This window comes from Pan troglodytes, chromosome 12, assembly GCF_028858775.2.
Source record: "Pan troglodytes isolate AG18354 chromosome 12, NHGRI_mPanTro3-v2.0_pri, whole genome shotgun sequence".
In the NCBI taxonomy this organism is placed as follows: Eukaryota; Metazoa; Chordata; class Mammalia; order Primates; family Hominidae; genus Pan; species Pan troglodytes.
This window is the reverse complement of record NC_072410.2, coordinates 44,725,614-44,971,459: the sequence shown is the minus strand read 5'-3', so window position 1 is coordinate 44,971,459 and position 245,846 is coordinate 44,725,614. Positions and strand designations below refer to the sequence as shown.

Sequence of the window (245,846 nt, the reverse complement as noted above, 5' to 3'; positions counted from 1 at the left end):
AATAATTTTACTCTTGCTAGGAAAGATTAATTGCCCTCAGTTTTCTAAGTCATTGTTTATTATTTTTACATAATTTACCCTGATAATAAAAGTATAAAAATCACACTTCATTTTTTATTAATTTCATTACATGTTGTAGAAACATGTTTATTTATTCATTCAAAAATAGTCTGCTATTTTTTAACCAAGCAATAGGTTAGCTATTAAAATTTCAGTGGTCAATAAAATAGTAAGTCTCCATTTTCATAGAACCTTTAGGGGTAACAAAAATTATGGAAAAAATCAGGCAGGGTGCAGTGACTCACACCTGTTATCTCAGCACTTTGGGAGGCCAAGGAGGGTGGATCACGTGACGTCAGGAGTTCGAGACCAGCCTGGCCAACATGGTGAAACCCTATCTCTACTAAAAATGCAAAAATTAGCCAGGCATGGTGGCAGGCATCTGTAATCCCAGCTACTCAGGAGATTGAGGCAGGAGAATCACTTGAACCCAGGAGACAGAGGTTGCAGTGAGCAGAGATTGCACCATTGCATTACAGCCTGGGTGACAAGATTGAAACTCTATCTCAAAAAAAAAAATTAAAGAATTATGGAAAAAAATCAGTCAAAAGTATTTTGATAGGTGTTAGGAAAAAATTAATCAGAAGTTAGATTGAAGAGCATATAAAATGAGACCTGACCTTCAAGAATGTGCTATTTGAACTAAGACCTTGTTTTAATAATCATCCTATAACTAGATAAAGGAGGTTAAGGATAGAAGATCTAGACAGATGTGGAATCACATGAGGGTTCTGAAGGCAGCCACAGCCTGTCTGGAATGGCCACTGCTGCTGTGCTGGATACAGTGAAGGGGTGCAAGTGGTGGGGGCAGGAGCAGCTACAGGAGCAGCCAATTGCCCCACCCCCACCCTCACAGGGGCCTAGCAGGAACTGCCTCCAGGCCCAGAGCCTCTGCTGATCTGGGCCCTGCCCCCACATTGAGGCTCTTGACTGCTGCTGCTGCGAGGAGGGTGCAGGAAGGAGGAGGTGCAGGAAGGAGGTGGAGCTGGACCCCGTGGGGTGCCAAACTCCATGAGTGAGAGCCAAGCACAAGCAGGAGCCATCTTGGAGCCCACCACCCTGGTGGCTGCCAAAATGGGGCCAAAGCCTAGTCACCTGCTGGCAGGGGAGCAGCACAGTAAGGCAAAAAGCGGTGGGCAGAGAGGAGCCCAGTGAGCACCTGGAGCCCTCCCACCCCCTGAAGCTGCGAGGAGGCACCTCGCAGGTGCAGGACCCAGGTCTCTGTGCAGTCTGCTCACTTGGGAGCCTGGGAAGCCCCCCACCCTGCCCCACAGGCTTGGGGGTTTCTCCTCCTGCTGCTTGGCCTCTTCCTGCTCCTGGCACCCACTTCAATCTTGGAGCAGGGTTGGGGCTAAGCCCAGGCACTGTCACACCCCAGCTAGGTGTGTGCACACTCAGGGCGGTGCTGACACATTGGCCCCCTGCTGCCTTGGTACCCTCTGGACTTTGGGTGCCAAGAAGCACAAGGGTTTGGGGAACAGAAGGGGTTCTGAGGGCAGCTTGCTGCTGGCCTGCAGGTGTCCCTAGGCACGAGCAGCCTGGGCATCATCAATGGTGGCAGGAGGCAGACAGGCTCCTGGGCAAAAAAGGGTGTGTCCCCAGGAGGGCCTGAAGGCTGGGGACTGGGTTGCCGCTCCCGCAGAGTGGAGTCCATTTGTCCTGCCGTTTTCTCATCCACCCATGGCTGCCCATGAACCAATCAGCATGTTTTTTCTCCTCTCTGAGGCCCATAAGAACCCCAGGCTTGGCCGGGTGCAGTGGCTCACACCTGTAACCCCAGAACTTTGGGAAGCTGAGGTGGATGGTTCACGAGATCAGGAGTTCAAGACCAGCCTGGCCAACATAGTGAGACCCCTATTAACAATACAAAAATTAGCTGGGCCTGATGGTATGCACCTGTATTCCCAGCTACTTGGGAGGCTGAGGCAGGAGAATCGCTTGAACCGGAGAGGCAGAGGTTGTGGTGAGCTGAGATCATGCCAGTGCACTCCAGTCTGGGCAACAGAGCAAGTGAGACTCCGTCTCAGAAACAAAAAAACAAAAAAACTCAGGCTCAGCTGCAGAGAGGAACTACCCTCTCCACTGAGAGCTGAACACTCATTGGGACAGCCAACTGCAGAGAGCAGCTGCCCTCTCTGCTAGGAGCTGAACATATTTGATGGTGTATCCTGGCTATGGAAAGGAGCTCCCCACTGCGGGCCTCCTGTAAGCGGTTCCATTGCTCAACAAAGTTCTGCTTTGTCTTGCTCAACCTTCCTTGTCTATGTACCTCATTCTTCCTGATCACAGGACAAGAACACAGGACCCACCAAATGGTGAGGCTAAAAGAGCTGTAACACAAACAGGCCTGAAACAAGCCTCTTGCTCACCACAGACAGACAAGGAGAAAAAAAGAAGAGCTGCAGCCCTTTGGAGAGCCCAGACCTGGGAGCTCCCCGAGCAAGGGCTGTGACTCCATCTTTGGGGCCCTGTGGTTCCTGATGTCTCCAAACTTCTGGGTGCCACTGTGTTTCCAAGTGCTGGGTCCAGCTGTAGCCTTGGAGAGAGCCGGCGCCCATGCTGGCATCTGGAGCTGCCTGCCCTGCTGCAACAGCTGGCATGTCTGACTGCGTACAGTGGTGTGGCATGTCTGATTGTGTGTAGTGTGCACACTCACAGTGTGTGGCATGTCTGACTGGGTGCAGTGTGCACATGCTCGCTCACACACCCCTTGCCATTCCACACCTAATTCTCCCTTGTCAGGTGTGGAATCCAGGCTGGTAGCATGAGCTGAGCACAGCCTGCTAGGCTGAGTGGGTGAAATGAGTCTAGTGGGCCTGAGCAGACAAGCAAAGCTGTCACAAGTCACAAAGGTTTTGGCCAGAAAAGCAACCCAAGGATCCCATAACAGTTGTACATGATGTATGTACAACAAATGAATACAGGCTTGAAAGAGGACACATAAAAATAAGAATATCAGGCAGCAAAGTTAGAGAAGTTAATATAAAAGAAGAGTGAGCTGGAGGCCATGGCAGTTAGTGCACATATCTAAAGACTAATAGGAACATAATGAGGAGCTTTAAGAAAGTAATGTGGCTGGGCACAGTGGCTCATGCATGTAATCCAAACACACTGGGAGGCCGAGGCAGCCAGATCATGAGGTCAGGAGATCAAGACCATCCTGGCTAACACGGTGAAACCCCATCTCCAGCAAAAATACAAAAAATTAGTTGGGCGTGGTGGCAGGCACCTGTAGTCCCCGCTACTTGGAAGACTGAGGCAGGAGAATCACTTGAACCCGGGAGGCGGAGGTTGCAGTGAGCCGAGATCACACCACTGCACTTCAGCCTGGGTGACAGAGCAGGAACTCTGTTTCCAAAAAAAAAAAAAAGAAAAGAATCTACACAGTCAGATTTGCTTTTTCTATGTTACTTGAGTATGATGCTGTGAATGAATAAAGATTACTGCTAAATTAAGAAGAAATCGAGAAGACTGGGGTGTGTGGGTATCAGTCATACATTCAGTTACTGACATGTTCAATGTGAGGTACCTTTCAGATATTCAAAAAAGACATACTAGGTAGACAATTACACTTGTAATAGCAATGCATGACTTAAAATTATAACACTGGACACATCATCCTATACATGCTAACTGAGTTAATTAGATGAGATTCTGTAGAGAAAATGGACACTATAAGAAATAATAGTGTCCAGAACTGAGTTATAATGACCTCTAATATTTAATGATAAATGAAAGAAGAGGAACTGATGACTGAACCTGAGAAGAAACCAATAAACTTGTAATATCAGAAGAACAAACCCAGGTGGTGCTAAAGAAATCATAGTTCATCAAAAAGGAGGGACAAGTGGACTTGCCTTGTTAAAGATGGACTGCCTTACCAAATATGACAAATATTAAAATATGTTTAGATTTCAATGATGACCAAATATGTAAATAAGACACTGGAATTTATTCATCAAATTCCTGATAATATTAAATGTTACATGAGCAATTGGATGTTAAAGCACAATTTTTCGGCTGGGTGCAGTGGCTCACGCCTGTAATCCCAGCACTTTGGGAGCCCGAGGTGGGCGGATCACAAGGTCAGGAGATGGAGACCATTCTGGCTAATATAGTGAAACCTCGTCTCTACTAAAAATACAAAAAATTAGCCGGGCGTGGTGGTGGGCACCTGTAGTCCCAGCTACTTGGGAGGCTGAGGCAGGAGAATAGCATGAACCCGGGAGGCTGAGCTCGCAGTAAGCCGAGATTGCACCACTGCACTCCAGCCTGGGCAACAGAGTGAGACTCCATCTCAAAAAAAAAAAAAAAAGCACAACTTTTCCAATTTCATTTCTGGTATATAAGCCTGCCATCCACAGCTGCCCAGGTAGTGTCATTCGCAGACTCTAAAGTTTTGCTGTGCACAGATTTCACTACCTTTCAAAGGCTCAGCCCTGTGCCTGGGTCAGCAAAGCAATAAGTGCCACACTCCAAGGTGAGTAGAAAAGTCAGGATGTAAAATTTATAAAGGATGTAATTGAGCTAATTTCAAAGCTCTTCAATTTTACTGCCAAAAAACTATAGTGAATTGGAAGTTGTTGGCAAGTAAAGAGAATATTTTAATATTGTCAAAGTTGTTGATGTTTCCCCCTTATCCCAAGTGCAAAAAGTGATGCTGTAATGAGACCTCCTCCAACTTGGAGAAGTTTTAAGTGATCTCTTCATATTAGAGGAAATAAGAGACTGTGTGTTTCACATGGTCTCGAGTCTAGAAAGTAAGAGTTGGTCAGCCTGATTTAACTATGGGGCCAGGGAGAGGTAGGTGTGTGGGGATTGGTCTGATCTCCCAAAGTATCTCAGAAAAAAAGTGAGTGATTGCCATGGACCAGATATGGACCAGGGGTTCAGGGTATGGTCATCACCTAGAATGGGGGATATACCTCACCAGAATGAAAGTCAACCTCTGATGCCAAAAGGCTTAGAAAACAGAGGTAATCAACAAAACTGTGGATACAGTATTCTCTTCCACACTTCACAGGAACATCACATTTGAGATCTCCAGCTAACAGGTTATATTTCCATTTCTTTCCTATAGAAAAAAATAAATAGATTAAATACCTCTCATACCCAAAGCACTTAATGCTACCTCATGAGAATATTGGTCAAGTAAGAACTTTTCTGCCCACTTTCTCACCTTGCTCTATATTTAGCATGGCTGGATGGAATGGAAATCATGAGTCAACTGGGTGGGAGGTGGGCACATTCTTTTGTTCTACAGAAGACCAACCTGCTTCCAGTCCAAGCTAAGCAAGGATGGCAGCTACAACTTTAAGTAAAGTCTAAATGCCTTATAATTATATTAGATTTGACATACTATTAATTAATTGAGATTGCAATTTTATCTGACAGTGATCCAAATATCATGGAGCTTATCCTAATTTTCATTGACCAGTAGCAAAAAAATCACACACAAAACAAAAGTAAAAGGATAATGATAGTAAAACATAAAACCATTTCTGATTATAGCCTGTATTAGTCCATTTTCACACTGCTGATAAAGACATAACAGAAACTGGGCAATTTACAAAAGAAAGAGGTTTAATGGACTTATGGTTGTACATACCTGGGGAGGCCCCACAATCATGGCAGAAGGTAAAAGGCATGTCTTACATGGTGGCAGACAAGAGAAGAGAGCTTGTGCAGGGAAACTCTCATTTTTAAAAACATCAGATCTTGTGAAACTAATTTACTATCATGAGAACAGCACAGAAAAGACCCATCCCCATGATTCAATTAACTCCCACTGGGTTCCTCCCATGACATGTAGGAATTATGGAAGATACAATTCAAGATGAGATTTGGGTGGGGGGCACAGCCAAACCATGTCATTCTGCCTCTGGCCCCTCCCAAATCTCATGTCCTCACATTTCAAAACCATTAATGTCTTCCCAACAGTCTCCCAAAGTCTTAACTTATTTTGGCATTAACTCAAAAGTCCACAGTCCAAAGCCACATCTGAGACAAGGCAAGTCTCTTCCACCTCTGAGCCTGTAAAATCAAAAGCAAGTTAGTTACTTCCTAGATACAATGGGGGTACAGGTACTGGGTAAATACAGCCATCCCCAAAACAAAGGGGCTATGGACCCAATGGAGGTCCGATATCCAGCAGGGCAGGCAAATTTTAAAGCTCCAAAATTATCTGCTTTGACTCCATGTCTCACATTCAATAACACTGATGCAAGAGGTAAGTTCCCCTGGTCTTGGACAGCTCCGCCCCTGTGGCTTTGCAGGGTACAGCCTCCCTCCCGGATGCTTTCATGTTTCATGGGCTGGCATTGAGGGTCTGTGGCTTTTCCAGGGACATGGTACAAGCTGGCAGTGGATCTACCATTCTGGGATCTGGAAGACAGCGGCCCTCTTCTCATAGCTCCACAGGGTGGTTTCCCAGTAGGGACTCTGTGTGGGGATTCCAAGCCCATAGTTCCCCTTTTCACTGCCATAGCAGATGTTCTCCATGAGATCCCTGCCCCTGCGGCAAACTTTAGCCTGGGTATCCAGGCATTTCCATTCATCTTCTGAAATCTAGGTAGAGGTTTCCAAACCTCAATTCTTGACTTCTGTGCCCTCGCAGGCTCAACACCACGTGGAAGCTGCCAAGGCCTGAGGCTTCCACCCTCTGAAGCCATGGGCTGAGCTCTACGTTGGCCCCTTTAAGCCATGGCTGAAGCTGCTGGGATTCAGGACACAAGTCCCTAGGCTGCACACAGCACAGGGACTCTGGACTCAGCCCACAAAACAACTTTTTCCTTCTAAACCTTCAGGCCTATGATGGGAGGGGCTGCCATAAAGGTCTCTGACATGCCCTGGAGACATTTTCTCCATTGTCTTGGTGATTAATATTCTGCTCCTTGTTACTTATGCAAATTTCTGCAGTCACCTTGAATTTCTTCTCAGAAAATGGGATTTTCTTTTCTACCACATCGTCAGGCTACAAATTTTCCAATATTTTATGGTCTGTTTCTCTTTTAAAACCTTTAACAGCACCCAAGTAACCTCTTGAATGCTTTGCTGCTTAGAAATTTCTTCCTCCAGATACCCTAAATCATCTCTCTCAAGTTCAAAGTTCCACAATTCTCTATGGCAGGGGCAAAATGCCACCAGTGTTTTGGTAAAACATAACAAGACTCACCTTTGCTCCACTTCCCAACAAGTTCCTCATCTTCACCTGAAACCAACTTAGCCTGGATTTCATTGTCCATATCATTATCAGCATTTTGGGCAAAGTCATTCACAAGACTCTAGGAAGTTTGAAACTTTCCCACATTTTCCTGTCTTTTTCTGAGCCCTCCAAACTGTTCCAACCTCTGCCTATTACCTAGTTCCAAAGTTACTCCCACATTTTTAGGTATCTTTTCAGCAGCACCTCACTCCTGGCATCAATTTAGTCTGTTTTCATGCTGCTGATAAAGACATACCCAAGACTGGGCAATTACAAAAGAAGGAGGTTCAATGGACTTACAGTTCCACATGGCTGGGGAGGCCTCACAATCATGGCAGAAGGTGAAGGCACGTCTCACATGGTGGAAGACAAGAGAAGAAAGCTTGTGCAGGAAAACTCACGTTTTTAATACTGTCAAATCTCGTGATACTTATTTACTATCCTGAGAACAGCACAGGAAAAACCTGCTTCCATGTTCAGTTACCTCCCACCAGGTTTCTCCCACAACATGTGGGAATTGTGGGAGTTACAATTCAAGATGAGATTTGGGTGGGGACACAGCCAAACCATATCACAGCCCTTGAGTACTGTTTCATTAACGTAACTGTGACATTTATACCTATTATAAAAGTAATTATTTTCATTATGTGTTATATCAGTATTTTAATAATTTATAATTTTAACAAAGTAATATTTATATAAGTTAAAAGCTTCCCATAATTTGTTTCTTCTCTTTCATTGCTTCATCTAAGGCAGAAGTTTGAAAACTATAACTTGTAGGTAAAATCTACCTCTCCACCTGTTTTTGTAAATTAAGCTCTATTGGAACATAGTTATATTCATTTGTTTATGTATTGTCTAAAGCTACTTTTTTGATATAACAGAAAACTTAACTAATTGCAACACAGCCTATATGCCCAATAAAACTAAACTATTTAATATACAGAAAAATTTTGCCAACCTCTGATTTAGAGCAATGTTCTGTGTAACTTCCAGAATCTGATGAAAGAGCAGCTTCATCATATTAAAAGATTTTTCACTCAGCTGATTTTCAAATTGATAGTAACAGACTGATTTTAAATGGAAACGAAACATGCTAATGTGTCTACGTGTATAGCATGTTTTCATGAAATCCTGAAAACTGTGAAATTTGTGCATCTTACTTAAATTTTAATGTTAATTTCTCTCATTTATTTGTGGTGGGGATATGTCAGTGTAGTTCCACTACTCAATTATACTCATATGTAGAATAAAAGAGGTGATGTTTAAGATTTAATCCATTAGTAAGCTGCAATTCATGTAATCTACATATAATTGACAGAGCCTGGAAATTTTTCTTTACAATTTTAAATAACCCTTCTATAATATAAATTGAAATTAATTTCAAAATGGAGTAAAAAGGAAACTGAAAATATAAAAATAAAAATATCATCTCTAAAACACAAACAATGGGACTGAGACAGATCTATTAACTGATACCAATAGCTGATATCATGATAAGTGTATGCTATATAAACTAAAGCACCACCAACATCAACCTTGCAATTGCAGTGATATATTTACAAATATCTAAAAGAAACGTGAAGTTCAATTTGAAATATGAGATCAAAATCAAGTCTGGAGACATGTTTTATTTGGTCCTGAAAAGTGCTCACATATTGCTATAATTACTATGAAAATATCACTAGTAGTATAAGTGCCATAACTATGTTTTTAAAAAGCCCTGAAGTAAAAAGATGTAATGAGAGAAAAGATGGGAGAATAAAACAGGAGAAAATATTTCCCTATATATTCTCCAAAATGAATATATCTTGTTACATATGGTAAGAGTCAAATTAAGGACTGGCCAGCTGGGCAGTTGCCCATGACACTTAAATAGAAAATATAGAATTTTCAAAATGAAACAATTTGGAAACATATAAATCAGCCCTGCTTTCACTTAGAGAGTGATGTCTTTTTTATTTTTCATTTTCCCAGTTCTATCAAGACATAACTGACAAATGAAAATGGCATATATTTAAGGCATACAATGTGATGTTTTGATATATGTATACATTGTGAAATGATTACCATAATCAAGCTAATTAACATATCCATGACCTCACATAGTTACCATTTTGTAGGATGGGAAAACATTTCAAATTGACTCTCATCAAAGTATACAACACAGTATGATTAAATAATATTTTTTAAAACAAAAATTATTTGATATATATATCCATAGCAAAATGGTTACTGGCATCAAGCAAATAAACATGTTTATCAGCTCACATAGTTAATGCATTTTATTTCTGTGGCAAGAGCATTTAAAATCTACTCTTTTAGCAAAATCATAAATATGTTTATTTGAAAAACAAAACAAACAAAAATTACTTAACATAAGATATTGTCCAGTACATTTCATTAAGCCATGTGTACATTCTGTTGCAAAGAATGGGTGAATTTGTCCAGGGTATTCCAGCTGGTGGTGATCTGACTTGGAACTGGAATCTGAAATTCTGTTTGTTTGTATAATGTATTCTACATTTGTCCTTCTGTATTTCTGTAGGTGTTACAAGGTTTTTGTTTGTTTGTTTGTTTCTTTAACTTTTATTTTAAGTTCAGGGGTACATGTGGAGATTTGTTACTTAGGTAAACTTGTGTCATGGGGGTGTGTTGTACTGATTATTTTATCACCCAGGTATTCGATCTAGTACCCATAGTTATTTTTCCTGATTATCTCCCTCCTCCCACCCTCCATCATCCTATAGGCCCCAGGGTGTGTTCGTCCCCTCTATGTGTCCATGTGTTCATCATTTAGCTATTTAGCTGCCACTTATAAGGGAGAATATATGGTATTTGGCTTTCTGTTCCTGTGTTAGTTTCCTAAGGATAATACCCTCCAGCTCTATCCATCTCCCTGTTAAATACACACACACAATCAATCAAATACAAAAATTACAAACACCAAACTTAATACAGAGTCAATGTCCCAGACATTGTGATAATGTCCCTATATAAGACTATGTCTCATAATTAGGATAAAATCTCTGACTTCAAAAAGCTTATATTTACTAAAGTTATGATAAACATATGCACATACATACATAAACACAAAGACGCACACACATCCTCTCACATGTAGACATACATATGTAGACATACACACATACTAGAGGGAAGGAGGAAAGAGAGTGGAGGAAAAGAGAAAGCTGTGGAAATCCAGGAGAAGATTATGAGAAGTGGGTGCAGGAAATATCAATGCCTTGAAGAGTTCCAACTGTGAATTCATTGTTATACATGACTTCAAGCCTTTTACATATTTTAATTCTATATTTTTCTTGCTAAATCAATTTCTGGGTTCACTTACACATCTTGATTAGACATTCTTCCTACAAGACAAAGAACATACCTGAATGACAAAATTATCTTTTGGTATTTAAAGTAAATGCATGGTTACATTACAGCACTAACTTCCTGTGAAAATCAGCTTTGCATTAGTATATAATGATGTGCTCCCTAAAATACTTGGAAAAGCAATAAATATAAAATAAAATTAGTTATGTAAGTGGAAGACATACATTTTGAGAAATGTATTATTAGGCAATGTTGTTGTATTAGTATGTTTTCATGCTGCTGATAAAGACATAGCCAAGACTGGACAATTTACAAAAGAGGTTTGGTGAACTTACAGTCCCACATCCTGGGGAGGCCTCACAATCACGGTGGAAGGTGAAAGGCACATCTCAACATGGCGGCAGACAAGAGAAGAGAGCTTGTGCAGGGAAACTACCCTTTTTAAAACCATCAGATCTCATGAGACTTATTCACGATCATGAGAACAGTATGGAAAAGACTTGCCCCCATGATTCAGTTACCTGCCACTGGGTCCCTCCAACAACATGTGGGAATTCAAGATGAGATTTGGGTGGGGACACAGCCAAACCATATCAGTTTTCATTGTGCAAACATCATAGAATGTACTTACACAAACCTAGATGGTATAGGCTACTACACACCTAGGCTATATGGTATGTCCTATTGCTCTTGTTAGTGGTGGAGAATCCAGACCGGTCTCCAGCAACCTCAATTCTTGCCTCCTCAGAAGAAAGAATTTGACCGAAGTGCATAAGACAGAAGAAGACACCGAGACAAGTTTTAAAGCAGGAGTGAAAGTTTATTAAAAAGCTTTAGAGCAGGAGTGAAAGGAAATACAGTGCACTTGGAAGAAGGCCAAGTGGGCAACTTAAGAGATCAAGTGCATGGTTTGACCTTTTGACTTGGGGTTTTACACATTGGCATGCTTCTGGGGTCTTGCATTACTTTTACCCTGATTCTCCTTTATGGGTTGGCTGTCTCCATGATCAGTGGCTGCTAGCACTTAGGAAGGAGCAGGCATAGTGTGTTTACTGGAGTTGTGCTCATGCTCACTTGAGGCATTCTTCTCTTACCAGTGGGGCATTTCTAGAGAAAGTTCATATACCAGTTAAACTCTGCCATTTCTTCCCTTTAATGTGCATGCTTGAGCTCACTCACTCAACTCCTGAGATCTTATCGGGGAGTTGCTGATCACCAGACTCTTCTGTTTTCTATCTATTGGAAGATTGTCCTTCCCTGGCGCTGGTTGTGACAAATTATTATTTTAAAGAGACAGTTAACAACCATCTGACCTTATAGTTGCCTGACATTCTGGTGTGGGCTGTGGCCGCGGGTGGGGAGGCTCTGCTGCCCTGCTCATGCCTGACTAGCTACCTACCATAACATTTCATCTCTGTCCTATGGGTTTCTTGGGCCTGCAGCCTTGGGCTGGCCTATATCTTTGTCTCTATGACTTTATAGTGACTCTTACTTAAAGCATTTTAGCAACAAAATGTTTTTTTTGTCATATTCCCATTTCCCATGTTCTTTAAGTAGATGAGAAGCCTGTTTTTCAGCTAACTGCCACAAGGGACTGGACTTCTTTCTCCACCCCCTTCAAACATGACCTTGAAGGTTTTGACGCATATTGAGACAATGGAAGTAATTAGAGAAAGGGAGGCTACAGGAGAAAGTGAGAGGAAGTGAGAGGAATACTCATGAAAAGCCTTCATGTGCTCACAAAAACAGCAGCCCTTGCATTCAAGAAGGCAATGTTTATTTAACCTCTTGATGTAATGTAGTAACCTCTGGAAGACTTGCGGCTTGGGGTAAAAACTCACAGGTTACAAAGGAAAAATTTTCCCTCCTCCCAAAGGGGTGCCAACTGAAAGAAAAGGAAGTAGGTGGGATCTTAAAGGGTCAAAGTGAGGCCCTAATGCAAGCAGACAAGCTTCTTTAAAAGCCACCAGAAAACTTGGCCCTGGGGGGCATAACAGGAATGAAAACTATGTGGTAAGTCATAAGGAGCTGGCAGAACCAAGGTTACAATTAGTGTCTGGCCTGGCAATTTGCCAGCAGACAGGGAAAGGGTTGGAGATCACCTGAGCTGGTAGGATAAAAACAAGTATAAATCTTAGGGATATCCACAAGGAGCCCATGTCTTTGCTGCCTGCAAGTGCAGTAAAAATCATTGGTGCACAAATAACAGAGAGTGTGTATAAGTCATGTGTCATGTGAAATGAAAGCAAAGGGGCAATTTGCCCATGATGTAAATGGTCCAGCTGGTGTCCAAGGCCATTTCGTCATGTTGGTGCAAAAGTAACTGCGGTTTTTGCCATGACTTTCAATGGCAAAGACTGCAGCTACTTTTGCACCCCAACTTAATAGAACAGACACAGAGAAGACAGGTAAATAAGCAGTGCAGTTTCTTGGGAAAGCTGATTTTAATTGAAAAAGCAGAGGAAACCCCAGACATAGCACAGTTTTAGGCTTTAGCTCTACCGTTCTCACAAGCCTTCTGTCCATTAGGGCCATTAGTGCCTCAGTTCTACTGGGAGTAGACCTCAAGCTCCTTCCCACCCCTACAAGCCACCCATCAGTGTGAGCTGAGAGATCAGCCAGGGGGTGTGGGAGCAAGCCTCTTGTTCCCAAGAGAAATTGTTCTAAATGTTGGTTAGTAAGCAGGAGAGTGAAAAGACAGAAGGAAACTGCATACAGGGGTTGAACACCTCCAGCCAAAGAAGGTGAAGTGTAAAAGTATCTTACCACTGGGGAATGTACCTGAGCCATGTGGAAACTAGGTATGTTATTGCTGGCAGGTGCCCAAGTTACTGGCAGTGAATCCGTATGAGTCTGCAGCAACCTCAATTCTTGCTTCCCCGGAAGAAACAATTCGACTGAGGGGCATAAAGCAGAAGACACCAAGGCAAGTTTTAGAGCAGAAGTGAAAGCTTATTAAAAAGCTTTAGAGCAGGAGTGAAAGGAAGTAAAGTACACTTGGAAGAGGGCTAAGTGGGCAATCTAAGAGATCAAATGCGTGGTTTGACTTGTTGACGTGTATAGTTGATGTGTTTCTTGGATCTTGCATTCTTCCCATGATTCTTCCCTTGGGGTGGGCTGTCTGCATGAGTAGTATAGCCTGAGAGCACTTGAGAGGGGAGCACGTGCTGTGTTTACTGGAGTTGTACACCTGCTTACTTGGGACGTTTTTCCCTTCCCAGTGTGACATTTCTAGAGGAAGGTGATATACCAGTTAAACTCTGCCATTTTGCCTCTTAACGCACATGCTTGAGCCCACTCACCCAACTCCTGAGATCTTATTGGAAAGCTGCTGGTCATCAGTTTTAGGTGTTTTCTATAATATCTACTGGGAGACTGCCCTTCCCTGCTGCCAGCTGTGACCAATTTTTTTTTTTTTTTTTTTTTTGAGACGGAGTCCAGCTCTGTCGCCCAGGCTGGAGTAAGTGGCAGGATCTCAGCTCACTGGAAGCTCTGCCTCCTGGGTTCACGCCATTCTCCCGCCTCAGCCTCCCGAGTAGCTGGGACTACAGGCGCCCGTCACCATGCCCGGCTAACTTTTTGTATTTTTAGTAGAGACAAGGTTTCACCGTGTTAGCCAGGATGGTCTCGATCTCCTGACCTCGTGATCCACCTGCCTCGGCGTGAGCCACCGCACCCAGCTGAGATCTGACAGTTTTATCAGAGGTTTCCACTTTTGCATCTTAATCATTTTCTCTTGCTGCTGCCATGTAAAAAGTACTTTTTGCCTCCCACCATGATTCTGAGGCCTCCCCAGCAATGTGGAACTGTAAGTCCAATTAAACCTTTTTTTTTATTTTTTCCCCAGTCTCAGGTATGTCTTTATCAGCAGCATGAAAACAGTCTAATACAGTAAATTGGTACCAGTAGAGTGGAGTGCTGCTGTAGTGAAAATGTGGAAGCAACTTTGGAACTGGGTAACAGGCGGAGGTTGTAGCAGTTTGGAGGGCTCAGAAGAAGACTGGAAAGTGTGGGAAAGTTTGGAACTTCCTAGAGACTTGTTGAATGGCTTTGACTAAAATGCTGATATCGATGTGGACAATAACATCCAGGCTGAGGTGGTCTCAGATGGAAATGAGGAACTTTTTGGGATTTGGAGCAAAGGTGATTCTTGTTATGTTTTATCAAAGAGACTGGAGGCATTTTTCCCCAGAGATTTGTGGAACGTTGAACTTGAGAGAGACGATTTAAGGTATCTAACAAAAGAAATTTCTAAGCAGCAAAGCATTGAAGAAGTAACTTGGGTGCTGTTAAAGACATTCAGTTTTAAAAGAGAAACAGAGAATAAAAGATTGGAAATTTTGCAGCCTGATAATGTGATAGAAAAGAAAATCCCATTTTCTGAGAAGTTTTTCAAGTCAGCTGTAGAAATTTGCATAAGTAACGAGCAGAATATTAATCACCAAGACAATGTCTCAGGGGCATGTCAGAGATCTTTGTGCCAGCACCTCCCATCACAGGCATGGAGGTATAGAAGGAAAATTTGGTTTCGTTGTCCAGGCACAGGGTCCCTGTGCTGTGGGCAGCCTAGGGTCTTGGTGCCCTGCATCCCAGCAGCTTCAGCCATGGCTGAAAGGGGCCAACATAGAGCCCGGGCCATAGCTTCAGAGGGTGCAAGCCTCAAGCCTTGGCAGCTTCCATGCGGTGTTGAGCCTGCAAATGCACAGAAGTTAAGAATTGAGGTTTGGGAATCTCCAACTAGATTTCAGAAGATGTACGAAAATGCCTGGATGCCCAGGCAGAAGTTTGCTTCAGGGGCAGGGCTCTCATGGAGAACCACTGCTAGGGCAGTGCAATAGGAAAATGTGGGGTTGGATCCCCCACACATTGTCTCTACCGGGGGAACACCTAGTGGAGCTAGGAGAAGAGGGCCACCGTCCTCCAGACCCCAAAATGGTAGAAACACTGCCAGCTTGTACCTTGTGCCTGGAAAAGCCACAGACACTCAACATTAGTCCATGAAAGCAGCCAGGAGGTAGGCTGTACCTTGAAAAGCAACATAGGCAGAGCTGCCTAAGACCATGGGAACCCACTTCTTGCATCAACATGACCTAGTTGTGAGACCCGAAGTCAAAGATCATTTTTGAGCTTTAAGATTTGACTGCCCCACTGGATTTCAGACTTGCATGGGGCCTGTAGCCCCTTTGTTTTGGCCAATTTCTCCCATTTATAATGGCTGTATTTACCCAATACCTGTACCCCCATTGTATCTAGGAAATAACTAGCTTGCTTTTGATTTTTACAGGCTCAGGCAGAAGGGACTTGCCTTGTCTCAGATGAGACCTTGCACTATAGATTTTTGGACTTTGTGGGACTGTTGGGAAGGCATGATTGATTTTGTAATGTGAAGATGTGACGCCAGGTGCAGAATGATATGGTTTGGCTCCGTGACACTATTCAAATCTCATCTTGAATTGTACTCCCATAATTCCCAAGTGTTGTGTGAGGGACCTGGTGGCAGATAATTTGAATCAAGGGAGCGGTTTCTTCCATACTTTTCTCTTCACAGTGAATAAGTCTACGAGATCTGATGGGTTTATCAGGAATTTCCACTTTTGCATATTCTTCTTTTTCTCTTGCCACCACCATGTAAGAAGTGCCTTTCACTGCCCCCATGATTCTGAGGCCTCCCCAGTCATGTGGAACTGTAAGTCCAATTAAACCTCTTTTTCTTTCCAGTCTCAGGTAAGTGTTTATTAGCAGCATGAAACGAACTAATACACTTGTGTAACCAAAACCCAAAGATTACCTTTCACAGTCATTTACAGTGAGTCACAATCTTCCTCATAGTGAAATCAATTTTGTTTTATAGTCATATAAATATTGAGAAAGACATTAAATTACTAGGTCATATGATAGCTCTATGATAAACTTACACTCAATTACCAATGAGTTTTGTCCTAGCAATGTTCTAGTTGTTGTGTATCTTCCTCAACATTTGGTTTAGTTTTCATCATTCTAGTAGGTTTCTAGTAATTTCTCACATTGACTTAGTTGCTATTCATTAATCAGTAGTGATATTGGGTATCTTTTCAAATCCTTGGTAACCATTCGTATATCTTATCTTGTGGAATGTCTCTTCAACATTATTTTCATACTTTGCCTATTAAAAAATTGGATTTGGAGTTGTTATTTTATTGTGTAGTTTTTGTTTCTGAGACAGATTCTCATGCTGTCACCCAGGCTGAAGTGCAGTGGCATGATCACCACTCACTGTAGCTTCAACTTCTACTGGCTCAGGTGATCCTTCCACTTAAACCTCCTGAGTAGCTGGGACTACAGAATGTTCAACCATGCCAGTCTAATTTTTGTATTGTTTGTAGAGATGGGGTTTTGATGTGTTTCCCAGGCTAGTCTAAAACTCCTGGGTTCAAGCAATACACCCATCTTGGCCTCCCAAAGTGCTAGGGTTACAGTCGTGAGCCACCACACTCAGCCAGGAGTTATTTTATGTATTTCGTTTATGAAGATTTTTGTCAGATATATGTATTATTAATATTTTCTCTAAATCTGAAGCTGGCCTATTCTTCTGATAAAAAGAGGAATCAATTAGTTTATTTTACTTTATTTTCAGTGTTTGTGAGTTCTGTCTGAAAAAAAGTTGTTTTATTTTAATCATAGTAATTAGTGTATTCTATGTTTCCTTTATGAAGCTATACAGTTTTCACTTTAACATTTAGATTTACAATCATCCCTGTCACCTTTGTGTGGTATGAAATATAGCTCAACATTGTTTATTTTTGTTCCTATAGGTTCAGTTTTTCTAGCAAAATGTATGAATATCTATTACCTTTGCTTTTATTGGCAACTTTATAAATAATCATTTATTGTATATATGTATATCTAATTTTGCTCTATTTGTCTAATCTTGCAGAAACTTCATACTATTTTAATTATCATAGGTGTATAGTAGAACTTAAAATATGATAGTATGGAGTCTTCCAAGTTTATTCTTCTTTGTCAAGATAATTGTGGTAAATCCATAGATTTTATATCACTGTATAAGTCTTACTTCATTTTTATGAAATTCTACAAAAATATATTTGGAATATTAACCCAAATTGCACTGATTCTATAGGTCACTTAGGCGGAAACAACATTTTTATGACATTACATCTAACAACTAGAAGCATTGTGTATCTATTTATTTAGATTATAGTAATCTTTTCTCACTAATTCTTTGTGTTTATCAGTAAGCATATTTTACACATATTTTATTAAATCTATTTCTTGTGTTTTATGTTATTTTTCTGCTATTGCCACTGAAAGTTTTATTCAATTTCTAAGGTTTTTAAAATATATGTATATATAGAATCGCACTTGCTTTTTCATTTAAACTTTTTTCATGTACCTTTGTTGATTTCACTTCTTCGACTTAGTAGGCTTAGGGTAGATTCCTTTTTATTTTTATTTAAACAATCATGTTCAACTGATAAAATCAATTACATTTTTTAATGCCATTTATACTATTTATTTATTTTTATTGCCTTATTGCACTGAAAAGACCACCAGTAAAGGCTAAATAGTAATTATGACAGAAGATATGCTTGACATTTTTCTAACATTAGGAAGAAATCATGTTGTTCCATTAAGTAGAAGATAATTGTTGATTTCTCTAGACGCTCTTTCTTAGTATGAGAAAGTTCCCTTTTGTTGCTACTTTGCTGAGGGGTTTTTATCATGAATGGATAATAATTTGTAAAATAATTTTTCTGCATCTATTGAGATCATATAATTTCTATCAATTACATTCTGTGACTGTAAGGAAATATCTGGGTTGATTTTGAAATGTCAAATCAACTTTGCATTTCTGAAGTAATCACCTCTTGTTAGAATGTATTTTCCTTTTTACAATATTGCAGAAATCAATTTGATAATTTTCTTAAAATTTTTGGCAACTATGTTTATATCAGTTAATAAATTGAATTTTTATAATGTCCTCAGGAAGGTACAATATTAAGATTACAGTAGGTGATTAAACATGCTAGGACATTTTTCCATCTGCCAATTTTCTAAAATAGTTGTGTACAATTATTTTTTCCTAAAATGTTTGATAATATTCACCATTTGAGGTTTCTTTTAAAATTTATTATTTCAATTTATTTAACAGATATAGGGCTTGTGAGGTTGTCTACCTCATCTTATGTCAGTTTTGTAGATTGGCTGTTTTTCAAAAATGTGCCCCTTTCATCTGTGCTGTCAACTGTGTTGGCCTAAAGTTGTTCATATTATTCTCTTGGTGTCTTTTAAAGTCTGTAAATATATGATGACATTCTTCTATCAACACCAATGTTATTTTATTTGTTCTCTCTTTTTTCCTGGATAAGTCTTGTTAGAGATTTATCAATTTTGCCAATTATTTAAATAACCAACTTTTAACTTTTGATGGCTTTCTCAATTCTTCTTGTTAGGGCAAGAACAATGATCATATTGAGGAAATTACTGCTGCATTTTCAACTCTTTCAGACTCTTTTCATTTCTACTTGCCCTCCACTTTTGCTAATAGCTCAGCCAGCAGACTCTCTTCAACCTAGATAATTTTCAACAAGCCATATTATCTGCTTACCTGAACTGACACCATAGATTTGCTCCCAATAACTTATTGCCATTCTCCATTCCTCTATGAATGAACTGAAATTCAGCTATTCCATGCTTCCTTGAAAACAATACTCCTTGATGAGACTATTTTATCCAGATATTTTAGATTTTCATAGAAGGAAAGATCTTCCAATATTATAATCAGAAGTAATCCTCTATAGGTGATTTTTAACTTTTATAAACTATTTTTTTTTAGTTTTGAATTTTCTCTGATAGGTGATTTTTAATAGATCTTAAAGAGAAACTGATTTTCTCAGAAACAAAAACAATTAGAGACTTCTGAGAGACTCACTTAATATATTTGTCACTCTACTTTAGCTTAAAGAACATCAGACTTATTTACTTTCTTCAAAAGCAGAGCAATAACTAAAGTTGCCTTTTTTTGTTTGTTTTCTCCTCTGTGTCAGACACTGAGAAGTGAGGAAGTTGTAAGGCTTTTATCTTTCTTCATTTCTTCTTTTTAAATATATGTCTTTTAATCTATAATAGTTGTGAAGCTAAACTGATAAATAAATAAATAATTTTATTTGCCTCTCTAACATGACATATTGTGGAGTGATTATTTCTGATAAATTGTTAACCAAATAGATAAATCTAGTGAAGTAAAATATAATTTTGTAATCCAGGCAAAATTCATAAACATCTCTGAAAATTTTATTATATTCATATCCCTGGAAAATTGTGGCCTTATACAATATTCTGTTAAGAGTCATACATGTTTTTTTAAAAATAAATGTTGTAATGAAAACAGACTGTATAAATGCAAGATTTAAGCTTGAAATCCATCTCTGAATTAAGTTAATCTCTGTTTTATTCTGTGTGAAAAATTATGCATATATTAATATCTATCTTCTATGATATAAGAAATAAATGAGCTTATACATGCAAAAGTGCTAAAAAAGCCTGGGAAACACAATATAATTGATTTTATTATTCAGTTGTTAGCCCATTGTACTGCTAGATTTGATGCAGTGGCTAAATAAAAATTTAAAAATCAAAACAAAACAAAACAGAAAACTTGCAATCTAAAGGTCTGTCACCTGAAGGTGAACCATAAAAGAGCTGAATGTTATTTGTCTAGGACCAGCTGGCAGAAAGCCTATGTCGAGTTAGTATTTCAATTTCATTATGGGTATTTAAAGACCACACACATTCACACACACTCACACACCTGGGCCCCATTTTGTAAATTCTATTATGCCAATTGCAGGCTTGGCACGATCACTAAGTAGAGCTGCTATCAAAAGGTCACTTTTACTCATTCCTTTAGAGCCATTAAAGAATATGCATCAATTACATATCTTGCCTTGACTATTAGAAAGGTCAAAAGTTGTAAAAAGGCATACCTTTAACTTAAACATGTGATTGTGCTTCCTGAAAATTACAGCTCTTGCATTTATTTATAAAAGATAACAATATTTTCTCAAAGGGCAAGAACTGCAAAAACCATGAAATTTGTTTTTATAGTTTCATGTTTTTTAGCTGATATACAAATTATCTTTGGTGTTGAGGGAATAATGTTAGGCAAAGAACAAAACAGTGATTTAATTTTTAAAAACGTGTCATTTTAATGATAAAAGTGGTTTATGTTTAGTGTAAACAAGAAGAGGCCAATGTTCTAAGAGCAGACTGGAAAACAAACACACACACAGCCTACACACATATACACACAAAAATAGCCCTCTACTTGGTATGCTAAATGAGATATAAGATTATTGGATTTACGAAAATCGCTTTTGTCCTTTTAAAACATATTATTTGCCAGCTACTTTAACGGTTCTCAAATAGTATGTCTTTGAAACTGTATAAAATTCTATGGGCTAGGGGGCAGGGTGTTTCAAAGAAAGAGAAGAAAATAAGTAAAAATACCTTTTTTTTTTTTTTGGTAAACCTAGAGAGCATTAATTATCAGCCTAGCGATACCACAAACAACACAAAAGATCCAAAAAACACCCTATTAGATTTTAAAAGTTGATTTTATTTTTCTTGAATTATTTTATTTAAGTGAGTTCAGTCTCAAAAATAATAATATCAAACAGGAAATAAAATACAAGAAAATAGATAAACTAAGGGTCAATACCTAGAAAAATTACCTTAAACATTTTACATGTCACGTTATAATTTTTAATAAAGTAAAATAAGACATGCAAAAAAATGGAATCACGTTACAAACACTGTTTTAAGAACTATTTTTAACATATTAAGAATTGTTTTCCATGTACCTATTTCTTTCTGTATCTCATTATTTTTAGTGGCTGCATTTTATTCTGTTAGACAGCTGTATTTATTCTTTATCAATGAAAAGTGTATTTCCAGGCTTTCATAATCAAAAGCATATTTTTCTTCATATATTTTTATGTTTTCCTGAGTATTTAGTAATAAATTACACATATTGGCATCCTCGGATCCAAAGGTAAGGGAAAGTTTAAGGATTTGAAGCCACACTAGCAATTTCCTTCATCTACTTGTACCAATTTATTTGTCCAAACACAATGTGTGAACTTTCAGTATCACATCATTTGTATCTCTTTACTTAATTAGTTCTGAATTCACAAAAATCAGGGAATTTAAAACTAATAATTATTATTTTTTTCCAAAATCAGGTTTTCTCAGATTTCTGTACAACATTACATAGAAAGACAATTAAAGAAAACACATAAAATTTTGAACCTCAACTCTACCAACTGTGAATTTTACATTCATCAAATGTACGTTTAATCTGTGAAGACTAAGTCATTCTCACATTTCTGGGAATTAAGGAAATCTAAAATTAATGCATCCATCATTCAATTCTATGAGGTAAGTACAGTATTACATTTTATAGACAAAACATAGTATCTTGTCCAAGAATTTCATTTCAAAAACAATACTGTTAATCACTTCAAATTTTTATTTTTATCTTTTGTCTTTTTAAATAATTTTTATTTTTTAAGTTTTGCAGCGTATTGTAGATGTATATATTTATGTGGCACATTTTATAACTTTTAGTTTTCAGTGCACCTTCAACTATTATATTTTTGCCATATTGTTATCTGAAATATATAAGAGATGTAGGTAGGTTACATCTTAAAGGGGAATTTCTGTCAGTGGAATGAATAAAAACACAGGTCTCTGTCTCCCAAGCATGGTTAGAAATGGGAGAAGTACAGAATATTTTCTTGCTCCCCGCAATGATATATTAATTAGGCTTCTGCATTTTTTAAAATTTGGTGCTAAATGCCTTTTAGTGGATGGAGACTCCAAAATCTAAATTAAATTATTTGTTAGTCTTAGTTTTCACAGTCTCTTTTCATTTCCATAATTTTTGATTTTCTGTAGACATTTTAGTTTGCAATTGGGCAGATTGCATTAGCTAATAGCCAGTTGCTCTTTTTTGGCTGAAATTTACTCTGACGTTTCAAGAAACCTCTGTGTTCATTAACTAAAAAAGTAAAGAAAGCCAAATATTATTTTTCCTTTATCTGACCTTAGATTAATTCATTCAAAGGACAAGATATGCCAGAGTCATAAAACACTCCTAAGATTCTATTGTTTTAATAACAGTAGTAGATTATTTCCCTTAATGGGTAATTATAGTTTGACTTTTACTTGTTCATTCCATAAATTCATGAAAATCTGTGTTCCAACACAAGATGCATACATTGAATCATTTTTAAGTTGACCAAGGGAAACTTAAACTACCTTTTAATTCCTACAATAACATATGGGAAAGCTATTTTAATTTTTGTTCTACAGAGGAGGGCTAACTTTTAAAAAGACATTTCTATTGTTGTTCAGCTGGTTAATGACAAAAGTATATTTTGCATCCAGAGCTGTATGACTAAGAAAATATTCTATTCTTACTAAAGCATATCACTGCCTCTCCTCACACTCCACCCCTGTGCCTGAACCCAGAAAATGAATATAACAGTAAGAAGAATGTGAATGAGGATTTTTACACTGAGACACATTATGAGCTTGTCAGTACATAGATTATAAATTTAATTATGTGAATAAACTCCTGTGAGGTATTAGAAAAATGGAAAACTAGTTTTCATTCAATCATGAGTCTTTTATATGCAATCACAGGTCCCAGATGATCACCACCTAAACACTAAAAACATGCAAGAAAATTTTGCTGATTTTTACGACTTGAATAGAGAAATGTTTGGAAAGCTGCTAATCCTTGAGTTTTACTTATTGCCTCTACTTCTAGACATGGAAGTACAACAGTAAGTGATGTTTGGGCTCATTACTCCACTTTCTGAGCCTGGATATCTTCATGAGTACAAGAGCCAATCTTATAATATTAACTAGAAGCAACTAGAAGCTTCCCTAGAAGCAACTGGAAGATTTATATAATAGCTACAAAAATAGCATTTATTGTATGTTTGCTATATTCCAGGCATGGTTCTAAGAATATTATATGTATTCATTCATTTAATTTGCACATGGCCTTATGAGCTAGGTCCTATTGTCATTGATGTTTTACAGATAGAATAGAAACGCAGAATGAAGTGTTTACCAAATGCACCCCAAGCAATCCAGACTCCAAGATATGTGCTATTAATCACTGTATTCAGCTGCTTTTCATCAACCAAAGGATGGTTTGAAAGTACTTTGTAAACTGCTATTCAGTAGGTAATTTTTACTAATTATTTCAAATATTGGGTTATTTCATTATATATATGCCTATAGTATGTATGTTATCTACTGAATATTATTTAATCAAAACTGTCACTTACTGTATGTGTTAAATGCTCTGTTATTATAACTATTTCAGTAGGCGCAGTTAGGCATAAAAATATGTTTTATATATTTACATAGTTCAAATGAGTGATCTTGCTGGATAATACTTATTTAATTACTTATATGTGGCAGTAATCTCATTTTCAATGTGAAGACATCAACAGAAGATACAAAACTGAAATTGAGTGTCTTTAATCGTAAACTTTCTTGACTCGTTGAGGTAGCTTTCTTTCTTTCTTATGCAGGGTTGTTACGTACGTTAAATTCACACAAAGTGCTTATGGCCGCTCCTCAGATAGTGCCTGCTTCCCTTCATTCCTCATATATACATGGCAGAGCCAATGAGCTGAGAACAGAAGTTCAGAGTGCCTTCTCCAAGACAAAAGTATACAGCAGTAGGCATTAATGCACCATTCTCTGTTTCTTCACCTTCAGAGGCATGAGTGGCCATTGTTAGCAGGACAAAACTGCAGCAGCTCAGACCACTGAACAGCTCCATGAAGGTCAGCTGCTTTCTACATTCATGATACCTATAAAGGATTTCATGTAAGCTAGAAATGAACTTGTTTCTGTGTGTATATGCTTGTGTGCACATGTGTGTGTGTAATCCAAATGTAACATAAACCTATTTTATCCTGATTAAAACAATATTTCACATAAACTCTGGACCTTTTCAATCATAAATAAATATCAGTTGTTACTGTATTTGGTTATTATTATATTTGCTAATGTTATTATCATCATCGAACTATGACATTCTGCAATCCCATTTATTTGTCCTTTTGTATGACTAGGGTTGTCTTGGAAAAAATTGGAATTATTCATCGTTGTCAAAACGTCTAAATTGGGGCTATACAACATAGTTACTGATATTGAGAAGTTCACCAGAAACTTTAGCCATTGCATCATGACCAAGATTTTGAAAGCTTCCTGACCCAAAAGTAATTTTAAATGTTAACTGGACAAAATATATTGGTAAAATACAGAAATTAAAATAATTACTGAAAAACAGATGCTTGAGATTTGAATCAGTAGGTCTTGCTAAGGGCTACCATTTTAAATTTTAGCATTTATTTGTTTGTTAATATAAAATTTGCTTATTTTTATCCTGTGAAAGAATGATTAAAATAGTGACTGATCTTTCAGAAATAACATCTTTCATAAGTTTGTGCTTATCACATTTCTGACAAGCACATTACTGTTATCAATGGTTTCTCATCCGAAACTGCTGATTAAGGGACATCCATTCCTCAATTATGCCAACTGATTTTAATGATTGTTCATATGAGATCACTGAGTGTGGGCACCTCTGCACTGAGGCACAAGTTGCGTTGCCCCTGATTGTGTTCATTAACCTATCATTGGGATATATTTTCATGGTTATGGGAAGAGCAATTGCAAATGATATTGCCATGTGAAGAAAAACATAACCAAAAGAAATAATGTTTACTTCTCTAACTGTGGCAGGAGTTAAGCTCAGTTTACTTAATCTTTGACTTTACTATGCTATTTCACTGATTTATTGAAGGTCATCACTACTCATGTTTGTGGGTCTGAAATTACAAAGTTTTAGAAATTTTATAATTTTCCCACATTCTCAGGGTATTCCAGCAAACTGAGCATGACTCTAAGGGAAACTTCACAGGACATAAAGGAAAAAATAATAACAAAAGCATAGTACATTAATGGAAGACTTAAATTGGATTCCCTAAGATCCATCGCAGAATCTTTTTTTTCAGAACTCTTACACATTTCAACAACAACTTATATTTTTCCATTGTAACTGTATCAACATTTTTGACATTTTTATGAAGCTGCCTTTCCCTTAAGTATACATTATGTGCCTATTTTATTTTATTTTTTTTAGTTGTTGTTTTGTGTTGTTTTGTTTTGTTTTGTTTTGTTTTGTTTTTTGAGACAGGGCCTTGCTCTGTCATCCAGGCTGGAATGCAGGGGCATGATCATAACTTAATGCAGTCTCTACCTCCTGGGCTTAAATGATCCATCCTCCTACCTCAGCCTCCTAATGTGCTGAGATTACAGACATGAGCCACTGCGCCCAGCCTACGTCTGTTTTATTAACAAATTCATGTCTGACATTCAACAAAATGCCTCACACTTACCAAAATATTAAAATTTCTCACTACTGACAGTAAATGACATGAACTGTTTCAGTCTTTGTGCAGGTCAATTTTGCAAATTTAATTAAAATTCTAAAAATATATTTATTTTCCTTAAGTGATTTAATATTTAGAAACTTATCCAATTAAAATAACTTCCATGGATTCAAAAAGTATGTGCATAAACAGAGACTTCACAAAATGATTGTAAAAATTCCTTTTTTTTTTTTTCCCGGTTGCTGCTCGCTGTCCCGGTCCGCGCCAGCTCCCAGTTCGCCTCGTCGCCATGCCTCGGAAAATTGAGGAAATCAAGGATTTTCTGCTCACAGTCCGATGAAAGGATGCCAAATCCGTCAAGATCAAGAAAAATAAGGACAATGTGAAGTTTAAAGTTCGACACAGCAAATACCTTTACACCCTGGTCATCACTGACAAAGAGAAGGCAGATAAACTGTAGTCCCTGCCCCCTGGTTTGGCAGTGAAGGAACTAAAATGAACCAGACACACTGATTGGAGCTGTATTAAAATACTAAAAATCCTTAAAAAAAAAAAAAAAAATTCCTTTTGGTTTTCCATATGCATGTGCATCTACTTATGTAATATGTTTAGTTTACATACGCATACTATTTACATTTTGAAATTCTCAGTGTATTTTAATCATGTATGGATTAAGTAACTACAAAGTATCTGTAGTTTTAATACTTTACAATGATTTGAAACAGTGTGGTAAATCCTTATATACTAACATGGAGAGACGCATGACGCATAGTTAAGAAAAAAATGAAAACGTAAAATAAAAAGGCTTATAATAATGTGTATGCATTCACACATGAATATTCTTTCAATTCTCAAAAATATATTTAGTAGATAGTGCCTCTCGGAATAGTATAAAAAGGGACTCTATTTACTTTTTCAGTTTATAATTGAGCACAAATAATTAAAAAGAAGCTACTATATTAACATTATTTCCTAATCATGTATTTAACTGAGATAGGAAGGAGAAAATATGACAACATAAAGGGGAAAAGTAAAATCATTACCTACAGTAGAAAATAATAATTATTTTTAAACTGTGTATTACCCATGCCAAGTAATCTCAGTATTCAGCTTTTTATTAGGAAAAAAAATTCAATTTTTATTTATTTTTATTTATTTTTATTTTTTTATAATTTTTTAAAATAATTTCTCCCCCTGAAAATTTCTTTTTTTTATTTTTTTATTATTATTTTTTATTATTATACTTTAAGTTTTAGGGTACATGTGCACATTGTGCAGGTTAGTTACATATGTATACATGTGCCATGTCGGTGCGCTGCACCCACTAATTTGTCATCTAGCATTAGGTATATCTCCCAATGCTATCCCTCCCGCCTCCCCCCACCCCACAACAGTCCCCAGAGTGTGATGTTCCCCTTCCTGTGTCCGTGTGTTCTCATTGTTCAATTCCCACCTATGAGTGAGAACATGTGGTGTTTGGTTTTTTGTTCTTGCAATAGTTTACTGAGAATGATGATTTCCAATTTCATCCATGTCCCTACAAAGGACATGAACTCATCATTTTTTATGGCTGCATAGTATTCCATGGTGTATATGTGCCACATTTTCTTAATCCAGTCTATCATTGTTGGACATTTGGGTTGGTTCCAAGTCTTTGCTATTGTGAATAATGCCACAATAAACATACGTGTGCATGTGTCTTTATAGCAGCATGATTTATACTCCTTTGGGTATATACCCAGTTAATGGGATGGCTGGGTCAAATGGTATTTCCAGTTCTAGATCCCTGAGGAATCGCCACACTGACTTCCACAATGGTTGAACTAGTTTACAGTCCCACCAACAGTGTAAAAGTGTTCCTATTTCTCCACATCCTCTCCAGCACCTGTTGTTTCCTGACTTTTGAATGATTGCCATTCTAACTGGTGTGAGATGGTATCTCATTGTGGTTTTGATTTGCATTTCTCTGATGGCCAGTGATGATGAGCATTTTTTCATGTGTTTTTTGGCTGCATAAATGTCTTCTTTTGAGAAGTGTCTGTTCATGTCCTTCGCCCACTTTTTGATGGGGTTGTTTGTTTTTTTCTTGTAAATTTGTTTGAGTTCATTGTAGATTCTGGATATTAGCACTTTGTCAGATGAGTAGGTTGTGAAAATTTTCTCCCATTCTGTAGGTTGCCTGTTCACTCTGATGGTAGTTTCTTTTGCTGTGCAGAAGCTCTTTAGTTTAATCAGATCCCATTTGTCAATTTTGTCTCTTGTTGCCATTGCTTTTGGTGTTTTAGACATGAAGTCATTGCCCATGCCTATGTCCTGAATGGTAATGCCTAGGTTTTCTTCTAGGGTTTTTATGGTTTTAGGTCTAACGTTTAAGTCTTTAATCCATCTTGAAAACCCCATTGTCTCAGCCCAAAATCTCCTTAAGCTGATAAGCAACTTCAGCAAAGTCTCAGAATACAAAATTAATGTACAAAAATCACAAGCATTCTTATACACCAACAACAGACAAACAGAGAGCTAAATCATGAGTGAACTCCCATTCACAATTGCTTCAAAGAGAATAAAATACCTAGGAATCCAACTTACAAGGGATGTGAAGGACCTCTTCAAGGAGAACTACAAACCACTGCTCAAGGAAATAAAAGAGGATACAAACAAACGGAAGAACATTCCATGCTCAAGGGTAGGAAGAATCAATATCATGAAAATGGCCATACTGCCCAAGGTAATTTACAGATTCAATGCCATCCCCATCAAGCTACCAATGCCTTTCTTCACAGAATTGGAAAAAACTACTTCAAAGTTCATATGGAACCAAAAAAGAGCCTGCATCGCCAAGTCAATCCTAAGCCAAAAGAACAAAGCCAGAGGCATCACACTACCTGACTTCAAACTATACTACAAGGCTACAGTAACCAAAACAGCATGGTACTGGTACCAAGACAGAGATATAGATCAATGGAATAGAACAGAGCCCTCAGAAATAACGCCGCATATCTACAACTATCTGATCTTTGACAAACCTGAGAAAAACAAGCAATGGGGAAAGGATTCCCTATTTAATAAATGGTGCTGGGAAAACTGGCTAGCCATATGTAGAAAGCTGGAACTGAATCCCTTCCTTACACCTTATACAAAATTCAATTTTTAAAACCTCTTTGCTTTACACGTAATTCATGAGTCAGTGTGGAGTGGTCATACACAAAGCTTCCATTTGCTTACTGCACTTTGTTAAAAGTTTTGAAGCTGGCAAAACTTTTCCAAAAAAACAAGAAAAGGATTTTGGAAATCTATTCAGAAACAATTCTGATTAATTCAGTATATACTTTTTAAACGTCTCTTTTTACCAAGCAGTTTTGCATGATAATAGGGTATTTATTTCTTAACATTTCAAATTCTCTAGCTTTTGTGTCCTTTTTACACCAAAAGTCATAATTATTTCCATAGCAACTATATTGATTGTCAAAGGTAGAAATTTTTGACTTCTGTTGGGTATTTTTTAAGGAGCAAAGGAACATTTAAGCAACAAAAAGTGGTATTTTACAAAAATTGACAAGAATTGAGAGAGAAAAAAAGTACTGGGTGGTTCCTTTAATAACTTACACAGATAACTTATTAAAACTATAAGTTATTGCCAAAACTCAACATAATTTTTCTTTAGTAACTTCGTTTTAAATAATATATATTTTTTGCAGTCATAATTTCTTCTTGTACTAAGTGAACAACAATAAAATGAAGAATAAATATTTACATATTTAGTTAGGGAATATGATATAAATATCTAATTTTCTGACCTTTTTTTATTTAAAAAAATGAATCAAAACTAAATTAAGTCAAAAATTCCATCTAAAAAGTAAAGAATTATTTTTCTCTCAACCCTCTCCAAATTTCTATCAACATGTTACTTAGTGTAGTATCATATATTGTAATTTAGAAAATAAACACTATTTACTTATGCTCTTTTATGAGCAATAGATAATAAGTATTTGCCATAACACATTCATGAATACAAGAATGATGAACTTTGAAGCAAAACTTGTTTTTCTTGCAGCTTTTATTGCTTGAAGTTACTGTTTGGCACCACTGGATGGAGATACGGAGTTAGTAAAGTAGAGGGGAATAGTTTTTATTTTATCATACCTATAGATTTGTTTACAGATGGCAGGTTATTTTAGCTGGATCTTCCTGACAGTTATTACTACCACCAGCAACAAAACATGCTTCATAAGTAGAGAGATTAGATAAAGAATAGTAGACTTGCTGTGCCCCATGCCACATAGTGAGTTGATTGAGGATCCCAAGCTACTGGTTTCCCTTCTAATTCATTGTTTACTAAATCAGCAAGTACAATAAAAGAACAAAAAGATTAAGTTAGCAAACATTTTAAATAGAGGTGCTTTATATGTGCTATCATATCAGTTTATTGATGAAATTTTGACTTGAAAAAAAGGAACTTTCTTTATATAGTTTATTTATATATTAAATTTAAAATCTACCAAACAACTCATATGTGAAAAGTATGTGTTGTAGCCTTTTCTGTAATAAATGCACACATCCTTTTGTCTCTACTAATAAGCATAATTTAGTGAAAGTAACAAAAAAAGCAAGGAATTATACAAAAATTAGAGGAAATACTAGAACTGGACAAACTCTGGAACTAACACTCTCAAGTTTCAAAGTTGGAATATGGGGATTAAGTTGTGCTTCGTTGTAATGTCCCTTTCAGGGGCTGAGTGCTCAGCATGAGAATAATGACTCAACCCTGGGCAGATTTGAGCTCCCTCTGAGTTTTCAATGAAATCCCATATTAAGGCTAATTATGTTACTACTCTTCTAGCTGCCTAGTTTGCAACCACCTTCTGCTTTTCATATCTCTATGACCATATTAAGCCAGTTTCTTGTTTATTTCTGTTTTCATCTCCCCCACCATGTGAGCCTCTTTCAGCAGGAATTGTGCCTAGTTTTCCTCTGAATCTCAGACCATTATTTGATAAAGGGTTCAAATTCAATACGTTACTTTTGACTATAAGGATACAATTTGATAAACAAGTCAATGAGGTAAAAAAATCACTACCTTTCTCCCAATTTCTACCTGTCCCCTCAAAATTCTGCATTTATGTCATCAAAATACATTTCCCACTGAAATAATAAATTTTACAATGGAATAGTATATAGTTTGTAGAGTTTACTAGTTTATCACATGAAGTTTCATTTTATCTTTAGAGAGGTATTAAGGAATATTTCAATATTTTTAGGGAATATTTCTACATCAAGCCCTATATAGCTATTATTTTACAGGGAAGGAAACCAAACTTCAAAGTGTTTAAATGAATTGCCCCAAATCAAAGAGGTAACAAAAGGCAGAGCTCAAGTTCAAAGACAGCATCCCAAATCCTTTTTTCTCAGTCTAGGGACTTTTTTCTTCCTGACACTGCACTGTGATTCTAGAAGTAAGCTGAACTCTTTAGACGCATAACACATTAAGCCATGATTAGACATTCACACTTCACGTAACTTCTTAGATATATTTTTTAAATTATAAGGTAACTACAGTTCTGGTTAATATTATAAAAAACTCGAATAACATGAGGATGCATCTTTAAAAAAAGAAATTTCATGGATAATTCACCAAGAAAGACAATATCCTGGAGCTTAAAATAAACCTCAACAAATGCTAAAGATTGAAATTATACTCTGGCCTAATGGAATCAAACTACAAATTGAAAACATAAGATAACACGAAAATCTTGAGATACTTAGAAATAAAAACAAACAAAATCAATAACACATGCCTAAAATAGTCTCAGAAATTTTAAAATACGTAATTGAGAATGAAAATACAACATACTAAAACATGTAGGATGCAGTTAAAACCACGCTGAGAGAAAAATTTATAGTAATAATACTTATGTTAGGAAAAAGAAAAGGTGTCAAATCAATCATCTAATGTCCCACTGACATAAGATATGACATTGAGTGACTAGAAAGGGAAGATCTATTTTATTGGTTATTTTAGCCCAAAGGGAAAAAAATGAAAGGAAATAATATAGATGAGACCCAAAAATCAATAGAATGACTGAAAGAGACTCAATAGAGAAAATCAATGAAACTACATGCCGGTTCTTTGAAAGATTCAATAAAATTGATTAAACTCTATTTAGTAATATTGACAAAAATAGAGAATAAACAAGTCACCAGTATTAAGAATAAAAGGAGTTATCACTACAGATCCTGCAACCATTTTAAGGAACATAAAGCAATAATTTTTTAAATTACATTCATAAATTTGACAACTTAGAAACAAAATGGACCAATTCCTTAAATCCAAAAACTGCAAAAACTCATCAAAGATGAAATAGATAATATGAATGAAGCTATAACCCAAAAACTGGAATTTTTCTTTCAAAATCTTCTCAATAAAAGAAATCTCCAGATTCTAAGTGGTTTAACTGAAGAATCTGTCAAACATTTAAGGAATAATTAATACTAATTTTACACAATCTCTTTCAGAAAATAGAAGATTAGGGAACATTTTATGAAGCAAATATTATCCTGATATTCAATCCAAACGAAGATAATATAAAAAGAAAAATATAGATAAAGTTATCTCAGGAAGTTAGATATCCTAATACTCAACAAAACTTAGAAAATTGAATCTAACAATATACAAAAAGAATTGCACGGCATGATTAACTGGGATCTTCTTCAGGTAGGTAAAGTTGGTTTAACACTTGAAATCAATCAATGTTACCTTCCATGTCAACAGTCTTCAGAATAAAAATTATATTATTCAGTTTAGAAAAAGCATTTGACAAAAGTCAATATATTTTAATGATAAAAACAGTAAGTTAGGCATGAATGAAAACTACTTTGACTTGATAAAGAACATCTACAAAATCCCTGTAACCACATTATCTTTAATGTGAAATATTAAATTATTTACCTCTAAGATTGAGAACCAGTCAAGGATATACAGTCTCACTATACTTTTTCAACATAGTACTGAAAGTCTTACCCACTGCAATAAGGTAAAACAAACAAAAAAATTAAAAACCCACATTTATATTTGAAAGGAAAAAATACAACTTTTTTTTTTTGTTTTTTGTTTTTTTGTTTTGTGTTGTTTTGTTTTGCAGAAGACATGGGAATATACAAAAGAACAAACTCCCAAAACTAATAACAGAGTTCAATAAGGCTGTAGCAAAATATCAACTCATAAAAATAAACTGCATTTCTATCTACTAAAACAGAACATGTAGAAACCAAAATTAAATGTATAGTACCACTTACAGTTGCTTCAGAGAAATGAAATACATAGAAATAGACCTAATAAACATGTACAAGATATACATATATACTCAAAATTATAAAATGCTCAAGAACTGAAAGAAGACCTAAGTAAATGAAAAGACATACTATGTTCATAGACAGGAAGACTCAAAGATTCACAGTAAAGATGTCAAAGCTCTACAAATTAATCTACAGTTTTAATGAAATTTTTATCAAAATTCCAGCCAGGTTTTTGTGCATATACAAAAGCTTTTTCTAACCATTATAAAATATACAGATCTTAGGTATATTATGAAATATACCTAAAACAATCTGGACAAAGAACAATAACAGAAGAAATCCTTCCACTCTATATTAATGTTTATTACATAGCTATATTAATCAAGACGGGGCAATATTGGCAATGATATAAACACATAAGTCAATAAAACAGAATAGAGAACTCAGAAGTAGACTCAAATTTGCCCAACTAAATTTTGACAAAGACACATACACACAAAAATATTCAATGCAGGAAGGATATCCTTTTTCACAAATCATTCCGGGGTATTTGGATGTCCATAGGCCAAAAGAATGAATGTAGACTTAAACGTCATACTTTATACCAAAACTAACTCATAATTCATCATGGACTTGCAAGTAAAACATTAAGCTATAAAACTTTTAGAAAAAAAAGAGTAGCATAATATTGTACTATGGGATTGATAATGTGCACAGATGTAATACATATGACAACACTAGCAAATATCCCTGTAAGAAAGTAATCTATTTAAAATCCACAGATGTTTTTAGTAGATTCCATATGTGAGATTACACAGTAATTGCCTTTTTGTGTCTGGTTTATTCAATTTAGCATAACATCCTCCAGATTCATCCTTGTTGTTGCAAGTGACAAGCTTTCTTTCTTTTTATGGATAAATAATATTTCATTTTGTTCTATTCCAATTATATTCTGCATTTTCTTCATTCACCCATATATATGTGTGTGTATATATTTAATATTTAATATATTATATATATTTTATATATATTATATATAATATTATATATATTTTATATATATTATATATAATATTATATATATTTTATATATATTATATATATTATATTATATATATTATATATATTATATATATTATATTATATTTAAATATATAAATAATATATTTAATATTATTTGTAATAGATTATTTCGATCTCACTAATATAAGCTTATTTTAAATGATATTATAGAGGAAAGCTATGAAATAATAGAAACCATTCTATATATATTTTAGAGTCACTGTATATATATTACTGTATATATATATCATAGTTACTATATATATATATTATAGTTACTGAATAACGTGGAGGGAATATTAATAAATTTCCTTGAAGTGTCCACTTCCTTTTCTGCTGTTGTTTTTAGAGTTTTAAAGGCTTTTTTAAAAACTGTGTGGCAGTTGTGTAGATATGTATTCAACTATTGTTTTTTACCACAAGGAGAGTAGTTAAGTACTGTTCCTACTTCTTTTACATAGAATATGAAAGTGACTGTTAAAATAATGGCTTATATAAGTGAGCTTTATGGATCAGATATATTCTCTCTTTCTATATTTTAATATACGTTCTTAATTATTTGAATGGTTCATATTATTATGTAGCTTTCCTCTATAATATCATTTAAAATAAGCTTATATTAGTTAGATTGAAATAATCTATTACAAATAACATTAAAGCATGCATTTTATTGAGAGGCAGAAACTCCTATCCATGCTGGTGGAAATGCACAGCACTCCTGGAGAACAATTTGACAATAAATAGTAAAATCTTATCGTGTGCGCAGCATCGAACTGAGGAATTCTTCTATGTGGGATGAATTCAAAATACACAATTGTAATTGTTCTCAATTTTAGCCTCAAGAACATTTATTGCCCAGTTATATATTATGTCCTAATATTTATAGTGATGTAAGTAATCAAAAACGTGCTTGAATATGGTACCTCTTTATAATGGAGTGTTGTGGAATAATTACAGGTAAAATCACAGAAAAATCTTAAATGACAAGAAAAATATACCCAATATGCCATGTAAATGCAAAAGCAAATTTAATGTACCTGATATATATAGAGAGAAAAAGTGGTAAATACTAAAAGCATATTTTCCAAACATTGGTAGTAGCTATGTCTAAGGTGGTTGTTGAGTCTGCTTTTTCAGTTTTCCAAATTATCCCAGAGAATATACATAATTTTTATTAAGAAAATAGCAGTAGTTTTGGAAAATAATAGATTTAAGAAGTAGGAACTGTATTGTGAAATATCCGAAATGACTAATATATTATTTTTATTTACTCCTTTTTTTTTTTGTTTGTTTGTTTTGAGACAGAGTCTCACTCTGTCACCCAGGCTGGAGGGCAGTGGTGCCATCTCAGCTCGCTGCAAGCTCTGCCTCCCGGGTTCACGCCATTCTCCTGCCTCAGCCTCCTGAGTAGCTGGGACTACAAGTGCCTACCACTACGCCTGGCTAATTTTTTGTATTTTTAGTAGAGATGGGGTTTCACTGTGTTAGCCAGGACGGTCTTGATCTCCTGACCTCGTGATTGCCCGCCTCAGCCTCCCAAAGTGCTGGGATTACAGGCATGAGCCACTGAGCCAGACCTATTTATTGCTTTAAGTATACATAGAGTGTCTGCTTTGTGCTGGGCATCATGCTAAGTTAACAACTGATAATGCTAAGCTAGAATTAAGTTCAGAAAAAGAATAAGCACAGCAATAACAATACAATTAAGTTAGTGTTATCAAATACGTTTGAATAGAATTCAAATAAAATGTAGAAAAACTTTGACTAATTTGAATGTTTCTTTTTATTATACCAATTAGTCTTGGATTTCATCATTTTATTGTTCATACATGACAAATTTTTATAAGAATTTGTCACCCAGTGTCTTTGAATGATTTAGTTTTTCCTAAATTAACCCTAAATGTTTATAATGCATTTCTTCATGCACAGTTGTAAAAGTGATTTACATTTCATAACTTTTCTTTTCATCTACCTCCTGGTAATATTCAGGCATTGTTTTTAGTTCTCCTTTCTGGAGGATTAATTTAAACAAATTTTGGCAATAAGTTGGTATTTTTTTATACAGTTTTTACCTGCTTATAGGGACACATGACTTTCAGAAACTCCTAGGTTAAATAAGTACACTTGTACTTCTACAGTGCAGGGATGGTTTTAATATATTTATTTAAAATGTCCAACCTTGTTTTTATCCATCCTGGCTGTGCCATTTACCAAAATTCAAAAAAGAAAAAAATCAAAGAGAATATTTATGTTAACCCATAAGAACCTAGAATAACACAATAAAGAAAAACAGTTTCTGAAATTTTTAATTAAAGGGCTATTGAAACCACATTCTTAAATTATTTATTTTCTACACATGACTAAAATTTCAGTTGAGCAAAAATTTTTAAAAGGACAAAAGGAAAGCTTTTGAGAGAGGCATAACTATTGGGCATAGCTAGACAAGGGTGGAGAACTAATTATTTTTGTCTTTTTTTCCTGTATTTTTTTCCAGGGTAGGGTATGATTTTGGCCTGTGTATTTTCCACCTCCAGATAATACTGCATTTCAGAGGTTCATCCAAACAAGAGTAATACAGTGTAGCAGTAAGTCATCTATTTTCTGTCTGTTAGAGTAAGACTACCTTCTATTTTGATGTTAAGCCTTTTGTGGGAAGGTTCTAATTTTAGACTTACAGAAAATTGCAGAAATAGTAAAGACAGTTTCCATATATCTCTTGCATATTTTCACCAAATGTTAACATCTTGTATAACCACTGTGTAATGATCAAGACCAGAAAATTAAAACCAGTATAATAGTATTAACTAAACTAAAGAACTTATTCAAATTTCACCTGTTTTTTTTTAACTACGATTATTTCATTTCCATTCCAGAATCCCACTTAGGATCCCACATTGCATATACTTTTTTATTTTCTTCAGTCTCCTACAGTCTATAACATTTTCCTCTTTTATTCTTTGTGTTTTATGATCTTGACACTTTTGAAGAGCATTGATCAGTTGCGTTTTTCAATTGTTTCTTAGTTTGAGTTTGCTGTTTCCTCGTGAATGGACTGAATTGTGTTTTCTTGGCAAGAGTACCATAGAAATGGCAGTGTTTTCTCAGTGCATTTGCATTCCAGAGATCATGATATTGATATATCTTATTACTGGTGATGTTGTCTTGGATCACTTGTGCAACGTAGTTTCTCCAGGTTTCACCACTCTAAAGTTAGTATCATTCTCTTTGTAATTAATGAATATATTGGGTACATGCTTTGTGAGTCTGAAATTCTATTTCTCCTTAAAATTTTACTGACTAATTTTAATGTTGGCCAGTGAATGCTGTCTTCATTACTTATTAAAGTGGTACTTTCTAAATGGTGATTTTTCTATTTCCCTCTTGCATTTTACATTTAAAAAGAAGATAGAATCCTTCTCTATTTATTTGTATTCATATACATTCATAAATGTTTATTTTATTTGATGGTTATCAAATAAAATCGTTTATTTTATTTGATGGTTATCAAATAAAATCGTTTATTTTATTTGATGGTTATCAAATAAAATCGTTTATTTTATTTGATGGTTATCAAATAAAATCGTTTATTTTATTTGATGGTTATCTTGATGAAAAGAGTCAAACTCTGTAAAATATTTGAAGAGATGTTATCTGAGCCAAATATGAGTGACCATGGCCTGTGACACAGCCCTCAGGAGTTCGTTCCTGAGAGCATGTGCCCAAGGTGGTCGGGGTACAGCTGGGTTTCATACATTTTAGGATGGCAGGAGACATTAATCAAATACATTTAAGAAACACATTAGTTTGGTCCAGAAAGGCAAGACAATTTGAAACTGGCGGGGGGTAGTGAGGGAGAAAGTGAGGAGGGAGGTTCCAGACTATAGGTAAATTTAAATATTTTCTGGTTGACAATTGGTTAAGTTTGTCTAAAAACCTGAGATCAATAGAAGGGAATGTCTGGGTTGCCATAATAAGTTGTGAAGACCAGAGTTTTACTACGCGGGTGAAGCTTTTTGCTGGCAGGCTTCAGGGAGAATAGGTTGTAAAATGATTCCTATCAGACAAAGTCTGTGTTGTTAATAACAAGAGGTATAATGAGGCATATCTGATCCCGTCTTCCCTTCAGGGCTTGAACTATTCTTTCAGGTTAAATTTTAAGAGCCCTGGCAGAAAAGGAAGTCCATTCAGATGGTTGGGGGCCTTAGAACTTTATTTTTGGTCTACAGTCCAATATTATAAATATTTTATTGCTCAACTTGTGCCAGCTTCAGCCATTTGGAAATCCTTTAGGCTACTTTGGGTTTTTGGTAAGATTTCATCTCTATCTATTTATTAAAAATAATAAGTTTATAATGGTATGTTAGCTTTCAATTCAATACCATCTGGCTAATTTTAGCCCATCCTTTTTCTTTTTTGTAGCTTCTTTCTTCAACAGTTATTAGGATCTTAAGCTGAACTTACTGTTCCATTGAAACTTGCCCAATAGTCCCATAGATAGTTTTTTTGGATAAACATAAAAATTGACCCTTCTGGTCTTAGTGCTTGAAATCTACATTGGTTTTATCTGAGTGCCTTCCTCAGGAAAGGACCCCAAGTTCTCTCAAAAAGTATCAAAGAACTGAAACTCACCAGATCTTTGCATTCAGACAATGAGATTTCAGGCCCCTCATTCATGATGATTGTTTCTGATAGGAGAGGTGTCAGAGCCCTGGCACCAGGAAGCGGTTGACTCACAGGTTGGTAAAAGGAATGTTCTGACAACAGTATAGGTTTGAAAAAGAGAGTTTATTAGAAAGGAATAATGCTGCAAAAGGGTGCAGTGGGGTGCCTCAGCAAGAGGACTGAGCGCACCTTTGTGGATTTTCCTTAAGAGCATTTACAGACCTTATGGTGGGAGCTTAGGATTGTAAAATTAGTTTCGGCATGGCATTTCAGAGATGTAAGGCCCGAAATTAGATGTCAGCTTTAGATACTAGGGAAGTCTGATTACCTCTAAATTCCCCAGATAAGGAGTTTGGCCTCCGGATGGCTTTTTTTTTTTCTTTTTTTTTTTTTGAGACTGAGTCTTGATGTTGTCTGGGCCCCCTGGCTGGAGTGCATTGGCGTGATCTCGGCTCACTGCAACCTCCGCCTCCCAGGTTCCAATAATTCTCCTGCCTCAGCCTCCTGAGTAGATGAGATTACAGGCATCAGCCACCACGCCTGGCTAATTTTTGTATTTTTAGTAACGATGGGGTTCACCATGTTGGCCAGGCTGGTCTCGAACTCCTGACCTCAGGTGATCCACCCTCCTGACCTCAGGTGATCCACCCTCCTTGGCTTCCCAAAGTGTTGAGATTACAGGTGTGAGCTACCACACCCAGCCTGGATGGCCTTTTTGATGGTCACCTGGTGGTCTATGCTCCCTTTTAAATTGCTCAGATAAGAAGTTTTTGTCTCTGGGACCTGTTCAATCAGCAGGTGGTTTTGCTCTCCTCAGTTTCCTTACCCCTCAAGTTTCTGTTTTCTCACACATAGTTACATTTCTTCCCTGCTATATGAACTCTTAATTGTATTCGGTCAGGGAGAGGGGTTTGAGACTGAGCTCTTATGTCCTCAGCTGCAGCACCAGATTAAAGCCTTCTTCTTTCTTGGCAATACTCATCATCACAGTCATTGGCTTTCTGTTCTGCAAGCAGCAGGACCTGGACCGAACATCTGGTGTGTCGGTCACACTATTATACTGTCTGTCTATTCCATGAACATGCTGTTTTAATTACAGAGGCTTTATAGTGTGTTTTAATGGCTGGTAGGGCTTAGTCATTCTTTGTAGTTTATCTTTTTCAGTAATATATTGGCAATTCTTGCATGTTTTTTTCCCCTCCATATAAACTTCTGTGTCAACTTAGTTCTAACAATATAAAATAGTTTGTTTTATTTTATTGAAATTTCATAGAATGTATAAATTAACTTGAAACTGAAATCTTCATATGTCACTTTACATATGAACCTACCTAAGATCTTTTGATTTCTTCAAATATATTTTTATGTCTTCAGGATCTGGAATATTTTTAAATTTCTCAAAGAGAGGTTTGACACATTTTGTTGTTAACTTTATTCCTAAGTATTTAGTGTTCTTTGTTGCTATAAATAGGATTTTATGTATCACTATGTTCTGAGGACTAAGGTCTGATTTTTTATCTTGCCCAAATTTCTATCTAAGGGGTCTGGAGAGTTGTGCCCTACTTTCTCATCAGATGGGTTTTATTTAACCCTGTATATTGTGACTTACTTTCCAATCTGTCTCTGGCATAACAAGGAAGAAAATCGAAACGTTATACTCCAAAATATATTTCCCTGACATACCTTGAAATTACCCTGCAAAGTCTCCTGTGACAAAAATGCACATTCTGTAGAGAATCCTCATTCTCCTTTGTTTTCCTTCCTTTCCAGATCCAAGAGATAATCAACTAAAAGCCAGGCACCCTTTTAAGTCTCATATAAAACATTTTACAATCTGCTGTCTCTGAAGTCTGCTGAGAGCTTCCTTGGCACAATAAAACTTGGTCTCCACAGTCCTTTATCTTAACCTGAACATTTCTTTTTTATTGATCCCAGGTCTTCAGATAAACTCAACCAATTGTCAACCAGAAAATGTTTAAATTTACCTATAGCCTAGAAGACCTGGCTTTGAGTTGTCCCACCTTTCCGAACCAGACCAATGTATTTCTTAAATGTATTTGCTTGATGACTTGTGGGAAAGAGAGTTTCTGAGGTGCCAGATGAGTTGGTCTCCCCTGTGTGAGACACCCATGGGGAGCCATGGGTGGCCTCTGAGGAGAAATGTCTCCTTATTTCCTACATGTCTTTCTGCCCCGAGAGCATAACCGCTCAGCAGCATTCCACAGGTTGCTCAGGGAGATAACACTCCCTTGAAGCAGTGGAGTATAATCAAATATCTTGGCTCCTCCTGAAACCCACTCCCATCTGTTTCAGTCTCAATAAGTTAAAGATCTTAAGTAGTTTAGACACATGCCTTTGCTCAAGGAAATTCACAGAAACCGCCACTGCTATACATCTTATTGAATGACTCAGGACTTCTCCTTCAGTGATTAATCCTTTTCCTCATCCCTTCCTACCCTTCCCATCTGCGGTAAGAACAAAGAGCTTGTAAACCAATAAATTGGGCAGAGCCCGAGAGCTCTGGGCTGTGAGCAAGCCTCCAATGCTCCAGTCCCCTGGACCCACCTTTCAAACACTTATTCTGTCTCTAACTCCTTTGTCTCTGCCGGACTTGGGGTACCCACTGGGTGGTGTGGGGCAGGTTTCCCCAGCAATGACTCATGCCTTCCTAAAATATATAAAACCAAGCCTGTACCCCGACCACCTTGGGCACATGTCCTCAGGACCTCCTAAGGGCTGTGTCACGGGCCATCACAGGCTATGGTCACTCATATTTGGCTCAGAATAAATCTTTTCAAACTTCAGAGTTTGGCTCTTTTCGTCAACAGTTCTCTGTTTTTTATTTGTATGTATGAAGGCTGTTAATTTTTGTATGCTAATTTCATATCCTGCTTCACGGAATACTCTTATTGTTTGAGTTAGTTATATTATTGGTTTTCTAGGGTTTCCCAGGTATACTAATGATACAGCCTCATTGTCTGGGGTGATACCTGAGGTTCATCTCACAGCCATGGAGATCAAGAACTCAGACAAACAAACAGTGAGGTGAAGAGCAGAAATTTAACATGCAAAAGAAAGAGAATAGCTCTTTGCTACAGAGAGGGGTCCTGGAAAAATGGGTTGCCAATCTGCAGCAAAATGCAGGGGGTTTTATAGATGAGTTGATGGCAAGGTTGTGTCTGATCTACATAGGCCATGAAAAACTGCTTAGGACCAGGTGTGACATTTGCATAGGGCGTGAATCTCTGGCAGACCCCACCCCAGTCTTTTATTATGCAGGCGGGATTTCAGCCAGAGCTGCTCCCTGTTGCCCGTTTCTTTCTTACTGTATACATGGGAACAAAAAGGGAAGATGGGTCCAGACACAGTGGCTCACACCTGTAATCCCAGCAGTTTGGGAGGCCAAGGCGGGCGGGTCACTTGAGGTCAGGAGTTCAAGACCAGCCTGGTCAACATGATGAAACCCTGTCTCTACTAAAAATACAAAACTTAGCTGGGCATGGTGTGACACACAACTGTAATCCCAGCTACTCGGGAGCCTGAGGCAGGAGAATCACTTGAACGTGGGAGGTGCAGGTTGCAACGAGCCGAGATTGCACCACCACACTTCAACCCGAGCACAGAATGAGACTCCATCTCAAAAAAAAAAAAAAAAAAAAAAAAAAAAAAAGGAAGATGACGTTTCCATGGTGGACATGATGCTGGGCCCTCAAGTAGTCCTTTTCTATTGGCACAGCTGCCAACATTTGCCCGTGCAAGCTTACAGCTTCCTTATTTATGTTTGCAGCTTGATTTTTCAGGTTGCTCTTTGTTAGAAAAAAAATAATAATAATTTCTTGGGCTGCTTTTTGTTAGGAGGGAAGTTCTTCTGAGGACTCTTTTGCCCTCACTACCTGCCTAAATAATTTCTTTCTACCTCCTTTATCACTATCATATCCTCTGCAATTAGAAATAAGTTTGTTTCCCCTTTACCCATTCTTATGCATCTGATTGATTTCTGTTTTTGAATTGCACTGGCAAATACTTTTAGCACAATATTGAATAGTGGCAGAAATAGTGGACATTCTGGCTGTATTCCTAATTTTATCAAAAATGCCTCTAGTGTTTCCTCATAAAATAAGACAATGGCTTTAGGAAAAAGGTAAATGTATTTTTATCATGTAAAGAATGTAACTTTCAATTCCTGTTTAATGAATGTTTTTTATTAAGAATGGGTGTTGAATTTTGTTATAGGCTTTTTCAGCATGTAGAAAAATAATCATATTTTCCCTTAGGTATATTCATATTGTGTGTGTTGTTATTGGATTTCCTAAAACCAAAGTAACATTGAATTCCTGATATAAATCTCACTTGGTTTTCATTTCTTAATGTGGTGTCAGATTCTGCTCCTAATATTTTCCTTTGAATTTCTCTGTCAGTATTTATTAGTGAAATTGGTCCGAAGTTTTCTTCTTTGAATTGTATTTATCCTTGCATCGCAAGAATGATTAGAAAGATTTCATTCCATTTCAATAGTCTGCAATGAACAATAAAGCATTAGGACTGTCTGGTCTTTGAAGAATTGATAGAATTACACACTAAAATATCTGGACCTAGTTCATTTTGGGGGAAGGGTAGTTCTAAGTATCTTTACATACTCTATGAGAATTTGTACATTTAAGCTTTTTAACTCCAATAGGGTCAATTTTGGTAACCTGAATTTCCTGCAGAAATTATCAATTTTATTTAGGTTATCAAGTATGTTTGCATGAAAGTCTACAAATTAATCTATGATTTCTTCTTTTTAATCATTATTTCCTCTTGTTATTTTTTTACTGTGTATATTTTTGTCTCTGCTTTGTCTTCTTGATAAAGTTAGCTATTGGCTTATAGAGTATATTTTCTTAACAGATTTATAATAATTTTCTTAACTAAACCAGGGATTGAATTTATTAGATCTTTTATTTTATATTCTCTGCTGGAAACATTCCCTTTGAAAATCGGCAGAAGACTAGGATGCCCTCTCTCACCATTCCTATTCAACATAGTATTGGAAATTCTGGCCTGGGCAATCAGGCAAGAGAAAGAAAGAAAGGGTATTCAAAAAAGAAGAGAGGAAGTCAAATTGTCTCTGTTTGCAGATGACATGATTGTATATTTAGAACATTCCATCGTCTCAGCCCCAAAACTCCTTAAGCTGATAAGCAACTTCAGCAAAGTCTCAGGATACAAAATCAATGTGCAAGGGATGTGAAGGACCTCTTCAAGGGGAACTACAAATCACTGCTTATAGAAATAAGAGAGGACACAAACAAATGGAAAAACATCCCATGCTCATGGATAGGAAAAATCAATATAGTGAAAATGGCCATACTGCCCAAAGTAGTTTATAGATTCAATGCTACTTCCATTAAACTACCATTGACTTTCTTCACAGAAATAGAGAAAACTACTTTAAATTTCATGTGGAACCAAAAAAGAGCCCATAGAGCCAAGACAATCCTAAGCAAAAAGAACAAAGCTGGAACCATCACACTACCTGACTTCAAACTATACTACAAGGCTACAGTAACCAAAACAGCATGGTACTTGTATCAAAACAGATATATAGACCAATGGAACAGAACAGAGGCCTCATAAATAATGCCACAAATCCACAACCATCTAATATTTGACAAATCTGACAAAAACAAGCAATGGGGAAAGGATTCCCTATTTCATAAATGGTGTTGGGAAAACTGGTTAGCCGTATGCAGAAAATTGAAACTGGACCCCTTTCCTTACATCTTATACAAAAAACTGAAACTGGACCCCTTCCTTACACCTTATACAAAAATTAACTCAAGATGGATTAAAGGCTTAAATGTAAGACCTAATACCAAAAAAGCCCTAGAAGAAAACCTAGGCAATACCATTTAGGACATAGGCATAGGCAAAGACTTTATGACTAAAACACCAAAAGTAATGCCAACAAAAGCCAAAATTGACAAATGGGATCTAATTAAACTAAAGAGCTTCTGCACAGCAAAAGAAACTAACATCAGAGTGAACAGGCAACGTACAGAATGGGGGAAGATTTTTGCTATCTATCCATCTGACAAAGGGCTAATATCCAGAATCTACAAGGAACTTACATAAATTTACAAGAAAAAAAAACCTCATCAAAAAGTAGGCAAAGGATATGAATAGACGCTTCTTAAAAGAAGACATTTATGCATCCAACAAACATATGAAAATGAGCTCATCATCACTGGTCATTAGAGAAATGCATATCAAAATCACAATGAGATACCATCTCACTCCAGTTAGAATGGTGATCATTAAAAAGTCAGGAAACAACAGATGCTGGAGAGGATGTGGAGAAATCAGAATGCTTTTACACTGTTGGTGGGAGTGTAAATTAATTCAACCATTGTGGAAGACAGTGTGGTGATTCTTCAAGGATCTAGAACCAGAAATACCATTTGACCCAGCAATCCCATTACGGGTTATACACCCAAAGGATTGTAAATCATCCTACTATAAAGACACATGCACACATATGTTTATTGCAGCACTATTCACAATAGCAAAGACTTGGAACCAACTCAAATGCCCATCAATGATAGACTGGATAAAGAAAATGTGGCACATATACAACATGGAATACTACATAGCCATAAAAAAGGATAAGTTCATGTCCTTTGCAGGGACATGGATGAAGCTGGAAACCATCATTTTCAGCAAACTAACAGAGGAACAGAAAACCAAACACTGCATATTCTCACTCATAAGTGGAAGGTGAATAATGAGAACACATGGACGCAGGGAGGGGAACATCACACACCAGGGCCTGTCAGGGGATGGGGAGCTAGGAAGAAATACTAAATGTAGATGACAAATTGATGGGTGCAGCAAACCACCATGGCACGTGTATACCTATGTAACAAACCTGCACGTTTTGCACATGTATCCCAGAACTTAAAGTAAAATAAAAATAAATAAATAAAATTATCTGCCTTTTTAATATCTGCTTCTTTATTATTTTTTTGTGCTCTCTTTGACTTAATTTGTTGTTATATTCTGATGTTCAGAACTGAGAATATAATTATTTTAATTTTATTATTTTTATCAATATAAATGTTTAGTTCAATAAATTTTCTTATCACAAATGCTTTACATGCATTTTATAGATTCAGTTATGTAATATTTTTCTTTTCTTATTTTTATGTGTATAATTTCAGTTTGTATTCCCTTTTTCAAGTAGAAGTTGATTTAAGGAAGTTTGGAATTTATTTTCTTATTTCAAAATGAATAGACCTTTTTGTTTTATTGTTGTTGCTATGATTATTTAATTCTAGTTTTTGCATTGTTACCAGAAATTGTTGTTGTAAATACTTATTTTTAACTTATGAAACTTTTTTTTTGTAATCTAATATATGAACAATAACAAATTTTTGACCACACACTGGGACTCATGCCTGTAATCTCAGCACTTTGGGGAGCTGAAGCAGGAGTATCTCTTGAGGCCAGAAGTTCCAGAGCAGCCTGGGCAACACAGCAAGACTCCATCTCTATAAAATATGTTTCACAAAATAGGCAGGCATGGTAGTGTACACATGTAGTCCCAGCTACTTGGGATCCTGAAGAGGGAGGATAGCTTAAGAACAGGAATTCACAGTTCGTGAGCTATGATTGTGCCAATGCACTCCAGCCTGGATGACAGAGTGACACTCTGTCTCTAAGAAAATTTTAAAAATAAAAATAAAAAATTGGTTGACATTTTCTTCAGTGACTTAAAAAAAATGCTACCTTGCTTGGGTTTTTTGAAAAGCATGCTAGTGTAAATTTTTTTTGCCCTTGTTAGTTATTTGATCTTCTTGCCTCAAGTTCTTAGGATCTTATTCTCACCTTTGAAATCTAATAGTTTTACTATGATATTTTTTGGAGTTTATCACTCTTGGTGTCAATGTAAAATAATGAAAAGAGTCAGAATCTAATTTTTAAAGTTCATTCATGTGCAAATTGCAAAGATGGACCACCCGGAAATGTCAGATTTAAAGGAATGGAGTCAGAGTTCCAGTTAAGATTTCATTTATATAGGCAGAGATAAGGAATTTTTCACAGGATTGCAGTATTATTCATACAAGGTTAACACATAGTTATAGCAACTTGATTGGTTACAGGCAGTATTTCTTTCTGGAAAGGGTACATTTAACAATTTTTCTTAGTCATAGGTTTTCTGTCATCTGATCTAAGCAAAGCAGGACAACAAAGGGAAATTAACATACATAAAAAGGGCCATTAATTAAAAAGGCAGATTGTTTTCCCTGACATTATTTGCTTCTCTCTAGTAATTGCCCAGAACAAGACAAATGAGAAAGTTAGTCAATCTATAATCTGAACACAGAAGTTGTAACCAAATATGACTGAGATTACAGTTACTACTCTCTCAAGGCTTAAAGTGTTTTAGGGGCCTACAACAACTTTTAAATTGTATTTATTCTCACACTAGTAATTTTTCCAAATATCCGTTGAGCCCTTTCAATTTGTACATATTAATATTTTTCTATTTCTGGTATATATTCTTAGGATATAGTTTTTAATATTAGCTCTGTTCCATTGTTCTCTTTTTCTTTGTCAAAAATTCCTGTAAGACAGTTATTATCTCTTCTTTGACTTATTTTTCACTATTTTCTCTGCTGGTCCTTTTTTCTTCTTTCTTTGTGGCATCTTTTATTCTAGGTTTGCTTAATTGTCTTCCATGCCCATTATTAAGTTTTAATTTAGTTAGATTCTCCCCTGGGAAGTTCGTAAGTTATTCTTTCAATTCTGAGATTATTTTGTCTTTTTTCATTGGTTTTATTCCTGAGTTCAGCTCTTTTATATTTTTCCTGGTATGTGTGTGTGTGTGTGTGTGCACGTGCTGGAATTTCTGTTTGAAAGTCATTTTCCATATTCTAATATATTTTTGAGTATATTAATTGTTTAAATTGTAGATTACAGTTTTCTTCTGTTTTGTGATTATTTTTTCTTATTTTAACTTATTTTTCCTGCTTTTCTGCAATACTTCTCTGCAGGACTTGACTTTGGTTTTGTTAATTTTCAATATAATGAAGTGTTTTAAATAATTGCTGACACTCTTCTGTCAGTCTAGCAAAGTCCATGTATTTTAGTAGGGTTTATTTGCTTTTTTGTATAGTAAGGAGGAAGCTGTGGATCGTCTAACTCTGTGGTCTTGTCTTCCAGTGGCCTAAATCTCCCTATTCCTTTCTTCATCACCCACTGGCCAATGACATTTCTTCCTTCCTCTTGGTTTTTGATCACCTCCAGACTATATGGATTGAGGCTATCCCCCTAAATTGTGCTTGTCCTTTTAAATCAGCTTTATTGTGATTAAATCTAACATACCTGGTTACTGTTTTTAGGATTTTCTTATTTAGGGTGCAGTTAATCTATCTTTCTGGTGGGTGCTGCACCTCACACTCAGGCCTCTTCCCTAATGTTCCAATTTTCTGTTCTCAGTTTTTCTTGTTCTGAGACTAAGCTTTTTGGCTAGTAAGAGCAGTTGAAAGCACCTGAGAATTTGGCACTTGTATTTATTGTTTCTTTTTTCTTTTTCTTCATAATTTTTGTTTTTTTAGTTTTGACATGCTTTGTTTTCAGATAATGCTAGGGGTGTGGTATCTCATGAAATTTTGCCATGTTTTTTAATCTCATATTGTGTCCGGAATTGGTTCCTTCCAGTGGGTTCTTGGTCTCGCTGACTTCAAGAATGAAGCCGCGGACCCTGGCGGTATGTTACATACAGTTCTTAAAGATGGTGTGTCCGGGGCTTGCTCCTTCAGATGTTCAGATGTGTTCAGAGTTTCTTCCTTCTGGTGGGTTCATGGTCTCGCTGACTTCAGGAGTGAAGCCGCAGACCTTTGCAGTGAGTGTTACAGCTCTTAAAGGTGGCGCGTCCGGAGTTGTTTGTTCCTCCCGATGGGTTAGTGGTCTCGCTGACTTCAAGAATGAAGCTGCAGACCCTCGCAGTGAGTGTTACAGCTCATAAAGGTAGTGTGGACCCAAAGAGTGAGCAGCAGCAAGATTCATTATGAAGAGTGAAAGAACAAAGCTTCCACAGTCTAGAAGGGGACCCCAGCAGGTTGCCCCTGCTGGCCCCAGTGGCCAGCTTTTATTCCCTTATTTGGCCCCACCCAGGTCCTGCTGATTGGTCCATTTTACAGAGTGCTGATTGGTGTGTTTACAATCCTTTAGCTAGACAGAAAATTTCACCAAGTCCCCACCTGACCCAGAAGCCCAGCAGACTTCACCTCTCAATATTAGGGAGGGTAATTTTTTTTTTCTGGCTTATATTCTCCTACAATCACTCAAACAATTAAATGGTTAATTGTTCTTCACTCAACAACTTTTACTAGTAGGTCAGAGTTCAAATAATAATAGAGAATTAAAATATTTGGCTAAGCATGGTGGCTCACGATTGTAATCCCAGCATTTTGAGAGGCCAAAGCGGGTGGATCACAAGGTCAAGAGTTCAAGACCAGCCTGTTCAAGATGGTGAAACCCCGTCTCTACTAAAAATACAAAAATTAGCTGGGCGTGGTGGTGGGCACATGTAATCCCAGCTACTTGGGAGACTGAGGCAGAGAATTGCTTGAACCCAGGAGGCAGAGTTTGCAGTGAGCCGAGATCACGCCATTGCACTCCAGCCTGGGCAACAGAGAAAGACTGCGTCTCAAAAAAAAAAAAAAAAAAAAAAAAAAAAAAAAAAAGTTTCTCTGAAATTTCAGTACTGGGCAGTACAAAGCTATTTCTCTTGCATATAAAAGCAAACCATCTCAAAATGCTGTTTACTTATATATTCAAGTGAAGATAGAATGAAATTCTTTAGAAAGTCTCTCAGTCACAGGCTGACACTGCTCTTCCTTTTTTTAATCTCTCAAAGGTGATATAAACAAAAGTGCCAAAATTATTTTAACGATTGTAATTTCGTGCTATGAAATAATAAAGCATTTTATAGACACGTTGCACTTCTTGTCAAGAAGATATTTAAGGAGAACTAATAGATTATGCAGTTTTTCTTTAAAGCGTTTCCCAGGAAACAAATCATCAGGTAACTTTCCAAACTAACACTTTATTAGAAGGTACAATCCTGGGTAGACAGACTGAGGGAAAAACAAAAGTAGTGGAAGCTTGGGGAAAGTGAAGAAGGAAAACACACAGAAGGAGAGGCATTACAGATGCATCTTCTTTTTCAGATGAATGGCATGGTCTGCTCACTAGTAACACTCTCATTTTCATGCTGAGTCACATCAGCAAAAGTCATTATGACCTTGGGAACGACCTCTAACCCAGAACCAAAGCAAGTAGCATAGACCAGAGGTCAGGTAAGGCTGAGTTCATCTGGGGTAATGTAAAATGGAGATCTGTTTATAGAGCCAAATGAAAGACCTATATATGCCAATATTTATATGTCAACCTGTAATTTAATAAAAGATGCAATATATAGAAGTGGCTCTTTTAACATTCTGTTGCTTTGGACTTTGTTATATGTAATTGATTTTGTTTTTCAGTTATGTGTAAAATGCAACTCTTCCTTAATCAGGCATGAGAAAATGCAATGAAACAATAATTGCATGTCTTTCCCAGTAATATTCTAGTTAGAAAACATAGACAATAAAATATTGCTATTTTGTTTTTATATACCAAGGTTTTTTAAAAAAATATTTTATTACAATTTAGCATATATGTTACTTATTTTATTTCAAGGCATATGAAAGTAATAACCTTATTTTTGTTTTAATGATAATTTTCTTTTGAAAGACTGAACAAGATGCTGAGCAGATTATTATTTTCTTCTGAGGAGCTACTGAGCAATTTTACTTAGCATCTTCTTCAATAGGAAACATATTAACTTGATGCACACAATAATTTTGGAGCTGTTTTATTCTCTCTTATATTTTTATATTCATTTATAGACTTTGTATAGACGACCTTTTCCCTACATAACATAGAGTGTTATCAAGTTAAAACTGAGCACTAGTGTAATAAAATGAATTCTAATATCATACTTTATTATCTGTATGATTCCATTCACATGGTACTCCAGATGTAGTGGAAACTGAAAGTATTCTTTTCCACAAGCCCTCAATATTATGACTGAAAAATATTTTAGTCTTAAGTGGCACTGATCAGTGAAGAAATCAAGATGGTATTATTATTTATTCAGAAGGTGAAGTAGAGCCAAACTCCTTGTAAATAGGTTTATACTAAAAATTAGAGCAAAACTTTTAAAGTGAATACGCTTCAACTGAAATAATCACAGTATAATTCTCAGTACCATAGAAACCAATAAACTTAGAAGAAAATGAAGCACAGGAGACTTCTAAAAAATAGAAATAGGAAAGAAAGTCTAAGGCTAAGTAGTCTAAGAAATCTGAATGGAATATATAGTAATAACTGTCATGAGAATAATTATTAGAACTTTATGTTTATTTTTTCCAACATGAGCATATACTTTGCAAAATAAAGAGCAAAGTAAGTACTGATAGTCTGTATGAATTTTCACAACTAAGTAAAAAAATTAGGTTACCTATCCAAGTTCCCTGTTTCCTCCTCTCTCTTTCAGTAGAAGTGGCAAAAGAAATATAAAAGTGGTTACAATCTACATCTGTACTTTAAAGATACAGCCAGCGTCTTCCTTCCTTCCTTCCTTCCTTCCTTCCTTCCTTCCTTCCTTCCTTCTTTCCTCCCTCCCTTCCCCCTTCCTTTCTTTCTCTTTCTTTCTTCCTTTCTTCCTTTCTTTTCTTTCCTCTCTCCCTTTCCTTCCTTCCTTCCTCCCCTCCCTCCCTCCTTTTCTTTTCTTTCCTTTCCTTTTCTTTTCTTTCTTTCTTTCTTTCTCTTTCTCTCTTTCTTCCTTTCTTTTCTTTCTTTACTTTCCTTCTTTCTCTTTCCTCCCTCCCTCCCTTCTTTCCTTCCTTCCTTCCTCCCCTCCCTCCCTCCCTTTCTTTCCTTTTCTTTTCTTTCTTTTTTTCCTTCCTTCCTTCATTCCCTCCCTCTCCTCTCCTCTTTCTTTCTCTTTCTTTCTTTCTGTCTTTCTTTCTTTCCTTCCGTGCCTGCCTGCCTTTTCTTTTCTTTTTTCTTTTCTTTTCTTTTCTTGCCTTGCCTTGCCTTTTCCTTTCTTTTCTTTTTTCTTTTTGAAACAGGGTCCATTCTGCTGCCTAGGTGGAGTGCAGTGGCACAATCATAGCTCACGGCATCTTTGAACTCCTTGGCTCAAGTGATACTCCTGCTTCAGCCTCCCAGGTAGCTGGGACAACAGGCATGTTCCACAATGTCCAGGTAATTTTTTTGTTTTTAGTAGAGGCTGGGCCTCCCTCTGTTGTGCAGACTTGTCTGAAACCCCCGGGCTCAGTGATCCTCCCATCTCAGCCTCCCAAAGTGCTGGGATTACAGGTGTAAGCCACTGCTCCCAGCCAGCCAAGTTTCTTTATGGTAATGTCCTACCATTTTCAGATTTCTTTCATGTCATCTGTAACAGCTAAAATTCTAAGAGATTGCTATCTTTGCTGCTAAATTTAGTTTGTATGCCTCTTGTCAACAAAGTAAATGCATAGTGTGCTCACACAAATTTACTCCAGAAAAATTAGTCTTATAAGGCCTGGACAAAAATTCTTTAATTGTGTTCTGCAAGGTTGTTCTCATTAGCTTAATGTCTTATGTTAGAATAAAATTTTACTACCCAATGTAGGCATTATAGAATTTTCAGCAGAAATACCTGTTTTGAGTGCACTCTCTTTTTTTAATCTTCTAGTTCCCAGGATTGGTGTTATGAATTTAAGATTTGAAGGCTACACTTTACATTTAAATCTCTGAATTATGTAAGTAACATATTCTCTAATGACAACTTATGAAGAATGAGTCTTAGTAACATCTTTTCTGCCTATTTGTGCCTTCAACAGTGTGATGGTTAATATTGAGTGTCAACTTGATTGGATTGAAGGATTCATAGTTTTGTTTCTGGGTGTGTCTGTGAGGGTGTTGCCAAAGAAGATTAACTTTGAGTCAGTGGACTGGGACAGGCAGACCCACCTTCACTCTGGGTGGGCACCGTCTAACCAGGTGCCAGTGCTGCTAGGAGAAAGCAGGTGGAAGAATATGAAAGGACTAGACTTGCTGAGTCTTCCGGCCTTCATCTTTCTCCCATGCTGGATGCTTCCTGCCCTCAAATATCAGACTTCAAATTCTTCAGCTTTGGGACTCCTGGACTTACACTACTGGTTTGCCAGGGACTCTCGGGCCTTTGGCCATAAACTAAAGGCTACACTGCTGGCTTCCCCACTTTTGAGGTTTTGGGACTCAGACAGATCCACCACTGGCTTCCTTGCTCCTCAACTTGCAGATGGCCTATTGTGGGACTTTACCTTATGACTGTGTGAGTCAATTCTCCTTAATAAACTCCCTTTCATATATACATATATCCTACTAGCTCCGTACCTCTAGAGAACCCTGACTAATACAAACAAGAACCTTTATAAGTACTCTTCTTACGTCCTCTTAGACATGGAAGCTTTTTTTTTTCCTGTATCAAAATAAGTATTTTTTTTTTAAGCCCTCAAATTACCCTTTGAGTCCCTCTACTCCTGATCTTCCATTCATTTTTTTCCCCAAAATTTTAGCTCTGGTTTCAAAAGCATTGTTAATATTAATAGAAAAAAAATAGTGACCTAAGGATGAACTCTTTAATCATGATTGCTTTCCTCTTCCATTTGAAATATGCTACCTTTGAAACATCTCCACATTGTTCTCCAAGTACCATTCAAAAGCCTCTTCTCTCGTTTGTGCATATACTGCTAAGCACATCTCCCTTAACCCCCCTCAAGATTCTCATTGAAAGTAACACAGAATATACAAATCGAAGAAAAGAAACAATCAAACGAACAAATCACTGTAGGAGCAATTGAAAAGTGAACACTCATCATATGGAATAATAATTTTACTGAAAATCTTATTTAAGAAAACTCATAAAACTACATCATAAAATTATTTCTATTTTCAGATTCCTTTGCTCTGCCTCTAGAAAACAGTTTCCTGGGTGGAGATGAAAAGACAGGGGATTGGGAAACGAAAGAAAACCTAAACCTCCTTACTTTTCCTGAGATATAACTTGCTCTGCCTAACTAATCCAGCCTTAGAAATAATTCCTGACATTCAGGTTTTATTTTCAAATTCTGTCCAAATACAAACGCCAGTTTGTTTGTTTTTTATAATCTATAGACTTTACCTACAGAATTGTAGTTGTAACTAAAATTGTCTTTAACTTAGTGGATCCGATATGATTTGCCTCTCAGATCCCTTGTCTCATTGCATGTACTTATGCCAACCTGTTGAAGGCAATAATGAACCTAAGACACACAGAGAGAGAGGCAGAGATAAAAAGGGAAAGAGAGGTCAGCTCTGAAGGCCCAAAGCAGAGCTGATCTAAATTGCCAATCTATGGGAATTTTCAATTGAGAGCCTTAGCCAAACCATTGTCATACACCAGGAAACTGGGAGGAAACATTTTATTGGAGAGTGAACTTGATGATAAAAAAAACGCAAGCACACAACGATACCACAGTTCGGAATCCAGCTTTTGACTCACAAAATCACTTTCTTAGACTTGACTTAAATTTAGTGCTTTCCTGAAGCTAGAATGAGTTGGAAACAGCCTTCTTCTTTTTCAATAATTATAAATTTTATCAACATTCGAAAGCAGGACAAAAATACATTGGATAATGTGATCAGAATTGAATTACTAAGTTTTCTAAGTGATATAGTTCTGATATCTGCATTTTCTCTATAGAAGTCTTTTATAGTTTTTTTATTTATTACCCCCAAATTACAATTAAGTTCATTGCAACTTGAGGCCCTCCCCAATTTGACCTCAAACAAACTTTTATTTTACTGGTTCTGTATTTTATATTGCTTTAAAATTATTGTACGAGGTAAAACTTCTTAAAATTTAGTTTAGCATCTTTTTATTTGTTTAACTTTTCCAGACTGAAAATATACTTTTTTCACCATTTCCTCATACACGTCTTTGCCTCTCTTCAAGGTCTAAATGATACTGGTTTCCTGAAGCCAACACAATTTTTCTTCCTGTCTTTGCTCTGCATATTGGTTACTTATAACATTTTGCCTTGCCTTGGTGGTAATCATTTTTATGTTATATCTCTCATAGCGTATTAAAATGGGAAGACTCAGGTACTGCTCTAATTACCTGCTCAGTTAGAATTGGTGCAGGAATTGGAATAGTTCCTAAAACTGTGAGGCATGTATTTATTTACTCAACTGAATAGAACTAGAGAGAGCAAAGCTGGAGCTGACCATCCCGTCATGCTGACTATCAGAGTGCCTTGTGCATAAGGGGCCTGCTATAAACATTTATTCAATACATATTAAACACTCTTCATTTAAAAAATACAAGCTATTAGGAAAAAGAAAAGAAACTGTTTAAATTTTGAACTCAACAGGCCCAGTTCACTATCTCTTTACACTGTCATTAAATAGATTTATAAAACGGCAAATCCTTTCCCCTACAGGAAATTGCAGCCACTAAGACTATTGTACTTTTTATTTTATTATAAAAGACAATTAGGTTTTCTAAGAGAGACCAATTTCAAAATTCCTCTTTAAAAACTTTTTCATATGTCATTATTAAATCCGCCCCCGATCCCCAAAAAGATTTACGTATTTTTCCTGTGCTTCCATCTTTTTTATCCCCTCCCAAAGACCAACCTCCTGTACTTGGATATTAATGCCAAGTCATGTAGTGGAATAAACAGGCCATTAGCATTTAAAAAACACACACCTCTTTTTTATTGAAAAATCCTTTTTATGACAGAAAGAACCTAAAATTTGCATTTAAATGGAGACTATTCAAGTAATATACTGCATGAGATTACTAGATTTTTAAATTTGTGATTTTTATAAGGTTGATAAATACTGCCACTGTCATAGAATTTTTTGGAAAGATTTCAAGAAGTAAAAGACTATTTCCAAAGCTAGAAAATTTAAACATTTATAATCTCTACATTCAGGAATTTTGATCTGCATTAAGTTCTCTATAATAAAGAGTCATTTTTCAACATTTAAAGTATTTAAAAGTTTAAAATGAAACATTAGATAGCATGCTTAGATTCTTCTTTATGCAAAATCAGTTAAATCCTCGACGTGACTATCCCATATTAAAATCATTTACTGTCAGTCACCTCCTGGGGTATACAATATTACAAATTTCTCTCTTAGTGAACCCTGTTACTCTACAGTATCTGGCATATAAAGTTTCTGGTACAAACTAAATTTTGGATGAAACCATTACAAACCAACTAAAGTAGATTTAAAAATGCAGCCCATGATAGCAGTTATAAAACTTTATGGAGCTTATTAATTGCTTGAGATCTTGCCAAAAATTTTTTGAAATCTAGGAATTCTGATTTTGATTTGGGAGGGACATTGAAAGAGTATTTCAACCATGATGCCTGTCCATATGAATACGCATGGTGAATAGTAATCAATGATGCTCAAGTAACAAATATGTTGTAACCCTCTGTGTTAACACAAAGGGTTAAATTGTTAAAGCGGGCTCATAGGAATGATAATTCTTACCTGATACCACACTTGATTAATAATTCACAGATTCCAACAAAAACCAAGCAAAATATATGCTCTGGAGGAGCAGGTAATTATTAACCACAGTTCCCAATACATTTTTTTTCTTACATTAGGACACTGCTTGTTATTGGATTAACAGATTAGGTTTCCGAATGATGTATTCACAAAAACATAGTTCACAAAAGAAGCTGTTTCAATTTTGGGACTTACCAGCTTTACACTCTGTTAGTTGTATGACTGTAAAATACGTACTGGATAACTTCCCATTCTCCAGACAGCTATGTTCTATACATCTATAAATCCAGGATCATTTATAATAAGTAATCTACAGAGGCAAAATATGTCCTTCTCAAATATTTACTTTGTAAAAATAGAAACTCTGTTTCTTATCATGAGCAAGTTGATGCAGGACATAAGCACGTCTATGACAAAGTCTATTGGAAATCCATCACTTCTCTTTGATCTTCTCAAAGAAGGTTCTCATCATCAAGAAGAAAATAACAACATTGCTATTAAATTATTTCTTCCCACTTCTACTCCTAAACTGTTCATAAGAAAAATCTTTACTTTAGACAACACATTGTCTTTCTGATATTATCTCTTTGCAAACATTCATACTATAACCGAGTCTTATTTCCTGAATAAATTATCTGTCTTTTGATCAATGGATTATTCCCTAATTAAGGGGGATATTTCACTTTCTCTTTGAGGATGACCACCTGTTCTCTGTAGGAGTCCTGATTTTTTTAATTTTTATTTTTAATTTTTGTGAGTACATACTAGTTGTGTATGTTTATGGGTAACATGAGATATTTTGTTACAGTTGTACTGCATAATAATCATGTCAGGGTAAATGGGGTACCCAACACCTCAAGCATTTATCCTTTTTGTTACAGACAATCTAATTATATTTTCTATTTATTTTTAAATTTATAATTAAATTATTTTTAGTGCAGTCCCCCTGTTGTGCTAGAAAATACTAGGTCTTTATTCTTTCTAATTATTTGAATAAAGTCTTAAAAGAATAATTCTCATTGCATATCTTAGACGTTATATATATATATCATTTTATATACATATATATATACACACACACATACAATTGTTTTGCTTAAAGTAAATACTGTTACTAGCTAGTAGAAACTTTCATGAATATAGATTTGTACCTCTTTTATTGTACTTGAATACTGCTGTGGTTTGAATGTGTCCCCAATCCTCTTAATCCCCAATGCAACAGTGTTAAGAGGTGGGAACTTTGAAGAGGTGATTAAGTCATAAGGGTTCTGCCCTTATGAATGGAATAATGCCATTATTACAGGACAGAAGTGGATTAGATATGGCAGAGTGTATTCCTGATAAAAGGATGAATTTGGCCCCCTTCTCTTCTTCCTTTTGTCCCCTCTTGCCCTTTGGATTTCCACCATGGAATGACAAAGTAAGTTGGCCCTTACAAGATGCCACCACATTGATATTGGACTTCCCAGCCTCTAGAACTGTAAGAAATATATTTTTTAATTGTTTGTTTGTTTTATTTTTTCTAATGTTTTACTTTTTATCTTTGTGGGTATATAGGTATATGTATTTATGAGGCACAGGAGACATTTTGATACAAGCATACAATGCATAATAACTACATTTTGGGAAATGGTGTATCCTCCTCTCAAACATTTATTATCTGTGTTAAAAACAAGCTAATTATACTCTGTTAGTTATTTTAGAATGTACAATTAAGTTACTATTGACTATAGTAAACATGTGCTATCAATTACTAAGTTTTATTCATTCTTTCTAAACATTTTTATGTACCAATTAACCATTCTCACCTCCCCCTCACTGCCCCTGACTGCCCTTCCCAGCCTCTGATAACCATCCTTCTACTATATCTTAAGGAGTTCAATTGTTTTGAGTTTTAGATTGCACAAATAAGTGAGTACGCAATGTTTGTCTTTCTGTGCCTGGCTTATTTCACCTAACACAATGACCTCCACTTCCTTCCATGTTTTTGTAAATGACAGGATCTCATTCTTTTTTATGGCTGAATACTACTCCATTGTATATATGTACCACATTTTCTTTATTCATTCATCTATTCACAGACACTTAGGATCTTCCACATCTTTGCTATTGTGAACAGTGCTGCAACAAATATGAGTGTGCAGATGTATCTCTGATATTCTGATTTTCTTTCTTTTTGGTATGTACTCAACAGTAGGATTGCTGGATCATATAGTAGCTATATTTTTAGTTTTTTGAAGAACCTCCAAACTGTTCTCCATAGTAGTTGTACTAATTTACATTCCCACCAACAGTGTACGAGGGTTCCCTTTCTCCACATCCTTTCCAGCACTTGTTATTGTCTGCCTTTTCAATAAAAGCCATTTTAACTGAAGTGAGACAATATCTCATTGTAGTTTAGTTTGCACTTCTCTGATAATCAATGATTATAACTGTTTTCCATTTGCATGTCTTCTTTTGAGAAATGTCTATTCAGATCTTTTGCCCATTTTAAATCAGATTATTAGATGTTTTGGTTATTAACCTCTTGTCAAATGGTTAGTTTGGAAACATTTTCTCACATTATGTGGATTGTCTCTTCACTTTCTTGATTGTTTACTTTGTTGTGCAGAAGGTTTTTTAACTTAGTGTGATCCCATTTGTCCATTTTTACTTTGGTTGCTTATGCTTTTGGGTTATTACTCAAGAAAGCTATGCCCAGTCAAATGTCCTGGAGAGTTTCTCCAATGTTTTTCTTTAGTAGTTTTATGGTTGAGGTCTTAGATTTAAGTCTTCAATCTAGTTTTATTTGATTTTTGCATATGACAAGAGATAAGGGGCTAGTTTCACTCTTCTGCATATGGATATACAGTTTTCTCAGCATCATTTATTGAAGAGACTGTCTTTACCCCAGTATATCTTCTTGACACCCTTTTTAAACATGAGATCACTGTAGATGTGTGAATTTGTTTCTGGGTTTTCTATTCTCTTCCACTGGTCTGAGTCTGCTTTTATGCCAGTAACATGCTGTTTTGGTTACTATAGCACTGTAGTATAATTTGAAGTCAGGTAATGTAATTCCCCCAAATTTGTTCTTTTTGCTCAGGATACTTTTGTTTATTCTGAGTCTTTTATGGTTTCATATAAATTTTAGGGTTGTTTTTCTATTTATGTGAAAAATATCATTGGAATTTTGATAGGGATTGCATTGAATCTGTACATTATTTTGGGTAATATGGACATTTTAACAATATTAATTCTTACAATCCATGAACATGGAATTTTTTTTTCATTTTTTGGTGTGTTTTCTTAAGATTGTTTAAATCAGTAATTGATTGAGTAGGATTGCTGTTAGTTCCTCTTTAAATGATTGGTAAAATTCAGCAGCAAAGTTATTGGGTCCCAGGGTTTCTTCCTGGTTCAATTCAGTAGGTTGTATGTGTCTAGGAGTTTGTCCATTTCTTCTAGATATTCCAATTTATTGCCATATAGTTCCTCATAGTAGCCACTAATGATTCTTTAAATTTCTGTACTATCAGTTGTAGCTGTAATGTGTCCTTTTTCATCTCTGATCTTATTTAGCTTTATCTTCTCTATTTTTTTCTTCATTAGTCTGGCTAAGGATTTGTCAATTTTATTTAACTTTTCCAAAGACCAACGTGTCATTAATCTTGTGTATTTTCATTTCAGTTTCATATATTATTACTCTGATCTTTATTATTTCTTTTCTCCTACTAATTTTGGGTTTCATATGCTCTTGCTCTTCTAGTTCTTTAAGATGCATCATTAGATTAAGTTTTTCCCTTTTTCGATGGAGGCACTTATAGCTATAAACTTCCCTCTTACTACTGCTTTTGCTGTATCCCTTAAGTTCTTTTTGTCATGTTTCCATTATCATTTATTTTGAGAAAATTTTCAGGTTCCTTCTTAATTTCTTCATTGACTCACTGGTCATTCAGGAGCATATTATTTAATTTCCATGTATTTGTATAGTTTCCAAAATTCCTCTTGTTTTGGGTTTCTAATTTCATTGCATTGTGGCCAGAGAAGATGCTTGCTAGTTTTTCAATATTTTTTATTTAATTTTTATTTTTTATTTTATTTTTTTTTTTTAGAGACAGAGCCTCACTCTGTCACCCAGGCTGGAGTGCAGTGGCGTGATCTCGGCTCACTGCAAACTCTGCCTCCCGGGTTGACACCATTCTCCTGCCTCAGTCTCCCAAATAGCTGGGACTACAGGCACCCGCCACCATACCCAGCTAATTTTTTTGTATTTTTAGTAGAGAAAACGTTTCACCGTGTTAGCCAGGATGGTCTTGATCTCCTGACCTCATGATCCGCCCACCTCAGCCTCCCAAAGTGCTGGGATTACAGGCATGAGCCGCCGCGCCTAGCCTATTTCAGTATTTTTTGATGTTTTAAGATTCACTTTTGACCTACCATATGGTCTGCCTTTGAGAATGATTTATGTGTTCAGAAGCATGTGTATTCTGCAGCCATAGGAAGTAATGTTCTGTAAGTATCGATTAGATCAATTTATCCTATAGTGCAGATTAAATCCAGTTGTTCTTTCTTGATTTTCTCTCTGAGAAATCTGTCCAATGCTGAAAGTGGGGTGTTGAAGTCTCCAGCTGTTATTTTATTAAAGTCTCTTTAGCTCTAATAATATTTGCTGTATATTCTGGGTGCTTCAGTGCTGGATGCATTTATATTTATAATCATTTTATCTTCTTGCTGAATTGACCTTTTTATTATTATATAGTGATCTTCTTTGTTTTCTCTTACAATTTTTGTCTTGAAATCTATGTTGCCTGATATAAGAATAGCTACTCCTGCTTTTTGTTTGTTTGTTTGTTTCCATTGACATGGAACATCTTTTCTCTTTATTTTCAGTCCATGTATACCATTATAGGTTAAGTGTGTTTCTTGTAGGCAACAGAGCATTGGGTCTTGTGTGTGTGTGTGTGTGTGTGTGTGTGTGTGTGTGTGTGTGTGTTTTCCATTCATCCATTCTGTCTTTTGATTGCAGAGTTTAATTCCTTTACAGTCAACGTTATTATTAAGTAAGGACTTTTATCTGCCACTTTGTTATTTGTTTTCTAGTTGTTTTGTGGTCTTCTCTTCCTTCTTTCCTTCCTGTCTTCCTTTTAGCAAAGGTGATTTTCTCTGGTGGTATGATTTAGTTTCTCACTTTTAATTTTTTGTATATACATTGTATGTTTACCATGAGGTTACCATGAGGCTTTAAAATACCATCTATAACCCATTATATTAAAATGATGACAAATTAGCACTGATTACATAAAAAACTAGTACAAAATTTTTCCCCCACTTTCTAACTCTTTGTTGTTTCTCTTTATGTCTTATTGTACTATGTCTTGAAAAGTTATCATAGTCATTATTTTTTATTAAATCACCATTTAGTCTTTCTACTTGAGTAGCTGACACACAACAATTACAGCGTTATAATATTCTGTGCATTCTCATGTGCTTACAATTACCAGTGAGTTTTTTTTTTAACCATCAAATGATTTCTTCTAGCTCATTAACATTCTTTTCTTTCAGACTAAAAAACTCCCAACAGCATTGCTTGTAGGACAGCTTTTGTTTGTGTAAGAAGGTCTTTATTAATCCTTCATGATCGAAGAATATTTTTGGAAGATATATTATTCTAGGCTAAAAGGATTTTTCCTTCAGTACTTTAAATATGTCTTGCCACTCTCTCCTGGCCTGTAACATTTCCACTTAAAAGTCTACTGCCAAATGTATTGGAGCTCCATTGTATGTTATTTTTCTCTTTCCTTTTGTGGCTTTTAGGATCCTTCCTTTTCCTTGACCTTCAGGAGGTTGATTATCAAATTCTTTGAAGGAGACTTCTCTGTGTTAAATGTGCTTTGTGTAGAAATTAGACTGACACCTATGACCATCTAATCTTCAACAAAACTGACAAAAGCAAGCAATGGGGAAAAGATTCCCTATGCAATAAATCCTATTGGGACAACTGGCTAGCAATATGCAGAAGATTTAAAATGGACCCCTTCCTTATACTATAAACAAAAATCAACTCAAGATGGATTAAAGATTTAAATATTAAACTCAAAACTATAAAAACTCTGGAAGACAACCTAGGTGATACCATCCTGGACACAGGAGCAGGAAAAGATGTCCTGACAAAGATATCAAAAGCAATTGCAACAAAAGCATAAATTGACAAGTGGAATCTAATTAAATGTAAGAGCTTCTGCACAGCAAAGAAACTAACAACAGAGTAAATAGACAACCTACAGAATGGAAGAAAATATTTGCAAACTATGCATCTGATGAAGGTCTAATATTCAGCATCTATAAGGAACTAAAACAAATTTACAAGAGAAAAACAAACAACCCCATTAAAAAGTGAGCAAAGAACATGAACAGCCTAGAAGTTCGAGGCTGCAGTGAGCTATGGAATGCCACTGCCTTTCAGCCTGGGATATGGAGTAAAACTGTCTCACACACACAGAAGACATCTCTCTCTCTCTGCACAACGGAGAAGACAGTGGCTTTAAGCTTACATAACTAGCCTCACCTTTAAGATATTTTTCTTGGCAATCTTGTTTTGTCTAAGCCTTTACCGAAGCCCTATTTTGTCTCAGCAAATAATGGTGTTGGGACCTAAGTTCTGTTCTTTTGGGATGTAAATATCACCTGAGTCATGTTTTTGAAAGTGCAAATTTAAGAGTTGACTAGTAAAAATTGTTTAGGCTTGATAGAGTAAAGGGAAAAGAGACGATTTGAAATCTGGCAGAGGAAGGATTTATGAAGCTATAAAATTTGCATCTATCTGAGTGTCTCTGTCTAACTGTTTATATATGTCATGTGTATGTGATATTTCACTATTAAAATATATGAAAGACTTCTAATTAATTGTCTTAAATAAAAAGTAAGCAGTTAAGTATTTTATCAAAAAAATAGGAACTAGCTCAAATGCCTTTTAGTTCATATGACTTGGCTACATCTTTCACAAATAATACTAGTTGAATATTGTTGGTTTAATAAAAACAACTATGTCTTCTAAGTTGTAAAAGACAAAACCACATGTATTTAACTTTATGGATTTTGCTTTTATGATACTTGCCTAACACATAGTAATATAAAAATTATGAAGAGAAAAATTAACTTGAGATGATGACTAGCTTTGTTTAATGAACTATTCAAGCATAATTGTTAAGAATAAATTAAGTGAATGTAAATGTGATAAAAGGTCTTAAGTGAACTTTTCATAGTTTCAAAATTCTTTTCAGTAATTTAAAATCTTAAAGTCATGTTATGGTAAATTAACTAATATGTAGTCATAAAATTTCTGAGTCATTTCTAAGTAAGCTAAAATACTGAAACATTATTAAATATAAGTTTAAGTTTATATATTTTGGCATCTTATATTTATATGGTACAGGAAAGCTAAATATGTTTAGATATGTTAATAAACAAAAAAATTGAGAACACATCTCTAAAAATCATGAAATGGTTTTTATCTACAGTGGTATAAAATAGTTCAAAATTATTTACTTCCTAAGTTTTTCACTGAAAATTAGGACTACTAAGAATTAATATTAAAATTAATATATGTAATTGAGATTATAAATATAAGAAAAACAATTCTATATATTAATTGTATGAGAAAAGTGGGATTGTTAGAGTAGGTAGCCAGGCAGACATGTGCAAGGCAGGAGAGGGCCTCCCTCATCACCCACAGGTATGTCAGGTAACCATCAGGTGATGGTCAGTTGGTTGATAAATTGTGTCTCTAAAGACTACTTGCTTGTAGCCAGTGCCAGGAAAAAGCAGTCTCACAATAGATGGAAAATACCTGAGGTTGGTGATCAGCAGCTTCCTGATGAGATCTCAGGAGTTGGGCGAGTGGTCTTAAGCGTGCACACTAAGAAGAAAAATTGTGGTGTTTAACTGGTATATGACCTTCCTCTAGGAACACTTGACTGGTAAGGGAAAAATGCCTCAAATGAGCATGCATACAACTTCAGGAAACACACTGTGTATGTGGCCCCTCCCAAGTGCGGGCAGGCCACTGTGCATGGCCCAACCCTAAGGAAACATCAAAGGAGGAGAAACACAAACTTTGGAACCATGCCAGTATACAAAAACCCCAAGTCGGGGATCAGAAAGAGCACTTGGATTTCTCAAGTTGCCTGGTTGGCCTTCTTCCAGGTATACTTTATTTTCTTTCATTCCTGCTCTAAAACTTTTTAATAAACTTTCCCTCCTGCTCTAAAACTTCCCTTGGTTTCTCACCCTGCCTTAGGTACCTCAGATGACTTCTTTTCTCTGAGGAGGCAAGAATCAAGTTTGCTGCAGACTCACTGGACTCACTGCTGCTGAAATACTTTGGTGCTGTGACATGGATACATTCCCTAGTGGCAAGAAACTTCTATGTCTTGCCTTCTTCAGCTGGAAGCGTTCAACCCCTGTAACATAGTTTTTTTCTCTCCTTTTGCTCTCCTGCTTACTGACCAACTCCCAGAATGATTCATCTCTGCCACAGTGGCTCTTCTCTGGCCAGCTGATCTATCCACTCACCATGATGGGTGTCTGGTGGGAATGGGAAGGACCTTGGAGTCTACACTGAGGAGACCTGAGATGTTAATGGCTCTCTTAGAAGGCAGGCTCACAACTGTTTTAGGGCTAAAGCCTAAGACCATGAAATGTCTGGGGTTTCCTCTGCTTTTTCAACTAAAATCAGCTCTTTCCCAAAACCCACGCCACCTATTCTCTTGTTTTCTTTACCTGTATTCTAAAATGGACTTACATACCCATCAGACCGTCCACCTTGGGGGCAAGTCTGCCTTTCCTCTGCTTTCACTTTGTGTGCCATGTGACTTCCTTCTCTGCCTTAAACACACACTCCTTGTTTGTTATTTGTGTTCCCATGGCTCTTGCTGTTTGCCTGGCAGCCAAGAGACAAGCTCTCTTGCTGATGTGCCCTGAGATTTATACTTGCTTTTACTTTATTAGCTCAGATGACCTCCAACCTTTCCCCTGTCTGTTGGCTCACTGCTAGGACAGACACTACTTGGAATCCTGGCTTTTCCAGTTTTTTATGACTTACCATGTTCTTTTTGTCCATTGTGTTCCAGGACTAAGGTTTTTGATGGCTTTTGAAGCAGTTTTTCCACCTGCATAGGGCCTCACTCTGTGGATCTTTAAGGAGCGCACCTACTTGCTTTTTTTTTGATTCAGTACCCTTCTTGAAGGAGGGAAAATTCTTCATTTGCCACTTGCAAACCCTTATTCCAAGCCTCAAGTCCTCCAGAGGTCCTCTTTTATGTCAAGAGAGCAAATAAATGTTACCCTATGGAATCCAAGGGCTGCTGTGTTTGTGAGCATATGAAAGCTTTCTATGAGTCTCTCTCTCTCGCTTTCTCCCACTATCTCCTGCAGCAAAGTGATTGTCCTGTCCCTTTAAACATTTGTTCTGCATGTTACCCCAGGAGGACAAGGAACCCCAAATACAAATTTTCCTCCGTTCCTCTAATCACTTTCATGCTTTTCTCAATGCACTTCTAGACCATCAAGGTCATATTCAAAAGGAGGAAAGTCCTGCTCATTTGTGGCACCTACCTGAAAAACAGGTTTCTCATCTACTTAAACAAAATGGGTTATGGGAATCTGAGAAAAAGAGATAATCATTTTGTTGCTAGGATGCTCTGAACAAGAGTCACTTTAACGTCATGGAGACAAGGATATAGGCTGGCCCAAGATCACAGGCAGAAGAAACAAAAGTACCCATAGGACAGAGATGAAGGCTAATCCCAGACTGTAGGCACAGAACAGATTACCATTAGAACAGAGATGAAGGCAAGGTTAGGGGTATTGGGTAAGACAAGTTCATTCTGGAACACCAAGGGTGAATAGGGGGCCCCCTGTTCATTCTGGTATTTCTTCTGTTCTCAAGTGGACAATTGTGATGAAATGGGACCTTTAAGCATATCTGGTGAGACCAGTTCTTTCTGGAAACCTAAGCATGAATGGAGGATGCTCTGTTCAAGAAAGGATAATAGGGAATAAGAGGGGATATCTCTTTTTTTTCTCCTCTGCTTTCTCTTTGCAGATGGGTAATAGCATCTCCATACCACAGGACATGCCCCTCAAATATAGCCTTAAAAACTGGGAAAAGTTTGATTCCCCCAAACCTTGAAACCAACAGTTAGTTTTCGTTTGTAATATTGTGTGGCCTAAATACAAACTGGGAGAAAATTACAAAAGTCAGCCTTAGAACCCAGTCAGTGCCCTTATACAGAAAATCCTCAAATTAACCTCCTCAGTGTTTTATAAGACAGCAGAATAAAGAATAAATAAAGGCTAAGAAGAAGAAGAAACATGGACAAGAGGCAAGCTCAACTATTGACTGGTTTACCAGCCCTGAAGCCCACTTCAAGTTGTCCTCAGAATACCCTCCAGGGTAACTGTCATCATCAGTGTGAGAAGCCAGGTCACTGGAAGGCAAATTTCCCCAGTGGGATAAATGGAAAAAAGCCCTGCATGACTTGGCCCCTCTGCCACAAGCTTGGCCACTGGAAACAGGACGGCCCCTGAGGTCCAAAAGGCCCTGGGACAGAATCCCAACCCCTGATGGCCTTGAGCTAAAGGGGCTCTCTCCTCCAGCTGGCTTCCAAATAAGACATCATTATCAACAGAACAAAGCCAAGGAAAACCCTACAGCCCTACCGGTAGGAAGTAAAATTATAAATTTCTCTTTGGGGTTCAAGAGCTGTCTACTCTGTGCTAATCTTCTCTGAGGCACCGTCCTCCAAATCCTGTTGCGTAATGAGAGAAAATGGCACCCCATACCTCCAAAATAAAAGAATCATACTCCTTTGAGGCAAAAACATACTTTCCAAAATGGGTGCCTGCTTAATATTTCCCCAACCTCTAAATTCATCTGTTATTTATACCAAAATCTTTAACCAATAACCACAACTTGGAAAGTCCAATCTCAGGGTTTAGAAACAGCCCACACTTATCTTGACAAGTCCTAGCAAAAATTTACCTGAGCAATCTTTTGATTGGGTATAACTTCTACAGTAGGTAGATAACCTTGTCTGCTCCCCTCTTTACTGGACTCACACAGCAACATGTAGTAAAATTATAACTTCATAACATAAAAAAAAGACTTTTATCTAATTAAAAGGTTATAAAAGTAAATAAGTATTTTGGTAAGGAAGGTAATAAAGAAAAGAGATTTTGTATAAAAGGAGATCTCATATGGTAAGTTCTTGTCCTAAATTAAAATGAATGGTTGTTTAAAAAGAGAAATGTTTAGGACAAGTCAAAAAGTCCAAACATGTCATAAATGGTCTGTGTAAGTCATAAGAAGATACATAAAATGGAATTTATGAAAGTAATGTAGTACAATTTTAAAGAGTCTTAGGAGTACTGAATGCTTTAAGGTCATAAACCAATACTATAACTTTTAATAACTGTACAACTTGCCTGCTTTAAAGTCATTAAATTCTAGGCAAGGACTGGGGACATAAGGAGTCAGCCATGTCCGCTAGCTATCCTGAAAAAAGTCAGGCTTTTATTTTGTTTTGACATCTTCACCTGTCTTAAAATGCAAGGAACCTTCTATGTTTGTGGCCAGTTAGCTTGCCAATGCCTCCCTACTAACTGTATTGGAATTTATATCATAGGCTATGTATTCCTGCATATCTTCACAGCCCCTGGCAATCTCTCTCTTTCAGTACCAATCTATAGGCATTCCATTTTGCCCACGGTAAGGAGGGCTATCCAGTTAATTCCCCTTCTCATGGGACTTGGCATTATAGCTGGTACAGAACCTGGAATTGCAGGAATTACAAAAGCCTTCTTGACCTATAGCCAACTCTCAAAGAAAGTAGCCAACAACATTGACACCATGGCTAAAACTTTAGTAACTGTTCAAGAACAAATTGGCTATTTAGCAACCATGGCCTTCCAAAATTGTTGAGGACTAGATATGTTAATGGCAGCACATGAAGGAATTTGTTTAGCCTTAGATGAAGAATGTTGCTTTTAGGTAAATCAATCAGCAGATGCACACGACAACATCAAATAACTCCTAAATGAAGCCTCTTTATGGGGACAAGCCTCTTAGTGTTGGTCAAATTGGGAAAGAACCTGGAAATGGTTCTCCCGGTTTCTTCTCTTTTTAGGCCTACTTGTTACTCTCTTATTCTTGCTCCTTTTTGGTCCATGTCTTCTAAATCTAATAATGTGATTTGTCTCTTCGCATCTTTAGGCCATCAAGCTCCAGATAATCCTCAGTGAGGGATACTGGCCTCTCAATATTTAAGAGCCACCCTTCTATAGAGGACCCCTAGAATACCCAGTAGTGGGACACAACAGAGGTGAAATTCTGCCCCTGTCTCCCTTGAACCTGGCTGAATACCGCTTTCACCAACTCACAGAGCCATACTGCCCTGACAGCCAGCAAGAGGTCAAGACCCATGGAACAACTGCCACTGCCCCTTTGTCAGCAGGAAGCAGTTACAGAAGACTGATCTCTGTCTATTTTCCCAAAGAATTGGGTCACAGACTCTTGAGGGGGGAAATGTTAGGTAGCTAGGCAGGCATGCAAGGGCAGGAGAGTGCCCCCATACTGAGGAATGTCAGGTGCCCATCAGGTGATTGTTAAAGTCGCTCTTTAAAATAATAATTGGTTGCAGCCCACACCAGGGAAAGGCAGTCTCCAGATAGATAGAAAGCATCTGAACCTGGTGATCAGCAGATTTCTGATAAGATTTCAGGAGTTAGGCAAGTAGGCTCAACCATGGATACTAAGAGGAAAAATGGTGGAATTTAACTGATGTATGACCTTCCTCTAAAAACACTCAACTGGTAAGGGAAAAACACCTCAAATGAGCACGCACACAACTTCAGTAAACACAGTGCATGTGGCCCTTCCCAAGAGCTGGCAGATTACTGTGCTTGTAGATAGCCTGCCTCAAGGAAACATCAAGGGAGGAGAAATGCAAATCTCCCAAGCATGCCAGTGTGTAGGTACCCCAAGTCAAAGTGTAGATGAAGCACTTGGAGCTCTCAAGTTGCCTGGTTTTCCCTCCTCCAAGTGTACTTTACTTCTCTTCATTCCTGCTCTAAAAGTTGCCTTGATCTCTCCCTCTGCCTTATGCCCCTCAGCCAAATTCTTTCCTTCGAGGAGGCAAGTACCAAGTTTGCTGCAAACCTGTTGGATTTGCTGCGGCTAACGGAATTTTTTTCAAGTTCATAAAAAAGAGATTAAAATATGTTTTTATTAGAGACAATATAAATTTATCTACTTTAAAGGTTAAAGTTTGTTTCAAAATGAAGGAAAAATTATATATATGTTATGTATAACTAAATGAATTTAGGCTCAGCATGGTGATACACACCAGTAATCTGAGCACTTTGGGAGGTGGAGGCAGGTGGATCACTGGAGCCCAGGAGTTTGATGCCAGCCTGGACAACACAGTGAGATGAAAGAGAAAAAGAAAGAAAGAGAGAAAGAGAGAGAGAGAAAGAAGGAAGGAAGGAAGGAAGGAAGGAAGGAAGGAAGGGCAGGGGAGGGGAGGGGAAGGGAAGGAGGGAGGGAGGGAAGGAAGGAGAGGGAAGGAGGGAGGAAGGAAGGAGAGAGAGAAGGAAAGAAGGAAGGAAGGAAGAAGAGAGGGAGGGAGGGAAGAAGGAAGGAGAAAGAGAAGGAAGGAAGGGAGGGAAGGAAGGAAGAAGAGAGGGAGGGAGGAAGGAAGAAGAGAGAGTAGGAAGGAAGGGAGGGAGGGAAGGGAGGGAGGAAAGGAAGGAAGAAAGGGAAGGAGGGAGGGAGGGAAGGAAGGAAGAAGAGAGGGAGGGAGGGAGGAAGGAAGGAGAGAGAGAAGGAAGGAAGGGTGAGAAGGGAGGGAAGGAAGGAAGAAGAGAGGGAGGGAGGAAGGAAGAAGAGAGAGAAGGAAGGAAGGGAGGGAAGGAAGGAAGGAAGGAAGGAAGAGAGGGAGGGCATAAACTGATCTGATATGTTGGAGGGAGAAAAAAATACAAAAGTTTTGTAAGAGGTTATAAAAGGTTTGTGGAAATCTTATGTGGTCAAAGCTCATTGAGATTAGATGCATTTGTTTATAAGATTTTATTAAAATTAGCCTTAGTACTGATAACACACTAATATAAAATGAAATTCAGCTTTCTCCTTTGAACAAGAATTTCATGTACTATTAATAAGTGATAGTAAAAGATTTGCAGGTTTTTGTCAGCAAACTGACAAAAATAATGGAGGGAGAGAGAGATTCTGTTGGGCTCATACTATTTCATTGGATCTTTTGATTTTGGGGGAACAGTCTCCTCTCTAAAAGAGTACAGGATTTTTCTTTTTAAAATATTTGAAATATCACTTTGGCTAAATGAATTGACCTGTGGTTCTATTTTGATATTAAACATTTTAAATTTTTGATATTTCACATACTTCCCCAAATCAAATTTCAAATTCTAAAGTTAAGTTTATATTTAAATGTGACATAAATACGTGCTCCAAAATTGTATGATATTCCTAAATTCTCATATGTTTTGGTATATATTATCAGTCATAATTATGATTGTTATGTTAAATTGTTGTATGCCACATAAATAACCAAATTTTCTTGTCAATTGTATCTTTAGCCATGGCTATCTTAAATCTTTTGTCATCCCCAGACAAACATTGATTTACTCTGATTTTTCTCAAAAAGTGGTTTGCAATTGGCTACAGTCCAAATTTTGCCTTTTTAAGATAGAAATTTATTTAAAAAGACATTGCCAAGTACTCTTAAATACAAAACATCAAACAATTGAACTGTTTAAAAAGTTTCATGATTTAATTAAATAGCTAATGCATTCATAAGATTTAGTAACCCAACATCAAACAGAACAATAATTAATTACATGTAATTGAACTAATAGTGGACTAAAATAATGTTTATGACTTTTTTTTTTAAGTGGTGATTCTTTTTATATTATGTTTTCCAGAGCCAAGAAAACTTTCTTCTTTTGATCTATAGCTCACAGAAATTGGGTAAAGCACACATTTGTGAGGAAAATTAAAACGTTTGCTTTTCTCTTCAACTGACTTCTCCAGAATTTTGGGACTGTTTGTGAGTATTCTTGATTTATGGAAATATAGTCATTTGTATAAATTCAATAAGAACATGTTTTCTTTTGCAACAGCACACACTTGAAGACACTGGTTTTTTTGTTTGTTTGTTTGTTTTGTTTTATTTACCAAGGCTTTGACTGGAATGGTGTATTTTAAGATCTGACTACACTACTTTGAGGAATTACAGTTGACCTTATGGAGCTGAGAAAAAAAGCCCTTCGGAAAGACTGGCCTGGTACCTTGTTTACATAGTTCTCTTAAAGGTTCCTGACCTTGTGGTTAGTAAAGAATGTCACTTTCTGACAGGCCCAGGGACCTCAAGATATTTTGGGATAGCAAAGTAAGATCATTTCACCCAGTTTGTATAGGCCCAGTCTCATTGTGAATCATTGTCCTTGGTTCTTGAGCTAGAAAGGCTTTTAAAAGTCTAATAAGTGATACCTTATGAAAAATTTTCCATGATAGCCAATTTTAAAATTCCTATATGGCCATTCACTATTTCTGTTGCACTTTATGCAAATAATCATGCCAAGTATAACACCAAAACTTGCTTTGCAAGTAAATTGGTCTTACTAAGGTTTATATTTGGTAAAAATTGGGGACTAAAGAGGGAAACATTTTGCTTCAGAGGAAAACTATAAGATATCTGTTATTAGATTCCAGCCCTAACCATTGTTTTTGAGTTTTTATTAGTTTCCTAGTTAGAATCTGAACTGTGGATTGTAGAATCTGAACTCTGGAGTGATGTGAGATTTTGCCCTAAATACATGATTCTTTTGCAATGCTTTCTATGAAAATTTTTAAGAAGAGGAGAAAATGTAAAAGAAAATTGTAGGACTCTTTAAATGTATTATAACAAAGAGAAGTTAAGCCATAGAGACTGAGTCACATAGCATGTTTGCAATTGTGCTTCTTAGATTATAGGTTAACTCTCTTCCTCAGTTCTTATTCTGTAAATGACTAGGACAGACCAAAGACCAGACCTCCCCATCTTTTTAATCACTGATCTTTGTTATAGATTAACTGCCTCCTTCATTGTCCTCTACATAACTCAGACCAAATGGCATCCAAGACCCTGTGAAGGTTATATCTTCATTGTGGAATGTTAAATATACCCTTCCAAAAGAAAAAAAAGCACCTTGACTGGGTGGAGGGCTCACACCTGTAATCCCAGTATTTTGGGAGGCTGAGGCAGCAGGATTGCTTGAGGACCGGAGTTTGAGATCAGCTTGGGCAGCATAGGGACATGCTGTTTCTACATTTTTTTTTTTTTTTTTTTTTTTTAAGTAGAGACGGGGTTTCACCGTATTAGCCAGAATGGTCTCAATCTCCTGGCCTCAAGATCTGCCCGTCTCAGCCTCCCAAAGTGCTGGGAATACAGGCGTGAGCCACTGCGCCTGGCCTGTTTCTATAATTTTTTTAAAAAAAGTTTGCCAGGCTTGGTGGTACATACCTGTATTCCCGGCTACTCCAGAAGCTGAGGTGGGAGAATCACTTGATCCTGGGAATTCAAGGCTGCCGTGAGCTAGGATCACACCACTACACTCCAGCCTGGGTGACAGAACAAGAAACTGTTTGAAAAAAAAAAAAAATTAAAAATTAAATTTCGAAAAGACCAACTAAATTAATCAAATTATTGTAACTAGGCATTAAGCATTAAATAGAAAGATATTAAACATCTTTTAAACTTCCCTAAACTTCATCTTTATAATTGAATCCAATCTTCTACAGTTCAGAACACTGACTTCCATTCTTTGGAATCTTAGCTTCCCGGGCAGCCTGCCCTTACATTTTGTGCTTGAATAAACTCTCTTTAAACTAGATACTGACCTTTTAGATTATTTTTGGTTGACAAGACAAAGAAATTAAAATGAACTTTTCAATTGCACTTTAAAGTTTATCAAGATTCTAAGCCTATGTATTTATTTAATCCTCACAACAAGTCTGTAAGTATAGTTACCAACCTTATTTTAGAGATGAGAAACTGAATCTTCAAGAATTTAATTAATTTTTCTAAGCTAATACAGTTAGCAAATAATGAAAGCAGGATTGATTTGGGGTCTCTTAATGCCTAAACCAGCCTTCTTTTCATTACAACGGCATTTTCCAATGTGTGTTTTCTGGAACTGTATTACGAGCAGAGTGAAAAAGAGACCCTATGCTAAATTAAGTTCTACAAATGTTGAAATAAAGAAAATTTTCTATATTTTCTAACTAGACGACTCCTCATAATTTATAATATGCTATCAAATAATTTGAAACAATTTTATTTTTTATTTTTCTTAATTTTTATTTATTTTATTATTATTATTGTTATTTTGAGATGGAGTTTAGCTCTTGTTGCCCAGGCTGGAATGCAATGGCATGATCTCAGCTGACCTCAACCTGTGATTCCCGGGTACAAGCAATTCTGCCTCAGCCTCCCGAGTATCTGGGATTACAGGTGCCCGCCACCACACCTGGCTAATTTTGTATTTTTAGTAGAGACGGGGTTTCTCCATGTTGGTCAGGCTGATCTCGAACTCCAGACCTCAGGTGATCCACCCACTTCAGCCTCCCAAAGTGCTGGGATTACAGGTGTGAGCCACTGTGCCCGGCAAATCAATTTTATTTAAGTTTAGGTTTGTTTTATGGCAGAGTGAACCCTGAAACTAAAGTTCCTTAGAAATTTCTCTGGGAAACGCTGGACTTTTTGATTCTACACTCCAGAGTTCAGATTCTAACTATCAGTGAAAGAATATCACTGAGTCTGCTTGGAATATGGATTAAGAAAAATACCTCTACTTGGGAGAGTCATTGAGAGCCTATGGTGGATAAATAAAAATGTTTTAATTAATATCAACTATTAGAAAAAACTGGTAATCAACAGGTTAAAGATCTATCTGCCCCTTTGCCTTGTGTAGATACAAATGAAATATGCAACATATTTTCTAAAATAGCATATGATACTAAAATAGCCTAAACTTCAGATGCCATTTTGAGAGCCCAAAATGCTGGGGTGATTTGGGGTAAGCATGGACAGATTTTCAACATTGAACACTTAGAGCAATTTCTTCTCCAAGTTGGTTTTATTATACCTGATATAAGATTTTTAAAAAAGGAATTGCTCTCTTATTTCAGACTATACTCATATTCTTGAGCTTCCAAAAGTTCTCTTTTTTATTTAAAATGAAAACAATTACTGCAGTGTATTATGCTGAATTACATCTAAAAATCCAAACCATTTCTGCAGCAAATTCTATTTAACTGTCCTAATATCCTCTTTTAATATGGGTTTCACTAGAGAGATAAAAAATTAAATGTTTGCCAGAGTGATGCATTAATAACTCAAAACCCTTAATTATAGCAGTGCCCAATTTAATTAAACCCTACATTACAAACTGTCGGCCTCCATATCATGGACCCCAAGTTGAATGGTTTATTGCTGAGCTATTAAAAAAAGTTATTTCATATTTCAGAATATGATACAAGTTCTTCACTTATGAAAGAATAATCTGTTTTCAACTGGAAAAAAAATACTCTATACAAACCCAACATTGACAATGTAGGCATAGCTTTTATTTCATTAAAAATATTCCTGCACACTTCTTTGATAATTTCTGCTACCCTAAATTAGTAACTGTTTTAGAAATGAAACAAAAGAAACCAGAAAGGCAGATGAATAAGGTGTCTCATGTAAATTTTCTTGACATAAATATAAAGAACTTCATTAAAATTTTAAGAACTAAATGAATAGTAATCTGTGTTTTCAAATACTACTTATTTTTAAAGTGATATTGCTTCTCTGAAAAAGCTCTTAAACTCTACTCTTTTTTCTCCCCTATCACATGATTATTATGGGTCTCAGGATTAGAATAATGGATTACAAGTTTGAGCATGAATGAAAATCACCTGGAGGGCTTGTTAAAAACAGATTTCTGGGCCTCTTTCACATAGTTTCTGATGCAGTAGACTGGGAAAGGTTTGGGAATTTTATTTCCTACAAGTTTCAAGGTAATACGGATTCTCCTGGTCCTTTTTTATTCCTGGTGGGCTCCTCTGACAACTGACAGTTTATGCTAAGGAGAAGCCTCAGAGTTTGCACAGCCCCACATGATAGTCAGTGTGGGGGCTGATCATTACAGAAAGACAACCATGGATTTAGGGTGGGGATTTGAGTCAGAAGGTTTTAGCTGTATAAAGACTGCGTTTAGCCATGTGGGCAATAAATCAACTGTGGCTACATAATGAAGTCTCCATAAGACTGGACCCTAAAACTCAAGTGAACTTCTGGGTTGGTAATATTCCAGGCATATTTTCACACATGAATATCAGGAGGTAATAGTCTCTGATAAAACAGACTTTAAACCAACAAAGATCAAAAGAGACAAAGAAGGTCATTATATAATGGTGAAGGGATCAATTCCACAAGAAGAGCTAATTATCCTAAATATATATGCACCCAATACAGGAGCACCCAGATTTATAAAGCAAGTCCTTAGAGACCTAGAAAGAGACTTAGACTCCCACACAATAATAGTGGGAGACTTTAACACCCCACTGTCAACATTAGACAGATCAAGACAAAAAGTTTAAAAGGATATCCGGGAATTGAACTCAGCTCTGTACCAAGCAGACCTAACAGACATCTACAGAACTCTCCACCCCAAATCAACAGAATATACATTTTTTTCAGCACCACACCACACCTATTCCAAAATTGATCACATAGTTGGAAGTAAAGCACTCCTCAGCAAATGTAAAACAATAGAAATTATAACAAACAGTCTCTCAGACCACAGTGCAATCAAACTAGAACTCAGGAGTAAGAAACTCACTCAAAACCGCTAAACTACATGGAAACTGAACAACCTGCTCCTGAATGACTACTGGGTACATAACGAAATGAAGGCAGAAATAAAGATGTTTTTTGAAACCAATGAGAACAAAGATCACAACATACCAGAATCTCTGGGACACATTTAAAGCAGTGTGTAGAGGGAAATTTATAGCACTAAATGCCCACAAGAGAAAGGAGGAAAGATCTAAACTTGACACCCTAACATCACAATTAAGAGAACTAGAGAAGCAAGAGCAAACTCATTCAAAAGCTAGCAGAAGGCAAGAAATAACTAAGATCAGAGCAGAACTGAAGGAAATAGAGACACAAAAAACCCTTCAAAAAATCAATGAATCCAGGAGCTGGTTTTTTGAAAGGATCAACAAAATTGATAGACCGCCAGCAAGACTAATAAAGGAGAAAAGAGAGAAGAATCAATAGACACAATAAAAAATGATAAAGGGTTATCACTACCGATCCCACAGAAATACAAACTACCATCAGAATACTATAAACAGCTCTATGCAAATAAACTAGAAACTCAAGAGGAAATGGATAAATTCCTAGACACATACACCCTCCCAAGACTAAACCAGGAAGAAGCTGAATCCCTGAATAGACCAATAACAGGCTCTGAAATTGAGGCAATAATTAATAGCCTACCAACGAAAAAAAGTCCAGGACCAGATGGATTCACAGCCGAATTCTACCAGAGGTACCAGGAGGAGCTGGTACTATTCCTTCTGAAACTATTCCATTCAGTAGAAAAAGAGGGAATCCTCCCTAACTCATTTTATGAGGCCAGCATCATCCTGATACCAGAGCCTGGCAGAGACACAACAAAAAAAGAGAATTTTAGACGAATATCCCTGATGAACATTGATGCAAAAATCCTCAATAAAATACTGGCAAACTGAATCCAGCAGCACATCAAAAAGCTTCTCTACCATGATCAAGTGGGCTTCATCCCTGGGATGCAAGGCTGGTTCAACATATGCAAATCAATAAATGTAATCCAGCATATAAACAGAACCAAAGACAAAAACCACATGATTATCTCAATAGATGCAGAAAAGCCCTTTGACAAAATTCAACAACCCTTCATGCTAAAAACTCTCAATAAATTAGGTATTGATGGGACGGATCTCAAAATAATAAGAGCTATCTAAGACAAACCCACAGCCAATGTCATACTGAATGGGCAAAAACTGGAAGCATTCCCTTTGAAAACCGGCACAAGACAGGGATGCCCTCTCTCACCACTCCTATTCATCATAGTGTTGGAAGTTCTGGCCAGGGCAATCAGGCAGGAGAAGGAAATAAAGGGTATTCAATTAGGAAAAGAGGAGGTCAAATTGTCCCTGTTTGCAGATGACATGATTGTATATTTAGAAAACCCCAGCGTCTCAGCCCAAAATCTCCTTAAGCTGATAAGCAACTTCAGCAAAGCCTCAGGAGGCAAAATCAATATGCAAAAATCACAAGCATTCCTATTCACCAATAACAGACAAACAGAGAGCCAAATCATGAGTGAAATCCCATTCACAATTGCTTCAAAGAGAATAAAATACCTAGGAATCCAACTTACAAGGGATGTGAAGGACCTCTTCAAAGAAAACTACAAACCACTGCTCAATGAAATAAAAGAGGACACAAACAAATGGAAGAACATTCCATGCTCATGGATAGGAAGAATCAATATCGTGAAAATGGCCATACTGCCCAAGGTAATTTATAGATTCCATGCCATTCCCATCAAGCTACCAATGACTTTCTTCACAGAATTGGAAAAAACTACTTTAAAGTTCATATGGAACCAAAAGAGAGCCCACATCGCCAAGTCAATCCTAAGCCAAAAGAACAAAGCGGGAGGCTTCACGCTACCTGACTTCAAATTATACTGCAAGGCTACAGTAACCAAAACAGCATGGTACTGCTACCAAAACAGAGATGTAGACCAATGGGACAGAACAGAGCCCTCAGAAACAATACCACACATCTACAACCATCTGCTCTTTGACAAACCTGAGAAAAACAAGAAATAGGGAAAGGATTCCCTATTTAATAAATGGTGCTGGGAAAACTGGCTAGCCATATGTAGAAAGCTGAAATTGGATCCCTTCCTTACACCTTATATAAAAATTAATTCAAGATGGAGTAAAGACTTAAATGTTAGATGAAAAACCATAAAAACCCTAGAAGAAAACCTAGGCAATACCATTCAGGACATAGGCATTGGCAAGGACTTCACGTCTAAAACGCCAAAAGCAATGGCCACAAAAGCCAAAATTGACAAATGGGATCTAATTAAACTAAAGAGCTTCTGCATAGCAAAAGAAACTATCATCAGAGTGAACAGGCAACCTACAGAATGGGAGAAAATTTCTGCAATCTACTCATCTGACAAAGAGCTAATATCCAGAATATACAAAGAACTCAAACAAATTTACAAGGAAAAAACAACCCCATCATAAAGTGGGCAAAGGAGATGAACAGACACTTCTCAAAAGAAGACATTTATGCAGCCAAAACACACATGAAAAAATGCTCATCATCACTGGCCATCAGAGAAATGCAAATCAAAACCACAATGAGATATCATCTCACACCAGTTAGAATGGCGATCATTAAAAAGTCAGGAAACAACAGGTGCTGGAGAGGATGTGGAGAAATAGGAACACTTTTACACTGTTGGTGGGACTGTAAACTAGTTCAACCATTGTGGAAGTCAGTGTGGTGATTCCTCAAGGATCTAGAACTAGAAATACCATTTGACCCAGTCATCCCATTACTAGGTATATATACCCAAAGGATTATAAATCATGCTGCTATAAAGACACATGCACATGTATGTTTATTGCAGCACTATTCACAATAGCAAAGACTTGGAACCAACTCAAATGTCCATCAGTGATAGACTGGATTAAGAAAATGTGGCACATATACACCATGAAGCTGGAGACCATCATTCTCAGCAAACTACCGCAAGGACAAAAAACCAAACACTGCATGTTCTCACTCATAGGTGGGAATTGAACAATAAGAACACTTGGACACAGGAAGGGGAACATCACACACTGAGGCCTGTCATGGGGTGGGGGGAGGGGGAAGGGATAGAATTAGGAGGTATACCTCATGTAAATGACAAGTTAATTGGTGCAGCACACCAACATGGCACATGTATACATATGTAACAAACCTGCACGTTGTGCACATGTACCCTAGAACTTAAAGTATTAAAAAAAAAAAAGAATATCAGGAAGTAATAAATCCTGAGGACAATGCAAATTTCAAATTTGGAACTCTCCTACAGTCTGCCCTGTGAATCTCTCTCTTTAGCTGATTTTAGTTCGTATCCTTTCCCCTTAATAAGTACATCCATGAGTATAAATATCCATGAGTATAGTAGCTCTCAATGCTTTCTGTGGGTCTTTTCAGTCAATTATTAAACATGAATGTGGTTTTGAAAGTTGTCTTGTAGGACTCTTCTTTTTTAACTTTGGACTCTTCCCTATAACCCTAATTTCTTGCAGTTGGGGCCAGAAGTTTTGGGCAGACTTGACATTCCGGAGAACTGTGTCTTAAACCTCAAAGTCCAGTTTACTCTAGGTTTGGGGGTGGAAAAATGAAAGAGGGGAAGTGAGTAAAAGAAAGAAAGATGGTGAGGAGAGTGAGATGGAGAGAAAAAAAGTGGCTACAGGATGCCATGAATGAGAGTGAAACCACTTTATCTGTGCCTCAGAGGATACTTTTACCCTCAATACAGGTGTCCCTCAATATCTGGGTGATGGGCTCCAGGACCCCTGAAGACATCAAAATTTACTTAGGCTAAAGTCCCTGATATAAAATGCTGTAGTGTTTTCATGTAATCTACACATATCTTCCCTTCTATTTTTTCATCTTTACTTATTATACCTAATAGCATATAAATACTATGTGAATAGTTGTTATACTATGTTGTTTAGAAAATAATGACAAGAAGAAAAGTCTGTACATGTTCAGTAGAGATATACCCATCTGTTTTCTTTTTAAAAATAGTTTCAATCTGCGGTTAGTGGAATCTAGGGATGTAGAGACCATGAGTATGTAGGAACCACTGTATTAGCTTTTCGCCATATACCACTAATCTCCATATCACCGTAGCTAGTTACACCTCCTAGGAGACAAAGGAAAACCTGAGTGAAGGCTTTTGGTGTTGCCATCTTCAGTATGCTAATCTAATCTATCTCCTAGATTTCTATGTATCTCAAAAGCTACAATACTACATCATATAAATTCCTATGCTTTAGACATCCTATGGTTTCTGGAATATTTAAAGTATTGAAGGATCCAGAAACATTATATCAAAAAACTTAGATAGCATCCATTTTATGTATTAAAAGGGAAAGAAAGTCATCCGTTTTTCTTTTATATGCTTGTCACAAGAGCCCGCACTAGCTCCAAACAAGATATAAAAATGCCAACAGAATACTTCTCCTTTGAGATAGAGAGAGCTTTTATAAAGGGAGAAAAAGTCAGCTGAGTACTCTTCAGTTCTTTAGGGGTTGTGTCAGGGGGTGTCAGGGGTGGGAGAAGGTCCACTTGACTGAGGAATTTAGAAAGGAAAAATAGTGTTAATTTAAATTTCTTCTTCCTCCTCAGTAAAGTTTACTCTAATACTGTTAAGTATCTCTAGAGCAATATTAAGAATCTCTCAAATGAATTCACTGAGATGTGACAAATAATTGCCAGTGATGGCAACTCTGTGGCACTTTTGAGTACAGCTATGTGATGTGTTATATTTTTCTGAATATTTTATATATTCATTACTTACTTTAAATTGTGTTTATTCTCTTCAATTACAGATTTTCAGTGCGGTTGTAAATTGTATGTACAAGTTCAAGAAAGAATTGGACACTTTCTATATGCAGAACTCTGTGCCAAGCTTTGTGCTGGATAAAAATGAAGGAAAAATGACAAAAAGTGTCTACTCAGAAGGCACTAGAAAAGAACAACTGTGGCTGCAATGGTTTCTATTTAGCATGGTAACAAAGTAATTACAATTCTTCCTTTATATTTGCATCCTCTACACTGTTTGCATATACTTGGTCCTCAAAAATATTCATTGAATGCTTAAACTTTTTATAGCTTTACAGTTTTAAAAAATGCATATATTTATGAGCATCCCATTTAGGTGGACTAATTCTAAGGGGAACATAAAGGAGAGAGCTCTGTGTTCCAAAAATAACTGAAAAAATTACTTCTGCAATTATTTAATTCCATAAAATAAAAAATACAAAAAATGCATGCATTTTCATCTCAAGGAAAGATGGATATCCATACAGAATTTTTACAGATGCACACAATGAAGAATAAATATTATTTATTACTCACATTTTCTGAAACTGTGTTTGATAGTAATACTCTGCCTCCCCTTCTTCAAAATTTATTCTGCTGCTTTTGTATTTTATGTGTATTTAATCATTTCAATTAAATTGGAGATCACTGAGGTTTTAAAATTAGATCTGCTTTTATACAAAGATCTTTCAAAGCTCTTAGTAGAATTGAAATATGGAGTAGTAAGAAAATGCGGTTTGAAGTGGGTTTATTTTTCTGTTTCTTTATAATCACGCATTTTAATAATTTTTTAACGTCAAAAATGTATGTCTCACCATCTTCTAATATAATCATCTATATACCTAGAAAAATGAGTACAAGATCTACATGAGGAAAACTACAAAACTTTGAAGAAAAAATATCAAAAAACTAAGTGGAGATATTCTATATTCACATGTAGAAAGACTGAATGTTGTCAAGATGTTAGTTCTTTTCAATTTGATCTACAGAATTAATGCAATCCCAGTAAAAATACCAGTGAATTACTTTGTGGATATCAATAAACTGATTCTGAAGTTCGTAAGGAGAGGCAGAAGATCAGAATAGCCAATGCAATACCTAAGGAGAAAAACAAAGTTGGAAGACTTATACTACCCAACTTTAAGACTTACTATACAGCTACAGTAATCAAGCTAATGTGTTATTGGTAAAAGAATCATCACATAGATTAATGGACTAGAATAAAAATCTTCAAAATAGATCAACATATAGTCAACTGGTCTTTGACAGAGGAGTATGTGCAATACAATGAAGAAAAGATGGTCTTTTTCAATAAATGATGTTGGAACAACTGTCATCCTACATATAACAAAAATGAATCTAAATAGATTTTATACTCTTCACAAAATTTAACAACAACAACAAAAAATGGATCACAGACCTAAACATAAAACACAGACCTACCAAACTCCTGGACCATAATGTAAGAGAAAATCTTGGGTTTGGTGATAGCTATTTTTTTTTGAGGGGGCAGAGGGTGGGGGGTGGGATGGAGTCTCGTTCTGTCACCCAGGCTGGAGTGCAGTGGCATGATCTCAGCTCACTGCAACCTCTGCCACCCGGGTTCAAGTGATTCTTCTGCCTCAGCCTCCCGAGTAGCTGGGATTACAGGCACACACCACCATACTCGGCTAATTTTTGTATTTTTAGTAGAGACGGGGTTTCACCATGTTGGTCAGGCTGGGTCTCGAACTCCTGACCTCGCGATCCACCCACCTTGCCCTCCCAAAGTGCTGGGATTACAGGCATGAGCCACTGTGCCTGGACAGCTTTTTAGATATACCACTAAAGGCTCAATCTGTTAAAAAAATTAATAAATTGGACATAATTAAAATATAAAATTTCTGCTCAGTGAAAGACACTGTCAAAAGGACAAGAAGACAAGGCATAGCCTGGGAGAAAATAATATTTGGGAAAGACACATCTGATAATGACTGTTATTTAAAATACCCAAAGAAAACTTAAAATTCAACAATTAAAAAAATGAACAACGCAGTTACAAAATGAAGCAAGGACCTTAACAAACACCTCATCAAAGAAGATATTTCGATGGCAAATACGCATATGAAAAGATTTCCACATCATATGACATTAGAGAAATGAAAGTTAAAATAACAATAGCATATATTACTACAACTCTATTAGAATGGCCAAAATCCAGAACACTGAGAACACCAAATGCTGGTAAGGATGGGCAGCAACAGGAACTCTCATTCAATGCTGGTGGAAGTGCAAAATGGTCCAACCAGTTTGGGAGAAATTTGGTTGTTTCTTACACACTAAATATACTGGTACCTTACAATCCAAAAATTGTGCCCTTTATATTTACCAAAAGAAGTAAAAAATTTATGTCCATGTAAAAATCTGCACTCTGATGATTACAGTGCCTTAATTTGTAATTGTCAAAACTAAGAAACAATCAGGATTTCCTTCATCAGGTTAATGGATAAACTGTGTTACATGCAGACAATGGCACATTAATTAGTGCCAAAGAGATATGAGCTATAAAGCCATGAGAGTGTTCTTTAATGCATATTACTGAGTGAAAGAAACCAGCCTGAACAGATTGCATATCGTTTAATTCCCAATATAAGGGAGATATTCTGGAAAAGCAAAACTATGAAGACAGTAAAAAGATCAATGATTGATAAGAACTGGGGAGGAAGGAATGAATATGTGTAGCATACAGGATTGTTAGGGTAATGACACTACTCTGTATGATACTGTTATGATGGATTCATGTCATTGGAATGTATAACACAAAGAGTGAACTCTAATGTAAAATATAGACTGGTTGATAATGATATATCAATGTAGGCTTCATCAAGTATAATGAAGGTAAAATGGTGGTGGGGCATATGGATATTGGGGGAGAATATGCTTGTGGGAGGCTGGGGGTATATGGGAAATCTCTGTACCTTCTAATCAGTTTTGTGGTGAATCTAAACTCCTATGAAACATAGTTTGCATGTATGCATGTATTTTTGTATCTATCTATCTATCCATCCATCCATTATGATTTCAATAGTTATAGTATTCTATTGTATGACTGGAGCCTAATAGACTTAATCCTAACCTATATTGTATTACTGACTTGAGCTGTTTCAAAACTTTCAAGATAAAAAATTTAGTAACAGGAAAGAAAGCTTGTTACAGTGTAATGGTAACTAATAAATGTAAAAGAGATGATGAAGTTAGAAACCCAATATTGAGTGCTAAAACTAGTCTCAAGGTGTCTGTCTAAAAATTACTGTTACATTACAAAGGGGAAAAATACAGTGAAGAAAATTGGAGAATACCATATTAATTATATCATCAAAACTAATATCACCATGATTGAAGCAAACTCCATGTTCCTGCTAATACAATGCACTGAAATGGGCACATTGTTTCAGTTGTGTACCTGCCAAGAGTATATACATTGAATCCCTAATGAGTAAACATCCAGCAGAATTAAACAGAGAGACATTCAACAAAATAACTGGCCAGTGATGTAAGGTACAGAAACAAATGTAAAAGCTCAGGATTTTCTCTGAATTAAAGTTGACTAAAAACACATGTTAAGTAAATGCAATGTGAATCCTGGATGGGAAAAAAAAAACATCAGTCATTAATGGCATTATTAGGCAGTTAAAACAATTCGAGTATGAATATGAGGCAATAGTGTTGTATTTATATTCCATCATTTTTGGCAAAGAAATGAAAATTATTTAACGGAATTTTCTTCTTCTTGTGATATTAGGATTAAATTATTTAGAGGCAAGGGACAGAATTTCTATTTTCTTATTTTCAAAAGAAGATAAAAATATGTATCATACACATAAACAAAAGTATACATGTATATGCAAACATATTTTAGATACCGAGAAAATATCTAAAAGAAGATAAATAAGAAAGAGGAATAAGAAAGAGAATGAGAAGGAGAGGGAGAAGAAAAAAAGAGAAAATGGGAGCAAAATGTGAACAAATCAAATAGGGGCATAAATGGAAAATCCTGGTGAAAGTTATATGAGATTTCATTACATTAATCCTTGTAAATGTTATAAATTTGAAATTACATAAATTTACACACAAAAAAGAAAATACATGCACAGTTATGACAAACATAAAACAGTTTTCTTATTTTATTCACAGGAAAAATTCCTACAAGAATATTTTCTTATTTATTAAAGCATATAAATAAACTTATGAATATAGAATTTTATTATACTTCATTTAAAATTATAAACTAATTATGAAAGTATTTCAGTAGTTGCCATCCAGAATTATGGTCTATTTCTCAATTTGTACCTACATTTCTCTTTTTATTTCACAATAATGCTTGGTAGTGTTTGTGTGTGTATATGTGGGTGGGGGGTGTGGCGGGCAGAGTAGTTTATTGAGAGACCTGGTCATTTCTTGTTGATAAATAGGCATGCAGATCAAAATATAGTTTTATCTGTCTCTGTCATCTCTGCCTCTGTCTTTCTCGTCAATCTTAAATAAACAAATAGATATTACCGATGAAATATTAAATAAAATAAACTTTTGCTTGTATATCATTTCTAGTTTCTGCAAGTATACAGATATACAGAGATTTTAGGATTTGCTAAACTAAAACTCTATTCCAGTAAGGAGTAATGAGTGACTCCTGAATTAGAGGTGATTTCCTTTTTTTTTAAATTTAATTTTTGATTTCTATCTTTTGTACAGACATGGTCTTGCTTTGTTGTTCAGGCTGGTCTAAAATTCCTGGCTTCAAGCAATTCTCCTGCCTCAGCCTGCCAAAATGCTGGCTGAGATTATAGGCATAAGTCACCATGCCCAGCCTAGAGATGATTTTCTACAAGAATTTTTATAGCATTTAAAAACACAGGAATTGCAAAAAATCTAAGTAATTTTATTGAACTATAACACAACCTCCTAGCTGGATTGAATGCACCATGAGTTGCTCAGGAGTAGTAATTTGCAGCATAACATGAATGCTCTGACATGAATGCAGTATAACTTTGCCCTTCCCTTTGTGTATTGGCTCCCTCTGTGCTCTTTTAACAACTATTGAAGAGATCATTTACCCTCCACGCCATGTCTTTCTTTAGTTTCTTTATCTTCACTCTATCAAATGGCCTTTTTGCATCCACGAATTGACTCATTAGAGGAGCTGCAAATGTGGTAAATTCCATGAGAAGAGCACATCATTATCTAGAACCTGAGTAACACTGCTTTTGGTTTGAAAATCAATTTGGATAAAATAAGGCTTTTAACACCATTGTCTTCTAATTTGTTCAAAAATTTTAACTCGCTTAGTAAAATTTAATAATTTTCTCTACACTTTCATTCATTTTTATGCTATTTTTCTAAATATTTAACATTTTGCTATTTTAAACATTCATCAATTTTCAGTTGTACTTTCTACCCAATTATTACTTATGCAAGAAAAAACAATTGTTGGCTGTGCACTGTGGCTCACGCCTGAATTCCTAGCACTTTGGGAGGCCAAGGCGGGTGGATTGCTTGATATCAGGAGTTTGAGACCAGCCTGGGCAACACAGTGAAACCTCATCTCTACTAAAATACAAAAAAGTTAGCTGGGCATGGCGGCGTGCACCTGTAATCCCAGTTACTTGAGAGGCTGAGGCAGGAGAATTGCTTGAACCCACGAGACAGAGGTTGCAGTGAGCTGAGATTGTGCCATTGCACTCCAGCCTGGGCAACAGAGCAAGACTCCATCTCAAAAGAAAAAAAAAAAAAAAAAAAAACGAAAAAGTAAAAGAAAAAGCTATTGTTTGAGAATTCCATCACGTGAAAATTTATCTTGAGAGTCTTACATTATTTTCATTGTTGACTTAAATAATTTGGGTCTGTTTAAAACAGTTATTCTTTAGTAGATAAAGAAAGTATGTTTGTATTCTTAATTGGGTTTAAGTTTATATACAAAATGAACGTTGTATTTTTTTCAGAAGTCTTTTTTGTCTATCCAGGTAAAGGTAATTTCTTATTTTCTTATTGATGTCATTGATTATATAAATTTATTCCCTCATAATGGATAAATTTTATGTTTTTATTATAGTTCATTTATGATAATGCTCTGTTATTTTTCAAGTACACTATAGAAATAGCTTTTTAAATAATAATGAGAAAACCTTGATATGTGCCAGATATATTCAAGACTTTGGGGTACCCACATAAATCAGGCAACATTGCTATGTCTAATTAAAGACATAACCTGCTGTTTCAAAAGATTCGCTTGGCTAACATATTAAACCCAGGAATTTCTGGCTTTAAAGCCTGAACTCTTGTTTTTTTTTTTTTTTTTCTCATCACACTTAACTGCCTTTTTCAATATTGTGATGTCACTTAGGTATCCTCTAGTGAAGCTAAAGGCATCCAAAATTTACCAGATAAGGTTAAGAGATAATTCCTATGTTATTTTAAATATTACTGAGCCAAGAAAAAAAAATCTAATTTTTTAAATGTAGTCAGTACTTATAACAAACATTGGTATACAGACATAAATGTTGAACAACTACAACACGAATACACTCTATACGTCAAAATATCATATTGTACACCTTAAAATACAGATAATATTTCTATCAATTAAAAAATACTATAGTACCTATAAAAAGAAATAATTTGGAAAATATTGAAAACAAATGAGTTATATCAAGAAAGGGTTTCCAATTATGAATATTATTAATATTAATGACAGAAGGATACATGGACTATAATAATTTTTTAATATTAAAACTAGATTGGTTTTTGAATGAGTTAGACAGCTACCTCATATTTTACACAAAAATAATTATAGGCAGATTAAATATTTAAATGTGAGACATAAAAAATTGCAACACATTAAAAATAAACTGATACTAAAAATTAATTACTATGTCAAAACAAAAATCTTTCCACAGATTATGGAAAAATGTCAATATGAGGTAAAAAGTGTTTACCATGTATGCTAATAGATATACTTTCATCAGTTTAAAAATAAATTTAAGAAAAAATTTTTTCAGAGACATGATCTCACTCTGCTACCCAGACATGATCACTGGATGGATTACAGAGGCACAATCATAGCTCACAGCAGCCTTGAATTTCTGGGCTCAGGAGATCCTCTCATCTCAGCCTCCCAACGTGCTGAGATTGTAGGTGTGAGCCACTGCACCTTAATTTTAAATGAATCTTTAAAATTAAGTTTAATAAAATCATGCAAATCTCAGTTTTTACATGTATAAATGTCTTTAAAAAGTTATTGTTAAAGAAAAAATCTATAAACACATGCAAAGTTCAATTTTATTATTAATAAAAAAACACAATAACAGGAACTTTTTATTGTAAACTGGTGAAAGTAGAAATGATGGCAATGCCCAGTGTTATTAAGACCTTTGGAAAATGGTTAAGTTCATAAACTCTTGAAGGAAGGGTAAATTTGAAGAGAAAAATCTCAAGGGAGATGGACCAAAATGCAGACAACATCATAAAATTCTTTGAAAAATTACATATACTTGTTCCAGCTCACCTTTTTAAAGCAAACAACATATTTTCAGAGGTCTATATTCATGTTATATTCATTATGCATGTTATACAGAAATCAATAAATTGTAAAAACGTTTAAATATCCAATACAATGTGATTGGATAAACAAAATATGGTACATTAATAAAATGAAAAACTCAAGTAGTATCTCCTAAGAGGAGATAAATAATAAAATTGAAATAGTTAATAAAAAAATACATTTAGTATTTTGTTAGTCTTGAATATGATTGCAGCTTTTTTTTAAACAACCTTTAGACTTACACTTTTTAATCAAAATGTAATGTGGGTTAATAATAGATATTTTAAAAAGCACAAGTAATATGGTTTTGATCTATGTCCCCACCCAAATCTCATGTTGAAATGTAATTCCCAATGTTGGAGGTGGGGCCTGGTGAGAGGTGATTGGATCATAAGAGTGGTTTCTCATGATTTAACACCACCACTCTTTACTCCTCTCTGTTGTCCTCAGAATAGTGAGTTCTCAGGTAGCTGGATGTTTAAAAGTGTGTGCACCTCCCGCATCTCTCTTCCTTCTGCTCTGGCCACTTCAAACCTGCTTACTTCCCCTTCAGCTTCTGCCACAATTGTAAGTTTTCTGAGGCCTCCCCAGAACCAGATGTTGCCATGTTTCTTGTAGAGCCTGCAGAACCATGAGCCAATTAAACCTCTTTTCTTTATAAATTACCAAGTCTCAGGTTTTTCTTTACAGCAGTGGGAGAATAGACTAATACAGAAAACTGGTACCAAGGAGTAGAGCATTGCAATCAAGATACTTGAAAATGTGGAAGCAGCTTTAAGACTGGGTAATGGGCAGGGATTGGAACAGTTTGGAGGGCTCAGAAGAAGACAGGAAGTTAAGGGAAAGTTTGGAACTCCCTAGAAACTAGTTACATTGTTGTGACCAAAATGCTGATAGTGATATGAGCAGTGAAGTCCAGGCTGAGGAGGTCGCAGATGGAGATGAGGAACTTATTGGAGATGGAAGTAAAGGTCACTTTCTTATGTCTTAGCAAAGAGTTTGGCTATATTGCACCCCTGATCTAGGGATCTGTGGAACTTTGAACTTGAGAGTGATGATTTAGGGTATTTGGCAGAAAAAAATTTCTAAGCAGCAAGGCATTCAAAAAGTGGCCTGGTTGCTTCTAACTACCTATACTCATATGTGTGAGCAAATAAATGACCTGAAACAGGAACTCATATTTTAAAAGGAAGCAGAGCATGTTTGGGAAATTTGCAGCCTGGCCATGCAGTAGAAAAGAAAAACCCATTTTCTGGGGAGGAATTCAAACTGGCTACAGAAATTTGCATAAGTAAAGAGGAGCCAAGTGCTGATATCCAAGACAATGGGTTAAAGGCCTCGGAGGCATTTCAGAGACCTTCTTGGCATGTCCCTTCCATCACAGGCCCAGAGGGCTAGGGGGGCTGAATGATTCTGTGTGTCAGGCCCAGGGCTCCACTGCTCTGTGGAGCCTCAGGACACTGGCTCCTGTATTCTGGTGGCTCCAGTTCCAGATGTGTCTCCTACTCCAGCTTTGGATTAAAGGGGCCCAGGAACACCTCAGGTTGATGCTCCAGCAGGTGTAAGCCAGAAGTCTTGGTGGCTACCCCAAAATGTTAAGCCTGCTGGTGTGCAGAGTGCAAGAGTTGAGGCTTGGGAGCCTCCAACTAGATTTCAGAGGATGTATGGAAATGTCTGGATGTGTAGGCAGAAGTCTGGTGCAGAAGCAGATCCCTCAGGAAGAAGCTCTGCTAGGGCACAGCAGAAGGGAAATGTGGGGTTGGAGCCCCCACACAGAGTCCCCACTGGGGCACTGTCTAGGTGAACTATGAGAAGAGTACCTCCATCTTCCAAACCCCAGAAAGGTAGATCCACTGACAGCTTGTGCCACAAGCCTGGAAAAGCTGGAGGCACTCAATGCCATCCCATGAAAGAGCCACAGGGGCTATACCCTGCAGAGCCAAAGGGGCAGAGATGCCCAAGGCTCTGGGAGCCCATCTCTTGCATTAGCTTGCCCTCAATGTGAGGCATGGAATCAAAGGAGATTTTGGAGCTCTAAGATTTAATGACTGCCCAGCTGTGTTTTGGACTTACATGGGGCCTGTGGCCCTTTTTTTTGGCCAATCTCTCTAATTTGGAATGGGAACGTTTATCCAACACCTGTAACCCCCATTCTATCTTGGAAGTAACTAGCTTATTTTTTATTTTACTGGCTCAAAGGCAGAAGGGTTTGCTCTGTCTCAGATGAGACTCTGGACTGGGACTTTTGAGTTAACGCTGGAATGAGTTAAGAGTTTGGGGGACTGTTGTGAAGGGATGATTGTGAGACAGCCAGGTGAGAGCAGGTCCCTGGCAAAACTCCAGCCAGCCTGCACACTGCAGTGGAGCCTCAGGAAGTTTGCAATGTCTGCAGCAGGGAGGAGCCTGACACTTTCTCTTCCTGTGTGGAAACTGGGATTCCAACTTCAAGGCAGCAGCACTCTAACAGGGACTCTGGCCTTGCAGAGAGTCCCTGTTTCCCCCTTTCCCTCATTTTTACTCCATAAAACCCTGTCTTACTCACCATTTAAATTGTCTATAACCCTGAATTTTCATGGCCATGGAACAAAAAACCCATATTTAGCTGAACTGAGAAAGAGCCCTGCAACAATTGTATTTTAAAATGTGAGAAGGAAATGAGATTTGGAAGGGGCCAGGTGCAGAATGATATTGTTTGAATCTGTGTTCCCACCCTAATCTCATGTTGAAATGTAATTCCCAATGTTAGGAGGTGGGGTCTGGTGAGAAGGGAGGTGATTGAATCATGAGAGCAGTTTCTCATGGTTTAAACACCATTCCTATGACAATGCTGTCATAGGGATCGTGAGTTCTCATGGGACCTAATTGTTTAAAAGTGTGTGTACTTTCCCCATCTCTCTTCCTTTTGCTCTTGCCATGTAAGACCTGCCTGCTTCTCCTCCACCTTCTTCCATGATCATAAGTTTTCTGAGGCCTCCCCAGAACCAGATGCTGCCATGCTTTCTGTACAGCCTGCAGAACCATGAGCCAATTAAACTTCTTTGCTTTATAAATTACCCAGTCACTCACAGGTATTTCTTTACAGCAGTATGAGAAGGAATACCACAAGTAAAGCTAAAGTAAATAATTTAAATCAATCTGAAGTAAACAACCACAAATATTTATATATGCATACATATATTTTTTAAAAAACAAATTATAATTAGAGTTCAGCTATGGCACTTGTTAGAAGACTGTGCAAAGCACGAATTCCAATTATTTGAAAGAAATCTTTAATCCTAAAATACGTGATAACATAATTGTTACTATTGCTTTTTGAAGAATAATTTGTGTGTGTGTGTGTAGAATTATTGAAGAGCTAGTGAGGTAATAGGGAGTTTCCATTTAAAAAAGTTTATAGAATTTTGTCTTCCTAAACTCTAATTAAATTCTTATTAAATAAATTAGGAAAATAATGTATAAAAAATACATTAGATTTCTTATTTTTGACTTGTTAAGAGAAAAAGGCTGAAGCACAAAATATAATTTTAAGAGTTTACATGAACCAAAGTGAGGTCTGCTGCACAGGGGACACTTCCAAGTAGTTTTGGGGAGTGCTCCATCAACCCTTGTTACAAACTGGTTTTTAAAGGCAAAGAAAACAAGGAGTGGGCTGATACAAGGTTATCTAATAGGAATTCTCATTGACTACAGAGATATCATTGATTAGTGATTGGCTATACATTATTGAAGTAATGGTTTGAGTTATGGTGTCCATCATATGGCATTTAAAGGCTTCTTGGCATCAGTTAATCTAGAGCCCACATAGCAAGTGCCTTTAAGAGATAACTGTTTTGCTCTAATGGGAGAGATGTGACTGCTATTTTATTCAAATGCCTCTCTGGGCCTGATAATTTACAGGAGCTCACATTCCTCAGATACAAATTTGCTTTTTTTCTTCACCGATTAAACTGCCATTTATTCTAAATGATAGTATCAGAGGATTGCATGTTACAGTTAAAAATAATACAAGTTCAAAGTAGTCATAAGGCTGTGTTATTGTGAATATATCAGAGCCATTCGAACCAGAGTGATCCATCCTGCAAAGGGACTGGCTGGGTAAAATGAGACTGACCTGCTGGGCTGCATTCCCAGGAGCTTAGGCATTCAAAATCATAGCTTGTTAATGGTCAAGGAAACAGATTAATAATGTTTACTAAACAAAACCAGGACTTAACAGACCCAGAAAGTGTCCTGATGTCCCCATATCTTAAAGACAAAAGCATTCTTAGTTTAAGAATATTTTGCTTTAAGATAACTATGGAGATTTTTGCAAAATCAGTAGAATTACACAAAGATTAACAATCCTTTGTTATGAGCCCTAGTGGTATAGCATACCTCCTCTCTCTCTCTCTCTCTCTCTATATATATATATACACACACTTGTATACATATATACACACACATATATGTGTGTGTGTATATATACACATATGTATACATATACACACACACAAACACACACATATATATGTGTGTGTATACATATACACACACACAAACACACACATATATATGATATGGTTTGGCTGTGTCCCCACCGAAATCTCATCCTGAATTGTAACTCCCACAATTCCCATGTGTCATGAGAGGGACCCAGTGAGAGGTAATTGAATCATGGGGGTAGGCCTTTCTCATGCTGTTCTCATAATAGTGAATAAGTCTCACAAGATCTGATGGTTGCATAAAGAGGAGTTTCCCTGTACAAGCTTTCTCTCTTTGCCTGCCATCATCCGTGTAAGACGTGACATGCTCCTCCTTGCCTTCTGCCATGATTGTGAGGCCTACTCAGCCACGTGGAACTGTAATTCCATTAAAACTCTTTTTCTTTCCAATCTCAGGTATGTTTTTATCAGCAGCATGAAAACAGACTAATACAATATATATATATTTTTGTTTTTTGCTTTTTTAACTTCTATATAAACAAGCATTCTGCCTAAGGTAGGCATGTTTCTCCTCTTGCTTTCAGGAATGCCCTCCTCTATGGAGTAGCCATTGTTTTTGTTTCTTTATTCCTCTAATAAACTTGCTTTCACTTAACTTTGCAGCCCAGCCCCAAATTCTTTCTTGGATCTTGTGTAAGATCCAAGAATCCTCTCTTGGATCTTGTGTAAGATCCAAGAATCCTCTCTTGGGACCCCTTTCCAGTGACCGTTATGGTAAATACTTAGCATGACAGTTGTGCCAGGGGACCAAAAAACTTTTACTATGGCACTTGTTGGAAAATTATGAAAAGCACAAACTCCAATTATTTGGAAAAAACCCATCTAATCCTATAATATTATGTGATAACATAATTGCTACAATTGCTTTTCAAAGAATAATTTGGGGTGTGTGTGTGTGTGTGTGTAGAATTATTGAAGAGTTAGTGAGGTAACAGGGTGCTTCCATTTAAGAAAGTTTATAGAATTTTGTTTTCCTAGAGGAATGAAAATTTGTCCAGTAGAAAATGGCATTGTGCAGGACGGTAGAGGAATGACGACTGGAACTAACTTAGAGGCTCTAATAGTAAGATTGTATGCCATCTATGCAACTCCTAGCAATCACATAATGTTTCATTGTTTATTGTCTTAGAATTGGTTCTGTTAGATTTTTTAAAATATAATTGCTTCTTTTATACTTCTGTAATTTGATTCTATCTTCTAGTTCCATGAAATGAACAGTTTACTCAGTTCATTTTTTTCATATATATGTGTTATTATAGCTTATTGGAAATTTGCAAAAAATGTGCTGCATGTTCTACATTTTTGAATAGTAAATGAGATGTCTGTGTGTATATATATATAGACATAAAACTATTAACAATGACTTTCTGATGGTACAGTTATTAATAATTTTTTCTTTTAATTTATTTTTTAAGAATTTAGAATTATTCTGTACTGCTTTCTTGATAAGAAAATACATATTTACATGGTAAACCTATATATTGAAAACTTAAGTAAAATATTAAATAAATGACGTCAGTTTACGATAAAATGTTAATAAAATTTGAAAAGAAATTGTATTAGGCCGTTTTCACACTGCTATGAAGAACTACCTGAGACTGGGTAGTTTATAAAAAGAGGTTTAATTGACTCACAGTTCACATGGCTGGGGAGGCCTCAGGAAACTTACAGTCATGGCAGAAGGCAAAGGAGAAACAATGTATGTCTTACATGACAGAAGAAGAGAGAGGGTGAAGGGGGAAGTGCCAGTTTAATGCCATCAGATCTCGTGAGAACTCACTCACTATCATGAGAAAAGCATGAGGAAAACTACCCCCATTATCATCACCTCCCACCTGGTCCCTTCCTCTACACACACGCGGATTACAATTCATGATGAGATTTCGGTAGAGACACAGAGCCAAATCTTATCAGGAACCCATTAAATTCACATTGTATGCTGCATTCACTCAGCATCTTAAAAAATACAAGTTAGTACCCTTCACATTTTACTCTTTTGCATTAAAAAGGTCATATATGTATGTTTATCTGCAATTTTAAAGAATATAGATTAGACACTTTTACTCTTTTGTAACTGTTTTGGGTCTAAGGACTTTTTTTTTTAGTAAAAAGGTCATCGTTGCCAATAGAGAAATAATTAGATTGCAATGCATTATCTGAAATGCTTTTTGCTTTATAAAACATTTTCCAGCAAAGTTTCTGTAAAAAATGGAATTCCTCCCCCTTAGGTTATATTTCACAAGGATTATGAGTATTAGGTGTCTTTCTTTTGATACCTGCCATGAAAGCTCTGCCTGGATAAAACCAGCCAAACTGGCTAATCTCCTACAGCTATTTGTGATAGTCACTATGCATAAGAATGGTAAGTGAGAGATGCAACTCAAGTGTTCCCACTGGGAAGAAAGTCTATCATCATCTGTCTAACATTGCTATGGCTCCTTAAATGAAGGATTCAATACCTGGAATCATTTTGAAAATATGCCAAAGCCATCTTTGCTCACTAATCCTTCTGACAGTTGAAATGCTATAATGAAAATATTACAAAAGCGGCTCTTACAAGAGACATTCATATGTTTTCCCTAAAGTTTAGGGGACTGTTTTCAACACCTTTCTCTCAATTAGTATTTCTTCTTAGAAGACTAATGCTTGGTTTGCACATGTATATTTTTAATAATTATATTTATTGAATAATTAATGACCAACTATTAGTTATCCTTTATTAGGTTATAAACTGATATTAAGAATTAAAAGATAAATAAAAATCAGATGTAGCAATATAGCACATCAAAATCTGAGTATAATAAACAATCTTTCAGGTAATTATTCCCCAAATCCAAGTAAAAATATAATCAGTGGGAGTAAATACAGAAACATCTAAATTAATGTCAACTTCACTGAGAGCTATTTGACAACATGTATTGAGGTCTGAAATCAATGTGATTCCCTGTCCTTATATTGAACAATACTGGACAATTTCTGTGTCTTTATCATAAAATGCTAGGGACAATCAAATATTTGCTTCTGGAAGATATGACAGTGAGCCAACTGAAATTGCTTTTTTTTTTTTTTTTGAAACGGAGTCTCGCTCTGTTGCCCAGGCTGGAGTGCGGTGGCGTGATCTCGACTCACTTTAAGCTCCGCCTCCCGGGTTCACGCCATTCTCCTGCCTCAGCCTCCCCAGTAGTTGGGACAACAGATGCCTGCCACCACGCCCAGCTAATTTTTTGTATTTTTTTAGTAGAGACGGGGTTTCACCATGTTAGCTAGGATGGTCTCGATCCCAAAGTGCTGGGATTACAGGCGTGAGCTAGTGCACCCGTCCTAAAATAGCTTTCTTATCAAGACTAACAGATTGCTCAAGACTTATTTCAAGACCCTGAATTCACATTGCCAATCCATTCAAAGCCACTTTATCATAAATTGTTCCTAATCTTAGGCGTTTACACAGATTACAAGTCCTACCTTAATATTACACAAATCAGGTCATCAAACTCTGTAACTATCCTCCAATTTGTTCATACTGAGACACTACTAATACTACTTCATGTTGATATTCCCTCCTTATTGCAGTAAGTCTAATCAACTTAAATTTGCTTAATCAACAGCTTTTTCAGGTGGTCTTTGTGGAGGGCAACTGTCAATAGTTTCAAAGCACTTGAAGACACAAATATTCAATAATAGAGAGATATTAATTTGAATTAGCTTACGATCGTAAGGTAGAACGCCATAACATAATGAAAAATCAAGGATTTAAAAAAAATAGATGGACATCTTGCATTATATTCAAAAGGAGTGAAAACAAATGATAATCAAAATGATTTTTGTCTTCTACTCCACCCAAATTTGTTACTTCTCAATTTTATTCACTTCAGTAAAGAACTTTAACACCTATCTTGTTGCTCCAGCCAAAAATCATAAGGATTATTTTGGTTACACTTTTTGTCCCTATCTAGATATATTGTATTGACCTTTACATTTTGCTTTAATCACAAAGTATATACGTACCCTTTTATTATTTGCATTTCCTAATATTGAAGTTGTTGGGACTCAGGACACACTACCCCAAAATGGGACTATAGGAGACTAAAATATGCCCTCACAAAATATACTTCTTGGCATATTTTGAGATAGCTATTCAGAGAAGCTGCAGACACAGGAATAGATCTGAAAAGCTGTCCTTTTGTAAAAGAAATTCACATCTATCTACATTAGTAAACAGCAAATGCAAGAATAGGCTTTCTCTGAGCCTCTTCATCTGCCTAAAACAGATCTAGAAAAGATCATATCAATGCTTAGCCCAGAAAGAATTTTGCATAGCCCATCACCTATTCTTCTGAAGGCTGCCTGAGAAACTTGATCTGTATAGTAAAACAACCTTTGTTCATCATGGATGTCCTCCCCTCACCCTCCATGGCCTGTGTTGCCACCTCTCCACAACAAGCCCCTATTTCTTTCTCTAGCTCAAAATGCTATTTAAGCTTCAACCATCTGGCCCCTCTTTGAGTCTTATATTTTGTGGGATTCCTGTGCATATGCACATAATAAATGGGTATGCCTTTTCTCTCTCTCTCTTTCTTTTTTTTAAGAGATAGAGTCTTGCTCTTTTTTTATTTTTTAAGAGATAGTCTTGCCACTCTGGAGTGCAGTGGCCTGGGATGGATCATAGCTCATTGTAGCCACAAACTCCTGGGCTCAAGGGATCATCCTGCCTCAGCCTCCTGAACAGCTGGACTATAGGCATGAGCCAGAGCATCCAGATTTGTCTTACTAATCTGTCTACTGTCAAGATCATTACAGAGCTCAAACCTTCAGAGGGTGGAAGGAAAGTTTTCTTCACCTTTAGAAAGTCATTATTATGTCTTTCCAGGGATACCATAATACTAGCTGCCCTTCTTCTATTCTTAGCCTTTAAACTAATTCTCAACATAGTAGCCGATTGGGTCATTTATGAATGCAAATTAGATATAGTGTAAATCACTATAACATCTATTTATTGCAATTAGAATAAAATGTAAACTCTTATTATGGCATATCCTTAATAATATAGGTAAATATATATTCTTACCTCTCCAACTTCACCTCTTATTATTCTCTTTCTAGCTCACAAAAGTCAGCTTCACTGACTTTCTGTGTTATTTTTCAACTAAGTCAAACTCTCACCACTTTGGGCCTTTATTGCTGTTAATTTCATTGGAATTTGCTTCTCTAGCATTTCCTTATTTTTTGAATATTATTGGGAAATATAATTTTAAGATAATCTTCCCCAAGCCAAAAATGTTCTTCAAAAAGGTGGTAAAGAAAACACATATGTTGGTTTGCATATTTTGGCAACATTATCATTTTACAACTTTATTTTAGAAAAATGGTCTCACATACACACACACACACACACACACACACACACACACACACACACATAATTTGTAAAAAATTTCACAGAGGAACCCTCCACAAATTGTTCAGGCCAAAAAAGAGGAGACAATGTTACTTCCCATTCTCTGAACACGACTGATGCTGGGCAGCTATTCAGGAGATAAATGGTCTCTTTACATAAAGAGTCATATGAATTTGATATTTTTCTTTTCAAGTTCTTGAGAGTATTAGTGTTTTTTCTCAAAAAGATAGGCCAATCATTTGTGAGGAATGTAAAAGGAAGAGAGTATTTAAAATAATAACCATACAATACCAAAAACAAACAAAAAAAAACTCTATTCACATCACAATTAGGTTTTGGGCCATGTCTTCTAACACCATGAAGCCAAAGTAATAATAAATCTGGTTAGATCAGGGATCAAGGTGGGGCATACTTTGAAAGCTGACATATTTTGTGTATGATCTCTTAAGTTGTACTTCTCTAGGAAAACTTCCCTCCTGCCTTCTCCACTGCATCTTTCCTAAATTCTGATCTCTTTTCTGAACAATATGACATTTATTCTTATTTATAATTTTTAAATGTATTTAAATTATTTTTTCATAGAGACAGGGTCTCCCTATGTTGCCCAGACTGGTCTTGAACTCCTGGACTCAAGTGATCTTCCTACCTTAGCCTTCCAAAGTGCTGGGATTACAGATGTGAGCTACCATGTCCAGACGACATAATATAACATTTCTTATGCAGCCACTTAAAAAAAAAAATTTCATAGATGATTAACTGTGTGCATGTTTGGAAGGTTTATTCACATTGTCAACAAAGGCCATGAGATCTGTGGAGAAAAAATGGAAAGCTTAATTTCTATTATAAAATAATCCATTGATTGGGGAGGCATAACATTCAATAGAAATAAAAGTATGCTCTCCACAGAACAAAGGGAGAGACTGGCTTAAATAGGGAAAGTTCTCACCTAGGTTATCAACCAGGTCCACTTACACAAATGAAAGTTTCAAACTTGTTCATTTCTGATTGGCCAAAATAGTTGAGCCCTGATTAGGTGGTCTCTAGACCCAAAATCAGCCAAGTCTCTGTCAGATGTTTCTTTCAAACAGCCAGTGAGTGGCACGGGGAGTTTCTGGTCACAGTTAATCTTGGCACTGACAACAGGAAATTCTTTGGCTTGGTTGTAAAAAGGGAGGTCCTGTGACACTTAGATCTTTCTAAGAATGCAGAGTACGTGATTGTTCCCTCTCTTAACTATGATGGCCTGGTTCTGCTTTAACTTTGAGAAGCTCAGTTAGCCAGGGAGAGTCCATTTTGTCTGTTAGCGGGGGCAAATTTCAACAACACACAGATAATAATGTCTTAAATTCTTAAAGAGCTAATTTCTCATTATTCTATATATCTCTCCACACATATCTACTAGTTGAGAACATCTGAAATACTTACTAAGTTGATTTTTTTTTTACATGGAAACTCTACAAACTTATATTTTTGCCATGACATTATTTTTCCTGTGTCCCAGATGTTCAATGCCATGATGTTTTATTGAACATTTAAAAGCCATATATTGTAAAAAATGTTAGTATTTAGAAGACTCTCAAGAAGTTTCATATCTCTGTGTATCTGAGGATATTTCATTAAGCAAAGAGCCTAAAGATGTTTCTCTAAAAGTTTGGCAGTGTGGAACTTCTCTCAGAATATTTCATCATGAGGATTTCCTTGGATTGACTTTACTCATGTATCATTTAACAGTTAGCAATTCACTTACTTATTTTGTGCTTCTTCTTGGCCATTCTTTGCCAGAACAATTAGATTCCACAACAGGAATTTGGTCCTAAACATTTTTTAATTATTTCCTTTACTCTTGGATATCTGTTTAAAATTTATTCTAAATATGTCAAATATAAAATAAGATTAGCTGTTACTGTTGGAAAACAACAGTTTTATATTGAAATTACTTTTTAGCGACTTTATATTTCAAGGGAAAACATATTTCTACTTGCAATACTTAGATGAGTGATTTGGAATGAGCCACTGAGGATCAGAGAACTTGCCTTCAAGTTTTCGTGACACCACTTGTGAACAGAGTTCTGGGCAATCTATTTTTTTTTTTTTTTTCACATTGGAGTTTTGCATAGCAGGTAGGCTGGAGCAGTGGTCTCCCATCAATCAGACATTCATAACATAAGTTTACATATGTGTTTGTTGAAACTGAGAAGGTAGATTTTTGGTTAATAAGGAAAAATGTGTTATTTATTTTCAAAAAAAGCTTTTTTATATATGTTAAAGATAGTAAGTCTTTACCTTTGTGAAAAAGTATTTTTGCTATTATTCCATTGATCAAACTTAGACACCACTGATCTTTCACATCCTTCAAAGAGTTAAGTTAAAGAAACAAAAATAAATTCAGGGTAATGGTTGAAACAAATTTGATAAGTGCTATATTTTTAAAATTTCTATTAAAGCATATTATATTTTTGCTCTTCTTTTGTTTTCTATAATGTTTAATTCTCCATATCTTTTTTTTTCCTGATTTTTCCAATGTAGAAAAAAATGTAGTCAATAGAGTAAGTTCCAAATTCCAAGTTAATATGCCTTTAGCATGTATTTTCTAGGCTTAAAATTGTAGTTTTACTCTCATATTTAACTTGAGATAAGTGAACTGACTATTCTCATCTCTGGTGGTATTTACTATAGTTGCATTTGCACTTTGCAAAAGTACTCAAAAAAGATATATCTTTGCCCCAAGAAGTGTTTTTCTTTAATTTCTAATAGACTGAAGTTTTCCCCACTTAGGTGGAACAGGACTCACGAGATGTCACCAGTAAGCTGTGACACTACTGTAGCACTTAGTGGAGATCTATTCGGAATGTCAATGTAATCATCATTTGAATGCAAACATCATCAGCTTCTCTTCGATGACTTCTTCATTCTATTTATTTTGTACACATATAACAATTTTCTGCCAAACTACAATTCCCAGACATTGGAAACTAGCAGACTTTAATAACTACAAAAATTAGAACAATATACACATATTGTCAGTGACATTCGGAAAATAAAACAATGCCTATTAGTTTGCTAGACACAATAAATTCAATAATTTCAGAATAAAGGACTGTTTTCCAAACGTAATCAATCTAACTTTATAAACAGTTGATTATGTTGTTCTTATTTATCATATTTCACTATTTACAATTATGAATTCTGTCACAGACAGCACCTAGACTGAAAACAGCCCTCTATGGATTGTTGATTTAGGGTCATGGTCTCTGAAGTCACATGTAAGTCAATCAAATGGTATGTAAGAGAATGCCTCAGTGTGTCAGAAAAAAATAATAGAATTGAATTTATAATTAGTTTTAAAATCTCACCCTTTAAAAATGTGAATGTTTTGATTCAAACATTGTATATTGTGTATGATATAAAATACATTAGTACGGTAGTGTGTAACTATAACTTATAAACACATAAACAGAAATGTATTAGGTATGAAGACTTCAGCTTTTTAACAGATAGAATATAGAATCATATATTTGGGGTCCATTAATTTAGTGAATTAGTTTTTATAATATCTATGTTTTAGTCCAGTGATTTTATACTATGCTGATAGGAAATTCAAGAACATTAAATAATTCATTGTAAGGAGACATACAGGGAAGAAGGAAGAAGCCTTTCAAGGTTCTCTTTACCTCTATTTAGTTTCATACCAGGACATCTCTAGTTTTGTCTGTTTTACATAATGTGCTTTAATATTATAATTTATCTGTCAGAAACATAATTTCCACCAATAATTTTATTTTATTTATTTATTTAGGGACAGAGACTCACTCTGTCACCCAGGCTGGAGTGCAGTGGCCCAATCTCGGCTCACTGCAACCTCCACCTCCCAGGTTCAAGATATTCTCATGCCCCAGCCTCCCAAGTAGCTGGGATTACAGGCATGGGTCACCAAGCTCAGCTAATTTTTGTATTTTTAGTAGAGATGGGGTTTCACCATGTTGGCCAGGCTATTATTGAACTCCTGGCCTCAAGTAATCTGCCCATCTCAGCCTCCCAAAGTGCTAGGATTACAGGTGTGAGCCACAATGCCCAGCCTTTATTTTTTTAATTGACATATTATAATTGTACATATTTATGGTGTACAATTTAATGTTTTAATATGTATATATGCTGTTTATTTATCAAATCAGGGGTATTTTAACATATCTATCATCTCGTGCATTTATCATTTCTTTGTATTGAAAACACTCAAAAGCCTCTCTTCTAGCTATTTTGTAATATACAATATTTCAATGGCACTAATGATTTTTAAATATTCGTTGAAAACCACTATTAAGGTGTAGGATGGCATTGTCATTTTGAGCCAGTAGAAAGCATGTTAGTTACATATGTATACACACGTGAATACAACTGCAATTATTGTTTTATTTTTTTCCTCCCTAAAACGTCCTTTAGTTTTTCTCATTGTTTTCAAAGGCTGCATGATAGTCTATTAAGTGGTTTCATAGTAAATCATTTGGAACAATTTCAATTGGCAAAATATTCTCTTCTTCCAATTTTCAACATTTATTTATATTCCTTAACAGTATTTTTAGAGAAAAAAATAATTTTAGAGAAATCTGAAGAAGAAATGCATGCTGATTTTAGAGTTGATAAAATAAGAAAATTTTAAGGAAGAGACACTTGAGCAGAGAGCTGAGTAACCATTGGTAATGAAATAAGCAAAGACAGGGGGAAGACAACGCAAAGCTAAGTATATGTTCTAAGGGCTATAATATGTCAGAGGCCTGTAAGCTGTTACCCCAGGTGCTGGGTTTTATGTCATACAGCTCAATTATTGAAATTTGTTTTTAACTTTCTATTTTTGGGACAATTTTAGATTAACAGAATTATTACAAAGATAACCCAGATATTCCCATATGATCCACATTCGGTTTTCTCCATTATCAAAACTATATCAATTTCCTATTCCTACTCTAACAAATGTCAACATACTTAGAGGCTTGCAACAACAGAAATGTCTTGCCTTAAAGCAGGTTAGAAGCAGTAAAATCAATTTGTCTGCTGGGTTGTGTTTCTTCTGGAGGCTCTGGGGCAGTAGTCCCCAACATTTTCAGCACCAGGGATGGGTTTTGTGGAAGACAATTTTTCCACAGATGGATGGGGTTGGAGTTGTAGGGGGGATGTTTTGGGGATGAAACTTTTTCCACTTCAGACCAACAGGCATTAGTGAAGTTCTTTATTTTTATTTATTTTTTTGTATTATACTTTAAGTTTTAGGGTACATGTGCACAATGTGCATGTTTGTTACACATGTATACATGCGCCATGTGGGTGTGCTGCACCCATTAACTCGTCATTTACATTAGGTATATCTCCTGATGCTATCTCTCCCCCCTCCCCCCACCCCACAACAGGCCCCGGTGTGTGATGTTCCCCTTTCTGTGTCCACGTGTTCTCATTGTTCAATTCCCACCTATGAGTGAGAACATGCGGTGTTTGGTTTTTTGTCCTTGCTATAGTTTGCTGAGAATGGTGGTTTCCAGCTTCATCCATGTCCCTACAAAAGGACATGAACTCATCGTTTTTTATGGCTGCATAGTATTCCATGGTGTATATGTGCCACATTTTCTTAATCCAGTCTGTCATTTATGGACATTTGGGTTGGTTCCAAGTCTGTGCTATTGTAAATAGTGCCACAATAAATATATGTGTGCATGTGTCTTTATAGCAGCATGATTTATAATCCTTTGGGTATATACCCAGTAATGGGATGGCTGGGTCAAATGGTATTTCTAGTTCTAGATCCTTGAGGAATTGCCACACTGTCTTCCACAATAGTTGAACTAGTGTACAGTCCCACCAACAGTGTAAAAGTGTTCCTATTTCTCCACATCTTCTCCAGCACCTGTTGTTTCCTGACTTTTTAATGATCGCCATTCTAACTGGTATGAGATAGTGAGGTTCTTATAAGGAGCACTTACCCTAGATTCCTCGCATGTTCAGTTCACAGTAGGGTTCGGGCTCCTGTGAGAATCTAATGTTGCCGCTGATCTGACAGGAACCGGAGCTCAGGCAGTAATGCTGGGTCTCTGCCACTCACCTCCTGCTGTGCAGCCAGGTTCCTAACAGGCCACGGACTGGTACCAATCTGCCACCTGGGGATTGGGGACCCTTGCTGTAGGAGATAATCCACTTCCTTGCCTTTTTCAGCTTCTAGAGGCTATCTCTATTTCTTAGCTTATAGCTCCCTTCTTCCACCTCCAAGGCCAACAGAGTAGCACTTTCCAATCTCTCTTACACACACTCACACACATCTCAATTTCATCATCACATTGATAACTCTGAGCCTCCTGCCTCTCTTATAATGACTCTTGTGATTAGGCACATCTAGGTAATCCAGAATAATCTCTCCATCTCAAGACCCTTAATTTATATCTGTAGGTTCCCTGTTTTCATGTAGGGTAACAGTTTCAGAGATTTAGGGGATTAGGAGGTAGACATTTTTGGGGGATGGAAGGACATTATATCTTACACTGATAAGATGTATTTGTCACAAATATATTGATATACTATTGATATACTATATTGATATACTATTATTTTTTATACAGATATTCATGCTTTCCTTTCCATTTTCTTCCACTCTGGACCTCCTAACTCTAAGTTGCCTGTGCCTCATCCTAAATTAATTTCCTTACTATTACCACCAGCCTCACATTTTATGTAATGTACCATTATGAGCATTTAAGTTACTACAAATGCCTCCTTTTTAATTCATTTTCAGTCAGCTTCCAAGGTATCACACAATTCTTTTCTCCTCCTACTTTACCAGTCTCTCATTTTTAGGGCTATTTGCTGAATTCTTTTTCTGTTTCCAACATCTTGGTGTTGTAGATACTAGAGATCAGTCTTTGGCCTTCTTCTCTTTTCTGCTCACATTCACTGAATCATCATTTTATTCAGTTAGATGGCTTTATAGTCAAATGTGTGCCTAGAATTTCAAAGCTTTATCTTCAGGCTGGTCACTCTCCTTAAGTCCAGATGCATATATTCAACTTGCTACATTTCCATTAAGATACCTAATAGATATCCCAAATATGCACAGATACACCCCCACACATACTCACACACACAAAGCATAATCATCTCTACTTCAGCAGATGACAACTTCTTTCATCTAATGGCTCAGACTAAAGCTTTCAGTCATTGTTGACTCTTTTTCTATCATATTAAATCGAATCTGTCAAGAATTTCTCTTGGCTTTACTAAAAAAATACATTATAATTCAACCATTATCTACACACTGCAATTCTGATCCAAGCCATCTTTGTTTCTGCTATCGATTGATCCAATAGCCTCTAGGTTCATCTCCTTGCCCCTACCAGTCTATTATCAAAACAGAAGTCAGAGTTATTTATCCATTATGACATAGAGGTCAGACATTGCTACTTTCTTGTTCAAGTCATTCAATGCTGTCTCTTTTTATTTATTCAGAATTAAATGGAAAGTCCTTAAAATAGCCTATAATGGTCAAAATTGTTTGACTCCTGTTAGCTCTGTGGCCTCATTTCCTTCTATGTTGCTTATATAGCTCCTATCATAATGACCTCTCTGTTTTTCCTCAAACACACAAGTCCCATCCCATTTCAAGCATTTTGCACTGGGGTGTTCCCTCTCTCTGTATTGCTTTCCCAATATTTGCATGTATATCACCTGATTAGTAAGACCTGAGCCCACAGCCTTATGTAAAATTGCAACCCACTTATCACTCTCATACTCTTGATTCCCTTCAACCAACTCTATTTTTTCCGTAACACGTACCATATTCTAATCATTATATTTAGTTGTTTTACATTTATATTGTTTAATTTATATTATTCCCTCATCTCGTCATTTTAATATAAGCTAGACATCAGCAAGCATTATGGTTTGTTTTAGTTACCATTCCTTCCAGACACTGTAAACTCTGCCTGGCACATAGCAGAAACTCAATATGTAATTTGTGAATCAATGAATAAGTCATTCCATTTAAGAAAAAATATAATGTCTGGCATAAAACAAAGCACAATTTTTCTATATTTATTCAAGTAATAAAAAGTGGTTGCCAACTGGATGATTCCCAATTTGGCATTCCAGAAGCAAGAACGAAGTCCGTAAAAAAAATCCTACCTCCAAAAAAAAGAAAAATCCCTGATATATTTTTTGTTTTTTAAAAATAAACATTACCAGTGAAGGATTTGTGATCATATGCAAACATTTCATAAGACCACACAAGAAATTAATAGCCCAGTGATGCCTAAGCCAAAATGTAACCTTCATACGCATAACAAATTCACGAAGACATGCAAGCATTAGATTCAGTTACATCAACAGAGGACAAAAACACAAGATGGCAAATTCTTCCCCTTAAGAACAGAATACACAAAAGTATTTCAATAGAAAAAAATCTCATAAAGGCAGGATTTCAAGTGAGTATTAAAAAGTTAATGATTCTTTTGAGATTTTAATTCCAGACATTCATGAGTTACATGTCCTCTAGACTCTACAGCTTTAGCAATTGCGATCAAATTCTTTATATGGTTAGGCTACTTTTTTTTTAAGGGCATATGGAAGAAAAGACAGAAAATAATATTTCAGAGATTTCTGAGGCAAAAAAACAGACTTTTCATGCATCACTTCTATCTAGCAAAACCAGACAGAAAGAGAAATTACGTGTCCGTAGACATTTTCACATACACACAAATGTGCATACACCCACAGTCATAACTTTCTGATAATAAAAGTGTTCTTGTGATTGGTGTCATACATACCTTCTACAGAATTCTGCAAGCTATCAAGATAGTGTACGTATCTGGAATAAGATATCTTCTCCCTAAACAGGAAGTCAGAGTGAACTGACACCCTGGGTGTAAGACCATTACTTGCTCACTGTCTACCCAAGTATTATAGTAAAGAGCTATCTATTCCTTTCTTTCACCCTGACCCAAACACTGCCTTAAACTCACCAGAATTAATCTCTCTCTATATCTATATCTATATATCTATACATATCTATTTTATCTATGTATATATCTATAATTTATCTATCTAGATAGATATATAGCTAGATATATTTATCTCATTAATTTAGTCCCAAGAAAATGCTCATATTCCTAGTAACAGCTTGTATTCTTTACATGAATGATCATATATCTTTATATAGCTACTATTCTGTCTCCTTTTTAATGCTTCCTCAAATTCTAAAATAGTTTCTGGATGCCATTTGAAATTTATGCTCCATTAACAGTTAAATATCTCATACTTGTGCTCGAAATACTTCTTTCATCTTTATGTTCGAATGTAAGTCTGAACCTCTTCTAAGGACCCTAGTTAACACTACTTACCATAGATTTCATTCCATGGGACCTGGAGCTGGTGTCAGTGTCATTCTTTCTCCTCATTACCATTTTCAAACCATTCTCCTTTCCTACATTAAAAAAAAAAGAGAGAAGAAGAAGAATCAGAATTATATCTAATTTAAAGATTATATCACACTGTATTCTTTATTTTGATGCTATGTAGTGTCCTCAAATTAAAATTTGATTTAATGTGATTGCATCTTTTTTTATCCTTTGGGGAATTATTAAAAAATAAGATATATTGTTTGTGAACATTATTTGTATATTCTATTAACCTACTTTTCTCACTAAATAATATAACTTGGTAATGTTCTCATATGCCATAAATTCTAATAGTCGCATATTACGCTACTATATGGAATTACATTGATCTATTTAACAATTTCCGGGTAATTTTTATTTCATTTTTATTGGTAAAATAATCCTATACTTTTCAAAGGATACATTTTATGATCATCATGCATTCAATCTAAAATATGGTTTACAAAGGTATAAAGGAAAAAAATAGCCACATGAAAAATATATTCCATTAAATAATTTTGGGGTCTAAATGTTAATAAAAACCCACAATTACATAAGCTTTAGAAAACAATGAAAATGAGAACACTGTATATGACCACCTATAATACTGATCAAAAGTCAAGTAAGAAAGAACATTATAAATGAGCCATTCTGCTCAAGAAGTTAAAAAGAAAGCATAAAACAAACATGGAAAGCAGGAATGTCCCAGGGGCAGAAAGATTCAGGCTTCAGATCTGCCTGAGTTCTGCTCTTCATAATTTATAATTAAAACAAAGTAAAAAAAAATTGGATTATTACACTGAAAATCATTTGGCCTATTTCGGAGAATTTCATAAATATTATGCTTTTTATCACTTCTGCCAAATGGCCATAAGATGCTGACTTCTATAGAACATGACAGTTCTAAACTGTAAAACATTAAATGTTACAGAAAACATGCTGTGGAAGTCCACTTTGTCAAAATATCCTAGTTCTATATAGCAAGGCTTTGGAATAACTTGTAAATGAATAAACAAGCATCATAGGTAAGCCAAATTGAACATTCAAGGAAACATTTTGAGCACCTTGTAAACTATAATCATCCAATCCCTCTTGGACTCTTGCCTCCGTTTTGGCAATTTGGAAGCAAGATGAAAGTAGATAAAGTGTTTACTACAAGAGAGGGTGCTTCTGCGATATACAAAGGGAATTGTAAACTTAGTCCTGTGATCCTGCCATTAGTCTTTTTAATGATTCTGAGCCACAACCTCCCTGAGATAACATCTTTTTCTCTCTATGCTTGAGCTTTGAGAAGCCTAGAGGAATCTTGATTTTTTTTTAGCCTTTTATTAAACTTAAGCCTAGAAATAAGGGAAAGCTAAAGGAAAAGGATTAGAGAGGTTTGTTCAGCACTGCCAGAGAAAGAAAATCCCTGCCTTACTGCCAGATATATTAAACTCCTGGTCTTGCAATTGCATAAGATTATCACTGGCATTATATCTATGTCAATTAAATCTGGTGCTGCAGAAAATGATTTAACCAGTTATCTCTTTCAATGTCATTCAAGAACTCTAATTAGTGTGAGAGGTGTGTTTCTCTTTTAAGTAGTGCTGTAGTCATCTAGGTATTATTCAAAGGCACCATTAAAACTCATTAATATGAGAGTATCTCAGAGGGGTTTATGGGCTTTCAGGAGAGTACTGTTCAGACAAGTTTGCCCATAAAAGTATTTTGGATTAAAAATGTTAGAGTATATTGTTTTCTATCATGAGAAAATATTTCTTTCAGTGTTATAAGCAGACTGATAGTGCTTCTGCTTATTTTTCAAAGATCCTCTATTTTTATAAGACCTAGAGTTTTGTTCCTTATTTTATTCATAACCTTCACAAATAGATATAATTTTATTCAATACGCAATTTTTGTAAGAAAAGAGAAAAGCAGTGCATGAAAGTTTAACTTTTCTAAGTTTACATAGTAAAACTTCTTTTACTCTCTGGCTACCCTCCTCTGTTTTACTGTTCATCTTAACTACGAATAAACTGGTTTGGCAATAATAAAAGATTTGAATATCCATGAGCAATTTAAAATTATAGCTTGGACAGTATTGCTTTCAGACTCACACTTTTTCCTATCTTTCCTTCCTGATTAGTGCAAAAGCTCATTGACCCACCATTCCATTGAATCCCAATTAGTTTTTGGATAGTTTGCACTATTTTATGGTGGAAGCATGCCTGACCAAACAGATTACTATAACCTGAGAGTAGATTTCTCTTCTTATGTATTTTCAAACCCTACCCAATGCAGTACTGAACATATAGTTAGAAATTCTTTAGTGTTTGTTAACACTTCATTTTCTAAGTAGAGAATTTTAAAATTAATAATAAAATATCTTTATTGACATATTTTCACTAAAATAAATCATATGCAAAGTATTTTAACATTGTTATATAACCAGAATTTAACAAGTGAATTCTGTATGTCAGATATAGGGCTAAGAAACAGGAATATAGAGAGGAGTATAATGTAAACCCAGATCTCAAAAGGTTCAGAATCTGGTATGGGGGACAAATAAGTAAACCAATAATTACAAAATGCAACAATGGGTTTCATAATTGAGAAATACATGAGATAAAAGATTTAGGTAAGTGACTCTTAGTTAAGAAAAAGCAAGGTTTGGGGCAAAGTTTCAAGGTTGGGGAAAATTGGGCAGAGCATATCTTCTATAACAGAAAGTACAATGCTAAATCTTGAAGAGTAAGTACAATGTGGCCAAAATGAAAATTTTGGGAAGGATATTTTTAGCAAAGACAAGATCTGCTAAATCAGATAAGGGTATGGGACATAAAGAAGCTTATGGTAATTTTGTATTATCAATAGAATATATGAAAAAAATTGAGAAATGAGACTGAAAACAGAGTAAACAAATGATTAATAACTAAGAGAATATTAAAGAATGCTACGGTTTGAATGTGTTCCCTTAAGTTCATATGTTGGGAACCTAATCCTCAGGGTAATAGTATTTAAAGGTGGGACTTTATCAGGTGATTAGATCATGAGAGCTCTGTCCTCATGAATGGACTAATGCTGTTATCATGGAAGAGATTTAGTTATCACAGTTGTGGATTCCTGATGAAAAGGATAAGTTTGGCCTCTTCCTCTCTCAGTCTCACACTCTCTTGCTCTGCCACCTTCATCAAGGGATGATGCATTTGGTGCCATGGATGATGGCACCAAATATGGATGACACTTTCTTGGACTTCCTAGTCTCCAGAACTGCAAGCCAAGTAAACTTCTATTGTTTATAAATTACCCACTCTGTGATCTTCCACTACAGCAACAAAATTAAGACAGAGTTAATACTTCATTTTAATGGTAATAAAAGAGATACAGAGGAATAACACACAGTGAAAATAAATTGAAAACACAAAATAGCAGTTTTAAGTTATAACATCATAGTATTAAGTGTAAGTATTAAGTTATAACAACATAGCATTATCGTTAAATGAAAATAGTATAGAAATACCAATTAAAGTCAGACATTGGTGGAGTGGAGGGAAAAATCACAAACCAACTCTATGGTGTTTTACAAATAATTGATTTCAAATTTTACAGCATAGGTAATTTAAAGTAAAAGTGTTACAGGAAAGGGGTCCTAATCCAGACCCCAAAAGTGGGTTCTTGGAATTCACACAAGAAAGAATTCAGTGCAAAGTAAAAGCAAGTTTATTGAGAAAGTACAGTGGTGAAAGGACTCCCTAGACAGAGTCGGACGTTCCTGAAAGCAAGAAGAGGAACGCATCCACCCTATGTACAATGTTTTTAAAAAATGATACACTGGATTTAGTGGGATTTATTAGAAATCTGCAAAGCTGGTTCTATATTAAAAAAAATCAATGTAATCCAACATATCAGCAGGCTAAGAAGGCAAATCACATGATTGTATCAATTGATGCAGAAAAGTCATTTGAGAAAAGCTAGCATCTATTTATAGTAATAATAATAACTCAGTACATTTTCAGTAGAAAGAAAATCTCAACTTGATAAAGATATATTTAAAAACCTAGAGGTAATATCATCCTTAATGTTGAAATATTTAGTGTTTCCACTTTAAGTGAAGAACATGGCAAGAAAAGGCAATTCTCGTCACTCTCATTCAACATAAAACTACAGTGAATCAAGTAAAAAAGAAATAAAAGGCACAAATTGGAAAGGAAGGAAAAACTGTCTCTATTTGTTGATGATACAATTATCTATGTAGAAAATTTCAAGTAGTTTGCAAAGTAGAAATGTTTTGTAGAACTAATATGAGAGTTAAGCAAGGTTGTAGCATATGAAAGTAGCACATGCATAGACACACACAGACAAAGGAATCACATTTCTAAATAGTAACAGTGAACATATCAAAACCAAAATTAAAATCACAATACCATTTATAATTTTTCCAAAAAAATTATAAAATACTTAGGTACAAACTGAACAAAACACGTACATTATCTATACACTAAAATTACAAAATGCTGATAAAAGAAATGAAAGAAGTACCAAATAAATGTAAAGGTATACCATACTCATAGGAAGAGCCAACATAATAAAGCTGTAATTTCTCTTCAAATTGATTCACAGGTTCAGTGATATTCCTATGAAAATCCCAACAAATTTTGTTGTTGTTGTTGTTGTTTTGTTTCATATTTTTACACTTTGACAAGCTCATTCTAAAATATTTATGGAAAGCTACAGGCCCTAGAATATCTAAAACAATTTTGAAAAAGAATAATATTGTCTTACCATATTGCTATATAATCATGAGAGTGTAGTACTGGTGGAAAAATGGGTCATAAATCAATAGAACAGACCAGAGAACCTAACATTAGACTCCTGCAAAGGCACAAAAGCTATTCAATGCAGAAAGCATCACCTTCTGCTTGTTTGTTTGTTTTTGAAGATAGGATCTTACTCTCTCATGCAGGCTGGAGTACAGTGGCATAATCATGGCTCACTGCAGCCTTAAACTCCTGGGCTAAGAGATCCTCTCACTGCAGTCCCCTAAATAGCTGGGACTATAGGTTCATGCCACCACACCTGATTAATTTATTTTTTTAAAAAACTATTGTAGAAATAAGGGTCTCACTACGTTGGCAAGGTTGGTCTTGAAATCTTGGCTTCAAGCAATCCTTCCACCTTGGCTTCCAAAAGTTCTGGGATTACAGGCATAAACCACCACATCCATCCAGCATAGCTTTTCAAACAAATGGTATCGCTGCAACAAGATATCCATAGGCCAAAAAAAAAAGTCTTGACCTTAACCTCATGCCTTATGCAAAAGTTAATATAAATAAATGTATCTTGTATTTCAATGCAAAATATAAGACTATCTTTTTGTGAAAAGTAGGAGAAAATCTTTGTAACCACAGTTAGGCAAAGACTTCTTAGGCTTGACACCAAAAGTACAAAGCATAAAAGGAAAAAACAGTGATAAATTGGACTTCATCAACATGAAAAACCCTTGCTCCATGAAAGGCCCTCTTAAGAGAATTGAAAAGATAACCTACAGTCTGGGAAACAAATAAATGCAAACCTCTTATTCAAATAAAGATTTTTATCTAAAATATATAAACAACTCAAAAACCTCACCAGATAAAAATGAACAATCCAGTCAGAAAATGGGAAAAAATGAATTGAATATACGTTTAACCCAACAGGATATCCAGATGGCAAATAAGCAAGAAAGATGTTGCACTTCATTAATCACTAGAAAATAGGAGGTTAAAATCACAATGAGCTATTCTAGCACACCTATCAGAATGGCTAATATTTAAAAATAAAACCATGATAATATCAAATGCTGACAGGAATGTGGAGAAATTGAATCATTCATACATTGCTGGTGAGAACATAAAATGATATAGTCATTCTGAAAATTATTTGGCAATTACTTATAAAATTAAAATGCTCTTACCATATGACCCAGCAATTGCACTTTCAGGCCTTTGTCTTAGAGAAATGACAACCTAACCTAACACCAAAACCTAAATAAATGTTCATAGCAGTTTTATTAATATTCATAGTATCCAAAATCTAGCAACAATCCTGTCCTTAAATGGCCAATGACTGAATAAACTGTGATTCATATGTACCACGGAACACTACTCAGGGATCAAGAAAACAAACTAGTAACATATGTAACAACCTGGAAAAAGCTCAAGGGCACTATGTTAAGTGGAAAAAAAAAGCCAATCTCAAGGGGTCATATACTGCATGATTCCATTTATATAATGTTTCTAAATGAAAAAAACTTTGTTATAGCCCCAAATTAGAAGTAATTTGATGTCCTTCAGCATGTGTATAGTAAACCAAGCTATGATACATTCATGCTATAGAATACTACTAAGGAATGAAATGAAAGAAAATATTAATATATGGGAAGCTGAGATGAATTATCATTAAATCATGCTGAATGAAAGAAGCCAATCCCAAAAGTTTACCTATTGCATAGCCTATATATAGATATATATATATATATATATATATATATATATATATATATATATATATATATTTTGAGATAGAGTTTTACTCTGTGGCCCAGGCTGGAGTGCAGTGGCTTGATCTCAGCTCACTACAACCTCTGCCTCCTAGGTTCAAGCTATTCTCATGCCTCAGCCTCCCAAGTAACTGGGTTGACCGGTGCCCACCACAAGGCCTGGCTAATTTTGTGCTTTTAGTAGAAACAAGGTTTCACCATGTTGGTCAGGCTGGTTTTGATCTCCCAACTTCAAGTGATCCACCCTCCTCAGTCTTCCAAAGTGCTGGGATTACAGGTGTCAGCCACCATGCCCAGCTCTGCATAGTCTAGCATTATAACATTTTTGAAACGGCCAATTTATAGAAATTGATAACAGATTAGTGGCTGCCAAGGAATAGGGACAGGCCAAGGGTTAGGGACAGATCAAGGGAGAGATATGGGTATGCTTATAAAAGCTCAATACAAAAGATCCTCTGAAGAATGGAAATATCTCATATCTTGACTGTACCCATGTCAAAATCCTGGTTGTGATATTGTATTACAGTTTTGCAAGATGTTACTATCAGGAAGGAAAATGGATAAAGCATTCCTAGGATCTCTCTGATATTTTATTACAACAGGCTGTGAATCTATAATTAACTCAGTATAAACATATTAATTAAAAAATACAACAGAGAGCTAAACAATATATTTGTACAAATCACTTTCTCTTGCACACTTTTAAAAGAAATAAAAGCAATAAAAAAATCAATTCTAGAAAAATCAAAATCAATCATGCCTAAATTGTAGAGAATACACTTAAAAATATGAAAAATGATTTCATTTAAACTAGACAAAACAGATATACCTTAATAAATGTATTCAAACTTACAGCAATTTTAAAGTTGACATGTTTCTTATATTAATAGAATAAAAGTGGCATAGTGTTATATATTAAATTGAAATAGAAAAGGTTGAATTAGCAGACATTTATTACATTTTAAAATAAAGTCTTAGCTTCGAATAAACCTGACTCTGACAAAAATATATTTCCATTTACAGGCAAAACACAAAGTCTATATACATAATTTTTCAACTCAATTCATTTTTAGTGTATTTTTACATCAGTAAGTGTATTTGCATTTTAATTGTTTTTATGATAGTCATCTATACATTTTAAAATCATTTCATTAAACATTTATACATGTTTTTACCTCATCGAAGCAAACTTGTTTTGTTGAAGGACCTGAAATTTTAACAGGTTTTTAAATATATTTGTCAGATATTTCCCCTATGTGAAGATTGCTGCTTTCCACATTTTTGAGATGCTGGAGGTCTTTCTTTCCCTTCTTCCTTCTTTCCTGACCATCCCTCTATTCCTTCTCCTGCCCTTCCTTTCTTTCTTCTTTGTCAATGTTATTGAAACATGACTTACATTTTAAAATGCCATTTTCTTGATTGCTTTTTAGAATGAATGTATCTCCATAAGACATTTGCTCATTAATATGTTCTTTTATTTTTGCTGAATAACCATGCCTCTCCTTTTTTCATGCTTAAACATAACACATGGGTATGTTAATATTATAAGATACACTAACATATGTTAGTGTGTATTGGTGTGTTAATATTATAACCAGGCCACTTCTTTAAACAATCTTCAAATATATATACATTTGAAGTTTTATTTGGAGATTTTTTTAAAGAAGAGGCATGATTAACACTTTGTGGATATATAGCAAAAGTCCCAAGAGAAATTTCTAGGTGGACTCCACAGGGTCTTTTATGATCTAAGCCACCATTGCCACTTGTGTTGCCAATCTAATATCAATGTGATTGTTGTCATTGTTGTCTTGGAAACATCTCCAAAAGATAACTCCTTTCATATTTCCTTGAATACATAATGAACAGCTTCCCTTTGAACAAATACACCTTGCCACCTTCTCAGATCATCTCAGCCAGAAACCTATTTTTTATGATTTTGTAGTATTGCATTCATGTCATAACATTCATTCCTTATCATAGAAGTTAAGAATGTAAGCTGTATTTAACCCCAAATTTGGCAAACTATTACATTTTTGACAAGGGAAACTTAGTCCTTTTGTCTCAGTTTGCTTATATATAATAGTAAAGGCTACCTCATAATGCATTTGGAGGATTAAAAGTGTTAAAATATGGAGAACTTTCATAATAGGATTGGAACATAGTGAGAGAAAACTAGAGTAACCTTATTTAAGCAAATTACCTTATATTAGACCTGTGTGTAAATGCCAGGTCTCTGCTACTATATTTCAAGCTCCTGTAGAGAAGAGACACTGTTGCAGTTTTATAACTCCAGAGTGACTAATATGTACTTTATGCTCCACAGATACTCACTTTTTATGCAGAAAATATGATTCTTTTCTTAGCATAGTATCTGATAAGCAGACTACAGATCAACTGTCGCTTCTTCAGAAAGTTCAGAAAGTTCTTCTCTAAAGTAAACCAAACGCTATTATTTTAATCTATGTTGTAATCATACATAACACAATTTTATATTTTTCTTTATGTATTTATTATCCTTACACACTGTCTGACATCTTGGATTTGATGTGTACCTAGCACCTGAAGAATATCTTACACATAGTAGATAATTACTTATTGAATAAATGAATATGATATTAGTTAACTTTATCTTTGTTGTTTTAGAGGCATGTATTTTTCAAGAATCATTGTCATTGCTACTAGTCTTTTAAAAAGTCACTTATCTGTCCTAATAAATCTGTTTGGATATGTTTAATGTGGATTTTTGATCCTTCTATTTATTTTCTAAATGGTATGCATATAATTTATTACATTCTATGCTGTAAGGAGTATTTTAAATTGATTTCTTCTATCTATTAGTATTTAATAGAGAAGATGATAATAGCCAAAAAGTTAACCATATCTTTTGGTCATAAATTTCTTAATTCATTTAGGACAAAGTTTATTAGGGCAGTATTCCAAAACCTTTTACTGCAACACACTGAAATTAAAGACAAATGCTACAATAATGTTATCTTTCAAAACTTCTTAGAATTATTCTGGGGAAAACTCCTTCACATTTACACAGACGTTTAACAGTTCATTTTAACAGTTCATTTCCACAAGTCTCATAGGTACTCTTTTACTTTCATGGTATGCTTATTTTGATCAAAGGTAGGTCCTGTATCCTACAAAACAAAGACATGACTGAAGGAAAAAAGGGCCTTTTTCTCTGTAAAAAGGGATCAATTATTCTCGCTACAAAGCCATTCTATTTCTAGCAAGTGAGCTCCAGGAGAAACTTCCTCTTGCTATTACTCATATAAAGAGAAAGAAGCAACGTAGAATTTTTGACAAATTACAAGAAATTCACAGATCATCCTTATTGTGTCTGCGAAGTATGCTAGTTATTAAGATGAGGCAGTACAACTGCTTACCAAGGTCCTGAAAGATGTGCTCACCAACCCAGAATAGGAATGGGGCCAGGCTTGGTGAGTTTCTGGCATAAAGAACTGTGGATGATATCCTAGGCCTTTTTTTTTAAATTGACACTCAAAATAGTACTTGAAATAATTTAATTTATTTTTCCCAGCTTTATTGAATTAGAGTCTACCAATAAAAATGTATTTATTTAAGATGTGAAACATGATGTTTTGACATACGTATATATTGTGAAATGATTAAATTCACACTGAAAGAAAATTGTGGACTGGCCTCTATATTAAGGTGGTGGGCATAGATAATACATGGAATTGAATCTGGCAAAATAGAACTGAAAGAGCTTTGAGAGGAAACAAAAAAAATCCAGTGTAGAGTTCCATGAGATCTCTGAGGGGAATCTTTTAAATTCTATTCTGAGTCTCAGTGTAATTTTTGCAAGGAGAGCTTCTGGATAACTAGGCCTCATGGTGGAAACATAAATAATTACAAAATACGAATGTACTAATTTGGTGTGAGGCAAATATAGTTTGGATACTTTTAGTTTCTCTATTTTGTGTGCATATTTAGTCTCATGTACTTCACTTGCCAGAAATGACTAGAAGAACAGTATTTGGTCACCGGATTGTTGTCAGTAAATGTATGACTTCTGATTAGCACCATACTAGGCATTGATTAATAATCTCAGGATCCAAACATAGAAGAAAGTATAAAAAAGAATTCACCTTTTTAAATCATGCAACCAATTGGATAAAATTACCCAAGGTTATTGATAATTGTAATAGACATTTGCCCACTTTTTCTTTAAATTATTCAAAATTAACAAGTTGAGTGCCTACTCTGTGTGAGGCACTGCGCTAAGCACCAGAAACAGAGCAGTTACCATCAAGATTCTTGCTCTCACTCAGCTTAAGGCATAACTATAATGAACTTTTTAAAATAAGAACATTAACAGCAATACATTAATACATTCATTATTTGCTCACGTAGTGTAATCTTAGTATATCTATGACATAGTCTGTTTTGAGTGTTAACTACAGAATTAATAATAAATTAGAAAAGCCTTAATACCCCTGCTGTTTTTTTAGAAAATTATGTCTAAAAATAAAATAATAATAATGATTAACCTAGTTTAAGAAATAAAAAACCACATTTAAAAATAAGAAACGATTTTTTCTTATCTTCCAATAATGAAGGGTGACTTAAAATAACTGAGGTGAATTCAAGCAGTAAGAAATGAAAAATAAAACAAAAAGGGAAGAATGAGCCCTAGTAGCCTTAATAGAGGAAGAAACGAGATGGCTACCACAAACGTCAGGCCCCAAGTACTGAAATCAGAGTAAGAACTTCTCATTCAACCTAGCTCCTATCTAATTTTTAAAATAAAAACTAATGCAAAAAAGAAAAAAATAATGTAAAAGAAAAGAACAAACTTAAAAATGATTTAAATTTATGATGCCAAGTAGGAAGTTAAGCCCTGGAGATTGAGTCATATGGAATGTGTGTAACTTCTGCTTGTTAGATTATAAATTAACGCTCTTCCTCATTATTCTTGTTCTGTAAGAGACTAGGAGAGATGAGAGACAAGACCCCCTACTCCTATTCCCGCTTATAATCACTGATCTTTGTTGCAGATTGTCTCTATACCTAACTCAGACCAGATGGCACAAAAGACACAATAACTGCTACATTTTCAGTGTGTCATGTTAACTCTAACTTTCTGGGGGGGGAAAAACAAACTCATCTAATCAGATTTTTTAAAGCTATGCATTAAGCTTTACATAGAGCAATGGTGAAATTCTGTCAAGCTTCTTGAAACTTTGTCTATATAAGTGATCCCAAACTTCTATACTTCCTATACTTCAAAACACACGTTTCCATTCTTTAAAATCTGTGGTTTCCAGGCAGCCATCCTCAAGTTTGGCACTTGAATAAATATTCTTTCTACTAGAATCTGACGCTTTTGATTAATTTAGGTTGACACTACAAAGTATCAATTCCAATTTTAATTGAGGAAAATTTCCTTCTAACTGTGAAGCATTTATAGGTTAATTTGAACATACTACCTACCTGCATATTGGTATTTTTGAACCTTAACTAATTTAAACAAGATCAAATGTTTAACACCAAGATGTATCTCTCCTACTCAGTTGTCTATGTCTGAACTCAGAATCATGAGGTTCTGCCCCATAAAACTATTTGTTTCTGTTCCAGTAATCAGATTACTGAAGTATTTGGCCCACCTTTTTATAATCACTGAAAGTCAGCAATTTACAGGAATGATAATAGCTCAATTCATGAGAAGCCAGTGCTATATGTCAGGGGTTATATGGAAGCAGCATTGCATAGTGTTTATTTGCTTTTAAAAGCAAACCTTTGGAGAACAAATGTTAAAATCTTAATTTTGCATGTGAGGTTTAAAGGGGTTAGGTGGATGGTGAGGTAACATGGTTACATGATTAGGAAGTGTAACTGAAGGTTACATGGTTAGGAAGTGATAAAGCCTAGCCACTGTGTCACAGAACACAAATGGTGACTAGTGAAGGAGATAGACTAACATGGCACATACCTCCTGGGAAATAGAGTTAGCATGAAAAAAAGTGTTGTCGGAGATAGAGTCAATTTTCCCAGAATTCTCAGAATCAGGACAGAAAGACAAGAATTTCAGATAGATAAAATGGGTATACAAGGTGTTGGGTCAATTTAACAATTAAAAGTAATTCAAAATGGTAGATCAGAAAATTTAAGTAGATAAACGCAATTGAAGAAAGAAAACAAAGCCAGAAATGATGACCAAGTCTATGGTATGGTGATACTCACTAGAAACTAACAAGTGAACAGGAATATGAATTTGGATTCTAGATATGGGGTTAGGACTCACTCCCAGGGGGCACAGAGAAATATCAAATATATAAAGTATACTTTTTCTGCTGCAGCCAATTGAGGCAGTCAGGTGGAGTGAAGTAGACTTTTATTTTCCAGACTGAGACGCAATGTCTAACAATAAAAAAAAAAGTACTACAAATTCACTAAAATAAACTTAGGAAAAAAGATTTAAAATCCTTATTAGAATATAAAATGCCAGTAGAATGACCTTGATAAATCAAGAGGAGAAGGGCATGATTAGAGAACGAGAGGGGTGAAGATGAACAGAAGCCAGGAGATAAAAATAGGCCAAAATGAAATAAGAAGTGAGACTTGTGAAATAAGCAAGCATTTTCCAGAAAGTAAAACACAATTGCCAAGTTGTGAAGTATATTGCAGACAGTAAATAAAATAAAAGTTGCTCTCTCCAAAATCAAATCTAGATGTACAGGACAAACCCAAGACTCTCCACAGAATATAAAAACAGAGAAACTACAACAACAAAAAGAAAGTTGATACATGCGGAGGGGCAAGAACTCAGAACTACTATTAACAGAGACAGGTGTTTCTAAAAAAGAGAAGAACAAATCGAGAACAGTAACTTAAGAACTAATCATAAGAAATCATTTTCTGACATGAGGTAAAATTTACGTATTCACATTGTGAAACCACTTTTGCAAAAATTATAACAGTGAGAGAAATCTGACATAAGTGACTCCATCTTTCTTCTAACTTCACAAGCTAACGGCCCTTGTTAAATTTAAAACAAAGGTGATAACATATTCTTCCCAAAACTAGCCTATTCCTTGGTCTGGGACCGAAATTACCTTTGTAAGACTAATGAAACCCCACAAGGTTAGGATTATGGGAGGGGCCTGAATTCTGCTAAATTTATACGTAGTTAAACAATAACCAGCCATTGTTCCCTAGCTTGCTTTTCTGTAATCCTCTACTGCTCATGTGTCATGAAGCCAGACGCCTTTAGATTTGTAACTTCTCCAATTGCTCTTATCACTATTGTCAAAACCTAAGATTGCTCTTTGAGACATTTTTCAGACTTCTGCATTTGGGCAGATGAGCTGATGCCAACCAGACCCATGACTTACACCAGAAAACTGGCTCAACCAGTCCTGTGACTCCCACCTGGAAACTGACTCAGTGCACAAAGACAGTTTGGACCCTGTTATAATTTCATCCCCAGCCAACCAGCAGCACCCAGTCCCTGCCTCCTCCCCTCCAAATTATCCTTAAAAACACTACCCTCTTAGCTCTAGAGGAGACAGATTTGAGAAGCGAGTCTCGTCCTACCCCTTGGCTTGGCCTCTGATCATTAAACTCTTTCTTTGCTGAAATACCTGCTGTTCTCAGTGCATTGACTTTTCTGGACATTGGGCAAGATAAACCCATCAGGCTGTTACAAATGCAAGTATTAATGATGTTTCAGACAAATGGCTTAAAGTAGGTTCTAACCAAGAAAGATAGTTTGGTTTTGTTGTTGTTTTCATTACTGTTAGTGCTGGAAGAACAAATTATAGTCCTAAGTACGCTGAGACAGTTGAAAATGAAGGTTAAATTTCACACATAAATCAGATTAGATTAAGATTTTTTTTTTTTTGCAACAGTACAAGCCAAGAGACAATGAATAAATGAACACATTTAGGGAAGAGGTATGTTTGAAGAATCTTACACCAAATCAAACTAAACTGTTGTCCATGTGGATGGCAACCAGGAAATATTCTCAAATAATGACTCATAAATAGCACTCATAGAACTCATGGAAAGGAATCACTGGAAGATAAATAAGAAAGAGCCAAAGGATAAGTAAATCTTATTTGTTCACATTGGCAAGGCCATACTACAAGCAAATGTAGGAATGATTTCTGGAATTAGAATTAATTAAAATAGCAATAAGCCTAAACTTATGTAACAAACTGTAAAACTGATTGTAAATATTGTTATAGACTAAATGTTTTTGTCTCTCCCAAATATAAATTTTGAAGTCCTAGCCCCCATTGTAATGGTATTTGGAAATGACACCTTTGGAAATTAGGTTTAGATGAGATCATGAGGGTGGGACTGCCATGACAAAATTAGTGCCCTTATAACAAGAGACACCAGAGAGATCACCCTCTTTCTCAAGAAGACTCAGCAAGGCAGCCATTTACAAACCAGGAAGAAGGCCCTCACTATAAACAAAACTTGCAGCCTAATCTTGGACTGCTAGCCACCAAAACTGTGAAAAACTACATGTCTATTGTTTAGTCCACCAAGTCCATGGTATTTTGCTATGGCAGCTAAAGCTAAGACAAATATCAATATCATTATCCATAAAAAATTATCCTATACATCATTTGAACAACAGTAATCTGAAAATAAAAGAACTATAGATTTTTTTGACATGTTGATGGGGCATGAAAGACAGAATTAAATTCATGATAATAAAGGAGTGAAGGGGGTTAGAAAGTCTTAATAGATAGCATTTATATATATATTTTGTGTGTATGTGTGTGTGTGTGTGTGTATATATATATATATATGTCATTGGTAATGGACTTGGATAGCCAAACCATTCTTTATTTTTAAATGGAACTGATAAATGTTGATAAATGCATATATAGTCAATTTATGAAGCAATATGGAAAGCATCCAAATATTAACTCTTCATACTTAAATACTTGTATAGATTTGTAGATTAACATAATTGATTAAAAAGCCTGATAAACCAAACTAAGCTAACAAATCAAAGTTACTTCACTAGTGCAAAGGAATTACGGGTGAAAATGAGACCCGTATAGAAAACATGATATAAATGGACTCTTTGTCTTCCTATGTTTGGCTTATTTCACTTAGTAAAATGTTCTCTAATTCCATCCATGTTTTTGCAAAGAACAGAATTTTCTTTTTTTTTAAGGCATAATAGTATTCCATTGTGTATATGTATCACACTTTACCCATTCATCCATCGATAGACATTTTGGTTGATTCTGTATCTTGGCTATTGTGAGTAGTGCTGCCGTGAACATGGAAGTGCCCATACCTCTCTGACATGCTGATTTTAAATCTATTGGGTATATACCCAGAAGTGGAGTTTCTGGATCATACAGTAATTCTATTTTTAGTTTTTTGAGGGACCTTCATACTGTCTTTCATGATGGTTTTACTGATTTACATTTCTACCATCAGTGTGCATGGATTTGTTATAGAACCATACTCGGGTCCACTACCTGGTGCACTAAGACCAGATATCCACACCGAGGTTTCTGGAGGAAGAAAGGAAAGCATTTATTTGCAGGGCACCAAGCAAGGAGGATCAGGCAGCTCACACTTAAGTCCCAATCTTTCCAATGGGCTAGCAGGTAAGGGTTTTTAAAGGCGGGGGTAAATTTCAGGAAAGCAGAGTTGCAGGAAAAATTATAAATCAATACATAGAGGCTATTGTTTTTGTCCTGAAAGACTGGGATATCTTGAAGCAGGAGCTTACAGACCATAGGTAGATTCAAAGATTTCCTCACTGGCAATTGGTTAAGGAAGATAAGCTTTGTTTGAAAATTTAACGTCAGCAGACATGTTTTGGCTCATGGCCGTGACTTTCTCCAGGCCCTGGAGGAGGAAATTTAGAACACTGGTGATCAGAGTTTGGTCTTCAGTTACCTCTTTCCTGAGGTCTACATGCTGGTGGACTGCTTGGTGGGGGTCCAGGTTTCTGAAAAACAACTCAGAGAGGAATGGTAAAATGTTATCTTTAGTTTCTATAGGGAACCAAACATCTCACAATTCTAGCTTCCTTCACTATTGTTTTAGGCTACTATTACATTCTTGTTTATCAAGTTGCTTATTTACCTTTCAGGGATAGCTAGTTGACGGCAATTTCCCTTGAAAGAACTCAAAATTTTCCTTTACTTTCAAGTTTGGTGGAAGCCCACAGGCCCCTAAGACAAGGTCCCTGCTCCATCTCAGGTTCCCTTTACTCCACACCCTTACCAATATTTATTATCTTTTGCCTTTTACAGTCACTCTGAGAGAAGTGAGCTGACATCACATTGCAGTTTTAATGCACATCACATCTTCCTAATGGTTAGTGATTTTGAGAATTTCTTCATGTATCTGTTATTCATCCATATGTGTTCTTTTGAGAAATGTTTATTCAAATTGTTTTCCCATTTCTTAACTGGATTTTTTTTTTTTTACTTTCTATGAAGTTGTTTGAGATTTTTATATATTTTTGTTAACAAATTCCTTATCAGATATATGCATTGCAATATTTTACCCAATCTAAGATTGTCTGTTCACTCTTAATTATTTCCTTTGTTGTATATATGATATCTAAAACAATTAAACTCATAGAAGCAGAGAGCAGAATGGTGGTTGCCAAAGGCTAAGGAGTGAGGGTAATGGTGAGATGATAGTCAAAGGGTACAGGGCTTAGGTTAGACAAGAGAAATTAATTTTTTTTGGATATCTATTGTACAACATGGTAAGTATAGCTAATAATTGATTTCTATACATTTCAAAATCATTAAGAGAGTAGGTCTGAAATATTCCTATTACAAAAAATGTTAAATACTTGTGATGAATATTTGAATGTTTGATTTAATTATTTCACATTATATTTAAAAAGCATAACATCTCAGTGTAACCCATAAATATATACAACTGTAATTTGTCGATGTACAATTAAAAAATAAAATATGGAAATGGAAACCTATTTTTCTGATAGTGATTTCATGACTTGTATGCTGAGATCAGGTGTACCAATATCAGTTATTTTATTACGTAAAAAATGGCTTTGAAAAAGTGCTCAGAGTCTCTGAGCAAAGGGTATAACACATGAATATATGTCTACCTACCTGCCCGTGACTCTACCAGTCCTAGAGCTGGACATTTGCTATGAGGGCTGTAAAAATTTGCATTTTCCATATTTGTTTTATTGTTTGTTCTATCTCAAAAGACTGGTTATCTATCTTTGGGGTTCCCTCTTTTTTTCATATTTTTAGGATTTATAAGAACATCTCCTGTGACATAAGGAGTCTAGACACAAAATATGAAAATTGATGTGACTAAAGATATAGCATTTACATCTTGCAATATGACAACAATTAACAGATGTTTGCCAACTGTGTGTTATTGAGTGTTAAGAACTATAGTAGATATTAGGTAGGATGGATGAACATTAACCAGACGGTTATTGTCTCAAAGGAGCTCCCAAATATGGAGAGTGCTGCAATAGCAGCATGTGCCTAGTATTGTAGCACATGGGAGAGAATGATGGCTAAGTGTACATGTGAACTTACAATGGTAGAGGAAGCGTGATGCTGTGGAAAGTGTTGGGCTTAAAGACATAGCCTTACACTGATGCAAGGGAGAAAGGAAGAGCAGAACTGGTAGAGGGAGTAGTAACAAGCAAGGGTATAACAAAATACATTCTCTTACCCAAACACAATGTCCTTTTGAACTAAACCAGAATGACTACATTGAACTCCAAGAGAAACCAAGTAAATGATCAATGGTTCATGGCTAAATCCAAGCTAAGGGGATATTGTCTAAGTGAACAGTAGTGGCCTGAAAAGATTATGAAATTAAGCAGGATCTAAATCAATGTTTACAAGTCAAAAGACATGCACTGTTTAGAAGCACAGACAACTGGGGAATTGAGGGGAAGGGGACTGGGGAAGTGGAAAATGAGCATGAAGCTGGATACAGTTAATTTCTCAGAGAAGCAAATAGTTGAAATGTCATTCTGAAACCTAGCGGCATTTTCACCTTTTACACATCTCTATGAGATGACATGACATACACCTAGGAGATTTCTCTTTTGCTATTTACTTTTCTATTCTGAAACTACGAGAGAGCCAAAGCAAAGGGAGTGTTGTCTGGAGAGTTAACCTTTTAAGTTTTCTGTACAAACTACTTTCATTCCCCATCAGTTCTGTGTTGGGCTTTAATTTCACCCTGAGTTACTAATGGTGAGCTTCTATCTTTTGCTTCTCAGACAATGGTAATCGTATAATCAGCTTCTAAAAAAAACTCTGGCCCCCAAAACACAATAAATGACAAATAGTTTTTCTGCTTTCTCTTCCTCATTTCTGGTAGATTTAGTCTTGAGGGAAAACATTTCTTTTAAAGTGAAAAAAAAAAGATTTTCCACCTTATAGTGTAGGAAGAATAACACTGATATTCATCATGACTCATATTAATCATGAGAATTTAAATCCTCTAACAAATTTAAACTGATTTCCTAAGAGTGTTTATTTATAAGCCTTCAACAATAAAAAAGACCTCTTCTTTCTGATCCATAATTTCTTCCCGGTGGATTGCGAATATTCCTACAGCTTCTACTAATGTCTAAATGGTGATGATTCTATAAATTTTCTCCGTGTCATTTATTTGCAGAATTATAGTTGTCTACAGGATATTTCCACTTTTATGTCTCATAATTATTTCAAACATTAAAAAATACTCAAAAGGTATGCATTTTAGGTCTTGTAAAATCCTCAGCCCCAGCCTCCTATTTATACTACCTGTCAATACCATGTTTTGAATTATGTTGTTCAGCTATAACACTGAGACCAAGCTATAAACACAAAAATATATTTCACTTTTTTCCTCTGGCTTTCTCCACTCATCACATCAATCTACCTCTTCACAAGACTACATGAATTGTATTTTTAAAAAATCTGTAAAATTTTGCCTCTCCTCTTTAGACCTTGCTTTTGACAATGTATGAAGTCTTCATCAGTTTTGACTTCCTGCAGTAGCCTCCACTGCACCATGCCATTCTTTATCAACTTCTGAAAAACTGTCAACTATTTCACTTTTCTGCTTAACATCCACAGTCTCTAATTGTCATGGAATAAATCCAAATTTTGTAGAGTTATCCTCTACAGGCTTGCCCAAGATGCTCACGACATTAATTGTTTAGGAATAGGGGTGGAAAGAGTCACTATATTAGTCTGTTTTCATGCTACTAATAAAGACATACCTGAGACTGGGTAATTTATAAAGAAAAGAGGTTTAATTGACTCACAGTTCCACATGGCTGGGGAAGCCTTAGGAAACTTACAATCATGGCAAAAAGGGAAGTAAATATGTCCTTCTTCACATGATAGCAGGAAGGAGAAGTGCCGAGAAAAGGGGGAAAAGCCCCTTAGAAAACCATGAGATCTCATGAGAACTCACTCACTATCACAAGAACGGCATGAGATTAACCATCCCCATGATTCAGTTACTTCCAGTGGGTCCCTCCCATGGCATGTGAGGATTATGACAATTCAAGATGAGATTTGGGTGGGGACACAGCCAAACCATGTCAGTCACTCATTCATACCTGTGTGACTTTCACACTGCTCCGTAACTCTCCTATACCCAGCTCTCTCTTTTCCTGTCACCCCTCATAATCTCATGTGTGAATATCTTTATATATTAACATCTCAAAATGCCACATTTTATTTAAAATAATTTGTTTCTCTGGCTTTCATAAAGTGTATGTACCTCAAAACAATTTATAATACTTCCTTTTCTCTTGCAGGGTCTCTGAAATATTTGTAGACTTGAACTCAACTGAATACAATTCACAAAATTCCATGCTTTTTTGCAATCCAGAAAATTATTTGTAAAGGACCTAAGGTTTCCTCAAGCATAGGTTAGGATATCTAGATTTTGTGCTTAAATATAATTTTGTTCATATGTCTATATATAATTTGAGCTTTGCATTGTAATTTGTACATTTACATATTTACTTTTAGTGAACAAAGAGAGGTATTTGTATATATGGACTTGTTAAATAACACTTCTTTCAGTAAACATCACTTGCTAGGCATTAAGTAATTTTTTTTATCACTGAAATTATACCCTGAAGTCTGTTAATGAAGAGGGCTGGCTGTAAGTTAAGCTTGAACATTTAAAATATTAGAATTTATCTCTAAACTCTTTATGCTGATACTGCTATCTTGACTTTTTTTTCTCCATTACTTCATGGATGATGTTCCCTAATCTACTCATCTTGCAAACTGTAGGTGTTGAGGAAGCATATCCATTTTAATTGAACTCTTAACCCATGGGAGAATTTCACTTATTTTCTTTTAATGGCATTTATGTTTTTAGCTTATTTAGTGCTTTTGATTATTTAGGAGAATCTCTTATGATTTATCTAGTAAAATGACATGATTAATGTTGTACATTATCCTTTCTTTAATATGATTTTACAAGTAGAAAAAAGCATCTGGAGTTGATCGCAACATTACATTGAGCATCAGTGGTGCATGCAAAGCAGCTCAGACTAGTGCTAGGTATACAATTTCTCCTGTGAATACAGAAATCTACTGACTATTCAGGTTTTATGAAGACTGTCACCTCTTAGTCAGTTTGAAGAAATTAACAAAGGTAATTCTTTGTTAATTCAAGAGATCAAGGAATCCTTGTGTCTGTGATTTTATTGTATTTTACTGTAATTGTTTTTTACATGTAGACTTCAATTTTACTAACAGAGAACTTTTCTATAATTGTCTTGGGAAAGAGAAATCCACGGTGTTCTTCTTAACTCACCATAAGGTTGGCTGCCCTTCCACTCCCTAACTCACCCAGCCTATTCAGATTCTCCATCTTCAGTCATTTCATTTTTCCTTTTTTATATGTTGCCTGCTTTCCTATTTAAAAACATATATTATTATTGCTAGAAACACCCTAAAAGAAATTTCTAAATGCTAGGTTAAAAATCCCCAGATAAGAAATTTGTTGTACAGGTAAGAAAACAGTCTTTAGAGTGAGACTAAGCTTAGCTCATTTACTATATTTATCAACTGTGAGATCATAAGTAAACTTCCTTAGTTCTTTCTTTCAAAAAATTAGCAGAATTATTCACAACCCACATGATTGTTGTGGTGAGTAATTAAGATATTCATAAGGTGTATTAACCAACATATCTGGCAAATATTAAGTGCTTAAAACTATTGGTTATATTTACAATTATTGGGGCTAAGTTACTTTGTTTACATTCTGGCACTCTTTCTATTGAAGAAATATTCATTTAAATAAATATTTAAATTAAAAAAACAATGTTTTAACTTAAAAAATACAACTGTTCTGATTAAAAATGAAAGCCAAGGTATATATATTTATATTCCTCTCACTTTCAAGTGTATTGCACTTTGAATAAATTCCATATGGTAGAATAAACTAATAATAACAAAAAAACCTTGAAAACTAGAGTGTTAGGCCTCTGAGGCCAAGCTGAGCTATCATATCCCCTGTGACCTGCAGGAATACATCCAGATAGCCTGAAGCAAGTGAAGGATCACAAAAGAAGTGAAAATGGCTGGTTCCTGCCTTAATTTATGACGTTACCTTGTGAAATTCCTTCTCCTGGCTCAGAAGCTCCCCCACTGAGCACCTTGTGACCCTCACCCCTGCCCGCCAGAAAACAACCCCCTTTGACTGTAATTTTCTACTACCTACTCAAATCCTATAAAACTGCCCCACCCCTAACTCTCTTTGCTGACTGTCTTTTTGGACTCAGCCCGCCTGCACCCAGGTGACTAAAAAGCTTTATTGCTCACACAAAGCCTGTTTGGTGGTCTCTTAACATGGACACGCGTGACATAGAGTTGAAGATTTCAACAGCCCAAAAATTTAGATTTATTTCTGAACTGAAAATGTGAGTTATCATTTTAATGGATAAAGTCAATTAGAGGTAACAAAAAGGCAGCCTTGTATTTGACAACTGCAGAGAGCAGAAATCTTAAGTGGGGCAAAGATTGAAGAGATGAGTTAAAAATTGTCTGTGGAAGGAACACTCCCCAAATACAATCCTGCTTGCATAGCATTTGCTTTGGCCTACAGGTTAGGGCACATAATAAACCCTTTAAAGAAGCGGAGGGTATATTTGGGAAGGACATAGAATCTCAGAACGCAAATTACCATGCCATGATTTTGGTTTACTTTTGCATTGGAGCAAATGCCATTACTACCTCTCCCCTTTTATGCAAATAAAGTTAAGCTTGCCAGTCTATACTCTTCTAATTCTTAGAGACAGATTAAAGATAAAAAAATTCTTAGAGAGTGATAGAAGATAATAAATTTTTTTTTTAAATCCCCTTTCAGGATCCCCAGGATAAAGACAAAATTTTGAAATATTCCAAACGAATATTAATCCTTTCCCATTCATATTGGTAGTATACCCCATTTTCATGACTATAATTTGTTTTTCTACAGTTCTTATTATAGCTTTTGATAAACACTTTATATTATTTTCATTAAGTTTTTCAAACTCTTCTTTTACATGTTGCTCAGTCTTGTTTTATTTAAAGAATTTTTCTTTACCAAAAACATGTTACATAATCTCCATTTTTTTCCTATAAGCGTTCAATGTTTATTTTTTCTCAGACTATTTATAGAATGTAGATTGGTAATTTTCTCCTCTCCTGAATAACATGTATAACAGGTACTGGTAATAATTCTCTCTTAGATGAAATAAAAGTCTCATGCTCTATAAACATTGGTGAAATTTTGAAATTTTTTGGGAATATTGAATTTATAAATATGCTTTTGGATGTTTGTATCTTTCCATTCATAAACTTCAAATATCTTTCATTGTAGGACATTTCAGATAGATTTCTCAAAAATATTATAATTTTATCCATGAAGGTCTTATGCATATTTAGTTCAATTTATTTCTATGTACATCATACTTTTATCTTTATGAATGGGACCTTGAAAAGAGATATACTGTATATTTACTGTTTATAACTAGTATATAGATTATAATTGATTTCTAAAAGTTGATGTTACATCCAAAAACTTGCTAAGTTATTTAATGAAATCTTATATTTTATAGCTTCCTATAAGATTTTCTTTGATTATAGTTACATCATCTGTGAAAGAGACTGCTTTCTTCTTAATTTATATGTATGTTCTTCTTCCTCCACTAATTGTTATTCCCAGTACAAGAAAATTCTTTATTGTTTTCTTGAATTTAAATGGTCTTTCTAATATTTGCCAATGATAAATATATGTATTACATATTTGTGTACTCTCTTTAAATAAGGAAGTTCTTTGCTATACCGAAATTGCTAAAAATGTGCTAAAATTTCTCACATACATAATATCTGCTAATAGGAAATCTAATGGATTTGCTTTTTTGCATCTCTTGATATAAATGTTTTTCTCATTTAGTGCTTTAATGTAGTACATTGCATCAATTGATATTCTAATTTATAAGTAATTCTTAGTGTGCTGAGAAAACTCATCTTTCTCATAAATTTCAGTTTTGCATGTACACAATTTTGTCTAACTTTATTTATGATTTGTAGCTCTCTATCCATAACTGAGTTTGCACTAAGTTATTTCCGTTGCATATGTCCTCTTCAGCTTGGGTTTCTCAAGAATGATCTAGACCAATAACAGAATTAGACACATCGCCTCGTGACTTAATCTATTAATATGTAACATTTGTGGAATATAGGCGCATTTTCATTCTTTGATGTTTGTAAAATTTCCCTCTGAGTTGTTTGGCAGGGATGATTTTTGGCATGTAGCTTTTAAGAACCGATTCAAATTTTTTAATGGTTATTTTTTCGCACTTTCTTTTCACAGTATTTTAATTTATATTTGCAAAGAATTAAGTATTTCAAAAAATGTTTATACATAGGGCATATTTTTTAAAGTGTTTTACTTATATATTGTTAAATCTACTTGTAGTTGCCTCTTTTATTCCCACATATTATCTATTTAATTGTCGTATTTGTCAGACATTTGGCTATTTTACTTGCTTCTTCAAATTAAACATTATTTTAAAAATTCATTAATTTCTGCTCTTTTTAAATTATTTATATTTTTAATGTTTATTTTGAAATAATTCTAATGTAGTGTAATTTACAAAAATAGTCCTGAGAATTGCACACCCTTACTAAACTTCCCGCAAGGGTAACAGTTTATATAACTGTAATGTATACGAAGACTAGGAAATTGACACTGGTATATACTGTGAACTAGACTTCAGATTGTTTTCACCAGTTTTTATGTGTGTGTGTGTGTGTGTGTGTGTGTGTGTGTGTGTGCAGAGATGTATGTAACGACCACCACAATCAAGACAGAACTGTTTCCTCACTACAAAGAAATTTCCTTTTGATTTTATAGTTCTTTTCACTCGCGTCCGTGTGAAGAGACCACCAAACAGGCTTTGTGTGAGCAACAAGGCTGTTTATTTCACCTGGGTGCAGGCAGGCTGAGTCCGAAAAGAGAGTAAGCGAAGGCAGATAGGAGTGGGGCCATTTTATAGGATTTGGGTAGGTAAAGGAAAATTACAGTCAAAGGGAGTTGTTCTCTGGCGGGAAGGGGCGGGGGACACAAGGTGCTCAGCGGGTGAGCTTTTGAGCCAGGATGAGCCAGGAAAGGGAATTTCACAACGTAATGTCATCAGTTAAGGCAGGGACTGGCCATTTTCACTTCTTTTGTGGTGGAATGTCATCAGTTAAGGTAGGAACCGGCCATCTGGATGTGTGTGTGCAGGTCACAGGGGATATGATGGCTTAGCTTGGGCTCAGAGGCCTGACAGTTCTACCTTGCCTCCCCACTTTACCCTTTAGGAATCACTAATCTGTTCTTATTCTCCATAGCACTGCCATTTAAAAAATGTTATGTAAAGCGAATCATGCAGTGTATAACCTTTTGAGATTGGGATTTTTTATTAAAGACAGTGCCTCTGAGATAGACTCAAGTTGTTACATGTATAAATAGTTTCTTTTTGTTGCTGACTGATATTCCATGGAATGTGCATATCACAGTTTATTTAGCCTTTCATCTATTGAAGGACAGAGTTGTGTCCCGTTTTTGACTACTATATATAAACCTTCTGTGAACATTTGTTTATACATTTTAGTGTTAATATAGGTTGTTATATCTCTGAGATAAATATCCAAGACTGCAATTGCTGGAAAATATGGTAACAATGTTTGGTTTTAAGATAATTACCCAATAATTTGTTAGTGCTTCTGCCATTTTACATTCTTACTTGCAATGTATGAGAGATCCAGTTTCTCTGCATTCTTGCCAGCATTTGGTATTATTATTTATTTATTTATGTTTACATTTTAACCATTCTGATAAGTGTGTAGAAATATCTCATTTTGATTTAATTTGCATTGCTCTACTAGCTAGTGTGTTCAATATATTTTTTATATGCTTACTTGTTACACATATTCCATGTTTAGTGGAAAGTCTATTCATGTCTTTTGCCCATTTTTTATTTTTCTGTTGTACTACTGCTGAGTTTTGAGTTATATTCTAGATGTAAATTATTTGTCAGATATGTGGCTTGCAAATATTTTCTCCCAATCTTCAGCCTTTCCATTTTTTACACGTTAACTTTTTTTTGGCAGAGTTCAATTTATCTACTTTTTTTCTTTTATAGATTAGGAAAAGTCTTCATCTTGCCCGAGGTCCCAAGTCCCAAGCCCCAAGCCCCAGGCACTTTCTCTTATATTTTTTTCTAAAAGTTTTTATAGTTTTACATTTAAATCTATAATCTATTTGAGTTAGTTTTTCATAAATTGTGAGTTTTAAGTTAAGTTGAGGGCTTCATTTGTTTTGTTTGTTTTTTGCTTATGGATGTCCAGTTACACCATCACTATCCATGGAAAATATTACCCTTCCTTTAATAAATGGCTTTGCAATAATTAGGAAGCTTTTGCTATCAAATGTAAATATAGACATTTATACTTCGTGTTATGGAAATCAGGCTATGTTTGATTTGTATGCTTTTTTTTTTTTTCTTCAAATCTTTACCATTCTGGAATTACCTTTTTAATGGAAAAAAAATTTAAAGTATATCAAAAATAAAGGCAGAATTTAGGAGATATTGTAAAGATACTATTCATTAACTAAATTCTGACCCTTTAGATATGCTTCAATCACTGACTGTTATAATTTAAATCTAAAATTTAGATGAACAAAAATACTTTGCTGTTCAAGCTGATTTGATCCAAAAGCTGTGAGACAGAACATTTGTAAAATATTAATATGGTTAAAGTAACACAATTGCACTCACTCAAATTTAATATTTTAACTCAGGCATTGCTTTACTGTTTCTTAAAAAATTCTTAAATAAATATGCATATCCCCAAAATGTTTCATTGATAAAAAGAAAGCAACTTATGAAGCTTTGAGATTAGTGCCTGAAGCCTAAACAGCAACCATTAAATTAGACAAAAGGCATATAAAGATTAAGAACTGAATGTATCATTAGGATGCTGGTAGCAATGAGGAGCTAAAATATTATGTGAAGCTACATATTCTATGTTTCTTTCTTTTTAATGAAATATACTTACATTTCCATTACCCTCTTAGACTCCAGTTAATCCAACACAAAAGCCTCTCCAAAAATGCCCATGTGAATTTTTCTTATATGTTTAGTTCACTCCCACAATAACATCTAATTATATGAAACTTCAAATGAATAAGGGGAGGCTATTATCTGACAAATACCTTAAAGGAGGCAACTGCTTTTCAAATTAGTTTTGAAACACTGCTGGCATTTTTTTCTATTACCCCTAAATGAAACTGCTAACCTTAAGAGTATTTATGGGACCAGATTTTTTATTATATTTGCAAGCTATAGGGTTCTGGTAATACGGTAATTTAAAGGAATTAATGTTTATTGGTGTTTACTACATTTTAGCTACCATAAGCTATAAAATATTTGTTTAAATTCCACTTAATTTTTGCACATTTAATAACTAAAATGGTAACATCTGCTCATCTCCTGAACTAGTAAGGTTTGAAGGTTTTCATACGCATATCTAATATTCAGTAAGATGTGAATTACTACAATTTTTCAAGAATTCTACAATTTAACATTATATGAATAAGAAACTGAGGCAAAGAATATGTGTGGATTGTCCAATGTAAAACAACTTGTATCTATAACAAACCTAATGCAGAAATGGAAAGCTAACTGAATTTAGCCCCAGAAATGAGGCAGCCCCTTTGTCTATTATTTTCAAAATGTTTGATAATTCTCCATCCATTTGACGAAGGCTAATGAAATTGTTTAAAATGGTCATGTTCTAGGAAAGACTATTTCTGACATTTTCAATACTACATCAAACTCAGAATGCCTAGAATCGTCCCAAGCACCTCTTCTTCCTCCACTGTTCCTCTTTTCCAACTTGATAGATACCTCATATTTCCTGACATTTCCAGTTTTTTCCTATCTATTATTAGATAGGACAATAGGTTGGTCCTCTCCACTGAACAACATTTCAGTGCCGTTCTATCATGTCTTGTAATCTCTTTTCAAAAAATATTCTGTCTTCAATCTCCACACTTGAACACCTCTCCTTAGACCCTCAACAGAGTACAACTCTCTTTGGAGATGAGAGAAGGTCATTAAATGTAAACCTCTTCAAGTCTCCCTCCCTACCGCATTCTTCTACCTCATTTAAGTTCACCCCCAACCCTGGAAAAGAGGGCCCGATCTGATGCACATGCCAGTAATACCAAAATCTGCTAATGAATCTTGTTCAACAACTTTTTTTTTTTTTGAGACGGAGTCTTGCTCTGTCACCCAGGCTGGAGTGCAGTGGCGCGATCTTGGCTCACTGCAACATCTGCCTCCAGGGTTCAAGCTATTCTCCCGCCTCAGCCTTCTGAGTAGCTGGGATTACAGGTGCCTGCCATCATGCCCGGCTAATTTTTATATTTTTGTAGAGATGGGTTTTCACCATGTTGGCCAGGCTGGTCTTGAACTCCTGACCTCAGGTGATCCAACTACCTCAGCCTCCCAAAGGGTTGAGATTACAGACATGAGCCACCATTCCTGGCCTCAATCTGTTATTTTGGATGTGACCTTAGGAGTAATTTCCCTTATATGTAGCCAAATTTCTCAAAAAAGTAGCAGACTATTCTGTATTTTTTAATTATTATTTTTACTTTTTAATCATTTTGTCTGTGCATTCATTGGGCACTTGTCTGTTCTGACTTCCCTTCTCTGAGGCATAGGATGATACTAATGAATATATCTATTTTGAAATTATGCCTTTTCTTGGCCTCCAAAGCAAACTTTTAATAATGGAGTCTATTTTGTCTTCCACCGAATATCCAGCCACCCCTATTCTTTTTCTCATAAAGTTTCTGCTTCTTTTTATTCACCATTTAAAAATTCAACTGTTTTTAGGTTTGTCCCCTTGTCTCTCTTCAGTTTTAATACTGAGCATTGGCTCAGAATTATCTCCTACCTTTATTCAACAGTCTTTCATGAACCTTACAAACCACATGGTTCCCCCCCATAAACTTCTATTATAGTATTTAATACCCTTTATCGAAATGATTTGCTTTTTTGTCTATTATTCTATTATTCCCCTATTTGTCTATACATTTTTATCTATTATTACTCCCATAAAACCATGGAGTGTTTAGATTCAGGGACCATGTCCTCTTCATCTTTGAGCACCTCATGTGCAGCATAGAGTCTCAATCTACTGTATCTATTGTATGATTGAATAAATACAGATCTACTCAATCTATTGTATGCACTCAAGTATTCATTGATTGAATAAATGAGTAAACATACCTTTTGACCTAAAGTAGATGACTCTTTTCTTATGACAGAAATTCTCATGTTTATCAGACAATGAAGTACGAGCAAGATCAGTTGCTGATGTTAGCCTTCTCTTTTCAGGATTCCAAACAGCTTATCTTCTTTCTGACACATTAATTATTTGCATATATTTGTAAACTTGCATGACTCTTTTTTATATTTATTTTTACTTTTCTACAATTTTGCCTTAAATTTATTGAGTTCCAGAAAATCTCTCTGTTTCTTATTTTAAAACTGATGGGTATTTGTGAATTTTGATCAGTGTGGCTCTCAGCAGATGAGCTTATTTTTAAATCCCTGGTGGCCCTTATGCACTAAATATAGCAAGTAAATGAAAAAAAGGCAGAGTTTTAAATGAGTTTTCTGAATTCAAGTCGATTCATTTGCACATTTGGAATAGTATAGCTAATTCATTCACTCAAGCTACTCATGCTACTCAAAATCTAACATCCTTGTATCCCATAAGTGAATAATCACTTTCACTGTCCTCTCCTTGCTGGAGAGATGGGAAGAGTAACTTACTAATTAATGACCTCACAATATTCTCCAGTTTGAACGGTCTCTTAAATTTGCAGTGAATTCAGGTTCATAGTCTTCTTCTGAGCTAGTTTAGTCTCCTTTTGATGATTCAGTTTCTTCCAGGTGATTGCTCAGGTTTCCTATACTGCCTATTCATCTTCTGGATGGCTTACTGACTGGTTAGGATAGGCGAGAAGACACCACAATTCTGGCTGAAGAGTAATTCCTCTAGTCTGTGATGTCCTTTGCTACTCTGGTCCCTGGATTTATGACCACTAATTTGCAACCTGTTCAATCTAGTCCTTTGGGCATTGAATAGTACCCATTGCCACAGTCTGATCAGAAATTTGCACCAGTATCAAAGAATCCACTCTCCCTATCTCTTTGTTCTATACCAGGCCACTGCTTGTGGTCCTTCCTTCTCCACCCTTCCATAATCCCTCATTGTGACTTATTGGAATATTTGGAATGCACGCATGCCCTCTGTGGAAGTTGCTGCGCCAGGAGTGTTCTGTAAGGCTGTCAATTAGGACACATTTCCTAGCAAATTGTGTACTCTCTCTCCAAGGACATATTGGGTATGGCTTGAAGGCTTGGAGTCTTTCCAGGCTATTCTTCCCAATCTAAGCATGCCCTTACTCATCACTGGCTGGCCAATTTATTGGAATTTTTAAATATTTTCTCTCTCCTTGAGGTTCCATGGCAAGAGAGAGAAATAGAGAAAAAAGCACAAAGATGGGTATGTCTGTCTCTTGCCTTTACTGTAGTCCCCTGCCCTAGAAATCTTCTGCTTTATTCACTTCCTCCTTCTCCCGGAGAAGACTTCCATTCCATAAAACACCAAGGTAAAACCCCGCATTTCTGGCCCCTGGTATGTCTGTGGCATGCCAAAGAATTTAGAAACACCTCTTTCATCTTAATGATTCTCTTAAAACAGTATCATTGCTATGTTCATACAAGAAGTGTTTGTGACATATATGTGAATAATTGCATTTTAGTTCTAGCTGGTACCAAATACCTGTTGATAGGTCAGTATGGAGACATAAGGCAAAAAGACATAGAAGATCCTGAAATAAATGAATAAACATTTGCAAATACATTTAACCACTACACACATTTTAAAAGTTTTTATATCCTTGTCATGGACATCATAGTACCTTCAAGACAAAGGTACTCATTCTTACTAGGTGCTGGAAATAATGTCTCTTAATGGCACTGCATCCCTCTCCATTGACTGACCTTGGCAAAGAGGAGCTGTCTCATCTGAAGTTATATCCCTTCTTTGAGGCAGGGCTATTTTCAATAACTGGTTGATGAAGGGTACAAAGGCTAAATCTTTTGACTTCAGAACAACTCTGAATCTCAGCAGCAGCTGCCATACAGTCTGCTGAAGCTTTGGAGGCAAATATATCTCAGTTCAACCTCTCCCTCTGTGAAAGTCAGCTGCTTCTATTTCCTTACAGGTGTTGTCCTGAGAGCTCTCCTCAATCAATCTTCTGCAAGTAAATCTCCCTTTAAGACTCTTTCTTAGAAAATCTGACCTCTGATAATTGAATGGAGATTTTGGAGCCAGATGCCCTACTCTGTGAAAACTGCATTATAGTACAGTATTCCCCTCTAAGCAATTGTATTTTCCTCACTCACATACATTTTTCTCCCAAGCTCTCCTCAGCAATCACCTCATGCATACAAATCTTCGCCAGAGTCCGCTTCTTATGGAAACTCATCTATGATAATCCACCACTATTTTAGGAATAGTAAAGGGAACAAAATATTGTGCAAGTAAAAACTAAGATAGCAATACCTTAAATTTTCACAGTAATTTTATATTTTGCCAAGCAAAGTGATATTATAATCTTTGATTTGATCTACTTGAGTAAAATAGTAGGAAAGCGATAACATTGAAAGAAACCAAGTAGCAGTATTTACTGAGGATTAACCTTCAAACCTATACTGTTGACTTGAATTTCTGTGTATTAACCTGTACTTCTGATAGTGACAGGAGGCAGCCAAATGGCTAGGTAGATAAAGATGGGTCCCTGGTGAAACCCCAACTTAAAGACAAAAAACAGTCCGAAGGCTGAAAGTCCTAACTGCTAATCCTGCATGAAACCCACAACCCAGAGTGAGAACTTCTGTTCCTGTTTGCCCACCCTTTGCTGATTTATTCTTTCTAAATAATGCCTTTTAACCAAACGAATGTTGCCTTTTCCAATACTGTTATACTACAGCTTGCTCCTTCCCTATTCTGAGCCCATAAAAGCCCCAGACTCAGCCACATTGAGAGGACTTTTTCTGCCTTCTGGTAGGGGGACCACCCCTGCATCCCCTTTCTGTGGAAAGCTGTTTCATCATTCAATAAAACTCCCCAACTTGCTCACTCATTGATTGCCAGCATATCCTCATTCTTCTTGGATGCTGGACAAGAATTTGGGACCCACCAAGAGCAGACAACCAGAAAGTCTGCCTCACAGGCCTTCTGCCCTCACTGGCAGAGGGCAGCCACCACTCACAAAAGGGCCAGGGGCCAACTGAGTGGCCAACCAGATCCTGCACTCTCTTGCTCACATGCTCCTTCCTGCAAGGAATTGAGTGTAGCAGGCCAAGTAGACATGGCAACCCTGCTGTGAGTCCAGCAAAGGGACCAAGAGAAAATTCCTGTCACTTTCTCTAGTGGTCTGAGAAAGGTTTTGATCTTACTACCATGGAAATAAATAGGAAACAGGCCCAATGAGAATTCAATCTCCCTATATCTTGCAAATAATTTATATGACCACATTAAACACATTGAAAATTACAAAGAAAGAGAAGTATATCTTTGAAAGTATGTGAAACAAGATTCAGGAGAAAACATTTTATATTTTCTAGAACAGGGGTCCCCAACCCCTGGTCTGCAGACCAGTACTAGTCTGTATCTTGTTAGGAACCAGATCGCACAGCAGGGGATGAGTGGTGGGTGAGTGAGCGAAGCTTCAACTGTATTTACAGCCTCCCCTCATTGCTCAGTTACCACCTGAGCTCTGCCTCCTGTCAGATCAGTGGCAGCATTAGATTCTCATAGGAGAATGAACCTTATTTTGAACTGCACATGTGAGGGATCTAGGTTGTGTGCTCCTTATGATAATCTAACTAATGCCTGTTGATCTGAGGTGGAACAGTTTCATCTTGAAACCATCCCCAACCCACCAACTGTGGAAAAACTGTCTTCTATGAAACCAGTCCCTGGTGCCAAAAAAGGCTGGGGACCACTTCTCTAGAATATAAGAATATCTAGCTTCTTGTAAATTAGTAGCTAAAAGTCATGAGGAGATAAAATCTGGAAAGAAACAGGCATTGGGGAGCAATGAAATAAGTATGCATGAAGTAAAATGTGTAAAGAAATTAAAGCAAATTTACAGCATCCACACTGGCAGCAGTAAAAGGCTAATGTAATAAAGCAAAAAATAAAAGTTGCACCATGGAAGATGAACTCAGGGGCTTTTCCTTTATTAATTTATTTAAATGGAAAAATAAGTGAAAATGACTAATATGAAGGGAAAACTAAAGAATCAATAGAAAGATCATTTGCAATGCTGTGTGTAGAAAAAATTGTAAAAAATATAACGAGTGATAGAACAAATAATCCTTTTTTGTACTAAAGGAAGTCTTTATATGAAGTACTTATGGGACAACAAAATCAATTTTAAAAAACACATAAGGATTTATCATTGCAATTTTTGATAATTATAAGGAGTGGGGGAACAATCAGATTAGAGTTCTTGATGAAACACTCTTTTTTTAAAGTGACCTTTAAAACATTTAACAATCTATGTTGGCTAATATTTGCAAAGATATTCCTGCATATGTTGGTTTTGGGAAACAAATGAGCACACAACTCCTTATTTCAAAAGTTTTAATTCAATGTGCTTCACTATTGGAAAATATAAAACTTAATTATAGAAGAAAAACATAGAGGGCAATAATATTTAATATCACTTAATACACACTGGGGTTGTAGCTAAATAATTCCTTTAAATCAGGTTATAAAAACAAAACTGAAGGTTTAAATATACTTTATATAAAGGATATATATTAAATAATGATAAAATAATAACCCACAATTCTTATTGAATTACTATACTATCCAAGCATAATTGATGCGTATCTTATATAACTTTCATCATGATATTATCATGTATATATTTCTATTTTACAGGTGAGTAAATAAAACTAATAATTTTTTTTTCTTTTTTCCTAATGACCACAAAGTAAAAAAACAAGGAAAGGTTTTAAATCATCTGTTGCCTGACAATAAATTTGACAATAAATTTTATTCATCTGCTCTATGGAACATATACTAATATCTATATACTTATTTTTCTTAAAAAGAAAAGAATGATTTTCATATATGAGGAATTAAAAAACATAATTCCCCTCCCCACACTTACTGGAGGCATTTTTAAGTTAGTTATTGTTAATATTCACACTGTTTCTAATTTTCCTAAAGACACAATCTTACATAATTTTAAATTTGCCATCTTTTCATTCTTCTATATAATTTATCTTAATTCCTTTCTGCTTAGAGCTTTTTATTCTCTCCTTTTTTGACTTTTTTCAATAATGGCCAATACCATTATTTTTCCAAGGCCTATTGGCTTATTCTTTGTTTTCGTTTTTGTTTTTTTAATTTTTTTCTATTTAATAGAGATGAGGTCTTACTATGTTGCTCACATTGGTCTTGAACTTCTGGACTCACACAATTTGATCTCCCACTTCTGCCTCCTGAAGTGCTGGGATTATAGGTGTAAGTCACTGTCCGTGGCCCCATTGGCTTATTCTTAACTAATTAGAATAGAGCCATAGGTGCGTATATATCCTTGGTTATTTTGTCTCTACCTGCTTCTATATATTCCATGTATCCCATAAATAGATGATGAGAACATCTTTTCCAAGCACAATATCCACCTGACATGCTGTTTTATATTTTATAATCTCCCTTAGTTGGCCTTTAAGGCTGTGACCCACTGGTCTCCTAACCCCATTTAACATCATACTCCTTGCTAGATCTATGACTGAAAGTAGTGACATACAAGGTAAAATGCATGCACATTGAAAGTAGGCAGACTAGAGTTAGAATTCAGGATTCACCATTTACCAGCTGTGAGACATTGAGGTCATTTGAATATTTTCCTCTTTAAGTAATCATATGTTTAATAATAAAAGTAGAATCCACATTGCAAATTTTTTGTGATGACTACATTTCATACCTTTTTGAAATCAGCTATCCTGTTGTGAGGGCTCAAAAAATGCTAATCAATGTCCAAATTGATTGCATAGTTCAGTTGCGAAAGGTTTGTTCTTAAAATAATATATTCTCTCTTTCCCTCTCTCTCTTTTTTCCATGTCTGTGTCCATGTCAGAGGTGGGGTGGAATGAAGCGTGTGCGTGAGATTCCCAACTCAGAAAGTGGGGGCTTAAAGTATTTCAAAAATTGTAGGCTGTGTATTAAAGTATTTATGAGGATTGTTAAATTACTATTTTTATGATAATAGTTTTGTTAATTTTATAATGGTATTCAACATACAATGTATGATTTTTGTTGTATTTCTTGCTTTTTTATCTCACATGTTTAGATGCTGCTAATAAATAAATGTTCAAAACTTAAATATTAAAAGAAAATATTTGTTGGTACTTTTGTTGTTACTATTGCCTTAGCTTTTGACATTAAGTTACTGTTGGGAAAGAAAGAACATTTACACTAGTCTTGATGTAACACATTTATAAAAAAGTAACAGTTAAATCTATAAAACTTATTTAAAAGTGATTGGTCAGAGCACAGTTTCATTTTAAAGTTGTCATTTAAGAATACTCAAATGCACATAATAAAAGTTGACATTTCATAGTATTATCTACTATTCAAAAATAATTCTTATTATTTTTCACTATTGATGTCATGTTGAAAGAAAATAGGAAAATCTCCTATTGTGTATTAAATGCTAAGAAGTCATCTTCTTTAAGAGAACAAGGGGAATTGGAACACATTTTCAATAGCCCCCCACCGTCTGCATCACAAAATATAGAAATAGTGTAAAATTTGTATTGTGTTAACTAAGTAATGCAAGAAGAGAAATTCAGTATGAATAAATAAATCTGTAAGAGAAAATCCTGGAGTGTGCACTTCTTTGCAGAGGTCCTTATGGTATATAGATAGGTAAGTAGCTAGACAAACCAGTGGAAAGATAGAGAATATTACTGGCAACACTGCTAATTCCCCTATTGTTTGCCATCAGGATCTTTGGTATTCAGTGAGTAGAATTTTTAATCTTTACTTTGGGAAGAAAAAACAGGAGGCAGATTTCTCTGAATTAACAGAGTACTAAGACAAGATCATATTTTAAAAAGTCTTATGTATTTAACACATTTAAATACCTACTTTGTGTTTTAATTACATACTTTGTGTTTTAAACAATTTTTTCTGTTATTTAGATGAGATTTAGAAATGTCAAAAATCAAGAAAGTAGGAAAGAGAAAATTATTCATAACATTAGCAACAAAACCATTTTAAAAGAATATGTCTAATTTTCTTTTTGGTACACGGTGATTGAGAAGTTTTTAAAAATGTTGCCTCTCCTGAAGGAAAAGATGGATAATTTGGGGATATTAAATCTGTCCCAATGCAAAGCTTTATCTCCTCTAAAAGAGCTATTTCTCTAATAAATCAGGAACAGTATTTTAATTATGTATGGCATTTATTTCAGCATTCCAATCAGTGCAATTCATTGGACAGCTTTCTTTTGTCAGGCATAACACACAGACAGATGAAAATTTATCCTGTAACCTCAAAAATCTAACAATTTTTAAGAGAGATATAGAAATATATCAAAATATAATATTTCAGATATCATTGGAACTTTTGACAGTCATCATATATGAAACCACAAAAAAGCCTTAATAAATTTATAAAAATATAAACTCATTCTCTTATGGAAATTCAATAAAATTATAAATGAGTAATAAAATGTCAGGCAATAGACCTTTTACTTGGAAAATTGTAAACTCCCTTTAAACAATTATGGATTAAGTTAAAATTTCAGAATCTAGAAAATAAACCACATATCAGAACTTCTCATATATAACTATCCAAGAGCTCTGAGGTAACGTCATTATATCAAACTTTCATAGTACTTGATGAAAAAGAAATAAAACTAAATGAAACACTTCTATAATTAGCTATCATGGCTCCACTTGTATTACACAAACTCTTTTCTTGAGAACAACTATAAAACTAGATAACACACCAGGAAAATAAAAATCCCAACTGTTTGAAGGCATGAGAAAGAGAGCAATAAATTCAGGACTTGAAGGGGATAGAAGAAATATTCTTTCCCTGAATCCTTTCTCCTCTAAGGTCATTTCTTGATTCTTGATGCAAAAATTTGCAGCCCGGTTAAAAGCAGCAATCTAGAGGTTTTGCAAAAGTATCAAAGGTCTGGGAAGATGAAAATTGGAATCCAGATCAACTAAAGTAGCAAAGTCTTGAAACCAAGATTAGGGAACCAGATATTAGAAGCCAAGAAAAGGAAACTACAGATATGAGCCTGACCTTTTATGTGAATTTAGACCACAATTTATTGCCAAATTCTAAAGGGGTAAGAGACAGCAACCAGCTATAAAACTGGCTCACAGAGCTGAGGAAAAAAAAAAAAAGCAATATAATGCTCAAGCTTAACAAGAAACTGTGTACTTGGTCAGCATGCTAGTATTTCTATTGAGATCCCTGATAAGATATAACCTAGGAGTAGGACAAACTAGAATTAGACATGACTTCTTCCCTTTTAACAGCCACTCCAGGTCCAAAGGACTTCAAACAAATGCAATTGCTAATGGGGTCAGTTGCTTATTCACCCTACTCGCACTCTGGTCCATCCAAGAACTATCTTCTATTAGGAGACATGTGGAATCATCCAGAGGCTGTGTGATTTAATATATACAGCATCTAAGATTAAATACAAAATGTGGTAACTACATGGTGCGATAGAAGGTGGTGACCAAATGCTAAGATAAAAGGTCAACATAAAGATACCTGAAATAGTTCAGATTTGGGAGCTATCAGGCACGGACCTTCAGTTTGCTGTGCTTAATATGGTTAAGAGATGGATGACAAGATGGAGCATCCCACAACTGAACCTAATCTTACAAATATATAATTATATATAAATTCTATAATAAAATATAATAACCAAAATTAACAATCAGTATTTTAAATACTGAGTATTTAAAATATCAGTAGATGGGTATGATAGTAGAGTAGATGTAACATCCCCATTGAAATGGTACTAAGCATTTGGAAACAATTAGGTTAAGAAAAGATCATGAGAGTTGGGTCATCATGATAGGGTTAGTGTCCTTATAAGAAGATTCCAGAGAGCTGGATGGCTGTCTGTCTGCCGTGTGGGGACACAGGAAGAAAATAGCTGTCTGCAAGCCACAACAGAGACTATTACCAGTTATTAAATAGCTAGCACTCAGACTCTAGGGCTTCCTAGTCTTCAGAACTGTGAGAAATAAACTTTTGTTGTTTAAGCTACCCAGTCTATATTACTAAATTATAGGAGCCCAACCAGAAGAAGACACCAGAATATTTTCTAGATCAGTAGAAAACATTGAGTGAAACAGGAAAGCAGAAAAAGTTAAAAAATACAGATAATAGTATAAAATGATTATGGAAAAATATACAGTTCTAATATACAGGTGATTAAAATACTAAACAGATTTAGAATAGTTTCACAAGCAATATTTGAATAGATAGTAGAAGAGAGTTTATCAAATTAATACAAATCCTATGCACAAAAATTCAAGGAGCCATGCAAACCCCAAGTGGGATGACCTCCCTGCCCCACCACACATAGCCCATAGGGTACAATAAATAAAAGTATTAAAAACTAAAGTCAAGGACAAACATTTTAAAACAGCTAAAAGAAAAAAAAATTCATTTCCTTTAAAAATGAAACTTTAGGAATAACAGTTATTTTTATCAGAAATTCTATAAATTAGAAGATGATAAAATGGTGATGAAAACACTATCAACACAGAATTAAATATCTAATGAAAATAACCCTCCATGTAAAACACTGAATCTAAAATGTCTATTTAATGGGCCCACATCACTAAATCTAAACCGATCTCATTTCTTACTCCTTCCTGCTAAATTCCACATCCTTAATATGCATTTCCAAACATATTTTGCTAATTAAGTTGACATAAATTTGAAAATTTATGCAATTCTTTTGGTGTTTACCTCACCTTCTTTTGTAATGTATTCTTTGGCTGTGTTGGGACATGAGTCTAGTTATAGGTCTATCGGCAAAAAGAGGTAGATAATATGATTCAACATGTAAATATTATTTAAGATTTCTTATATGGGTTTACCTATCACGTGTAAGATGCATACCCATGAGCATATTTGCATTTTTAAAACTATATTTTATAATAATTATGATTATCTCTATAGGATAGATTTTTGATAAATTTGCTTTTAAAAATTCTTACTTTATTTTGTTATCCTAAATGAGCATTTATTAGTGGCATAAAAATCCCCAAAATTAAAGATCATATATGTGAATTATTTATGCAATAAAATAATTTTTAATAAATACTACAAACCTAAACATTTGACACAGATTTATGACTTTCACAACCTCAACACTTAGAGTTAGATATAGGGCTAAAGAGTGTGTCTTCAGAGATGCAGGAATTGAATTATTAGGAATATTAATTACAATTTCAGTGTCTCAGAATAGAAGGCTCAGCTTAGGAAAAAAGTGGTTTAACACTAAGAATATTAAAGTAAAGCCCAACATACTTTTTAAAAATGAAGGCCACAGGATGGATCATGGATCCATCTGGAAGAATTTACATGAATGAAATTGGGGGAGGGGGGGCTTTTTTCTGTTTTTTGGTATTTCTAAGTTGAGTAATGCTATAACTCCTAAAATTAGAAGGCTGCAGATAATATAGGACCTATTTGGAAAGCATAGCAAACATTTATGTGCAAAAAATAAAAATGAGATGTGGGATGGAAAAGTGAATTTAATCTGGGCAAAAGAGGCAAAATAATGTAAACATCTGGAAATATTTAGGACAGGACAAATTAGGCTGGATCATAATAGGTGAAAATGTCTGGAGAACAATACCACTAGATGTAATATTTCTTTACTACGCTGTCACACATGGGCTCATAAAATGTACATACCAACACAATCCAGTTAAATAGCATTTTATTAGTTTTTTTTTGTAAAATTATGACTGGAGGTCATGGCAATGAGATTATCATAAGCCTTTTATAACAGGTCACATAATACCTTTTGTGTACATTAAATTTCAGGAAATGTTTTATCTCTGCAAACAAATTTGTAAATTTTCTATAGTCATAAAAATAATACAAAAAAAGCAAAAAACAAAACATTCTTGTTATGGAAAGAAGAGGACATATAAAATATATACTATAAAAACTTAATGGGTAGATTTCATCTTTCCTTTGATCAATATTGAAAAGAATGTATGTCAGACTAATTCTCATCTTTTAGCAATCTCAATAATGGACACAACTAAGCATATTTCCACCTACTAAAATATTTTCTTGTGTTCAATTCAAATGCTTTTTCTTTGTTTTTTTGCAGTGAAGTTAGGTGTGAAGTTGCCCGACTATAGGCAACAAGGCCATTTCTTATGGGGAATGTTGGTTCTGTTCAATAATATATGTTCAAAAAGCTCCTTTTCATGATGAAAACACCTGGGATAATATGGCTTTTGAATACTTTCTGATATTGCAAATAAATAAAACTTGAAGCCTTTGCCTAAGGAAAAAAGAGCATACCTCAGGAAACGAGTTAGATGTGTTGGTGTCTTTGCACTTTACTGTTGCCGTGCATCACATTTATGATGACATAATAAATAGTCATAATAGAAAAAGGGTAGTTAGAATAAAATAAAGTGGCCCATCAAGTATTCAGCCCAAGTTTATTACCACAGTGGACTCGGGTTATAATTACCAACAGAGGAGAGAATAACTATAAGTTATTTTGATGTAAAAAGCATATTATCCTAAGCCAACATAATAACACAGTTTTTATGAAGCACAATAATTACACTGAAGACTCACAGAAGTGCATTTTTCTAAAAGAAGGAGGTAAGTGTTGATAAGCTTCTACTGAATTTTACAGTTGCAATGAACAAAAATAATTGTCATGGCAAAATAATAGAAGTGTGTTGATTTTTGTTGCAATGCTTTAGAGAGATTAAATTATAAAATTAAAAAATACTTATTAAATAGTATGAAATGTCTTATGTTTAATGTATTTACTTTGAAATGACTTTTTTATAGACATTTTTTGTATATTAAATGTTGTTTGTTGTCCTTCACTAGTAGTATGCAGATTGTTATTGTTGCTAAGAATGCTTTTCTGTAATACTTTAGTGAATTAATATAGGAGAAAATGGCTTTAAAGTAAGTATTTAAATATCTACTTTATAAAACTCTCATTAAGATTTGATCTCAAGCTACTATGATTTTATCACTATATTTGATTTTACATTTGGAAGCTTAGAGAAAAATCAAATGTTATCCCCAGTTACTTAATGTCTGGTAAGTAATTAAGGCTCATTAATATACATTTGAAAGCAAATGACAGGCTGTTAAAAAAAAAAAACAGGGTCAGGAATAAGTCATGGTAGGACTAAGCTGTTATGCTTAGGGACAGCATGGAAAGAGGTATGAGTTTGTACAAAGACTATTTATACAAACCTGACTATAGGCTATATGCTGATGGACAAGATTGATCATGAAGAAAACACCTGATATAAAATAGTTGAATATCTTAAGGTTAGTGATACGTGAGTAGTTTTAGAAATGTAAGGAGAAATAAAAAATATGGTTGGGCACAGTGGCCCACACATGTAATCCCAGCACTTTGGGAGGCCGAGGCGAGTGGATCGCTTGAGTTCACGAGTTTGAGACCAGTCTGGAAACATGGGAAACCCTATTCTTTCAATAAAAATAAAAATAAATTAGCTGGGTGTGGTGGTGCGTGTCTATAGTCCCAGCTATTGGGGAGGCTGAGGTGACAGGATGGCTTGAGCCTGGGAAGCAGAGGTTGCAGTGAGCGGAGATCGTACCACTATTGCACCACAGTGGAGGCATCCAGTTCAGAGCTGAAAAATTCCTTGAAACATTAATTTCTCATTTTTTCTGAGTTACCTTGTATATTTAAAGTATAATAAATATGAGAAAATATGTCACATTATACTTTTACTGATTTAACTATTTTCAGATTCTCATACAGAAACAGATTAACAGAAACAGAAACAGCAACACTAGAGAACAGCAAAATAGTAACATTTCAAGAAAATATATACACCTTCACAGTATGTGATGGTATCCACTTACTGTCTACTGCCTCCATAACTCCTAAAGTCTTCTGAAGGTGAGTGGGCAAAAAAAATTGTTAAAATACAATGGTTAAGGGGGGTAAAACATTTTTGAACCATGTCTGTACCACAACAAAACACCTGATGGGTTAGTGAGAGAGAGAACAAAGGAAATAGCTCTGTGCTTTCAATTCCAGGTAGTATACTAAAAATAATAATCTTATTGCTTTCCACATTTAACAAATAGAAGTTAACTAATTGTCAGTAGGTAGTCCATTTACATTCTCATTTATCATTATTTTTATTCTGATTATATGTTTATTATTTCTCATTTTATCTATTTCCTCATTTCAGATTTATTAATGCTTTGAATATATGAGCCACCGTTTCTTTTCACAGCCTTTTCACAACTGGGAATTCTTTAGAGAAAGGCAATCTTACTTCATTTACTTACTTCATCAGTAATGCCATTACTATGCCTACTTAAGAAGAAAATATATCATGTGGCAGAGGACTAGAAAGAAAAAACAACAACAAAAGGCTGTGAAGATTTGATCATATGCCTACGTGTGTGGTGAATACAATATTTCTTTAATCGCAATCAGGAATATAAATCTTATTTTGATGCTATGACATAATAAAGTGCATTATTTTCCTGAAATTTTCCTCTTATCTCTGTTTTATATTTGCATAAATAATCCATTTAAATACCAGATTCTGAGATAACATTTGCTATAAACGGTTTTAATTTTATCAGGAGAAATATATTCAAAGGTGTTGTGAACTTACTTTATTTTCATCTATCAATTTATAATTTCTACACAACAAGGAATAAAAACAGATTTGCATCTCATGTCAGTATAGACAATAATTGTCTCTTCATTAATTTTACATTTGTCTATACACCTAAAAAGAAACCAAGGTGTTCATAGTGGAAAAAAAATACTTCTTGACATATTTTAGTCATTATTTCTGCAAATGTTTCTTGAGAATCTACCTTTTGCCAGGCACTTTGTGAAGTTATGGAAATAGCAATGAAAAAAAAGGGGTGCAGGGGTGTGGGGATCCCTGCCTCTAGTGAGTGAAACATGTAGAAGAATGATAAACAGAATATTCCAGTTATTGACATGGTTTGGGTATTTGTCCCCTTCAAATCTCATGTTGAAATGTGATTCCTGATGTTGGGGATGGGGCCTGGTAGCAAGTACTTGGGTCATGGGGCCGGGTCCCTCATGAATGGCTCTGTGTGCTTTCCATGGTAGAAAGTGAGTTCTGGCTCCATTAGTGCACCTGAGAGCTAGTTGTTTAATGGAGTCTCACATCTCCCTCTGGATAGGCATCCAGGCAAAAGAAACAGTAGGTGTAAAAATAGAAAGAAGGTTAGCATGCCTGGAGAGGAGAATAAGAAAAACCAAGGTCGATGAACCACCTAAATTCTTGAACAAAATTTGTTTAATGGAAAATTCTAGGTTAAATCTTCAGGAAGTATAAAGATGATGAGACTGAAATAAAACATGCATACTTCAGACTTTGAAAAAATAATTAGCTCCAGCTTTCTCACAGTGGGACCTATTCTAGAGAGGGTTACAGAAATCTCTATTTTTTTTTTTTTTTTTTTTTGAGACAGAGTCTTGCTCTGGCACCAACCTGGTTCAAGTGGTTCTCCTCCCTCAGCCTCCCGAGTAGCTGGGATTACAGGCACGCGCCACCATGCCCAGCTAATTTTTGTACTTTTAGTAGAGACGGGATTTCACCATGTTGGCCAGGACGATCTCAAACTCCTGACCTCGTGATCTGCCCTCCTTGGCCTCTCAAAGTGCTGGGATTACAGCCGTGAGCCACCGCGCCTGACCAGAAATCTCTAGTCTAACATCATGCCCATCTCACAATCAAATACAACACTGGCACATGATAACACATACACTGGCACTGATCTGGGGATTATTCCAACAATTACAGTCCTCTATTTTCCTACATTTTATTTTACTTAAATTGTTTTAAGCACAGCATACATAAAAAAATTAAACTGATATATTACAGTTCCAAAAAGTTTTACAAAGTAAAAACATATACAACAGCCACTCAGACCAAATAACAGAAATTGACAGTACCAAAGAAGCCTCTTCTGTCCTCTTCCAGGAATTTTCATCTCCAAATTAACTTTTTTTTTTTAATTAGAGCAGATAAATTCTGCCTGTGCACATTATGCACATGCTTGCACCCAATATATACTCTTTTATGTCTGTTGTTTTTGCTCAGTATTACATCTGTGAGATTCATACTCTCTGTGAGGTCTAAGGTGACACACATATCTTAATTAGTGAATAATCTCTATTGTATGAATACACCACAATTAATTTATTCCTCTACTGTTGATGTCTAGCTATGTGGAATATAGTGTGAAAACAATGATGCATTCATAAACGTTCATCAGCATTTACTCCAGATTTTAAATATCTTTCACACTGGAGTACATAAAAAATACATCAATGGATATGAAGTAATGAAAATACTGGGCAAAATGTTTGAGGCATAATCAGAGGCCAGGATGCTAATATAAATAGTTCACTGCATTGTGTCCAATGGAATATGCAAACATTCTAGATTGTGACCAAAAATAGAGAGGAGCTCCGCTAAGCATCATTAAAGAAAAGCAATTCAACCAAAAGATAGGTAAGACCAACATGAAGTTAATTCCTACTGCTTCCATTGATAAGACCAGAAAGCAAAAGAAGCATTTTTTTTTTCTTTTTTAAAAAAATTGTATGTAGGTTTACTAACATCTTCAGTTACTGGAGGTTAGTACTAGCAATGATTAAATTATTCTCAAACTGTCAATGTGATTGGGGATCATTTGAGATTCAGGAGACCAGATAGTCAAATATAAGGTAAAACCAGTGGTAAAAATCTTCACTTTCTTCTAGATGATTATTAGAAGATGCTGTGACAACTGGCTTTATGATGCCAGAGCAGAAAGAAAAAAAATAATAGTATTTAAAGAACTTAGTATTGATCTACTCAGTATATACCTGGGCCCAATTCACAAATCACATATTCACCTAGGAGTATTATCTGCTACAGAAAAATCTTGAAATTCATTAAAAATTTACCAAATTAAAATGGAAGAATAATCTCGATTATCAATAGTGAGTGGCCTCTTGGGAAAGAGAGCAGAGAAAGCAGTCTCTCCGCCTCTCTAAGTAAGTACCTTGGTGTTATATCTCACGTTTTGCCCTGAAACAAAAGATACAAAGCTATCTAAATTCTATCCTCATTGACTTCATCAGATGAAGAATTTTATTAGGCAATGGAAGAATATGACTGAAAAGAAATTTTCTTTTGCAAGTGAAGAGAAGTGGGGGTTTTAAACAATGCTATGTAATGCCTTTTAAGACATTTCTGACTAGCATTTCCTTAAAAATGCCACAGAAGGCAATTCTGTAGGGTCAAGACAAATAATTATGTATTCAATGAGGTGCTTCTACTAATAAATCCTTAAATTTCCTTGAGGGACAACATCATGAAATCCCACATTTTTGCATTAAGGTATAGAGTATGCTATGTTGTCTAATAAACAATTACCTAGTAATAATGTCGAGTGCACACACACAACACATGCATACACACAAATATAATACATACCCATATGAAGGGAAAAGTAAATAATATATTACTCCTGGGCTAATAACTCATTGACTGCTCAGACAAAGGGACAGGTTGATGTAAGAGGCAGAGGGGAATTTCTTTGGTTCTTTTCACAAATAAATCATGGTATGATAAAAGATACCCTGTAGAAAACATATTATGAAAAAAAAAATCATGTACCAGACAACTTGACCATAAATCTACTTGTGATTTAATTGGAACGGTATAGCCTACTGAGCTAACTCAATGAAGGTGAGGAAAGGGAAAAATATTTCTCTTTGGGATTAAAACTACATAATATATTTTTATTATCTAGAATGATGGTGTATATGAAGGATAGCTGGATATCAAAACTATGCCTTCTAAATGTTCGTAACATAGGCAGGAATAATGCATAATTCTTTCTCCAACATCTTATCTAGCATGCTTTATTTTCCTGGCTTTCTCTTTGCTTACATTGATTATTTTATCTACGCGGTACTACCCTCAAAGATTGCAGCCCAGAATCTAGACTGGTGTTTGAATAAACACAGCAAAATGTAACAATGACACTAATAAATGCATTTGTACGTCAATGTTACATTTTAAAGTAGTCCAAATCTTGCTCCTAGGTTTCGTTTGGCTATCACACTTTCTTTGACTTTCATTGCTTTTATCTATAACCATAGTGATTCACAGATAACTAATTTTATACCGTCACATTTTGCGTGACATCCTGCGATCTCCTGATATTCAAAATGTTTTTTTAAAATTTGGCCTGTGTTAATGTTCACTTTTTGTACAGTAAATTTCTATGAACTTTGTAAAATAAAATATTTAATACTTTATTATTTTGTTGCTCAAATTGTTCTATCTTTGGCCATTGGCAGCTCTTTCTGTGGGCTTCTGTGTCACTTTATATAACCTCATCATTTTGTGTGCATGTGTTTACACTAAAAGATGCACTAGGCTTATCTTGTCTATATTCTGATCTTAAACTCAGTCATTTTCTTTTCTTTTTTTTCTCTTTTTTGAGATGGAGTTTCAGTCTTGTTGCCCAGGCTGGAGTGCAATGGTGTGATCTTTGCTCACTGCAACCTCTGCCTCCGGAGTTCAAGTGATTCTCCTGCCTCAGCCTCCCAAGTAGCGGGGATTACAGACATGCACCACAATGCCTGGCTAATTTTCTATTTTTAGTAGAGACAGGGTTTCTCCATGTTGGTCGGGCTGGTCTCAAACTCCCGACCTCAGGTGATCGGTCCCCCTCGGCCTCCCAAAGTGCTGGGATTACAGATGTGAGCAACTGTGTCCAGCCAAACTCAGCCATTTTCTTACAAGTCTGGTTCTTTTTGTTGGAGGATGGTATTAGAAACCGAGATGTTAGTGTTAGGTGTACACTCATTGCTCTGGGTGTCATTTCTTCTAGGCCCACTCAGCTGACAAAGAAGGAAATATATGTGTGTTTACCAATCCATATATATATACATATAAATATTTCTATATGTCATCAACATCTATAATAGTATAAAAATGAGTTCATATCGATATCTCCAATTCTAGTCTATTACCACATGTACTTTTCTAGCAAATTCATTTTGCTCATCTGTAACTTTCCACTGCAACAGTGAGAAATCAGGCTCCTGCCATCTGTCATCCATTTACTGAATTTTTTAGTTTCAGAATATGCATACAGTTGAATCAGAATTCTTAAACCCTATCCTCATAGCTGATATTTCATCAGTTGGAACACAGTACTTTTACAGTTTCTTTGACTTTAGTCTTAAGGAATGCACTTGTTTCCAAAATTACTTAGGTCAGCATTCTTTACACCCACCCCATTCAGTGGGGTTTCATGCATTTATAACATAGTTTTGTCACATTCTGCATTACCTTCTGGGATCTCTTGCTATTCTAAATGCTTTTTAAAATTTTTATATGCATTAATGTTCACTCTTTGTGCTGTAAATTTCTATGTGCTTTATAAATGCATATTGCCATGTAGTCTTCATTACATCAACAAATAGAATAGTTTCACTGCATTAAAAATTATCTACTGGGCTTTACTTAAAACATTTCTCTTCTTTTACATTTTCCAGAACGTAATATAACTGGAATCATATAGAATGTAGCCTTTTCAGACTGGCTTTTACACTTAGTAGTATGCATTTACATATAATTATGTTTTTTGTGGCTTGATAGTGCATTTCTTTTTATTAATGAATATTATTTTGTTTTATTGATATACCACAGTTGATCCAATCATCCATTACAGAATGTCTCGGTTGTTTCCATTTTGGAAAATTATAAATAAAGCTACTATAAACATTTGCAGGACACTTTTTGTGTGTGTGGTGTGTGAACATAAGTTTTGAAATTAGTCAGTGGATATCTAGAAACAGGATTGCTGGATTGTATGCTATATTTATGTTTAGCTTTGTAAGAAACTGCCAAACTGTCTTCCAAAGTAGCTGCACCATTTTGTAGCTGTACAGTTTGCATTCCCACCGTCAAAGAATGAGAATTCCTGTTGTCTGTCATCCTCATCAGCAAGTGGAATAGCTGTTCTTTATTGGGCTTTGGTTTTATTTTGCTTTATTTTTGGATTTTAGTCATTCTAATTAGTTGCAATGCGTTTTGTTGTTTTAATGAACAATTCCCTAATGATAAATGATGTTGAATATCTTTTTCTATGCTTATTGGCCATCTGTATATCTTGTTTGCTGAGGCATCTGTTCAGATCATTTGCCAATTTAGGGGTTGTTTTCTTATTGTTAAGCATAAAAGCTGTTTTATATTTTGGATCTAAGTTCCTTATGAGATATGCTTTTTTGCAAATGCTTTCTTCTAGTCTATGGCTTCTCTTCTTATTCTCTTAACTGTCTTTCACTGAGTAGAAGTTTTTAATTTCAGCAAAGCCTAATTTATCAATTTTTAAATTTCTTATGTCATGCTTTTGATGCTGTGTCTACAAACTCATTACCAAGCCCAATGTCACATGGAGTTTTATCCTATGTTTTTGTCTAAACATTTTTAAATTTTTAAACATTTTATATTTAGGTCTGCAATGCATTTCAATTTTTGTAAAATTGTAAAGTCCGTCTACATTCCTTTTTTGTACATGAACTTAATTTTTCTAGTAACATTTATTGAAAAGCCTATTCTTTCTTTACTGAATGCCTTTGTTATTTTGTCAAAAATTGTAGAGAATAGATACTATGATCTATTTCTATTCAGAATGATTCTAAGGCCATTTCCCCCACACCAACCTATTCTCCAACTTTTCAGGCACCAACTGGGTGTCCTACAATTCAATTCAATTCTGACACTAACTACCTGGACTTACATCAGACCCCACAGGTCAAGGGCTCAGTCCCACAAGAGTGCCCTCATTTCAGATACCAATAGAAAGTCTAAGCCACTCATATTTTTGACTAACCAGCTATAAATTGGATTTCCACAATCCTCTCTCCAGGTTTGATGATTTGCTAGAACAACTCCCAGAACCCAAATAAGCACTTAAAGTTACATTTATTAGTTCACTATAAAGGATACAAATAGACAGTCAGAAGAAGGGTACATAAGCAAGACACAGAAGGGTTCTGACCACAGGAGTTTCTGCCCCACTGAGTTAGGGTGGGCTACTCTCTAGGCACATGAATGTCTTCACCATTGTGGTGAACCTGGGGTTTTCTGAACTCCTTCATTTAGGGTTTTTAAGGAAGCTTCAGTATGTAAGCATTATTGATTAAACCAGTAGCCACTAGAGATTGAGCTCAATATCTGCCCTTTCTTTCCTCCCCAGAGGTAGAGAAGGTGAAGTTGAAAGTCCCAATTCTTTTATCGCTGATTGGTTTCTCTGGCAACCAGCTTTCAGAATATGCTTTATCTTGGTGGAAGTTCTATAAGAGGTAAAGAAGACTGTATCGTCACTGTTGTTGAAAGGATTATTCTATAAATTGAATTCACTAATTAGAGTGATAGCGCTGTTTAGATAATCTATACCTTTACTAATTTCCTACCAACTTGAACTATTAATTACTGACGAAGGGATACTGAAGTCAGCAACTATGATACGGAATTTCTCTCCTCCCAGGCTTATCATTTTTTTATCTCATTGGTTGTGACTCTCTGTTGTTAGATGCATACACTTTCAAGATTAATGTATCTTCTTAAAACTTAATCTCTTTATAATTACAGGAATGCCACAGGTACATTGTAGGTTTGGTTCTAAACTATTGCAATAAAATAAACGACACATTTTTTTCATTTCCCAGACATATAAAGGTTGTATTTACAATATACTGTAGTTTATTAATTGTGCAATAGCACTGTGTCTAAGAAACAATGTATATATCTTAATTTTAAAATACTTTAATGCTAAAATAATGCTAATGATCTACTAAGCCTTCAGCAAGTCATAATCTTTTTGCTGGTGGAGGTTCTTGCTTCAATGTTGATGGCTATTGATTGACCAGGGTGGTGGTTGCTGAAGGTTGGGGAAGCTGTGCCAATTTCTTAAAAAAGACAACAGTGAAGTTTGCTTCATTGATTGACTCTTTCTTTCATGAAAGACATCCCTGTAGCATGTGATGCTACTTGACAGCATTTTATCCACAGTAGATCTTTTCTCAAAATTAATCTTTTTAAAGTCTACTGCTGCTTTATCAACTTTATGTACTAATCTGTGTTGTCATTTAAACAATTTGTACAGCTTCTTTAGCAGGATTAGATTTCATCTCAAAAACCATTTTCTTTGCTCATCCATTAGAAACAACTCCCCATTTTTGGAAGTTTTATTATGTGATTGCAGCAATTCCATCACATCTCCAGGCTCCACTTTTAATTCTTGTTCTTTTACTATTTCTGCCTCAACTTTAGTTACTTCCTCCCCTGAAGTCTTGAATTCCTCAAAGTCCTTCATGAGAATCAACTTCTTTGAAATCCCTGTTAATGTTGATATTTTGACCTCCTCCCATGAAACACAAATGTTCTTAATGTCATATAGAATGGTGAATTCTTTCCAGAAGGTTTTCAATTTACTTTGCTCAGATCATCGGAGGAATAAAATATATTTCTTAACTAACAAGACTTGAAAGGCAAAATTACTTCTTGATCCATGGGCTACCAAGTTGATGTTATATTAGAAGACATGAAAACAAATTAATCTCCTTGTAAATCTCTGTCAGAGGTCTTGGGTGACCAAGAGCATTGTCAATTAGCAGAAATATTTTGAAAGGAATTTTTTTTATTTTGAGCAGTGGATCTTAACGGTGGGCCTGAAATATTCAGTAAACCATGTTGTAAACAGATGTGCTGTCATTAAGGAAACATTGTTGAATTTATTGAAAAATTGAATTCATTGTCATTCATTGAAACATTGTTGCTTTATTGATAAAGCATAGACAGAGGGAATTTAGACCAATTATTAAGGGCCCTAACATTTTTGAAATAGTAAATGAACAATTGCTTCAACTTAAAGTCACCAGCTGCATTAGTCCCTAACTAGAGTCAGCTTGACATTTGAAGCTTTGAAGTCAAACATTGACATTTTCTCTAAAGCTATGAAAGTCTTAGATGGAATCTTCTTCCAATATAAGGCTACTTCATCTACATTGAAAATTTGTTGTTTAGTATAGCCATCTTCATCAGTTATCTTGGCTAGATCTTCTGGATAACTTGCTACTGCTTCTACATCAGCACTTGTTGCTTTACCTTGCACTTTTATATTATGGAGACAGCTTCTTTTCTTAAACCTCATGAACCAACCTCTTCTGGCTTCAATCATTTCTTCTATAGCTTCTTTACCTGTCTCAGCCTTTATAGAGTTGAAGAGAATTAGGGGCTTGCTCTGGATTAGGCTTTGGCTTGAGGGACTGTTGGGGCTCTATACAGCCCCACAAAAACTTGCTCCAAATCAGCAATAAGTTTGTTTGACTTTCTTATCATTCATGTGTTCTCTGAAGTAGCTGTTTTGAATTCCTTTAAGGACTCTTACTGTGCATTTACAAGCTCGGTAACTGTTTGGTGCAAGAGGCTTCCCTTGCAGCCTATCTCAACTTTAGCCATGCCTTCTTCACTAAGCTTAATTATTTCTAGCTTTAGGTTTAAAGTCAGATAAATGAGATTCTTTCTTCCATTTGAACACTTAGAGGTCACTGTAGGGTTATTAATTGCCATAATTTCAATATTCTTGTGTCTTAGGGAATATGGAATTCTGAGGAGAGAGATGAGGATGGATGATATGATTAAGCTTTGTGTCCCCACCCAAATCTCATCTTGAATTACAATCCCTATAATCCCCATAATCTCCACATGTCAAGAGACAGACCAGCTGGAGGTAATTGAATAGTGGGGATGTTTTCTCCATGCTGTTTTCATGATAGTGAGTGAGTTCTCATAAAATCTGATGGTTTTATAAGGGGCTCTTCCCCTCTTTGCTCAGCATTTCTCCTTTCTGCTGCCTTGTGAAGAAGGTGTCTTGCTTCCCCTTTGCCTTCTGCCATGATTAAGCTTCCTGAGGTGTGCCCCCAGACATGCTGGAATGAGAGTCAATTAAACTTCTTTCTCTCATAAATTACCCAGTCTCAGGCAGTTCTTTATAGCAGTATGAAAATGGACTAACACAATGGGAATAGGGCTGTTCCATGGAGCAGTCAGAACACATTTATCAATTCAGTTCATCATTTTATATAGTCACTGTTGATGGCAACACAAAACAATTAAAATAATGGCCTCCAGCTCCATACAGGTTTTTCCGAAGGACATAATTTTATTCTTTTTATGGCTATGTAGTGTCCCATAGTATATATGTACCACATTATCTTTATCCAATCCACCATTTATGGGCACCTTGTTGATTCTATGTCTTCTCTATTGTGAATAGTGCTGCAATCAACATATGTGTGCATGTCTTTTGGTAAAATGATTTATTTTCTTTTGGCTATATACCTAGTAATGGAATTGCTGGGTCAAATGGTAGTTCTAATTTTTTTTTTTTTTTTTTTTTGAGACAGGTTCTCTCTCTGTCATCCAGGCTGGAGTGCAGTGGAGTGATCATGGCTCACTGCAGCCTCAGCCTCCCAGGCTCAATCAATCCTCCCATCTCAGGCTCTGAGTAACTGGGGATATAGGTGCGTGCCACCATGTCTGGTTAATTTTCGTATTTCTTGTAGAGATGAGGTTTCACCACGTTGCCCAGGCTGGTCTCGAACTCCTTTGGCTCGAGATCCACCCACCTCAGCTTCCCAAAGTGCTGGGATTACAGGCATGAGCCACTGTGCCCAATCTGTGTTAAGTTCTTTTAGAAATCTCCAAACTGCTTTCCACAGTAGCCAAACTAGTTTACTTTCCAGCAACAGTGTATAAGTATTTTTCCACAGCCTTGCCAACATCTGTTGTTTTTTGATTTTTTAATAATAACCATTCTGACTAGTATGAGATGCTATCTCATTGTTGTTTTGATTTGCATTTCTCTGATGATTAGTGATATTGAGCATTTTTCATGTTTTTGGCTGCTTGTATGTGTTGTATTAAGAAGTATCTGTTCATGTCTTTTGATAATTTTTAATGTGACTATTTGTTTATTGCTTGTTCAATTGTTAAAGTTCCTTATAGATTCTGGATATTAGACTTTGCCAGATGCACATTTTGTAAATATTTTCTTTCATTCTATAGGTTGTCTGTTCACTCTTTTGATAGTTTCTTTTGCTGTGCAGAAGTTAAGCTAATGTGTGTATACAGTTTTAGATAAGGGTCCAACTTTATTCCTTTGCATGTAAGTATTTGATTTTTATTTCACTATTGATTTAAAAGACTGATCTTTCCCCATTGAGTGGTTTTGGCATCCTTGTTGAAAATAATTTGACCACCTACGCAGGAGTCTATTTCTGGGATCTCTTTTCGATTTCATGGTCTATATGTCTGTTTTTATATAAGTATCACACCATTTTGATAATTGTAGCTTTGCAGTACATATTGAAATTAGGTAATGTGAAAACTCTGACTTTGTTATTTTTTGTCTAAATTGTTTTGGTTATGTGAAACCCCTTGAGATCTCATATTAATTTTAGGATGGGCTTTTCTATTTCTGCAAAAACTTCATTGGTTTTTGATAGTGCTTGCACTGAATCTATAGATCACTCTGGGCAGTATTGACATCTAAACAATATTAAGTTTTTCAACCATGAACACAGAATGCCTTTGTATTTATTAATGTCTTTAATTTTTTTCAGCAATGTTTTGTCATTTTCAGTGTACAAATCTTTTATATCTCTTGTTAACATAATCTCTATTTCATTTATTTTGATGCAATTATAAATTGAATTATTTTCTTAAGTTCTTTTTTGAATTGTTAATTGTTAGCGAATAGAAACACAATGAATTTTTGTGTGTTGATTTTGTACCCTGAACTTTTATGAATCAACTTATTAGTTCTAGTTTTTTTTTATATAGGATCTTTAGCATTTTCTGCGTACAAGAACATATTATCTGTGAACAGTGATAGTTTTCTTGTTTATTTCTTTTCCTTCCTTATTGCTGTGACTAAAACTTCCAATATTATGTTGAAAAGAAGTGGCAAAAGCAGGCATCCTTCACTTGTTCCTGATCATAAAAGGAAAAGCTTTCAGTCTTTAGCCATTTAGTTTGATGCTAGCTGTGTTTTTTCTTTTATGGTCTTCTTGTGTTTAGGTAGTTTCATTCAAGTCCCAGTTTGCTGAGTGCTTTTAATCATGAAGGGTTTTTAATTTTGACATATGTTTTTTCTGTATCTATTGAGATGATCCTGATTATCTAGACCTAACTAGATGACCAACTAGATCTAACACACATATACAGAATATTCAAGCCAAAGACAGAATAATACATATTATTCTCGAATGCTTGTAGAAAATTCTGCAGGGACCAGTTTCATGGAAGACAATTTTTCCAGACTTGGCGAGTGGGGAGGTTTTGGGATGAAAGTTTTCAGCCTCAGATCATCAGGCATTCGCTAGAGTCTCATAAGGAATGCACAACCTAGATCCCTCATCTGCGCTCTTCACAATCAGTGTCACACTCCTATAAAAATCTAATGCTGCTGCTGATCTGACAGGAGGGGTAGTGGAGGCAGTAATGCTCTCTTGCTTACTGCTCACCTCCTGCTGTGTGGCCCAGTTTCTAACAGGCCATGGACCCATACCTGTCTACAGAGTGGGGGTTGGGGACCACTGTATTACACAACAAGATAATTCTAAATACATTCCTTATTTAAAAATAATGAAAGTGTACAAACTATTTTCTCTGATTAGAATGAAATGAAGCTAGAAATAAGTAACACAAGGTAAGCTAGAAAATACATAGATTTATGAAAATTAAAAAATACATCTTTAAACAATCAATAAATCAAAGAATCACAGGAAAATTAGAAATTATTCTGAGACAAATGAAAACAAAAACACAGCATGCAAAAACTTCTAGAATTTAGCAAAAGCAATGTTCAGAGAAAAAAATTACAGTTATAATTATCTCCATTTAAATCAAAAAACCTCAAATTAAGAACTTAACACATCAAGGAACTAGAAAAAGAAAAGCAAATTAAATTCAAATATAACAGAAGGAAGGAAAAAGGGAAAAAAGAAGATTAAAGTGGAGATAAGTGAAATAAAAAATAGAAAAACAATAGAATCAATGAAACAAAAGCTGTTTACTTAAAAGATCAATAATACAGAACTTTAGTCTGACAAAGAAACAAAGAGAGAACATGCAATAACTAAAGTCAGAGAAGTAACTAGGATATTACTACTGACTTTACAAAAATTTGAAAAAAGATTATAAGAGGACACTATGAACAATTGTATGCCAGTAAGTTAGATAACATCAGTGATATAGAAACCCCTTAGAAATCCCCCAAATAACAAAACTGAGCCAATGAATAACAGGAAATCTAACCAGTTACATAAGAAATTACATATTAATTAAATATTTGTGAAATAATGTGTAAATAATTTGTGACTATAAATTAATAATATTAGTAATTATTAAGTAATATTTACAAACCTCCCAATAGAGAAAAGCCCAGGGCCACATGGTTTCACTGGTAAATTCCACCAAACATTTAAAAATTCAGCTGGGCGTGGTGGCTCACACCTGTAATCCCAGCACTTTGGGAGGCCGAGGCAGGCAGATCACGAGGTCAGGAGATTGAGACCATCCTGGCTAACACGGTGAAACCCCGTCTCTACTAAAAATACAAAAAGTTAGCTGGGCGTGGTGGCAGGTGCCTGTAGTCCCAGCTACTCGGGAGGCTGAAGCAGGAGAATGGTGTGAACCCAGGAGGTGGAGCTTGCAGTGAGCCGAGATCGCACCACTGCACTCCAGCCTGGGCGACAGAGCAAGACTCCGTCTCAAAATAAATAAATAAATAAATAAATAAATAAATAAAATAAAAATTAATTAACACCAATCCTTCTCAAATCTTCCAAAATGAAGAGGGACCATTTTTTAAAAATCTTATTCTATGAGGCCAAAATAACCCTTATACTAACCATATAAAAACATCACAAGAAAAGAAACTATATACCACTATTTCTTATGCATCTAGATTAGACAATCCTTAACAAAATATTAGTAAACTAAATCCAATATTATATGGAAAAGATTCTACACCAGGAGCATTTATTCTAAGAACACAATATGAGAAAATCAGTGTATCCAATGCACCACATTAACAGAACAAAAGAAAACAGAAACAAAAACAAAACCATGATCACCCAACCCACACAGTAAAAGCATTTGGTAAAAATCCAACATCCTTTCATGATAAAAAAATTCAGAAGAATATACGTAATAGAAAAGAACTTTTTCAGCATGACGAAAGGCATTGGTTAAAAAAGTCACAGCTAATAACAAACTCAATGGTGAAAAACAAAAAAGAAAATTCCCCTTTAGATAAAAAAGGAGGCCTGAATTCACCGCTGACATTACATTGTACCTGACATTTTAGCCAGAACAATTAGGCAAGAAAAATAAATAAAACACATCAAAAATGTAAAGGAAGAACTAAAACTATATATATCCATAGATGACATGATCTTATATACAAATATTCCAAAAGAATTCACACATATACACATACAAACTATTATAGCTAAAGATCACATTCAGCAAAGTTTTAGGACATAAGATTAACACATTAAAATTACTTGTGTTTCTATACAAAATTGCATGATGCAAAAAAATAATAATATTGATTCTTCCTATTCAAGAGGATGGAATGTTTTTCCATTTGTTCATGTCCTCTCTTATTTCCTTGAGCAGTCATTTGTAGTTCTCTTGGAAGAGGTCCTTCATACCCCTTGTTAGCTGTATTCCTAGGTATTTTATTCTGTTTGTAGCAATTGTGAATGGGAGTTCATTTATGATTTGGCTTTCTGCTTGTCTATTGTTGGTATATAGGAATGCTTGTGATTTTCACACATTGATTTTGTATCCTGAGACTTTGCTGAAGTTGCTTATCAGTGTAAGGAGTTTTTGGGCTGAGACAATGCGATTTTCTAAATATAGGATTATGTCGTCTGCAAACAGAGACAATTTGACTTCCTCTCTTGCTATTTGAATACCCTTTTTTCTTTCTGTTGTCTGATTGCCCTGGCCAGAACTTCCAATACTATGGCCATACTGCCCAAAGTAATTTATAGATTCAATGCTATTCCCATTAAACTACCATTGACATTCTTCACAAAACTAGAAAAAATTACTTTAAAATTCATATGGAACCAAAAAAGAGCCTGTATAACTAAGACAATCCAAAGCAAAAAGAAGAAAGCTGGAGGCTTCATGCTATCGAATTTCAAACTATACTGCATGGCTATAGTAACCAAAGCAGCATGGTACTGGTACCAAAAAAGATACATAGACCAATGGAACCCAGTAGATATCTCAGAAATAAGACCACACATCTACAACCATCTAATCTTCAACAAACCTGACAAAAGCAAGCAATGAGGAAAGGATTCCTTATTTAATAAATGGTGTTGGGAAAACTGGCTAGCAATATGCAGAAAACTGAAACTGGACCCCTTCCTTACCCATTATACAAAAATTAACCCAAAATCATAAAAACCCTAGAAGAAAACCTAGGCAATACCATTCAGGACATAGGCATGGGCAAAGATCTTATGACAAAATCACCAAAAGCAATTGCAATGAAAGCAAAAATTGACAAATAGGATCTAATTAAACTAAAGAGCTTCTGCACAGCAAAAGAAACTATCATCAGAGCAAACGGGCAACCTACAGAATGGGAGAAAATTTTTCCAATCTACCCATCTGACAAAGGTCTAATATCCAGAATTTACAAGGAACTTAAACAAATTTACAAGAAAAAAACAAACAAACTCATCAAAAAGTGAGCAAAGGATATGAACAGATGCTTCTCAATAGAAGACATTTATGCAGGCAACAAACTTATGAAAAAAACTCACATCAATGATCATTAGAGGAATGCAAACCAAAACCACAAGAATCTCATGCCAGTCTGAATGGCGATTATTAAAAAGTCAAGAAACAACAGATGCTGGTGAGGCTGTGGAGAACTAGGAATGCTTTTACATAGTTGGTGGGAATGTAAATTAGTTCAACCATTGTGGAAGACAGTGTTGTGATTCCTCAGGGATCCAGAACCAAAAATATCATTAGACTTAGCAATCCCATTACTGAGTATATACCCAAAAGAACATACCTCATTCTATTATAAAGATACATACACTTGTATGTTTATTGCAGCACTATACACAATAGCAAAGACATGGAACCAACCCAAATGTCCATCAATGATAGAACAGATAAAGAAAATGTGCTACATATACACCATGGAATACTATGCAGCCACAAAAAGGGATGAGATCATGTCCTTTTCAGGGACATGGATGATGCTGGAAGCCATCATCCTCAGCAAAATCACACAGGAAGAGAAAACCAAACACTGCATGTTTTCATTCATAAGTGGGAGTTGAACAATGAGAACACATGGACATGAGGAGAGGAACACCACACACCAGGGCCTGTTAAGGAGGGAGGGTAGTGAGGGGAGGGGGAGCATCAGGACAAATAGTTAATGCATGTGGGGCTAAAACCAAGGTGATGGGTTGATATTTGCAGCAAATCACCATGGCACACATATACCTATGTAAAAAACCTGCACATTCTGCACATGTATCCTGTAACTTAAAGTTAAACAAAACAAAAAAAGAAAAGAATTCCATTTTAAAAGAACATTCAAAAGAATAAAATAGCTAGGTGTAAATTTAACAAACGAGGTGCAAAATTTGTACACTAAAAATTATAAAACATTGCTAAAGGAAATTAAGGAAGGACTGAAGAATGGGAAAGACACACTGTGTTCATGGATCACATGACCTACTATTCAGATTGCAGTATTATTCAAAGCTGTCTATAGTTTCAATGCAATCCCTGTCAAAATGAATGGGCTTTTTTGTTTTTTTACAGAAAGGAAGAAACAATTATTAAATTTATATAGATTTGTAAGTTTCCCCAAATCACCAAGTCAATCTTGAAAAAGAACATTGTTGAATGACACACTTCTTGATTTCAAATTTTCCTACAAATGTATAGTAATCAAAACAGTGTGGTACTAGCATTATGATAAACCAGTAGAATAGACTTGAGAGTCCAGAAATAAATCCTCACATCTAGATGGTCAATTGATTTTTGACAGGGATGCCAAGGTTATCAATAAGAAAATTAAGTCTCTCCAACAATTATTGCTGGGACACACCGATATTTACATGTAAAGAAATGAAATTGAATCCCCACCTGCACCATTTTAAAAAGTTAACTCAAAATGGATCAATGACCTAAATGTAAGACCTAAAACCATATAAGTCTTAGAAGAAGAGATAGGTGTAAATCTTCATGGATTTGGACTTGGAAGTTAATTCTTAGATATAAAAACAAAAATACAGGCAGTGATACAAAAAAAAAAGTTACATTTCATCAAAATGAAAAACCTTTGGGCATCTAAAAATATTATCAAGAAAAGGAAAGCCTACAGAACGAAAGAAAATACTTGTAAATTACAGATCTCACAAGGATCTAATATGCAGAATGTCTAAAGAACTCATATTGCAACTACAAACTACTAATTAAAAAATAGGCAAACGACTTGATTAGACATTTCTCCAAAGATATACAGTGTCTAACAAGCACATGGAAATATGCTCAACAATGTTAGTAACTAGGACTAGGGAGACAAAAATCAAATACAAATAATATCACTTCAAACCTCCTAGGATGGCTATAATAATACTTTAAAAAGCAAAACAGAAAGTAACAAATGTTGATAAGGGTGTAGGGAAATTGGAACCCTCTTATTTTGCTTGTGGGAATGTAAAACAGTGCAGCTACTGTGGAACACATTTGGACAATTTCTCAAAACCTTAAACAATATTATCGTATTAACCAGAAATTACATATATGTATATGTAATTATATATATATGTAATTATATATATATATAATTAATTGAAACAGGTACTCAAATAAATGCTTACACCTGGATGCTCATAGAATATTCACAGAAGCTAAAAGATAGAAACAATGCAAATGTTCATCAACAGATAAATAAACAAACAAAAAATAGTATGTATAGGAGACCATATTCATCCATAAAAAGAAGTGAAGTACTTACACATGGTACAATGCAGATGAGCCTCAAAAATATTACACTAAATGAGAGCAGCCAGATATAAAAGGTCACATATTGTATGACTTCATTTACATAAAATGTCCAGATTAGATAGATTAATAAAGACAGCCTATTGGTGTTTGCCAGTGTTTCAGAAGAGGGAGGATGGGGAGTAACTGCTTAATGAGTATAGGGGTTCTTTTGGGGGCAATAAAAATATTTGAGAACTAGATAGTGGTGGTGGTTGTACAACACTATCGTGCTAAATGACGCGGCATTTTTCACTGTAAAATGGCAATTTTTATGTTATGTAAATTTTATCTCAATAAAAACCTTATTAAAATAATGTTGAATTATTAATCCTATTTTATCTTTCAATTTTTTTATTTTTACACAATTAAATATGCCTATATCTTATGGTATCATTATTAATAAGAGGATATTACTTAACAGTATAATAGATTAAGAAGATTAGGGTTTATAGAAACACATGGATTAATATCTCACACCATTCTTGCTTTATAAATAAAAATTTATCAGCTGAATTTTTATTTTTCCTTCACTGTCACTTTAGGGGCATAGGGATTTTTTCTCACAGAGTTCATAGAATCTAATTAATATATTTCCTAACATGACTGTAGCTTAGATGTTCATAATATCTACTTAGAAATTTTATATATTTTGATGTCTACAACAAGCCAGTAAAAAAATAATATAATTGTAATACTGAATGGGAAAATAAACTTCTAACAATTTGTCCAAACTATTCTTTTTACATATTAAAAACTATAAATAATTAATGTAAATTAGAGAAACTAGATAACAGCTAAGCATTTGTTTTAGTATTATATATAAATTTATGATGGAATGGGAAAAGCAGTATGGGTGATAATCATTCTAGAATACAGTGATCAGGTAGACATCTTAAACAGGACAGTTCTGGTTTTAAGCTTTTTTAAATCCCAGGATGAAAATTCATTTTACTGATAACACCAGAGCTAGATTTGTAATATGGAAGAAGTGAAAAAATCATGGGAAAATTTCTTCACTCCTGAAAAATTGGTAGTTTAGACATAGACTCAAATTAGGAAAATATGAGAATTGCAAAAATCCAAATCATTGTTTTATTTCATTTGGAAATTTAATAGAGCAGGCTTTTTCTTTTACTGGGTATCAAGAAATCATATCATAGTAGCTATATTTTGTAAGACATAATATTATATCATAAATTTATAGTGTTAATTGTCCTTTTTGACATAGATTAAAAGATGCAATATAATATATTATGCATTTTAAATAATTTTATGAGATTTGAAGATATTATTGAGAAAACAAAACAATTTTGAGATACAATAATTCTTTCTAATGACTTACTGGTGCAGAGGAAATATTTTCTCAATTTTGAAACAATAAAATTACATATTTGTGTGGGTGTGTGAGAGTGTTTTTCTATACATAGAGTGGGGAGGGAGAGAGGGAAAGAGCGGGGAGAGAGACAGACTTCATATATGCATTATATATTTTCATATTATATATAATTTTAACTGTGGTTGCCATTTGAAAGTACCATAGTAAATCCAGAGACAGAAACTTTTTTTCAGTTTATGCCATAGAAACCATTGAAGCATAAAATGTGAAAGTATCATTGCTATTCATGTTCTGGCTTGAAGACTTCTATTATTATTTATTACTATTATCTCAAGAAAACATTAGCTGGTTTACTGGTTTCCTGTGAAAAACAACTGAAATCTATAGAAGCTAATTCCTTTAAAATACTGCCACCTTTGTCAGTTACCCTAGGCTCTAGATATCAAACCTAGCTTTAGAGAATGAAGCTCCTGTCAGTCTTCACTATTAGATACAGCAGAATTTTTCCGTCATTTTATTCAATCATGTCTTTTTTTTTTTTTGACAGGGTCTCTCACTCTGTCACACAGGCTGGAGTGCAGCGGTGTGATCAAGCTAACAGCACCGTGTATCTCCTAGGCTCAAACGATCCTCCTACCTCAACCTCTACTAAGCAGCTGGGACTACAGTCTCCTGCCATCATGCTTGGCTAATTTTTTTTTTTTATTTTTAGTAGAGAGGAGGTCTCACTATGTTGCCCAGGCTGGTCTCAAACTCCTGAGATTAAAGCGATCCTCTCGCTTAGGCCTCTCAAAGTGCTGGGATTACAGTTGACAGCCACAACCCCTGGCCTCAATCACATCTTTTAAAATTCTCTTTACTTTTCAACCTATAGGTGGAAACTACCTCACTGGTCATTAAAATTAGTCATTTTATTCTGGTATGCAGTTACCAGAAAAATTTTAAAATTACCAAGTGACAAAGACAATGACTATTCCCAATAGTAACTGTGAGTCTTATTAGACACCCTCAAATGTTCAGAACTAGCATAGTTTCCTTTTCTTTTTTTGTTTTAGCTCTAGTCATCTTAAGAATTGTCACCAAAGATATTTTAGGTTGTGAAGCAGTAAAATTACCAAAAGGTCAGAGGCTTAAAAAAGGAAGGCTTACTTATTGCTTGTTCTACATGTCCATCGAGGGTTGCTTGGATTGTTCTCTGTGTTGTCCTTTCTCTGGGACATGGAATAGCTACTACACATAACATTCCTTGCCATTAGCACAGAGGGAAAGACAACGTTTGCTGATCTGGTTACAGCAATTAAATTCCCCTGCCCAAAGAAACAGCTCTTGGCTCACAACTTATTGGCTGGCACAAGTCACCTGGCTCCACCCAACCCATAGAAGTGAAAAAGTGCAATAATACCATGTGCTCCAAAAAGGAAAGATCAGATACATTTGGTCACCAGCATTAATGATTACAGTGACATTCCATTCCAACAGGTTAACCATTTTATTACCTATTTTTGCATATGAGAAAATGAATGTTCAGAAATGTTTTGCTAAAGATCACTTATATAAAAAATGCCAGAAACTAAAAAGAAACTCAGATATTTCTTCGTCTGAATTAGGTTTCTTCACAGTAAACCATGTTACATCATACAGTTCTAGTCAAACAGGCAGTTGTGACATAGAATCTAATTCAAATTTACTTAGCAAATAAAACAACCTCCTCAACAATCAACATTCTAAACTGAATACCTGGATACTTAATTCTTCAAAACTACCGGTGTTCACTTTATTCTGAGTCTGTAATGGTTTATAAATAAGCACAAATATTTAATGGCTATGAGCTACCCACTTAAGATTAATGAACATGAAAATCCTTAATTTAATCAGCCCATTTAACATCTCCAAAGGGAAAAGAAAACATTAGTAGAATTTTTGACTCAGGCATATGTGTTGCTTCCTTGGTTCTCAGACTCACTCTTTTTACAAATATAATGAAATATTCTGCAACTATAATATTAATTTATATTAGAACAGAATAGAATTGTAACACAGATACATGAGGTTCCTATAGAATAACTTTCTGCTTTTTAAAATAGATTGTGGTGGCTATTTTCAGAATTCTGGCTGAGGTTGTAACCTCAGATTCTGCATTTAGAACATACTAAGATTCTAAGGAATAAAATCTCTGAAGATAAATGAGTCAGAAATATCACTTCTAACTAATACTACTATCATATCGCTTGGGACCGAAACACAGTATATACTTAGAGCAAGTTATTTAGGTAGACAAATGGATGATACGGGTAGGACAGTGGACTGCCTTCCCAGACTACTTATAGGTGTCATTATTTTGGTGGCTCTTTATAAAGTATATTTGAGATTCTGATGTGTCAATACTAAGTATGTATATTTCTCATGAGTAACAAATCAGGGATATTTGGGGCAACAAGTTATAGAATCTTACTCTCAGTGTCATAATAAAATCAGGTTTGTTTTTTCTCGTATGATGAGATGTCTAGAAAACAGCTGTCGCTGAATTTGACAAACTTGCTCTATGATGTCATAGCTGTCATTGCTTTTCTCTGGTATCTATAACATGGCTGTTGTGGCTCTGCTCATCCACCATTAAAATCAAAGAACAGGAGGGAAGGACATCACTCATTTATTATGATTATGATTATTTTATGTCTTTAGGAAAGTAAAGCCTTCTCATACCCACCCTAAACGTCCCTTAACTCATATGCCTGTGGCAGAAGAGGGTTACATAAGCCGTTCAAATGAAGCTGATAAAACGAGCAAAGAATGCTAAAGATTACCTTAGAACTGCCACAGCTCTTTAACTGGTTCTGGACACAAATATCATTTTGTTAGTCTGTAAAAAGGAGATGGAGATGTGATAAAAAAAAAAAACTGCCACATAAAAGATGACTGGCATTGTCATGTCACAGATCTACCCAGTGAAGATTAATATATTTATTTCAAAGCAAAACAAAACCTCAAGTGAAATTGACATACCATCACTTCTGTCATATTCTATTTGATAGAAGAAAGTCATCAAATCCAGCCCATCTGCAAGGGGAAGAAATTAGACAACAGCATGAATACCTGGAGGCAGGGATTATCTGGGGCCATTTCAAGGTTGCCTATCACACTGGAAAAAGACAGAAAACATTTTGTTTGAAAAATAGTATCTTGAAAATGGCATATAGCAGAATCTAAGCACTATGCCGAAATTTGTTACCTTTTAACAGGGCATTTAGCCCTCTTCACAACTATAGTGATCCCTTGTTCTTATTTTAGGTAATAATCTTGTCATTCTATTTATTGAGTTTTCTTCTGTTTTTGCTGGGTTTATTAAATTTTCATTCTTGCATTGAAAAAATATTCTGTGTCCTACTTGTAGACACATTGTACTAATAATTGTTTAAAAATTTTACCAAACTGATTTTAATTTATATTATAATGATTAGGAATGGGTCAGGTGTGGTGGCTCATGCCTATAATCCCACCTTTGGGAGGCCAAGGAAAGGGGATCCCTGAAGCCTAAGAGTTTGAGACCAGCCTGGGCAACACAGTGAGACCCCATCTCTAAAAAAATTCAGAAAAATTTAGCCTGGCATGGTATTGCACAACTGTAGTCCAAGCTAATCAGAGGCTGAGGTGAGAGGATTGGGCCCAGAAGGTCGAGATTACAGCATGCTGTGATCATTCCACTATATTCCATAACTGACGAACAGAGCAAGACTGGGTCTCTAAATAAATAAATAGGAATGAACAATTTATATTACAACCCCAAACAAAATATACCATTTTTTTCTCTGTCATTTTCTCCCACTCCATAGCTCCATTGCCAAATCAGAATTTAATTTGAATTATTTAATACTTTTATTATTATTATTTTATTATTGAGCTTTGGCTATTGTTTTCTTCTACTTTAAAAACCCTTTCCTTACAAGTATATCAAACTTCACAGCCACTTTTTCAACAAGTATTATTCAATCTAAGATAAAGGTAACACTCATATAGATTTTACCAAATTAACTTCTACTCATCCACAAAATCTCACATATAAACACATATAATCTTCTCAGTGGCCAGTGGCTCACGCCTGTAATCCCAGCACTTTGGGAGGCCAAGGCAGGCAGATCACCTGAGGTCAGAAGTTGGAGACCAGCCTCACCAACATGGTGAAAAAGCAGCTCTACAAAAAATACAAAAAATTAGCCAGGCACCTGTAATCTCAGCTACTCGGGAGGCTGAGGCAGGAGAATCACTTGAACCTGGGAGGCAGAGGTTGTAGTGAGCCGAGATCGCACCATTGCACTCAAGCCTGGGCAACAAGAGCGAAACTCCATCTCAAAACAAACAAACAAACAAAAAAACACAAACGAACAAAAAAACTTCTCAGATAGAAATTTCCTTCCCACTAAATAAAATTAGTTTTGTCTATTACAAGATTTTATGGAACTATGTCCTTTCCTTTCATAGAACTTATGCCCATTTATATTTATGGGTACATTTTATAATTGTTTAATTAATTTTTGTTCTTCCCACTGGACTGTAGGCCTGAACTGTGCCTGTTTTTGTTCACAATAATATCTGCAGTATCTATTATAGTGTTTGGAAATGTGAAGATGCTCATAAACATTCTGAATAAATAAGTACATGAATTTTGATTATCAAAAAAACTAAAACTAAGCCACTTTACAGTTACATGTGGAAAAAGATTTATTTCAAGGAATTGGATAAATTTCACAAATAGATGCTTGAAAAGTGCATTGATTCTTCAAAACACAACAGAGTTCATTTTTTTTTAGAATAGAAATGGAACTCAAAATGTAGGCAGGGAATTACCATCACTATCCTGTTTTCTACAAAAAAAAGAGCAGGTATATGGATTACTTGGACCATTTGAATTACTGTGGTAGTACATTATTTTTTTTCTTTGTTCTGTTTTAGGTCTAACTTAAAATTATTCATAGGACATTTTAGTTTATTTTCTTTTATTCTCCTTTTTCAGTGGAGAACAATGACACTTTATTACAAATCCTGCATATGTACATTATTACTGTCATTTTACAGATTATCTAATCATAATACATGGGAAATTGTTATCTTTCTTCTTTGAAGACCTATTTTATATGCCCTCGAGCAGTTATTTTCATTTTATCTTTCATGCATATCACATTCATCAAATATGTGCCCTGAAGCAAGATCAATTCAAATATTTAAATATTATTTTATACCCTTTGCATATTTGATGCTATTTCATTTAGCTGCAATGTTATTCCAATACTGCATATAAGTTTTATTATTCCTTCTCTCATTCATGCACTTATCTATTCATTTTTTTCATACATTTGTAAATTCATAGATCCAGCTAATAATATACATTGAATCCTTTTCCCTACCACTTTGTATCAGACAGGTTGCTAATAATAACAGATGGAGAAATGATTAGGGCACAGACCTCCTTATGAAGAATTTCTCGATCTTGTAGGAGAACCAGATGTGTAATTTCTGATGCAAATGACAGAAAACAATTTGTATAGTTCAAGTATGGCCATGATAGTGCTTACATGAGAGGAGTAGGTCACCCCTCTTTTAGAGTTAAAGGAGAGTACAGAGGGTAAGTGAAATTCAAGCTAATAATTAGAGAAAAGGATGATTTAGCAAGTGATAAAGTTCACAGAAAGCACTTAAGAAATAGAAAAATATTCATGATATATTTATCTAACATTGATAGGTCATGTTAGAAAACCAATGGAAATTACAGTGTAGTTCATAAGTGCATTTAATTATAAGCATGATTTGTGAGGTATTTTTGGACTAGGGTATAAATATCTTAGAGTCATGATACCTTTGGACTTTGTCCTTAAGGGGTGTAAAGTTACCAATTTGCTTTCTGGTAATTAAGGTAATTTTATGAGTTTCCCAGGCTGTTGAAACAAATTGCCACAAACTTAGTAGCTTAAAACAACATGAATTTGTCTTATATTTCTGGAGGTCAGAGGTCTAAAATCATGATGTTTGCAGGATTTCATTCCTTTTGGACATCTTAGGGGAGAATCCCTGACTTTGTTTTTTCCAGTGTCTAGAGCCCATCTACATTCCATTATTCATGATCTTTCCTCCATCTTCAAAGTGCATTGCTCCAATCTCTGGTTCCCTCAACACATCATTTTTCTGCAGCTAAATCTCCCTTTATCTTTCTATTATAAGGATACTTGTCATTGTATTAGATGCATCAGTCCTATCTGGTAGAATCTCCCCATCTCAAGATATTTAATCACATCTGTAAAGTTCCTATTGCTACTTAAAGTAACATATTGATAGATTATGAGGATTAGTTCATGGATATGTTGGGGGTCACTAATTAGCCTAATAGAGTCTGTCCACTGGTCCAACAAAATTCAGATCCATTCCTAATGCAAAATACATTCACTCCATCCCAACATTCCTGAACACTTCAACCAATTATAACATCAACTCAAGTTCCAAAACTTCACCTACATCATTTCAAGAGTCCCAAATCTCATTATCCATCTTTTCTAAATCAGGTATGGGTGAGAATCTGGGTATGAACAAATGTCTAGCAAAATACCTCACAATTTCTGGACCTGTGAAGCTGTAAAACAGGTTTCTGATCCCAAAAAACAATAATGGGGCTGTAATAATATAAGAGTTATAGACATCCCCATTCAAAAAGGAGAAAACGGAAGAAAGGAGTCACCAGTCCCAAACAAATTTAAAATCTAACCAGATAAACTCTATTAGGTTTTAAGGCCTAGAAATAATCTGTAGCTCTCATTTTCATCCCCTGTGTCCAAGTTTCACCCACCAAGATTCACCGCTGTGGCCCTCAGCTTAATCCTCTGTGCCCAAGTCTCTGACCTCTGAGTCATTCTTTTTTTTTTCATAAAGGGTAGCATCTGTTTGCAGCTGAGTAGTTTTATCAACCTGTTTCCTGTCTGCAGAATTTTGGTATTCTGATGACTTCCATTCATTTTGCCCCCTGTCTGTTTATTTCGATTGATGCTGATAATATTTCTGCTGCTATCCTCAAGAACATTGTAAAGTCCCCATGTATGTCCTAGGGATTCCTGCCATTAGACAAGATGTTTCTCCACAGGTTTTTCCTAGATTATATCATTTCTACTTTTGGCTTCTGCTGAGCTGGCTGAGGGGATCCATGTGTTATATGATCCCTTCAAAGAGTCTTCTGTGTGACTGAATATTGTGAACTTTTGTCCTTCTCAGGCATTAAAAAGGTTGTCCATCACCCTCTTGGCTTTCTTTCCTGAAGGTGCTTTTCTGACAGTACATTTCCCAATGTTATTGTCTTTTGCAATTTAAATCAGCTGAGGACTTCCCAAATAATCAAGTCCTGATTCCCTTTTACATAGCATGTTTTCCTCAATTTATCTTTCCTCTCCCATTTTACCATAGGCATCAAGAAGAAACTAGGGCACATCCTTAATATTTTCCTAGGAAATCTCAGCTTACAAATTCTGCTTTCCTTGTAACTAGGAAGCAATTCAGCAAAGATTCTGAGACTTTTCCCACTGTGTTTTTGAAAATTCTTCTAGACTCTACCCATTGCCCAATCCCAAAGCCACTTCTACATGTTTGGGTATTTATTACAGCAACATTCCACTTCCGGGTACTAAAATTTGTACTAGGTTCCTGTTGCCACCATAACAAAATACCCCAAACTTACTAGCTTACTCCAAACAACATAAATTGACTTTTTCATTCCCGGGTTTTGTAAGTCAAAAATTATGACGTTGGTAGGTTTGCATTCCTTCTGGAGAGTTCAGGGAAGAATCTATTTCCTTGTCTTTCCAGCCTCAAAAGACCACCTGCATTTCTTGGCCCAGGTGTTCTTCCACTACCTTCAAAGCATGTCACATCAACCTTTGGTTCCAGCATCACATCTTATTTATTATTTATTTATTTATTTATTTATTGTAGTGAAGTCTTCCTCTGACTCTCTCTTATAATGACACCTGTGAATACATTGAGCCCACTGAATAATCTAGAATGATCTCCCCATCTCAAGATCCTTAACATAATCATATCTGAAAAGTTCATTTTGTCATGTGAAAGAAGGTATCCACAAATTCTAAAGATGAGGGCATGGGCACTGGGGGGGTGTGGTGAAGAGTTGTATTCAGCCTAACATAGTAAGGTATGAGCAATTTCAATATTGAGAATGACAACTTTGGTTACAAAGTAGAGAGTAGATTGGAATTTCAAGAATGTGGCAGGGAAATATATTAGGGTGCTGTTTGTATGCCTCAGAAAGAGAGATTATCTATTGTTCACAAATATGTGCCTCAATGGAACCCTATTTAGGATAAAAATTATCTGTATTAGGAACTTTTTTGTTAACGTTCACAAAATGTGGTGAAATCATGAAAGCATGAGTAATAAAGGGAGAAGAATAAAACATGACACTAGAATTTTTAGCTTTAAATATTAAGTAAATGGTTATCATTTACTAGCAACCAGATTTTTGGTGTACTATGCCATATTATTAAAAAAAAAATTAAAATGAACATGTTAATGTGATTAAAATATTCAAACAGGACAGGAACTACATTAATTTTATTAGTCAGTAAAATACTAAGGTTTGCACAGAAGACTCTGCCTATCAGCTTGCAGTTCCCTCGAGATTTTTGTTTTTCTTTCATTTATGTTGCTGAGGTATTCTAATATTCTAGTTAGTGAAGCATTGTTTAACCATGTATATCCTTACTAGTCTCATGTACACATGTGGATGTGTGTCTGTGCATATTATTGAACAAAGTTAGATTTTCAATACTTTACCTTTCCCAAAATTGCCATGCAGGTTATATTTAATGTTCTGTTTGCTTAATTTTGATGTATTATTGATGCTGGATGTTGAGGAGAATAAATACAGTAGTATCCTGGCTCCAGGGTCCAGGATTGATCACTTATAATGAGGGACTTGTGAATGCTAATTGCACATTGCTATATTTCATAAATTCTGGGGGTTGGCAAAGACAAGGTTATTGCATTTTATCTATCAGAGGTGATTAAGATGACCGAATTCCACTGGAGGTTCCTGAAGCATGAGCTTATTTAGTTACTTACGGCAAACAACCCTACTGCCAGATATGGGTAATGCCATATCTGTGAAGATACTATTACTTTTCTCTCAGCAGTGTAACTGCTCACCTTAATGTGAAAGGTGGGTTGTTAAGGTGATAATAATTGGCTGAACTGGGAGACAATTATGGGAGATCTTTCATTCTTGAAGCGGGAGTGACTTCATTATTTTTGCATAAATGTACTCATATTTTTTAGCTTGCAGTATCCCTTGTGGTATCTATTTCTAAAGTTTTTCTCTGCAACACATAGTCAAAAAACTCTTAAAATTATGCATATAAAACTAGTATCTGATTCAGTAGTTCTGAACTTCCTAGACTGTAATTATAGATTTTTCAAAGATAACAGGAGAACATTGGTCTGAAGCATATATGAAATATGTTTCCACGTTAGGATCTTACTGTTGTTGAAATTTAAAGATCACAACACTTGATAAAACTCCCAATTTTCCTCCATTTTTGGAAAAGTACTATTAAATAAAGTATTTTTCAATTCAGACCCATAAAGCACAGTCTCATTTATTTGGGTGTTGTAATAAAAATATAGGTAGTTTGGAGTAGGCTTCTTTTTTTCTCTATTCCTTATTAATTGTAGAGTGGAGTAAATACAATATGAACTCCACAGGGACCAATTTCCATAGGACCTAATGTTCATTAGACCCCATTATTTCAGGAGCAATACAAAAGGATGCTATTCGATCTCACTGTGTGCTTTGGAATGATCAAAAGTTCACCACAGCAAGTATCTAGTGTGACACCTTAAAGGGATTAGTTTAACACCTTTTGCTATTGGAGTTGGAGTGAGAGTTCGCAGCTACTCAGTTCCTTGTACAGACTGCATTGATGTGGCCACATTTAGCTATGTGGAGCTTTTCTATCGTTTTTGTTTAGAATCCCTTTTATCTTTACCTATGGGAAATTATTTGTTCCTTGTGATATTTATATATATTATGCGTTCTTTGTGAAATCCTTAGGTGGCCAACCATGAGACCATGGCTGCTTCTATGTTCCTCATTTCTTCATATTAAGCTTACAGGGGACCCCTGAATTCCCATTGCATTGTCATCACAGGGTTTTGAAGCAACTTGTACTTCTTTTACCATATTTATGTAACATAAATATCCATTTCTGGTCCACATTTTAAGATTAAAAATCTATTATAATTCCAATGAACAGTTCACACAAACACAGGACATTCAGAGTGCAAGCAGTTAAGGCATATATGGAAAACAAATATGGTGGTTAGCACAAAGTTATTTGAAAGCTAGATGAACATCAATATTGGTAATACTCCACCATTCAATTGTCCATTTGTTTAGGCAATAAATAGTTATTGGCTCATTACAATAAAAGGGAATCATTTTCCCCTTAGGTAGCAGATGAGTTCTTATATCTGTATTTTTTAAAGAAACATTGTCATTCTTACAAAAACTGCTATTTTAATGAACTATGTGAATCTAGCTTCCAAAAATGCAAGAGAAAGGCAGACTAAAGCCAAGACCTGTAATTAACTGCATGCTTATTTGCTAAAATAAATGTGCAATTCTCACTTCTTTCTCTGAATGGGGTTACTGGGACTACTATCATTAAACTGCCATTTCAGTCCTATCATTATAGAAATAATAAGAAACAAGTTCTGGAATCTGCTTTTCTCTTCATTTTAGGATAATTTATTGGTGGAAGCAGAAGTTATTTTTAGATGAACTAAATTCTTACATAGTGATACCTACACATATTTTTAAGTACACATAATATGTGATCATTTCAAATAATAGCTTAGGTAAAAATAATAATTTACATGTGATTAGCATGCTTTATCAGATAACATAATCAATTTTTATTTTAAGTTCATTAATAATGCAGTAAAAATTGATTTACTATTTCTGTTTATATAATTTACTCATTTTCCCATAATGGTGAACATTGAATATTTTTGAGCATTTCTTACAGCCTAATACTGTTTTCTAACCAGTGCACGCCTCTTGCAGGCTACTGGTTCCTAGTCCTCTCTTCTTTGTCTTTGTTGTTTCTTATTCTACATGATTTCTCTTCCGTTCTTATGGAACTGCCACCTAAGAGTTGTGCAATGCCCAAATGGTATTATCAACCAAGGCTTTTCTGCTATCCAAATATTCTTGGGTAATCCAAGGTCACATCAAAATGTACAAACGTTTATCATATGCTATCCATTTAGCTGGGATCTCTAATGGAACAAGGGATATACCTTAATAAACATGCAAAATAAACTCCAAGACAGAGCTTAGCCTACAGACATAAAGATTTACACACACATATTTTAAACTAAACTCAAAATATTCTAAAATAAACTTACTATTATTCTGGCTTACTTGCTACTCTTTTATTCTTAATTGTTTCACATGTTTCAAACAAACAAAAAAAAAGGAAATGACTACCTTTTTCAGATGTTGCTCAGAGGAACTAAGATGAAAACTAAAGATTGGATTTGGCAACTGGGAATCTCATTGGTGATCTTTGAACACAGAATAAAAAATACACTGTGGAGACAAAAGTTTGACTGATATGACTATTAAACAGAGTGGGAAATAAGATAGTAGAGAAAGCAAAACACTAAGTATTTAAGTTGTTTCACCATAGAAGACAGCATAAAAGTAAGAAACCAACTGGTAAAGAATCTAGGTTCAAAAGACTGATTTTTCTTCTTTAAGACCATAAATATTACAGTTATTATTATACTGATTTTAAAAAGTAGAAAGAAAAGTATAGGTTATACTGTAAAGTGGGATATTATTACAGAGGAAATGTAATTTAGTGAATATATGAGAATTATATTCTCATATATAGGAAGGGGTAGAAAGATGCTACATGGAACAAAGACAACAACTGCCTCGCTTCTAGACATGGTTGTATGTAGAGTGTATATAAAATAGCATTTTCTTGAGAGAGTCATTAAAAGCAGTGTAGTGGGGGGAAAACAAACTTTCACAGATGGGACTAAAGATGTTACAGGATCGTTTGATCATGAATTACAAATTGGAGTATTTGGGGGTTCATAAGAGGTTAGTGATTGAGTCACATGATCCGCTGTAAAGAGCCAGAGATAAACAGTCTGAAAGATAAAATAGAAGGGAGGAGGATTCTTCCTGGGAAGATTGGAGTCATCAGAAATGTTCGTGATGGCATTCATTAGACCAGAATGCTTCCGTGGGGGAGTGAAGAATTAATGGTAAATGTAGCTTACTTTAGGGACACATCTCTTTGTCAGTTTACAGCAATGGTGCTGACAATGTTGGGGATAGGAGTTGCGTTTGCTTTTTCTACATTTTTGCTCTTCTTCTTTCCAAATGGCAAGAGGCTATCTGACCCCATCTTTGGCTGAAATGGGGAAGGAGGAGAGTTACAAAATAGTACATAATTGTTTTTCATTGGCACCCATTACCCTGACTTCTTCATGTTCTATGGATTAAGAAGATTCTTAATTTCATAGGGTGCTTTCTTGAACTTCTTGGTATTAAAAAAAAATCTTCACCTGAATTAAATTTAAAGGAGTTTGAGCAATGAACAATTCACAAATTGGGCAGTCCCCAGAATCACAGCAGATTCAGAGAGACTCCAACACAGCCACATGGTGGGAAGAAGATTTGTAGAAAAAAAAAAGTGAAATTATGTACAAAAATACAAAGTGAGGTACGGAAACAGCTGGATTTGTTTGCCTTATTTGAACATGGTTCAAACAGTTGGCTACATTTGATTGGCCAAAGCTCAGCGATTGGCACGGGCGTAGGCTATGATTGGTTTACACCTCCACTTGTTATAGTTCATCATGTACAGAAAAACCTTTAGGCCAACTTAAATATGTAAGGAGGCAGCTTGAGGCTAAACTTCATTAACAATTCCCCCCTTTTTGTCATTTTCTCAGTTTTTAAGAGATTGACAAAAACTTTAGTTATGATGTTATCATTGGTCTTGAAACAGTAGGTTATGTAAGTTGGGAGTGAGGACTGAGTAGAGGGTACCTCTTTATGCTGGAACATCCTGTTTTCAGGAGAAAAACACAACTTTTCCTTTTCTGATCTAGGATCTATGTATTTTCTTAAAGTCTTAGTTTGAATATGTGACATTTAACACGAGCGAATTTGTTTTGGTTTGATTTGGTCTTTTGGGGTCTAGTGCCTGAGCTCAGCCCACAATAGCCTCTCATATATATTTTTTTAATTCTTCCTTTTTGGCTAGGTTCTCACTTAGGTGAGAGTGTGATCAAAACTTAAGGCCTTAGCACCACTCTGTTACCATCATTTTGAGTTTCTGGTCTCAGCATATCATTTATAGGGTATGGCATCCCCATGATTATACATTTCTTTCAGGTCTTGTGATTTCAATTGAAGAGAGACCATTTGACTTTCTAGAGATGGCTGTATGCAAACATGTAAAACATTTGAGAGAATGTAGAGCACCGGAAAGACTACTATTATGACTATCAAGAGGATAACACCAAGAGTTTGGAGTATGCTCCTTACCCAGGGTTCCCATAAACCAAACCACCTAAAATCAAATAGATCAAAGAATGAGTTAGATAAAGGGTCTACTCGCTTAACTAGGTGGTCTTTTTGTCAATCTCCGACACCCGAATCTCTATAATACCTGATGTTTTCTCCACAGGCCATAAGTGCCAGCAGCTGCACAGATATTTTTCTGTTTAGCCAATTCCATTATTTAGCAACATTTTACATAACTTAAATTTTATTGTGAAATCATAGCCTTTACAGTAGAATCTGCTATACAGCCTATCATAAGGGATACATTTTTAATCATTGCCTCTTCTACTTTAAACCATGGAAAAAGAACCTAATGAATGATGCTGTGCCCTTCTAGAAGAGTGAAGGCCTCCTGGCAATGTTCTCTTTAACCCATAATGTGGGCTAAGAGGAATGAATCAATGTTCTGTTTCTTACTGACTATCAGGCAACATATGTACCACTAAAGTTTCTTACCTGCATTGGGTCTTTGTCTTTTATCTCTTAAACTATAAGGTCATCCATATATAAGGCTGGCTGAAAAATCCTTCACACATAAAAGTGTGCCCCGTAAGTGCACACAACAGACTCCCTTTTCACGTCTATTGTTCACAGAAGCATAACCAAGGGAAAATATTCAAAGATAAGAGTCTTGTGATTGTAGAGAAGTTTCAATCCGTGATTTTGGGAAAAGCTGTTCACATTAAGGGTGTTATCTTCTTCTGGAGAGAAACTTTCCTGGTGAGCTTAACCTTCAGAGTTCCAATGGGTGCACTGTTCCAAGAGTGTGGAAGGATCCTTCTCAGTTGTGAGATTATGAACCTGAAGTTCAAGGTCCTGAAGTTTTGCTGTAGTGTAGATTGCAAGGACAGTCTTTCTCTGATGTTCTCAGAAGATCTGATCATAGGCAGCCCTCTAGCAGTACTTGCCTTGGGCTTGTGATGGTGGTGGACACAGGGAGGGACTCCTCTGCCTGCCAAAATGGAAGGGAAAAATAGGATGGACTTTTTCTAGTGGTTTTGGCACTAGCTCAATATCAAGAGAATAGAGCACCAGGTAGATTTCTAAGATTTCCAACTCCAGGCCCTGGCTTTCAAATGGCATCTCCATATGTGCTTAGGGTCTGAGGAAACTCGCCACCCTTAAGTGAAGTACACAAGCTTCACTGGCTTCATTCAACTCTTCACTGCCCAGATGCTGAAAAACATTCATGACAATCAAGACCATACAGAAAAACATGACCTCATCAAATGAACTAAATAAGACACCAGAGACCAATTTCAGAGAAACAGTTATGTGATCTTTCAGACAGAATATTCAAAATAGTTGTTTTGAGGAAACTCAAAGAAATTCAAGATAAGACAGGGAAATCATTTAGAATCCTATCAGACAAACTTAACAAAGAAATTTAAATAATTAAAAATAATCAAGAGAAATTCTGGAGTTGAGAAGTGCAATTGACATACTGAAGAATGCATCAGAGTCACTTAATGACAGAACTGATGAAGCAGAAAAAGAATTAGTGAGTTTCAAGACAGGGTATTTGAAAAGAAGAGACAAAAGAACAAAAAATACAAAATAATGAAGCATGCCAATGGTATCTAAAAATAGCCTCGAAAGGACAAATCAAAGAGTTCTTGACCTTAATTTAAAAGTAGATAGATAGGGGTAAAAATTTATTCAAAGGGATAATAACAGAGAACTTTACAACCCTAAAGAAAGACAAAAATATTCATGTATAAGAAAGTTATGAAACACCAAGCAGATTCAACCAAAAGAAGACTACTTCAAGGCATTTAATAATCAAACTCCCAAAGTCAAAGATATAGAAAAGATCCTAAAAGCAGCAGGAGAAAATAAACAAATAACATAAAATGGACCTCCAACATGTCTGGCAGCACTTTTTTTTCATTGAAAATCTTACACACCAGAAGACATTGGCATAAAATGTAAAAGGGCTAAAGGAAAAACCTTTTACCCTAGAAGAGCATATCTGGGGAAAATATCTTTCAGACATGAAAGATAAAAAAGGACTTTCCCAGCAAAGGCTGAGGAATTTTATCAACACTGGATCTGTCCTACAAGAAATACTAAAAGGGATTATTTAATCTAAAAGAAAAAGACATAATGAGCTAGAAGAAATCATCTGAAGGTACAAAACTCACTGGTAATAACAAGTACACAGAAAAAGATAGAATATTACAACATTGTAATTGTAAATTAGTCATATCTTAAGTAGAGAAATGAAAAGATGAACTGATCACAAATAATAACTGCAACAATTTTACAAGACTTAGTCAGTACAGTAAGATATACATAGAAACAACAAAAAGTTATAAAGTGGGGAGATAAAGTGTAGAGTTTCTATTAGTTTTCTCTGCCTGTTTGTTAATTGGCAGTGTTATCAGTTTAAAATAGTGGCATAGAAGATATTATTTGCAAGCTTTATGGTAACCTCAAATCTAAATAATACAGGGGCTACACAAAATGAAAAGCAAGAAATTAAAACATATCACTGGAGAAAATAACCTTCATTAAAAGGAAGACAGGAAGAAAGAAAAGAAAAAAGAAAAGAACACAAAAAGACCAGAAAAAAAAAATAATAAAATGACAGGAGTAAGATCTTACTTATCAATAATAACATTGAATGTAAATGGACTAACCTCTAATAAAAACAAATAGAACGGCTTAGTGGATTTTAAAAAATGAGACCCAATGATCCATTGGCTACAGAAAACACGATTCACCTACAAAGGCACATATAGACTGAAAAAAATGGAATGAAAAAAGATATTCCATGCCAATGGAAGTTTAAAAAAGAGCAGGAGTAGCTATACTTATATCAGACAAGATAGATTTCAAGACAAAAACTGTAATAAGAGACAAAGAAGATCATTATATAATAATAAAGAGGTCAATTCAGCAAGAGGATATAATGATTATAAATACTCTTTCACCTAACAATGGAGCACTCAGATATATAAATTAAATATTATTATGGCTAAATAGGGAGATAGACCTCAATACTATAATAGCTGGATACTTCAACAACTCATTTCAGCACTGGAAACCTCATTCAGACAGAAAATCAACAACAACAAAAAATTTGGACTTAATATGCACTATAGGCCAGTAGGACATAATAGATATTTACAAAACATCTCATCCAGTGACGGCAGAATACACATTCTTCTCCTCAGCACATGAATCAGTCTCAATTGTAGACCACACATTAGGCAACAATGCAAGTCTTTTTTTTTTTTCCTCAGGGAGCTGTTCCGCCTCTTTTTATTTTTTATCCTGAAGGGAAAGATAAAGGGCGGGAAAGGGCGTCAGGCGAGGCGAGGCGAGGCGAGAGGCTCGAGGTTCTAAGGAGACGGTCAGACTGACTGATGGACCTCAGGGTGGCCCCTCTGCCCCAGGACAGGCCTAGAAGAGCATGTGACCCCCTAGGAAACACCCAGAGACTGAGCGGAGGAAACAGCTCCCAGGGGCAGAGCTCCCAGCAGGCGCAAACCCAGAGGAGCAGAGGACGATTCGGAGAAGGAAGGAAAGACGCTGGGAAGGAGCCAGGGATGACAGGAAGAGAAGGAGACGGGGAAGGGCCCTGAGGCGAGGGAGGCAGGGCCTCCGACCAGGAGCGACCAGAGAGGATGTGACAGAGACGGAAGTGACGGAAAAAGACTCCACGGTCACAGGTGGAGCGGCCGACGGCACAGGGGACTGAGGTAGGGGATGGGGATGGCGACAGGACTGGGGGAAGACAGCAGCGAGGACAGTGCAGAAGTGGGATCAACAGCGACGAAGAGGATACAGTCCGAGGCAAAGGGGAGAGGACCAGAGAGAGAAGACAGTGAATCTGATGGGAGCGAACTAGAGAGGGGACGAAGACAAAGATCCCGGGGGCCAGGACAGAGATCAAGGAGTCTAAGAAAGACGGGAGAGACGGCCGAGCGCGAGGGCACACCCCTGTAATCCCAGCACTTTGGGAGGCCAAGGGGCGAGATCTCTTGAGGCCACCAGTTCGAGACCAGCCTTGCCAACATGGTGAAACTCCGTCTCTACAAAAAATACCAAAATTAGGCAAGCACGGCGGCGTGGGCCTGTAATCCCAGCTACTCGGGAGGCTGAGACAGGATACTCGCTTGAACCCAGGAGGCGGAGGTTGCAGTGAGCCAAGATCACACCACTGCACTCCAGCCTGGGCAACACAGCAAGGCTCGGTCTCCCAAAACAAAACAAAACAAAACAAAAAGATACATTGAAGTAATTTAAAAACACTTAGGAAGATGTCATTTCTTCCTATCAAGGCGTCCTCCCTTTATGTTTTGTTGTTATATAGGGAACGATAAAAAAATTTTTTTTTCAATCAATGTGGACCAGGTTGGCCTCAAACTCGTACCCTCGCACCCTCGCCTCCCTGAGGGCCCGAGGGCCGGCGCAACCGGCCGGAGCCACAACGGCTCCAGGTGTTGGGGCTGTCCTTTCTTCCCTTTGATCTTACGCAGGGTGACGGAGCCAATCACGAGAGGCTCACCCCTGACGTCACCCAGTCCCAAGGGCCAGGGAGGGCCCTGCGTTCCATGGCGCCCCCTGGAGGGAGGAAGGGGAACTGTATCTGAGAGAGAGCAGCCAATTGGGACCACTGAGTCGGGCTGGGTTCCCGTGCCGCGTCCAACAATGCAAGCCTTAAAGCATAAAAATATTGAAATATTATCAAGTATCTTCTCTAGCCACAATGGAATAACACTAAAAATCAATAACAAGTAGAATTTTGGAAACTATACAAATAAATGAAAAATAAACAATATGCTCCTGAATGACAAGTGGGTCACTGAAGAGAATAAGAAGAAAATTTAAAAATGTATTGAAGCAAACAATAATGGAAACACAGCATACCAAAACCTTTGGGACACAGGGAAAGCAATACTAAGAAGGAAGCTTATAGGTATAAATGCCTACATAAAAAAAGAAAAAAAAAACCTTCAACTAAGCAACGTAATAATACGTCATAATGAACTAGAAAAGCAACAGCAAACCAAACCCAAAGTTGATAGAGGAAAAGACATAATAAAGATCGAGTAGAAATAAATGAAATTGAAGTAAAGTGAAGAAAATAGAATATTATAACAAAAAGATACAGAAGATTAATGGAAAAAATATCAATTTTAGAAAAAATAAACAAAATTGACAAACCTTTAGCCACACTAACAATGAAAGAAAAGATCCAAATAAATAAAATCGGAGATGAAAAAGGAGAAATTACAACTGGTAACTTCAGAAATTCAAAGAATCGTTAGTAGCTATTATGCACAAATACATGCAAATAAACTGGATAATTTAGAAGAAATGGATAAATTTCTAGACACATACAACCTACCAAAATTGAATGATGAAGAAATCTAAAACCTAAACAAATCAATAACAAGTAATAAGATTGAAGCTGAAATAAAATGTCTCCCAGTAAAAAAGTAATCCAATGCCTTCATTGCTGAATTTTCTGAAGCATTTAAAAAAACTAACACTAATCCTACACAAACTAGTCCAAAAAATAGGGGAGGAAGGAATACTTCCAAACTCATTCTATGAGGCCAGTAATACTACCCTGATACTAGAACCGGATAGAGACACATTCAAATAAGAAAAACTACAGGCCAATATACCCAATGAATATTGACACAAAAATTCTCGACAATATACCAGCAATCCAAATTCACCGATACATTAAAAAGATCATCATGATGAAGTGGGATGTATCCCAGGGATGCAAGAGTGGTTCAACATATGCATATCAATCAATGTGATACATCATATAAACAGAATGAAGGACAAGAACCTTAGGGTCATTTCAATTGATGCTAAAAAGCATTTGAGAAAACTGAATATCCTTTCACGATCAAAAAGATAAAAACCTAAAAAAACTGGGTGTAATAGTCAGGGCTCTCCACAGGGACATAACTAATAGGATAGATGTATATATAAATTGAAGTTTTAAGGACTATTGACTCACGCTATCACAAGATGAAGCCCCGCACTAGGCTGTCTGCCAGCTGAGGAGCAAGGAAGCTAGTTCGAGTCCCAAAACCTCAAAAATAGGGAAACTGACAGTGCAGTCTTCAATCTGTGACTGAAGGCCCGCAAGCCCTTGGTAAACCATTGGTGTGATTCCAAGAGTCCAAAAGCTGAACAACTTGGAGTCCAATGTCAGAGGGCAGAAAGCATCCAGTACGGGAGAAAGGTGAAGACTGGAAGACTCAGCAAGTCTGCAGTTCCATCATCTCCTGCCTGCTTTATTCTAGTTGTGCTGGCAGCTGATTAGATGGTGCCCACCCAGATTGAGGGTCGGCCTCTCCCAGTCCACTGACTCAAATATTAATCTCCTTTGGCAACACCCTCACAGACACACCCAAGAAAAATACTTTGCATCCTTCAATACAATCAACTTGACGCTCAATATTAACCATCACACTGGGCATGGAAGGAGTATATCTCAATATAATAAAAGCCATACACTAGAGACTGACAGTATCATACTGTATGGTGAAAAATAAAAGGCCTTTTCTCTAAGACCTGGAACATGACAAAGATGCTGACTTTCACCACTGTTATTTTACATAATACTGGAAGACCCGGGTAAAGCAATGAGGCAAGAAAAAGAAAGAAAGGGCATCCAAACTGGAAAAGAAGAAATCAAATTATCCTTGTTTTCAGATGATATAATCTTACATTTGGAAAAACCTAAAGACTCCACCAAAAACCTATTAGAAAAGAGAAACAAATTCAATAAAGTTGCAAGATGCAAAATCCACGTACAGAAATCAGTAGCATTTTTGTTTGTTTGTTTGTTTGTTTAGAGATGGAGTTCCACTCTGTCACCCAGGCTGCAGTGCAGTGAAGCGATCTTGGCTCACTGCAACCTCCGCCTCCCAGGTTCAAGCGATTCTCCTGCTTCAGCCTCCCAAGTAGCTGGGACTACAGGGCGTGCCACCATGCCTGGCTAATACTTGTATTTTTAGTTGAGATGTGGTTTCACCATGTTGGCCAGGCTGGTCTCAAAATCCTAACCTCAAGTGATCTGCCTGCCTCGGCTTCCCAAAGTGCTGGGATTACAGGCATGAATCACCATGCCTGACCATCAGTAGCATTTCTATATGTCAACAGTGAACAATCTGAAAAAGAAATAAAAAATGTGATAGTCACAAACATGATTAAATTCCTAGAAATTAACTTAACCTGAGAAGTGAAAGATCTCTACAATAAAAAGTGTAAATCATTGATGAAGGAATTTGAAGAAGACACATATAAAAGGAAAGATATTCTATGTTCATTGAATAAAAGAATCAATATTGTTAAATTGTCTGCACTACCCAAAGCAATCTACAGATTTAATGAAATTCCTATGGAAATAGGAGATAAGGGAAAAGTTGTGCACTGTTGGTGGGAATGGAAATTAGTACAAACACTATAAAAAACAGTTTGGAGGTTGGTTCCTCAAAAAAACTAAAAACAGAACTACTATATCATCCAGCAATCCCACTGCTAGATGTATACCCAAAAGAAAGGAAATCAGTATGTTGAAGAGATATCTACCCTCATATGTTTATTGCAACACTATTCACAGCAACCAAGATTTGGAAGCAACGTAAGTGATCATCAACAGATGAATGGATAAAGAAAATTCAGCCATAAAACAGAAGAAGATACTGTCATTTGCAACAACATGGAAGGAAGAAGAGGTCATTATGTTAAGTAAAACAAGCCAGGTACAGAAAGACAAACTTCACATGGTCTCGATTATTTATGGAAGCTAAACATTAAAACAATTGAACTCATGAAGTTAGAGAGTAGAATGATGGTTACCAGAGGCTGGGGAGAGTAGTAGGGAGTGTGGGGGTATAAAAGGTGGGATAGTTAATGGGTATAAAAAATAGGATAAATAAGATCTAGTATTTGATAACAAAATAGGGTGATTATAGTCAATAATAATTCAATTGTACATTTTAAAATAACTGAAAGAGCATCATTGGATTGTTTGTAACACAAAGGATAAATGCTTGAGGTGATGGATACCTCATTTACCCTAATTTGTTTATTACACATTGTATGCCTGTACCAAAGTATCTCATATACCCTGCAAATATAAACATCAACTGTGTACCCACAAAAATTAAAAATAAGAATTACAAAAATATATTTTCCTTATGTAAAATTTCATTTTTTTAAAGTTTTGGATCTGGCTTAAATCTTTTTTCAACTAAGCTCTGAAAGCATTCACTTTATATAATGGAAAGAGAAAATGCAGATTCTTCATTTTCTGGTAGAAGTGGTAAGAGGTAAAGAGAAAAATAAACCCTCATGGACTAATTCAGTCATTGTGTAAAATAACTGAAGGCAATGATATTATCCATCCTTTATCCAGACTTATTTGAATAATTAACTTATGGTGTTTAGAGAAAACTTCATGGAACAAGTGAATCTTCAAGCTAAATAATATATAATATTTGAAATGAAAAATTTACTACAAAATTATAGGTTGATTTACAGAGCATGAGAGATGTTCTTTTCAACAACCAGCTCCTCAAATTTATAGCTGCAAATTAAAAACTCTGCTTTATTCTAAAAACAAAGAAATAGTCCCTTTTCATTTTTATATCATTTTTGCTCAGTAAAATTTTGCCAAGGGAGGGTGTGATGCAATAATATCAATTTAGATGTATTTTTGATACAGGTTTTGGATGAACCATACTCTTTCTTATTGATCTACAGCTGATTGAAAACGTACTAAGAAGCCAGCATACAGCCATCAAATCAATGTTCCTGCTTAGATATGTTGACAACACTCATTTTTCCTGTCCTGGAATATTTGCCTTTCATTTACTTTGATTCACAATGCTTGGGTTCACGACAAAGGATGATCTTTTAACACGACATTAAATTCCATTACTCTCTATTGCTTCATTACCCTCCGTCCATGGATAAACTCAGTTATTCCATTTCTTCATGGATACATCCAAAGAGACTGAGACATGCATCATACTTTTATAGAAATGCACAAGCATGACAAATTGGTTCAACTTCAAATCCATAATCAAAATGTCAAAGCTTGGTAATCAAGTGAGTACACTTGTTAACTTACTCTGTTTTTATGCACAATGATCAATTTATTCTTTTTTTATTGTTTATTCTTTTTTTTTTTCTTTTTTTTGCTCTTGTTGCCCAGACTGGAGTGCCATGGCACTGCAACCTCCACCTTCCAGGTTCAATAGATTCTCCTGTCTCAGTCTCACAAGTAGCTAGGATTACAGGTGTGTGCAACCACGCCCAGCTAATTTTTGTATTTTTAGTAGAGACGGGGTTTCGCCATGTTGGCCAGGCTGATCTCAAACTCCAGACCTCAGTTGATCCACCTGCCTTGACCTCCCAAAGTCCTGGGATTACAGGCATGAGCCACTGTGTGCAATTTATTGCTTATTTTCCCCCCATGTCTCCCCATAAGTCATATTGATTATAAAACATATTCTTATTTAAACAAAACAACTCCATTTCACTGTTTATTTTCACCAAGTTACATATTTATTTCTCTCAGTATACTATGTAAAAATATTTGGCCGGGTGCAGTGGCTCAGGCCTGTAATCCTAGCACTTTGGGAGGCCAAGGTGGGTGGATCACGAGGTCAGGAGATTGAGACCATCCTGGCTAACACGGTGAAATCCCGTCTCTACTAAAAATTCAAAAAATTAGCCAGGCGTGGTGGCACGTGCCTATAGTCCCAGCTACTCAGGAGGCTGAGGCAGGAGAATTGCTTGAACCCGGGTGGTGGAGGTTGCAGTGAGGCGAGATCACTGCCGCTGCACTGCAGCCTGGGCGATAGAGCAAGACTCCATCTCAAAACATAAAAAATAAATAAATAAATAAATAATTTATCAGACAACACCTCTTCTCCTTTTCATTATCTTCACTGACTTTATGTTGGGCTTGCCATACCAGGGGTTTTCTAGTGTCTAGTTTTAGTTTTATAATTAGTGTCTGATCAGTCATTGTCCATGATAGACAATTGTTAACTATTCAGATGATCTTTTCTGTCAAAGACCTTAATTTCATAAACACAAAGTATATATTTCAACACATTATTTGGCTTCTAGAAACTTTTCTTATGGCTCCCCTTCTTGAAAATATTTTTTTCTTGAATATCATGAGTCAGTATGTTCCTTATTTTTCACTTTATATTTTTGGTTCTTCTCTTTTTACTTTGAGAATTCAACTTCTTAAAAAGTGTTGTACTTAACCATAGGCCCTATTCTTTTTCAACTCTCTGGCTTCCTAGGTATATTTATTTATATCGATAGCTTTAATGGCCACATATAAATAGATAATTCACAAATTTACATCTTTAGCGTAGCAGTTTCATTTAAGCTTTAGACTCATATATTCAATTGTTATATTAAAATCTCCACTTGGCTGTTACAAAGGAATCTGAAACTCAACATGTCTAAAATGGAAGTCACAATTCCTCCCTCTTAGCCAAACCTGCTCCAATTTCCCATCTGCAAATAGAGTTCTACTCATTCAAGAAATAAACTTTTTTTATTGATATCTCCTCTCTTAAACACATATCTTGAATCTCTCTTGAATCTGTTTACTATTTTCAGTATCCACCATTTCCATCCCAGTCTTAGATTATCTAAGACTGCAGCTTGTGTTCCTAAACTATTTATACAGTCTTCTAACTGATCTAGCTACTGCACTTCCCACTAACTGCCATGCAAAATCCTAATTCCAAAATCAGCCAAATTCAACTTTGTTAACATCCCAAAGGCCTCCTATTGATCTTACAATAACAATAACTTCATAATATAGCAATTCTTGTATATTCAGCCTACCCTTTTTGCCAGCCTCAATTTATACCCTGTTCACCTTCATGATCATCAATATAGGCATACTTATCTTCCTGTAACTCTTGAACTCACTCTGTTTTCTTAAGCTACAGGACTGTGACACATGCTATACTCATCATTCAAAACTCCTTTTTAAAAACTACTATTATTATTTCTTGAGACAGGGTCTCACTCCATCACCCAGGCTGGAGTGCAGTGGTGTGATCACAGCTCACTGAAGACTCCACTTCCTGGGCTCAGGTGATCCTTCCACTCAGCCTCCTGAGTAGCTGGGAGTACAGGAGTGCACCACCGTGCCTAGCGAATTTTTGGTATTTTTTTGTAAAGAGGTTTTGCCATGTTGCCCAGCCTCGTCTTGAACTACTGGGCTTAAATGATATGCCCGCCTCAGCCTCCCAAAGTGTTGGGATTACAGGCGTGAACCCCAGCACTTGGCCTCAAAACTGTTTTTTACATAATCTTCCCAAATTCCACTCAAGTGATTTGCCGAGCTAATTCCTATCTTTTAGGCTTTAGCTAAATTATCTTTGAATTCCTAAGTCTATTCTATTAGCATAATTTCTTGACACCATGTAATTCTCCATCACAATTATCAAATTATGATGTTATAACAATTTAAACTCTCGCATGCATGGAGGAAACATTAAATAGCTAAACTCACAGTACATAATAGTAAGGAGCACATAAGCTGTGTATCACCAACAATGCCATGAATGGTTTGGGACAGCATGCTGTAATTAAAGCCATCAATTATACTTTTGCAAATAAATATATAAATTCATTCCAACTAACATCAGTGAAGGTCACATATCCCCTACATCCACATATCAGTTCAAATAATATTTTGCCAACAAATAACATTTAGACTTAAAATTATCAATTTAAAAAAAAGGAAGAAAGTAGGTTGGAGGTTGTTACAACTCTTGAGATTTATATATATTAGATAGGACCTCAAACTCATGTATCTATATATTGTAATTTATTTTTCTAAAATAATATGAAAACACATAGGCTGAAAGTTGGATATAAATATTTTAAATTATAATTTAATCCTATGCTATCAATTTGCTATAATGTAATCAAGTTAATAAATTGGAAAATTGTATATGATATGTAAATTTTCTTTTGCTATTTATTACAATTCTGAAAGTATTTTTGAAATGGAATATATCCTATTTAATATTCTTATCATTAGAAAGGCTTATTTTAATAAAGTTAATTTACCCAATCCTATTTTTTTATCCATGAGAAATAATATTGTCTATAACTGTCCTTTTATTCTTTCACTAGTTTGCTCATATTTTAAAATAAGTGAATTCCTGGAATGTGGATAAAGAGTTAAGTTTTTCTTATGGGGGGTGTCATCCTTTGCAGTAAAATAATAAGGCTATTACTGTAAAAATAAAAAGAAGTCAATTAATTTTAGTAAGAACATCATTCTAGAGGGTATGTTAATGATAACAGCTTGTGCTTCAGCTCATGTTTTTTTCAGAAATCCCTACTGAATTCTGAAATTAACAACATTATTCTCATGGCTTATAAATTTATAAAACACAATGACTTACAGAAAGAAGCAGTATAGTCACTATGTGGAAAAGGAATGTTCCTTAATAAATGAGTAATGAGAAGAATTAAGTTTAATATAAACAAAAAAGGGCTTTTAAAACTATCTAAATTGATTCCAGAAACAGGAAGTTCATGCTTATTCATTTGGTAGAATGTGTGTGTGTGCGTGCGTGTCCTTTATCTTCATGTCAATTCAAATTAGATTTTGCTATCAAATTTTTAGAGCCAAATTTATCAATGAAGAAGAATGAAAGGAGGAGGAATGAAGGAAGAAAATAAATTAACAATGGACAAAAAGTTTATTATTTAGAGCAAAAATCTATATGAAACAGATACTTGAAACAGTGACCCACATTCTAGTCAAAATCCACACCATTTGCCAGTAAATATAAGTTTTTATTTACAAGTACAATAAATGATAGAAATTATTTAATAAATCACAGGCTCATAAGAAGGAAATAGCATTAGAGGTTCAATATCATCAATAGTTAAAATCAGAAAAAGAGAAAAAATACATTTAGAATATTTAATTTAAATATATAGTAGTTGGACCTTAATAAGACACAGAAATACTAAATAGCAAACAGTTTAATAATTTGGGGAAGAGAAAATATTGGTGATCACAAAATTCTCTTAAATAAAATACAAACCTGTTAAACTTTTTAATGTAATGAGTGACAGCTTCAACAGAGAAGTTACTGTAGAAAATTTGACTTAAAGCTAGAATTCTTACAAAAATAAAATGAAAATAATTAAATTAGTGGGCGTTTTGAGGAAATTCAAGAGAATTAACAAACTTAACATGGTAATTCCAGGAGGAAAGAATCAAGTATAGAAAAAGTAACTTGGGAGGCTGAGGCAGGAGAATCGCTTGAATCCGGGAGGCAGAAGTTGCAGTGAGATGGTGCCACTGCACTCCACCCTGGGCAACAGAGTAAGACTGTCTCAAAAAAAAAAAAAGAAAAAGTAGCTCAAGAAATAGTAGTATATACTTCTCATGTGAATGAAGAAATGGAGGCTCATTAAGTACCAGGAAACATTAATAAAATAAGAGCAGGGGAAAACAGTAATCTTAAAAACATAATTCTCACTCAAAAAAATGTAAAGCATGAAACATACATTGATTCCATCATAGTCCGACAAATAGAGAATTTAGGAAACATATTTAAGGTCATTCAGCAGCCCTCTGAAAATACCAGAAATAAAAGTAAGGTCTTATAATTGCCTTACACACAAGAAAATTATATAATAAGGATAATAAATCTTTCTTTTAAAGGATATTTCTTCACTAAGTGTAGACTGTCATTATAAAAATTATTTGTTCTCTTATGATTATTATTACAGGAGAAAGTCATTATTTCCACTGCTATTACCAATTGAAAAGAAAGGTCAAGTGAATTGTTGAGAGATTGACAGTGGCACTGGAAATAAAAGCAAGGGCTTTTAAAACTGAATTCCAGTCACTGTGCTTAAAATGAAAAGTACAAGTCTAAATGAGAAAAAACTAGGATATTTGTTCTGAATTAATTCATCAAGGAGACAGGAAGTGGAGTTAATAATTAAAATATATCTAAAAGATTTTGCTTTCTTTTTTTTACACAAAGAACCTAAAACATTAAAATTAATTTTTTTAAAAACTTTCTCATTTGTAAAAGAAAACAGATATGCTCTAGTCATACTGCTATAATATCTGAAATTTCTAGTTATTTAGCACATATTTCCCATTCTGTATTGAAATAAAATTGCTAACAATCCTAATATAAACTCAGCTTCATCTTTATTAGTGATAGATTTCTCTGTGGTGACTAAGGAATTTTACAGATATAGTTTACATCACCTTCAACTACGATAAATGAAATAAAAGTCATAATCCTTATTTCACCATGTTTAAAGCCCAATTTTAATGTAAAGTGTATACATATCTACATATATGAATTTATAACTATATCAAAATTATGAATTTAAAAGTTGACAAGCAAGCCGACAAGGGAAAACAATAATAGGAGTATTTTTATAGAAAAAAGCATAATCTTAGTCTTTTTCCATAAAAAACTTACAAGTCAAAAATTGTTGGAAAAATAGCTACAACATTTTGAGAGTGCCAGGCCTCTGATACCAAGCCAAGCCATCACATCCCCTGTGACTTGCACATATACATCCAGATGGTCTGAAGTAACTGAAGATCCACAAAAGAAGTAAAAATAGCCTTAACTGATGACATTCCACCATTGTGATTTGTTCCTGCCCCACCCTAACTGATCAATGTACTTTGTAATCTCCCCTACCCTTAAGAAGGTTCTTTGTAATTCTCTCCATCCTTGAGAATGTACTTTGTGAGATCCACCCCTGCCCACAAAACATTGCTCTTAACTTCACCGCCTATCCCCAAACCTGTAAGAACTAATGATAATCCATCTCCCTTCGCTGGCTCTCTTTTCGGACTCAGCCCACCCGCACCCAGGTGAAATAAACAGCTTTACTGCTCGCACAAAGCCTGTTTGGTGGTCTCTTCACATGGACGCACATGAAATTTGGTGCCCTGACTGAGATCGGGGGACCTCCCTTGGGAGATCAATCCCTTCCTCTTGTTCTTTGCTCTGTGAGAAAGATCCACCTATGACCTCAGGTCCTCAGACCAACCAGCCCAAGAAACATCTCACCAATTTCAAATCTGGTAAGCGGCCTCTTTTTACTCTCTTCTCCAACCTCCCTCACTATCCCTCAACCTCTTTCTCCTTTCAATCTTGGCGCCACACTTCAATCTCTCCCTTCTCTTAATTTCAATTCCTTTCAATTCCTTTGGTAGAGACAAAGGAGACACGTTTTATCCGTGGGCCCAAAACTCCGGCGCCGGTCACGGACTGGGAAGGCAGCCTTCCCTTGGTGTTTAATCTTTGCAGGGATGCCTCTCTGATTGTTAACCCACGTTTCAAAGCTGTCACACCATACAGGGACGCCTGCCTTGGTCCTTCACCCTTAGCAGCAAGTCCTGCTTTTCTGGGGGAGGGGCAAGTACCCCTCAACCCCTTCTCCTTCACCCTTAGCAGCAAGTCCCGCTTTCCTGGGGCAGGGGCAAGTACCCCTCAACCCCTTCTCCTTCACCCTTAGTGGCAAGTCCCGCTTTCCTAGGGTGCAAGAACCCCCCAGTCGCTTATTTCCCCACCCCAACCTCTTATCTCTGAGCCCCAATCCCTTACATCCACACCCTGACCTCTTATCTCTGTGCCCCAATCCCTTATTTCCATGCCCCAACCCCTTCTCTGCTTTTCTGGAGGGCAAGAACCCCCCACTCCTTCTCCGTGTCTCTACTCTTTTCTCTGGGCTTGCCTCCTTCACTACGGGTAAGCTTCCACCTTCCATTCCTCCTTCTTCTCCCTTAGCCTGTGTTCTCAAAAACTTAAAACCTCTTCAACTCACACCTGACCTAAAACTTAAATGACTTATTTTCTTCTGCAATGCTGCTTGACCCCAATACAAACTCGACAGTAGTTCCAAATAGCCAGAAAACGGCACTTTCAATTTTTCCATCCTACAAGATCTAAATAATTCTTGTCATAAAATGGGCAAATGGTCTGAGGTGCCTGACATCCAGGCATTCTTTTACGCATCAGTCCCTTCCTAGTCTCTGTGCCCAATGCAACTCGTCCCAAATCTTCCTTCTTTCCCTCCCTCCTGTCCCCTCAGTCCCAACCCCAAGTGTCGCTGGGTCTTTCTAATCTTCCTTTTCTACAGACCCATCTGACCTCTCCCCTCCTCGCCAGGCTGAGCCAGGTCCCAATTCTTCCTCAGCCTCCGCTCCTCCACCCTATGATCCTTTTATCACCTCCTCACACCTGGTCCAGCTTACAGTTTTTATTCAGTGACTAGCCCTCTCCCACCTGCCCAGCAATTTACTCTTAAAAAGGTGGCTGGAGCTAAAGGCATAGTCAAGGTTAATGCTCCTTTTTCTTTATCCCAAATCAGATAGTGTTTAGGCTCTTTTTCATCAAATATAAAAATTCAGCCCAGTTCATGACCCGTTTGACAGCAACCCTGAGACACTTTACAGCCCTAGACCCTAAAAGGTCAAAAGGCCGTCTTATTCTCAAAATACATTTTATTACCCAGTCTGCTCCCGACATTAAATAAAACTCCAAAAATTAAATTCCAGCCCTCAAACCCCACAACAGGATTTAATTAACCTCGCCTTCAAGGTGTACAATAATAGAAAAAAGTTGCAATTCCTTGCCTCCACTGTGAGACAAACCCCAGCCACATCTCCAGCACACAAGAACTTCCAAACGCCTGAACCGCAGCAGCCAGGCGTTCCTCCAGAACCTCCTCCCCCAGGAGCTTGCTACAAGTGCCAGAAATCTGACCACCAAGCAAAGGAATGCCTGAAGCCCAGGATTCCTCCTAAGCCATGTCCCATCTGTGCGGGACCCCACTGGAAATCGGACTGTTCAACTCACCTGGCAGCCACTCCCAGAGCCCCTGGAACTCTGGCCCAAGGCTCTCTGACTGACGCCTTCTCGGCTTAGCAGCTGAAGACTGATGCTGCCCGATCGCCTCGGAAGCCCCCTAGACCATCACGGACGCCGAGCTTCAGGTAACTCTCACAGTGGAAGGTAAGCCCGTCCCCTTCTTAATCAATATGGAGGCTACCCACTCCACATTACCTTCTTTTCAAGGGCCTGTTTCCCTTGCCTCCATAACTGTTGTGGGTATTGACGGCCAGGCTTCTAAACCTCTTAAAACTCCCCAACTGTGGTGCCAACTGAGACAGTACTCTTATAAGTACTCCTTTTTAGTTATCTCCACCTGCCCAGTTCCCTTATTAGGCTGAGACATGTTAACTAAATTATCTGCTTCCCTGACTATTCCTGGACTACAGCTATATCTCATTGCTGCCCTTCTTCCCAATCAAGAGCCTCCTTTGCGTCCTCCTCTTGTAACCCCCCACCTTAACCCACAAGTATAAGATACCTCTACTCCCTCCTTGGCGACCGATCATGCACCCCTTACCATCTCATTAAAACCTAATCACCCTTACCCCACTCAACCCCAATATCCCATCCCGCAGCACGCTTTAAAAAGATTAAAGCCTGTTATCACTCGCCTGCTACAGCATGGCCTTTTAAAACCTATAAACTCTCCTTACAATTCCCCCATTTTACCAGTCCTAAAACCAGACAAGCCTTACAATTTAGTTCAGGATCTGCGCCTTATCAACCAAATTGTTTTGCCTATCCACCCCGTGGTGCCAAACCCATATACTCTCCTATCCTCAATACCTGCCTCTACAACCCATTATTCTGTTCTAGATCTCAAACATGCTTTCTTTACTATTCCTTTGCACCCTTAATCCCAGCCTCTCTTCGCTTTCACTTGGACTGACCCTGACACCCATCAAGCTCAGCAAATTACCTAGGCTGTACTGCCGCAAAGCTTCACAGACAGCCCCCATTACTTCAATCAAGCCCAAATTTCTTCCTCATCTGTTACCTATCTTGGCATAATTCTCATAAAAACACATGTGCTCTCCCTGCCAATCATGTCCGACTGATCTCTCAAACCCAAGCACCTTCTACAAAACAACAACTCCTTTCCTTCCTAGGCATGGTTAGCGCGGTCAGAATTCTTACACAAGAGCCAGGACAACACCCTGTAGCCTTTCTGTCCAAACAACTTGACCTTACTGTTTTAGCCCAGTCCTCATGTCTGCGTGCAGTGGCTGCCGCTGCTTTAATACTTTTAAAGGCCCTCAAAATCACAAACTGTGCTCAACTCACTCCCTATAGTTCTCATAACTTCCAAAATCTATTTTCTTCCTCATACCTGACGCATATACTTTCTGCTCCCCGGCTCCTTCAGCTGTACTCACTCTTTGTTAAGTCCCACAATTACCGTTGTTCCTGGCCCAGACTTCAATCCGGCCTCCCACATTATTCCTGATACCACACCTGACCCCCATGACTGTATCTCTCTGATCCACCTGACATTCACCCCATTTCCCCAGATTTCCTTCTTTCCTGTTCCTCACCCTGATCACACTTGATTTATTGATGGCGGTTCCACCAGGCCTAATCGCCACACACCAGCAAAGGCAGGTTATGCTATAGTACAAGCCACTAGCCCGCCTCTTAGAGCCTCTCATTTCCTTTCCATCGTGGAAATCTATCCTCAAGGAAATAACTTCTCAGTGTTCCATCTGCTATTCTACTACTCCTCAGGGATTATTCAGGCCCCCTCCCTTCCCTACACATCAAGCTCGAGGATTTGCCCCACCCAGGACTGGCAAATTAGCTTTACTCAACATGCCCTGAGTCAGATAACTAAAATACCTCTTAGTCTAGGTAGATACTTCCACTGGATAGGTACAGGCCTTTCCTACAGGGTCTGAGAAGGCCACCACAGTCATTTCTTCCATTCTGTCAGACATAATTCCTCAGTTTAGCCTTCCCACCTCAATACAGTCTGATAACAGATGAGCCTTTATTAGTCAAATCAGCCAAGCAGTTTTTGAGGCTCTTAGTATTCAGTGAAACCTTTATATCCGTTACGATCCTCCGTCTTCAAGAAAAGTAGAATGGACTAAAGGTCTTTTAAAAACACACCTCACCAAGCTCAGCCACCAACTTAAGAAGGACTGGACAATACTTTTACCACTTTCCCTTCTCAGAAGTCAGACCTGTCCTCAGAATGCTACAAGGTACAGCCCATTTAAGCTCCTGTATAGACGCTCCTTTTATTAGGCCCCAGTCTCATTCCAGACACCAGACCAACTTAGACTGTGCGCCCCCCAAAAAAACTTGTCATCCCCACTATCTTCTGTCTAGTCATACTCCTATTCACCATTCTCAACTACTCATACATGCCCTGCTCTTGTTTACACTGCCGGTTTACACTGTTTCTCCAAGCCATCACAGCTGATATCTCCTGGTGCTATCCCCAAACTGCCACTCTTAACTCTTGAAGTAAATAAATAATCTTTGCTGGCAGGACTTCGCTGAATCTCCTTAGGCACTCTCTAATCAGATGTCCCGGGTCCTCCCAATTCTTAGTCCTTTAATACCCATTTTTCTCCTTTGATTCGGACCTTGTATCTTTCGTTTAGTTTCTCAGTTCATTCAAAACCGTATCCAGGCCATCACCAATCATTCTATACGACAAATGTTTCTTCTAACATCCCCACAATATCACCCCTTACCCCAAGATCTCCCTTCAGCTTAATCTCTCCCACTCTAGGTTCCCACGCCAACCCTAATCCCGCTTGAAGCAGCCCTGAGAAACATTGCCCATTCTCTCTCCATACCATCCCCCCAAAATTTTCGCCACCCCAACACTTCAACACTATTTTGTTTTATTTTTCTTATTAATATAAGAAGACAGGAATGTCAGGCCTCTGAGCCCAAGCCAAGCCATTGCATCCCCTGTGACTTGCACATATACATCCAGATGGTCTGAAGTAACTGAAGATCCACAAAAGAAGTAAAAATAGCCTTAACTGATGACATTCCACCATTGTGATTTGTTCCTGCCCCACCCTAACTGATCAATGTACTTTGTAATCTCCCCCACTCTTAAGAAGGTTCTTTGTAATTCTCCCCACCCTTGAGAATGTACTTTGTGAGATCCACCCCTGCCCACAAAACATTGCTCTTAACTTCACCGCCTATCCCAAAACCTGTAAGAACTAATGATAATCCATCTCCCTTCGCTGACTCTCTTTTGGGACTCAGCCCAACCTGCACCCAGGTGAAATAAACAGCTTTATTGCTCACACAAAGCCTGTTTGGTGGTCTCTTCACACGGATGCACATGAGAGAGAGAAGAAATTATAATTTTATAATTTTATCACCAGAAAATTTATGCGTGTAATCAAAGCAATATCATGCTTAAATTCTCAAGGAATTTTAAAATATAGCAATTATATATCTCTCTTAAAAAACTACTACAATACATACATTAAAATAAAAATGTAAAAAATGTAAAAAATAGGATATTGTATGAAAGCTACAATGAATATTAAATCCACAGATAAGAAAAATAAGAACCAATTATTTTTAAAGTATTATTTTAAAAGAAATGCTAACGATGAGAACAATTTTTGAAAGTAAAATTTTCAGCATAATTTATTTGTAATTATAAATATATATTGATATTTATATTGCTATTAAAATAATAGATACAGTAAGAGGTTGAGAAGAAAAATATTTAAATTTTTATATTTGTATCAAAAGGGCTTAACAGGCTATTTTATTATCAATGGTAAGTTTTTGAAGTAAAAATATAAAAATATATAAGAGAAAAACAAAGAATTGAAATGGAAATGTTAAAGAAAATAATAGTTTGTATGAAAACATTATGTGGTAAAATTTTCAAACTTTGCCAGAGCACTTAAGAAAGAATAAATAAGGACAATTAGGATTGTAATAAAATAAATAAAATTTATTAAAAAAAGAAAATAACTTTTTGTCAATTAAGGAAATGCCTAAATTCTTAACCAAAATAGTACAACAATAGAGAAAAAAATAAAACTTAAATGTATAGAGAAAAATGATTTTGCCAGAAAGCAAGGCATATATATATGTATATATTTTCCCTAGATAAATTTGGCATAAAAATTGAAGCAATAATTATTACCAGTGGAGGGTCTTGACTACCAGCCATCCAGGTTCTTGGCGTTTTGAACAGAGAATTGGACAAAACATATAAAAGCTATTAAAGAATGAAACAACTAAAGTACAGATCTATTGAAACAAAAGTACACTCCACACACTTTGGGAGGTCAACGTAGGCAGATCATTTGGGGTCAGGAGTTCAGACCAGTCTGGCCAACATGGTGAAACTCCATCTCTACTAAAAATACAAAAATGTAGCTGGGTGTGGTAGCACATGCCTATAATCCCAGCTACTCATGAGGCTGAGGCAGAATTGCATGAACCAGAGAGGGGGTGGTTGCAGTGAGCAGAGATTGCACCATTGCACTCCATCCTGGGCAAGAGAGTGAGACTCTATCTCAAACAAAAAAAGTACACTCCACGGAGTGGGATTGGGCTTGAGCAAGCAACTGAAGAGCACTGGTAACAGATTTTTTGGGGCGATTAAATACCCTCTAGAAGTTTCCCATTGGCGACTTAGTTACACCCTATGTAAATCAAGACCTGGCTGGCGACCAGTCTGATCAGTTGCAGGAGGTGAAAAATCAGAGGTACTTTCCATTTTTCATCTGTGAAGCCATGGAAAAGGTGGGATTACAAAAGGAGTAGCCTTTGATCCTTTTGTTATTTGGGTGTGGAGAGGTGGAGTTTTCCTTTTGATTCAGTTCTGGGAAGTCAACACATGTTGGCCTTATGTTCCCTGCCTCCAGACCCTATTCTCCTGCCTCGCAATGACAAGAGATCTGCTTAAGAAGTGATGCTTTCACAATGATGAAGCAAAAATAAATCACCCCAAATGTAAAACTGTTTGTCTATTTCTGGCCACATTATGGTTAATGAGAAAATGGTGACAAAATACATTTCTAGAAATAAAATCATTGAAAAAAATTTACCGCCTATAGAAATTGCGTGTGTTAACCAAAATTTGAAGGCCTCCCCAAAACCATCTTAATGGACTTCCTCCTCAGCCAGGGCACCCCAAAATTTAACCTGAAAACCTGGTTCAGGCCATGACAGGAAGTGGGTATTGGACATTCCTCATTACACCCTTCCAGGATTACCATCAACACATATTTTAAGTCTTACTAGAAACATTTACAGTCTATTCTTTCTAAAGCCTGCTACTTGGAGGCTTCATCTGCATAATAAAAGCTAAATCTCCTCAACCCTTTATCATAACCCAGACATTCCCTTCCATAGATAATAACTGTGTACCGATCAGAATATGTTTAAATCTACCTATGACCTCAAAGCTCCCGGACTTCAAGTTGCCCTACACTTCCAGATAGAACCAGTGTAAATGTGACATGTATTGATTGATGTATTATGTCTCCCTAAACTGTATAAAAGCAAGCTGTACCCTGACCTCCTTGGGCACACTTCATGAGGACCTCCTGAGGCTGTGTCACAGATATGTTCTTAACCTTGGCATGATAAACTTTATAAATTGATTGAGACTTGCTTCAGATACTTTTTGGTTTATACTTCAGAACTTCATGAAGAGAATTGCCCAATAACTTAGTTGAGTTGAACCTGTGCCATTTTAGGTACAAGCAGTGAGAAGCAAAAAAGAAAGGAGGAAAACAGCTACTACTTCTTGAATATTTAACACACATTTTTTAAAAATTGTGTGATTTGCAATTTTTAGTATTCTTAATGATATTGAAGGAAATTACAATATTCTACCCCAAAATATATATATTTGACATATTTTGAGATGGCTGAAACAGGACCAGCCAACTTAAGTAACCCTGCAAAGCTGTCTTTTGTGGGGGAAATTTGCATCTGTAGATATTCTTGCATTGATGCAGCCAGTCCTTCGATTTTCTGAATCTAAAAATAATAAGTGAGAGTCTGATACATATAAAGGTCTGAAAGAAACATTTAGCATCTATTTTCTCTGAAAGCTGCTACCTGTGAGGTTTTATTTACATAACAAGAATGTTTTTGCTAGCAAGGCCACATCTTCTCTCCCTCCTGTAACCTAGTTTGACATGATCCAAATCCCTATTCTTTCTGTAACCTCAAGATGGTTTTGCAAGTTTCTGTGTCCCATTAGTGGGTTGAGTAATCATTTAGTGATGCTTCCCATGTACATATTAATACAATTTTTATGCCTTTTTGCTAATTAATCTGTCTTTTGTGAGTTAATTTTTCAGCAAACTTTCAGAGGATGAAAGGGAAGTTTTCCTTTGGTCGCAACAATGTATTTCTGAAAGTCTCTATACCAAAAATTAAACTTTTCATTTGATTTTGGGTGTGTGTTCTGTTTTTGAAGCTTAATATCATATTTTATTCACTGAAATATTTTAAGAAATAATTATAGAAGTTCAAAGATTTTCAAATATAAAAAGACAGCTTAAAATAATTGTTCTAAATCATTCTATAAGGTGAACATTACCTTTTACCACAACTAGACAAAGATACAGCTAAGAAAACTATAGACCAATATCCCTGATGAACATAGATGCAAAATTTCTCTAAAAAAAAAAAGAACTAGCAAACCAAATTCAAGAACACATTAAAAGGATCATTCACCATGATCAAGTGGCATTCATCACAGGGATGCAATAATGGTTATGCATGCACAGATCAATACATTTATACATCACAGCAACAGAATCAAGGTCAAAAACCATATTATCATTTCAATAAAGCATAAAAATGTCATTCAATAAATTTCAACCTGCCTTCATAATAAAAAATTTCAACAAATTGGGTATAGAAGGAACTTTAAACCAAAATTAAATTCTAAGCCCTCCAGCTGACTGAATGAAAACTCCTCTTTGCCTAGGGAACCCAAAGAAACCTGGAAATATAGTTCAGGCCATGACAGGGAAGTGGAGGATCAGACATGCCCTATCATTCTCTACTTTCTTTGGGTTCAAGCACAAATTACCAGCATTAACATTAAAACAAAGATGTTAAGACTGACCAAACAGACTCTTTGTAACAATCACTTACCAAATTATAACCTGATTCAAGTATAATATCACCATAGATAAAAACAAGAAATCAAAATATTTTACACCAAAACATGTTTCTTTGCCATATTTTGAAAAGACCCTGAAAAGTTGTCTTTAGTGGAGAAAAATTTACATCGGCAAAGAATGTCTGTTAACATAGCTCTTTCTCCTTTGAAGCCCTCCCAATTCTAAAGATGTTAACTGAGAATCTAGCACCTTGGAGAAATCTAAATAGGAAACATTTGCCATCTATAGTCTCTAAGGGCAGCCAACTCTGAGACTTCATCTACATAATAAGAAAGTTGGTTTCTACAACTACTTGTCTTAACCTAGACCCACCTTTCTGTTGATTCCAGGTGTTGGGTAACAACTCTTCCTACAAATTGCCAATCAGAAAATCTTCGAATCCACTTGTGACATGTAACCCTTGCTTTGAGTTGTCCTATCTTTCTGAACCAAATTAATGTATAATTTATATGAATTGATTGATGTCTTACGTCTCCCTAAAATATATGAAACAAAGTTGTAACCCAAACACCTTCGATACATGTTCTCAGGACCTCCTGAGAATGTGATTTGGGCCCTGGTCACTCATAGTTGACTCAGTATAAAACTCTCTAAATAATTGGCAGAGTTTGTTTTTTTCATCAAATGAAGACACATCACACAATAAAGGGCATATATGACAATCCCACAGTTAATATACTGAATGGAAAATAAAAATTGAAAACTAAGATCTGAAGCAAACCAAAGATATCCACTTTCATTACTTTTAGACCATATAGTACTAGAAATTCTAGTTAGAGCAATTAGGCAAGAAAAAGAAATAAAGGGCATCCAAATTGGAAAGGAAGAAGTCAAATTATCCTTATTTGTAGATGACATGATCTCAAATTTTGAAAAATCTAAAGATTCCAAGAAACTCTGAGAACAATAAGAAAATCAAACAAAGTTTCAGGATATGAAATTAACATACAATAATCAGTAGCATTTTTATATATCAACAATGGACAATCTAAAATAGAAATCAAGAAAGCAATTTCATATACAATAGCCACACACACAAAAAAATAAGAATAAATTTAACAAAGAAGTGAAAGATCTCTACAAAGAAAACTAACTGTAAAACACTGGCAAAGAAATTAAAGGAGGCACAAGAAAATAAAAAAGTATCTCTTGCTCATAGATTAGAATAATTACTAATGAATGTCTATACTACCCACAGCAACTTACAGATTCAATGCAATCCCCATCAAAATGTTAATGACAGTGGAGGAACCAAGATAGCTGACTAGAAGCAGCTGGTGTGTGCCACACTTAGAGAAGAAAGAACAGTGAGTAAATACCAGTTTTTCCACTGGAACATTCAAGCACACACATTAGAATTCATCAAGGAACCAACTTGATTCACAGATAACAGAAAGGCGCATGACATGGAGCCCAGGGAGGCTCCCCCACCATGGGGAAATGGTGCGTGAAAGTCTGAGGAGAACCACATGTCTGCCACAGACCTTTGCAACTCTGGGCCCAGGAGATTCCTCCATTTGCTCCCCACTCCCTACTGGAGCCTCCAGACTAACATGAAGAGCTACATAGAGTCTGGGCAGAGCCATCACTCAGGCATACATGAAGTCCCAGGAGCCTTGTATATCATAATGCTGGGCATCCTGGCATCAGCAACTACAGCTCCAGCAATGGAGGAGGTCAGGCTCCCTTGCATGTCCCCAGGAAAGGGGATGAATCCAGAGGGCTGCACAGTAGCAAATGCAGGCCTAGCCTCCACTGCACCTTGCAAGTGGCCTAGGACCCTAGTGTAGCCACACCAGCCATACCTGGGCTCTTTGGCCAGCAGCAGCTCTGTACTTCTTTGGGACAGAGCTCCTAGTGGGAGAGGCAGGCCCCCATTTTTGCTACCCCAGTCCTCACAGCTGTTGCCCTCAGGATCTGGAGGGATCACAGTGATTAGGGACTTTGGCAGACCCCTAGCGTAGGGAAGCTGTCTCATGGAAAAGAAGCCAGACTGTTCTCCACATGGGCTCCTCTTCCTGTTTTTCCTTACTGGGTGGGACCTCCCAACCTGGGACTCCACCACAACTACGCTGCCCCTGTCTGAACACTTCAGTCAGAGGTCGCTCTGCATTTTTTTGAAAATCCCAGGAACAGCCTATAGACCCCTCTGCCATTGCAGCTTCAGTGGAATCACCCTGACCACCCTCGGGCTGAGGAAGCAAAAAAGGGCCTGGTCGCTATGCTGACATCTCCAGCAAACTACAGCCACCACACAGAGAGGAACCCAATTTCTGTTTCCTGTAAGCCCTTGCTCTCTACTCTTCACCAGGCAGGGGCCACTGCTTGGGACCACACAGCAGCTGCCCCACCACTGGCTGAGGATATTCACTGGTTGTGGCTACAGAGCAGCCCTTTGGCCACTACCATGGTGGTCTGAGCAGGCTGGGGAAGAAACAAAGAGCCTGAAGGCTTCACTCACATTCATGACTGTAGCATGTCACAGTCACCATATGGAGAGTTGCCCAGTCTTTTCCCCTCTGAGCCCTCCAACCCCTGTTCTTCATCATGCTTGGGCCAGCAGCACAGACACCCCACCCCCTGGCTGAGCATTTCCAGTAGCAGAGGATCTGAGTTTCTCTGAGGTAGAGTTCTCAGAAGCAACCAAAAGCCCCTCTGCCACTGCCATAGCAGAGGTACTGTCCTTGTTGCCCAGGAACTGGGAAAGGAACAAAGATTCTGAGCACTTTAAACACAACTCCAGCATGCTGCAGTTGCCCTACAGAGAAGAGGCCAATATGTCTCCCCTGTAAACTCCTCACCTCCCACTCATAACCAAGGATGCCCCACCCCTGACTTGGGTGCAGAGTATACAGCTCCACCCCAGGCCCATCACACTGATTGGTAGTGGTTCTGCATATCTCTGGGGTGGAGCCCCAGGAGACCAGTGAAAGGCCCTGTGATGCAACCACTGATAATGTCCCTTCCCCTGCTGCCTCTAAGTTGGGTAGGAAATATGAAGCCTGAGTTTATCTCAGAGCTGCACACTGCAGCCCAAGACTGTCAAGCTGAGACCTGCAGACAGCACATTAGCAAAAAAGGAACCCACACTTTCATAGTACTGAGAAGGTGCACGACTGAAATCATGAAGAAATACAGAGGAGCCATGAGGTTGAACGAGAGCCTACTTACAGGCCATTATACTTAAGTGCCATCTACTGGATCACTGCCCAAACTTCAACACCAAAAATACTTTCCTAATACACCCACCTATGAAATTAAAGACAATAATTCAGTTAAAAATAAAAGCCCTGCACAAAGCCTAGGCCCTCTGAAAACATCCAGAAGACAGTCTACTGACTACTCAAATTACACAGCAGGTAAAGAAGCATCAGCTTACAGAGATGAGAAAGAACCAGCACAAGAATACTGGCAACCCAAACAGCCAGAATGTCTTCTTTTCTCTCTAAACGATGGCAGTAGTGCCCCAGCAAGGGTTTTTTTGTTTGTGTTTTTTGTTTTTGTTTTCAAGACAGGGTTTCACTCTGTCACTCAAGCAGGAATGCAATGTCACAATCACAGCTCACTGCTGCCTCAGCCTCCCTGGGCTCAGGTGATCTTCCCACCTCAGCCTCCCAAGTAGCTGAGACTAAAGGTGTGTGCCACCATACCTGGCTAATTTTTGTATATTTTGTATAGACAGGGTTTTGACATGTTGCCCAGACCAGTCTTGAACTCCTTGGCTCAAGAAAACCACATGACTTGGCCTCAGCCTCCCACAGTGCTAGGATTACAGGTGTGAGCCACTGGGTACAGCCAGAAAGGGTTCTTAAGCAGGCTGAAATGGCTGAAATGAAAGAAATACAATTCAGAATATGGAAAGGAATGAAGATCATTGAGATTCGGGAGAAAGTTGAAAACCAATGCAAGGCATTTAAGGATTACAATAAAGTGATACAGGAACTGATAGACAAAATTGCCATTATAAGAAAGAAGTGGCCGGGTGCAGTGGCTCATGCCTATAATCCCAGCACTTTGGGAGGCTGAGGCAGGTGGATCACTTAAGTCAGGAGTTCAAGACCAGCCTGTACAACATGGTGAAACCCCGTCTCTACTAAAAATACAAAAAAATAAGCCAGGTGTGGTGGCATGCACCTGTAATCCCAACTATTCAGAAGGCTAAGGTGGGAGAACCCAGGAGCCAGAGGTTGCAGTGAGCCAAGATCATGCCATTGCACTCCAGTTTGGGTGACAGAGTGAGACTCCGTCTCAAAAAAAAAAAAAAAAAAAAAAAAGGAAACTAATAGGCTAAGCTGTAAAACACACTACAAGAGTTTTATAATTCAGTCACAAGTATTAATAGCAGAATAGACCAAGCTGAGAAAAGAACCTCTGAGCTGGTTCTCTGAATTAACACACTCAGATTTAAAAAAAAAAAAAGAATAAGAAAGAATGGAAAAAATCCTCTGAGAAATATGCAATTATGTAAAGAGACTGAGTTTACAACTCACTGTCATCACTGAAAAAGATGAGGAGAAAGTAAGGAACTTGGAAAACATGTTTGAGAATACTGTGTATGAAAATTTCCCCAAACTGACTAGAGAGGCCACCATTCAATTTCAGGAAATGCAGAGAACCTCTGTAAAAATTACACAAGAAGACCATCTCCAAGCCACATAGGCAAAAACTCTCCAAGGCTGAAATGAAAGAAGTAATGTTAAAGGCATCTAGTGAAAAGGGGCAGGTGACCCACAAAGAGGACCTCATCAAGTAAACAGTGGATATTTCAGGAGAGACCCTAAATGCCAGAAAAAAATGGGGGCCTATATTCAGTATTCTTAAAACAAAAAAAAAATTCTAACCAAGAGTTTCATATTCACCCAAACTAAGCTTCACAAGTGAAGGAAAAATAATATCATTTTCAGACAAGCAAATGCTAAGGGATTTTGTTACCACCGGATTTGGCATACAAGAGGTTCTGAAGGAAGTGCTAACCATGAAAAGGAAAGACAGTGACCAGCAACTACAAAAACACACTTAAGTACAAAGACCAGTGACACTATAAAGTAATTGTACAAACGAGTCTGCATAATAACCAGCTAACAACGTGAAAACAGGAACAAATCTGTACATATCAATATTAACTTCTAATGTAAATGAGCTAAATGCCCCAATTAAAAGGCACAAAGTTTCAAGTTGGATAAAGAAGAAAGAAGCAATGGTATGCTGTTTACAAGAGACCTATCTCACACATAGGCTAAAGTAAAGGGATGGAGAACAATCTACCAAGCAAATGGTAAAACACAAAAAAGCAGGAGTTGCTATCCTAATTTTAGACAAAATGGACTTTAAACCAACAAAGATCATAAAAGACAAAGAAGGGTATTACATGATGGTAAACAGCTTGATTAAACAAGCAGATTTAACTATCCTAAACATATACTCACCCAACACAAGAGCACTCAGATTCATACAGCGAGTTCTTAAAGACCCATGAAGACACTTAGATAATTACACAATAACAGTGGAAAATTTATACACCCCACTAACAGTATTAGACAGATCACTGAGAGAGAAAACTAAGAAAAAGATTCAGGACCTGAAATCAACACTTGACTAAATTGATCTAATAGATATCTACAGAATACTCCACCCCAAAGCAATAGAATATACATTCTTCTCATCTGCAAATGGCATGTACTCTAAAATTGATCATACAATTGGAAATAAAACAATCCTCAGTGAATTAAAAAAAGCAAAATCATACCAGTCACACTCTCAGATCACAGAGAAATACAAATAGAAATTGATACTAAGAAAATCACTCAGAACTACACAATTACATGGAAATTAACCTGTTTCTGAATTACTATTAGGTAACTAATAAAATTAAAGCTGAAATCAAGAAATTCTTTGAAATTAGTGAGAACAAAGATACAAAATACTAGAATTTTTAGAACACAGCTAAGGCAGTGTTTAGAGGGAATTTTATATCACTGAATGTCCAGATTAAAAAGGTAGAAACATCTCAATTAACAACCTAACACTGCAATCACAGAAACTAGAGAAACAAGAGCAAACAAAGCCCAAAGCTAGCAGAAAATAAGAAATAACCAAAATCAAGCTGAACTGAAGAAAATTGAGATTAAAAAACATAAAAAAGAATGAATGTAGGAGATGGTATTTTGAAAAAAATAAAAAGACCAAAAGACCACTACCAAGACTTATAAAGAAAAACTGAGAGATGGTTTAAATAAACACAATCAGAAATGACAAAGAGGATGTTATCGCTGACCCCACACGGGTGGGGTGAAAAAACCACCTCAAAGCTAACTACAAATACCTCTGTGCACACAAACTAGAAACCCAGGAGAAATAGGTAAATTCCTGGACACATTTAAACTCCCAGGATTGAACCAGGAATAAATTGAATCCCTGAACAGACCAATTACAAGTTCTGAAGTTAAATTGGTAAAAAAAAAAAAAAAAAAAAAAAAAAAAGGCCTAACAACCAGAAAAAAAATTCTAGGACCTGATGGATTCACAGCCAATTTCTATGAGATATATAAAGAACAGTGGGTACCATTCTCACAGAAACTATTCCAAAAGTTTGAGGAAGAGGGACTCCTTCCTAACTCATTCTATGAGACCAGCATCATCTTGTTACTAAAAACTGGAAGAGACTCAACAAAAGAAAACTTCAGGCCAACATCCTTGATGAACGCAGATGCACAAATCCTCAAGAAAATACTAGCAAACCAAATCGAGCAGCACATCAGAAAGCTAACTCAATACAATCAAGTAGGCTTCATCCACTGAATGCAAGGCTGGTTGAACATATGCAAATTAGTAAAAAATGATTCATCCTCAAACAGAACTAAAAACAGAAACCACATGATTATCTCAATAGATGCAGAAAAGGCTTTTGATAAAATTCAACATTCCTTCATGTTAAAAACCCTCAACAAACTAGGCATTGAAGGAACATTCTTCAAAATAATAAGAGCTATCTATGACAAAATCACAGCCAACATTGTACTAAATGGGCAAAAGGTGGAAGCATTCCCTTTGAAAACCAGAGCAAGACAAGGGTGTCTTCTCTCACCACTACTATTCAACACAGTAATTGAAATCCTGGCCAGAGAAGTCAGGCAAAATAAATAAATAAAAAGCATCTAAATAAGAAGAGAGAAAGTCAAACTATCCCTGTTCACAGATGATATAATTTTATACCTAGAAAACCCCATGATCTCTGCCCCAGAGCTCCTCGACCCAATAAAAAAAACAAAAACCAAACAAACAAACAAGCAAAACAACAACAACAACAACTAAAAAACTTCAGCAAAATTTCAAGGTACAAAATAAATGGACAAAAATCAGTAGCATTCCTCTACACCAAGAATATCCAAGCTATGAGCCAAATCAAGAATGTAATTTCATTCACAATTAACACCAGAAGAATGAAATACATAGAAATACAGCTAATCAGAGTTGAAAGATCTCTACAACAAGAATTACAAAACACTGCTCAAATAAATTGGAGATGACACACAACATATGGAAAAATATTCCATGCTCATGGATTAAAAAAAAAATGTTTTATGTGTGTGAGTTTCCTTTCTTTAAATTGTGAAACAGGGTCTCACTCTGTTGTTTATGCTGGAGCGCAGTGTTGCAGTTTCAACTCACTGCAGTCTCAAACTCCTGGGCTCAAGTCATCCTGCCACTGTAGCCTCCACAGTAGCTGGGACCACAAATATGCATCACCATGCCCAGCTAATATTTTGTATTATTTATAGAGACAGGGATTCGCCATGTTGCCCAGGCTGGTCTCAAACTCCTGAGCTCAAGTGATCCACCTGCCTTGGCCTCCAAAAGTGCTGGGATTACAGGTGTGAGCAACTATGACCAGCTGAATCTATATTGTTAAAACAGTCATACATCCAAAAGCAATTTACAGATTCAATGGTATTCCTGTCAAACTACCTATAATATTCTTCACAGACTTAGGAACAACTGTTTTAAAATTCATATGAAAACAAAAAAGAGCCTAAATAGCCAAGGCAAACCTAAACAAAGAGAACAAAGCTAGAGGCATCACATTACCTGACTTCAAACTAACTGCAAGGCTACAGTAACCAAAACAGCATGGTTTTGGCACAAAAACAGACACATAGACCAAAGAAGCAAGAGAGCTCAGAAATAATGCCACATACTACAACCAACTGGCTTTGACAAAGTTTTAAAAAAGAAGCAATGAGGAAAGGAATCCCTATTCAATAAGTGGTCATTTGCTATCTGTCTAGCCATATGCTGAAGATTGAAACTGGTCCCTTTCCTTATACCATATACAAAAATCAACTGAAGATGGATTTAAAGAATTAAATGTAAAACCTAAAGCTATAAAAACTCTGAAAGACAAATTAGGCAATATTATTCTGGACAAAAGACCTGGCAAAAATTTCATGACAAAAATGCCAACAGCAATTTCAACAAAAATAAAAATTGATGAATGGGACCTAATTAAACTAAAGAGCTTCTGCACGACAAAAGAAACTACCAACAGAGTAAACAGACAAACACTACCAAATGGGAGAAAATATTTGTAAACTATGCATCCAATAAAGGTCTAATGTCTAGAATCTAGAAGGAATTTAAACAAATTAACAAGCAAAAACCAAACAATTACATTAAAATGTGGACAAAGAACATGAACAGATACTTTTCAAAAGAAGACAGACACATGCCCAACAAGCATATGAAAAAAATGCTCAAAATCACTAATCATTAGAGAAATGCAATTCAAAACCGCAATGAGATATTATCACAATCAGAATGGCTACTATTCATACCAGTCAGAATGGCTACTACTAAGAAGTCAAAAAATAACATGTGCTAGCAAGGTTACTGGTAAACAAGAACTCTTATACACTGCTAATGGAAATGTGAGATAGTTCAGCCATTGTGGAAAGCAATGTGATTATTTCTTAAAGAACTTAAAACAGAATTACCATTTAACTCAGCAATCCTATTATTGGGTATATACCTAAAGGAATATAAATCATTCTACTATAAAAACACATGCACATGTGTGTTTATTACAGCACTATTCACAATAGCAAATGCATGAAATCAACCTAAATGCCCATCAATGACAGACTGGATAAAGAAAATATGGTACATATACATCATGGAATGCAATGCAGCAATATAAAAGAAAGAGAATGTCCTTTGCAGCAACATGAATGATGCTAAATGATAATATAAAAAGCAAACTCATGTAGAAACAGGAAAACAAATACTGAAATTTCTCACTTATAAGTGGGAGCTGAACAACGAGAACACATGGACTCAAAGAGGGGGTCAATAGATACTGGGGATTTACTTGAGTGTGGAGGGTGGGAAAAGAGAGAGGATCAAAAATCTATCTGTTGAGTGCTATGCTTATTACCTAGGTGATGAGATAATCTGAACACCAAACCCCCGAGACATGCAGTTTACCTGTATAACAAACCTACACATGTTCCCTGAACCTAAAATAAAAGTTAAAAAACATTTTAAAAAGAATAAAGCTGGAAGCATTATACTACCCGAATTCAAAATATACTACAAAGCTATGATTACCAAAACAACATGGTACTGGCATCTAAACAGACACATAGACCAACAGAATTGAAAGGAGAACTCAAAAATAAATTGAAATATTTACAGCCAACTAACTTTTGACAAAGTTACCAAGAATGTAACACTGGGTAGATGATAGTGTGTTCAATAAATGGTGCTGGATAGACTAAATATCCATATGCAGAAGAATAAAACTAGACTACTATCTCTCATCATATAAAAAAATCAAATAAAATCTATTAAAAACTTGCATGTAAGATCTGAAACCTTGAAACTACTGGAAGAAAACATTGGAGAAATGCTTCAGAACGTGGGTCTAGACAAAGACCTATTGTGTAACACCTCAAAAGCACAGACAGCAAAAGTATAATTGGTAAGTGAGATTATATACATCTAAAAACTTGTGCACAACAAAGGAAACAATCGACAGAGTGAAGAGAGAACCTATGGAATTAAAGAAAATACTTGCAAACTCTCCATCTGAGAAGGCAATAATACCCAACAGAATCAATCAGTAACTCAATAGCAAAACCACAAATAATCTGATTAAAAAATGTGCAAATCATCTGAAGAGTCATTTCTCCAAAGAAGATATGTAAGTGGCTAACGGATATATAAAAAATACTCAAAATAATTAATCATCAGGGAAATGCAAATCAAAACTACAGTGAGATATCATCTCATCCCAGTTAGAAGACAAAAAAATAGACAATTGTGTCAAGAATGTGGAGAACACTGTTGTGTTGTACACTGTTGATGGAAATGTAAAACAGTACAGCCATTATGGAAAAAAGTATGTAGATTCCTAAAAAAACTAAAAATAGAACTACCGTTTGATGTAGCAATCCCACTGCTGGATATACAACCAAAAGAAAGGAAATCAGTATATCAAAGAGATATTTGCACTGTTGCAGCAGCACTATTCACACTAGCCATGGTATGAAATCACCTTAAGCATCCATCAGTGAATGAATGGGTAAATAAAATGTGGTATATATACACAATGAAATATTATTCAGCTATAAAGAAGAATGAAATCCTGTCAGTGGCAGCAACATGAATGGAACTTGAAGTCCATTCTATGAATATACCAAGATACCACAGGTACACCCGAAATATGTACAACTGTGATATTTCAATAAAAAGTACAATAAAAGAGACAGTTCTAATAAAAAAGTCAGGTATAAATCATTAAAAATAAGACAATGCAATGGCCTCAAGGTAGTTATGTAATAACATTACTTATAGCTTTCTCAAATATAAGGAAAGTTACTTTGTTATTAATAATTTTATTAAAAATCTTTACATCTATAGGGAATTACCAATATAGGGAATATGGGGAATTCTCAACATGTCTGAAGTTCACAGAACACATTTATGAAGCACAATTTGATCCTAAAACAAAAGCGTGTGCATACACATATGTATGCAAACCTGGGAACTATATATGTAAATATGTTTAGTTTTTTGGTTGTTGTTTTTTTTTGAGATGGAGTTTCACTCTTGTTGCCCAGGCTGGAGTGCAATGGTACAATCTTGGCTCACCACAACCTCCACCTCCCAGGTTCAAGTGATTCTCCTGTCTCAGCCTCCCGAGTAGCTGGGATTACAGGCATGAGCGACCACGCCTGGCTAATTTTGTAGTTTTAGTAGAGACAGGGTTTCTCCATGTTGGTCAGACTGGTCTCGAACTCCTGACCTCAGGTGATCCACCTGCCTTGGTCTCCCAAAGGGCTGGGATTACAGGCTTGAGCCACTGCACCTGGCCTAAATATGTTTAGTTTTTAAATGTGTTAGATTACTTTTGGATTTGATTATCATGTTTTACATTTCTAAATTATGAAACATTTGATATTTACAAGTTGTTTATTAGTATGATAGAAAACATATATCAATCTACCATTTAAAACAAGAAATATAACATCGCACTTTTAAAATATTTATTCTTACTTCTTTATGTTGCTTAAAATTATAACTGACACTGCTACTTTTTGTAGTAATAACTATTTCTTTCTGGTATTTTCCATGTTTTCATTTTCAATAATTTTGGTAATATTTTCCCCAAAATCTAATCTGAGAATTTACGTCTTTTGTAGGGAAAGTAAACACATTGCATTTAATATAAAAATAGGCTCAATTTAAACTTACCTATATATATTATTGAATTATTTTTTATGACTCCTTTCTTGTATCCTACATATTACTTTGTGGATTTAGTTTTATTTTGCTGACTGATTTTATTTTGTTTTCTTTCAGATGTGTTCTACAAGTGTTAAAATTCTTCAGTATTTAAATCATTGAGCATAATTTTATTTTTTCCTGTTTGGATGATATTTTGACCGTTTGTAGATTTGAAATTCAAAATGATTTTTTTTCTGCAAAAAAAAAAAGATTTTGCTCTGTAGTCCTCTTAAACCCCCTTTTGCCAATATGTTAGCTAATAAAAATCTGTTTATTTGTTGTTAGCAGCTATTTTTCTGTTTTTATTAATTATTGGTATATCTTTGACATTGTAAATTTATTGCAACATATCAACAAGATGTTCTTTTTGTTTTTCTGCTTTTTGTTGCAGGTATGTTTATTTGCTTCATTTCCAGAAAATATTTTCCTATTATTTAATAGATTATCCAGTCTCTCTTCTAACTTCGTTTATTACTCTGAAATATTAGACAAATCTTGAAACTTGTGTTTAATTTGATGATGAAAAAAGTTACTTTAAACCAAGATTATGTAATAAACATGAACCTGTTATATCCTAAAAATCAGGTTTCAAAATATATAATGGTTAACAAATGCTACTTCACAAAAATTAACTCAAAATGGATCATACACTTAAATGTAAAACACGGAACTACAAAATCATAGAATATAACATAGGAGAAAATCTAGATTTGGTGAGATTTTTAATACAACACCAAGATATGATCCAGGAAAGAAATAATCGATAAGCTGTACTTTATTAAAATTAAATTTTTTGCTTTATGAAAGACACTGTCAAAGGAATAAGAAGACAAGCCACTGAGAGAATATATTTGCAAAATATATGTCTGATAAAAACTGTTATCCAAAATAAACAAAAATTTGTTCAAAAGCAACAATAAAAAAATAAGTTGATTAACAAAATGTGCAAAACACCCAAACACATATCTCACCAAAGAAGATATACATTTGGTAAATAAGCATAAGAAAATCTCACATCATGTGTCATTAGGGAAATGCAAATTAAAACAATGAGGTACCCCTACAATGTACCTGTTAGGATCACCAAAATGCAAAACACTGGAAACACCAAATGCTGGCAACGATGTGGAACAAGAACTATCACACAATGCTGGTGGAAATGCAAATTGTGTAGCCACTTCGGAAGACAGTTTGGCAGTTTCTTCGAAAGCTGAAGATACTCTTAGCATATGGTCCATGAATTGTACCTCTTGCAATTTACCTAAATGAGTTCAAAACTTATGTTCACACAAAAACCTGTACATTGATGTTTATAGCAGCTTTATTCATGGTTGTCAAAACTTGGAAGCAGCCAAGACGTCCTTCAGTAAGTGAACAGTAAAATAAATTGTCGTACGTTTAAACTACAGAATATTTTTTCAGCATTAAATAGAAATGCCCTATCAATCCATGAAAAGACAAACAATCCTTAAATATATATTATTAAGTGAAAAAAGCCAACCTGAAAAAGCTACGTAATATATGATTTCAACTATAGGGTCATTCTGAAAAAGGCAAAACTATGGAGACCATATAAAGATCAACTGTTGCCTAGTGTTAATGGAAAGGGAAGGCTGACTTGGTGGATTACAGAGATTTTTAGGACAGTGGGACTATTCTGTATGATATTATGATGATGGATACATGTCATTCCAAACACATAGAATGTACAACATCAAGAGTGAAGCCTAATGTAAACTATGGTATTTGGTGATGATGATGTATTGTCAATGTAATAAATGTACCACTGTGGCACCAGATGTAGGTGGTGGGAGAGGCCGTGCATGCACATGTGGGACAGGCGGGGGCTATACTGCAAATCCCTGAACCTTCTGCTCACTTTTGCTGTAAACCTAAAACTGCTCTAAAAACAAATCCTGGAGGACATTTTGAAATACATCCTGGGCCAGAATGGAACTCACTGCCTTCAAGGAAAGGACCCAATTTTTGCAGAATTCATCATGAGCTAACTAAAGTGCCCTTGGGCCCTCAACAAGCAGCAATGGTAGCTGGGCAGTATTCACTGTGGGCCTTGGGTCACACTCAAAACCATGCTGACTTCAAGTGTGAACCAGCACATAGCCAGCTGCGGTGCCTATGGGGAGAGACCCCTTCCACTTGGGCAAAGGAGAGAGAAGAGTAAAGGAAACTTTCTCTTGAGCTTGGGTTAACAGCTCAGCCACACTGGGGTCTTCGCTCCTTGATGACATTTCTGGACCTGTCCTGGGACAGAGGAGAACCCTGAAAAGAGAGACTTAGTGAGGCAGGAGAATAGGACCTGGAGGCAGAAAACCTAAGGACTTCCTAGAACTCAATCAAATGTTAACACGTCAGCTATGACAGGAAATATCCTCTTCATTTACATAGGGCATACACCAAGTAACCAATGGAAACCTCTAGAGGGTATTTAAACCCCAGAAAATTCTTTAACCACGCTCTTGAGCTGCTTGCTCAGGCTTGCTCACACCCAGTGGAGTGTGCTTTCATTTTCAATAAATATCTGCTTTTGTTGCTTCAAAAAATAAATAAAAATAAATAAATAATAAATAAATCCTATTCAAATTATGAAGACATATATGAAAGACATACAAATGTCTGGAAATTTAAAACCTTGTAATGCAAATGAGAGAATTCAATAAGAACAACAACAACAAATCTCTCAAAACTTCAGATGATTTAGAAAAAACTAACAAAGCATACAGGGGATTTTCAGACTGAATTCGCAACCTTCTCTAACAATTTGTACTCCTTGGAAGACACGTGTTTTAAACACACAAAGAGCAATGACAAAAAATAACCATGTAATAAGTCACAAAATAAATTTCCACAAACCTCAAAATGTTGAAATTATAATATCATTATAAAACTAAATAAATAAGATAAAACTTTAAAAAAACGGACAATTCCCTGCCTAACTGAAATTTAGGAACATTCTTTTATTATTATTATTATTATTATACTTTAAGTTCTAGGGTACATGTGCACAACGTGCAGGTTTGTTACATATGTATACCTGTGCCATGTTGGTGTGCTGCACCCATTAACTCGTCATTTATATTAGGTATATCTCCTAAAGCTATACCTCCGCCCTCCCCTCACCCCACGACAGGCCCCGGCGTGTGGCGTTCCCCATCCTGTGTCCCAGTGTTCTCATTAGGAACAATCTTTTTAAAAAGTAAGTATAACTTGTTCATTGTTATTTGAATCCCTAAAGTGCTTGTCTTTCTGATCCTATTCACTTCTTCCTCTTCACTAAACAGGTATACTGACATTTTCAAAATTATTACCCTGTTTGTTTTTTAATAATGTCTTGAACACATGCATGTATCTATAAAACTATATTATATATGTTTTGTTACTTTTTTACATTTGTGCATGTTTTCTGTCTGTGTATTTTCCTCTGAATCTTTCTTTTTAATGTAAACTTTTGTTTTTAGGTTTGATTCATTTTCTTGTACAAAACTATTCACACACACTATATATAGGTATTGGTTTATATATATACTATGTATATAGGTTTATATAGTATATGTATATATATATACACTAGTTTTTTAGTTGCATTTTTATTATTTTTATTTTTATTTTAATTTTTTGTGGGTACATAGTAGGTGTATATATTAATCCGGCATAGAAGATGTTTTGATAAAGACATGCAATGTGAAATAAGCACATCATGGAAAATCAGGTATCCATCCCATCAAGTATTTATCCTTTGAGTTACAAAGAATCCAATTATACTTTTTAAGTTATTTTAAAATGTGTAATTAAGTTATTATTGACTATAGTCACCCTGTTGTGCTATCAAATAGTAGATCTTATTAATTCTACTTTTTATGTGCCCATTAGGATACTTAGACACTACTCCATTTATCTGTTCTCCAAAGAGTGGACACTGTTATCCAATACAAGTGGATACTCCATTTATCTGTTCTCCAAATAGTGGACACTTGTATCCAACAGTGGATACTCGTGTCTTCCTTCTGGTGCATACTGGATGCAGGCAAGGGTAGGTTAAAGGTAATTTAGGAGAAAGATTGTTGGGATTTAGGGTCTGTACACATTTACAAGAATATGACAATTTTTCCCCAAATCAGTTTTTTTCAACTTTTACTCCCAACAATATGAGCTTCTTTTGTTTTTTAAATAATTCAAAAATTAAGTTTTCCGAGTTAAATTTGCCATCTTAATGGGTGTGAATTGTATTTTTGTGTTTTTTTATTTACTTAATTATTTAATGTCAGTTAAATTTTCACTAACATTACTAATCATTTCACATTTTTTCATTATGGGTGGTTCATATCTTCTGAAATGCCTGTTTATTTCTTTTGCCTACAAATTTGTACATTGTATTTTTTTTTGTAGGAGATTATATGCATGTAAGTATGTAGTTATATGTCTGCATGTTTTAAATAATAACACTTTGGTAATTATACGTGTGGCAGGTGTAAACTGCCAATGGCATTATTTGGTGTTTTCTTATGGAATATTTGAAACATTAGAACATTTTATTTTTATTTTATTTTATTTGCATTATAGAAAATTTTGTTTATTTATTCTTTTAACCTTTATTTTAGGATCAGGGGTACATGTGCAGGTTTGTTCTTTATCCTGTCACAGGGATTTATTGTACAGATTATTTTGTCACCCAGGAACTAAGCCTAGTACCCAATAGTTCTTTTTTCTGATTCTCTCCCTCCTCCCACCCTCCATTCTTAAGGGGGCCCCGTTAAGTAGGCCACAGTGTCTGTTGCATTTGAACATTTTATAATTATAATGCATCATTTTATTTATGGTTATCCTATTTTTTTAGTTAAGAAATTATTTTCTATCCTGAATTACACAATAGCTTTCTACATTTTCTTGTAAATAATTATTTTATTTGGCTTCAAATATTTCATTGTTTTAGAATTATTTTTGTGGCATTGGGTATGAGTCAATTTTTAAAACATTTTTTAGATATGAAAAAATATATTTATATTGAACCGTCATTTCTTTTCATCTTCTCAGATGGTACCTTTATGATCATTAAAGTTCCACATGTATGAGTGTGCGTCTAGGCTCCCTACTGAGTGCCACTGGTCAATTTGTCTAGGTCTGAAATTTACATTTACTCAATCTTCTTTCACGATGGTCTTCATGATTATTGGCCTTTTTTCCTGCCACATAAATTTTATGTTGAATTCCATTCAAAACTCCACCAGAATTCAATGATATAGCATAAATTTGTGTGTCATTTTGATGTTTTTCACTTTGTTAAAATATTAGGTTTTTATATTTATGAAGAAATTATATTTCTGTTTACCTATGCGCTATGTAATGTATTCCTACAGTTAAATATTTTCCTCTGATAGGTTGCAAGTGTTTTATTTGATGAATTCCTTGAGTTCTTATTTATGTGGTTAAAAATTTTATTCTTTTATTCCATTTTTTAATGCTTTGTCTCTAAGCATAGAGACATAATTGATATTTGAATGTTTGTATACTGACCTTTTTATCTCTATTTGTTATTTTATTTAACTTTAATACCTTGGTTTATTCCTTTCTGATTCTTACAAGTGTTACATTTGATTTTAATTCTTCCTAAGCACTTTAGGACCTCCCATATAATGATGAATGGAAGTAGTCATAGCGCCTATTTTAATCTTGCTTCTGATTTTAAAAATAAAATTTTTACATTTCAGTATTAATGATACTGATATTTACTTTTTGATTTTTCCAGATGCTCTTTGTTAGGATAAGGAAGTTCCTTTCTATGCACCGTTTGTCAAGAGTGTTTTAAAATCAGAAAGAGTATTGAATTTTTTCACATGTATTCTCTGGAGATTCTATATTGATCAATATTTTTCCCTATATTCCTGTAATCTATTAATGTAAGGAACTATGTTGATTTAGTTTATACAGGTAAACCACCTTGTATTCTTGAAAAATCCAACTTTATGCATATATATATATATTATGCTTGATTCAATGTGCTAATATTTTATTTAGTATTTTAGAATTTATTTTTACAGGACAATTTTGATTACAGTTTTACATTCTTTTACTGTGTCTATTTAGTTTTGTTTTGTGTTTATATGATGATAAATATGAGAAAATTAATGCTTCAATAATTAAATCTGTGGTGGCAAGTCTCATTTTTTCATAAGAATGTTCAAAAATCCAAATGTAAATTATTTAAGTTGCGTGTTATAAATAATTCACAATTAAAATCTAAGTTGGAAGAGCCATCATTAAAGGATGCCTACCATGAGACTTTCTTAATACAAACAATTGATCCTTGATTTACCTGGTTTAAGATTGGATACTTAAAGTTTTCTTCTCACAGGAGAGTGAATCCTTTGAATTTTACATTTATATGCAACCTCCTGGAGGAAGTATACTCCTGTCATAGATTTTAAGATTAATAATAAATTATACCTTAATTTTAATGAAGTTCATTTAAAAGTGAACCAAATGACTACTTTTGAAGATTTGATATGTAAATAAAATTGTTGAAAATGTATATTTGCTTTATGCCAAAGGTTTTATCATATAAACATATGGTTGATGGTAAATGGCTGCATTTCATAGTGAATTATTCTCAAGCCCTGGATAGTTTATGTATTGTGTCCATTATATTAAGACACATAGCTTTGTGATTTTATCCAAACAAACTGGAATAAGACATATTCTATTTGTATTACTCATTTCTGACATTATCTTAAGCTACTTTTTGATCTCAGGAAGGATAATTAAAGACTGCTTTATGTTACCAAATTCTGTCTCCATCCTATCCTAGTCACAAAGCTCCACTATATTTTCCAGGATTCTTTCTATTTAGGGAAACAATATACCAATATTGTGTGGAAAAAAGTGATGAATCCTGGCCTGTAATAATTTTTACATACTCCACTCACTATCTTCTTCCAAAGTCTGGCCCATGAAAATTTCCCAGGCTAGCTTTCATACTTTTTATTTTCCTTTTCTTTTATTACCACATTCTTTATTTGTGAGGACATTTTTATTCAAAGTCCAGTGACACCCATGATTTATTTCAGGAACAATATCATTCAAGATTGTGTAAGGCTGTGGCATTCCCTTCCGGGAATCACTACAATCTAATCATGCACTAGTAGGTATTTCCACCTTTGAAGTAATATTTTCATCTTTATTCTTATATTCTGTTGTGTCCATAAACTGGCTGCTTACCAGGAATAGATCAAAAATGAGCAAGCTGTTTTTATTTTGAGTCATATTCTATATCTTCCCATGAAACTTACCAAACTAGACAACCAAACAAATTGCTCTGTAACCATAAGTGAGAAAAATATACTTATAAAACTACCTGGATGATAAAATGTAGGCAATTATCCTTATCATCTGTACAATGTTGGATGCTAATTTTTAAAATCAATAATAAATAGATTTTTACAATATTATGACACATACCAAAGGTATATCATTTTTAATCCTGTCACTAAATACTATGATTGCATCATTTCATTTTCCCATTTAAAGCCTAAATTTAAAAATGGGTATAGAATTATTTTCACTTAGGAAGCATGATTTAATGTACATAAGTCAACTTTTCCACTCAAACAGAATATCCCTTTTCCCCTCACTTAATGATGAATAACAACCCCCTGCAAATGGTGATATAAGAAGGGTGTGCAGGAGATGAGGCTGATTTTGCTCACTCGCGTTATCTTTCGGTTTGACTCATTAAGACTGGGTAGCCCATTAGTCCACCAAATCTTCTTAAACACCCATGAACATATCATTCTTTGTGTTTTTTGTTTTTTGTTTTTTTGTTTTTTGAGATGGAGTTTCAGTCTTGTGGCTCAGGCTGGAGTACAATGGCACAGTCTCGGCTCACTGCAACCTCCACCTCCTGGGTTCAAGCAATTCTCCTGCCTCAGTCTCCCGAGTAGCTGGGATTACAGGTATGTGTCACCAAACTCGGCTAATTTTTGTATTTTTAGTAGAGAGGGGGAACATTTTGGTCAGGTTGGTCTCAAACTCCTGACCTCAGGTGCTCCATCCGCCTTGGCCTCCCTATCATATCATTCTTAATACTGTCTTCATGTGTATTTATTTTGTTGGAATGATCTCTGTTTCCTGTTTGTTTATACAAATGTTACCCAATATTCCACTCATACACCCTTAGGAATTCTTCTATTTCTAATAAAATACACAGTAAACTTCCTTTTCCTTGATAATACTATTGAACTAACTAGAATTATTCTTCAAATTACTGACATACATTTTATGATAAATGTATTGCAAATATTGTGATTTAGATGATGTAAATATTTATAGTGTACTGATCTTAAATTTTCAATTTCATATTCCCTCCTTGCTGGTGAAGGTCATATTTTTCATTTATTCTAGATTACTCTTAACTCCTGCTGCAGAGCTAACAGTATAAAAAATGTAATAGAGCCTTCATTGATTAAATAATTGATTGATTTTTGACTATCCAATACAGATGGGAGAATTCCACTTACCATAGTGATCATCAATCACCTTGTAAAAAATGAAACATTAGGCATGAAAAATATATTTAACTGGTGCCAAATTTTCTCACTCAAAAATGAGAATCCTCAGATAATTCCCGCAAAGAATGCTGTTTGAGTCAAAGCTAATTGTTAACTTGCTTACCTATTTTGTTTTGTGTTTTTATTATTACAGTGGGGATTGCTTCCATTCAATAATGCCATTAGACAGATAACTGAGTCTATATAAATTCATAAATCTTTATTTCATCATTTACAGAGACTGTACCTTGCAACCTGGGAATTCATTATGACTTTAAGACCTACAAAATTTCCAAGAAACATAGATTCAGTATAAAAATATTGTATCTAAGCAAATTCATTAAAACTCCTATTCATCTCAACCTTACTGTATATTAGTTAGTTTTATTCTAAGCTTTCCCAAGGGTAGAATTAAATATGCTCATTGCTACTCTAACTCTGGCTGATACTCCATTCCATTCCAAATGAGGAAATTACTTTTCTCATAACAGTATCATCAACTGATCTATTATTTTGTTACTGATGAAACCAGAGTTGGCTTTTTATTATTTTAATGTAGAAGTTTTATATTTTATGCACATGTATAAGTGTTTTCAATATAGCTTATAAATACATTGAAGCTTATTAAGAAAAAAATTAAAAATACAAATAGTACTATCCACAGTATATACAAAGGATAAAATATGTCTATTTTTATGTTTTATGTCTATTTTATGTGTGTATGTTTATGCTTGTGAATGTGTCTATATATAAATATGTTTAAATATAGATACAGATCTATAACTACATAAAAGGTGACAAAATTTGCAAAGAAAGTTTTGACAATGATAACTTCTAGGGTGAATACAAATGGAGATATTTATATTTTACTATACATATTTCCATAGTTTAAAATATTTCACAAGAATATCTGAATACATTATCATATAGTATATGGAAAAATAACTACATGGAGCTTTTACCTTGTTTAGAAAAATATTTGTGTTTCTACTTCTATGATTTTATTTTTTAAAATCATATAAACCTGCTGAATCATATTTTATAATTATTTTGATAGAGATTTAGTTCTTTAAAATTAATCATTAATCTGTTGTTATAAAATTATTGTATTGTTAAATGATTTCTGTTCCCAATTTTAACTACTATATGAATCAAACATTAAGCACATGGATATGCAACTGGACTCTTAATACCATTTGGTACATTAATGAATGAATCTGGAGCCCTTGTATTATTTTAGATATAGTAACATTATTGAATATTTGAATGCTTTGCAGTGATGAAATTCTCTCCTATTACTTGAGGCATAGCTAAATACTTGCCATTATGTATACAAATGCATTGACGTCACCCTGTCCTTTCTATCTGTTCTACCTTCAACTTGTCCATTGGATTCACTGCCTAGAGAACAACTCAGAGAAACCATACTGCTGCTACTAGCTGCTATGAAAATACCTCTGACATGGAAAGGGTGCAATTTCGGAATGCCCATATTGCTTCCAACATTCATGATGCCAGAGCATTGCTGCGTTATAGACATACACGGTAATAACTGCTCCTCCCAAAATCTATATGAAACTTTTTCACCTGGATTCCTAAGAAGCCTTTCTTTTTCCTCAATTGTCACAAAGTCTTATTTTAACATATATTTTAACCACTAATGAGCACAATTTGATCAAATTTTTATCAAGCTACTTGTGAAACAGATTTATAAATGTATTGGTTCCTGGTCCTTTCTCCACTACTCATTCAACTCAATTAAAGTCAGGTTCCTAATAGGAAATAGATCCATGTCAGTGTTCTATTTCCCTCCATGTTCTCACGATCTTGGCATCAATCAAAATTAAAATTTCCTATATTAGTCTCAAAATAAAATCTACAAACATTGACCAAGAGAAATACATATTGGAAAAGTAGAAATCTGAGAAGAGGTTTAGAAAGAAGGTAACATAACATGCATCTGGGTCTCATCTCAGCCTTTCAAAATTCCTCAGTGTGATTGTTATATTTCTTCAATGCTGAGAAAACCACATACATATAACAAATATCTAATACATTTACATACACTTAAAAATATATAACATGTAAACGTGTGTGTATGTATGTGTGTGCATATATATATATATATATATATATATACATATATGGAAAAAATGTTAGAACTATTCTCTCTCAGGATATAAATAACGTGGGTCTTTCAAAAGAATCGACAATATAAACCAAGATAAAAAAACTGTGAATTTAAGAAATACATTCTTTTAAAATTATATTTCCAATAATAACAACAATAAACAAGCCTCAGGTAGCAGTATTTGTTCTAAGGCTATTATTGAAAAACAGTGAAATGTCAAAATATTCATGTATGTAGAAAATCCAGAATAATTTATAGGCAAACTACTAAAATCAATAGGAAATTATCATTGCTGGGTTCAAGTTTAATATTTAGAAAAAATAATTGTAGGCTAGGTGCAGTGGATCACACCTATAATTTCAGCACTTTGGCAGGCCAAAGGTCGGTGGATTGCATGAGCCCAGGAGTTCAAGACCAGTGTAGGCAACATATTAGGTTAGTGCAAAAGTAATTGTGGTCTTTGCTATTACTTTAATGGCAAAAAACGCAACTACTTTTGCACCAACCTAATGAGTCCCCGCTTGTTAAAAAATAAAATGTATATTTACAAGTCAGCAACAACAGAAAATAAAAACTAAGGTAAAACAACAGTAGCATTATTAATGGAAATCATTACATTAACTCTCAATACATTAACTATGTAACAAAAATATATAAAAACCTATAAATTAAAACAAGCAAATATTGCTGGGACAAAGTGATTTCTTAATGAATGATTTAAAGAAATACTCAATATTGTAAGGTATAGAATTTTCTCAATTGAATATACAGATTCAACATAATTGTAATTAAAATCCCAAGGAAAACAGAAATTGATAAGGAAAAAGCATATTTATAGAATGAATGATATGGTTTCATTACTTGATATCTATATTACATAGGCATAAATTAGACATGCAAGAAAAATACAAAGTAGATAGGGTTCTAAGGAAATATCGATAACTTACTCATAGATATCAATATCCAGTTTATGGCAGCCATGTTGAACTAGGCAAAAATAGAGATGATGAACAAGTTATGTTAAATGAATTTTTAAATTATATGGTATAACTTTTAATATAATAATTATATTAGTAATGATACTATAATTGATGTAGACATGATTTGATTAGATATATTCATCAAATGGTTTTTAATAAGACATGTTTAAAGAAACAAAATTCAAAGTTGAGAGGCCAATTTAAATACAAAATGAGGCCATATTATAGCAATTAATAAAATAAAATAAACATTTACTCTGAAGAAGTCATGCAATCAGAGAGTGCAAAATTTCCTTAATTTCTGGTTAAGGAATAATAATTACATACACAGCACAAAAATTGAATAAATTTTCAAATGAATCAACCAACCAATTAGTCAACTTAGAAGTCTTATCCTATGCATTATTTTCCTTTTGAGAATTCCTGTGAAAGATCCTAAGTGAAGAAATCAGAGAGAAGAGAGATCTGAGTTAATATCTTTGTCAAATCTAGCTTTGTGATTGTTGGCAAATAATTTAAATACATTGAATATTGTTTCTTTATCCATAGGTGTGTACATTTAATTCTGAATATATTAAATTTTCTCTGTACATATACATACACACACAAAAAATAGTTCATGTTATAAAAGACAAAATGATATATTAAAATCAAATATACACTAAATTTTGGCCAATAAAATATAATTATAGTTATTATTAAAGTGGTTGTAATTGAAAAAAATACCAAAAATAGGCCATGAAAACATGATCATAGCTAAAATATATTGAGTTCACCATATGTCACTACTGGTTTCTTCCCGATAGAGGTACTATAATCCTGACACTTCCTTTACAGAAGCACAGGCAAGTTAAGTAAACTTACCACAGAGATACAGCTATCAAGATGAGGAGCATGCATTCTAATCCTTTCAGGTGGTAGATTTCTACCTTAAAGAAGAATTTTCAAATTGGAACATAACTGCAAACATTAAAATGTACAGATCCGAACTGTTCAATGAGCTTTGACAGTTATATACACTAGGGTAAACACTGCTCCATCCACATTATAGAACAGCTCTTAACATCTCAGAGGCTTTCCACAGTCAATCCCTATTCCTGAGAAAATAACCAATGTTCTTACCTAGCTTTGCCTATTCTTGAATTTCACATAAATGAAAACATGGTACATAATATTTTGTCTTGGCATCTTTCACGCAACATAAAGTTTTAAAGTTTTATCTATATTGTGGCCTATTTAATTGCCTATTTTTTATTGTGAACTAGTATTCCCTTGTATAATATGCCACAGACTCCTCATCCAGTCTTGTACTGATAAACATGTGAGTAGTTTCTACTTTGGGGGAAGGAGGATAATTCATAAAACTCTAACTATTCTTTTACAGGTCTCTTTTTGTGGACCTATGTTTCTCTTTAGAAAGTAAATAACTTGGAGTAGAATTGCTGAGTCAGAAGGTAGATGCCAACTTTTCAAGAAACTGGCAAACAGTTCTGCAAATGGTTATACCATTGCACACTCCCATTAGCAATAAGTGAGTTATGATTGTCCCACATTTTCCTCCAATTTTCGTGTTTTCAGTCTTTTTAATTTTAGTCATTCTTGGGGGTGTCTCATGGTTTTAGAAATCCAGCTGTTAACCACCAGGCTCTATGTCCTTAAATATAATGCTCAAAACCATTCTAATTTCAGTGAATATATTCCAAACCACAATAAATTCATGAAGATAGCAGTCAGGTTAAAAGGCATGGTATAATTTCAGTAGAATATTAAGAGAAAGTATTAAACTGTTCTCTAAACAAAACATGGTACTGCAGTTACAGAAGATGACTGCCTAAGTTCAAATTTGACTTTTCCCCTTCAGACCAAAATAGTAATTTCTTTCATATTATGTATGATTCACTTCCTGAGAGGATAGCTTAACTGAATGAAGCCCAGATCCTTTTAATTTGACCCCAAAAGCTAGCTTTATTTTCTTTTTTTAGGTGTTTGTCCTCAGGGTTCCTGTCAAAAAACCTGACTATGAGACTGCTAAGAGAAAAAGATGGAAGAGACAGGTACCACAGGTAAAGACAGTAACGCTGTGTGATAAATCCTCCAGGGCCCAATTACCAGCTGCAAAATTGAGTAAGTCATATTCATTTTTGACTTCAGACATTCTATTTTCAATTTATTTTTCTGTCATTCACAAATATTAGAAAAACATTTTATCTACAACTCGAATTAATGTTTTCATTGAAGATAGCATATTATATAGTAAGTTATTCATTCCCTTTATTAACTGCAGATAATTATAATTTTAATTCATTGTTTGCCCTAACTTTTGGTACTAAAAATCAGAGGGAATGTCTACAAAATGTATGCCTTAAAAATAGTATAAGAACATCTGAACCAGGGAATACTTTCTAAGAAAGAAAGCAAAAATGAAAAAAAAAAAACTCTATCTATATAAACTTTTACAAAGTTTTTTATTCCTGTTTAAAACTGGTTCTCATCACAATTTGGTAAGAAAAACTAATGTAATCATTTTTCTAAAAAATAATCACTTGAAAACTTTTTTTGGTAGTTTATGAATAGACAATTTTATCACGATTTGAAGAGATGAGGTGAATCTGCTGTTCTCTTTGTCTTCTTAGACCAAGGTATTATTGATTCTGACTTTATTTAAAAAATTAAAAAAAGAAACCAAACAGAGTGAGTTATTTTCTCAAATGGGTATATGGAAGAATTTCAAAGAAAACCAATTAATTTACACATATCAAAAAAAAGAAAGATAGTGTTTAATATGATGTCCATTTTTTAGTAAATGTAAAAACTGTGGAAAGAACACAGAAGGCATTGAATTCCAAACACAAATCAAAATAATAGAGAATTATGATTATGATGGAGAATAATGATTATATTAAATATGTGATAGTATATATATCTGAAATAAATGAAGAGAGCTCATCAGTTTTAATGTGAGAAACTAAACTGTACTACAAATTATTTCAAAATAATTTGATACATTAATATCTCAGTATATAGTAGATACTTCATACTTCTATGTAAACCACATTCTATCAACAATTTACAGAATTTACTATTTATTTGAAGATAACAGTCAATTAAACATATCAATTTACACCAACAGGTTGTGAGGGTCATTTGGTTGCAGATGTCTTGCCATCATTATTTGTCTTGATTAGTCAGCATTCACTAGGTAGGCTGATGCCTTTTTCTTTCCCTCCCAACCACACATACCTACATACACTTTCTCAGTATAGTAAAGAGAGAAGTTTTCCCATAAAGAAAAAAATTAAATAACTCTCTGTGTTAAAGATCAATTAAAATAATTTTAAATATTATTGAATATAGATTATTTAAAAAGTATCTTCATAACTTTTGACAACTCTAACAACTATCATAAAATAGTTAAAGAGTGGACACATCAACATTTTTTATTGTGACTATTTACCTGAAAGTAATTAAATCGTTGACTCTTGGAACTATTAGTGGCACTTAATTATCAGGTCATTAATATTTAAGAAGATGAAATAATTAAAAGATATGTTTGTATGTGCTATTGTTGCTTAATCATATGATAGGACCTCCACAAACTCACTCAATAACACACAGATTCTGTAAGCTAAAATATCTGTTTATTCTCAGAAGAGGAGAACCTGTGCTAAAAGAAAAATGAATACCTATACTGAATGATTTCATTCCATATTTGGGTCTAGTCTTTTTATACAAAGGCAAATTTCACTGGGCACAGTAGCTCACGTTTGTAATCCCAACATTATGAGAGGCCAAGTTAGGCTGATCACTTGAGGCCAAGAGTTCAAGACCAGTCTGGCCAATATGATAAAACCCCATCTGTACTTAAAATACAAAAATTAGCTGGGCATGGTGGCACATACCTGTAATCCCAGCTACTTGAGAGGCTAAGGCAAGAGAATTGCTTGAACCTGGGGTTGGGCGCAGAGTTTACAGTAAGCAGAGCTCACACCACTACACTCCAGCCTGGGCAACACAGCCAAACTCCGTCTCTAAAAATCAAAAAGACAAATTATGTATGCTGTGTCTTTGAGTAATATTTTAGCCTAAAATATTGATACTTGATACTTTTTTGTAACCCAAATTTATAAAGATTTAGAAATTTCGAGATAACACTTATTTTTTATGCCTTCCATGAAATTTTTACTTAAGTTTACACAGTATTATACTCTGAGTTTTCAGTGAGTTTTTCACTATTGAAAGAAGATTGGAGGCAGGTAAAGGGATGTTGATTACAGCGAGTTTGTGTTGTCAACTAGCTATTTTATGCCGTGTCAGTGTAATCTGAACCATCTAAGAGTAAAATGACTCAATCAAATACAATCATTTGAGATGTAAAAACAAAATCAGAATTTATGACTTCTCAAAAATGTAATTCAGAGAATTATGACTACTGTGGTTTCTCAAAGTTAAATGAAAACAAGACAGTGTAATTTAGGTCAAATTCCATTTTATAAGGAAATGAATCATTTTATAAAACATTGGTTTAAAACATAAATAAAGCAAAACAAAACTCTGTATTGTCTCATAAAATTGCTAAGTTGCTATAATTTTTAGTGAATACTAAACATGCATCTCTTCTTTTATAAATAAACAGAACTTTGCCAATGTGGTTATGAGAAAGCCAGAATGTAAGATAAAAATTTGCTCAGATTTTTTTCCTATCATTATTTACAGCTAGAAAATAAAGATTGTCATTTCCCTGTTGGTTTTTGAGGTTGCTGATAATATTATTGTAAAAATGATCACAGGCCTCAAAAGGATTTACTGTGAATTTTTGGTTTGAGGGTTGTCTTGGAGAAGAAATAAAACAGAAATGAATTTCAAAGCTCTAAGCTAGTGCCGGATATATTAATACACATAAAATTTAAAAAATATATCTGCGGCCAGGCGTGGTGGCTCACACATGTAATCCCAGCACTTTTGGAGGCCGAGGCAGGTGGATCACCTGAGGTCAGGAGTTCGAGACCAGCACGGCCAACATGGCAAAACCCTGTCTCTACTTAAAAAAATACAAAAATTAGCAGGGTGGAGTGATGCGTGCCTGTAATCCTAGCTAATTGGGAGGCTGAGGCAGGAGAATCACTTGAACTCTAGAGGCAGAGCTTGCAGTGAGCAAGATCACACCACTGCACTCCAGCCTGGCGACAGATTGAGACTCTGCCTCAAAAAACAAAACAAAACAAAAACAAAAACAAAAAAAACTCCAACAAAAAACAGTATCAGTAGCCTTCAAAGCAGCCTTTCAGAAGTTCGCAGGAAAATAATTAATGAATACACAAAAATAGAGAAGTAAACATAAAAAAAAACTAACCATGAAAAAGGCAACATCTGGGAAGTATTAATAATAATTTTAATGTAGAAGGAGTCAGATTAATAAGCAAACTTGCTGGTTTTTATGTCTTTCTTTTTTTTAATTGAGACGGGGTCTCGCTTTGCCATCCAGGATGGAGTACAGTGGTGTGAGCATGGCTCACTGCAGCCTCAACCTCATGGGCCCAAGCGATCCTCCCAACTTAGACCTCCAAGTTGCTGAGACTACAGGCACATGCCACCATGCTCAGCTAATTTTTGTATTTTTTTGTAGAGACAGGGTTTCTCCATGTTGCCTAGGCTTCTCTAGAACTCCTGAGTTCAGGCAATCTGTCAGTTTAACTTTTCAAAGCTGGGATTACAGTCATGGGCCATTATGACTGGCCCAGCGAGTTTTTTTTTTAATATTGCAAGTGAGCTTTATTAAAGAGATGATGCCTGAGACCCACCTATCTACCTTTTTTTTTTTTTTTTTTTTTTCCGCTAGGACATTAGTAAACAGGACACAGGGCATCTGCCCCTTTCTGTGTTATAGATTTTTTTAAGTTGGTGAAATACTATTATATAGGGACTTTAAAAAATGGAAAACTCTGGCTCTAGACAAATATCATTTTGTTCAAAAAATGAATACATTAGCGGAAATGCAAAGAGAATGATAACATGAAGCCAATAGAGAGAAAATGTAGAATGGGGAAAGAGGAAGAGCATTTGGGAATCTCAGGAGTTATAACACTGTTGTAAATAGCAGAAAATTGATTAGCACCTTCAAATATATTAGAAGCAAATATAGCCTTTTAGAAAGAGAAAAGAAATATTATAAGGTGAAAAACAATTTGAGACCAAGAACACTAGGTGAATTCCAGGTGAAGATGGTTTCTGATCCAATTTTGCTCTTCATAAACTCCCACTAATGCTATAGTAAAGCAATTATCTCCTAAATAGGCATAAATTTCATGAGTGTAATGAAAATAAAAAAAAGAAGCAACAGCAACATAATGAGGGAATTCAGATGGAATAGTAATAATTTACATAACAGCACTAAGAAAGCCAAATACTATTTGAACAGAAGGAAAATCCAAGAAACAACTCAACTTACTCCATAGAATTATCAAATGACTTAGATTTTGGCAGTGCCATGTACCTCAAAATTAGGGTGACAGTGGGAAGAAGACCTAAAATACTATGAACTATTATAAGCTCATATAATAGACGAATATAAGCTGTTTAGAAACAGTTAGATCCATAAATTCCCCTCTGCACCTTATGTTCTCAACAACTAATTCACTCTCCTTTTCCAGACACATTGGAAAGAACTCCTTCCAGTCCTCCTGACTAGAGGAAACCAGGCACAGGTGAGGGCTGGAGCCAGGTCTTCAATCTCTTGGTAAGAAATTTAAAATGGTTTCTTTAGGAAATGTGAAAAACAGTTTGAGGGGAAAGATCAAAAGGCGATGACATAAGGCCTCCTCCAACAAATGGCCAGGAAAGCTCACAATTGATACACCCATTTATTTACTTGGAGAGTATGATTAACTCTTTAGTCATCTACTACCAAATGTTAAAGGAAATTATAAAGATGATGCAAATAATTCACACTTCACCATATCAAGTCTCTTTGTAATTTATTGCTTAATATTTGACAATGCACTGTGAATGTGTCTTAATGTTATTAATTAGTGGCCTTTGGTTTTAGCTTCAATAACTCCCTTTAGTAATTTCTCTAACGCAAGCCTAGTGGTGATGAACTTCCTTAGCTCTTGTTTGTCTAAGAATGATTTTATTTCTCCCTTATTTCTGAAACACAGCTTTGCTGGGTAAAGTAATATTGATTGACATTTTTTTTCCCTTCAGAACTTTAAATATATGATCCTACATTTTCCCGGCCTGCAGAGCTCTTGCTAATAAATCTTTAATAATTGTTTTAGAACTCCCACACACATGATATGTTTTAAACTTTTGTGGCTTTCAGAGTTCTTTGTCTTTTATTTTTGATAGTTTCACTGTTATGTGTCTTGGTGAATTAACTTCAGGTTGAATATAATAGTAGATCTGTGCACATCTTTTATCTGGATGTTGGCATCTTTCCTCAGATTTGGGAAGTTTCCAGCCATTATTTCTTTACATATACTTCCTGGCTCTTTCCCCAGCCCCCATCTTTTTTTTTTTTTTTTCCAGAAACTCCTATTCTGTGAATATTAGTTATCTTGATGATGTCTGATAATACCTGAAGGCTTTCTTCCTTTTTAATTGTTTGACTTTTTTCATTTCTGACTAAATAATTTCATGTTTTGTTTTCAAGCTCATTCTTTCTTTTGCTTGATCCACTCTGCTTCTGAAGCTCTCTACTGAATTTTTTAGTTAAATCATTGTGTTCTTGATCTCTAGGATTTCTATTTTTTATTATTTCTATTTCTTGGTCAAATTTCTCAATGACTTCATGTATTATTTTTCAATTTCATTTAATTTTCTTTCATACATTCTTGTAGTTCACTGAACTTCTTTAAGAGGGCTATTCTGAATTCTTTGTCAGATCTCTATTTCTTTAAGTCCATTGTTAGAGCTTTATTAGTTTCTTTTGGAGGTGTCATAATTCTTCATAATCCTTGTGTCTGTACATTGGTGTCTGTGCATTTAAGAACACAGCCACTTTTTTCATCTTTACAGGTATTCTTTGACAGTGACAGACCTTCACAGAAGGTACCATTACTTGAATTCTGGAATTGAACGGTATTGCATATTGGGTCCTGGGGTTAGATAAAGTCCTTGCTCAGGATGCTTGGAACCAGGTACTATGCTTAGTAGAAATACATGGTTGATGCTTAGCCTCCTGCCTTGGTGAAGCATAGGGGTAGGGTTTGAGGCTGAATTGAGGCACTGTCAGAAAGCCAACTGGCTCAAGCCCAGTCCCTGCGCTTTGCCAAAAGGTGCTGTGGTGGGCATTTCCTTCCTTGGGAAAGGTGTTGAGTGGGCTTGAGATTGAGTCAATATGCTGTTTGAATGATCAGGTGGCTGAAGTCTAGCCTCTGCACTTTGCCAAATGCACTGTGGTGGGTGACTTTCCCTTTGAGTGAGCTCTTGAGGTGAGCTTTGAGGTTGAGCTTAGCCACTCTTTGAACTCCCAGGTGGTGTACATCTAGACTCTGTGTCTTGCTGAAAGATACTTTGATGGACATCTCTCTCTCTCTAAGTCAGGTCTTCAGATTGGCTTTAAGGTTGATCTGCTATTTGAATGTCTGGTGGCACAAGTATAGCACCTGTGCTTTTCTGAAATAAAAGTATCTCCCTCACAGGTATCTCCCTTACAGGCCTTGGGATGGTGTCTAAGGTTGGGTTTGGAGGTTAGCTGTCTCAGGACTTAAGCCACATTAAATTTCCAGGAGGCTTCTAGAAGTGACCAATTTGGCTTTACTGGTGAGTAATGTCACCGGTGCCTCTTATTGGGTACTTCATGGGCAGTAGTAACAGAGAACTACAATCAAGATCCTGGTTTCTATGAGAAATGCTTCCTTCCTTTGTTTCTGTCTCACCCAGGTGGTCTAGCAACGCTGTTACCCTCTGTACTCCCTATGAGGTGAATCCAAATTAGACTTCCTGAGAAGTGTCTTGGAATGCTCGGGAAATAGATGTCCATCTCTGGTTTTATTTTTCATCTATAGGAACTAAGGGCCTCAAAATGAATCCTCTCTGTGTGACACTGTGCAAACTTGGGGGATGGGAAGGGACTGTGTGTTCAAAGTGAGAGGAATGGTCTCCTATCCATATAAAGCAGGTTTTATTCCGTTCTATGTTTCACAGAGGTATCTCAGGCTTATTTCCAAGTTTTTGGAAACTTGAAACTCCTATTCTGCCATCTTGCTGATGTGCTCCCTGAATAACCTTTTTTAAAATGAGCTTTTTTAGAAAATGAAAAGCGCTCTTGGAATCTATAAGTATAAAAAATAAAAAAGATATTAAAAATTTAATATAAATTTTATAAGACAGAGTTGAAGAATTTTCTGAGAAAATATGAAAAACACAAAGTTTACTGAAAACAGGCTTTTAAAAATTAGATGACCAGTCCAAGAGGTTTTTACAAATAAAAAAGGAGGTTCAGAACTATTACAGAAGGAAAAAAAGTAGAAAAAAATTTAAAAAATAATAAAAGTTTAAAAATATTAAAATATTTAAATTATTTTTTAAAATTTCAATAAGAAGAAATTTAAAAAATAATAAAGTTTCCTCCTTCAAAAAAACAACACAAATGAAAAGCCTGCAAAGAATATTGAGCAAAGTAGTTGATAATACACTCATTCAAGTCACTTGTGAAATTTCATAAAAGAGATAAAATCATTCACATACAAACAATGAGAAATTATTATTCATTTAAATTTCTAATTAAATGCTGAATGGTCTAAACAATTAAATATACCTTTTCAATTATGAAGCAAAACTGTACCAGACTATAATTCTCTGTCCAACAAAATCATCACTTAAGGGTGAGCACAGAATGAAGATATTTTCAGACATGGAATGGTTCAATACATTTATTTTCCCTATGCCTTTTTTCAAGAGCGCATTAGAAATGTTTCTCAGTCGAATGAGGGAGAAACTAAAAAGGAAATAGGAGGTGCCAAACAAAAGAGATTCCTGAAACCACAGATAGTATCAAGCCCTATATAAAGAGAATTCCCAAAGAGACAGTTGAACACTATCCATAAAATGCAAACACTTCAGATTGTGGCAAATTATAAAATTACTGACAAGTGCCCAAAATCTATGCCAAAAAAGGCTAAAAACTAAAAATCTTAATTTTGAGTCTATGGAAAACTGATATTTGTGCAAATAGGATAGAAGTAGTTATAATTTGTTATGTAGCTTTTCTCTGATTATCATACATAGTTCTTTTTAAACCTTTAATATTGAGTGAAACATTGCTATATAACTGTATTATATAATAACTGTATAACTATATTAATATAATATAAAAAAAGACTGAGTGGCCAAAAGGAAAGAGAAAGAAATAAAGTGAAAATCTTACCCTTTAAAATGCCTGAAATTTAATATTAATATAATATAGTTATATAGTTATTATATAATATAGTTATAATAACTATATATACTACATTATATAGTTATACTATATATACTATATTATATAGTTATACTATATATACTATATTATATAGTTATACTATATATACTATATTATATAGTTATACTACATATACTATATTATATAGTTATACTATATATACTACATTATATAGTTATACTATATATACTACATTATATAGTTATACTATATATACTATATTATATAGTTATACTATATATACTATATTATATAGTTATACTACATATACTATATTATATAGTTATACTATATATACTATATATAGTTATATAACTATTATATAACTGTATTATATAGTTATATAACTATATTATATAACTATATTATATAACTATTATATAGTTATATAACTATATTATATAACTGTACTATATAGTTATATAACTATATTATATAACTGTATTATATAGTTATAAAACTATATTGTATAACTGTATTATATACTTATATAACTACATTATATAACTGTATTATATAGTTATATAATAATGCTTCACTCAATATTAAAGGTTTAAATTTATTAATATTTAATACATAGTAATATATAATTAATATTTATTATATAATTAATATATTAATTATCCCACCTGGAATATTACATCACCCCACCAACCATGAGAAACATGAGTGGGAAAGTGGTGATAGGATAAGAGTTTTATATTAATGAGCATATCTCTGGATACAAACATAAATCAATAAGAAAAGAAATCCTCAATCTCTTCTTGCCAATACCTACCTTTTAGTTACTTAGTAGCCAGCTCCATTATCAGATCAACTGTCACAGTATTGCAGTAGTTGTGTTCAAGTAACCCTATGTTACTTAACAATGGTCCCAAAGAACAAGAGTAGTGATGCTGGCATATTGTTATAATTATTCTATTATATTATTAGTTATTGTTTGTAATCTCTTACTATGCCTAATTTATAAATTAAACTTTATCTTAGGTATGTACATATAGAATAAAACAGTATATATAGGGCTTGATACTATCCATGGTCTCAGGCATCTACTGGCCATCTTGGAACATATCCTCTGTGACTAAGAAGGGACTATTATATAAAATTGCAGACAGGAAAAAAAAGGTTGAGTGGCCGAAAGGAAAGAGAAAGAAATAAAGTGAAAATATCACCTTTTAAAATGCCTGAAACTTCATCATTGTAATTATAATAATAACAATGATAGTAACAGGCATAAGTAAAAGTGAAAGTAGTTATAAATATAAAAATATGCCATGTTTTCCTAGAAATAGAATTAAATACCTAAATAATTATCTACATTACCTGGAGACTATGAAGTTGTAGGTGAATTGGGCTGCACAAGATATATTATAGTGACAAACCTTGTAGAAATAAATTTTTCTAAAGTATGCACATACATGTTTGACAAAATTAAAATAAGAACAAGAGAAAAAAACAATAAAATGGGAACAAAAGGAACATGATGATCTCAAAAAAGCAGAAAAATGAAAAAATGTAATATAAGTACTTAAAAGAAACTAAAAGCACTTCAGAAAAAATACAATTTGCGTTGGAGTCAGTAAACATTTAGGATGAAATAGAAATAATCTTTTCTAGAATTCACAGAAAATTATGAAGTGATAACAAAATGAGTCTGTGAGAGATAATATGACAAGAGGATAGAAAAATACAATATAATACTTTCAACTAATGTATAAATGGTATTTTTGAAGTATTAATTATAAATAGAAGTAATAATAAAGTTGTAATAAATATCTTTCCTGAGCTAGAGACTTTCATGAGCATTTCAATAGTAGTATCTGCTGTAGGGTCAAATCAATGAAACTTAGAATACTAATATAACTAATAGCAAATTTTCTGAAACCTTAAAAAATTATTAAATGTTAACCCATAAAATAGGCTACCTACAAAGAAAACAGACATAGAGTCACTGACTGTAACAATGAAAATAAGACAAAAGGGAATGGATATAAATTCTATTTTAGATATTTTTAAGGTAAAAGGACTGCAACATCTTTTGAGAGCTTTAATTAAAGAGCCATAAGTTAAACACACATTTGAATTTAGAAAAAAATGGAGAAATAGACAATTTATTCAGGTATACAGATACAAAATGTTACCTTTATACCGATAAAAGCTTGAGTTTGGGCACAGTCCTTAGATATGCAGGAAAAATGGGTTTCTTGAAAGTGAATCTAAAAATTGGATTTACTAATCCAAACCCAAGAAGGGCTGAACCAATTGCAAGCCTTCCTCAGTGGGTGTCTGACCCTGCACATTTAAATACCAAAAAGTAGGCAAGAATTGCACACTTTTCAGAACTGTCTGACTCTAAAGAGAAAAGAGAAGGAAGAGGCTCAGCTACCCTGATTGTATTTCAACCCCAAGATGTTACTCTATTACATCACTCCACTACTTCACATATGAGAAATATAAGTGAGAAAGTGGAGACAGGATGAGAATGTTACATTAATGAGCATATCTCCCCATATAAACGTAAACCAATAAAAAAAGAAATCCTCAGTCTCTTTCCCTCATCACTAACACTCACCATTTTTATCTAACTAAGTAGCCTCTGTGAGGGAAAAACAAAGACATTCACAGTTATTAATTTGCATACAGTTGTATAGCACTGTGTTTAATAGCTTGGGTTTTCTAGGCTTCAGACTTAGGTTTGAAACTGAGCTCTCTCATCTTCTATCTTTGTATCTTTGGCAATCTATTTATCTGAGCTTCTTCATTATAATATCTACCTTGGAGGTTTAATGAGCAGATTAATTAAGATGTGGATCTAAGAATGTTCGGAAGTATGAGGAACACAGAAATAGCTCAATTCAATGTTCATCATTATCAGTAACAAGGGTTGAAAAATAAAACTTGAAAAAACTTCTTAAAAATAAGTACTTAAAAGCATACATTTTTTCAGTCTAAGAAATAAACAAAGAAGCTGATGAGAAGAACTCGCCAAAGGGGAACATAGCTTGCAATAGGGACTGAGGCATAAAACTGTTGAAAAGAGATTTGAACGTAGTTTTTTAAAATAAAATGTTACAGTTTTGTAAATATAACCAAAATACTGACAGTGAATGTGAAAAATATAAAGAAAAAATACAAAATAAAAGTCGAATATGTCAAAACTTAGGAAAGTCTGCTCTCTAGGCAAATCTAGGCTTTGATATTCTGAACAGCATAAAACAGAAATTGGAGAATAGTAAAATACATAAAACAATCTACATATTTATTCTCTCCATACCCCTAATTAATCACAAGACTTGTTTTTATTCAGATGTTTCTGATATAGCTTTTTGCCCTTTAAGTTGGGCTTCTACAATCAAAGGAACCCCTTATAATCATCCTGGAAGAGAAGTCCTTCCATTCCAATAAAAGTTTTCCCTGTGACTTATAGCTCTACTTTTATAAGCAAGCGAGGCCAGAAGATTGTTTGAAAAAGGAAAATGAGGAGAAGGGGTGATTCCCACTTACTTTTTTCACAAAGGGCAAAACACGGGGCTTGTGGAAATATCCAAAGAAAAAATTATTTTCTTTGATATGCTGTATTTTAAGCTTTGCTAACTTTTTGTAACATTGTCATCTAACAAGCCAGATAGCAAGTAAGCATTAGGCTCAAACAGAAGCTGGCCTTTTGGGAGGAATAAAACCTTAACAAAGTACTTTACTTATTGCCTTAATTTGTTTTTCTTACTAAATATGGACAAAAGTTTTTTGGACTAAGCTTGGAGACTTTGATGTTTCTTAGTGATGAACATTAGGAGTCTCCTCTTCTTGTTTGCCTCTCATCCGATGGAAAAATACACATAGCTTGGCAATGGCATTGGTACATCAGATTTTATCATTTTATCTTAATAACTACTTTAGTGCTTACTATGTATTTGCATTGCTGTAATACATGGAATCAATTCATATA

The 245,846-nt window shown here is 35.4% G+C and overlaps 1 protein-coding gene, 1 long non-coding RNA gene and 1 pseudogene across 10 annotated transcripts; 2 read left to right on the top strand and 1 right to left on the bottom strand.

The window, feature by feature from the left end:
* Window positions 1-26,365: 26,365 nt before the first annotated feature.
* Window positions 26,366-26,643, top strand: LOC100615510 (large ribosomal subunit protein eL38-like; annotated as a pseudogene).
* A 16,642-nt stretch (window positions 26,644-43,285) lies between these two features.
* Window positions 43,286-188,426, bottom strand: LOC134807808 (breast carcinoma-amplified sequence 4-like). Of its 9 annotated transcripts, none has more exons than XM_063788998.1 (12): window positions 188,333-188,416; window positions 187,085-187,230; window positions 184,408-184,903; window positions 181,852-181,953; window positions 173,319-173,372; window positions 173,120-173,175; window positions 124,780-124,842; window positions 117,199-117,296; window positions 108,309-108,391; window positions 73,287-73,404; window positions 64,556-64,624; window positions 43,286-43,612 (listed from the first exon to the last, which is right to left on the bottom strand). In XM_063788998.1, exons 9-11 carry the CDS (start codon window positions 108,369-108,371, stop codon window positions 64,569-64,571), a joined length of 237 nt encoding a protein of 78 aa, XP_063645068.1. In that variant the 5' UTR covers window positions 108,372-108,391; window positions 117,199-117,296; window positions 124,780-124,842; window positions 173,120-173,175; window positions 173,319-173,372; window positions 181,852-181,953; window positions 184,408-184,903; window positions 187,085-187,230; window positions 188,333-188,416; the 3' UTR covers window positions 43,286-43,612; window positions 64,556-64,568. The 9 variants fall into 9 exon arrangements, 8 of the variants coding, with proteins under 8 accessions (XP_063645068.1, XP_063645064.1, XP_063645066.1 ...); XR_010149087.1 differs by lacking the exons at window positions 43,286-43,612; window positions 187,085-187,230 and adding exons at window positions 99,587-99,748; window positions 104,907-105,080 and having other exon boundaries at window positions 64,301-64,624; window positions 124,780-124,831; window positions 188,333-188,426; XM_063788994.1 differs by lacking the exon at window positions 43,286-43,612 and having other exon boundaries at window positions 64,512-64,624.
* LOC104005045 (uncharacterized) lies at window positions 149,195-151,301 on the top strand. The gene is made up of 3 exons (XR_678185.4): window positions 149,195-149,402; window positions 150,544-150,696; window positions 150,995-151,301. It is a non-coding gene; the product is annotated as an uncharacterized LOC104005045 (long non-coding RNA).
* Window positions 188,427-245,846: the final 57,420 nt, after the last annotated feature.

Excerpts from the sequence above, each read along its gene's own strand:
- LOC134807808 (XM_063788996.1), bottom strand. The coding sequence starts at position 108,371 with ATGGTAATGAGGAGAAAGAATGACACTGACACCAGCTCCAGGTCCCAT. Across the intron at positions 73,405-108,308 it reads CCCATGGAATGAAATCTATG|TTTCTTGTTCTGTCACCCAG; the intron begins GTAAGTAGTGTT and ends TTTTTCAAACAG. Across the intron at positions 64,625-73,286 it reads TGGAGTAGCCGGGAATACAG|TGTGCACGCTTAAGACCACT; the intron begins GTATGTACCACC and ends TTTTCTTCTTAG.